Genomic DNA, 288,358 nt, shown 5'->3' on the forward strand with positions numbered 1-288,358 from the left:
GAACCCACGACGAGCTGCAGGATTACTCCAGTATGAAGCTGTCTGTCGACGCCCGCGGCCTGTGGCAGCGAGGTAATGGAGCAGTTAAAGAGTATTTTGAGGTGTGTATCTGTCAGGCAGCGCAGCAGTGCTGCAGGCTCATGGTTCTGGGATTAGCGTGACAGTGGAGGGACGGGGCTGTTTCCTAATGTTTGAGCTGGCTGGGTGACCTCATTGTCAGCAGAGGACACGCTGCATACCATTAGCCTTTCCAACCGCCTCAGCAACACAAGAGAATATTTCATGATATGGCCAAAGAGCAAGAAACTATAAAGTTTATTGCATGTGATTGTGAAGCCGTTGTTTCCGCCATGTCTTTGATGGCTTTAATCGTCCCACCAGGGGCCTGAACTCTGTGAACTGTGAGTCCAGCTTTGATCCATAGTGTTGTTGCCCGGGATCTCTGAGGGACCGGTCAGGAATTAGGAGAGTTAGGCTCCATCCACTAACAAGCGGTGTCACCAGCACTTTGCCAAAATATTTCATGCTTAGCCAGGCTTTCCTTGAAGCTCATTACCTAAGAAGAGCGAGGAAGGAGGGGTGGGCTGCCGGTGACACCAGCATCAGGCCAAGATGAAGAATGTGGATAATGATGTTTGTAAAGATCTGCCTGCATAGAAATTTGAAATAACAAATGTCCAAATGGAGACGTCTGGAGTTCTAAACTCTTTCAGCAGGTGAAAATATTTTATCTCCAAACATCAATATTTTTAGACCTGCATGTATTCCTGTTGATCATTGTTGCTGTAACAGAGAACTATGAGGAAACATGAGGAACCCATTTGTTTTAGCATGCTATATACTTCTTGAAAAACACTCAACTCAACTTTCATTCAGTAGCTGTTCTGGGGCTTTCGGTCGTATCACACAGTTTTCATCACCAGATGAATGCAGTTATTCTGAGCAATTCTCATCCATGTTGAGTTTGGTATCTATAAAATTATACTAGTATATTGTGTATATACCTTTAAAAGATGCATTAAAAACCCATCGGTACCCTTTTAATATCTGGTTTTATCCTTTTATTTAATCTTTTGGTAATTTTCATTTTTTTTTGTCTACTTATGTTGAAATGAGACACTGACAAGTTGTTATGGCAGAAAAACATTCTTATTTCTTTATTGTTTTCATCCAGCAGTTATGAAGCAACATCCTGAGGAAAATATCTGGCAGCTGCTAAATGTTCCACTATGTTCACCAGCTAGTTGCTAACTGTGTTCGTCAGCTGTTTGGTGCAGAGCATGTAGTCTACAGTGGGTTTGTAGAGCTTTTTAGCTGCCTGCTGCTTCCCAAAGTGACACTAAGCGTGAATCAAAACAATTAAGTTGTGGATCAGACAGAAGGAACAATGAACTGAAACTCACTATAAAGCTCCATAAAGCTGAGGGGAGCTTCAGATTCACGTGATAATTCTCTGCAGGTTTATCACAAGGAGGAAGCCTTTTCACATTGACATTGTTATTTTAAAAGTATTGATTATAGCTATTTAAGCTTAACAGTCCAAACACAGGTTATGTTAATTGGTGACTCTAAATTGCCATCATCTATGGCCAAATTCTCCCCCATCTTACAGGTGCAGCATGGAGTCATTGCTCTCGCAGAGGAATAATCTGTCGCACTACCTCCTGTACCTCCTACAGTGTCTGTTATGACACTTCTGTGATTGTACTTATTAAACAAAGGTTTTGATGTTGCTAACTAGTGAGGTTTAGAGGTGGAAGTAGAAAGATTTTGTTACATTAGGACAGAGCCAGGCTAGCTGGTTCCACTTGCTTTCAGTCTTTGTGCTAAGCTACGCTAATCAACTGCTGGCTGTGGCTTCATGTTTAGTGAACAGACATGAAAGTGGTTCCAACCTTGTCATCTAACTCTCAGCAAGAAAGCAAATAAACGTATTTTCCCCCAAATGTTGAGCGACTCCTGTAGAGCAGAGCCTCTGGAGATTTTTATGGACGTCAAATCAGCTGGAAGTAAAGTGAAGTTTCATCATTGGAAGTGCAGATCGTTTCAGTGACTGCGGTATGATTGGAATGTTTATTTTAAAAGTGTTTTCTGTAGGCGTGTTCGGATGAAGACATAATTCAAGATGATTGCTTCATCTCCTCTATTTGTCCACACTTACAATAAATACTGACGGATTTCAGGTATTTCAGGGATTTATCTCAAGATCAGGTGAGACCTCACCTTGGTTTATCGTAAGCAGGCGATAACATCAACGTGGGGAAATAACAACAGGATACTGGTGTGATCTCACCACAAACAGGGAAAGTAATCCCATCAATTAGAAAGTGACGCATGCTGTGTGTAAAAATCTCACCACAGCATGCTCACTATAAACTCATTATTAGCAATATGTAGGTGTAATGCCATATTAAGAGGAAATGTATGTTAATACAGACACACTGTAGTACTGCTTTGAGCCCACTTTACCCCATGCTGACACCGGGCACTCTAACCATCCTGGACATGTTTTTTTCTCCTCTTCATTCATCTTTCTTTCAGCCTTTTGTCCCTGACTCTTGTCTTCCTCTGGCCTTTCAGGAGAGCGTTCTCGTTTCAGGTTCAGTGACTAACAAGCATTTAACACAATAGTTTGAGTCTGAGAAATGGGGTTCAACTTGGTCCCTGTGCAGAGAAATCCAGTTCTTTCCAGTTTGTTAAATGACAAAAAATGGAGGCATTGTTTTGGGTTTTTTCCACAGTACTTGTGGATCGTCACTGTGGTGACAATACAAGTATTAAAGGATAAGGCTGGTGTCATCCTGCATTGTTCTTATTGTCGATAAATCCCATGAAAAGAGTAAAGCCTACAATGAATTGATCCACCTAACCAGTATCTTCTGTGTAGCTAAAGGCTGTTGTAACTTTTTACTCCTTAGAGCCCCATCGTTGTCCAAAAATGCTCAAAACGCATCAATCAGTCACACCATTGCATCGTTATAACTGTATTAACACCAAGCCACAGTAGTTTGTTTTGAGTCAAACTTTCCGCCAGTAGTTCTCACTAGAACTCCAAATCCACATTTTAAAATAGTTCCTGTTTATTTTGCACTGTTTACTATTTAAAACCTACATTGCCTGTTTTAAGAAATGTTTTAAGATATTTCTTGGCCATTTTTAAACCTTTAATTGTATATTTGTGACCCGTTTTTTAAAGATTTTCACCTTCAGTAAGAACAAATGGGCTTCAGGGCTTAGAGTCACTGACAGTCGCAAAGTATTTAGAGACAGACTACAACATGTTGTTTTGGTCTTTTCATGGGATTTGTAGATGGTAACAAAAATATAGTGAGGCAGCAATTTAAACACACTGCTGAATATGAGTTATTGTGTTATAATGAAAGATATGGATAATGAAAGGATAGGTAAATAAATTCAGGTGGCCATAAAGACACCTCCAAATGAACAATACTATTGCTCCATGTTTGCTGGTTATGTAAATTAGCTGGCCGAACGAATTCACTGAAACAAAATAGCGATTTTTTGTGACGATCAGGCGAATGTAGGCTACTTATTAAAGTAAGGCAAGGCATGTGAAGGGACACGGTGACATTAAGGTGTTCAAGGTCCTCCACTTAACCACCAGTCCTCCACTGCGCCTCATGGTGTCACACCATCATCATCTTTCACTCTCCAAAAACAACACACTCAGGTGAAGCGAGACGTTGGCATGCAGCAGCATTTCTCCCAGCAGTTACTTTTGAAAAGTGTCTATTTTGATTGTGGCAGTGAAATTGCTCCTATCTACAAAGGACATTTCATTTTTTTTCCTTTTACTCCTTGGTCCCTAAATGCCTTGTTAAGAATAACAAACAAGCTGCCAAGATAAATCACGCCATGTTTCTCACTCCTAGTTCTAAAGGCTGCCATTTCATCATGCAGCTGTCATCCTCACAGCTCCGGCTCTGAGGCAGATAAAGGGTCAAGAGACTAAGAGGGTGCAGAAAGCAATCTGTCCTTTGGCCTTATTCACTGCACACAAACACACAGCCAGTTTGCATCCTCCTCTCTGTGGCTTTTGGCAAGTGAGCATGAAAGGGAAATTTACATTGATTTGTCCGGATGTCTGCGTTGCACTGGCCAGAGCGGTGATATGAGGTGTTTTACTAAGGAGATAAAAGAGCCGGACCAGGACACATGGCAGACTGAAGAACACAACAACACTGAACGGGACCAATGGACAGGATACACTCAGCTAAACAAATACGACCTTTACATTGATAAATGTGCGACATTAACACTTCCTCTCCTACAGTTTGGAATGCCAAAAGATCTTAAAGGACCTCTGCAGTGTTTATGTATGTTCTTTCTGATTAACAACGCGTTAAAAATTCACCTTAGAAAAATGTCAGGTTTAGATTTTATTTGCTGTTTCGAAACTAAAACAAACCAATGACAAGACAAGAAGTCCTCCACATTAAACCGGACTGTTGGAGGGAAATGGGAAACAAACAGTGGTCTTGGGTGTCAAACTCCGTTATTTGTTGACCATAGGGTTGGGCAATGTGTACTGAATTGGCATATGACGACAGCCACAGTGAACCGTCATAATGCACATCGATCTTTCCTTGAAGTTTCTTCCTCTCTGATCCCGATGTTACGATGGTCGAGGCTCAGTGGTTGATGGCTGCCGACCATTAGCGACGGGCTCAACTCTAGTTGACCAAATGATCTTCTGCCGTCTTTGTGTCTCTAGAACCACGTCACACTAGTGTTCTCCCTCATTTTCTCCGGACAAACAAGCCATCAAACGTTCAGATACATGGTTCAGCAGTATGTATCTGTTACAATCTTCCCTGCCACTCCAGCAACCCAAAAATTCAAAAGATCAGAGCCATATTTGAATGTATACATCGAATTTAGGATGAAATGAGGATATTTTGTCTTACAAAATAATGGCTTGGGAAGTTGTTCTCACTGTACAAAGGTTTGTGTGTCTGACTGCTTTGGCAGTAAACTGGGTATTTGCAGTTGAGATAAATGTGTGGGTGCTTTGCCTTTTAATTTTTTATTAATATCATTTGGTCTGGATTTAGTATTGTTATTGTCTCAGCCTTCATCTTAAAATCTGATTTAAGCGTTTGGTGTGGCAACAACAGCACAATGTGTGCATCTTAATTAGCCTGTTTAACTCACCTTCTTCTGAAAAACAGAGGTTTAATTGTTCAAAACTCTAGAAGACAGTGATTCTATTGTTGTGAATGCAGAGTGTTAAAAAGGTGTTATCATATTGATCAAACTACTGAGGAAACCTTTGGCTCATCTATACAATTTGTAGATGTGAAACCTCCGCGTCCTAATTCAATGATTTGCTGAGCCAGACAGAGTTAGTGATATTCAGCGCTTTATTCACAACCAGCTAAACAAGTCTGATTAACTTGGTTTTGTGTGGTAAAATATACAAGACAAACACTGTGCTATAAAAGGACACAATAAATCTAAAATAGCACACAGAGCGGACACTAATACAGCAAACACTGTTGACGCTGCTGTGACAGTTTATTCAGTGTCTCACTCAGAGGGGAATATCAGAGTTGATCAATGGCTGAGCTCCAGTTTAAACTTATCTGCTGGTGTCACTCACCAAAGTGACTGAAAGGAAGACAAAGAGCAGTGCCACTTGTCTGTGCCGTTATCGCTAAATAAACTCTGTCTGACACAGAACCAAAAAAATCTGCTCAGTTTTCAGCCACAAAAACTGGACAAAATAAAATTTGTCCCATTTTTGTGACCCTTTTTCAGGACCAGCTTCAGTGTCAATGCCATTGCTTCTTAAATCTGTTAAAATTATTGTGAAGATTCATTCATTAAGACTGAGGCAAAGATTCATCTCTTGTCTTTCATTCCATTTGTGCACAAAAATATCAAAACTGAACAAGGGAGATTTTCTTTCAACCTCCCCCAAGGATGGTCTCTTTTTTCATTCTGGGTATTCTACGTTTTTTCCTGAATTATTTCCCTTCAGATCACACTATCTGCGTCAGAATCCAGCAGGTAGATTACCACCGACTTTTATGAGCCCCTGCAGGTCGGACAGTATTATTCCACAAAGAAAATGACGCACCTACAACTCCAAAGTTTCAATCAAATTGCAGATGATGGTGAGACAGCCCAAGAAACAGAAAAATCAAACCCTTAGAAAAACATTATTCTCTCTCTTTGTGGAGTTTAATTGGCAGCGGCACTCCAAAGTTGTAGTTTGGTATTTGCTTATACACATTTTGTATCATGTCGCAAACAGAAAAGTAGCAACATCGACGTCTTCTGTCATTGCAATTTTTACAACCTTCTAAAAGAGCATACTGTTAAAATGAGTAATATTAATAGCTTTATACTATTTAGGCTGAAACTGGGACAGAGGCTTGTGTTATGGATTAGAATTAACACTGCAGCCTCATGGGGTCACTGTTGTAGCTTTAGCCATAGGCTCTATCACTTTTCTTATTTAGACGTTTACAACTATGTACTGTGATAGGTTTACTAATGCCTCCATGTGCTGTGTATACTACAATCAGAGAAACAAACTCTGTATTATGGAACAAGCTGCTCAGCATTTACAGGGTGACAAGGAAGTTTTATTTTGAATTTTCATCAAAAAGACATCAGTGTTTTAGTACAGTGTTGTGGTTGAGTGTTTTGGTACAGTGTGTGATGACAGATAATTACTACAAAGCACAGTTTCCAATATTTTATTTTATTACAGCACCCAAACAAGAGTGATGTACATCTTCCTTTTATTCCAGCCCAAAACATAAACCTCCAAAGTGATAACTAGCTGTGGTATAGTCAGTTTCATGTCAAAGAGTCTTAGATAATGTGGGCTTTCGGGTCGCACCTGCTAGCTACTACTGTACCACCTGTGAATCTGCAGGTGGTACAGTAGTAGATCCAGTGCTGCAGCTGTCAAATGCTGTCCCACCTGCAAGATGTTAAGCAGTACAAGTTTGGAATGAGAGTTAACTGTTCACTGTTTGTCTATTTTAGCCATGTGACCAAGAAACCTGACACATGGCCTCTAACCCCCTTTAGTTATTTTAAAAGTGCTACGATGGCACAGTGGCTGACCTTTATATTCTTCAGCAGCTTGTGAACGCTGGTAAAAATGGAGGCCATTCAGACGAGGAGAGGAGCAGGCTGACCCCGCTGCTCCCCCACCCTTCTTTCTTCTGCCCCGAGGCCGTGTCCCCGCAGGGAAGGTCATCACAGCCTGAATGGTGTCCCAAATAGCCCTCATAAAGGCATAGTTGGTCCAAGACCCCCATGGTGGTCAGGTAGTGCGTCAGGGTCCTACAGACGAGGCAGGGCTCAGCACATGAAAGGTTGGCAGGAGAGGAGGATGAGATCTGACCCTCCAACAGTCACACTCATTAAGAAACAAGAGGCCAAGCTAAAACCAAGTGTAATTATAGAGAAAAGAAACAGTACCATCCTTAGATAAACTGTTCATCTGCACTTTGTATAAGGGCCTGAAACTAACACTTATTTTCATTATCGATTTATGCATTAATCATGTTTGTTCACATTTGCAGAAAGACTTGTCAATGCATTTTGATGTCTCAAGAGGTGTTATATGTTTTTTTTAAATAAATACCAACAGAGAATCTCCCCTGTTAAAATTAAGCTCAGTCAATGATCTTGCGGTAAATAAAAAGGCATCACAATCACCAATCTGAACATACGTTTTTTTGTAAAACATCCATAGTAACAGTAAGAGGCTACATTTATAGTTGTACTACTGTGCCATAGTTATACGCCCCAGAACCAAATGAGGAAACCTTATGTTACTGTCCAATTGTTGGGGTTGGGACCTTATGTGGAGCTGCTTGATGAGCAGTCACAGTTGAAGGGATTTTAGGCTGAAACATATCCTAATCTCTTCACAACTCTTATACGCAGTTCAAATTTGGATACAAATGTTTTCCTCTCAAAAGGACTCCTCTTGACACCATTATAATTGCTGGAATCAGTTTTAGACAGAAAATGAGTCAGCATTTAATATTTTGTGCAGCTGTCTGAACTTCCATTAAAATTTAAAAGAACTGGTTGACATTTTGAAAAATATGTTTATAGGCTTTCTTGCAGAGAGGATCAATAGCACTTTAATGTCTGTATGGTAAATATGAAGCTAAAGCCAGCAGCTGGTTAGCTTAGCATTAAGACTGGAAACAGAGGGAAACAGCTACCCTGGCTCTGTTCAGATGTACCATAATCCACCTATCAGCACCTCTAAATGCTCATTGTTAACAACCCTACAGAAACGGATGTATAGAAATGGTAATTATTTTATTTTATTATTCATTTTTTTTATGGGAGAGTTATTTCTTCAATGACTTCCTGCAGTTTCCACTGGTTGCCTGGCAACCTCACAGTGATGACACGACTGCCAGGAATAAGTGAACTTCCCAATATGCCAAACTGTTCCTTTAAAACCAACAACTGACTCATATTCTACCATCGTGGTTTCATTCTTTGTGCATTATGTGATATTCCCCTGTACTCTGATTCAAAATTCCCCGTTTTCTATGAAATGTATGTAGTTTAGGCGGATGTTCGCACTGGGTTGCGATAATCTTCCATGTTGTTTGGGCTAGAGGTGTCTGAGGATGTGCTGGCTGTCAGCTGAATCGCCTGCTGTTGACAGAGTTTGAGTTTTGTTTTGGAACGGCTGCCTCAACATGCTGCAGGTGCACACAATCTTGTTTAGTTTCAGGCAGATAACAGCAAAGCAGTGAGGGAGAGGGTATATTATTCAACGACAGGGCGAAGCGACATTATCAGAGCCTCACATAGACTATCATAGCTGAAAGCCAGGGATGATTAAGGGATAGCAGAATGTGTAAACACTTTGTATCTGTTGCTTCATTTGTGTGTGACTTTGTGTGGAAGTCAGTGGCTGCTGCTTGTCATGGCAGATCACAAGTTTGTTTGTCAGGCATATGAACTCTACCATAGTCGAGGCAGGCTGCACTTTGGAAACATGGACCAGTGTAGACATAATCAAATTAGCTGACTGTAACTGGGATGTTTATACATTTAGGCTCCCCTTGGTTGGGTAACAGAAGAATAGCTCAGCACCTCAGACCACAGTCTGCAAAAGGTGCAGGGTTTTGCACAACAGCACAAAATAAACACCTGTACTAGTGTTTGTGCTTTGTCCAGTGGTTTCGCCCACATCTCATACAAATCTAGCTTTTTCAAAATCACAAAAGTTATCTATTTAAATGGCTCGATTTGTACACAATTCTGTAATTTCTGTAATGTTTTACACACTAGATGAGATTTATGGCCATTGCACTGAATACTTTAAGTGCCAGTGCAACAACTTACAGATCAGCATCTAACTAGAAAGTGCAAACAATTGCAAAGTGTATGTAGATAAATTATGATGAAATATGTAATGAATGAATAACAAAAACTAGTGTGATGTATGTAGAGTAGTATGAATGTAATTATGTAGAATGAAGACATAATGCTGCTATGTACAATGATGAATTTAAAAGTAAAGGTGTTAAACTTACACAAAATAGATGTATCATATATTCAGGGGACTGCAAGCACAAATAGCATGAAGACTGTGTAGTGGTGGTCCAATAACTGTTGTGCAAAAGACAAAAGGCGAAGTGAAAGTCCTGAGGTGTTATGTGTGAGTAGAGAGGTCGTTATCAATGTCCAACTCACTTCATGCTGCTCTTTTTTCATTATTTATTTCAGAAACATGTTGTTGTGCTGTTGCAACTCTGACAGTTGTTACTTTCTGAAGTGCCAGAGGAAACTCTTTCCTGTGAATTTGCAGAGCTGCAGGCTGATTGTCAAGCTACAGTAGTTGAGCTCCAGGGAAATGTCCTCAAAAGTGATGAGCTATCACTTGATGTGAATAACCAAACTCAAACTTTCTTTGTGGCAAGTTGCATTTGATAATAGCTTTGCTTGATTTCCCTTAGAGTTATAATCCTTAAGATTTCAGTCCTGGTTAACTTGGCGACACCGGTACTTACAGGCAGAAAGTGCAGGTTAATAATGCGGGTCTGTTTACAGTGCAGCCAAACAAATTCAGGTTGTTTTGATAAAGATCTCTTTAAGATGTCTTTATCAAAACAACCTGAACAACATTTTTTTCCATAGTGAGTCATGAGCAGTGTGGAGTTTGCGTGAGTTTTCTCCAGGTACTCCGGCTTCCTCTCACAGTCCAAAGACAATTATGTTAATCAGTGACTCTAAACTGCCTGTAGATGTGAGTGTGAGTGTGAATCGTTGTCTGTCTCTGTGTGTCAGCCCTGTGATTGACTGCCGACCAGTCCAGGGGCACCCCGCCTAACTCCTAATGTCCTAATCTCCTAATGGGACAGGCTCTAGCCCTCCTCCCGTGACCCTTAAGGATAAACATTATAGACAATGGATGGATAGATGGATGGATGGAAGTCATGAGCAACTGTGATTTGATTTCATGCTGCCTCAGTACCGTTAACAGGAATGGATAACTTTGTTGAGAAGTCCTGTGATATTTAACGCTGATCCACCATCAAAAGATACAGTAAATTATCACCATCTTGTTTTGTAGATGCATTTTTGATAAATGACCACTGTCATTACTAACCTCTGTTTCAAGCACATTGTGTCTCATGTGACCACTTCACAAAAAAAGCCACCCTTTGTGTCACTGGTTGAACACTTTGACTGTGAAGCAGCGACAGAAGGAAATATTTGGTTAAGATTAGCAGTAACTTACTACAGCTTAAAACAGTGTTAGGAGAATCAACAGAGAACAGTGACGCTGATATCAATGAGATAACATTACAAACCAAATCATGGAAATCACAAGAATTATAATCTTTATTCAGAAAAGGATTGCTGCACTTGCTGCAACAGAATTTTTTTGACTCTTTACTTGATGTGTGTGTAATTAGACTGAAATGTGTTTTGTAGTGTGATGGATTTATTTTTACATCTCACTTGTGTTTTCTTAAAGTTGGCATATTTGTGTTTGTAGCCAGGGACGGACCTTTTAATTGCTCTTCTATCACGCTGTACCATACTCGCATCTCTCTGTGATCTATAATCTCTCACGTGATGGGACCACAGGACCTGTCAGGCCGTTGGTCTCCACTGCAGCTGCACCGTCCACATTTCCGCTGGTGCTGTGAGTGTGTTATTCACCGTTGAGTGGGGACATGTGGGGCCTCGGAGCAGACTGACAGACACTTTGGGAAATGGGACAAAGTCTTGCAGGAAATATGTCTGGAATTTGTTCCAGACAGAAGGAGAGAGAAACTTTCATAACCAATTCAAATGAAGGTTAACAGTTACCGTAACGTCCCAGTTTATCAGTGATGTAAGTGTTTAACCCTTCGGCCTTGAACATTAATTTCAAGGATATTAGCCAAGCTGTGGATATCTTTTCATCATCCACAGTATGCACAGTCATTTCTGGTTAGTAATTCACTTATTCACTGATAACCAGGGTCCAGGTTAGGAGTCAGGTCTTCTATCTGCTGTAGTTCATCTCCTGGCTTGTGCTGCCGTACATCCTCATAGGAGGTCGCTGAGAATTATCTGAGTTCAATTGCAGGAAGGAAGTTAGGGCATATTTGATTTTAAGTGTGAAGTCCAGCAGTTGTTTTTGACTGAGTTGTGTTAATTGTAATTGCAAATGCAGCACTGACTTATGTCTAAACTTTATGCTTTTTTCTGAGTCGTTTTAACTCTTCATGTCTCTGTAAATATGTTTTCAGCTGCTTTCTTTCTTTCTATACAGTCTAAGTAACCTATGACGAGAAAGTTTGGGCAGACGTTTCTTTAAGGTTTCACAAGCTAAAAAAATTGGAACCACTGATGTATGAGTCCTTATGATAACATGCTCTGATAATTTTTAGAAATGCTTTCCAAATATACCCCAAAAAAGCCCCAATGTACAGCAGATCACCTTGGACACAACCCAAATCTGGACAGTTTAAGCGTAAACCATTGCCCTGTCGATAAGGGCTCACTTACAGGTGCCCCAGCTCATTCGTGTGAATGCACTTTGCACAGACCCGCTGGCCTGCACTGATCTGCACTTCAAAGAATTTGCATATTTACAACCTGGGTTGCATCCACGTTGTACTAGTACACACATGTCAACAGTCTTCTCATTCCTGGTAGCTCCCGTATTTATAGAACTCATTCTGCAGCTCGTCCCTTATTGTTGTTACTCCCTTATTTCCCGCCTCAGGACGGGATTAAATCTCTGAACTTCCAGTGAACTACGTCAATCAAATTTAACACATCAAAGAAATTGGATACGTGTTGGAGGCTAATTTGTTTTCTTAATTGTCCTCCAAACGTTACAGCAAACCTTTGATGATATAGCAAAATGACATGATGGTAATGTGCTACCTGTTACAACAAAGGCTTGGAAAAGGTTCAGACTCTTTCAAATAACATTAATTACCAAAACATCAGCATGTTATGTAATCTGATTGGCCCAAGATTATCGCCTGTCACACTTGGAAAATGGCTTAGTTATGATTATTTCCATTTTAAATGATTAGCATGAGATTGTATCGAGAAAATGTGCACAGCTAAATTTATGAGGCTATAAAAATATCTCCAGATATATTAGGAATACTAGTGCAGAAATAAATCATAGTAGGCAGTAGCATGTGTTATTGTTTTGGCTGAGACTGCTGTCGGATCCAAATACTTTGTTTGTTGACAATAGAGGGCAACGCAGAAGTTCAGGCTCCAATGTGAACAATCATCTTGGCACAACCGTACACAATGAAAGGCTGAGCTAAAGAGAGCGATGATGGAGTATATAAAAAGACTTGACACAATGAGACAAACCCAGAAGTTTATCACTTGGCAGCCGTCTTGTTGAAACAACAAGCGGGACTCTTGGTGCGAGTGTCCCAGCCCAGGTTGGCTGTCACTGGCAGCTGGATGGCAGAGAGGCTCCCAACACTCGCTCAGGTCATTCACCTCTTCAACACACTGGGTTAGTCTGGGTCAGGGTTCTGGGTCTAGGGTCAGTGTGAGTCACACTGGCAGTGTCAGGCTTTTATTAAAGGAGCAGTTCAACAGTTTAGGAGATAAAAAAAAAATCAGTCGGTGTCCAAAGTGTAAAGAAAAATGCCAAAACAACAGCATTTTGAGAAACGTATCCACTGTCTTTCTGAGACTGAGATGAAAAGATAGATATCAATTCAAGCTAGGATGTGTGTAGCCGAGCATTAAGATTTTCAGGCATTAAAAAACTAATTTGTTGTGTTAACAGTACTTTTTATTCACAGATTAACCAAACATTAAATAATAACCAGCTAACTTTAAAGGTTCTATATATCTCAGACCAAAACAAATGTCTGTGAGACAAACAATGACCAACGAGATAAACAACGAGTGAAGTTAGTCTTTTGTAAGCAAAGTCAAGTGATGAGGTAAGAGCACCAGGCAAGCCAGAGGATGAACATGGCTATTATTTCCTTGTGTGGAATATTGATTTTTACAGTTTTGATCCTGCTGCAGAGGCCAGCTCTCTGGGGCGAGGGAGAAGGGGACGAGGTGGTAGTAGAAGAGTGGAGGAGCCCGAGGCCGAGCAGCTAGAGGTGCATGGTGCACAGATGGGGCAGCTGGAGGTAGTGATGACGTTTTTAGCTGAAGAATGTAGTTTCTCCAGTAGAAGAAGTCGCCTACAGCTCAGTGTCTCAAACTCTCATATGCATTTGCGTCAGTGTTATTTATTCTCTGCTCAGGACACCATTACTCTACTGTGTCTTTAAATAGCAAATAGTTAGTTCTGAATGTAGTATATTGGACCTCTTGATGGGTGTGTGTTTTCACTTTAAAAAGATTGTCATCAAACAAACAACGTCCCAGGTCTCTTCTTGGAAACACAAGCTATTTAGCCCACAGTAACCTATAGACTTTTAAAGGAACATTGGCTTAGACTGACACAATGTGTTATGAAACAGTTAAACAGATAAAAGAAATGCTTGAGTGACTCAAACATGCAACACAAAAAAGGTGCTCATTGTTTCATACAACACCAGATTAAAACTAAGATAATAGAATTGATCCCTGATGAAATGTCTTTTTTGAAGTGAATTTTTATACACAAAGGGAAAGGCTTCACCGCTCCATACACACCATCGGTGTCTATCAGCATTTCCCCCATACATCCCTCAGAAGGGATTTTCAGCATGTGTTGAGAGACAGAGCAAGAAAAAAAGAATAAAAGCTTAATCTCCACCTGCCTACCAGTGCAAACAAACACAGTGACCAAGGAGAGCAAAACAAACAGGAACACTGACTCTCTTAATAACACGTGTTAACATGCATGCTGCTGTAAGTGTGCCAATTTATTTAAGTATTTTCGTTTGAAATTATCTTTGGAAAACCAAATCACATTCCGTTAGTAGTGTTTGCTCTGTGCAGTGTTTTCTCAGATAGTGTAATGTTTACTCTTGGTCCAGTATATCAACACTTACTCCTGACATTTATAACAGTGAGCAGAATATGGGACAAAATCCTCGAGCCAAAAGAGTCATTGTTATCAGTGGCACACAATCATTGTAATAAGATAATCTTACAACAGTTTTTCTATATGAAATGAAGCCTCAGGGAAACAAGACTTGAGGGCCGGTTACACAACAAAAGATAATGATTAGAATGATAGCTATAGATACATCATTTTAAAAATCGCTCTAATTGTTCTGGATAGCAAAGTCCGCACCACAACTACAACAACAACAGAGGACAACGATATAGTTGGCATCACTTTCAAAGCGAACAATAGAAACACTGACTGCCAATAAAAACAATTAAAATTTTTTTATTTTACCTGACACATACTGCCAAACAGTGTTTGGTGCTGATGGTTTTAAAGGAGGAGTCAGTGGATCACCAAAGTCATCCTCGGGGGACAATGAATGTCCGGACAAAACTTTGTGGCAATCCATGTAGTAGTTTTCCAAAGTGATGGATTAACTGACTGACACCGTCATCCCTAGAGCAACACTGCCAGCCCGACTAAAAATACCTGAACATGTGAGTTAATTTTGCTGTTTTAAAGCTTTCACTGAGGTTAAACTGTACTTCCACATAGAACACCCTTCAGGCTTTTACTTGTCAGACACTGATGAAGGTTCAACAGGGTGAATTATTGTAACCCCATCTGGAATGCTCTAAAACTAACACCTGTTAGCCACTTGCACAAAAATGCAAATAATTACTTGAAGTGCCAAATATATACATATTTTGCCATGCATTTATTATCTGTATGCATGAAGTGTATATATTTGTGATGTAACATGTATCTATCTAGAATGTTATTATGAATCTTACATGCGACCTTGACTGAGTTTAACAGGGTTCACGCTGTTCCTGACACTGTTCCTGTGTAATTCTTTGCATTCTGAACATTCCCTCCAAATGTGCATATGAGTAACAGCTGACAGGACCCCCCACTCACTTCGATTTCAAACTACAGTAAAGTCAAATAAAGCCAGGGAGAGCAGGAGCATAACTGCAGACACCGACTCATCCTCAGTCATGTCTGTCAGCAAAGCATTTTTTAAATATCTCAGGGATATTCCTGTAATGCTTTTCTGTATTTGCTGTGCTCCTGGCATGGAGAGAGGGATTCTCTGGGTTGGGTATGACTGAGAGTGGGATTACAGACGGATAAAGAGCTCAGAGATTCCTGCACAGTTTCCTATAGTTAGTTGTCTGAGAAGTGTGTCATCCTCTCTCGCCCAGATGTGGATCAAATTCAACCACAGAGGAGATACGCTGAAATTACCAGTCTGAGTTTCTCTAAAAGGGCAACGTCTTCCTCACCAACCCAGCCCCCCCCCCTCCTGAAGTGAATCTCCCTGACAGGTTTCTCATGGTGCTCAGTCATCCAGATGACTCCTGCTGACCTTTTCAGCCAAATCCTGAGTTTGACTCACCCGGCCACAGTAATTAATCCCCTCGGGTCGGGCGGCAGCAGGGTATCGTGAGATGCCTTGGCACAGTTGGGAGCATTAGCCTGAAAACAGGGCGTGTGGAGGTAAACGCGGGGCGTTGGTCAGACGTCAGAAGTCGAGGCCAGTCCACCCCTCCCAGACGTTCCTCTCACAGAGTCCTATTGTTTGCCTCCTGAGCTCGAGAATTCCTGTCGAGTCGAGGAGATTCCTCGCTGTGTAATGGGGTATTATGTTAGCGCTCGCTCTATTCAATAGACTAATGAGTTATGCCAAAAGCTAATGTCTCAGGGGAGTTCCTTGCATAGAGCTGCATAGTTTAGAGGGTAAGTGCCATTGTGTTGGGTCCCAGGCCCGTCCACATGCTGTTAACCTCCTCAGTGTGCAGGTACATGGAGGTGTCTCCTTTTAACAAAGCGACTGCAGAACTGGAAGCTTAGTAAAGCTACAGCTGGCTCATGACATGGAGGGCATGCCATGATGTTGGAGATAAGAGTGAACTAGTCATAGTCATAGAAGCAAACATGCAGCAGACGTTTTGATAAAGGTGAGCTGATAAGCTGTCCAGTCAGTGTGTTAAAAGGGCTGTAGTGATATGGCTTGTCAACAGAGATGTGGTGGAATATAATGCAGTGGTGGAAGCGGCTAAGTAGGATTACTCAAGTACGATTCTGAGCTACTGGTACTTCAGTATTTTCATTTAATGCCACATTATACTTCTACTCTGCTACATTTCAGAGGGAGATATTGTACGTTTTACTCCACTACAGTGATTGACAGCTTTTGTTACTTTTCAGATTCTGATATTACTTACAAACCATATGAAGAACATGTCTTTTATCGATTGATTTATTGATTGATGTAAAACAGTTCCAGTAAGCTTCATTTGGATCAACGACAATGTTAAAATGCTTCTTACAAATGAATGACCGCTAACAATAATCCAGTACATAATGTATATATAACAATGCATAATGAGTACTTTTTCTTCAGTAAAGGATTTGAATACTTCCTCCACCACTGAATATTGGTCAAAAACAATTTGTGCATCACCTACGTCATGCGTCATTTTCATAAATACGTGTAGAGAAATATTGTAACTGAAAAGTGTGCAGCTTGAGCTGGTTTTCCTGTACAACCCCAAGAGAGTGCAATATCAATGCAATGCAATATCTTCTTCCATTAACAGGTTTGTTTGGCTGCAGGGACCAATGTAACACTCTACCTCTATCAGCTGAATGCATTTTTCTAGCCTGTATCTGCTGTCCCAACTGTCTCCTCCAGCAGACAAGTCTTACAATTGTTTTGCCAACAAAAGTAAGTTGGTCTGCCTGGAAAATATGACATCAGTATTATTATGATTGCACCACGCACGCAGGAGGACACAGCAGCGTCTCCCTCAATAAGCCCGAGGCGCTGAATCCACCGTGGATTTGTTTGCTAAATGGGCTGGATAGATAAGACTTTTCAACCAATTTGCACTGGATTGTTCTCTGCTGCCAGTCCAAGCAACTCTGTTGATGAGTGATGGGAGCGCACCAATGTTTGAACTGAACCCAAGAATAACTTGTATGACATTCATCATATGAGTGACTGAGATACAGAAGGGACAGATCTGACAGATTGATGCACATTTCACTGATTTAATCTCTGCTGTGCAATTTAAAATGGAAAAAAAAAAGGTGCCTGTGGTGATAGAAATAACTTTGAAGAACTATCTGCTTTAATCATCGTCCAATGAGGAGTTTACAGCTCTTCTGCAGAAAGTCTTACTTTCTAAACCGTTGCTGGGTGACTCATATTAAGGGATTCTTGGCATAAAAGGGTTTGTTGTCTTAGTTCCTGCAAAGCTGGTGTTTTCATGACACAGTGTTTTCTTTTGACAGCAGCAAAATTAGCCGGATGAGTGATTCACCTAAGTTTGATGAAATGATTTATGAGATGAGATGAAGATAACCCCGGAAGTGTCAGGAATTTAGGTTTCGTTTAAGGAGGAGACCAGATGCACATCCCCGGGAGGAGGAGGAGGAGTGGCAAAGGGTGATTAAGGGACAGCAGCTGTAAATGATGGGCGTTTTCTGCAATAATCATCAAAGGACAGAGAGAGGAGCCGAGGTAGCACCGAGAATAACGTACAACAACTGAGACATTGCTCAGTTTTAGCTGAGTCACTTATCAGCAAAAGTTGTGAGACTTTTGACTTGAGAAACAATGTGAGAGACGTGTCTTTGAAATCCAAGCTGCTGAAAGAAGCCTTGAATCCACTTTGAGGCGACTCAGAAATCGGTGTGTACTCTGGTTTGGCACAGAGATGAAAGGGCAGGGTTAGCGGGGTTTTATCGCTCTTTGCCTTGTTGTCCTCCACATCAACACTTTCATGTTATCACATCAGCCTGTCTCTCTCCTTGTCCCCGTCTCTCACACTTTGTCTCACATATTTTTTTTTACCACCTTAAACTCCTGTAACACTGAACCCTGACTGCTTCTGTTGCACCTCTGACTTATAAAATGTGAGTATTTGGCCTGTTATTCCCTTTACTTTAACCCTTTTTTTCTCTGGTCAGTGATCTACTTTACATACAGCAACAAGAACGAAGGAGCTGATCAGCTGTTTTTAAATAAGTGTGTAAAAATTTATTAAAGTTCGGCCAAAATTTGGCACTTTGGTGACAAAACATTTCATAGAAATGACAAACCAAGCATGTGACGGGCCAATATGGCCATCAAATTACAACGTCTAAAAAGAATAAATAAATAGACAGTAGCAACAACATACATACTTAGTGAAAAATTAAATTATGATAAATGGAAAGAAATCTGTGATAACATAAGACTCCCAGCAGCTACTGAACTGCACAGCTACAGCGACCTGGGTCCTGACATACAGGAGGACGGCCTGTTACGTAAAATGCAGTAAATAGTTTCAGTCAGTGAAATAACGTCTTGTGTAAAACATTGACACACACAATCCCTTCTATGTAGGCATGCTGGTCTGCTACAATGGCAGACTAAATATAATAACTAGGACTGCCTTCATCCATATATGGCAGCGGCTTTATTTTCTGTAACGGGGGTTTATGGTTTGTCCTTCCAGTAATGTCGAGTTTTTGAAATGCTCTTTGGTCCAAAGGAGTAACAGCGTCTGACCCTGACACCTACAAGATCAATAAAACGTTCTTGATTCTGCAGCCCAGGGCCAAGTCCTCTGTTGGGCTTATCTCCTTTCACCTGAACTCCCTGCATCGTCTCCGACCTCGTTCATCTGTCTGACGAAGTGCGACAAGTCCAGTTGTAAATGCTCTCTGCTCTGCCGCAGACGTCTCGCGACGCCGCGGCCACGAAGCCGTCATGGAGGACGTCTGCCGGCCTTGTTTGGGCCCTCCATTGTCTTCCACAGGGCTCCCCGCTGGGAGAAGGCTTTAGAGAAGGGCCCACGGTTATGGGCCCCTTTCCCCCTCTGTGCGACAAGGTGCGGAGGTCATCTGCCGTCTTTAGGACGCCTTGCTCTCACCCTCCCACGCCCTCGCCCTGTGGCGCTGTCTGGCCCTCCACTTCGCCAGCAGCAGGCGGGTTTTCAAGGCAGCCCTGATTGCCAGAGGCCACACCCGTTTCTTATTGCTGCTCTTCGTCCTGTAGGCGAAGACAGAAAGCAGTCAGACATGTGGTCCATCCATCTCTCAGGTCATGTAACAGTAACCCTAAAGCTGTCGCTCTCATTCACACCACTGACTGTCATGGAGGACACACTGAGCAGACTGAAGCAGTGATCGTGCAGTGTGTGTGTGTTTCTGATTATTACTTTTAGTTAGTGTGAAACATGACGGTACATGAGTGCAGCTGTGGCAGAGAGAGGCTGATCACAGACATTACTCTCTCAGTGAAGTGAGGGAAAGGGGTGCAGCTGACTTTAGGTGGATTCCATACAATCTTAGAGGTTTTATGGATTTTACAATGCTGCTCAGGCATCATACTATAAAGGGAAGTACTTGCTTGGGGGGGCTTATGTTTAAATTCTGGTCTCTGATGAACGTGTTTCAGTCTCAGGCTCACTGAGCTTCACAAAAACATGCACTCTGAGATATTTTGCCCTCCAGAGGACCTCGGTGTCGTGTGATGTTGTCATTACCATGTTCATTTATTTTGCAAACAGACAAACTGGCATTCAGTCTGAGCAAGTCGTCTCACCTCTTAATCCTGCCCGTGTCTCCTGCCAGCTTGGGTTTGCACTGCGCCTCAGCACAGCCATCGCCGTCGGCAGAGCGGATCACGTCTGGCAGCGACCCAGACCTGAGGACAGAACACCAGGACGGCGTCACATGACATCCCTTTCCGGCACATTTAGGACATTTAAGATGCCAAACCTGTTCTGACGAGCACTGAAATGATAGACTCCAGCACGGCTTATTATCATGACTGTGTCTGAGATGTCTCACACACCTGAGGCGGCTCTCCAGCCGGCAGAAGTTCCTGCATGTGTCGTCGTTTTCGCGGGAACACTGGCAGCGACGTCCGCTGCTGGTTGCCATGGAATCCGCCACCGCGCGCCTCGTCCGCGGAGCGTTGCCCATCCCGTAGGAGACCACGCGCCTGCAGGGACGGAACGGTGACACGGTGAGAACCAACAGGTGACGTTTAAAGAGTCGCGTCTGACGTCAGATGCTTTTAAGTTAGTTATTAAAGTAAAAGTCAGTTGGGGAAACTTTACTGAAGTCTCCAAAAGTGGACCGAACTTCCTCGGTGCAGTTATCTTACTGTTACTGTTTCACTGTCTAACAAATAATTCAAATAGATCATCAGTTTCCTGTTTAAGCTCAAATAAAGGCTACTGTGTTACTGGGACTTACTCAGGTGTGTTGACCCATATGATGTCCAGGTGGCAGAAGTAGACGCACTCCTTGTCCAGGAAAGTGGCGCAGGAGCAGCGTTTGGTCCGCACATGGCGCCCCTGGGTGGCTGCGGAGGCGGTGGGTGTCTCTCCAGAAGGCGCCGATAGAACTGGAATGAGATAATCATGATCAAAACAGTGCATTAGGAATATCTCTGTGGAGCTACATGGCAGGACGGTGCACAGCGCAAACGTCGAGTCTCGTAATTTCTGCAAGATTTTGCTCTGCTGCTTTGCAGAGGTCGGATTATATCATTTAAATTATCCAAATGTTGTTTATTATGTAACTACAATCAGCGTTAAGCCTCCAGAATAACCTGCTAAAATCGGTCTTTAGCTCGTAAAAAGACGCAAAAGTTACCTGTGCTCAAAACCCAGGAGTGCATCACTGATAGTGCGGAAATCAAAATGTATAAATCCATTTTTCCAGAATCTTCTGAGACAAAATATCGCTCAAGAAAATTAATAATCCACCAGAAGTAGAAAATTAATCATCCAGCGTGTGTTTCCTTCGCAGAGTCCCGGAGATCACAGAGGCGTCACAGTGCGTCTCTCTGTCAGTGTGGCCCCACATGTGCAGCCCTTTGACTTTATACAAGTGCTTCCCTCCTCCTCCTCCTCCTCCTCCTCCTCCTCCTCCTCCTGCACACTTTTGTCCTTTGGCTCGTACCCAGACAATGATGTTTGTTAGGAGTGGGCCGCTGATAAGCAGCCGGGCGCACCGCCTTGAGATGCCTCGGTCCTGAGTGGGTGGATGAGGGAGACGCAGGGTGAGAGAAGGCGACCTGAGCCTCAGTGTTGCTGGACTGTGTGGAAGAGCTGCAGCTGCTCTGGTGAGACAGCAGGTGGGAGTCAAGCAGCAGGTTTCACTTACTGTTGTCATAGTGAGCACTGCGTACAGGAGTTTAGTAGAAAGTTTTATTGTTAAGTGTAAGTTTAGGAGTCATTTATTATAGGATTTACAATGTTTTTGAATTCCACAGAAAATTCTTTTTGTTTAAAATCATAAATGAGATCATGGAGAAGGAGGTAAGAAATAAAATACAATTAAAAGCCATAAATAAGAAAAATACAATATGAGAATAGAGATGAGACTAAAACCCAGGACCACATTAGACTTTAAATGTGTGTATGTTGAATATACATAGTACAAAGATAGTGTGCAGTAATAGATCAGAATTATTTTTTTTTCTATGAAGCTTCCTCACAAATCTCTTTATGTGACTAAAAAGTGTTTACAGCAACTTGAAATAACATCACAATGTTGTATTTTATGTCATTCAGTGAAAATAGTAATAAAATAGTACTTCATAAATCTTAATTACAACAGTAAAACTTGATCACACTAAAGCAGTGATGTTGTCACATACTGAAGTTTGAACTTTGAGAGCACATACTGAACACTGCTGCACACTAGTAGGAGGTGATTCTGCCCTGTGAGGAGGAATTAAAAAAAAAAATCAATGCACCTCACTGCAGGGTTAAAACTTACAACCAGCATTACATAACCAGCGCAAACATCTTTATCTATGGTCCTTTTTTTTAGCTAGATTCTTGTCTTAATAAACCACCAATACTGCTTAAAATACAGATGTGCATATTTAAAAACAATATTTATATTCTACGAGGTGATCTATCACCCTGGCTGGATGCTGTCTTACAGTACGTCATCCCTTTCTGATGAATATCAAGTGTCGCCTGCTCTGTACTTTGTGCTCCTTGATTGTTGTGTTTCTTTAATTGAGAAATAATTACCAACCGCACAAACAAGCTCGAAAGTGGCTGTTAATCTAATGGTTTCCCACCACCAGTTGTAATTAACTGTGGAAACTGAGGGGGGGACTGCAGCTCCCTAATTCAGAGACACTTTGCTGTGGGCAGCAGTGGAAAATTGACCCTGTTAGTGTGTGTGTGTTGGTGTGTACACGCGTGTGCCTGCATGCTCAAAGTGGAAAAGTCTTAGGTTAAGTATCCTGACATGCTGCAGCTCTGAGGCTGGTGTTCACAGTTTCCACCGGTCAGGGGAACAGCTCACGCTGATGGCAGGAGGTCCGGAGAGAAACAGAGCAGCGTTAGAGGTCGGTTAAAATGCTAACGCTAAAGTTTAGCCAGTTGAACCATTGCAGCTGCTGTGATGTTTGTTGGCCTTTCTCAGCACTAGCAGATAAACACCTCTAGGGGTCTCTGCTCGCCTTGCTATGTAGCTCCCCCACAGGTTTCAGTGGGTGCTGTTGGGGGAGGGGGCGTGATGATGGGGTCTGTACTGTAGATGGATGAGTCACCTTCTGAATGGGGTGGAACAAGGAGGTTATCACTGGAAAGCCTCTTGAAATGAGAGCGAAGTTTCCCTCAATGAGACCAGATTGCCGTGTTTGGCGCTGGTCCTTGGAGAGCTCTTTACAATCATTCCTCTTGTTCAGGTGTAAAATAAAACAAATATGATCATTTATTAATCAAGTGCCACTCATTTGATTGGTAATTGGTGATTTTTACTGAAGTGGTGTCATTGCGAGGCCTCCTGCTGATTGAGTCTGGATAATGTTAGGTGTGCCATATATCACCCTTTATAGTAAGTGGGATGTTGAATTGTTTTATTGTGTTCGGCAGGAAATTCTTACCTTATTTTGTCCTCTTCATATAAAACAAACCAGAGATGTTGAAATTTCTCTTTCTGTTGAACAGCGAAAGGTTAGACAGCAGAGCAGCACTGCTGAAGCAGACCTAATATAACCACAGTGGCATTTATTTTAAGAATCCCAAAGTACTGTCATGCAAGGAGCTCGTCAGCGAGGGCTGATGGTTCAGACCTTGTACAGTTGCTGTAGGTGATCAAAATATCTTTTATGAAAATCTCTGATTAGCTGGAAATTGCACACAATTGTTAATCATTAGCTCATTATGGCAGTTTGGTTTAACCTGTGGTTGCTGGGAAATACTTATACGTCATATTTTCTGTGTTTATTTAAGTAGCTGATTAAAACTAATTTTGGATTTAAATCCTTTACTTTTTCTTATTCATTTATTCATATCTTTTAATTCTAGTTTGGTCTCTTTTATTTTTATACTGTTTAATCTACTAAACACATTTTGGAGAGAAATAATTTATTTTTGCAAGTAAGTTTTTATTTATACTTTTGTTTTTCATTCTAATCTTACATCTAAGAGTTATGTTCATTAATGCTTAATCTACCAAATATCTTTGTCTTTTTAAAATCGATGAATTGTTTGGTCTGTAAAGTATCAGCAAATTGTTTTGTATGACTAGATTTGTCCAACCAACGCCAAGGATGTCAGAAACCACAAAATATTCACATTTTAGAGGCTGACACCTAAAAATTGTAAATTATTGCTCAAATATCAAAATTGTTGCCATTGATTGATTAATCATTGCAGACAGAATTATAATATTTATAATATTAAATTAAACTTATTCGACAGCAAAATAGATCATAAACATACACTTCACAGCGCAGAGTCCAGAGTCCGTCTGTAAAATAAGCAGTGACGACACATTTCTAGTGTTAAAGTGACAAAATACAGTGACACCACTTAAATGTTTGTAAACAAATTTTTACTGATACAGTTAAGAATATTGATACAGCAATGTAAAGCTACCATAATGCACATACCTATGGACTTATGAATCATAATGGGCACTAGATGGATTATAATAAATAGTTGAACACAACATCTGTACACAGAAACATTGCCCCATAATCCATAGAAATGTACATATACCAGTACAACATTTATAATTCCATAAATTTACGAATGACAAATCCTCCAAAATAAAACTGATATCCTCCATTGTTATACCTCTCTTTACTTCTATTTTTTTGAAATAAACACAAGTAACTACTGAATTTATAAGGAATTATTTACAGGTTCCTAAACAAGAAACTCCATAAAGGCACAATTGTCTATACAACATGTACAAAAAAAGAAATTGTCTGGAGCTGACAAAAAAGTAAAAATAAAATGATTGGTCATCATTATAATTATCATATGATTGCACATACAATATGAATGTCAGCATCTGTGCTTTGAAAGGTGATTTGCAAAGAAACAAACCCCTGAAAAGTGTTTTCAGTCTTAGAAAGTGACGAGAATTACAAAAGAGAACAAGAAGAGCTTTCCATTTGGGGTTTTTCAGGTGGCAATGACCAGTCTGTCTTCATCATCACTGGATACCTCATTATAGTCATCAATTACCTTCTGCCAGCTGGTCACTGGCGGTGGTCTTGGATGTGCAGGATCACTAGCTCCCTCAGCTGGTGGCTCTTCAGCACTGTCTGCTCGGCTCTCGGGAGCTGGTGACGGATGCTTCCGTGGGGATTTATCCTGTTCTTCCCTCTCAACAGTCTGCGTGAACTCTGCCCTGCCGCCTGAGCTCAGTTCTAGCGAGCTGCTGACCTTCAGGGGGGTGGGCGGTGAAGCAGGCACGCAGCTCCGTGAACTGAGCCCATGTTCACTTTGAGATGGCTGTGCTCCTGGAGCTTCAGGGCTGGCTTGCCTCTCTGAGGACGAAGGGAGAGGACTAAGGGTGGAGAGGGGGCTCAGAGAGGGAATGATGGCAGGCAGGGCGATGTTAACTATCTGCACACCTGGGATGTGTGTCTGGGGGCCGGTGCTGCTTTGGGAGGTGGGGTTGGCAGCTAAAACCTGCAGCCCGAGAGTGGCATTGAGGGTGAGCCCTTGCTGGGGCAGCAGCTGGGTGGATGCCAGGCCTGTGTTGGTCAGCCCCATCAGGTTAAGTGTCTCTAGGCCTACCGGCTGCATTGTTTGAGCCTGCAGACCAGTGACCTGCCCGAGAGGGAAGCAGGGCACAACACTACTGATTGGTTCCTGGACCACAAGTGGCTGGGTTTGCAAGCCCTCTGGGTGGGGTGGAGTGTTGGGAGCTGGTAACGGGCTCGTGTTTCTGTGAATGACGCTCACTGCCGGGATGGTGAGCTGGACTGGGCCAGCCTGGATTGGTACAAAGGTGGAGTAAGCTGCAAGGCCAGCAGGCACCAGCTGGATCCCCCCAACTGGGACCATGCTGTAAGACGAGCGAGAGGGCTGCTGGGAGTGCAGGGGCAAGTGACTGAACAGGTGGGTTTGGGTCTCTGCTCCTGGTGTTTGAGAAAGACCCTGTGGAGGAAAGTGCATGGGACCTTGGGAAATGTAGGAGGAAGTCTGAGTGCTTCGGTCCACTGGTATGCCCGACTCACTAGTTGCCACAACAGGAGGGGCAGAGGAGACGTCCTGCAAAAAGAGAGAAAAAATTAATATTCACTCGACCTAATTTTGCCACAGAAGATTTAAAGAGGTTAAGAAGAAATGGTCTCTGGAACAATCTGCCAAGCTCCAGTCAGAATTAATAACTATTCACCTTTTTTCAGAGCATTCACAGGAGCTTTGTGGAAGTGCCTCGCATGCTGGATTCAAAGAAAAGGTGTGGATAGGAAAGAAGGGAGGCAGACAGGGAGGGGTGGAGAGACACACAATGAGAATACATGGGTCTCACCTGGCCTAGCTTGGAGCCCTTGCCTGGCACGGGGGGACTAGGGGGCACATCAAAGTCAGGGTAGTCGATGGACATCTGCCTGCATGGTGACACTGGGCTCATCATATGCACTGACTCTGTGTCTGAGGTGTAGCAGTCTGATGTGGTGGCAACAGGTGGAGGAGAGTAAGGGATGGGCATGGGGCTGTAGCAGGACCCAGAGATGGATATCTGCTTGCTCAGGGACACAGGGCTCATCATGGGGACAGAGTCAGACTCTGATGTGTGGGAGTCAGGAGCTGGAGGCTGGGAGGGGGGTAAGGAGACTGAGCTGATTGACATCTGGGCGAGGAGGGCACTGGGAGGGACTTCAGCCTCTTTGCAAGGGATATGCTGTGGGCTGGCAGAGACTGAGGGGTTGGTAGACAGGCCAGACTCTGCCTGGCTGTCCTCCTCTTCTTCCTCGTTGTCATCATTCTCCTCATCATCAGGGCCATCGGAGTCGTCACCATCTGAGTCTTGACGGTCGGCACTGCTCACCTGACTGCGGTCTCCTGTAGGTGAAAGAATATGTAAAGAGGAATGCAGAACATATGAGTCACCAGAGCTGGTGTGAAAATAAATAGGCCCTTTGGTAGTAGTGAACCACTTTCATTCATTAAAGATCTTCTATTATCGTGTTGGTTTCTTTAACTCTGTGAGAAAATCCAACATTAAGGATGAAAACCAGTGATGTTTTACACCGCTGCTGCTGCTGCTGCTGCTGCTGCATAGTTTCACGCCCTAGACCACCATACGCCCCTGAGCTCCATCACAGGCAGAGGAGGAAAAACAAATATGCTCTTAGAGACTGGGACCATAGAATGCTTTCAGGCAGCTTCTCTCTCTCTCTTTTTTTTTTCTTCTAAAATTAGACGCAGCAATTTCCTCTTTCTAAACGCTGTGCATGCCGCCCACATGCGCTTTGAGTTAACAGGGGAAGAAGCTGCATTTAGAATTTCTAATTAGACCATGGCAAAGCTATTGATCGACATAGCTACAAGAGCACAAGCAGGGACAATCCTTGTTCTATATCTCAAGCCATCAACAAGAGAACTATTTAAAAAAAGGGCAATCCCGCTCGAAAGCAAAGCAAATGGAGGAAAGGAGACCTATCTGTATTAAGTTACCATTACATTTGTAAAAATATATTGTAAATAACCCCTGAATTTACAGAGAATCAGTTTCTTTTTTGATAAGCTATGGCTTTGAAGCACATAATGATCCCTCTGTATTTCGCTCTAAGCCAAGGCTCTGCGTAGCGAGGCACTGTACCTGAGTCCTCTGCATCCTGATCCTCAATGAGACCCTCAGGAACCCCCATCTCCATGCATTTCTTACTGTGGGCTTTGGATTTCATGTGCTTGGTCAGATTTCCTGAAAGAGAGGCAGTGAGGTGTTACGGGTGGGTAGAGCTTGAACAATAGCACAGAAGGAGTTTATGTAAGAGAATGCGGTCTTTGGGCAAGCTCTATGTAAAGGGTGAGTAACTGATAAAGACATTTTTAAATGAACGTGGGTTGCTCTGACACCAAGTACTGTTCTGCAGTGCGGCGTGGGTAGGGAAGTTCGATAAAGAATGGTGAATCATACTGTCTTGCTTTAAGAGACATTGAAAAAACATCTTCAATTTTATAGCCCCTAAAAGGAAGAATTGAATTGTAGCAGTTCAGTATTATATTAAAAACATATTGTCTCAAATACAAATTGTGGTGAAAACGCACTCAAAAATCTGCAATCTGCTAATATAATTTTATTCAAAGTTGTGGTACTATCCAGTAATTTAGAATTACTGTAACACTTTAAGGCTGTTTAGATTAGAATAAATCTCAGATGGTTAACTTCTGCGTAAAGATATTTATACAACCTCAGAATATATTACAAATGATTATGTTTTTCTTCAATGCATTTTAGTAAGAAAATTAATCAAGCATTTTGATGACAAAATGTTTATCTTAAAAATCTCTATCATATCATGGCTTATGTACAGAAACTAATGCAGTGGCTTTGGATTTTTGCAGGTTTGAACACTTCTGAGCTCGAACCTTTCGTCTTGAAGGAGAAGTTGCAGTGGACACAGTGGTACGGCCGGACGTCAGAGTGGGTACGGATGTGTTTGCGCAGCATGCTGGGCTTCTTGCAGCGGATCCCACATTCCTCACAGATGTATTTACCACGTCCACGTCCACGCACGTAAATATACTCTTCGTTAGATTTGTATCTGTGGAGTAGCAATAGAACCATGAGGGATAGGAAGAGGCAGGAAGACAAAAAACATAAAATCCAAATATGACTTCTAATTGTAATATAATATAAAATTCATGAATCAGTTTCTTAATTGTTCTGAATCTTACCCGCCATCAAATATTTTGACCCGTCTCGGCTCTGATTTAGATGTCAGGTCCTTGTCTGACTCGTTGCTGGTCTGAGTTTCTGGTTGCCCCTTAGGTCTGGTTTCAACTGATATAGACTTCTTGGTTATTGGCACCTACAGAAAAATTAAGTGATGTATTTATTGATCTGATTTAAGAGACAAGGCAGCAATATAAGAAAGCCATTAAACTTCAGACATTGCAGAAAATGGGTCCTTACCATGGGCATGACGTCTTTCAGCTTGCCCGAGTAAGACAAGATGTCAGATTTCCCATTAGTTCTTATGGCTGAGGTGTAGTGTATTTTCTTGGAGCTTTGCTTGGAGTCGAACAGAGACATGACCACCTTGGTTGGCAACCCAAGTGGGTTATGGTTATTGGGGCTGACTGTCCAGGCAGCATATGCTGAAGTCTTTAGGTCAGTCTGTGGAACATGAAGAGGCTTCCTCTTCATCAAGAAACACCACGTGAAAGTGGTGGCAGTCTTCAGGCTGGGGAAGGACAGGCGATGACTGTCTTTTGTATTAACCACAGACACAGATGTGGTCAGTTTCACCTGACCACAGTGGAAACTGGAGGGCCTAATAGGAGATTTGGCAGGGGTCCATCTCTGTTCCTCAGCTTTCTCTTGGGGTTTCAGAGTGTTAGTAGCTGGCATGGAGGTGGCCTGGCTACCAGGTGTAGTATTCAGGCCAGGGCTTGCTTCCTCATGAATAACAGTGCTGGTGCTTTTTTCCAATCCTGCACTGTCAGGTGACATAGGTTTAACATCATCAGTAGCCTGTGAGTCCTTCTCCCCGTCTGTTTTAACCTGTGGCAGAGGTGGGGCCTCAGTTTCAATGGGACTGTCCACTGGTTCAGTTGTGCAAACCTGCCTGACAAGCGTTAGCTTCCGTTGTCGGGTAACCTCTGACATCTTGGAATTAAGATAATTGACTGATCTGCCATCAGTTAGACAGGCCACACCATGTTCATCCTTAGCCCGTTTTTGGTGCTTTTCCATGTAGATATCCAAGCTGTTGGCAGGTGACAGCATTCGTTTACTTGAGGCAGCGGGTTCCTGCTGTGGGCAGAGAGTCACTGATGCCAGTTTCTGTGTGCAGTGTAAAGAACCAAGAGAAGGTGCTCGTTCAGCAGTATGGTTATTAGTCAGAGTCTGAGTTTGAGTCCTATCCTTTGCCGTTGGTACAGGATGAGTATCACTGTCTACATTGCGAGAGGACAATAGGCTATTTTTATTGGACACAGAGGGAGAGGGGTGTATTTGCTCATGAGTTATGAGGATCTGTGGTAATGGTATAGCACCTGCTTGGGTCTGCTCAAATGGGTCTCTTTGCCGTCGACCTGACAAACCAACAGTCTGTGTTTTAATTTCAGAGGCCTGTTGATTGGGTTGAGCAACATATACTTTTTGGAGTGCATCTGATGGTTTTGAAATGCTCAAAATTGGATTGGCAATAGGTATTGTTAAAACTGGCAAGGCTATCTGAGTTCCCTGTGTGCTGGAGAAGGAAAATGTTTGGTTTGCTCTAAGAGCGGGACACTGCAGTTGGTATTTGGGCACAAAACACTTCTTTTCTTCAGAGTCGGCTGGTTTGTTTTGGACATTCTCACGACAAACTAAGATCTGGCTCAGTGGTGGTTGTATCTTTTGGCATATTTGAACCCTTGATGTTTGATGCCAAGGGTGTGGAAGGCCATGGACTTGAGGCTGCTGAGTTGGGCTACCCAAATTAATGCTTTGCACCATTTGCTCATTCTTCTGCAGGGGTGCATCTCCAGTATGCAGGATAAAAGGTTGAGCCATGGTGCGCCTATTGGCAATGTGAATCTGCTGGGATCTATTCTGAGTTAAAGAGCTAACATTTGTAATGGGAGGTATGACAGCTTTCCGAACAGGTTGCTGACTCTCTGGGCCAATCTTTAAAGACATCTGGCGAACTAATGGCCCCCGCCTCCTTTCAATAAGTGGCACTGGGGCAACTTGAGAGTTTTGTCCTGTTTTTGGCTGGCCAACTGGAGACAGAGATCTGCTGGGAGATACATTACCACAGTCAAATGATTTGCTACGGTAGTCGCATGATATCTCCACAGAGGGTTGAGTACAAGTGATCTGTTCAGATGCAGCACGCCTCATCATCCCAGGCACGCCAAGGGTGTTGAAGGCTGTCGGCAAACCTTGAGGCTCTGGAATTTTGCTGACACACTCCCCTCTGGAAGGACTCTCCGACCTGGATGGCTCATCTCTGTCAAAAGAGGCTGATATGCTGGAACAACGAGAAAGACTACTATCCCTGCTGAGGCTTCGTGAAAGACTGGATTCAAAACTGGATTCACCCGAGGAGTGATCCATTTGAGCAAGACGGATTCTTTTCTTTTTTGGTGGAAGTTTCTCCGCTGGTAACTTAGACAAACTCTCACTTCTCTGAGGCCAGTTGAATTGATCAGCAGGCTTATCTGCTGGCTCAGCAGTCTGTGACTCATGTTCTCTGTCGGGCTCCTCTGTGACAAGGATCTCAGGAACTTGGATGTTATTTTGACGAACCAGACGAGACTGATGGGCAGGAGTAGCATTTTCACCAACTGCTGCTATTGTGCCATCAGTGCATTGTTCCTTCCTTTGTTTTCCAAATTCAGCACTGTTGGGTTTTGATATTTTTTCGTGATAGATGTCACCAGAAACATTTGCAGTTGCATCTGTTTTGAGCTTTAGGGGATCCTTCTCCATAATATCAACCGGAGATGCCCTGTCAATAGATTCTGTCTCAAATGAATTGGGTCTGCTAAGAGAGTTGGTGTGTCGAATGACTGAAGTACCGCTGCCTTGCCTTTGCAGGTCTCCTTTAGTAGAAGTGCTGATCTGGGTCTCACGTATTGGGGACAGTCTGGAATCTGAAGTATTAATACCTCTTGCTACGAGCTGAATCTGAGGTAGCTTTGACTGGTTGTTTTTGGGCTGTACGTCTACTATTACAGCATGCTGTGAAAAACTCCGACTTGCCAGCGCTGTTGGTAGCTCAAAACTAACTGAACAAGGTGGAATGGTGTCAGTAGGAGACTGATCATCCTCATCTCCGACACTTTTCATTTTCCTTCTCTTCCTAATTGATGTCTGTTGATCAAGTACTCCTGAGCCACTAGTTGATCTAGGGACCATGGGCTGCATTATGTTTACGTGAAACACATCTTGATCAGTTTCTTTAACAGTGATTGGCTTGTTTTTTGGACCATGAAGCTCAGAGCAATAGAATTTCTTGTGTGTTTCAAAATTCTCTAACTTTCTGTACCGATTACGACAAGTTTCACACTCATACATTGTGCCTTTATTCTGCTGAGGCTTTCTGTTTCTGTCCTGACTGTACTCAAAAGATCTGCTTTTCTGCATCAGCTCTGTGGAACTGCTCGGACCATGATAGCTCTCATCCATGGAGCGAACAGTAGGGAGGCCATGCCCCTCGCTTGTGGAAAAGTCCTCCACTGCTGCTTGTCTGACTAAGGTACGAGAGTGTATTGCTGGATTTGGGGTTGATGGGGCTGATGAAAACACATCATCATTCAACGAACTAATTTTGTCATCAAATGACTGACAAATTCGCAAAGGGTGGGGGAGGGGGGCAACATTAAGTGGAAGAGCAGAGTGTCCTGGTGTAGTAGGCATAGAGTTACTCCTCGTTATTGGCAAACAATCCATTGGTGGGTATTGAGAAGGAACAGAGAGAAGAAATACTGGCTTTGATTTATCTGTGGGAGTGAATGGGGACTTAGGGATGTCTGAACTGGAACTTGACCTTCTTCCCATTGGTTTAAGATCAAACTGAAATGAGTCTTTAAATATGTATGATTTAGGAGAGTCTATGCTACCTCTCCTCGAGAGAGATGTCCTCCTCGGCTTTACACTGTCCAGCTGCTTGTTGTCAACTACTGCCTCATTATCAGATATCAGCTTTGAAATTCGTTCTTCCAGGGAGAGTGCTTTGGCTTCCAACGGTGGACGCATCTGTCCGTCTGGGGCCCGTGGCTTTTGCTCAGCTGCTACATGCATTACTGTGGCAACTACATGAGGGACATTGGGAAGGGTATTCTTGACAATGTCAATGTCCACTGGTGGCGTTATCTTAACAAATGGACTGGGTGGACTCATTGCCTGGTCAGCACTTTCAGAACGAGAGAAGTAGCCAGAATCTGTACTTCCCAAACTGCGGGGACTGAGTAGACACTTGGCCTGTTGCTGTTGAGAAAAGTCTGTTGCTTGTTGCCTCTGAAGCTGAGCATGTCCACTTAACAACGGAGACTTGCAATGCTGGTCTTCATCTTCGCTCACCGTGTCTAGTGAGGGATTTGTACCATCTATCTCTTTCAGGGATGACAGGACAGTGATGCTTGATCTCAAATTGGCAGTCTGAAACTCTCGTTGCCGTTGTGCAGCAGCTGGCTCCGGCGCTGCACCTGTAACTCTTGGGCTATCTGCCCTCAGAGGTGAGACATTAACTGGGTATACAACAACTTTTGGAAGTGCAGCTGTCACTTTGGGCTCATGAGCCCTCTGACCCGTGACTGGTTTAATCGACTCAAACACAGCCAATGAGTCAGCCTCTCCATGGCTTCCTTGTGTTGTACCTGCACTCTGTAAACTATTTTCAGACAAAGCCGCCACACTGCTCTGTGACGAATCAGGGTCCAAGTCCGCAGTGCTACCTTCCTCATCACTGTCCCCGCTGTCCTCTGCCTCTGAATGTGTTCCAACGGCTTTGTCAGATTCTTGAGATAGCGATCCCCCTCCAGATTCAGAGCGTGCAATGAGACCCAGTTTTATTGCATGAGCGTGGGATTTCTTGTGCTTGTACAAGTTGCTCTTGGTTTTGAATGAGAAGCCACATGTAACACAGGGATATGGTCTTTCTCCTGTGTGAGACCTGATGTGTTTGAGCAGCACGCTGGGTTTTGCACATGCCCGACTGCAATATTCACAAACATACTTTCCTGGCTTCTTAGGCTTTTGGTCCTTGTAAACCTGCTCAGCGCCAAAGTTCATTACAGTGGTCATTTGAACTTGGTTGCTGCCAGGTGTAACTGGGACCTGAATAGTGCTGGGAACACTTGCTGAGAGGGACTGGCATGTGTGAACAACAGGTGGTTGGCTTTGTGGCAAAGCATTGGAACCTGAGGGAACAGGTGCATGGGTTATAGTGGATGGTCCAGTATTAAAGCTCATATGCAAGCCAGGCTTTTCTGGATTTGAGGCCATAGGCATAAAATGTGGTGTAGCGAGTGGAGAGGATTGCATGGGAGTACCCTGGGGAGACGTCTGCACATTTCCCTGTAGTGGTGATGCAATTCCGATAAAGTTGCCTTGTTTGTCAATATAGTAAGTCTGCATATGAGAATGTTGGGTCTGGAGACCAGCATTGACAGCTGGCATTGTTAATTCACCACTAGATTGAGCATTGGGCGCTGGTTTTCCAATGGCCTGCAAGGAGTTTTTTCTCTCAGCCAGTGTACTGAAGTCAGGTTCCATGGCCTTAAGTAAAACATCAAGGGGCGCACTGCTCTGGTAAGGGTCTCCCTCAAAGTTGGGGAGCTTGCGTTCTTTGGGCTGAGACACTTGAGCAGTAGTCAAAGAGCCCTCCTCACCATCAATGGGCCCAAGTGATGGAGGTCCAGGGGACGTTTCCTCCTTCTTCAGCCTTTCAGCGTTAATGGAAGATGACCCCTTGTGAGGGGATGCTGCAACTGGCTGGGCATATTGTGGGTCTGTCTTCCCACTGGGTGATGTGGAAGGATTGTGGGAAGGACTGTTGGAGGAGGAAGGTGAAGTTTCCTTGAATGGTGCTCTGTGGAGTGCAGTGTCAGATGTTTTTAACTGCAGGGGCTTTTTCACTGGAGATTTTGGAATTTTCTCTTGCCGATTCTCTGCCACAACCTTTTTCCTCTTCAGGCCTTTTATGTTATCTGCATTTCTTCGACTGCTTTCAGATATCCCTGTGGAGAAAGAGGCAGAAAAACAGTTGAGAAAAGTTTGGAAAAAGATGGTGTTATTGTATAAACACTCTACCATATGGGCAGAGTGAGCTCATAAGTCCTTTCTGAGAAAACTAATTTTCCTGAGTTTCCTGAGCTGAATTGTTTAAATTTCCTTATTGGCTTATGAAACTAATAACACTTAAATTAGAAATTAGAGTGCAGACAAATATAGCATGATGTATTTGATTTAGGGATCAGAATGTTAAGACATTCGGCTATTTGATATGAAAACATTTCAAAATTAGTAAGATGGTGGAGAGAGAGCTGACCAACAGCCAAAGCTTTGGCACTTTGATGTTTTTTTATGAAGTTGATTATACTACAGTCATTTAAGCATCAGTAATATTTAACTGAATATCATTCCTAATTAATGTCAACAGTTAAGCATGTGGAAGAGAACAATGAGTAAAGTTTTTCTATCCAATAATGATTAATTGTGATTTCCATTGATAATCACATAATCAATAAGTCTAATTACTATACATGCCATTTATTAATTACAGTTGCTTTATAACCTTTCAAAATGAATAAATGATATTTATTACTTAAACAAATAAAGAAAAAAGCAAATAAGTACAGTTCCACTCTTTACTGCAGTATTTTGTAAGTGTGATTTTGTAATTATGTAATTGTATTCAGTTACATAATTGATATTACATTCATGGCTGTTGTATAAAACAAAACTTTTACTCAACAGCTGTTAACTTAATAACTTATTACTGTAACTTTAAGATAAAGAGCAAAACCTTCCACATTACTTTTCTTCAGTTTTATTTACCTCTTTTGTTGGATTTGGATGGGGATATGGTTTATAATTTGGACACATCACCATTACTTTTATTTATTTGCTGTGAGAGTAATACCACAAAGGCTCACGCTTCATTACACAAGTAAACGACCGATTTTTCCCTTTCATGTTTTTCCGACTCTGGACGTACACTTTGTCATCTTGGCTGATCAGAAAATATAACAAGAAACTGCATTCCAATAATAAGGCAGTACTGTTTTTAAAAGGGCGCACCCATACCACGGTGTCCCATAATTTGTCATGTTGGCCCTGCAAATAGTGATTCAGGCGAGTGTTTTTAAGGACATGTTGCATAAGATTAGCTGTGCCCTGTCACAGTTTCCTGGCTTGAGAAGGTATTTCCCAAGATGAGGTCAGGGTTCCTTCAAGGCCTCTGGCATAATTAGATTGAGGAACGCCTTGTCTTTACGCAAGTTAATCCATTCTCCACACAAACATGCAACCACAGAGCATTTAAGGCTGCACACAACCAATGTAACACGCTCTCAAAGTAAGCCCTGTGATTTTTAACAACTCATTCTCAAAGACGCCTTACAAAGGAACATATTTGCATCAACTGCTGCTAAAAAGACACTGGAAAGGGATTAGTTACTCCCTCCCACTGCAAGGACAAGTCTGCAAAACAGATTCCATGACTTCACCACAGCTTTTCCATTGTAAAAACTACTTCACAAACAAACATTTGTCACAATCTTTAGCTATAATTTTTATGGTTAGAAAACGTTTGTGATGTTTAATGTAAAATTAAGACCACGCCTTAGTGATCTAGTGTGAAACTTCATTACCTTTATTTTAAAAGACACTTGTCAGGGGGATTAACATTTGGACCTCAGTACCCGCTGAGGGTGAGAGGGGGATTGAGACATTGTGCTCTTTCTATTTAGCGTGTCCATCCAATCTCAATTACAGTGGATGATTCAATCAAAGCTCGCATGTCCTGCAAATAAGCTGGGTTTTTTTTTTTTTTTTTTTTAAAGGACAGTGTTGCAGAGATGAGGTAAGCTCAGCTTTAACAGACACCATGAAACGGCTTCGGCTCAACCAAACTGGCTTTTCTATTTAAATCTAGTTACATAACAACCCTCTCAATACAAGAAAATGTTCTTCATGCATGTAATAATAAACATTACGGTAGTGTCACTGCAATGTACAGTGCTCTCTATATGCACAGATTAGCATGTATATATATATATATATCACATTTTCTGGATGAAAATTGCTTTCTATGAAACTAAATATTTCACTACATTGTAATCATTAATTTGTTGCAAATGTTACTTTAAAAATAATTATTATGACAGGTCACAAATAAAATACAAGAGAGCAATAAACCAAAACCACCAAAATATTTGTTCACAAATGTGGAAGCCACATAAAAATACTGCAAACTGTTTTACTATAGAGAAAACTAACAAAAACACAAATCCAGATGCTACACAGTGACTGCTGTCGGCTTTTGTAACAACTAGAGACCAATTATTATTATTATTATAATAATTATTATTATCTTCATGTATAGATTTCCTTAATGGAGATAATAACTAAATCAATAATGGAGCTCAGTTAAATTACAGCTATAATCAAGGAAAATTCTGATAAACCAATACTACAATGTTAAACACACCATATACAGTAATTCACATTTTTCACTTGAAATTCCAGAATAGTGAATGTTGTTTTGTGCTTTCAATTGAAAACCACCCATTTTATTCATTTTAAACCAACAGGTGTTGAATAAGAAAGCACACATTCTATAAAATCAATGAAAAAGCATTCATTCACTTCTTGTTAAAAATGTTTTTTAAAATATTTCTTACCTTTCTGTGAGGCTTTTGGGTCTTTGAGCTCCTTCTGTGCCTCTTCGATTTTATCTGTAAGACAAGAGCAGAGACCACTTTCAGCAGGGAGGACAGTGTTGCACACACACTCTCGCTCCACAGTGAAGCCAGTGCAGAATGGAGCTAATGATACTGGGGATGCTTCCCACACGGCTGTAGCAGGACGAAGGTCTTTCAAATGAAAAACAGATATCCTTCCATAGCTGAGAGAGAGCACTGTTCCATTATGGAAACTACTGTAATCATGAAGGGGTCAAGCCTGTGTGCACACACAATAACACTGCCATGCCAGCACACCCACTTAAAGAAATAACAACGTGAGTATTTATGATAAACAGGTTAAGTTTGCAAACAAGTCAATATGGTGGGTTCATTCTCATTATTACTGAGACTGAGCATTGACCCACGGATCAATTTGCATACTGAAATACTGTTTACACCCCTAAGGGAAGATTAATTCCACTGTGGTCTACTATACGTGACAATCATCACCCACAAACCAGCAGGTGAAGAACCTGGTTCTGTATGAACCATATGAGCGTGTGGGAGGTGACGCAGTGTTCACTGTGTGTTACTGTAATCAATATTAATTATATATACTGGCTCAATGTGCCGTTAATGGGTTATTCACGGTGGAATAGAGGCAGAGAGGTGAACCGTCTGTTTCCTTGCTCCTACCACTGGCTGTGGGAGGAGGCAAGATCATCACGAATGTGTCCATACATGTCCAAGGCTCATTATTTTTAGTTTTTAAATTAACAAAATCTTTAATATATCCGCTTAGTCGAAACAACAGGTGAAACTGTATTATTGATTTCTGGAAATCCACTTCACAAACACCCGAGTGAAAGATATAAAAAGATTTACAGCGCACTTCTACTCTAAAAGATTGTTTTCATGTTATGCAGCTTTTTGCGTTTCCTTCCTATGTTTCTCTTCAGTTTTTATCACATGAAACATCTGAGCTGCCACAAGACGGTTTTGTGTGGTAAAAATTCCTCACTTTAAATACATACTTCTTTAACAAATGTACTACTCCGTAAAAACAAAAACAATGAGCGTTCTACATGTGTAAGCACCGCTGTGCCTGCAACCCCCTCGCATTAAGTCACAGAGGAGTATGGGCGATTACTGGACAAGCCTGGCACTACTGAAGCACGCTTCTGCCTCCCATGACCACGGTAACTAGATGGAAAAATAAACCCTCTCTGGCTTCTGTGACCTGCTCATGACATTACACTGCAAGGCGAGTCCTTCAGGACCAGTGGTAACAATTTTGTCCTAGATTGCACAAATGTTAATGGAGAGTGAAAGAGGATGTTCTTCTGTGGTTCCTAAAATCACAGTGCGATGCCGGGAACACTCGGAGGAGGGGTGGACACGAGCGGGCTGCAGAGGAGGTCAGTAGATTATGTCATTGTGTGTGTGTGTGTGTGTGTGTGTGTTACTACAGTCACACCCTTGTTCATCTCTCTCTCTCAGTTTCTCTGTACATCCCAGGCACATGCCACAGATTACATAATCATGCGTCCCCACCCCTGTGCTGCCGTGGAGCAAAACAAAGGCGCCCTGCCAGCAGAAACACAGCAACCGAGGCTCATGAGGAGAGGGCAGAGTGTTTATGTGCCTGTCTTTGACAGAAAAGGTAGACAGAAGAGAGGAGAGAGGTATGCGTCTCTGTGTCTGCTCCATTTACATACAAATGACCATGTGAACGCCCTCCGACAACAGGAATCAGGTACGCTGTGTTTTCCTGGCAACGACGCTGCCGTGGTGTTTCTCCAAACAGAGAGGATCCCGAAGCTTCCCTCAGTCACCACGACTCAACCTCACAGCTTCCTCAAGTAAATGGCTATGTTATTGCAAACCAATTTGAGATAATAAATGCTTATTTTAGTGGTTAGGAGATTTAGAGGTAGATTTTTGCTAGCGTACGCTTCATTGTTTGCACAGCTTGATACATGTGTCTTGTATTAGACCACATTGGCAAACCGAGGCGTAAGTGATTACTGCCCAACAAAAATCTTATTAGTGGCTGTGTATGATAGAAGACCTGAGAGTAAGCCATTATAGATCAGATTGCACTTCTTACATAACAAGCCGCAAATAAGACCCCTTATGCTGAATGACACCCATGAAGTAAAGCTCTGAAGCATGGAAAAGAAGGGGAAGCACCAGCTCAAATCAGTGGAAAGGGACAAGGCAGCATTACCCCCCCTCAAAAAAAATATTCCATTCACAGTGTCCAAGTTATTAGGACAGCAGGGAATGATTATAGGGTTGTTCATATTTCCCTCATTATGGCTGCTGGGGTTGCTGAGGTGGTCTGGGTGACGGCTGCATACTTCATCTGAAATCTGTGTAATTGTCCCGTAGCCACGGGGAAACGATAAGAAGAATGTACACCAGTGCGCATCGTGGAACATGACAACAAAATTTGAGAGAAAACACAGTTTGAGGGCACCAAACACAAAAACCCCCACTTTTAACTAAACTGTTTACAAGTGTGGTCTTAAACAAAAGAAAAAAAAAAACATAATTCAAGTTAAAGCTTCTTTCAACCAATAAATGGAACTAAAAATTACAAAGAGTCTGCAAAGCACATTGAACACTTGCCTAAGGGGCTTGGTATACTTAAACAGGCAAAAAGCATGTGAAGCATCTGACTGGCTTTAATAATTTAGTAGAACACAAGTCAATGCACTCTACTAATGTCATTTAAACACGTGTTTGTGATACTGCATCACACTTCAATCAGAAAAGGGATTGATCTACATCTGTTAAGTATGACACGTTGTTAAAAAGGAGATGTACGGTTCAGTCATCTTTCCCTCCTTTATCTGACACTGTCCAATAACTCTGCTGCAACAGTCCCACAGATGTGGGTCTCAGCTGACAAAGCCGACAGGACAGCAGTGAAAAGCAGATGGACGTTCGCTCTGAGTCTGAAGGAGGCCGGCTCGTGATCTTTGATCTATACACCGAGACACCTAAGGGTATGTAGCGGTCAGGCTGGGAGGGGCCTGAGTGGGCGGGAGCATGTCAATTAGGCAGGAGTTTGTGGGCGAGGGAGTCGGTCTCCTCGCTGGTCGCTGTCATGACAACCACGAATCTTAAATGCAACCCCCCCCTCCCCTCCTCCCTGCATCTTCCAGCCCACTCCTCTCCCTGCGCTGCCGAGGATGAGTGGGAAATGTGATTATTTGCGCCCTGAGGGCCAAAGTGACGTCACTGCACAGGAAACGTACGCACTTTTGGACCCCAGCGCTCACCTGATGTGAATTTACAACCCCTCAGTAATGGCCAGGGGGCTGCTCAGTGGGAAGGGAAGCCTATCGTCACTCCATTAAGGCATCTGACAGACAATTATCAGTCAAGACGTGGCCGCAGATACAAACACATGCTAATGAGCTGGAGAACCAATTTCGCCTCTGGAAAATGGACCTAATAAACCAAACTTGTTTGAGGATCTAGACCCCTGCCTGTCTAATGAATAACATTATTATATTACAGCGAAGTGGCAACTTCAACCCACATGAGGCAGAAGCACAACTGGCACTGGATCCCCCCTGAGAGCCCTCTCTGCCTGTTGGCTGACAAATAACCACCAGGCTCCACACGCCCTCCTCCCCTCGCTACCAGCTTGTAACACATTCATATTTCGCTCAACAGCCTGCCCTGCTGGGCCTCAACATGCCAAATGGCGGCCATCAACGGCATAGTGGCAGCTTTTCATAGGCACCATATGTACGGAGTTCACATGTTTCAGATGGCCCCGCGGCTTGGCTCCGTTTTTTTTCTGCTAGCATCAAAGATATATGTTTGGGGGGGGGGGGTTGTTTTGCAATAACAGCATCTGTGAGGGTTGAAGTGTCATCAGTATGCGCAACACTACACCAGTACACCAGCAACAAGCCTGAACAATGCCAGTGGACCACAGTGTGTGGGCAGATGGGCGTCCATCAGCGGTAATGCAAATGCTGCAGCAAATCGGTTCACAGCGAGTCACTTTATCGCGCCATATTTAATGTGTTTAATGGACAAATGGGATCATAAGTGTTAAGGGTTGAAGTCATTTGCCTGTTAGTGTGGAGCGACCTCTCACTCGGCTGCAATGGATCCTGCTGATAATATCAATTCAGACAAACATACAGTGGAGCGAGGAGCAGCCAGGAGGACTGATGTCTGGACGATAGCATGTTGATGTCTGGGGAGATTGGTTCTCTGCCATCCGGATGTGGACTGCAGTGTGTAGCATGCCAAACTAAAGCGGTGCAGTGTTTGGAGAGGAGAGGAGAGGAGAGAGGAAGAAGAGATAAGGAGAGGAGAGATGCCTCAGCAGGCTGAAGATGACGAGATGGGAGTCGGCAGCTGCCCCCTTCTTCCCTGTCACTGTGCGGGAGGGAGATGGAGATTATGTAACTCGAGCACCTCCACCAGCCTGCTGTACACACCCGGCTGTGTGCAAATACACACACACTAACATCAAACACACCCGCGCATCGGCTGATGCCGTCTTGGAACAATCACTAACAAGGACATTTATCAGCAAGCAAAAACACAACAGGTAGACAGAAACCTAAATGTAGAGCTGAAATGAAAAGTCCATTAATCAGCAACAGTTTTGATATTTCTGCAGTCGCTTCAGTCACTCATAAGTCATATTTTAGATCGATTCATCAGAAATAGCACAAATAGCCCTGGATTTGCTTCTTTTCTTTGCCTTAGGATGGTGAACAGAGTGTCTTTGGGTTTCAGACAGTGCCGGGCTTTTTTAACTGTTTTCTGACATTGTACAAACCAGCAGAATAATCATAAGGAAAATAACAGTTGCAGTTTTACTTACTCTATAATGGGGGTTATTCAGCATAAAGTCCATCTGCAACAATTTCAATATGTTGTTTTCAAGCAAAAAAACCTCAACGTGTTTGTTTGTTTTAACATTAAGTTGAATATTTTTTGATTTTGAACTGTTGCTCAGACTAACCAAGCAACCTGAAGACGTCAGTATCAGGTCCTGGGAGCTTGTGATGGGATATTTTCTAGCCCAAACAATCGACCAAGTGTTTGTCTTTTCAGTTGGAAAATGTTATTTTTAATATCGCTGAATCTGCCAAACAGAACGGTCTGAAATGCTGTTGGTAGAAGTGAAATCCAAATCAGTATCACTCACTGGAAAAATGCAATCAGGCTTCATATGACAGTAATTCTATTATTAAGCAAGGACGTCTCCTCCTATAATAGTCACAACAACAGCTGGGAGACACATGAGCTTTGCAGAGCTCCCCGTCACCTTTAAGGGGAGTCTGCTGGTCTTATCTCAGCTTTCTTCCTGCGGCCTGCGGAAGAGACGCAGCGTTTCTGCAGCCCTCAGCAGCTGACCCGTGCAGTAAGCGGCCATAAGGGTTGCGGTCAGCATCTGACACACTCTTTATCATCACGGACACGCCTCTACAAAGAGACTCCCGACGGCCTCGAGGGAGATGAACCGGTCTGAGAGCCGGGACTGAAGGACTCGCAGAAGAGGGAAAGTGCTACAGGACGTATGCTGCACTCTCCCTCTGTAATCATGGACAGACGTGATGCAGAGCGGAGGAATCCCCCGCCATACAGAGAGTGTCCCATTACCTCGCAGTCTATCATCATCAGCCGGCTCAGAGGGAAGAGCAAAGTGACTTCCCTCTCCCTCTCCTATCTCACATTAGCCGGACTGGGAGCTGGAGTGACTCGCTCTATCAAATCTAATCTAACAAAAGGACAGAGACAGAGAGAATGATGGGAAGATGAAGGGAGGGTTTAGAGGAACAGAGAGCTCGGAGTTCAGTAGTTTTCTTGTGAAACTGAAATACGTTTTTCAGCAACTGCTATAATCCATGATCTGCTCACATCAGTCTCCTAATTGTACTTCTAAATCAAGGATACTGAGATTTTCTGACAGCAACAATACATCCCAGCAAGAGGAAAGAACCACAGAAGTCACAGCAATGACGGGAAAATGACTAAAAATAGCTTGTAGCTGGTTTCACACCACATTTAAGGATGTCGCCGTGGCAACTTGTGATTGAAGCTTTTTAGAAGTGCAACTAATTATTTTCATTATCATTTCACCTTGTTCGACCAACAGACCAAACACCAACCACATATTCACTTTGCAAAGATTTAACAGAGGAAAAAAAAGCAGCAAATCCTCACATTCGAGGCTAAAATTTTGAATATTTGCATGAATTACTTCAGAAATTGGGGATTCATTTTCTGTCAATGAGCTAATTGATTAATCAACTAAATATTTTATCTTATTTGCGTATTATTCATTCAGAAAGTTTCTGATTTAATTGACACAGATGACATTTGACAGTTGAGAACTATATTAAACTACAAATATCCTTCTGGAACAGACCAAAAACAGTCCACACAAAAATCAAACATTTTAAAATGATACAAGGAGAGCAGGAAGAGGGAGTAAAACACTTGGCATGAAACGACGCATTCGAGCAAGTCCTGCTCTCTCTGCAACCTGGAGATCAGCTGCTGACTGCTAAGCATCAAGGTGGAGGCAGGGAGGGAGGCAGCAGCCGAGCTGTTTACCCTCCACTGGGGGAGACTGTTTATGTGCAGCATGAAGTAGTGCGATGAATGGAAATGACGGAGCCAGGGCAGGTATGAGTTAAAAAAATATATATATATATAAAATACAGCGTTAACTAGAGCTTCAGGCAGGCACCTTTTAATAATGTATGTCTATAAAGGGGGAGAGATCCAGATCCTGCACACAGAGCAGCAAAGATGAACAATATGTGGATTTACTCGTCCAAGTTACCTGCCCCATTTTCTATGACAGCAATTAGGGGACGTCTTTAGAAGCAAAGTTATTACTCCATCCTCGTAATGATTCGTGATGAAGCTGCAAACACCCAGTCAACAAATGAAATATTGATCTCCCTCCTGCACACACACACACACACACACACACACACACACACACAAACACACACACACACACACAAACACACACACACACACAGAGACAAAGACAGTGGTTTGGTGCGGTATCTGTACAGTACTGCTGCCCCCGCAGGAAGCTGTAGGTGGAAGAAGCAGCAGACTGGAGGCCACTGATTATTGGGACTGCGTGGGCACGCTTGTGAAAAATTGATATTACGAGAAACCTACTGGGTGGGTAGAATAGTGTGTGCATGTGTGATGGGGGGGTTAAATGGAGCAGCAGAGATTAACCTGAATGTGAATATTACCTCTTACATCTTTTTCAGACCACACACATACGTTTAACCTTCCCCCCCCCCCAAAAAAAATCTGCCTAGACACAAACAGCCAGACTCCAAACACGATGCAGAAAAAGCAGCGCCAAAAAAGCACTAAATAACGATTTCCTTCCCTCACAGTCACAAATCATGGAAGGTGTGAAGCCTGTAAAGCCTGTTTTAGGATGTAGTAAAATAAATCAGAAACTGCCTGAGAAATTAGGAATAAAACATGCATTTCTTCAATGAAATCATTTACCCCAGCGGTTCCCAACCTAGGAGTCGATAATTCACTCTGAGATGATTAACGCTCATTTAATCTATAGCGTGTCAGAAAAAGTTCAAACACAACTTCCCAGAATCCATGAAGAAGTGCTTGTTTTGTCTGACTTGCAATCCAAAATTCAGACTCTCAGATTAAAATGATAAGATGGTGATGGAGGACAAACTCCTGTGCTTAGTAGTACTACTAAAACCACTCTGACAAAATACTCCATTATAAGTGAATATCCTATATTGAAAATGTTAATATCAGTATTATCAGGTAAACCTAGTTAAAGGACCATTTCACCAACTTCATCCGTATCTCTGTCTCTTAGAATCAGGGACATAGTGTGAAAAAGATCTGCAGATGTTGCCGATGTCTGTTGTTCTTCCATGAGCGCCGTCTGTTGGCGTGTACAGTGACGTAGTTGGTGGTCTGGAAGAACTACAGGCTATTTTACTTTGGATTACTAGTCTCTTTCTCTGGGTAGCCAGGGGACGAGCTCTAGATGCCGCTAAAAAACTAGCTGCATTTTCATTAGCCTGAACTGGCATCCCCACAGACGAGTGCAGAGCATATTGTGGACAACAATATATTTCATAGTGTTTTGGCAGAACTCAAGTAAAGTACAAGTATGTCAAATTTTAACTTCCACCACTGATCCTCACGTTTCATAAAGCAGAACTAGAGAATATTTTTGTCTGATAATTGAGTAATAATTTAAGTCACTTTTCAAATTCAACAGCAGTTAATTTTTCACTAACACACAGCTACGGTTCTACAGAAAGTCCAATCTGAACTCTTCAGTGTTTCAGATAAGACATGAAACAGTCATTGAAATCCAGCAGTGAGCCCTCGACTGTACACCAACACCCACTTCTTTCTTTGCGGAGGCTAAAAAAAAAAGTGGAACTAAAACAAGCTGCACGTCCAACTTCATCCAGTCAGCATGTCGAGCCCCCCCCCCTCGGGGTGAGGGCTGTGACACAGAACTAATGGAGCTCTGCGACTGATGGCCGCTGCATCGTCAAACAGCCGCACAGGACAGGAAGCATGTTTCGTGCATTTCAGGGCAAACGCAAATTTTGCACACATAGAGTAGCTCTGTGCGTCAGCCAAGGAGGAAGAAGAAGATGGAGGAGGAAGATGAGGAAGGAGGGGTCATATGCAGCTCAGACTTTAAAAGAACTCCACGTAGTAATCATGATAATTAGAGACGATTATTTGTTTAATCTATTAGTTGACCGACAGAAAATGAATTAGCATAAATGTTACCATTTGTTTGAATCTCAAATTTGACATAAAAAACTCTCTCTATAAAATATAAGCTTTAACCTTCACTGCTACTGTTCCTGCTGTTGTTAAACAGTTGTACTATAAAGGCTATGTGTTATTTACTTTGGATAAGAAAACATAAATAAATAAGAGATACAGAACATTTTAAAGTAGAACTTTACTGCGACAACTTGGTAATTCCCTTTGCAGAGGAAGACAGTACGATACAATCAAAAGCCCCAGAGCAGCTGCTGACTGGACTCTGGGGAGAACGTTTCACCAACTGCTGTTTCCGAGATCAAGAATGAACTTTCACTCTTTTTTTAAAGAGTTTCTCTGAGGTTTCGAGTGTTCGTCCTACTAAACAAGCCATTTTAAAAGAAACAGTTTCACACAAAACCCACAGACAGTCATTTTAAAAAAAATTGTATGGCTTAAAACGTATTGTTAGTGAGTTTTAGAGGTGCTGGTTTTAGAGCCAGCTTGGCTGTTTCATTGCTTTCTAACATTTTTTGAACCAAAAAAATTGAATAATTGAGAAAATAATTGGCAGATTAAACGATAATGAAAATAATTGTTGGTTGCAGCCTTGTTAGTTACTAATAGTTGCTGCGCTTCTATGCACAAATGCTAAGCACTTAGATAGAAATGACATTCATCTGAGAAGTTCCCAGCCACACAGTCTCTGAGAATGGACAGTTTTACAGTGATCATTAACACCAACACCAACAGAAAACGTCATCACAAATGAAACCCAGGACTTACACATCAGTCTGTTTTCTACGGAGCAGCCTGGTGTCCCATCAGATCAAAACTGAAAGCAGCGTTTCCTTCAGTTGCACGCTTAAAGAAAAAAAAAAAAAAAAAAAGAAAACAACACGAGTCCCTCAGGCTTGACTGTCCCTCTGCCCACTTGTTTTCAGTTACCGCGGCGCCACGATTGAGTGACAGCACGCTGACTGCTTCCTGCCTTTGTCGTTCCGTTTGACGAGAGCAGAGATGTCGCTGTGGACAGCGGCTTTTAGCAGAAGTCAAAAAAACTACACAGGAGCTGCTCACACAGCTGACCTCAGTGTGACCACCGACACACGAACATCCCATTCAGCACCAACAGTTACTTTCTAACTCTGAATAATGCAGGAAATCTCTGTGTGCACTTGGCTCTGAGTGTTTCACAGCAATCTATAGGACAAAATGTTCACTTCTTACCCGGGGCTCTGCTGATGTTTCATGGCACAAACACTCAGAGGCTCCTTTTGTTCGGGAACAAAAGGCAACTGGAGACAGAACAACAAGTGCATACATACTCCTGTGTCAACACAGGCAGTCACAAGTCTGCACTTCCGCCCTATCAGCTGTGGCTCTGCAGCGGTGCGGGGCGTTGCCAGCAGTTTCCTCAGAATAATGTGACGAGGAGGGGAATTCCTGTAAGGCCCAGGAAGACAGGGGTGGGGAGGAGGGGGGGAGGAGGAGGGGAGGGCCTGCCCAAACAGAGCAGGCCGGGTGACGTCACCTAAACCAGCTTTGGCACCCTCCAGGGGATCCTTCTCTCGCTCTCCCTCCCTCGTTCTGTTTGTGTCGGAGGGGGGAGGAATAAAATGTCCCCGACTGACTGCTGATTGCCCAACAGCTCACCTCGTCTCTGTGTGAGGAAGACTCTGAGGTGTTTCACCTTTTTTTTTTTTTTTTTTTTAAAAACCTCAAACCCATGTCCCACAGCTTCTTTTTCTGTTCCTTTTCAATAATGAGGTTGTAACAGTCGTATGGTTTCAGTTTACTTTTTGTGTCCCGTCCCCTCAGACGTGTTTTAAAATGCTACGGCCACATCTTGTTTACTTCTTCTTTAACCAGATGCTTCCTGATTGGAATCAAAATGTTGACAATTTGAGACCGTCTCATTCGGGGAAGGTTTTAGCATGTATGCATGCGTTTGGACAACATTTAACATTTACAGATTCCCTCCAGACGTGGAAGCAGTACATTTGTAAATAGTGTGTTTGTCGAAGACGATGACAGTAACGTTTTGTATTCATGGTAGCTCTCACATGACAAATCAAAGTGGTGTAAATAAGGAAAACCGGAAACTGATGAAGGCGAGATTGCTGAAAACATGTGATGAATGAAGCTCTTTGTACTGGAGAGGAGTTGTGCAATGCGTTTTAAATGTGATGGACGTGAATTGAAGCTCACACTGTTCTGTGACTTCAAACATTTTCTTACTTTGAGAACCCAGATTCAGAGATCTTGAATTAACATCTACATCCTTCCTCACTGGAAAACACAGAACATATGACAATGCAAATACGTTTGGTTTCAAAAGTTTAACTTCTCAACACATGACTGAGCTCTGAGGCTTCAAGTTTCACACCACACGTGTGACTTGCACTCACTTTCAAGTGAAAGAATCCGGTGCTTCCAGCTTTTCATCTGATGCTTCTCTCTGTCATATTTGATAGTAAATTGGACATTTGGAGGTTTGGGCTCATTGACTGGTTAGCTGGAGCTCCAATAAGATGCACACTGGACCACAACTGACCTCCAAACCAGTTGAGATGTCACAAAATCCTCTGCCAGCGTTCTCGTCTTTCACTAATATTTAAGGTGAAGCTTTCCTCCTTCAATAAAATACATTAATATGAAAACAGCTTTCTAGTGTCAAACAGACGTTATTCTGCTCAGCGAAGCTCAAACATCCTCGTAACAATGAGCAAAACGTTTTTTCAGCGGAGGGCGACATCAAGTTTTTAATTGTAACATGTTTCTTTGTTCTCTTTTTTTGTTGCTTGTATTTTTTGCACCTCTAACCAAATGGATTTCCTTCTTTGGATAATAAAGTCTTGAAATGCGCTGTAAAAATAATGTTTCCCTTGTCATGCCTTAAAAACAACGAGCCACTGCTGTTCTTTATCTTAACTGAGGAAATCCATGGAAAATGGAGACACCCAGCAGCAATATTGTTTTTCTTTTAACTCAAAAAAAAAAAAGACTCATTCAAGGCTGTGTGTGGGTGCAAAGAAAAAAAAAAAACCAAAAGTCTGGAAGTGGCTGTGGAAACTGCAGGATCTTTTTAAAGTCAACATGAAATTGTGTCTCTCAGTAGCAGAGCCGCCTGGTAAACAGTGACTGACTGACATGTTGACAGTGACGGGCTGAGATAAAGCTGCAGGGTCTCAGTCGGATACAGCCTGCAGGTCACTGTGGTGGTGGTGGTGGTGGTGGGGGGGCTCACTGTGAGCTCTTTAAAAGGGACCGGGGTCGATATTTAAAGGAGGGGATTCACCCAGCTCAGGGCAGGCAGGCTGACAACCGACAGGCATTACATAAACATGACAAAAGCGTCTCCCTGAGTGGCGTTCGCCTCTTTAACCTCACTGTACTGCACTCTGAGGAATCCAAAAATAAAGCAGAGGGAGCTTCCTCTTTGTTCCAGTTTGGGGAATTCTGAGGGTTTTACAGTTTGGCCACAAAAGAGGTTCAGAAAATCAGACAAATATTTACCCAGGCCAGAGACAACAAAGAGCGTGACCGAGCACTTTTTGCAGTGTCATTGCCGTGGTACTGAAGATAAACACTTCGCAGGATGAAACTCCAGGATCAACATCGCGCTCTGTAATTAGGCCGGCCAGAGCGACAGCACGAAGTTGGTGTTGGCGGGGAGAAAGCAAAAATAAGCACTGACTAACACAGGCGGCTTAGCACGCAGTCACTCCCGTTCTTTAAAAATGACCTAAAGAGGGATCGCTCTGCAAACACGGCCCTGCGTACATGTGTGTTAGCAAGTGTGGAGGACACACTGCGTCATCCCTGTGGGAACATCTGAGTTAATGACAGCTGAGCTGGTGATAATGCAGCAAAGCCTGAATGAAGTAATCCAGCTAGTAACCTCTAATACCTCCTACCCTGTGTGTGCCGGGGGTCCATTAGGTTAAAGATGTCGACAAACACACACAATCAGGGTAATGCGTGAACACACTCCCTCAGTCATTCAGCTTGAAAACCGTCATGAATTGAACTGACTTTGTTGCCAAAAATGTCTATCCTCTCTGCATACAACCAGACGCCCACGCTGACCCCTTCATACTCTGAATACCAAACTGAAACCAGTCCAAAACCACGCGGGGAGGGCAAGGGAATAACAAAGCTCGACTGCAGAGTTGCACACTTTTTTTTCTTCCTCTATTCAGAAAGCTGCCATCATAACTCTCATTTCATTCAGTTTTATCTGAACACTTTAATGCAAACAGTCGTGATCAGAACGGCATTCAGCTGCACACAAAGGCCACATTCAGACTCCATTTCGTCCATCTGAAATTAGCTGATTTTTTGGCAAAATGCTTCAACTTTCAAACAAATTGCCAAACTGCAGTCTGAAACCAGCACAGTCACCAAGTACAACTGTGATGTATTAGTACTTTACTTGAGTATTTCAATCTTCTGTTACTTTATACTTCTACAGCTCTACATTTCAGAGGCACCTGTTGTACTATTTACACCACTACACTTACCCAACAACTGCTGTAAATATATATTAAACACATATTAAGCTTCTAAAAACAAAGTGTTGTTAAACCAGCGGCTCCCGACACATTTGGCTGCTGGTGTTTAGTTGGGACACTGTGTCACGTTTCAGATGTCTGAGCTGTTGACGGACATTTCTCGTCAAAACTTTTCACATGGTTTCCTTAAATTTCTGTTCAAATGATCCTATATTTCACAAAAAACACAGATAAAAGAAAAAAAATTTTGCTTTAGATTTATTTTGTGACCTTTTGGAGGGGCCTGATCCTCAGATTGGGAACCACTGAACAAAACCATATATAAGTAGTTTAAAAGTAGCTCCACCTCGACCAGCCACTAGAATAAAATACTATTTACATATTGATGCATCAGCATTAACAGTCTAATAATAAAACACAGTACCAGGGTGCTAGTACTAGTACTTTTAATTTTGATACTTCGAGTACATTTCAATGATAATACTTATGCACATTTACTACTTTAAATTTTAACTGCAGGACTTTTACTTCTCTGGAGTATTTTTACGTGAAGGTATTGGTACTTTAAGTTAAAATCTCGAAGATCTCCGTGTCCTTCTCTTTGGCAGCACCTATGGTGATAAGCGGTAATCGCAGGTATGTTTTTGGACCTCAAAGATCAAAACAGTGCGTGACATCAGTCAATTGGCAGTAACTGAGCAGAGACAGAAAAATAGCACACTGCTTCATACACAAGTGAGTTAGAGACATGGATGTATTATAAGACCACGTCCGCCCACCCTCTCTGGCAGAAAAAACACTGCTGGGTGATGGAAAACGGTAACGTCACTAACTGTGTGCTGCTTGTGAATTTTCCCAGGGATGTCGCCACCGACACCCAGTTCTAATCTTCTAGTGAAAATGTAAGAGCTTTCATCAGTGGCCATAGGCTCAGTCACCATTGTGTTAACTCGCTCAGTGATAAATAGTGGCCATCAGCAGAGAACAGCGGCGAGCAAGCTACAATGGCCATAATGTAATCCTTTGGGGCAATTGCACCAGATCAAAGTACGTCCATGTGAGGCGCTTCATTTGTCACCGACAGGCACAGATTGTCTGACAGCATTAAAGAAAGGATCCCTACACAAACAGACCTGTAAGATCCTTTTTTTAAAACCAGGAATAGCTGGTGTATCGCACTATTCAAATCCACCAGACTACATTGACCAAAACTGTAATTTTACATGCAAGCTGCTGGTCTTCTGCTCTCAGTTTTGTTTGTGTCATTGAGTAACTTCAGTGTTTTAAAGCGTTAGTTTGGGTCCAACTCAGTGTTTGTGTAACACACAATAAGACAAACAAATCAATCAAGCCAACAGCCGACTAGCGACGGGTTTGAATGGCGCAATACAGCTCTTTCTGGTTCTCCTTCAACAGACATTTATTCAAATTAAACTCTCAGACTATTACTTTAATTTAGAGGATGTGAAAACTGCTACAACCACTACAAATGTCTATCCACTGAGGGCCATCTGTGGTGAAATTGTCAAAAATTCCAGAGAGGCTTGTATACGACCACTTACCATCAGAGGCTGATTCATAACTCAAAAGAACTGATGTAACCGTGTGTCCAATCAGAGGAATCCAACACAGTTCTGGCCAATAAGTTTCATACAGTTGCTCTCATGTCTCCGAACTCTAATCACAACACTGCCCTCGCCACGGGAGACGAGACTATCAAAGCAGCCAAGCCTTCTAGGAAAAGAGACGACTCCTAATTAGATCTGCAGCTCATGAGTACAGCGAGAGGCAGCGAGTGTCACAAAAGGCTACACGGGAAATGAGGATCTAAAAGGTATGCGAGGTCATTGATCATGTATCCAAACAGCATTTGGATCAACGTCTGTATCTTGGCTTCCTCTCACCTGTCCTCCTCCTCCTCCTCCTCCTCCCTCCTTCTTTCCCCTTTTTCAATTTCAAAACAAGGCTCGTCTCTCAGCCATCACACTCTCCTCCATCCTCGGCCTCCCACTGCTCACCCCTCAGGGGAGGAGCTGGGATGATAACGAGGGCTGTTGTGATCGCTGTCAGTGTTGTGCATGAAAACATGTGAGACATGTTAGCGCAATGAAACCCATAATGATTTAAATTCAAACAAATGTCCCTTTTTTCTTGTCTTGGTTTTAGGATGAAGGCAACGCTTTTATTTCAGGCAGAACCCACAATCGTTAAGTCAAACAGCAGCTATTTTCATAAACAATGAATCAATTAGGTCAAAACCTTTACAGACAAACGATCCGTCATTTCACATATTGCTCAATAGCATATTTTTTTCAAACCTGCCTCTTCTAACTTCCTCATAACCAGTTTGTACAGGTCTTCTCTTATAAATCTGTCATCTCTGTGCCAAACTCCTGATAACTGGTGGTTAACTATTTTCTCAAACATCTCTCAAAAGCTCCTGCAAATCAAAGACATTATACAGCTGTTTTTACTGGCCGAGTAGTTCTCCTGATGATGAATGAACTGATCATCGTAAGTAAAGATCTTCTGTCGCAGAGGAAGTGATGGGCCTCACCCTTACGCAGTACTAATAGTGGACACGAGCAGTTATAGCCAGCTACAGTATAGACACTCAACCCTCATCAAGAGAAAATCCACAGAAAGAGACTTCACAGCACCATGTTAGAAAAATGTTGGGAAACGTTGTATAAACACATCACAGCATGAGCCCGCAAAATGTCCCCAAACTATGATATAAAAAAACACCAAGATTCATCAAGGTCGAAGTTCTTCAGTGATGAAATCCAACATGGATCCTGTGTTTATAAAGAGGGCTCTTAATATACAGAGCAGTGTGTAGTTACAACATGTCATTACAGCTCGTCGTTACACTGTGTTGCTACAGTGTGTTGCTACAGTGTGTTGCAACACTGTGTTGCTACACTGTGTTGTAACACTGTGTTGCTACACTGTGTTGCTACACTGTGTTGTTACAGTGTGTTGCTACACTGTGTTGTAACACTGTGTTGCTACACTGTGTTGTTACAGTGTGTTGCTACAGTGTGTTGCTACAGTGTGTTGCTACACTGTGTTGCTACAGTGCGTTGCTACACTGTGTTGCTACACTGCGTTGCTACAGTGCGTTGCTACACTGTGTTGTTACAGTGCGTTGTTACAGTGTGTTGCTACAGTGCGTTGCTACACTGTGTTGTTACAGTGCGTTGCTACACTGTGTTGTTACAGTGCGTTGTTACAGTGTGTTGCTACAGTGTGTTGTCGGCTCGCCTGGAGACCGGTGGCCGGCTCTGTAGACTCCCACAGGGCTTTCCTGCAGCTGCTCTAAGGCTCTCTGGTTTTTTTCCTCTCTGTGGATGCCGCCAGACAACCATCTGCTTTTATAGCTCATTTAGCACATGCACGCTGTCACATATACATGTCTGGTGCTGCATGTAAACACAGAGGGACATGTCTCGGCAGTGGTCACAACAGACAGCCATGTGTATGTCAACCAGCGATGCGTTGGCACTTCACTTTCACAGATATACATCACTTAACCTTCCAGGGCTCTTTGACCAGCAGCCCAAAACCCTACGATATTTCATTTATGCTAATTTGACAATCAGTGAACACAACAATCATCAATAGCAGGAAGCAGGGTGATTCTGGGAATTACCGGGAGGGAAAAGCAGCTTTAGGCCTTCGATATGCTTCTATTGGATACTGCTGCTACTTCTTCCTCTCTGATGTTGTTGTTGCCACCCACCTCCACGCCATGCGCTGCTGTTACTCCGTGCTTTTCTCTGCCATCGGCAGTAGGCAGGAGGTAACGTTACATAACCACACTGAACACCAGCGACATGGCGTTCCCTCACTGTCTTTTCATGTTCCTCCTCCTCCACAATTTCCCCACCTTGTCCTCCCGTTCTCCTCCCTCTTTCTGCCTCTTTCCATCATCGTCACCCTCTTTTAACCCCCCTCCCATTTTCTCCCTCCGCTACCCACTCCCCTCTCCCCTGTCTGTATCACATTGGAGTAACAAAGACGTGGTAACCAACATCATGTCTGTTTTTAAAGAAGAAACTACTCTGATACCAAGGCGGTTTGAAATGGTTTGTTTTGTTTGCTTACTGTTTATTTTATAGGAACAGATACACTATACAGAATTGCAAATGTCTAATGCACTGATTCACAGCATTAGTAGCTACTTCTAAAGTCATAAGCCTGTCCATAGAAGGGCCTTTAAAATAACAGACCTAAGACATGACAACCACGTTTAATTATATTATTATTATTATTATATATTAAGGAGCCTATAGGAGCAGCATATACACAGTTCGCCGTCTGACCAGCAGCCCAAAACCCAAAGATATTGTTATAACGTAGGAGGAGTAAAAGCAGCTAGTTCTCACATTAGAGAAGCTGGAACCACCAATATTTTTGGCATTTTTTGCCTGATAAGCGACCTAAATCTGACCTGACAGTGGAGTCAAAGGTCAGGATCAGCCGACTTTTACAAACGGTGGGTCGACCTCTCAGCCCTCAGGCTGTTTTTCACAAACTATAATCAGACAGCGCCGCCGTTTCAACCATTCTTTTGTCCTTCTGTCCATTGAAACCCTCAACACCAGCCAGGCTGAAATATGAGTATGCCGTAGCTCGCTATTGATTATTGATTTTTGTAATGTAGATGGGCATGTAAGTCTATCTCATCTTAATCACTTATCAAAGTCAGCCTAAAAGCATGTCATGTTTGGACTTTTTTCTGGTGTTTCTGCTCTCGCACAAATTCATAAAGAGCATAAAAACAGGTGAACAGAAATGTAAACATAACGAAAACAGGAAATCATGCAACAGCGCAGGATTAACTGAGGCCGCTGCTGAGGTGGATGTTCCCAGGAGAAGAGCTAATAAGATGACTCATTTAAAGGAGCGTAATAAAATTACAGCGGAATAGACAAAGGAAAGGCAATTAACAAAAGGATGTTTGCAAATAGACAGTCAGAGTGCATGCAGCCGCACTCATAACTGACCTCAGTGTTTCTTCTCTGTAACAACAGGCACAGCTATTCCTACATGGAGCCACCCGGCGGAGGAGAGGAGGGGGAGCCAAGTGAGTCTGATGATCTCAGCGTGTGCTAGAAGAAGTCAGAAGTGTCATAAGTTCAGCTCCGCTCTATCTCTGGACCGAGCTGTTGCATAACACCAACAGCTCACCCCAGGCTGCCATCCACGGGCTTATCCCGTCCTCCTGCCCATGTCCAGCGTCTGCTGCTGCTGCTGCTGCTGCTGCCGCCCGAATGAGGGGGACCAACGCCAACGCTAGCTAGTGCTGACGGGGTTAATGAGCCGCCGGAGACATTAACCTCTTGACCGACATTGTTGTTACTCAGTAGAGATGCGGATAGGAAAGATGGCAGCCGGACAGCGGGAAATTTGTTGGCTTGTGTGGGAATGTAATAATCACATTTTAATAACTGTGTACTTTACTTTCACATTCTTTTCTGCTGAATTCAAAGTGCAAAATAAGTACAGATGAAACAGATAAATGAACTTGCAGCTATTTTGATCATTGGCTCAGTCATTTTCAAGCAAAAATGCCAAACATTTTAAAGTTCCAGCTTCTCAAATGCGAGGAGTTTTCTGCCTCTGTTCATCTCACATTATGGTAAACAACTATGTCATTAACTAATACATAATCACTATGTGTCTGTGTGTGAACAAGCAAAATGAATATTTTTGGGTTTTGGATGGTTGTGTGAAAAAAAAAAAAGCAATCAGAAGATGTCACCTTGAGCTCTCGGAGACTGTAAATGGATTTTTCCCTATTTTCTCATTTTACAGACCATAATAACCACTGATCAAGAAAATAACTGGCAGAATAATCTATGCAGAAAGTAATAGTCTCAGCACATTTTAAATACCATGTCCCCATGAAGGAACAGTAAAAACAGAGAGGGAGGGAGGGAGGGGAATTACAAACTTTGGCAAAATTAGTGAGGAATGAAACGATGCGATGACACAAGAGAAAGAGAGAAAGAGAGAAGACAGAAGCAGACGATGAAAGTGAACCCACACTGAAACAAAAGCCTGCAGCGAGAAATAAAACACAATCTGCTCAGCACAAAGACGAGACCTAGCAGCAGTGCACAATACCTGTAAGGAGGCAGAAGTGTACCAAAGAAAGTCGGCACTTTCTCAGAGAGGAGCTGCTGGCTGCTGTTCCCTCCTGGAGTCAGACACGCTTACGGGGGAACACCTGACATTCCCGACCCAGACAGGCAGACACTTTCCCAGCCAATAACCGCTGACATTCCTGTGCCTCTCTGTCTCCCAGAAGATAAAAAGAAAGGAAAAGGGGAAAACTGAAATGCCACTGCAGAGCGGAAAGCCGAGCGTCTGGCCACCGTCTGTCTGTCCTCACACACCGACACACAGCTGTGTTTCTGTGCCGAGAGACGAAGGTTTCACTTCTCACTTCTGCCTGGTCTCTCCACTGTCAGTGCAGCAACCACGCTTCTTTCTCCTCCCCGCCTGCCCGCCTTTGTGTTCCTTCTCCCCCCTCCTCTCCTCTCCTCTCTACTCGTTCTTCTTCTTTTTTTTTTTTTTAAATCCCTACTTCAAATCAGGGAAAGCCCTGCCTGCCTGCCTGAGTGCTGACTTCCCTGAGCTGAGAAGCAGCGCTCTCGCTTTTTATAAAAAAGCAAAACAAAGCAGGATGGAGGCTCTAAAAACAGCTCAGGTTCCTAATTCCTCTGTAACTCACTCACATACACACTGTCAACATCAGATTAGCAGCTAACCTACTTGTGGCGTACAACCTCCCACGCCCCCGCAGAGGCTATAAATACTCATCTATCCGTTCTGTGCATTGATCCGATCTGTGTAGGGCAAGCAGGCGAGCGTCAGGGACTAGTGAAGGCGCTAATAGGAGAAGCCACTGAGCCTGCGTGAGGTACGCTACGGTGTTAACCTGAACCTGAACACAACACCGCCTCCACATCAGCACACAGGGAGCAGCCTGCTGAGTACGAATGCAAGTCATGATTGTTTTTATTGTCGTTATCGTTTAATCTGCAGGCTGTTTTCTCACTTAACCGTTATTCTGTAGAAAGTCAACAGAACAGTGAAAAAAGTCCATCTCAGTTTCTGTGAAATTGTTTGTTTTGTCCAAAGAACGCTCAAAAAACACAGATGTTGAGTTTACTGTTGCACAAGATGAAGAATTCTCACCATGGAGATGCTGATTGGGAAGAACTGTTGCTCGAACAATGACTGATTTTCAAAATAAGTGTCATTAATTTATTGTCAGTCGAATAATTGATTCATCGACTCAAAGTTTCAGCTCTCGATGGCCACTTTATTAGGTACACCTGTACAATCTAATGCGAGTCAATTCAGCTGTTCTGCCACAACATCTATCTTTATAAAGGTTATACTGTATGTTATGTAATATATCCGCTGAATTAAAGGTGTTTTCTTCACAAAGTACAATGTAAAGTCTTTTTGGGCCCAATGGCATCACGTTGACGGACGCCACTGTTGTAATTACACAGTTTGGCCACTATGTGAAGCTGGCTTCAAAGCCTGCCGCTCTTCCTGGGGGCTTGACCTACATCCATGCTGTGTGGAACAACGCAAAGTGCTGTCCAAATGACAACAAATATCGCCGTAAACATTATGATTTGTGACATTTTTCTAGTGTCACGTGATTGTCATATTGCACAGCTGTGCCTTTAACTATAACCTCCAATAATAAACCTGTACATCCGTCAGCAGACACCTGTGGCACACAGCTCACACGCCGAAGAGACGAGAGAAGGAGGTCAGAGTACAGGAGCGGCTTCGAGGAGCGAATGTGATTCAAATTTCTGCTCTCATGAAGAGTTGCTGCGGGCCGATGCTGGAAAATGTGTCGGATCATTACAAGTTGATGTGTATCAAATCACCACCGGTGTGGGATTACACAAAAACACAACGCTGTGTTTTGAGTTTAGTGAGTTTAGGGGTCAGTCTGTATAATGAGAAAGACTGACATCACAATTTACCGGATTTTATCCAAACAGCTGATTTTACCTAAATGCAAAAGATAATTAGTTTACAATGATTACAGGCAGAGAATATTTGGCGTTTCAGGTCAATAAAATGACTTAAATAATTGAAGGTATAGTTATATATTTTGGGAAATCCACTTTCTTCCCAATGGTGAGAAGAAAAAGATTGACTTCAGGAAGTAACTGTGCCCCAAGTTGTTTATACTTTCTCTAAAACCACAAATTGGCTTTTTTACTTCTCTGTTTTTGTGCAAATTAAAAAAATGAGACGTGTGATCATCTGTGAGCTTGAGTGCCAAAATGTTGAACGAGTCCTTTTAACAACTATCAAAACTGATGTTGTTTCTTTTACTGTGGCTTATCAATTCCTATCAGCAGAACCAGTGAGGATACAGGTTTTCTTCATCACTCACTACACACACACACACCATCAGACACACCATCAGACACACAGCGACTGGACTGCAGCAGCACCTGCACACATCGCTGAGACTCACCGTTAGTCATGCCGTGTACATGGAAAATAAAATCACGGTAATAAACAATGCCTGCATTTCATTTTACAAGACACACCTGAACCGGAGACTGAGTCACTCATCGACGCCCTGCAGGTTCCCACACACAACTTCTCACTCTCCAGCACAGTTTCACACAGCAGCAGCTTCCTTATTTTTCACTTTTCGCTGTTTCTTGACTTTATTTTAGTGACAGTGGAGGCGGACAAGAAACGGGAGAGAGGTGAACGACGTGCACCAAAGGTCGACCCCACCGGCGACAGTTGAGTCCATACGGCCACATGGCATCGCTGTAACCGCTCAGTTACCCAGGCAGTCCCAGCAACCTCCTTATCTTTATTTAATTCAGGTTTGGGGGTGGCTGGCAGCCGTGCTTAGTGCTCTGACTGAAATCATGCAGAATGTGAGGTCTAAAAATATAACCAGAGGATTTTAAAATCACCCCTTTTTCTCGGTGTTGGAGAAGGAGGGAAGTCGCAGCTCAGAATCCCCCAGAGTCTCTGCCACCCGAGAGGCATCTTGAGCTCAGAAACCACCCCTCCCAACATCTCTCCCCATGGCAACAGCAGCTAAAGGAAGAGATGGCTCGTGTTACGCAAGAGGATGAAGCTTTGCCAGCAGGCAGGCACCCCTTCCTCCTCCTCCTCCTCCTCCTCCTCCTCCTCCTCCTCCTCCTCCTCTTCCTCCTCCTCCTCCTCCTCCTCCTCCTGGCTTTTACACATATTTTCACAGCCTCCCCATTAACCCTCTTTACGTTTGTCCCAATCGTTCTCCTTCTCTTCCATGCTCTCCTTCACACCTTTAACTCGGGCGCTCTGCCATCTTACCCTTCCCCATCCTTTACTGCTGCTTTGCCCCCTTTTTTCATTCCTCCTTTCAGCCTCTCCTCGAGTCTTTTTCATAGGCATTTATCTTTGTCCGTGGCTGCAGGAACACTGCGCTGCTGGCTGCTCGGCTCAGCGGCTTTTTCCATTTTTCCATTTCTACGGTCAACTGAGCCGATAGCCGGTGTGACGTGATTGCTTGATGGGAGGCACGACGTGACCGCCTGACCCTGCTGAGGGGAGCGGAGCACGAGTTTCCCATCGTAAAGCCTTCATCAGATAATCAGTGTTTCCAAGTAACATTTAAGACTTTTAAAACCTTCTCAATATCACATAGAAGGAAATTTAGTCTGTTTCACGATCATACCGTCCACAGAATTATGGGAAAACCAGCAGGGACAACATGGAGTGGGATTATTTATCATATTAAAATTCTTCAGCACTTCCCAACAGTATCTAACAATGAATCCAGATGATACAATAAAAAGGCAGAAACTATTTGGAAAAACTATATTTTATGTTGTATGCAATGAACTTTACCTTCGTATTTCTATTTGACTTATTATTTCAACCCAAACCATCATCTTTTCCTAAATCTAACCAAGTAGTTTTGGTGCCTAAACCTAACCAAACTGCTACTGAAAACTGATAATAAAAGAAAACTGTAGTAAACCAAGTCTAAAAATAAGAAAAGCCTATATTAACATATAATCTCACAAAGGGTTTGAGTCTTCTATGTGACCCATTCGGCCACCACATCCTTTAACGCACCTGGGTGCAAAAAGACTCTCCGTATATTTAAATGACTGCAACCTGGACAGTGTCGACATTTTTGCAACATTTGCGATAACAGAAAACGTAATTCAGGCGCCGTCACATTTCCTCCAAATTGCTGTTGTAAATTAGTTGAGTATAAAGATGATTGCGAGGACACCAGGTAACCTGGACGATGCATCAAGTTCTCACACCTGTTCGTCACCTGTCACTTCTGTGTCCCCTCAGCCGGCAACCTCCTGACCTCGCTCTAAATATACTGTGTGTGTGTGTGTGTGTGTGTGTATACAGTACTGGCCCTTCACTTGTGTGTATATCTTTAAAATATTGACTTGACCTCGCTGACCTCACTCCACCTTCCCGATGACTGTTTGGGGGCTTTCAATCCTTCACCATCGACCCCCGCTGGAGTCCACTGGGTCAGGGTGGCGAAGGATGAACACCCCCCCTCACCCCTTCCTTCCCTCGACACTGACAGACACTTCAGGACACACAACACTCACTTCCTCCCACTCTTCCTCCTCCTCCACATCCTCGCTCAGTTGATACCTTACAAACGCACAAACCGCACAGACGAAACAACATATTTCCTGCTGATGGCATCTAGCCTACACAAGCAGCGAGGAAACGATCAAAACAAAGAGCAGACTTTATGAATGAACAGGCAGGACGGCTTCTCGATAGGAGGCGAGGCCCCTGCTTCTTTAAGAGGCCCTACAGAGGGAACTTGTTTGCTGACATGCGAAGGGTCCAGTGATTCCTGTAAAACGCCCACGGTCTGGAGTTATATAGCTTTCAGCTCCATTATTCAGCATCCTGCTTTCTGCTGACTGACTGTGTGTCTGCCACGTTGCAAAGAGGATCAGCATCCAAAACTGCCAAGAACCAGAAATTAGCAAAGACCCTGTGGTCAAAGTCATAATATTGTTTACCTATTCTTTGAACTGATAGTTTATGATTTAATTTCTTAAAATTCTTTAAATTTTTGGCTGCATTTTGTCGCATTTAAGGCTCTAAATTCAAGCTTATTTCGTAAAGAAGGGTGTTTATTTAAAGTATTGGTCAAACTATTAATTGATTAGTCAACCAGCACAATATTAAACAACTATTTTGGTAAAGATCTACTGAAGACATATAAAGGGCAAAAAAAGGTCAAACATTAACTAGATCCAGCTTCACAAATGTGAGGATTTGCTGCTTCTCTCACTTTTAGAGCAGTGTAATCTGATTATATTTGAGCCAAACCAAAACCATAGAACCATTAAATTCAATTAAGTGGGTAATAAAAAACAGTCAATAAAAAGGTTCAGGTTTTGTTTGGTTTTTCTTACATACTAGTGTGTCCTCCAGTAGCCTCAATAATGAGCCTGCACTGGTTCAGACACTGCTGTGCATCCAGATCTGACTTTACACAGTCTGGATCTGATGTACCATTAGTTGTTTTGATGTCAGAGCTGAAGTTCGGCATAGCATTGGCACCAAAAGCAAAAAAAACGGAGTACGGATCTGGAGCTGCGCCGTGGTTAGCTTAGCTGTGGTTAGCTTAGCTTAGCATAAAGCCTGGAAGCAGGAGAAATAGCTCGCCTTGTTTTGTCCTCCACAGTAAAAATAAAACACCAACATCTCTAAAGTTTACTATCATGTGTTTTGTTGTTAAGTAAAAGCAGACAAGATGTTTTAGTGGCACCAACAGGAGCAGCTATTGTCTCAGCGGCTCTGTATCAACAAACAGAGCAGAATATCCGTCACTGTGCACCACAAAAGGTTTGCTGCAATTTTCTTTAATCATTTCAAATTGTTTGTTGTGCTGCTAAATGCACAGCCTTCTTAAAATCTGAGCGTCTTCACTCTCCACACATCACCGGGATAAAAAAGATGGTTGCAAGGACCAGCGATGGGAAACTGAACTCTCTGAACGGAGCGAAGGGTCGTTGTGTGGAGATCTTTAAGAAAGCAAACGTGTGCTGAGGAGTGAGGTGGAGGTGTGTGTGTGGGGGGGGGGGGTCGCTTGGGTTTGTCTCCTGTGAGCGAAAAGCAACAGCTTCTGTGCCCACGAAGCCTGATAGTTAGTCATTCCTCTGCCTGATGCATGTGACTGTAGAGAAGCACACAGCTGCGCTCTGATTGGCCGGTGCGCTGCAGCGATGGTGGCAGACGTCCCACGCAGCAGCGAAACAAGAAAGTGTCAGTGTTGATAAATACGGCCCACAGCCTGACCTTAAGGAAGCCACAGCAGCCAACCTCTGCCTTCTCACCCATCTGCCCACCTGCTCTCTCCTCCACCTCAACATCTGGTGAGCACAGCGGCAGACGACCTGTCGCTCCAAGTCAAGGTCTCCCGAAGGCTGACTGGGCCGACGAGCTGAAACTGAAATCTAATTTATGAGCTTAAATTCAGCATAATGTGTGCAATCACTGAGGGAAATACATCAGGTTTAATGTCCTGGATGCTGTGAGCAGAATTAAGACGCCGACATTGAATTAATTATGAGCTATTATGTTGCTGCAGCAGACTGCTCCCATTAATACTAATAGCAGAGTCTTCATACACGTATATAAAAGGGAAGTCGAAGTCAGCAGCTCTCCAAACGGCCTCATGAATCAATGCATGAGCCTGACTGGACCAGACGGAGCTGACTGGAAAAAGGGTGTCAAGCAGAGAAGGGGATTCACGGTGGAACCGGCGAGGAACATATGAATGTACCTCCGGGCTTGTCAATCACAGGAGGGGGAGCGGCGTCTTTCCCCACCAGATCTAATCTGACACCCACAGGTTCTGCGATTTGTTACGGAGCAACATCCACTCCGCTTTCTCCGTCAGACCTCACTGCCCTGCTCTCTGCCCGCCACTCTGGGCGAACTAACAGTGTTGTTGCCCACCTTCCTCTTGGAGTGACTCCTTATTTTTCCATGTCACATGCTTCCTGTGCATCACGGCGCATCTGATGAGCCCGTTTGATCCTGTGCTGCTGTGGTCTTTACGTAAATCTGACCGTTTCCAATTCAGACTTGTTTTGAAAGTGATGGGGAGATCTTTACGTGACGGTGACTCAGACGTGAGGCCGACATGTCAAGGTGCCGGCAGATTAACGAAAAGCGCTGCATGTCTGAACCTCGTCTGTCTTCAACCAGGATTTAGTCTATCTCACTTTATCCCACTTTACTGTCATAGTAATCCCAACTTTCCTTGCTTTTTTACTATTTTCTGTGTGTCTGTATAAGCTCCTCTTTAACCGGTTTGGGCTTTTTTCCCCCCAGAAGGCTTTTCTGCCTTCCTTTCGTCTTTTTGCCCCTCTCTGCCCTCCCTCCATGCTCGTAGGAGGTTCCAGCAGTAGGACACAAGGAACAGCACCTGCAGCCCGAGACTCATGCTGCTCTGTTTCCCTGGCAACCCCTACATTGGGCTTTGCGTGTGCAAACCATTAAGCAATGCCAGCTCTGCATACACACACACATGCAGCTGCACACATACTTACACACACACACAGAAAAGCACCCCCACACAACAACCCTTTTAAGGGTTTTCCGGCTGGCAGACTTAAGCTTCTCTTTTTTAATTTGTGCCGTTTTTCCAACGCTTTTTTTAATGTTTTTAACTCTGGCAGCTCGACTGGCGTCACATTTTCCCCACGATCGTAAAAAAAAGGGCCCCCTGGGAATCAGCAGCCCCCGTCTAACAGAGGCAGGTTCTGTTGGGGCATTTCTCTGCAGATGACATACATCCTCAGAGCGTATAGGGGCTCTCCGCCCTCGCAATGTGTCATGAGCACATCTCCACACAATGTGACATCCAGCCCCGGCATCAATCCTACGTCGCTACCGCAGGGAGGATATCTTCCAGTGTTCTGGGTCTCTGTGCTGATGGGAGCAGAGGCAAATCCTGCCAGCCCCCACCCTGTTTTTCCCCTCGTCATTCCTGCTCAGTCGCTCACCTTTCGGAGTTGCCAACATCAATGCTGCTCAACCAAGTTTCCAGGAAGTGGCTCCGCAGGCCACAAGAGCTCACCTGTGGAGGGAAAAAGGTGCATGTGTGTGCACACGCACCAACCGAGTAGAAGAAGGTCACAGTTCGTTAGCTCCAATTTAACTCGGCCTGCCTGAGCCCTTCACTAATGCTTCAGTTTGAAAAGTTTAAGCCCAATAATTTGACTGATTGGGCAGCAGTCCTTGTTGTAGACACAAGACAAAGCCCAGGACACACACACGAGGCTGTAAACACTCAGGTCATCCATCTCCAAGGGGTCATACGTAAATGACTGAGTGGGTGGCGAGTTTACAGTGACACACACACACACACACACACACACCTCAGCTGTGGACGCCTGAGCAGCAACAGGTTAAAAAAAGTCTTTGGGAGGCTGTTAATGAATGACACCTTGATCATTCGAACAACACGGTCTCACAAGAAAATGCATCTGTGCCTCCACAGAGTGCCGCTCGCAGCACAGATGAGAAGGTGCGCGACTTAACGAACGTGGGAAACACACAAATGTACACACACGCACACAAACACAAGACCTTTTCTCCACGAGCGGGCGGGTGGTGTTAGCTGTGGTATTAGTCACCAACGTCTGATAAACAGGCAAAGCTGTTTGATAGACAGTCAGACTGAGAGTCTGCACACAACAAATGGTTTTAGTTGGGGTGGGAGGACGAAAAGCTTAAGCCAAAAAGAAAAGCTGAATTAATGTCTTTGTCTTATACGACAGTAAAATGATAATAAACTGATTAACTTTGGGTTTTAGAGCGTTAGTTGTGCAAAACAAGCCGTCAGAAGTGAATTTAGACTTTTTATTTGATTGAAAATGGCTTAAACGTCGATAATTTATTCAGTTACAGTCATGACTGGTCGACCTTTCCAGTGCTGTAACTAAAAGAGCTCCATTAGGATTAATAGCTTCTCCAATATCTGGTTCAACACTTCAACGTGACATACAGAGCAGTTATCATGAGAAACAAATGCCGGCTCACAACAGAGGAAAAAACAAGATGTCATTACACTGAGGGATGAAAGAGAAACTTATCTGTAAGTGCTGCGAAAAAAACACACGTCTAAAAGTAGGAAAAACTAATTAAAAATAAAAAGGTCTGGCAGTGCTACTCTAACTTTAAAACTAATTCATATTCCTGGTTAGGCTGCAGCAAGCGATTATTTTCACTATTAATCCTTTGTTCTACAAAACACAAAAAAAAATGTTGAAAGAAATTCAACAAATTTCATGTTGCAATGTGTATTTCTAACTTTTACATGAAAAATAACGTTAGTAATTTAATTGATTATATAAGATAGTGAAAGTTTGTATTACATTTTCCAATCAAATTGACCAATTGCTGCAGCTCTGATTCTTAAAATTCATGAGAAAACAAATGATAAAAAGCTGCTGAATTATGCCTCCGTGTTCGAGTGAATTTACAGTGAGCACATTGTAAACGTCTGACTGGCAGTAAAACATCAACACGTCAAAATTGGAAAACTGGCCGACTCACAGATCGGTTTCCTCAGAGCCAGATGTTACCAGGTGTCGGGGAGGTTTCCTCTCCTCGCCACGCAGTGTCGTCACCCTGAGCGCTGATTAATCACAAGGCGACCGCCCTCCACTTAGCAGGAGGCCCAAAGGCGACGGCAAACGCGGCCATTTGTGAGATTCACCTCATAATCAACAGTTCACACCAAATGGAAAAGAGGGCACTGGTCTCTGATAATCACATATTCCATCATCAGAAATGTGTTTCTCACAGTGTCTGACCCACGAGCGGTAAAAGGACTGAAATATCTGCTTTTATTCCTCCATTAGAAAGAAGGAAAAGACATTAACCCACATTTCAAGATGGCAAAGTGAGCCTCTTTTCTCACCATATTCGATTTCATTCACACAAAATGTGGCCTCCCTCCCTGTCCCAGCTCTGCTGCTCTGTCAAAGTGAAAGCTTCTCTGAGGTTACCTCCAACTTCAGCAGACATCCCTGAACTAGTTTCAGCCCGTCTTGTTGTAGTTACTGTTGCTAAAACCCTGGTTTGTTCCCGCCCCTGGGAGAGAAGTTCCCTTTGTGTGAATCTCGCTGCATTCGCACACTGTAATTTGAAGGGACCGTACGGAAACACTGGTTTGGCTGCCTGAGCGTGACACAACATGTAAAAATCCATTCGCTCGGGCCAGGACGTTAACTCTTTCTCTGCACCTCTGAGGTTTTTGCACAAGCAAAATGTTTTTAACAGCACAGCAGGTCCAGCTCGCTACTGTACGACACGTTTAACGTTGAGCTGAAATTCAAATCACTTTTCGCGTAAAGGAAATCTAAACCACAGTCTGCTTTTTAAAACAGACTACGACAATAATTTTTGTGTTGTTGTTTTTTTTCATCATTCTTGTTTTTTTTATTTGTGAAAATAACATCTAAAGTTTCGACCCCCTGTGTGGGCGTCGTCCATGGCAACGGCTGACTGACATTTGAGTTGCTAGGAGACGTGGAGGCTAGTTAGCCCAAGGAGGATGTTTTACTAAGAAAACATAGTAATACCTGTATGGAAATACTCTGTTATGAGGAAAAGTCATGCATTTAAATTTTTACTACAGTACAGTACAGTACTACTTAGTACAAAAGTATTTGTACCAAAATAAACTTAAAGCACACATTATGCTCAGTGGCCTATTTTTTAAATAATTAATGATGCATTCCCATGTAAACTGGTAAATGTAGGGATCAGTTTAGTTCAGGTGAGTCTTGTTGATGTAAAATCAGAATTCAATTGAACCAAAGCTGTCAAATAAATGTAGTGGAATAAAAAATACAATATTTGCCTTTGAATTGTGGTGAAGAGGTATTAAAAAACTGAAATACTCAAGTTGAGTAAATGTGCTCAGTTACTTTCCACTTTAAAAAAAAAAAACTTCTTTATCAATAAACAGCATAAATATGCCGCCTGATTTCTTAGAAAAACTTTTAGTCACAGGTTGACTTTAAGAAATGAGTAGATTAACGATCAGATCAGGTGTGCAGGGGACAGTGGGATTAACAGGGATTGGGAAGGGGCTTCACAGCAGCTTAAATAAACAGCATGAGGACAGGCCAAAGCAGAGAGACATCACAAACCTGTCTGACATATAGTTCGAGACACTTCTTCGGGTTAAATGAAGCTCCGTTCTCCTCAAAACGAGGAGTTGCTTTAACCCAAACAATCACACATCTCTGTGTGAGAGAATCACTGTGATCAGTGCAGGTCGCTGCTGCAGTTTATTCTGACCTGGATATTTAACCACAGCCAGCGCTGAGGTCAGTTGATCATTAACAGCAAACTGTTGTCAGTTTGTTGCAAATTACTGAGGTGGTGAAAAACAACATGGAAGTCTAAACCGTCTTCATCACATTCAGATTTTGGCTCCTGAAGACAATTCTGCACCTGCATAAAGGATAATAAACACAAAGCTTGCAAATTATTCTTCTAATCATTAAAGTAATGAAGCACAGAGACTTTCTTTGTGTGCAGAAACCTCCATTTCAGCACAGTGACTGATGCTGGAGGGATGAGAAACTCCATCTCCGTCTCCCTGCGTCGGCTTTATAGGGTAAACATTTTCCACCTTGTTAAATGTACCTCCTTTTCACTGCAGTTGTTCACCGTTTATCACGCAGCGTGCTCTCCGCTGGAGCGGAGGACCAGACCTGTTGGGCCCTGGTGCGAGGAGCCTTTTTATAAGCCAGCAGGAATGCAGAGTCACTTCTATAAACACTGGTGTTGCTAACAAGTCTGGGCATTTTCAGGGGCACTTGGAGGAGGCAGAGGACGGGAGAGAGAAACCAAACGCCACACGGACGGATGACAAACACCACACAGCCGCTGCTGCTGCTGCCGCACCATCTGCATGAAGACACCGAGGAGAGTGAATGCAGCTCGGTGCTGCACATTGTCAGAGAGGTTAATAAACGGCAGTCATTTCTAAATCAGTGGGTTTTAACTTTGGGTCACATTTTTCCGTTGCAGCTAACTAGGTCACACATCCTACAGCGTGCTGCACGGCCGCGACTTCAATTGAAAGTGAAAAGAGGAGTGAACGTGTTTCCTTTTTACTGCACAATTTAATAGCAATTCGCCAACACGAGCCAGTTTTAACTGTATTTTCAGAAAAATCAACAGAAGAAAAGGCACATTTCCATCAGCTGCTGTTATATGATCATTGGAAGTTGGTGGCGCTTCAGTCAGATGACGAGAAAGAGCGGGAGTAAAGCTTCAAATGTTTTAAAAAAATGTGTTAATGTGAGGAAGGTTTCAGCCTCCTCATCTGTTCCATGTACCACCAGGAACCACTCCCAGCCAGATTTAATGCATTACCTTCAATTCTGAGGCATAAAAACTTTATTTTTAAACTCTTTATATATTTTTGAACGCAAAACTCTTAATTTGTAAAGACACCAGTAACTAAAACTGCAAATAATTAGGAAAAATCCAATATTTCCCTCAGAAAGGTGGTGGAAGTATAAAATATTGTGAAAACAGAATATTCAAGGTCAAACACTCAGGATGCAGAAAATCTAGCAATAAACTAACTTTTTGGTTGTTTTTTTTTTTACACACTCGTGCACACATGAAGAAACCTGGTGTGTCAGTACTTCGCAGGCAGCTTCATGTGTATTTCTGCTGATGTGAGAGCGTCTGTCTGAGGGGAAACCACGGAGGATCCCGCCAGAGCTGCTTGGAGACCAGCTGTTTGACTAAAGTAAACAAAGACTCAGAGGAGGGGGGACAGGAGTTCCTAACTTCCTGCATTGTTACCCACAAACTGCGTCATAGGATAATTCCTGACTGAACACACACACACACACACACACACACAAGCAGCACATGAACTCATGTATCTGCTGCAAAAACTCTGGTGAAAATGTATAAAAGACGTGTAAAATCATCTTAGTGGAACGTTTCACCATTTTTGCATTTCGTCCTGTTCGTCTTTATCTTATTAAGTGTTGTTTATCTGTCAGCTGCCCCTCGAACTGATTCACTGAGCTTTGTGTTTTCAGGATCAGAAAATAAAGCTTGCAGCTCAAAAAGCTGCGGATGATTCCTTTTGTTACTCTGTTAACTGAGTGTGACAGTTTATTATGATTCAGATAAAAATACAGACACCTGAAGTATTGATCAAAAACACCTCCTCTCAGCCATTTGAATTGAAATGTCCATGTTTGGCTCATTCACACGGGGAGTTACCAGTTTCTGGAGAAATTTCTAATTGGGGCTTAATGATAAAATAATAAAATATTCAGTTTATAAACTTTCAGCTAGATCATTTTGTGGTGACAGTGTTTTCTATTGAAAAAAGTCATAATTAAAAACTAACCAAATTTGCTTTAGTTGGTGGTCATGTCCTGTTTTATGGCTCCGAACATCAGTTTGATTATTATTTCTGTGTGGTTTTGCATTTATTTACCAATCATGAGATGTGATATCAGCCAGCACAGACTCAAATAAAGGAAAACTTCCTGCAGCGTTGAATTAATGCCTCTGTGTCACAGTGACAACAGAAAATAGCAGCTAAGAGCATTTGAATCATGAAGCACTGTTTTAGGCAGCAAAGGGATTTATGGTACTATGGTTTTAAATAATCTGGACTTTATATGATCAGTAAATTTGGCGATTAATTCAGCTGCAAATATGATTAATCATTTAAGTATTTTTTTTAAAGCAATATTGCCAAAAACTCTCAAAATCAAACCTCTCAGCTGTGAAAATCTGCTGCTTTTCTTTGTTAAACATGACTGTAAACTGAATATTTGGATGTTTTGGGCTGTGAAAACATCTCGAGCTGTGGAGGTTAGCAGAAATTGAACAAAATGATGTGACAGGAGAGGTCAAAAGTCAAATACCTATAACATCGACCTTCGGAAAAAAAAAAGAGGAAAAAAAACTCAACTTACTTGGAAGAAAAGAAAAAAAGCTCACTATGAATCTCTTTTAGAGCTTCATGTGACACAGTCCAATACATCAGCACCACTAGCAAGGGCCTGAAATATAACTTAGAAAAGCAATAAAAACTTGTTATAGTTTTATTTTCTTTACTATAGAGAATTAACGGCACACGGCACAGATCATTACGAGCTTCTTGAAGTGAAGATTCATTGCGGAGCTGTTTTATCGGACAGTTTTAGAACATAACTACTGACCAAGGATGTTTGCTTTTGACATTAAATAAAGCTCACACTGGGGTTTTTTTGTAAATTATGGTTTAAATAATCATTAAATTGTAGTCAAGAAGAAATAAAATACTCAGTCTGAATAAAACTGAAGATAATATCTCATCATGGCTCCTATAAAGCTGGAAGTGACAGCAAGTTTGTACTCGCAACCTCCCAAAGGCTCTCCCACAAACCAGCGAGCACGCCTTAAATTGACCTGATGGATGGCGGCAGTGCGGCCGGGTCAGGAAAGTGTCAGTAAAAACAACTCATCCTTTGTGTCCTCTTAAGGGACAAAGTGTGTCAAGTCCGATTTCAGACGGCCGGGAGGAAAAATGCTGCTGTGGTTTCTGTTATACCAGAGTGAGACCGCTGCCAAGCCTCAGAGGCAGAGACAACCCGAGAGGAGCTGAGGCTTCCCATCGTCCAGCCAACACTCTGAATACTGAAATAAATACCACGTTTGCATCTGTGCTAAGATTAATTACTGCCGTGTTATTACGCCAGACAAATCCTCTGTTAAAGGCCAGTTTAGCTCTGAGCTGGGAGTTCTTTAAAAGCTAGTTTTGGGCATTAAGCATTGTAATGCGGTGGCTTCAGGGCAGCACGAGGAGGGCTCTTTGAGTTCCCAGGAAAGACTTTCTCCACAGCAGAGTTTAAGCATGTGATGGCATGCCATGCAATTAAGGCTTCCTGTCTGATGAAGGAAAAAGCTTGAGTGTGAGCCCGGGACGGGATGTGATGAACTGGGTCAAAAGGCAAAACAACGAGCTTAACAAATGTCTCAACAAGTCTTCAGACTGCGGGGAAGTGAACTGGGTACTCCCCAACAACATGTTGAGAAATTTCACCAGAACTGGAGGCGTTAAATTACATCGAAGTCAAGTTAACACCTCTAAGACACTGTTCTGTTAGGGAACTGCTGCTACGTGTAGTGCCTTTTAATTTTAAAAACACTGAACAATGTGGACAAAGATCCTGATAAGACAGCATGTTTTAATCACAATGAAAGCTGTAGAGCTGGAGGGGTCGCCACAAAGAGACGCAAAACGACAATGAAGAGACTCAAAATAATTATAAAGAGAACCAAAATGACCACAAGGAGACACAAAAGTATGGAAAATGACTACAAAGAGATGCAAAACAACTCCAACAAAATGGCATTTGCCATTGATTTACTCCGCTGAACAAACAATGTGACTAGTAATCATGTACAGTTTATTGTTGGCTTAAATTACTGTTGGCTTTAAATGTGACATATTTTCACATTTTCACTCATTGTACAAATATGCCTCCTCCTTTAAACCCTCCATCCTTTCCAAAAGTCTCTAAACCCGCCTCCGAATTAAGGATCTTCCATCCAAATCAAATTAGAGTCAGTTATGCTCTCCAGTCCAGATCTTTTACCCTCTTGTTTAAAAAAATCCCCAAACACTGCAGCAGCTGCAGCGTTTTAATGGAACAGTCACCATTAAAAATAGATTCAAGTATCTGTTGGCCGCCGATTCAATCGTCCTCTGTTGGACAATGTAATGTACTGTTCTAAAGCTAAATTATTTATGTTGTTTAGCCAAGTGAGCTCAATGGGAAAAAAGGAGCACAAAGAGTATTTATATGATAAATAAACAGAGGGACTATGGCTCGCTGCTCTCACACACACACACACACACACACACACACACACACGAGGAAATCTGCTGTGTGGATCGACTGCTGGGGAATGGCAGTGATGCACATTTTCACACCCAGCATGTAACGCTGCAAATTCGTAGATCTGTGAACTCCAAACGTCTGTTGACACGTAAATCTGTCAATTCTCAACATAACACGAAGTCCTTCAAGCCAAGTGGTGTTCTGTATTAGCACGGGAGGACGCTGTGACTTCAGTATGCAGTGTCAGCCCTGTTATCTTCACTGTCTGCTTTTAATACACGCTCTTATATTTCTGTTTACGTTATTCTGCCGCATCGTCAAAGATTCACCTCGTCTCAGCGCAAAAGTGCCCATTTTCTCACTCGTGGTGACACATTCGTGCTCACCGAATACTGTTTGAGTAGAATCATCTCCTTTTATCACACCGGCCTCATCAGATACGAGACAATAAGACCAAACAATGCAGCCACAGACTTTGCTGAGTGTTAATGCAGCCAGAATGATCCGTTTCCATGTAGATGTGAACCTAATAATACTGTTTCATGGTAACACCACATAAGCTGTAATGTGACACATTATTATTTAACTATTTTCTGATGTGTTGATTTGTATAAAAGCACAGCTGAGCACGATGTTTCTCACAGCTTCACTGTGGAGGTGTTTGCTCCAGTAAAGAACCCGATTGGACCCTCAAACACACCCAACAAATATCAATAGATGTGCCCACTTTTTGCTGGGCACGTGTAGCGAATACGATTTTTCCACAAAAAAAAGTTAATCTCCTTTTCCGTCAGTGGCAAACCCATTAATATGTGAGTAACTGCTGCTTCACTGAAAAGGGCTGAATTTTGGGCCATGATTGGCGTCCAAACGAGCTGTGATGTAACACGATCATCTAATGCATAAGATCACATGTTAAACTCAGATTTAAAGATGTATTTCACAACTGGAAAGATGGGCTTTGTCATAAAACTGCTCAGTAGGAAAGTGCAAATGTTTCTGAAATGTGGTGCTACATGACAACAGAGAAAAGGGCTGAAGTATTCCCTTTTTGCTCAAAAAGTAGAAAACCTACAACAACCAGAATGCACTGCTCCGCTATCCTCACCGGCTGGCGGTGCTTGACTCTGGCAGGCTCTTCCTCCTCCGCACTGTACTCTGGCTCATGTACATGGTCCCAAATGTCTGATCTCAGTATTAAAGGGGGCACTTTTATTGCCTTTTCAGAATGAATGTGTCCCTGATGTGTCTCTCAAACTATGAAAAAAGATCATCCTGTGTTTTTCTCCTGCTCCATCTTTTAGTAAATGCGTGTAAAAACACACTGTCTGTTGATCATGTGACCTCCTCCAGCGGGCTGATGGTTCAGTACTCCTGAAAACCTGAATCCACCAACGCTAGTTCTTCAGTCTTCATGTCCTCCCACCATCTGAAGACCAGCAGAAGTTGTGATGGAAATGTCCTCACATCGACTGCAAAACACTATTGTTGTGTGTGTGTGTGTGTCTAATGTTATTTTACTGGGTCCTGTTTTCAGGACGGGTTTACAGTGTCCGTGTGCTTTGTGTTGTTTATTTGGTAGCTTAGCTTAGTTACACTTGGTGCTAGCATGCTGCTTGGTTAATGTTTCCCCTTAGGACACTGCAGAGCTGACCAATCAGAGCGGACAGGACTTCTGTTTTAAAGAGACAGGAGCTAAAACTGAGCATTCAGAGAGAGGAGGAAAAGAGCAGTATGCACAGTAATGAGAAAAACAATGTGTTTTTTGAACATTACAACATATTCTAGCAGGACCTCCAAATATAAAAAATTAACCTGAAAATAATTAAAATCATTTTCTTACAGCGCTACAGAAAATGCAGAAGTACAATCCGTAGTTCGATCAGAGGCTCTCGAGCAAAAGTCGGCTGGATGGCATGACTTTTGCTGGCAAATAAGTGAGGAGCTCTGAGCGAAGGCATCACGGAGGAAAGTTAAGCATTGCTCATCTGCATACACAACCCACATTGTGATGATATAAAGCTGGTTGAAAATCAGCAAAGTTCCCCTTAAAGATAAACGAAACTTTCCTCCTTCTGCAGAAGAATGTAAAAAGAGCCGTCTGCTGTCAAACTCTGCACAGACGTCATTCTGCAGAGTGACGGTCAAACATCCAAGTAAAGTAACAACAAGGACACCACATTTCAGAGCAGAGAGACTCCACCAAGTCTCTGGATAACAATCATCATTTGTCGGACATCAGTCTGACTCAAACTTAAACTAATATAAAGGAGATGAATGGGGGGATCTGGCAGCACTGACTCCAACAAAGCAATGTGGTGTGGAAGTAGTTTGGCTGTACTGTAAGCAGTCAGATCTATGAGTAAGAAAATGGTAAAGGAGGTCGACACAAGAAACTCAAATCAACTCAAACGCCAAAGATCACATGATCGGTGTGTTCTGTTAAAACTACAATGTCAAGGCATCACTTCAAAGCAGGACCGCGATCATGACCACCTGCTCTTAAACCAAACTCGACTCATATTTCAGGACACTTATCCTACGATTTTAAGCTGCTGTGTGGTCAAAAGAGACGACTGAGCGGCTCCTCGTCAGACTCACATCCAGATCAACGGATCCACCAGCTGACAGGAGATGCAGAGAACAGCGTGGATGCACACGGACGAGTTCCCCCAAAGGAGTGCCGACTCACCTTTTAAGTTTTTCGGGTTGTTCTGCTTGGTGCGCGGCATCTTTCTGCCTCAGTTCACAGCTGCATCTTGGGGAAAGCGGATTCAAGCGTTGGACCTTGAGAAGAGTCGACTCCTGAGCCGCAGTCTGGGTACATCTGCAGGAAGAAAAAAAAAACAAACACACACACATATCGAGTCAGAATCAGCTAAACGTGAGCTCACACACATCAGTGAGGCGCCATCCTGGCTTTGCGGTGTGTGGAGCCCTCTGCTCTCACTTGGCAGCCGTCTGGGAGTCCAGGACAGAGTCGCTGATTGAGTTTATTCCTCAAACAGGTGCCCCGGCCACACTTCTCATCTGCGGCCTCTCCTCTCGGTCTGAGCTGCTGTGTAATAATGTGCAGTGCGGCTCGGGCTATTGTCTGCTGTCAGTGGGAGGAGGCGTGAATGTGTTCTACCCATATCAATATAACCTCTGCAGCAGCTGCTATCTGCCACTCTGATCTCAAACAAAAAGACAGAAGGGTGGGGTGGACGATTCGCTGCTGTTTGTAGGAAGCGTCTGATTGACATGTAAGCGGCTGATACAGGGCGCCACGCTCTTCACTTGACGAATGTCAGCGCGGATGACGAATGATGCAAACAATGAGCCCCTGTGTGTGCCGGTGACGAGCGCTCGGGGCAGCTGGGTGGCCACACAGAGGTTACTATCAGAGAAATCTCCCCCGCTGAAGTTAGATCACTGCACAAAGTCGAAAACATCAAAAAGGCTGAGCCCACCTTCAGAGGGGGAGTTGTTTTCACTGATGCCCTTTTATAAAAATGAAAGATCAAGAGCTTCGCAAAGGGTTCATGCAAATGCTGCTGTGGTAAAACAAGTGAGGCAAAAAAAAAAGAAGGTGGGTGTTGAAGTTAAATGTTACCAAGATGTCAAACGCACAGAGCTGCATGATGTGCACAAACAACCGCATAGGAACAGCTCAGCTCTGCATAGGCAGGAAAAAAGAAATCACAAGATCATGAATAAATATCTGATTTAACCCTATTTTTAAGCTTACTCGTCCTTGCATCATCTCCACCACGTACCCCCACAACACCTCTACCCCTGCCAGAGCAATGCATGTTGCAGAGAGCAGCAGTGCTTCAGGAATCAGCCTTTGTTTCCCCCCCCCCTCACTAATATTACATAACACTTACTACAACTGGATGATGGGCTTTTTTTCTCTCCATACAGTTGGTACATGTGGCGCTGGGCTGAGCAATGACATCATCTCACGGTGGATTTCGGTACGGACTCGCCGTGTGCGCGTCGCCCGCGACAGGTCGCATAAAAAACACGTCCAGGTCGGCTTAAAGTCGCACGACAGAAAGACGAAGGGATGCTCACCTGCACCCCCCACCTCACCCCCCCCCCTCTCTCTCCTCTCACTGATGCACTGTTGTGTGTCGGTGCAGGTTCGACGGCGCGGATGATGAGGCGGAGGAGAGAGACATTTCCTCTGGCGTGTCTGTCTGTCTGTCTGTCTGTCTGTCTGTCAGCCTGTCTGCGTGTCTCTGTGCATGCATGCGTGTGCGTGTGCGTGTGCAGAAATCTGAGGAAACACCCCGATACTGACACAGGAGAATTAAACCTCTAACGTAACAGTAACGCTATGTCCCGACCCTGTCAGGCTGGCATGCACCTGCAGGTGACTGATGAGTGATGGCTTCCTTCACACCTGAGGATCAAACAGGGGCATTATGTAAAAGCACGCTTAGTCACGCGCTGACGGCTGAGTGGCATAATTAATAAGAAAATATAAATATAGAGTGATGCTGCATTTAGATTTCTGGCCACGTTGCACAGAGACAGAACGAGAGAGAGAGAGAGGGAGAGAGAGAGAGAGATGAGCGCCAAGTTCAGCGGGTGCAGCCATGACAAACACAGCAGAGGGAATTAAATAATTGGGATTTAACTGCATGCAATGAAGTCAGCAGAAACAACGCGTGGGAATAGCGTATTTTGTGCCTTTAGCAACACGTGAACGCCCTGTAAGTGAGGGAGGAGCCAGGGAAAACCCCTCACTGTCTCTGCAACAGCGCTCGACTGGGACTCACCCCCCCTCCCCTCTCTCTCTCTCTCTCTCCCTCCCTCCCTCTCTCTTAATCCAACAAAACAGCGCCGCGGCCAAAACCTTCAGCCTCCACACATGCACATCTATCACAGCAGCAATGACAGTGGACACATGATGAGAAACACTGTGGCTCACCTATGAGGAGAGCAACAAAGAGCGCTGCGTAGAGGAGCTCAAGTTGAGCTCGGTTTGCTGCAGAAGTCCACGCAGGAAACGCTGCGCCAAACCCCGGGCAAGCTCACCTGCCCGTGCCGGGGCTGAAGCAGACCCTTCAAAGTTCAGGCTCAAACCGGACGAGACGCTGAGATAAAAGCATGTCCGACCTGCTGAGGCTGCAGCGACCTACAGCCCGGTGACAGACCCCCGCTCCGGCTGCGGCTCCAGCTTGGAAAACACGCACAAAAACACCAAACCAAACGAAGCGCAGACAAAGTGTGTTTGTGGATCCTCGCAGGTGCAGCGTGAAACACAGCTTTTGGCGTACGGAGAGGGGGGTTCAGCTCTGTTTTCTCCCTACACCTTCTCCCTCACTTTCTATTGCAGGAAACAGACAGGCCCACTGACGTCAGCGGGGGTCCCGTCTCCGCCTCCCAGCCGTGGGGTGTCCTCTCCGGGCCGCGGGGGGCTCCAGACGGCCGCACCTTAACCGCAGCGCCGCGGACACCGAGGCCAGAAATTCCTCCTCAAGTCGCTCCACGTTAATCTAGATGCGCTTCCTCCTCCTCTCACGCTGGGACTGCGTTGAAGCTCCTTCCCAGTCGGGCGGTGAGGTCGTGTCGTGTGTCGCTCACCCCCCCTGGCGGACCCCCGCCCGCCCTCTCTGCACATAGTTTAGGACTGACGGTTTTCCCGGAGGTTCCTTGTTGTCAGGTCACGTTGTGCCCCTCCGCCACTACCGACCGGGCTTTCCCATGCACAAACCCGCGGCAGGGACCCAACACTGGGTCCCTCTGCACCGGCACTGCAGCCCGTGGTGGGAAATACAAAACAACGTGGCTGAACTGTGGCCTCCACTCCTGCAAATCAACCGCAATTCTATATGACTCCATGATAAGAAAAGTAATAAAGTACATTTACTCAAATACTGTGCTCAACCCTCTATTGCATGGCGTTGCCAAATGTTTGCAATTACTCACTAAAAGGCTTTAATATGAAATCCATGTTTTACTTTTTGGTTGTGAAAATGAGCTCTTTTACTGTGTTTGGACAAATAATTAAATACATCAAATTCCCACTAAATTCTGCTCCTTCTTCCATGGAGATGTGACCCTGATCTGATGCCCCTAAAGTCAGCTGGCTGTTCAATATTTAGGCAAAATCCTTCGGAGAAGAGTGATTTGTAAAATTAGTTTGATGCCATATGGAAACAATATGCATAATGTACTCTTCTCTAAAATGGGCCATTCTGTGTTTTAATTATTACTTTTACATTTGGTTATATTTTTGTACTTTTATGTAAAAGGATGAAGATAATTTGGGTACTATTTAGGTTAAAACTCTGAGTATTTCTTCCACACTGCTAACATTTGTAAAGCAGGCCTTTATTTTGGTATTTTGATCAGTTGAGAGCATTAAATTCACACATCTATGGGTGGAAGTGTATGTGAAAGCATATATTGTGTCAAATGGGTTTCAAACGACCTTTAGTGAAGGCACGCCCACTTTTACACTTGTTCCCCCTTCATTTGCTCATATTTTCCACAGGAGCTTTACCATAGCAAGTGTTCAGGCTGTTGTCTTAAAGCTAGAGAATAGAAACGCAGCAGCACGGAGGGAAATTTTATTTTACTTCTTGTTCACCTTTCTTCCAACAAGCACAAGACAATACCATTTAACAAGGCCATCCCATGATGCAACATGGCATCACAGCGCACTCAGTCAAATAAAGGTCAAGATGATGTGCTTTTAAGCTGCTAAAATAAGTTGAACATATCTTCATGTGACTGGCCGCAGAGGAAACTAGGTGCCTGGGTGCACGGGAGTGTCTGGTGCCAAGACACCATGCCGTTATTTTTATCCCGTGTCTGCGGCCGTCCTGTGTGAGGTGGTGCGACACATCACCGACCGAAAAAGGTCACTCTATTAGTTGGCACATAATCAGAAATAACCACTCAAATAAATGTGTAGATGAATCGAAAGTTTTCACCCACCTACCAGTTAGCAGAGCAGCGACAACATGGGATTAAAAAAATGTTGCAAATTATATTTTGTAATTTTAAACAGATTTTTTGACCATTCAGTTTTTATTCCAGCATCTTTATCCTCTGCACCATTGCACTATTATGTTCTTTACAATTTTCATTGCTTTTATATCTCATATAACCTGCTTCCATATGTAGTTTTATCTGTACATAGTAGGAAGATGTTTATGTTTGTCTTTGTGGTTGTTTTTTGCGGTAGAACAGGGGAAAACAGTTAAATTATTCGTACGTGCACACATATATGTGGTCAATAAAGCCGATTCTGATTCTGGGTATTGAATTTAATGTTTAGTGCCAGAAGCGATGACCCAGATTACTGAACCGAACTGCAGCCTGAACATTTTCTAATTTTTCACATCAAGTAGTTGCAGTTGCTGCAAAAACCATCTCTGAGAAACACGCTGTCACCCAAAGAAACTTTGCTGCAGTGAGGCAGATCTACCCATTAATAAGTGATTGTGTGACAGCCGCCCACCATCGTATCACAGGCTTCCTGCAGACTGCAGAGTGGGACTCCTGGCTCAGTCGAGCTTTATGAGTCACCTGTTTCAACTGCAACAACTTAAAATGGCACATTTGAATAGTGGAACTTTTTTTTTTTTTTTTTTTTTCTTTTCTGCAAGAATAAGAACGAGGTGTCGTCTCTTCACAGCCAGAAATCTGAACACTGATGCAGCGTTTCTGTCCGTTTGGGAGATTTATTTTGTATGAATGAATGAGGGGTGTTTGATGGCTTCACGCATGTAAAAGTGATTCAGTTGTCGCAAAAATTGCAGCAAGGCTTTCTGACAATTTACATCAAGTAAAACTGTAGTCACAGAGGCATTCACTGCTGTCTATGCGCCCACATAAAAATTCAGATGCTTTTGGTTTGTCAGTGCAGGATGAAGAAGGCAAGGAGGGGGAGGGAGTGTGTGTGTGTGTGTGTGTGTGTGTGTGTGTGTTGTGAAAACCTTTTTACATAACCACATTTTTCCTGAGAAGACAGGTTTGTTTGGTTTGAGCTAATGCGATGCCAAGAGTAGAACAATTGTTTATTAATTGAGCCCTCAGCTGCCGCTCAGTCAGCCAAAGCCAATGCAAAAACTGATCAAATCTGAGATTTTTGTAGTTGGAGATGGACTAGATCCATGTGTGTGTCTCAAGTTCAGCAGAAATATAATATCGCTGACTGGAAGTGTTTGCAGATTTGGCGTAACTAAGTCTGGGAGGGGGGGAAGAGAGGGGTGACGTGGACCTCAGGACCTGCTCTTCTATACTAATAATACAACTCTTAGACAAGTTATCAGGCTTCCTGCTCTCGCATACAACACATATGATTTTAATGTCTTTTATTATTTATTAGTTGTCAATTTTATTGCTTTTCAATTTGACTATTTGAGCTATTGGATACCTGAACTTCCCCTAAGGGCTGAATAAATCGGTCTGTCTACTTTACAGTGATAACAGTGGAACGGTTCAACATGTGACATTCATGGTCATTTTTTTAAACAATTGGTCTTCAATTTCACACAGAAATAAACAAGCAGGTTTCACATTTCGCAACGATATGCACCATCCATTTAATCAGTTGCAGCTAGCTAACGTAAAATTTTATTGTCCCAGAGGGAGATCTGACATTTTTAAATACACATGTGAATGCTACACACATGCTAAAGTGCTAAAAGAGTTTAGAGTTTGTATGCTTACTTGAGAAAAACAGAGACTTTGGACAAGCAAAGCAGAGCTTCTAATGTTATTCTACCATCCTGGCAACAAACAAACATGGAACCCCACCTTTTTATAACATAGCTAGCGACATGCGACATGCCTGTTAGCTTTGGAGCCAAGGTTGGTCTTAACCAACCTAACTTACTAGGTTAGCTAGTTAGCCCAGCATGCTAATGTTTGCAGCTTGTGCTGGAGCAGATAAACACATTGTCACACACACACAAACACATTTCTTACACTTGTGTGTTTTTAGCTTTGGAAATGTGACTTAAGAAGACATTATGCTGCTTACCTTTACTCCATGTTCACTTCAGCATGAGGAGAAATCAACTTTTTTTTTTTCCACTTGTGCCACGCAGCTAAAATGTGTCCTTTTCTGTTCAAGGCCAGCGCGGAGAAACAAATCCTCGCCTTTGTTTCTCCAAGAATTCACTTCCGTTGTTTAGAAAAAGCTGCCAAAAGTTCAACTACAGCTCCAAAAATAGAATAAATACATGTATTTTACCAAATCCAGACAATTTGGTGTATTAAAAGTTTGGCAAGCTCCCACCTCCTTTGTATTGAAGTGATAGTGTCGCTCTGTATATACAGTATTATATCTGTTGCACAAAGAGGAATCCCTCCTTTGTTGCTCTTCCTGAAGGCTTCTCCTTATTCTTCCCTTGTTAAAGGACATTTTGGGAAGTTTGTCCTCACCTGAATCAAAGGCCTCAGGTGTGAGGAGTGTGTCGTTCAGTTGACCTTTTGTTGAGCCCCTCGCTAAAATGGCTACTGTCCACAGTAACGTCAGCAGCCATACTTTTAGCACTGACAGTTTTCAGAACAAGTAAATAATAATTTTAATTTTAATAATAAGAATTATTATTAATGTTATTCAGCTGCCATTGTGCTAAGCTAGTTAATTGCTATCATTGCTAACGAGTGTGTGCCAGTGTGGCTACTGTTAGCAAACAGACATGGTTGAATATTGATATTTCAGAACTATTATTCCATGAATGTGTTAATATTTACTTTGAACATTTTAAGGGGGTTGGGACTTTTGGGAAATTTGTGATTGATGGTTTTGGGCTGCATAAGTCAAATTTACAGGATTTGATTTGACCCCTCACACTACTAATATAGGTCTGAGTGTCATCTTACACACTCAAGCAGTCTGACGAGCCAATAGTTTTTAATAGCTTCTGCCTTTCTGATTGACTCCTGTCTGTGTGAGGATCTGGATTCCCTGACAATCAACCCCGCCGTGTCGGTTAGACCTGTGACAATGCAGCAAAATAATAATACTGTGGTCATATTAAAGAAGGGGACTTCCTCAGCTGCCCCCACAGCGGTGTTAGCGAATGGCAGCGGGGCTATTAATATCCTAGAGTGGTTACAGAAAATAAGCACAGCTGCCCCGCAGAGCTGTCCTCCTGAACAATAGCCTCTTATGTGAAGGGAAGGCACTGCTGTTTGTGTCATGGGGGGTTCTTGTGCTGTTGTTGTTTTTTACATCTTTATTTCCCTTCATATCAAAAATAGATATTTATTGAACGCGACCTTGCAAAGAAAGACAGTATTCATAAGGGAATGCCTGAGTGTCCTATTTCTCTTGGCACACAGCGAGGCATTTGGATAAAGATTGATGTTGCTGAAGTATTTATAGGGTGGCGTCCTTTTCATCCTTTTTTTTTTTTTTGTTCTATCTCCGTACACTTCCTATTCCTGCAGATACACAAGGAACTGGCCATAAACAGCCTATATAAATACAGTACAATTGTTTTGGCATCCAAGCTGTCTTGTGGAGATAAGCTGTACCTTATACACATATCACACTGGACAGTTTTCCATTTAAACACCATTACAGAATCAAGAAGCAGAGTGCAAATAACTGCTTGCTTCTCTAACAAACTATATTTCAGGATTTTCAATTAGAGGTGGCCTGCGTGGCTGTAAAATGTAAATTATGAGGCTATAATGTCCATTGCCAGGGTAATTTGTATCCATAAAAGTTTTTTTTTTTTTTTAATCATCAGTGCAACAAGGCTTTAGAGAGGAGACTGCAGGTCTAAATTTGACTGCTGTGCATTGGCTTGAGTAAAACGTCCGTGTAAAATGTGTCCCTATATTCTCCACAGCTCTGATAAATGGTGGGATTGTACACATTGCTGGTTGCTTTGTTTACACCGCAACATATGATGTTACATAACTGAGGCTGTTGCCGTGGCAACGCTAAGACTCCACCCCTGAAAGAACCACCCTTAGACAGACACACACACACACACACACACACACACACACACACACACACGTCTTGCTCAGGCAACAGGACATTTTCCAGCCACATGACTCGACTGGTTGATTTAACGCTCACTGATACACACTATTAACGAGGCCTCTCTCTGAAACGGTGCTCCCAAGACATATTTTACATTCACCAGGAGGGGAGAGATCTCCGCTATGATGGCTCACCGCGCTGTCGTTTGATAAACAAATCAAACATTAACTGCAACCTGCAGTGAAACAATCCTGTTATTTATGGCCGTCATCAAAAATGTGATGTAGACTCTCCCTACAGAAGAATGTGCGTGTTGTCAGTGGCTGAATGGAAACCGTGTGAGTCAGTTTTCATTACTCTGTGTGAGCAATCAGCTCCTCTAGTTGAATTCAAGGTCAGGGAGGCGCACCTGCCTTCCTGAGCCGTTCAATAACAGCACCAGGCTTCCCCACACAAGAGCTGTCTCTTTGTGTTGAAGGGTACAGCGTTGAGTGCTCTCTCTCTATCGCCACCTGACAGTCCATTGAACCAGCTTCTAGTCCAAGAGACGGAAATAGAAGCTCAGGGCCTTCTTCCCCTTTTGATGTGTCTGTCAACTAACTGATCAGTTCATCAGTGTAATACTCCAAAAGACATCTGCAATGCTTCTTTTATATAATGACATGGCAGTCACTTTATTATTTCAGACTATGTAAAGTAAATTCTTAGAGGGGTAGAAATCAGTCAGTTTGTCGGCCCACGACTTTGGTCCAGACTGAAATGACATTTATGTTCCCCAGAGGATGAATCCTACTGACTTTGCTGACCAGCCGCCACGATGCGATCAATCTCAGAACCCTCAAACTATTGTCTGACATCAGTTTAGGCAAATATCTGCATATAATTAAACTATCTAGTTGTCCAAATACCTGCAAAACCGATGATATTCCCTTAGAACTCAGTTGTACTTTGGTTTAATTATAAAATGGTAGCAATGGTGCAAACACACCAAACTAAAATGGTGAATATGGTCAATAATATACCTGCTAAACATCAGTGTGCCACAGCACAGCCTCACAGAGCTGCCAGCATGGCTGTAGACTTGTTTTGTTTTTTTGATAACTGGATCCACCAGTGTTTCCAATCAGGACGGTTCAACTGAATTCTTCCTGGCAAGTTGATTGAAGTTCAGCCCATGCTGTGGAAAAGGTATGTGCGTATAATGTATCGTGTGTGTATAAAGTGTTCAGGTATGGATCACATGTTTCAGTGTATCCTCACATACACGTAAAGAAATGAAACCATGAACTTTCAACATGTAGGGATTTTAAAGTGTCTCAAAGTACGCAGCCAGGCATCGAGCCAAAGATGTTTCTCAATAAAAATCAGGGAGGGACAGTGTGTATTTAACTGTATTTTAGTGTGTGTGTGAGCAGACATGATTGTTGGCCCTTGGAGGGAGAACATTTGACATGTCATCCATCATGGCTGTGCAGAGCTGTCAGGTCAGAGAGCTTCAGCTGCCTGTCTTTTACCGTTAAACATGTGCAGCACAAAACAAGATTACTCAAACTCTGTATAGTTTTGTGCATGAACTGTGGAAAAAAGCTGACATTTAGGCCTATTTGGAGATTTTATTTGTGTAAATCATGGTTAGAACTAGAATCCACTCAAGCTAAAGCCACTTTTAAGGCCGACTAAGCATCGCAGAGTATGTGGATTTGATGTTTAATCAGCGAAGCAGAAGTGGAGAGATGTTGAAAGATTTTACGCCCTACACTAATCCCTGGTGAGAAAATCACTTTACCCGATGCCAGCTTTAAATGCAGTGCTTCTCGGAAAAGTATAGCTGAGGTAAACCCCATTTCTGTGCCCTGATCAACCCCAGTGGCTCCATCCAGCTCCCAATGCCCTACAAAATGAGGCTAAAGGAAAAATAAATTCCCCTTTTTTCACTGTTCCCATGTGACCCACATCTTGTCCAGAGGAAAAAAAAAAATCTAATATTTATTTAAACCACTCTTTAAGTCACTGCCAACATCCTTCTCTGGGATTTTGTTGCGCTGCATTGAGTCACAGCCACAGACTTGGTGCCAGTGAGTTTACTACAGTCCTGCAGAGTTTCCATTCAGCTGCAGAGACAAACCTGCAGATTGGGGTACGACACCAAGCTGGGGCCGTGACGACATCTCAACAGCATCGCTGAATAGGATGTGGGTTGAGGGAGCCCAGACTGGAATCCTGGATCCCAAAGTAGAGGAGTGTTTTTGGGAGAAGCCTGGTGTTGTGTCAACATTTCCAGTGATGTTACCACAGAGGGAAAAATCCCTGCTATTGGGAAGGCCAGGCTGTGCTAATAAGGGAAAATGCTTTGAGTGTCTACTTGTATGACAGTAAAATACACCATTTTGAAGGCGAAGCAGTTCCATTTCAGGGTGGAGTAGAAAAGAACCATTAAAGAGAGCAGCTGTTTGCTGGTAAATTACTGTGAACACTGAGACCCCTTTAGTGTTAAGTGAGATTTGGGAAGTTTTGGCTACCTGGGTATGGCTGCCTTCGGTACTTATCAAGCTAACCTCTTGCCAATGTTTTGTCAGACTAGTTGTTCTCTAAATCAGGCTGCACCATGAAAACCTGAGAAATGTTCTGGCTAGTAAAATCCGTTGCTAGCTGCATCAACATAGCATACAAAAAAATAACTTCCAAGCAAAATATTGAATTTATTGTGAATTTAGGCATTACTTTTATAGATTCATTTATGCATACAGTAAGTGGTTTAGTTAGTCGACACTATTTAGCTGGTCATTTTGTCTGATGGTATTCATTTTTGTAATTGGAGATAACCTGTGTATTCAGTGCCTCTTCGGTCTAAACAGGTTGCGTTAGCAACATAACGTTAGCATAGTCAGTCAGTTCAGTTTTGGCTAAAAAATTTAATTGTCTGACAATTCATCTCTGTGTAAGAAGTAGTTTATGTGGGGCAACCCATTTTAATTTGGTGACACTGCATGATTACACTTCCTTATATATATTAATCATGCTGTAACAAAGGTTGAACTTATTAGGGAGTGGTGCAACCACATCCTCTGCAAGATATTTGTTTGTGAACATCACACACACACACAACTGAGCCTTGATGGGTTTTTAAGGATGATTTTGAAACCTCTTACACTTAAAATCCTGATTTTAGGCACTAACATAAAATATAGTTGGAATGTAGAAATGTAAAATAAAGAACTAAAATGTGAAAGTATATGAAATTAATTGGAAACCTTATAAAACTTTGTGGTTCATGCATTTCCTAAAGATGGACTGGTGCAATGTTGCACTGACTCACGAGCTTACCATTTCTTCAAAACAGACTGGAGATTACTTATGAATACTGAAGTGAAAAGTGCTATCTGAACCTGCCATGTGTTTTACTTCTTCTTTTTTTAAACAGCACACAAGACAACAATGCAGTTTCTCTCCAGGCTGTTGCTCTTTTTCTCATCTCTAACTTTATATCTCAAATGGTAGCAGTGTTCCTAAAAGTTTCTCATAACCAATAAATGAGTTTCATGAGATATCTCACACGTAACAGCATTTTTGCCACACTAGTCCATCCTTTAAAATCTTTATTTTGGATCTGCACTTTCCACTTGTTTGCATTCCGAGTGCCTGGAAAACATTTGCGGGAAGAAGACGGAAAATAAAAAACCAAGGGAAAAAATCATGTCAGCTGTATTGTTGCTACTTTTAGACCCTTCACTGGAAAAGAAAGAGGGCAGGAAACAAAGAAACACACAGGGGTTTGCTTGGAAAAATGCAGCTTTAGCTGGAGAGGAGGAGCCGGATGCGGCTCCCCTGGTACTTAATACATCAGCTGATTTATGGGTTACACCAGCTCTTAATAACCCTCCTCTGTCCCTGCATGCGTGGGCCCTGGGGAGCGTCAAAGTAGTGCAAGGCCTAATGCAATGAGCAAAGAGACCCAGAGGTTAGTGTTGTTGGGGAAGCCTCCATTACCTAATTTATGTTTTGTGCTTGACTTGGAGATCTACCTTGTGTGGTTCTTTTCCCCGCAGACACACGCTGATGAACATTTTTGTGTCACATTAAAATTCTGGGTTATTGCAACCTACTTCTTAGTTTTGTAGGTTTGGCCATCAGTCCTACTGGTTACGACTAAATTGTCATAAAATCAGTGGCTGAGATCTGGAAACACTGCGACACTGCCAAAACTAGAATTAGATTAGATTAGAGACAACTAAATGTAAAATATGGTCACAATCTTCTGTTTCTGATTTATAGTGTTGAAAATGGCTTGTAGAGTGTTCCTGCAGGGACATTTTAGTGTCACAGTGAAGCTGACCTTTCACCTTTTGGATATAAAGTGTCATGTGTTTGTGTGAAATGTCATAATTAGTGTATGAATTGTTGAGTTATGGCCAAATACCTGTTTTGTGAGGTTGCAGTGAGCTTTGACCTTTGACCACTAAAATCCAATCAGCTCATTATTGGGTCCAAGTGGATGTTTGTGCTGAATTTGAAAAATACATTTAAAAAAAAAAAAAGGTACCTGCACACCCACTGTGGCTGGCTCAGAGGTGTATTAAAGTTGTGTGATGGGGGCAACAAGTCAAAACAAGTCAAATATATATACACACTTCATTTTGAAAGTGAAAGTGAGGGCACACAAGTGGTAACTACCATAAATATTGTAGGTCAAAGATAAACCGTGCAACTCTGAAACTGTTGTCAGTGGTTACACTGGACAGTTTGGGTGCTAATTCTACCACTTAGCTTCGTTTTCTCGTCTCCTCATTGGGGGCTTGAACACACTTCTCACCGAGGTCTAGATGAGAAGATCGATGCTACTCTCAAGTCTGTCCACTGAATCAAGTTAGAACCAGGAGATGATTATCTTAGTTTATCTTAGCTTAGCTTAGCATAAAGACTGGAAACAGGTGGGAACAGCTAGCCTGGTTCTGTCCAGAGGTTACAAAAACTGCTAATCTAAAGTTCACTGATTAACATGTCAGTTTGTTTAACCCGTACAAAAACTGCAGAGTAAAAATAACAAGTTGTGGTTTTACGAGGGTTATGTGTGGACTTCCTGGGGTGTTGTCGTCACCATGAGTAAATAACGTGTTAACTAGTAACCATCTCCAAGCTTCGGCGTTGTATTGATGTACAGATATGAGAGCACTCTGGGCAAAGAAGCAAATGTTTTCATAAAACGTCAAATTCTTCCTTTATTATGAGTGAAGCCCTGACATGCGGACCAATAACAAAATCCAGATCAGACGGAATGGATAAATCTAAAACTTGAAGTGATTTAAATGGGTGTTCCTGCATCTGTCTTGTTAAGTTTTGTTTTGTTTGGATTGTCTGGTTTGGTCAAACTGGTTTGTTTTGGTTTCTTTCTCATTTAACCATCCTGTCATCTGACATTAATGAGGAAATGAAACTCTCTTGGTTACTGCTGTTGACATGTGAAATACAACGTTTCCCCAAAGAGACCTGCGACAGTAGCTTACTTCTTACTGCCAGCGTCATGCAGAACACTTCAGGTACTTCCCTTGATTGTGCGCATATTATATTGTTTATTAATTTTTGCCTTCTTATCAACCTTAAATGTTAACAAAAGTTTTGTGGCATAGTTTGTGGGCATAGTTTCCTCTAAATGTCAAATAAAATAGTTTTTCACAAGTCTTTTCTCAATTAAGCAACACTTTTTCACCTTCACTGGGAATAAATCATTAAAACAGGAGCACTTGGGACTGGAAACATGGGATTTTCAGGTAGTTTAGGTATATTAGCTGTAATCAAAATCAAATGCAGGCAGATCTGACTTTCATCATGGTTTTTCTCTGAAATACGAGACGTTAAAAAAAAAACATCACGCTGTGTCTTTCACTAGAAAGTGTAATTGTTTTTGGATGATGCAGAAATCATGTTAAAGGTAAATGGTATAAATATATGTGGCCTCCAGTTTACTGTGACGCACTGAGCAGTGGTGGAGAATCATACAGCTGTTGCTGTGTGCTCAGCTCTCTTACGCCCCCTGTGGAAAAAACAGAAACATAACTTAAACCTCTTACACCTACTTTCATAGTAAATTGTACCTTAATTAATATTAATCACAAATAAAAGCACATATGAGCCAAAACACTACAGCTGTAACATTTTTTTAAAGTTTATTCTGCGTCCTTTCCCTCATAAAACACATCACTTTATTTACAAAGACTAATACACTTTCATTGTTCTTGTACTTTACTTATAATACAATATTTTAATCCAATACACTATATTTCAGAGGTAAATATTTTACTTTAATATGTTTATTTTACAGCTGCAGCTACATTGCAAACCTATGATGATCTTATAAGAAACCGTAAATTGTTATACAGTAAATTAAGCCACCTGACAGTGTATAAAACAAGTACAATTAATGCAACAATAATTATCCAATAATCCATTTAGGCGTGTACTGAGGGCTTTTACTTTTACAGAAGCACGACTCTAAATGAATGATAATGTTGTTCCGTCACTGCTGGATGTGTAAAAAAGCAGCTGTGCCAACGAGATCCCCACCTCAACTTAAAAAGGTGATTATATGTCAGTCAGTTTTTGCACTGGAGATTTAAAAATGAATGTATATTGAACTAAACTGAATCTAACTCCTCCAGCTCCTGGGAAAGTTTTCAGCACATCCTCGTGCTTCCACTTCCACTGTGACAATCTGATCTTTCTCCTCACTTCCTGTCATATTTGATAACCGCTCCGTGCTGCGATGTGAAGCCTCTGGGCCCTCTGTCAGTTTGTGCTCACCGCTGCAACTGACTGATTTAACACTCAAGTCTGATTCTCAGGTCTGTCCACGCAGAATTGAGCATCAAGTTCACCCCAAAACATTGCTGATGTGTTCAGGGGGCTCGATTGGGTAGAGGAGCAACCCCTCAGTTGAGTCCCACATTGATGAATTATACATGCCTCGCATCACACCTCCCACGCTCCGGCTTATGTAATGTCAGCCACGCGTGGAGAATCGTATGCCGTGTACGAGTGTCTATGTGGATGTATTTATAACCACACTGGGATTGAGGGAACGGTGACTCATTCTCTTTGCTCTTTATTTTTACCCCACAATCTGCCCACCCACCCATCGCCTATTTCTAAGAAGAAGAAGAAAAAAGGGAGCATTTGTTTTGATGTTACCCAACTGTACAGTGTTTTTATAATATCTGCATCTTCTTCAACCAAACCCAGAAAGATGTAAATAAATATGAGATTAAAAGGCCTCCTGTAGGATGATTTCTCCTCTATAAACAATGCTGTAATAATGAGATCAGCGGGATCGATAGCTCTATGATCTTTATTCGTCTACAGAAAAACAATTTGTTGATTATTTACGTCCATCCTCTTAGTAGTTTTCCTGAATCACAGGTTTTGGGGTGTCAATAACCAAGCTCTCAGCTAAAATTAAACATTAATACATTTTTAGATTTCAGATTTAGATTCTTTCATATCTTGAACTTAAAAAGCAAAGCAGGCCAAAGAATGGGGGAGTTGAAATAAATCACTTTTGGCAGTTTGAGTCAGTGGGCATTCACTGAGTCAAATAATTTGCAGCAAAACCCAAAGCTGCTTCTCACAGCAGGTTTAAGACCTTCTAATGTGCCCAGAAGTGTGGAGATATTAATAGATCTGTTCACGACCAGAAGCTGTATAAAAGATGTGGACGTAACTTCTGGGTCTGATAAGTGAAGCCAACCTGCCTGCATTGTTTCTGATAGTCAGCAGAGTCCAATTATATGGAAGTCTATAGAACAAGCCACCTTCTCAATTGATTTATTACCTCAGGAAACACATTCCTTGTGAGTTTATGGTCTCAGTCGCTAGTTTCAACTCTTCTTCAACCCATCATGATATTTATTTAGTAGATTTTGGCCCAACTTAGTGTAAAACAGGTGATAAAGCAGGGTGTGCTTCAGGGGAGGACTACATTTTCACTAACCAATCAGAGGTGGTCTTTGAGGAGCGAACATCACTTCTGGTTCCAAAAGACCAAGATGGCGACGGCGATAAAGCCAAACTCAAGGCTTCAAAAGGACGGTCCACAATCCAGTGAGTGACATATATATATACATCTTATATCTTATATCCAGTCTGTGTTGATGACTCATGTACTTTGTGTGTCACTGGAGGATTCACCTAGCTGCTCAACATCAGCACACATGAAACATGAAGAGCGCCACACACACAGTAACGTGTTCCCCGCCATCTCCCTACACTGCCTCTGACCAGAACCGATCAGATTTTTGTGCATAATCACCATTTTAAGAGACTGCAGTCAGCACAAATCCAGCATTATGTTTTATTACATAATGCTACACCTGCCGGCACATCACTGTCACATTCCTGCTCAGTACAACGGCATCTACTTCCAAAGCTACAGAGGCGGGAAGGTCAGCGCCCCCAGTGAGAGTAATGTGCCCCAGTCCCTCCCTTCACCGAGTCAAAGTCACAGGATGGCAAACGAAGCCCAAATCAGCAGCGACATGTCAGCAGTGGCTTGTTACCGCTACGGCCCAGCGTGCTCAATCAAAATGTCAGCGCTCGGGCCTGGCAGGAAGGCTGAGGTCCAGGCAGGCAGGTCTGGAGGGGGCCTGATAGGGTCCACCATTGTCCCTCCATCTGAAGAATGCCGTCCTCCCTCTCTGTGGTATTTAACTTATCAGCTCTGTGCGACACAGAGGCGGAGCTGACAGGGTGGCCAAGGGTGGTCCAGGCCCCTCTGGTCACCTCCTCAGAGTCAGAGTCAGCTAGCCGGCCTGTTCGTATCATTGACGGATTACTGAACGTCCCCACTAGGTTCAGGGGTGTAAACACCAAATGACCACAAAGAGACACAAAGGACACAAAATGACTAGAAAGAGACAAAAAGGAGAAACAAAATGGCCACAAAGACACAAAAATGCAAGATGAAGACCAAGAGACAAAAGAGATGCTAAAAGATCAAAGATAAAAACAATCACAAAGACATTAAAAAACAGACAAAGTGACTACAAAGAAAGGTGAAGGATTGTGCGCCCCTAAGATGATGCCCACCTTGAAAAGTTTTCCGCCCCCTGATGTTACATAACTGTTCTGGAAGGATGTCGGGTTAGACGAAGCGGCCCTGAAGAGCAGGGACAAACGTTTTTATGGCGGGAATCCATTATTCATGAGGATGAAGCTTGTTTATAGCAAAACTCATTTAGATCAAGAAACCACCAGACACTTTGCAGTTAGCACTGATGCGAACACGTTACATAACAGAGCAGTGGAGTGGATGGAGGAGGAAATCCTTTAGTCTGGTGAAAAAGCATCCGACATACTCAGTGTGCAGCGTGATGCTATCTCAGCTGTGAGACATGCCCTTATCATCACATGTCTTATCATCACACTGCGTGAAACGTGTCATCCTCGAACGCACACTTCGCATCTGATAGGGCCTCTTATCACGGCGTCAAATCGCTTTTGTCCATCAGGAAAGGAAGGAAACAAGATTAAACCAGAGGCCAAAGAAAGAAAAGGGCAGATTTAATTCCAAGACGGCGACATTTCTGCTGATGTGAAGCTTTTACAGGCAGAGTGACCAGAGGTGCTGGTTCAAATCCCTGCAAGTCAATGTTTTAATCTCCATATCCTGTTGCTGCTGGATGATGGTGATGATATTATCTCCCTAATGATGTTTTCAGATGTTAAGTTCATTTTTTTTAGAAATATATTATATATGTTTGTATGTTTTCCAAGAGAAAAGCCAGTGAAACCAGGATGCGCTCTTACACGGATGTTGTGGTCTGATGGTGGCGCTACAGGAAAGTTAATGGGGTTAATGTGGAGAGAGGATCTCTCCTACGCTTGGACTAACAAATCAGAACCAAAGTGCTGTCGCTTTAACAAACACACCAAACTCTGTTTAGACTTTGTGATATTTTAAAAGCTTTGTCGCAGAATTTGGGACACGAATGCTGTTTTTTTTTAACGACTTTTTAAAAAGGGAGCTACAGTTCACATCTGCATTAACTCTTAAACTCGCTGGGCCTGATTCTGGCAGTTCACTCAGGGCTCACGTTGGCTGTGTAGTAAGTTCAGTGAATGAATCACTGAACATGCACAGTGTTTGTTTGACGTAACACTAAATGGTAAATGGTCTGTATTTGTAAAGCACCTTTCTAGTCATCTTGACGTAGAGGAGTCGGAGATCAAACCACCGACCTTCTGATTGATGGATGACCCACTCGTCCTTTGAGCCACAGCCACTAATGTCTGTCTATATGTGTCAGCCTTGTGATGGACTGGTAACCTGTCCAGGAGGACTCTACCTCTCACCCACTGTGGGCTCTGACAGACTCCTGTGCAGGATAAGCAGGTACACGCAGATAATGGATGGATGGAAAGATGGATAATTACCTGTCAGTCTACTGCTGATAACATCCTCTTTACATGGATGTCACTCACAGATGTGATGTGTGCAACTGTAAGTCAATGATTTCTCTGGATAAATAATGATAAAAATAAACCAAAAAACAGCCCATCAGCTGCAGACCATTCTCCCTGTTTCTTTTTTTTCTAAATTATTCTCCCAGGCCGAGCCACAGCACTGTGAGCGACAGACGCTTCAGACGAGGCAGCAGGCCATCACTCCCGCTGTGCCACAGGTGAATATAAGGCTAATGCCTCGATTTACAGGGGATCATCACTGCTTGGATCGGATATTGACCGGCTAAATGAGTGATGGGCTCTCTGACTCAGTCGCCGGTCCCAGCGGCTCAGAGGATGAATCACTGTGGGGATCCCAGTGGGTGATGTAAGTCGGAGCTGGACAGCCTGCAGCTCGGAGTGAGGGATGCGATGCTGCTCTCTTGTGGCTTTTAGGGAGAATTGATGTGCAGCTTTGAAAGACTGCAGCTGTGACAGTCCATTAATTATTCATCATCATCGTTAATAGCTTGCCGTACAGTTCTGTGAAATCTACTGGCTGGTTGTAATTAATCATCTTGTGTCTCTATAACTTTTGTTCTGCTGTCAAAGTTTGTTTGGTGACAAAGTCCAAAGATCTACAACAGTCCTCACAGCTCTGAAGCTCACTGAAAAACAAAAAACAGTCCAAAATGTGTTTTGCTCTTTAGCAGCAGATGGAATAGTTGGCCAGACGTTGGTGTCAGAAGTGCACACACAAATAATTGCAACTTTATTCTTTGACTCCAACAGAAAATGCTCAGGTTCACTGTTAATCACGCCTCAAAGATACAGTACAACTCTCCATTTTGCACCTCAAAATACTACAGGTACGTTTATTTTGAGTATAAAATCAAGTTTCTCCCAAAGATCAAATGCATATTGAAGAATTTGGGCATGTAAAGGTCCTGCCCTATTTTTCCTAAGAATATGAGGCCCCACATTGAGGATTTAAGGTTTCCTGGATTCCTGCTCATTCATCAAAGTTCTTCCCGTCTGGTGCTGGAGACAGAGCCAGAGAACCAGCGGCTGTTTGCTGACGTTTGTCACACTGTCCCTCACACGCGACCACTGTTGGTCGAGACAATAGTCCCTCATCAGAAAGTAATCATCGGCGCAGGAGGAACCCAGCAGGGGATCCCACATTGTTCTTATCGAAGAGCAGACGCTCTGCAGAACAATGGTGGCAAAGAAGAAGGCCATTTTTCTCAGAGACAGGAAGAGGAGGTGACTTCCAAAATTAATTGTATTAATTGTGGCTACATTTCCTGTAATCTGATTACTTTGTCAAATATAATCTGATGATACAATTTGTCACCTACTTTATCACCTATAAGTAGAGAAAAGAAGTTAAACACTTTTTCACCTCTTCAGACTCCCAAAACTCTCACTGTTCAAACACATTGTCCTTCATCTTCTCTTCTACAGTCGAACTGTCATTTCTTTCAGAAGTTCCACTTCAACTGAAATTTTCAGCCCAATTTATCAGCTGACATTTCAACTCCTTTCAAAAGTTCAACTTCACTAACTCCTCACACTGAAAGGGCAACTCTGGTATATTTTAAACCAGGGTCCTATTCATACATATGCAGGGTTTGGAATGACTGTAAAGTACCAAACGTTTTGGCCCAGTGGGTCACTTCCGCTGTCATTAACAAAACAGACTTTCATGTAATCTTTTTAACCTCACAGAACACAGGAACTGGTGAGTTACCACCTAAACAAACAGATCAATGCAGCGACAGACCAGCTGCTCCGCTTTGTCAATACAGTCTGGTGGTTTTGAAGAGAGTGATGTAATGGCTGTTTCTGGTTTTAAGAAAAAGGATCTTACAGGTCTGTGTCTGCAGAGATCCTCTCTGTAATGTTGTCAGACACTTCGAACAACAACCCGAGCCTGTCTGAGCCAAAAACACTTTCACAGGACTACTTTGATCAGGATGGGACTACTTTACAGCCATCGCAGTCTCATAACTGCCCGTTGAGGCCAGAACTTTCTGCACCTAACAGGCATTTCACACCCAAATGACAGTATGAATTAATGGGATCCTGGTTTTAAAATACTGAAATTACCCTTTAAAGACACTTAAATTTCAGAGTGCTTACACTATAACTGCTCTATCTATATAGATCTTCAGTATTTATAAAAATGTTATAGCCTGTTTATTCTTATTAATCCATGAAAAGGATCAGAGTCTCTTTGAAATCACATCAGAGCTAAATATGGAATTACTGGAAAACAATAAAGAAATCAAGCACATTTCTGACATTCTTTTGTCCATAAACACACTCAGATTTCATTGTGTTGGCACTGTAGGAGAATATGTTCCATGTTTAGGATATTACAGTCCAGGAGGTCGGGACGGAGGAAACCCAGGCGGAGATCACAGCTCCGTCCAGACGGCAGACGCTCTGATGGAGACTGGCCTCATGAACTGTTTGTTGTCTGTGCTTTATATACTGTACATTATGAGCAACTGGAGTCAAGTCAGCGAGCACAAAGGCAGGGTCAATAATGTGAAGTGATCTGCTGGGTCAAAAGACTTGGCCTCGTTCCAACCATTGTTGAGGGGGTGTTTTTTTTTTTTTTTTTTTCAAAGCAAGCATGCAATCCCCTCGTCTGCCCTCACACTCAACTCTTGAGTATTTCCTGTGGAGGAATCAATAAGACAATAGCAGCGAGTGGCTCAGTGGTCAGAATGAAAGGACAGCTCTTTGTGATTGAATGTTTGGATATGCAAAGAGGCTGTGACAGACTGTAAACAGTCACTGCACACAATATAGTCTCCAGAGCACCAAGGAAGGTGTGCAGGAAGTTTTTACCTCTGTGTGTGTGTGTGTGAGACATGCCTACAGTTGGAAACACAATGACATAACGACAGCTGAGATACAGCACCAATGACAACATTAATCATACCAAAATTCGCGTTTTCAGGAAAAATGACCAAGGTGACTTCCTGCTGATCACATCCATCTCTGGAAGATTCATCAGCTGATAGTTTCAGGAATTTAGATTCATTCAGTCTCTGACCGAGAACTGCATTTTTCTGCTATTTCCATTTAATTATCTGCATCTCAAAGTCATACATTTTAGTTTTCAGGATCACCAGGGATACTGAAAAACTATTTGGTTGAAGTATTGGATGGATTAAATATAGAATTTGTAGAGTTAACACCATTGTTACATCCCACCATTTGTTGGACTTATGGGGTGAATAATTCTTCCCCATTGACACTTGATATTACTCAACCACCACCTTCAAAAAAGAAACCGATTAAATACGAGGAAACAACCAGGACACTGACATCAACCACAACAGTTGAGAGACAAGGACGCTAAACAAAAACCCCATAGAGGAGGAGGACCAGCAGTCCACAACCAGAGGCCTCCCCTCTGCAAATGGAGCCCGGGGCCTTTATCCTCTTCCTCTCAGGGGCCACGTGCAGCTCATTCAGGACTGATCAGGTGTCGAGGACCCGGGTGGAGCCATAGACAGGGGAGCTAAAGGGACAAACAGCACAGGAAACACATCCAGCCACAACAACCATCAAGTTGAATCTTGAAGGTACCTGCGAGGATCTTTGGTGTAACTATTGGCACACACAAGTCATGTGACCAAGAAATAACAGTTAAAAACACAACTTTTCACTTAAAGTAACTTTTTCTCGGTAGCATTCAATTCAAACCACAGCCGTTGGTATATAAAATATCTAATAAATGCATAGATACAGGATCCACATGTTGCAGTGATTCAATGGGATTTGGGGTCAGTTAACATTACTGTCTCTGCTGAACAGTACACTTGTGTATTTTTGCCAGTTTATCAAGTGCCGATAAATACCAAGGGCACATTCCCTGGCCTCTTATGAAACACTTCCTGCCCTCTCAGCAGCCGCTGACCTCTTATCAGCTCTGCTCAGCCTCTTTCTCATATTGGTTATAAAACGACCGTCCACATGGCTGCTGATGACTGGAAACCAGGAGCACAGTCACAGGCTCTGTTCTCCGCCATTAAAAGAACAAAATAACAAAAAACAAGGTGATAACAACTCAGGACCTTTGTCCTTTCAAAATCCACAAGCATGCTGATTAAATTCCATCATAGTTATTCATAGCCCTCCTCCTCTTCCTCCTCCTCTTCGCATTACAAACATGTTCAACAGCATAGACAACTGGCAGTGCCGAGGGTTGGACATGTTATCCAAAAAAAGCCTTGAAAAAGTAGCCGGCGGTCAAATCCTTTCAAGCCGGGGAGGAAAGCACATCACACGGCTGGAATAGCAACAAAATGTCAAATCAGATAACCAATTGTGTCTGGGTCTGAGCTGTTTTCTTCGGTGGAGTCTCGGGTACAATCAACATACTTTAGGAGGTCCTGCCCCTGTCGTTACAACGATGAGGCATCACGTACTGGAGGCTTTTTTTGGGTGTCATACCACCAAATGAAAACAGCCAACTTCCTCTCGCCAAAACACAATTTCTGCTTCTCTAAAAATGGTCTCTGCAGGAGAGCACGTACAGAAAATATAAGTGCCTGAGCCGACGTGGCCTCAGCGCCACCAGGAGACAAACCACGAATGGAGGTGGCTCCTCTGACCCCGAGGACAATAGACACAGAGAGACTGAATTATAACGCCCTCACAAACGGGGCTGTTGTGGTGCCAGCTTGATGACGCCTCACTGAGGGCGACACAGCAGTAACTCATACTAATGAGTCTGATTCGTTACTCTTACTGCTAATTTGGATTCATGACGGACTGAATCATTTACAAGAACGATGCCAACGGGGCTCTTTCTGAGGGGGGAAATGCAAATCATAATTTTTATTCTAATAATAATTTAGTACACATCAAAACTGTGATACTTGCAATATCCTGTCTTGTGTTGCTGTAACAAGTGAATTTCCTCGGTGTGGAATAAATAAAGCCTCTCTTATCTCATCTTAATTGTCGGCATATTTACTGTAACTTTGCGAATATAAAAAAACACTTCACATCATTGCATCACATGGATCATTGCTGATAATGTGATCCATAAACTGTGTGTACAGATGATGTTAAAACGGCCCTTTTCAGAGTCCACTGTACTCCACTATACACAGATATAATAAGGCAGGAATGAGGAGGCTTCAGGTGGCGTTTAATGAAACATTCAGAATCATGCTTGGACAAGCGCAGGTCGGTCGTGTGTTTGGGACTATGAATGTTCCTACTCTTTATGCTGTGTTAAGGAATTTTATGCATGTTTATCTGTAGATTAACCAATTTAACCCTCAACTGAGCCCCCACAAAATAACACAAGGTGGTGCTTTTAACGTTGAATCACTGTGGAATGACCATTTCTTTTGTTTGTTATTTTTCATATTGATGTGGATTCATGTATCTGAACTTGACGTTAATCACAGTCAGAGGTCACATGTTCAAATAATGTTTAGTCAGAGCGGCTCAGTGGAAGTCAGTCTGTCGGTCGCTCCGCTCAAAAGGAGTCATCTCAACAACTAACAGACCGTCATGAAAGTTTGTACATTCTTGGTCCCCAGAGGATGAATCATAACAACTCTGATGACCTCCTAACTTTGTTCAATGAAATTTCTCGACAACTATTGGATGGATTTTCATGAAATTTGGTTGATTTATTTGTATTTTCCCCAGGATGAGTTGTAATAACTTCGGTGGTCTGTTAACCTTTCCTGTAGCTGTCGTATATCGGGTAGGTTGGCAGACAGGAATGGAGGGAACGGACACAAACACAGAAGAAGGCAGAAACTGTAAAAAATTAAAACTTACAGACTTGGGCAGACAGGTGCAGGGGAAAATCCTGGAACAGGTAAAGGTGAACAGCTAAACACAACGACATGAACCAAAAACACACTGACAAAGAAGGAATGATCAGATCAGCTGATGTGAAGGCTAACAAGGGAAGGTGAATCAAAGAGCAACAGGTGCAGACATTCACTAACACACAAGGGCAGGAAGTCTAAAGAAGCAAAACAAATCTACTACAAAATAAAACAGGAAACAAGGACGGTTACAAAATCAAAAACATAACCAGGGAAGTCCAAACCCAAAAATAATCAACTTAGCCAAGAGAGTCTTTAAACACAGAAGAAGGAGGAGATCATGTCAGTAGCGCCATCATAATGAGCAGATTCCTGCAAAACTAATAACGTTCCCATCAGCCTCAGCTGTACTTTGTGTTTAGTGCTGATGTTAGCATGCAAACATGCTACACTAACAAGGTGAACATGGTGAACTTTATACCTGCTTAGATCTGCATGCTTTATCGTTCAAAAAGAACATTATCATCTCACACAGACGTGGCTGCTGCAGCCTCTGTCTGAACGCTCCATTTAAGAAGTACAGAACAACCTGCTGCTTCGCTCTCGCCTTCGACATCATCGTGTTAGCAGGAGCTGAATGATGTGAATGAGGGAGAAACACCGGCGGGTTCAGGAGGTTTTTCACAGGCGAGGACAGTCGGCCTGCTGAAGGGCAGGAGGAGGTCACGTGTTCAACAGGCCAAATCTAAACAGAGCTTTTTCACACACATTAAGTGAAACATGGAGCAGGAGAAAAAGAGTGGGGACGGTCTTCTTCCATAGTTTGAGGGTGTCGAGAAACACCGGGGACACATATTCATGTTGAAAAGGGATTTTGTGGATTTAGCATAAAAAGGGACCTTTAAGTCAGACTGAACCCACAGAGCCTTCAGAGAGCTGATGTACTGCAGCTCCCTCTGGAAATTATTTTTAAAAATGTTGGGCTTCTAACTTTTTACACTGACAACTTTGCTAAACCTGGAGAACATTTTCTGTCCTCAGCTAATGAAGTATTTCTGTGCTCTTTCACCTCCAGGTAATGATTGGAAATAGGACGGAAGCGACTGACAAAAACCTGAAAGGAGAAACTTAAGTAGCCAGAAACTGGAGGGAGAGTGATGACGACCCACAAGGGCACCGAGGAGGAGGAGGAGGACAGCTCATGGATGAAGAGGAGGGGGCAGCAGTGAGTCTTTATCAGCAGGGATCCTGTGAAAGACTGATGCTGCTGCTGCTGCTGCACATTCGGGGGATACTACAGATCTATGAAGGCGGTAAAGAGAGATAACAGCACTCCTGAGCGTTTATTCTGCAAAAGATTTTTATTTCAACCGACTGTTGAGTATGTACAGGAGAACAATTTGTACATAAATAGGCAATAGTTATAAATATCAGCGGTTTGGCTGGTACAAAATTAAAAAAAGAACATATCGTACATTATCTACAAGTGCCACTTTGGGTTTTGTACAACATTGTCTCTTGTTGGATTGTCCGTTAAGTCCATTCACACATAATCTGAGCTGCACTGCACATGCAATCGCAGCGGGTAAACAGTATGTGTCCGGGGGGAATATGTGGCATTTGGACGACGGTAGACTGAGCGGGCAGCTTTAGTTATAAGCCTATGACAGAGACAGGATTATTGAGCTGGGCGTCTCGCTGCAGAGCGATGGCATTTTTAAAATCTAGAGGGGATTATTAGTTGCTGGGTGTCTCCTTAGATATTGCAGTACACACACACGGTCACACAGCCACTCAGACGGCGGCTGAATCACAGAACCTGGAGCAGAAAACAAAAAATATACGTTGTGACCGGTCATGGCACTGGGTGTGAATGCTCCGACTGTGTGAATATCAAAATACTATCCAGTGGTTAGTTTGTTCAGTTCAGCTGTTAGATACACTTTCATCACTCTTCTGGTGAAGATCTTTGCACACTATGGCTATTTACAGCTCAGGATGTACAGTAAGTGCACTGATCTAACAACTTCAGTCCAGTTCTTGCAGTTTCATCGGCAGAAAAGTCATTTCTAACACATTGAATAAAAAGATTTCCAACACTTTATGTAAGACATTGCTTAGTGAACTGCTGCGTCGACTCCTCTGAACACAGCGTCACTAACAATTAGGTCCTCACCCACTCTGACGCCTCGGGGGTCGGCTGAAGAATGTGAACAACCCCCTCTAATGACAGAAAATAAATTAATATCCTGTTATACTACTCACATGCACAACCACACGGGTCGACACCGAATACAGCGACAACAACACTCACATGTCACGTCTCCTATGAACCATACGTACACACAAACATGCAGAAACTGCCGCACAAACAGCTTCACAGAGATATCACTGCTATGACAGCAGGTGAGTCATCAGCAGCGACTCACATTTGGTCCCTGAAATTGAGCTAAAACATTCAAATGGGTAGTATGGACGATGTGCAGAGCATTCAGGGGATAAAAAGGGGGGTTTCAGATGACTTCTCTGTAATTTTACACTTTAATTTTGGGGGGGAAATTGGGGTATGAAATGTCTGTATCAAAACACTTTGTCCATCATTTTAAAATCCACAATCATCTTTCAGGCATTCAGGCTCCTGCTTCTTTTCTGTGCAATATCGCCCTCCTGTGTGCTAAGCTGGTACTGAAGGTGAGTTGTGTCAATTACATAACTCTTATAAATACACGGCGTTTACCTTTAGAGCTACAAAACCACACACACACACACACCTCACGACACAAAACATCTATTTGCTTTTGTCAAATTCGTATCAGCTGTGGTTTTAAGAAGTCGCACCACAAGCCTGGAGGCCGTTTGATACCCGAGCCAATGTGCAAATGTTTCTCAAACTGGGAGAAAATGATAAATGGTGGCTGTGACATCAGTCAAATGAGACAAAGATGATAAATAAAGCTAAAATGTGAGCGATACTTTGGCATTACAACCTATCTCCTCTCACCTCGGGCTTAGAGCTGTACACATGAAGGCCCTGTTTGAATTCAGGGAAGTTTTATGGGCACATGAGCGTTAAACTTCGATACCACCTGTGAAGAACTCAAACTAAAGCATCAACATGATAAACCAGTCTGAGTACATACAGTAGCTTCAAGCACATTCTTAATAGATGATCTTTTACAGTTTACTTCATCAGAACAAGACCATCACTGATTTCTGTGTATAACAGCTGTGATACTGGATCGGGTCACACCAGAGTAGTTTCGTCGCACACTGTGCTAAAACAAGGCAGATTAACTTCAGTGCAATATGCAAAGTCAAACTTAAGGAACACGTGTTAATACACACAACAAATAAAAGAGGGAGCCATAGAGTTATGGCCATCTGAGCAGCAGAATCTGTCCGACCTTCTCCGCGGGGAGGGATGGCTTTCCACAGGGGGGGATTTACGCCGAGCAGTGCAGACGGCGTTAGTAACACTTCAGCGGGCTGAGGAAGGCTGGATTCTAATGTTATTACAGAAAATCTGCACTAGGACCCACAGACACAGAGAAGTTTGTCTGAAAACATGTCAGAGCTCCACTAACCCTTTTTATGAGCAACACGTGAAAAGACGTGGAAACTGAACCGACTTTCTATGTCTGCTTTTAAGAAAGAGGTCATAGTTGTGAGAAAGATGCTTATTCACTTTCTCCGTCCTCTGTCATGTATATTATTATTTCTAAGCTATTTATTTGTTGTTAATATTAACGTATTGTTTTATAATGATAAGTACTGTTGGTTGATTAAATATTCTAGACGTTTGCTTTGTTTAGTTAACATTTGGATCGTATTTTCTTTTGCTAGTCATTTATTCAGTATAATTATTTTATTGCTAACACATTTAGTTTTTGTATGATTAGTATTTTGTTTTGCTTTTGCTGTATTTGTGAGCAGGGTTTGCTGCCTGAGGTTATACACAGCAGGTAGGCAGGTGGAGGACCAGCATGCACCTGGGTGGGCCGCTTTGGGTTTTGATTTCTTTGTTCTTTAGTTTAAACAATAAGAAATGCAGAAGAAGTTTGCACGGACGAAGGACTTACACCATATGCCAACATGGTGCTTCAGTGGCCCTTTGATTCTTAGTCTGATTTAGTTTTTTTGACATTACATGTACGCTGAAGACTAGAAACAGGGAAACAGCTTGACTGGTTCCGTCCAAAGGTAACACCTCTGAAGCTCACTAATTAATTATCTCGTTTGTTTAACACGAGGTGTGAAAAAGAGAACTTGCTGTTTTACGGGGGAGGAGTGGCGGGCAATTTCTTGTCCTCTTCACTTCATGAACTTAAGCACATAACTGACTGTAAAAATGCAAATTGTCATTTTTAGACTGATAGAAGATTTACATCATATTACTGCTTGAGCATTTTCGGTTTCCAGTGTTTATGCTAAGCTAAGCTAAGCTAAGCTAATCGTGTCCTGGCTGTAGCTTCATATTTACTGGAAAGACATGACAGAGGTATCGATCTTCTCATCTGACTCAAGAAAATGAATAAGCATATTTCCCGATAAGTCGAAATATTCCTTTAACCCCTACTGGTGCTCTTGTTGGCACTCAAAGCCAAACGTAGCGCTGATGCTGGTTTTCTCCTCCACGTCTACGGATTTCACACCTCAAAGAGCGTCTCAAACATTCCCAAAGTGCAAAAAAATCAAAGCTGCATCTTGCTCATGAGTTGAATTGTGTAGCTTTTAAGGAAGAGGAATGGTGGTGATAATGTGAAGACCGAGAGGTGAGGCTGATGTTTAACACTGAAGAAAATGGTGTTTTTGCTGATGAACACTGTTGGGTCGTCACTCCCTAAACACCCCTCGCTGCTTCACTTTTGTTCTTCTTGAGCTGATCGCCAAAGCAGATCGTCAGATCATCGTTACAGGTCGTCTCTCTGCTGTTTTTAAAAAAAAGAGGGTTTTTTTTCCCATCAAGTGCAACAAAAAGCCTTCAAGAGTCAGTGGCCACAAAAGGCATCTAGATGTCCCAGAGAAGGCTGTTGGCACAAACAAGTGATGTAACTCTGGAAACACCCAAAACATGGCTTTCAAGTCCAGAGGCTGAGGATGGCGCCGTCTCCGCCTGGTGCTGCTGTCTGACGTGAAGACAACCGGCCTGCATTGAGTTCCCTCTAAGCTGCAGTGTGACTGTGGCAGCAACAGAGCAGAGACACTGGGGGGCGCTCTCTCCTCCACCCAGCCTCAAAGGTCCGGAGCGTTTCGGCCTCCTCTCCCTCCACAAACCCAGCCACGATGAGCACCTAAGAGTCTCTGGCTCGATTCATCCTCGCTGGTCTCAGCGTCCGTCCTTCAGCTCGTCCGGGGTTCGCCTCACAGGGTGGCCAGGATGCGTGAGAAGGATATGACAACAGAGAGGGTGGTCTGGCCCACACCGAACACCAGAGCCTCCAGCGGCGCCATGTCCTTCCCTGCCACGCGGTACACCCCCGCCACCGCCGCGCCTGAGGGAGACAAAACACACATCACCAGCGTTAGTACACACAGGGAGCTAACAGATGGGCCGGCGCACAAACACAGCTGTCTGTCACGGCCTGGCACCATTACCACAGAGCGTCCATTCACAATGACGAGCACAGAGGACAAACACATCCTCCCTCATCTTTTTCATCCATCAGCGCAGCTTCTCGCCGCTTCTGCTCTCAAGTGGCTTTTTTTTGTGTGTGGATATTTATTAAAAAATGGTGGAGCGCTCATGTGGGACATCATTCATGCCACAGCCACATACTGCGTTGACTCGACGAGCTTCCAACTACAGTTTTTCACGCTCGTCCTCACAAAGTGCTGTTTGGGCCATCGTCATGGAAACAAGAGGAACTTTTTATGAATCCTGGAAGCAAACCAGAATGGCCTGATTTTTGTGCAAACTAAACAAAAGAGAGATAAAGTTAAAGATAAAGCGGAGGGCTAACCAGAAGTTAGGCCCAAGACGCCAGCACACTGCGCTCTATGGGCCCAACAGAGTGGAACGTCTGGGTACTTCTTCTCCTGGGAAGTCGAACTTTTTTAGCTTCATGTGCCACTGAGCAACTTTCATAGGAATGAACGGCGCCCCGCCTCCAGCTCTGTATCCTCACCCTCTTTATACATTCATGGGTCACTCACAAGGACAGAGAACCTCAGATTATGAGGTGGACTGTGACTTCATTCTCTGCTCTGGACGCCATTATCCCACTGAGTCTTTACAGAGCAAAACGTTGTTAAATGCTATTGAAATATTCTGAATGTCATATAGATGATGAATATTTGCTGAAGTTACCACGATCAATAACATCTGATCAAAACACACCACACAGTTATATATATATATATATATATATATATATATATATATATATAACAAAGGAGTCTCATTTAACTATGGACATTTACAGTAATGTTACTGAGAAATACTTCACAGGCTGATGGTTCTTCTTACTAACACAACGTGACCTTTCCTTTGCTCTGTCCTGCCACGCTCTGACTTTAAGCCAAGCCGGTGTACACATGCAGGGTGAGACTGAGGGGTGTGTGCTCACCGTCAATAGTCCGCTCTCCCTGATTGCTGCACATTAACATTAATAATAAAGCGTCTTTCTATTTTGGGGGCCGGCTTACGTCTATGGTGGAGAGTGATTCATTGAGCTACGCTGAGATAGATTTAGGTCTATTTACACACCCTGAGGTCACTCTCTGTTACTCTGGGTGGGTGTTTCATACATTTGCCACTTTATACATGGTACGATGTATCAATACCAGAAGGATATTCTTGATAATTGATCATTAATACCATGATATTTCTTTTTAACCACCATCCCTACTTATTCATGAGACCACAATGAGAAATCTGGGATTTGGGTTATGGTAATGTGGGGCTCAGTATTGAACCGCAGCACTATTTTGGTGCCAGCTGAAATGTGTGGCATGAAAAGCTGGTGTGAGACGTCTGATCATAACTTTATACATTATTGATTCTTTGATCAGAATCTCAGACAGTTTTGTTTAGGCAAAGTTCATATTTGGCTTCATTTATCATTCGAGAACTTTGTTTTCTTTTGTATCTCCTGAAGTAAGATGGGTCCTCAAGGTCAAGTAATAATGAGGGTGTTTCCTTGCCTTGTGAAAGACATATTTAAAAAAACAAACAAACACTCACAGCAGTGATTAGCAGTGCCACAATGACTACTAAACTGACTTTAATGTGTAACATCGGTGTAATGTCCCTTTAAGACGCCTGTCAGTTCAGTTTATTTTGTGACTGAGTGGCGCATTAAGTATTAACAAATAAGAAATTAATTATAGCACACGCTGCAAACTAATTTGTCAGGCTCCTGAGGGTCTGGGGCAGTTTTGTAACTCAGCCTTGTGGGAGCCATGTTGGTGTCCAGCTCTAATGTGATGTGACAGAGTTTAAATACTGTCTTGCTTCAAAGGCTACATTACTGCACCCCGGTGTCAAATCAGTACATCCACATTACATATTACCGTTATTCTTCAAGGGCGAACGCACCTTGTGAAAGCTGCACTAAAATGATCATCACATTTTGTAAGTCATGGCACTGGATCGAGCCAAAAACACTGCGATAATTTGATTTTCTCCGTATCACCCAGACGTACTTGAAGTTTTTTGTGCTACATTTCCAAAAGAAAAAAAAAAGAAGTGAACAAGAACACAGAAGAAATCGTTGCCTCCCTGTCAGCTCCTGTCTCCCTCCATTTGACAGGAGTTAACACACAAACTCCCGACATCCCGCTCTCTTTCCCTCCCTGTCGCCTCCTCTCTTTTTCTGGTTGACTTAAACGCTGTTGAGGTCGGTCTAAAAACAGGATTAACACACAAAAAAAAGAAAGAACAAAGTAAGAGTAGAGTAACCGGTGGACTTACTGGTGATGACTCCTCCGGAGAGGGAGGCCAGGAAACCCACGCTGACCAGCACCAGGGTGATGAGGCGGCCCCTCTTGTGGCGCTGCAGCATGACCAACATGAGCAGCCCCACCGCCCCGTGGACGAAGAGCGAGGAGAAGAGACACCACAGGAACACCCAGTACCACATCTCTGATGACGGGGAGACAAAACACAACCCAGGCGGGACGTTTGGTCAGATACAGCCGGAAAACTGTGACTGTTGATGAGACATTTCATTCAGCTCACATTCAGGAATCCATCAGAGCGACAAACTCACACCTAGCATGTAGTTTTAGGTACTTGACTTGAGTAGAGAAGTGCTATTCTATACACGTATTGGACCTTTTACTCCAATAGCTGGAACGATTCGTCAATTTCGTCAAATCACTAAGTCACTATTTTGCTAGGCGAATTATTATTTATGTCATTTTTCAAGTAAAACCACCAAACATTTGCTCAAAAGTGAGAGATTTTAATGTCTACTTAATGTCACTTAAAGTCACATTTAATGGTGTCACCTTGTGCTCTGGGATAATGTCTGATGTTTTATACATAAATATATCAAATGATCAATAATGAAAATCACCATTCTACTACTAACCTACTAACCTACTTTTCACATTACGCTTTTATAACCAGCTCAGAAAATATTAGAAAATATGGCGCAACTGTTTGTAAAATAGTTAAAATCATAATATACAAAACAATATTAAGTGCTTAAGTACATTTGGTACTCATCAAGAATTTCTACACTGTCGTATCAGCATCTCAAATAAAGGATGTAAATTCATTTTCCACAACTGTCAAAGTCATTTATCAGCAAAAAACTTCCAGTGTCTCAAACTTGGGGATTTGCTGCTTATTTAATAGAACTGTAAACTCCATATCTTATCTTATCTGTGGGTGTTGGGCAGTCAGTTGGATAATAGGAGATGCAGGAGGTGTGATGGGTGTTTTTACTGTTTGGCATTTTATAGAGTGAATCAATCTAAGGGATGGGACGTCTCCAAGGAGCCATAAGATAAATCTGAGAAACTACAAAATAGGACAGCAAAGAAGAAGAATAAAGTTCAGCTGCGGACGTTTGCATCGGGGAACTTTTCCCTAAACTTTTTTTAGTGTGAAATGTTGGACAGTGTCACCTGTTCTGATTTAAAAAATGATTCAAATGAAACAATGAGAAGCTTTGATAGACGCATGCATCAAGTAAACAGCCATAAGGGTTGGGAACTACTGGACTAACTCATTTATCATCAGGGTGATCGACCATGAAAGGTGGTTAAAGGAGCAGTGCACTGATTTTAGACATGAAGGTCAGTTTACTGGTCTTCTGTGGCGCTGCAGAAAAGAGCTGAAAAAGTGATTAGTCAATTAATCAATGAGTTGATTGCCAGAAAATCAATCCGTCACAGTAGGTAAAAACACAACATCCCCATCGTGCAAACTGAAAGATCTCATGGCTCAGAAAGAAAAGCTATCCTGCTGTTTGGCTGATTGCATTTCACAGATTTACGCATTACAGACCTCTGCAGCTACAGATCAGGATACACAGATCCTCCTGGAGCTGCACACCTCTGTGAGGGAGGATTTCAATCTACAGCCTCCACGCTCTAAGTCAGGGCTCATCAAGGAGGCAGTCGACCATGGTAATGTACCTGAGGTGAGATGTATGAAACCGCTCCGAGTCGGATTTCAGACGAGCTGCACAATGAGCAGTAAATGAAACATGTTGTCTGAAACAACTGTCTACAGCTGCCTTTTGTGAGAGACTGTAGATCAACCATTCAACATTACTACATCACTAATCACTTTTTCACTGCTCAACTCAAAACGCAGAAGTTTTTCAATCCCCAAACTACCACCTGAGCTCCACTAACACAACAGTTATCGCTGAGAAAACATACCAGAGGATTGATTTCATGAGAAATCAGAGGGCAGCCACATTCAAAATCATCCTCTTCCTCCTCATCTCTCTCTCTCTCTCTCTTTCTTTCTTTCCATCGAACAAACCGGCTTTGCATAAACAGCCCAGGCCTCGTTGTGCTCACCAGCGAGGGGCCTTTCTTTTGCACCACTGGCACCGTGAGAGCAAGGAGAAGCCAGCTGGCCGTGAGATTATTCTAGAAGAAAAGAGTGAGGAAGGGGGCGTCCAGCATGGATAAGAAAGACCAATCCAAAGTACAGGAATGTGGTGTGTGTGTGTTTGTTTGGATGATGGGACATAAACAGGAAGTGTGACATTGTTGTGTAGTTTAAACATCTGAGGGCACGATTCTGTTAGAGAGGATTTCTCAGTGCTTGAGACCAGAGGGAGACGTTTGCATATACAGCTAACCTCGTGGCTCCACAGCCGACTGAGCGCCTACATCTACTTATTGATCCAGCATCAGCTGTGGAGCCGAGCGGAGAGAGAAGTGACAGCGCTTGTCACACGGCGGCTCTTTGTCCTGCATGACTGGGCACATCACAATGTTAGATCGCGCTGCAGAATCAAACGGCTCCCACTGCTGTCTTTCTACAACCATCGGCGGAGAGGAGGGAGCCATCAGTGACAGGACCGGGGATGGCAGAGTCAGAGGGATGGATACAGGAAACGTCTCACGAAACAGCGGGTGCTTTCCATCCCGCTAATTATGCTCCCTTCCATCCTCTGGCTCATGACCCGGAAATCAATTGAGGTCTGCCGTCATTAAGGATGATCCAAGAGTATTAATGTGTCTCAGAGGAGACGAGGAGAGAGGAGGCTCCCGCAGGAGGAGCTCATGTAATGTGCACGTCATATCATTCAGACCGCAATTACAAGCAGCTGAGTGTGAAAAACTGTTCGGCTACAACTACAGATGTGTCAAGAATAAACTGGATAAAAGAGGTGGACAGTGGAGCAAATGTTGATGTGCCTTAAACCTGCACTTTTTTCCAGTGTCCAGCAGGAGGCGACTCCACTGGTGGCAAATAGTCTGATTGTATGGAAGTCTATGATTTATTACCTCAGTAAACACTTTCCTAATGAGTTTATGTCATCAATGGCTACTTTAAAGTGTTCTTCAACACAGCATGATGTTTATTTAGTATGATCCCATTCAGAGTTAAACAGATAATAAGGACTACACTGTGACCAACCAATCAGAGGTGGGTCTTCGAGGAACCATCCATCCTCTGACGGAGGATATGTCCACATCTTATATACAGTCATTGGTGTTTATTCAAATATACAACAATAGAGCAGTTTTTATATTCGTTAATCATAATATCAGCCTGAGTCTAAGGAGGACATCAGATTTATTATACCTGTGGTCTTTCATAAACTAAGTACACTACATATTTTTTTTAGAATATTTATCGCCCATTCAGCTTTTTCTGTAACAACCACATTATAATTGTCTATTTATGTTATTTCTATCAGTTCTAATCTATAACACAATATGTTTTTCTTTTAAACTGTTATTGTTGCTGCATTATTTCTACACATTTGATAATTAGGATTAACTGATGCCTCCTGAAAATGGAGTGAACGATGACGTCCTTGCATGCAAGCGCAGAGCCGTGTTCACCAAATGGAAAGTACCCAGAGTTATTCTGCCCTGCTGCATTAGGATCCCTCAGCGGGTCCTAGTTGCACAGGCTGGGCATCTGCCACCCAACTAAAGCCTGGACGGATTAACACAATGCTCAAAACAGGAGCACGAGGGGCCACCAGAGGACATGTCCCACAAACCACCTCTGCCATGTCCCCGCAGTCTGGCACCCAGTGGCAGTGAATATCTAACTACATTCACTTTGAGACTGGACTAAAGTACAATTTTAACATACTTCTTTGCTTGATTATTTCCATTATATGCTAATTTTACACTTCGACTTTGGATACTTAAAGTGGATTTTGCTGATAATATTTTTGCATATTTACTGGAATTTCTAATGCAGGACTTTCACTTGTACTAAAGTATTATTACATCATGATATTGGTACTGAAGATATTGGCACAAATCTGTCGTTGATGGATAAATCGGTAACAGTCACCTGCCAAGCTGTCCGCTATCATTTAAACCAACATTCAAACCACTTAGTTTAAGGGATTTCTGCTTCCCTTCTTGGTGAATTAAAAAGCTTGATGTGATGTGATAAAGATATAAATTAACAACTTGACAGAGAGAGAATTGGTGGGTCTGAAATGTTTCGGTGAAAATACATGGCTGGTTATTTACTAGATATATAGAAATGACTCTTGGCAGGTCATTTTTTTAGTTAAGCAGATGTTGGAAGCTGAGCCGAACATTTAATTTCAGGGGACAGCAGTGCGGGTGGTCACAGCTCAGAAACAGCACCTATGGGGTGAGAGATGAGCTCGGCTCGAGTGCTGTGTCACGTTCAGAGATACGAGCGGCCAAAACACAGCCAGAGCACGGCATTAACTTCCGCTAATCCGCAACTACCGACCAAGGTCTTTGTCAGCACGGCAGATCAGGTTGGCTCATCTGTCAGCAGTGAAGCATAGAAAAGGCAGGGGATCATGTTTTTCGGTCGCTTGATAAGAGGTTCGAGTTTTTGCTGCAGAACATGAACCAGTCAAAGTGCAGGAGCTCTGCAGGGATGTGGAGTTCATCAGTCAGGAGTAAGAATGATGGATTTGTCCCGGTGCAAGGAGACAGAGAGAGATGGGACATGGCTGGCTGGTACTGATAAAGCTGTATTGACTTTGCCCCGAACACGGCCCAGTGAATCATGAACCGTTCAGCTTTAGAACTCGGTTGAAGATCTAAGGCAGCAGAAACAGTAACATCTTTTAAATCACTATACTTAAAAGTTATCTCTTATTATGGTTCACTTGTTTATTCTATCTATCTATCTATCTATCTATCTATCTATCTATCTATCTATCTATCTATCTATCTATCTATCTATCTATCTATCTATCTATCTATCTATCTATCTAGTAGCTAAGTGTTGCTGTGTGTGACGTGAGAGCCGAGAGAATGAAGCAAACCTCGGTCAAAGATTAGCCGCAATATAGAGAGAGAGATATTTGATTCGTCAATACTTCAGCAATGACAATGCACTCTTATACATTTAATGGGTCTGTAGTCGGTGGTGGGAACCCTCCAAAGTAGGAGGGAAATGTTGATTTAACTTTTCTTAAAGCTACTACAGGGATCTTTCATTTTGTGTTGATTTCAGCGGCCCCTGTGGACAAAAAGTATTTTCCCGAATGAAGTGCTATAAAGATCTTGATCTGACTTGCTTTGCTCGGCAAACGTAGCTAACAATAGCTACACTGTGTCCTAATGGCAAGCGAGCATCCGACTATCACATCTCTGAATCTGTGAACTAAACCACGTACTTATCAGCTGTGCGCTCAGGGTCAGACGGGGGACTTAACCACTAAAGTAAAAGATGGAGGGGTACTCGCTATCGCAGCACGTTTGCACTTTTTAAACAGGAAACACGTTTTACGTTGTGATATTTAGATGTTTCTTTAGTGGGAATGGTCTTTATCAGCGTGTTATTATTATATGGCTTTGGTGAAGACGTGATTCTGATTCAGTCGATTATGACATTAAACGGTCTGTTATTTTATTGTAGACCGTTGCTATGGACGCATTCCTGATGACAGAAGCAATAAAAACATTTTTAAATCTATATTCTACGGCATATTATTGATTTTTTGAGTATGAAGCTGTGTAATAAGCAGGACAATGTACAGGATCATTCAAGATTCCTGCACTGGCCTGTCAGGGGTCGTTTTGCAATAATGACCTGCTTGCTGTACATTAACCCTTAATGGTCAGTTATGATCTCCCTCCAGAACAGCTGCAGCCTTATTCAGGTTTTTGTAGCTAACTGAGGAGGTTTAGTATAGATAACTCCTAATTTCAACTTCACGAGTCTACACATCCTCGTCCATTATGCAGCGCTCTAAATGCGAGCGACAAAGCTGACAAAGTGTTTTCTCCCGTGCTACATGAGCACAGGCCAGGCAGGCTCGAAATAGCCAATATAACCAGTCTTCTTGCTGATGGTCTTGTTAGCTTATGTAGGTCATATAGAAGCATCAGTGTTAAACTCAGACTGTTAAACAACCAGTTAAAAACTCCTGGCAGCTGAAAAGAGCTGCTGAACACACTGTCATTCACCTGCTCTGTGTTTGCACGGAGTTGCAGAGAGCTTCATATTTTGAAACCTTGAAAACATAAAACCACAATGACATCTGCACATTAGTCAGCCATGCAGATGTTTTTCATAATTTGGGTGAACCAGCTCTTTGAAGATGACTGTACAGAAACATAAAGCGTGCAAATAAAAGTCTTGTGCACACACAGTTACAAATCACAAAACTATGCTCCTGCTATGGTTTGCTGACGTGAAACTGCACACAAATCATAAACAGGAAATCCATTTGTCTGATGAACTCCCCAGGGCCTGAGAGAAAGGCCGGTGGGGTTGGCGTATCTCAAAAGTTTACATCTGCTGGGGGAGCGTTTTGCTCTTGTTCACGGCTCACAGGCTCTACCCCTGACCTTATCTTATGTCTCGGGAGGTCATTTTTCACCTGGCTGGTGAACTGCGGTGTTCAGGGGGATCGGGTGGCAGTTTCATGCACCCTGCTCGCCGAAATCCGGGCGTCAGCTCCTTGCAGCTTTCTACACGCTGCTGCAGCTCCTCTTCCACTAACTTCTACATGCGCTGCAGCTTCCTGCTGAGTCAGCATCATTAACTGCCTCTTTTTCGCTCTTGCTTGATGTGTTTCTCAACACAGGATGTCAGCTGCGTTTTATAAGATGGGTACGTGCCAGCTCGGCTATGACCACATGTCCGCCTTTGCTTCACTCTCACGCTGCAGGGAGGAATCCAAGAATGTCTCTAATCTGGTGTTTATGTGACAGAACTTGTTGTGCCTTTATACGTCACCTTTCTTCCCCTGAACTTCACCCTTTTCATACATTTGACAGTGAGAAAATGCTGAAAATGTTTAAAACAGGCAATTTTGTTGTCAACTTCTTGTTGAGGAAGTCGGGCCTGCCTGTAGAGGAAAAGATAAAATGCCCACACTGTGCTTTTTTTGTTCCTATACTGTGTTTTTGTTTTTTTTTTTATTTCATGTGGACTTCACTGACCAGGTTTTGAACCCGAGATCATCGTCCTCAAGGCTCCTAAACACAAATCCTCAAGAAAAAGTGAGAATCATCACCTTTACCTGAGAGAGATGTTCCACTGTAGGAACCTTGTCAGTCATGTCCATATGAAATAGAAGAATAGGGAACAAGAAAACCAGCTTGCAGGCATTTTCCCCTTTTCTGGTGTACATAATTTTGACAGCAACTCTGAGGGAAGCGCCTCATTTCACTGTCATCTAGCGACAACTGACACTTCAGCTCTCAGCCCATCATGATCCTCCCCACCATATATTTACAGCTTAATAATACCCTCACAAGAGATCTGCCATTGCCCGGCCCTCCCATTCAAAACTCCATTGAGAAAATCATGGATTTAAAGTCATCCTCACTATTTCAGGAGTCTAGACAGACAGTTGTGGACGCTGCCTCTAACTGCCCCTTCATTACTCAACTGCAAGACAAAGGGAGGAGGATGGAGGGGGGGGGGGGGGCAACATTTCATTTACTGCACAGCCAAAACGCATTCAGGCAGCAGAGAGATTAATTAGCCGCATGTTGTGACTATTTTCATGCCATCCACTGACTCCGCACGCATGGACAGAGGAGTGGCATTTTTATTGTGGACGGACGGACCGGCATCCACCAGCTGGGGGTGGTGAAGGTGGTTGGTGGTGGTGGTGGTGGTGGTGGGGGCTGAGGTGGTACAGATGCCCCCCCACCCCCCATCTTTCAGCTCTGCCCTTCCTGCTCACTAAAGCATGTGAGGAGATATATAACACATGTAGGTTTATTCTGCTTTAAAATGGACGCGCTATAAAACCCAAAGTGCAGTGCAGCCCTGTGTGTGGACAGCAGAGAACATGCACACACCATTCATTCCGCATACCTGTGAAGTGCTGCAGCGTCGTGCCCTGCACCCAAAGGCTCAGCACTTGCTGCACCGACAGATTAACAGAATAATCCCGGTTCGTTGTCATGTTTCTGCCGCCGCCGCCGCCGCTGCCGCCGCCCGGGTTCGCACCCCTCTTTATCGAATAGCTGTACTTGGCTTTAGACGAAGGCATGGAGGAGACCGGGGTGGCATGGGATGTGAGGCGGCTCTACCCGGCGCGGCTCGCCTCTACCGGTGCCTCTGCTTCGGCTTGACGTCCGTCTCCGCTCCGGGAAGGGAAGGGCCGCTGGCTGGTCGGTTCATCCTCGGCGGTGGTGTCGGTGGCGGCGGCTGTGTGGAGGCCATGATGGAGATGGCAGCGATGGGAGCGCAGGCAGGCAGGCAGGCTGGCAGGCAGGCAGGCAGACGCACGGCCCGGCTCGGCTCGTCCTACATCGGCTAGCCCCGCTACATAACCCTTAAAGGGCCAGTCCCCTGCTTTTTGAATGGGGGGTGGGGGGGTTACAGCTCACGGAGACACATCCCCGGGACACTGACGTCGCTTCATGAATGGGAAACAAAAGAGGAAGGTGAAAACGTGCGTAACACAGAACGCATAAAAACTGTTACGTAGCAACATTGGATCGATATTAAGCCATAAATCAAATACTAATTATCTCCACCAGCACGGGGTCTTTACTTTTCTGCTGTGACTAGCTAAAAAACAAGTTTTAGCTAAAGTGGATATATTTAATTTTATTCTTTTATCCGTTGACGAGCAACCAAACAACGTGGTTGCTAAGCGACAGACAAGAATCGAGCCTTTTGTGACGGCATCGAACGTGACTCAGCCAATCAGAGCTCAGCACCACAGCTCCATAATGTTTATAGGTATAAACACACACGTTCAACACGTAATGTTTGTTTTATCTTTATTGTTTTGTAGTTTGATTTAAAAATTTGCGTCACAATCAAATGACGTTAAGTGCCAGCTACTACCGGGGCGTTGCCCATGACGACGGATGGATGCAGGAGCTCTCCGTGGTGCTGATTGGCTCCTGCCACGTCACCCCAAAACGCCTGATATAATAATAAATAATGTGATAGGATGGATGTAAGACAGGCACAAAGGAATGGGGAGTCTTAATGTTGTGTTTAAAAGGAGAAAAATATCAAATTTGCCTCACAAAAGTATTAAATTGAAGTATAATAAATCATTTGTTGAAATAAATCCACTTTTTGAAGCTGAGGCGGACTAAAATATAACGAAGACCTCAAGGCAAATAGCGAGAAGTGAGTTGCCCTGTCAGCCCCAGTAGGATTAAGACAGGATCTGCGAGCAGATGAAAGCTATTTTAAATTGTGTGAAGCTTTACACCTGTCTGACATCTTTTTCTCACGCGGTTGAGTGTCAGAAAGGAAAACGTGGATGTGGAAAGGCAGGATGTTCTGGTACATTTCTCTGAGGAGTGCAGTATTTTAAGAAGTGTCCCAGTTCAGAGGTATGAGGGTGAGGAAACGTCTGACATCTGACATCTTTTGAATCTGTAGAATTTCCTCCAAATGCAAAGGATAACAGAGAGGGTTTTAATAGGCTCCTGGATCAAGAGGGAATTCATGCACACTAATGTTATAAGCTCAGCTATTGTTGGTAGATCAGCAATGAGCTGTCTGGAGGAATATTTAGGAGTAAAATGTACACGTAGCTGCAGGAAGGCATCGTTAAAGGAAGATAGCATAGGCAAAATGGTTGGAAGAATGTGTAACTATGATGTGAGATTTGTGATAAATGGGCAAAAACATGCAAAACAATGCTGTGTAAAATATTGTACCCCGAATGCATGAGGATTACTTAACAGTTTTAATGTATCTCGTGTATATGCAGGTTAATACGCTGGGATAAGACCAAAGAGTGAAACACTTACTTTACCTCCTGTTTCATCACAACTGCTTTTTTTTTTTTTACGTCCTCTTGCAGCTTTCTCTGCTCTGTCTAGTCTGAAGAAAATGTTCTGTTAAAAAATGAGGAAAATGTTCAGATGTATTATACAGGATCAAGTAGCCATGGAAAATGAAGCACTCTAGTATTATTCCTGCATTGCATTTTTTGTATTTGGCTTTGATTTATATGCATTATTCTCCATATAGAGAGACACAACCAAAGAAAAACAATGTGCTGCCTCACTCAGGTGGCCTTTGGGGGCAAACTGGCAGACAAGACAGCAAAAAGTCAATGATGGCGATGTTTGGTCTGCAGAGCAAATGTCAACCTTTGTTTCCTGTAAAAGCTTGACTTTTCACACAGAATCCACCATCGACTCAGCTGTCCACCGTGAAACTCTTTAGAGAAAGTGTTTTTATCATCATTAATTTAACCAGAGTTTGTACCATTTTGCTTCAGATTATTTAAACAGACCCATGACTGGATTAAAGCACAACACACTGACCATCTGATCGATATATCACCGTAGATATAATGTATACAAGACGTCATCTTTTTCTTAACAAATTCTCATTGTCTTTAGATCTCACTGGAGCCTCCCGGGGTACCACCACCCCCATTTTCCTTCACCATAACTGTTTACTTTGGACTACAGCGACACATTGTTTTACCTCCTGAATCCATTGACTTCCCTCTGCACAGTGAGCGACATTGTCTCTGTCTATGGGTGCATTATTCCGTGGTGTTTCGCTGTGGCTCAAAGTTTTAGGGCAGACAAGGCTTGCTGCCTAGATCTCTTTTTGAAAGTTATGATGGTAAAAAGGACTAAATGAGACAGGCCACAACAGTAGTGAGCATTTTTGGACCTTATTGTGCTTTTTGTGCTGCACAATTCTGATTAAAAATGAGAAATTGCTGTACTTTCTGTATTTCTACAGTTTTATTTCTTTATTTTTATATTTAAATGTATATATTTCTACAATAATTACCTTATTTCTTGAATTCTGCAGTATAATACATCTTATTTAGTGTCATCACAGCATAGCACAGGTTGTGCTGATTTGGGGGATATAAAACACTTTAAGATACCCTTTCCAACAAATGTTACTATACTATACTATACTATACTATACTATGAAAAAAATACCTATAACCATACATACAGAATACAACATTACAATCAACTTCATTTTAAAAGGTTGAATATCAACTTTTCAATACAAGTGAAATAAAAATCTGCATTCTTTCACCATAAATCTTCTCCATCACTAAATAATTTTAATGTCAAAGTCCATCTATGTTTAAACACTTTCATGCAAAAAATACACTTGCAGTTGCTCTTAAAGAAATCTGGTTAATGGAAAACAAATATAATCCACAATTAAAATGCTGAGTTACATAATCCAGAGAGTAAGAAGTCATAGTTTTTACATAAAAATGTCTGCATCACAATGTAAATCACATCCCCTGCAGCCTTTTTCATGAATTCATTTTGCATGTAAATGGGTAAAAATGAATTCCCAGTGTGTTTTATGGGGGAAGTGGTTCTTCGGTTGGTCCGGTCAACCGATGTGTGGGGTCAGCAGGGTAAAGTGAACCGTGTTGGGAGAGACGGAGCGACGTGGGTGGAGGAGATGAAGGAGCAGACACATCAATGGTCATGGCAGAGGGATGAAAGAGTCCTTTGACTCTCCCACAGCTTGCAGCATCTTTGAATTGATCTAAACCATCTCCGTGCATTTCATGTGAGAACAAAAGACGTATTTACTCTGCACTATTCTAGTTTACTGTCATCTAATAACCCTAAAAAAGAAACTGTGGAAGATAATTTTCTTCCTTTTATCCCCAAGAGACTCCAGCTTTGTTTGTTGAGGGAGGGAATTTCCAGCACATTAAAAACAAACAAGTTATTAACATATCAAATGCAGCCTGTGTCGTGTAGATTTAATGAACTGCTGGCTGAATGCTAAAATAAAGGTCAAACCAGAATTAGGTCAAAACATAATTAATTATCCTTGCTGAATAGGGCAGATTAAAATGTCATGTTAAAATTTTATCTCGACTGCAAAACTGCATGCTTTGATCCATCAGATCAGTGTTTCCCAACCAGGCATATTTGAACTCCATGGGGGTCTTCGGCAGTGGAAAGATTGTAGCTCAACTAAATTAAAGAAATAAGGATTATGCTTTGATTAGAAAAAAAAAAAATCCAAATATTGAGTCACCTGTGACACAACATTTTTTAAATAGTTAGCTAAAAGTGGTCGATAAATAAGTACAACAGCTAAATCTGATTAATGGTCAAAACTGTTTGAAGTATTAAAATGGTGACATATTTAGTTAAAATGGTTGAAATGGCAGCAGTCGGCCAACTCCAAGTGGTTGTAGGCCTTAAATACTCAAACACAGCAGTGTTACAAAACACAGCCATATTAAAATCCACTCACATGAGCACATCTGATAAATGAAATGAGGTGGTGGATGTCTGACAAAGGAGCTGCTGCATCAGATGATTCTGCCTGTTGGCCAGTAGGTGGATTCCTTCTCCCATTTTTCTAACGTCTCCCTGCCTGTAGTTTTCCATAACAGGGCTGGATTTCTTTCTTTCCAAATATCATGTCCACGTTTAAACATCTACAAAAGACAACAGCGTGATGTTAGTGTGTGAGAAGGTGGTCAAATTTACAATGTATGACTTCTCTCAGCTTGGCTTTATGACACAGTTCTGCTATTTGACTCTTGACTCCACTGATGCTGCTATCATCTCCATGTGCGTGTCACCAAGAAAAGGCTTCACCACATCTGTCACTGCATACTTTTGAACTGTCAGTGCTTTGGAGTAATCTGCAAAGGCCGTGTGAATCCCCTTTCCAATGAGGAGGCATTGACAAATGTTTTTGTCTCAAACGGGGATTTTTGGGGGCAACATGAGACGTCACCGTATCCTGGACGGACTCATGCTGGCATTGTGCTCGCCCACAGAGTCAGCCTGAGGTTCTGTACGGACCTGCAGCATTTTGGACCTATTATCCCAAGGTTTTGTTTGATCTCACGTATATTGAGCCTATTGTGTTCATTTTTTTGCTCGGTGTAACTGAATCTGCAAGGTGAGATGTCTCCCCCTCAAACCTATTCATCTGTGGGTGCTGTGGTCTTTCTGTCATTCTTTCTCTCAGCATGTTTTTGTCTCTGTCCCCCCCCCGGACAGATGGCCATGACTCAGGTGAGTCATCAGCAAAGCCCCCTCATCTGGCGAACATCCCTGTCACAGTGATAACATTAACTGGAACCAACCGGCTGTGTGATGACTCAAGGTACTGCTGCCTCACTATTACACAAAGACATGCAGTCGTCTTCCAGCTGTTTCTGTTTTCTTCTTTTGGTCTATCTTTGGTAGTGAAGTTAAAACAATCCATTTAAATGCATAAAAAGAATCTGGAAACACAAAAAAAGTTGCAAGAGTTTATGAGTGGTCAATCCAATCAATAACCAACACCAGAAACATAAAATTGGAGCATCCTCCTGTGTGTGTGTATATATATATATATATATATATATATATATATATATATATACATAAAATTGGAGCATCCTCCTGTGTGTGTGTGTGTATATATATATATATATATATATATATATATATATATATATATATATATATATATATATATATATATATATATATATATATATATATATCTCCTTATAATACTCAGACACACTAAACACAAACGATGCTAAATAGCATTAAAAGCACTGGTTCTTTAGCTTGTACTTGAAAACCTTTACCCAACTAAACTAAGCTGAAGAACCAGTAAAGAACCTCTAAAGCAGGTTCTTAGTGTGCAGGGCTATTGTTTAGCATCACAACCACCCCAAAGAACTGAAAAACCACAATCTTTTTGGTGTACCAACACTCTAATGCTGTAAATATCAGACTGATCTATACACAAAATATATGAACTATACCCTAATAAATACACAAAATGACCTCAACCTCAAATCACACAGTGGTGGCACGTCATAGCACAAACAGTGCCAACAGGTGGAAACAGCTAGCTTGCCTCTGCTCAAAGGTGACAAAATCCACCTACCAGCACCCCCAAAGCTCACTAATGACCAACTAACATACATATTAACAAACAGGTTTATCTGGCTGTAAGCATTCCTCCTATTGTTTCAATATAAACTTGAAAACTTGTGAATTTGTCCTTTAAGCAGAGATAGTTTTAGAGGTGAGGTTAACGTCAATCATTGCAAATGATTCTTGTCATTTTGACAAAGGACAAAGGTATTTTCACTAAATATCAGTAACAATCAGTCAAACACAATTCACATAAAAGTGTTTGTGGGTCTGGATGAATTTATCACGTCTGACATGAAAAGATTGTCAAACTCTTGTATTATGGGTCCATGTGATTGATCTGAGTGACTTAAAGAGAAACAACAGCACCAGTACCGTATCAACTGTATGCCTAACAGAAGTTTTTTTTGAAAAACCCACTAAAACTCTATTGTTTGGTGCAGTGCTGGTACACAAATCTGAAGTCAAACCGAGTTCACGAGGGCAGGCTGTCTGATTCCCTTTGTAGTGAGAACAAGGAGTTCCCAGAGACTCACCTTTGATGGCTCTCTGCAGGCAGGTGTTCACAATCACAGTTTAAACAACGACTCTGTTTGAAGTGGCACGAGTTATATCGAGGGAGCGAATGAGGGTTTGATCTCTCTTTGGCTCTACATGAAAATAGCTGCACCTGAGAGACCCTCCGCTTGACCGCAGCCAACGGCTCCACCTGCATCTGACAAAATCTGCCCTCAGGATGTCTTGATCTTCTCTGAAGTTCCTTTATCTTCATTTGAAAATTCCCAGCCTCCCATATACTTTGGTGCTGCTTTGGTCGCTCATTTCTTATTTCTTGCCTCTAAACAGCAACAACGAAAAAAGGCTTTTGAGATATTTTTGTTTTCAGCCCCCTTTGTACCCTGGGAAATGACGACAAAATGACAGAAAAGATTAACAGCTAAGAATTAGACTTGGTAATTCATTGCAGCGAGTGGTACATGTCATGTTTTTTGTGATTAGAGGGATCTCGAGTCTTTGAAGGGCAACATCAAAAAAGTGTTGAGTGACCACTGATGCCGCTGCTTCACTGTGGGAAACCCGGATCAAGATCCATATTGCTTCAGGCACTGTCATTCGGATGAAAGACAGCCAAACGTACTGGCTACTGGCTAGAAATCTTTCGCTAAGGCTCAAGACTCGAGCGGCATGGGTGAGTCATTACAGAGAGGACGAGCTGCTTCATGTTCCTGCACGTGGGAGGATCTGGTCTTTCATTGAGAGAAACTTTCCCCCAGGGGCACAGATTTTGGTCAATGTCAAAACAGGGAGTTAATCATTGCTTGAGTTGTAATTTCACTTGTCTTCATTAATTACTTCTTTACTTTGATGCATTTCTATTGCAGAGGAACAACAACACCACATTTTTGAGCTGGCGAACAGGGAAAAAGTGTTCAAGTTGTATGCTAATAACAGTTAAATAAACAAAACCTCAACATTGGTGAATAAGATAAGTAGAAAGTAAGAAAGTTTATTTAAAGTGCATAATCACAGGCGTCACCAGTGTGAGCAGGAAGTTAACATACATTAACACACAAATGACACCAGAGACAAGTCTGAATGTCTTGAATGAATGCTGAATGACACATGGTTGAAGCAGGAACTATCTGTGTGTGAATGATCACAAGACATCAATAACAAAGAGTAAAACCAAGTAGCTGCAAAGTTCCTACACCCGAGTCAAACATGCTAGCGGCTCTTTGAGGCCGCACAAGGCACCAGTAGGCAACAGCTTCAAGGTCGAGGCTAATATGAGGTACAGATATGTTTTCATAAACCCAAATATTGAACAAATGTGAAAAGAAAAATCGCGGGATCACCAAAGTAAGTAGGATTCAACCACTGGGGAACATGCATGTCTGCACAATATTTTATGGCAATCCATCCAGTACCTTGTTGAGATATTTTAGTCTGGACCAAAGTGGTGCACTGTAAAACTGAAAATTTTGGAAAAATTACTACATACAGAAAATGATGTGTAATATCCAGAATCAGTTACACAAAAAAAGGCACCATGGTCTGTTTCTGCACTGTAAACTGCAGTGTAGCCAGTGTATTCATACAAGGAACAGCCAAAATCTGAAATTTCACTTATTCTAACTTAACTCTCCCCTTGAGGCCTATATTCATCCCAGGGTCACTATAACTCGTCTGGAAAAATGGGGGAAAAAAGGAAAGGGATGGATGCCAGCAGTATGTGGGTGAGGCAGACAAGCTTAACACCAAACTTTCCAGAAGCATAAATGTTCCCGGCACGTTTTGAGTCAGACAAGCAGCCAAAGCCATCCAGTCCCAACAGGCCTATCAACGTCTAGGATCTGGCCTTACAAATCCTTCTGTAGGAGGGGGAACACAATGACCCATATAAAACTGCCGTGTAGATTACAGTGTTCGCTATCAGGACACTGGGCTGTTTCCATCACAGCTCTTTTCAAAGCCCAGGTAAGCTATGAAATGCGGTGGACTGTGTCGGTTTAACACCAGCGGCACTCAATGCTCCACAAATGACCATGAGGCATTTACGGTTTCCGCTGATTAGACGTCAACTCTTTGTGACAAAAAGCTCCTGAATTACCAGCATAGACCTCCGCTGAGATAAGAGCCCCTATGTTTTTGTTGCAGGGCTCTCGGAGAGAAGATGACAATGATTTAGATGACAAATACCTCAGCAGCACCTGTATCAGCGGCTAAGAATGTGTCAGAATCTTATCAACTGGATGAACTCAATGGACTCCAGACAAACAAAGATACTCGGGCCTCATTGTGAGCAGTGTAATGCTGATGTGCTCGCTCTTTGTCCGCGAACAAGACTGAAATTTCACCATCACAAACACAAGGTCCTGTCTGCACCAGCGGTTCCCAACCTTTTCTTTAAGCCCTGTCAGATGCAGTCAAGAATGGATGATATTTAACACTATTGTCAATATTAAAGCGCACACCACATAACTGTAATCTCTGCCAGTAATCTGTTGTGTCTCTGTTTTCTGTCTGGCTCCTCACAATCAATTGTCCACTAAAGGCAAAAAAATGCCAAAAAAAAAATAAAAACACAAGACATTTCAACATTTTAAGCATTTCTTAAGCATTACTTTTGACTCACTGTTTCCACTCTACATTTAAGTGTTTAGACTAGTTTTCACACAGGTTACAGCTGATTCAATGCATGGTTATAGTTATATTTTCTTTTTCTATAATTTTTTTTACACCATTTAGGATATAGCATTCCCATGCAAAGTCACTCTGGACATGTGTGAACAAATGTGTGAATAAATCTGTAACAATTCACATTTAAGCTGAATCTGATAACTGTCATAAATTACAGGCTGCTGAGCAATTAACCTTAATTAACTAGAGCTGAACGTCACAGCAGCATAAACAGTGATGCAGTCGCTCACTGAGGTCTGTTCTGAATTGTCTTTTGATTATGATGCAAATGAAAATCTGTCACATTATTTATTAACTATTAAATATAATTCAAACACTTAATTCTTTGCTCATTAATTACAGACGATGATTAAAATTTAAAAAGAAAAATCAAACTAAAACCAAAATAGATAAATTAGCATTGTGCATGAAGCATTTTAAAATATGTTTAAAGATGGCTGTAAACAATATTTACTCTAGAAAGGACTCCAGAATGGTGGAAAGTTAAAGAGCGAGGTAGCAAATAGTCTTGATACACACTGTTATTGTATTTACTCATATATGATACATATAGTCATAAATGTATGGGATTTGTCCTGGATTCATGCAGAAGTACTACTATTTAGTGAAGTTACTGTTTCAGTGTTATCTTGTGATTTAAAAAAAAAGCCTCCCGGTGTTTATCTTGCTAATGTGACAGATTTAGAGATGTGACCGCCTCGTCTCTGTCTCAGAGATGCCATCTTCACTGATAAACCTTTCAGAGGTAGAAAAACTCCTCCAGACAACTTCCTGTCCCACCAAGAGGATGAATGCTCTCTCAGAACGATGCACACTGTGGGTGTGTAGCTTATCGAGGCACAGTAAAATGTATGACTCTATGTAAATATTTATAGCTGCACAGTGAATCGGTTCGGGTACAAAACCTTAAATGAGTCATCCTTAAAATCTGCACCGGTCAGACTAAACAAAACCTGATCACTGTCACTGATGGAGGCCTGAGTCCTCCAGGGATACTCCTGTGGCACTATTTGCATAATGTTGTCTATTCACTCCCACAACACACACTTGTCAGTGTAAGGAATTATCTGCTAGGCAAATGTTAGCATGCTCCTTTTACTAAGTTACAGTTTTTTCCAAAAGCAGGGGACACGTCATAAGCTTACAGCTACGTTATTATTTTATAATGTGAGGTTTCAGGTTACATTAGAAAAACACAGGGGCGGCCAGGGACTGAAGCCTGAGGGTGCTGGTACATCAAAATGTAAGCTCTTATCTTGTGTTCACACTGCAAGTGGCAAAAATGACCAAGCATAGCCGACTACACTGAATATTGCTAGCACTTGTTGACAAATAATATATACATGTTTATTTAAAACACATGTTGTTCTAAATGGATGTTAGCTTTAGCTTCACTCTTAGCATTGCACCATGTATGTAGCCAGCATGTACACTCACACCTAATATCGGTAGAATTGAACCTGCCAAAGACCTGCTGACGTCAATATTGAGAAGAAACGAGGAGCTGCTATTGCTTAATTGTGTGAAATCAAACACCCAAAGTTCCTAAGCTTTGACGATCTTTACCGTAAGCTTGTGTGTCATGATAAACAAAATCTATTCCGCAGAAATGGATTATCATTCATGTCAGGAAATCATATCGAAACTTATGTGCTGGCAGTGACATATTCCTCCTAGCGTTTTATTTCCTTTACAGACCTCTGATCAGCTTTTGTTTCATGCCTGGCCAGTTCAATCAAAAGGGGAGGGTGGGTGGCAGGTGCAGCGTCTCATTCCAGGTAAGACGAGGATTTGTTCAAGCACGACACAGGAAAGCACTCCTATTAATTATTAAAAACAACTCAAGCCAGCAGAGAGGAGCAGCAAGATGTGGATGTGAGTAATCATATATGTGATCAATTGACGTACAAATGTGTCAAAATATCAGATTAAAGAACACAGAATAATTCATGCTGCCTTTTATCAGAAAATCTAATTAAATAGTAGGCAAACTAGCCAGAATCTCAGCATACATGCGACGTGAGTTATTATTCTCCTGATGTTTTTTCTGGCAGAGACAGAGGCTATTGAGGTTGTTATGTGTGTTGTAACTGAGTAAGGTGTCTACCTCTGAGATCAAATTACACCTTTACCTGGATTTTATGAGACTTGAGTGCATTTTTAGAGATAATAAAACTTAAAAGTCTCTCTACAGAGGGCTTCTTTGTTACCAATAACTCAATTCACCACTGTTTTCAAGCCCTGAAAGGCATGTATTAACTGGACACCCCCCCCCCCACCACCACGTCTCCTCCATTGCATAACACAGCTCACCCCAGAGTTGCCCAATACCTGCACAGTGAAGAGAAGAAGAACACAGTTTGTTCTGTTTGTACCTTTAGTTTTTTTGCTGGGTTTGATCGTTGCTGGTTAAACATAGTTCATCTTTAGGATTCGTGCCTGGAGAGCTGATGTCATTGGGCGACAATTACAGGGCGATTACAGGCACTTGTTAACATGGAAACACTGCAAGGACAAACAAACAAAAAGTGCTCACTTTGGCTGCTGATACTGCTCATTTTTTTTATTTCTTACTAAGAGAAGTCAAGATTATTTTTAAACATTCTGCTAAATTCAGTGTCAAATCAAAATAATTTCAGAAAATAGCACCATGTTTCACAAGTTAGGAAAACCCTATTTTTAGTTGTAACTGAAGTGCTATAAATACCAGAGTATTTCATAACTCATGGAAAGTAACAAACAGTTGCTGAGTGTTAATAAGATGACAGAGCTATGAGTGTTTCCTTTAGTTTGTGGACAGCAGCTCTGAGCTACAACATAGCTTTGGTATTTTTCTAATTTAAACATCTGGATTTAGTTTCACTCCCATTTTCCAAATTGGTTGTACCCTAATTATAGCCATATTTTTGCAATAATGTGTTTTTATATCTGTTGCCTGATTTTGTCTACAACTTGTTTTGCTGCTACAGACTCTCTTTAAAAGTCAATTTTTTTTTATGACAACTAATCTCCTGGATGTTAATTATGTTTTGCAGCTTGATTTTGTAAAAATAGCTGAAGTGCTAAAAGCAGTAAGTGCAGAGTTATTCATATATGCATAAGTATATAAGTATGAACAAAAAGATATACAGTGATACAGTAAAGTTAATACAGACACAGTGTGTACACTACAGATCAGCAATATAGAATATAGACAGTAAAATAAATATGTAAAGCATCTATTGCACATATCCGTGTATAAGGGACCTGCAAGATCATGTGTTGGGTCCTTTAAACCTGGACTTGACCCCACCAGTGACTCCAGTGACCACTCGCTGCATTTCAACCAGGAGAGACTTATTTCACTATAGAGACTTGAATAGTGATCAAGAAAATTAATTGATAGAGATATAAAATCTTTGCCAGTTCAACTCCATCACAATGACACATACACACACATATATATATATACATATATACTGTCTTATAACCCATCCCTGCTTTTTAAACTAAAGATGGATATGTGGGATGTGTCCATTTCTCCTAACATCCTAATTTTAGAAACATTTTAGGGGATTAACTTTTTTTTAAATCTGATGATCCAGTTTAATCCAGTGTTTGCAAAACATTTGCTATCTGCCGTCCTGTGAGCTGCACAACAGTTTACACACATCCACTGTCAGTCAAAACAACTTTCTTCACCGGAAAAAAGGATCTTTCCCTTCAAATATTTAAGAAGGGTTTGCATCAGCAACAGATGTCCCCTTCTCACTTTGCGCTTTACTCTCATGCTTGTGGTTGCAGCTGAGGTGGGGGTCATTATGCATCTTGGCTGAGCGACTTGATGGGTCACAGTTCAGCGGTGGAGCTTCAAATGAGGAGGAAGGGAGGCTCTGCAAGGATGGCTGCTTCTTCCATCAGCATTACCTGTGTCTCTGGTGGCTGCTCTCTCACTTACAGACCTTCTGTGTCTTTCATCAGCAAAGAGCACAAAGCACCCATGGATACCTCAGCCTGAACTTGCAGACATAATGGGATCGCACACAAAGGACAAGGCATATTTGGCTTTTACAGTCTCCCTTTGAGAGTATTACAAACACACAGGCTTTCTGATCGGGCACAGCGAGCACGTTTGGACAAGACGCAGCATACCAGGGGCTAAAACTGGGTCGGAAAATAGTTTTTATGTGTGTATATGTGAGTGAGAAGAGAGAAATTCCTCGGCATGAAACGTCCCGCTTCACTATATGATATGTTTAGCAGAGTTGCCCCATCTCAAATCCCCCAGAATGTTGAGTATTTTCTTGATCTGGGCTGAGCTAAAGGGGAAGGCATGCGGGCCTGATCCCAGGGTCGCCACGCTTAAAAGCTGATGTGGACGGCAGCCAGTCGAGTGAAGACACTGTCACAGAGAGAGAGACTCCCTCAGAGGGCTTGTCTGCTTATATGTTTGTGCGTTTTCTTGTTTGTCCTCGTCCTGCATGACTGACTCATCTGAGAGCAGGACATCGGGGAGTGACTCAGGTTCTCGGGTATTTGGTTTTATGTGTCCTCACAAGGCGAGACATCAGCTGGTGGGACACAAGCCACGAGCCGCTGAGGCATTCATCGTCTGCTGCACGGTTACAGAGCTGTCTTCTTGGCCTGCTGAGAGAAAGCAGGTCTGTTAACAGGAGCAGCTGCCAGGAGAAGGCCGGAGGTGTGTTTGGAGAAGCTGTGTCTTACCGCTGCTGATGAAACTCTTGTTTCTGACAAATGTCGATTGTTTAGCGACTAAGAAAAATGCAGTGAACGTAGACCACAGTAACACGTGCATGTAGCACCTGTCACCTCACGCACAGTTTCTGAGGGGAGCCTTCAGTTCAGCTTTGGTGAGCAAGCTACCATAGCTGAGTGTCATGCTGCCAGTGAAGCAAACCACTGCACTGGGCGACATGCTCCTTCATTTCACTGAACATAGACACTTTATTCTGAGGCAATCCCACGTAGAGCGTTCTGCTGCTGTAAATACTCAACAGCACACTCCAGCAAATTACTATTTGCTCTGGTTTGAGTAATGTTTGGTGGAAGCTACAGTGGGAAATTATGTTTCTCTACAAATGAATCACTGTGTCCCATTTTAAAGATGTTGTGGTTCAGCGCTTGGTAGACTTTGTGTGGAAGTTTGAAGGAAATGAGAGATGGACAAACACACAGATGGTTTTGGTCTTTTCATTGGATTTGTTGAGAAAATAAAAATGTAGACTAGTGTCTGTGTTTTCCTTTAATATCGTCTTCAAGAGACATTCATTTTGACCATCTATATATATATATATATATATATATGCCTATGATATATATGCAGTCATGCCTATGATGCATTTGAAGAAAGAAAATTACTGTGTATATCTCTAGTGGGAAAAATGCTATATGCTGTCTTTGTACACAAAGAGAGTTGAGTCACTTGAGTCATTCCTTTCCTTTCCATTTACTGTAGTTTGAGTTGTTTGGAGCCAACAACCACCAGAGGAGCCACTTACTGAGGCACTAATGTGTTAGGTAAGCTTTAGCCAAATCAGGGAGCTACATTTTTGCCACTAGTGAAAGCAAAGTAAAAGGCCTCCAGAAACTGAACCTTGGAGTTAGCAGGTTTCACACAACAGCAACAAGTTTAACACAGCACCAGCGCAGTAACTATCTGCCCAGATTCTCATAATAACAGGGTTCCCATCATAAATCGCCCCCTCCCTCCCATTCGGAGGCTCACCAGCCAGGCAGCACATCTTAACTCCATGACACTCCTGAACCCCAAGCCACAAAGCTTTCACCAGTGAGGCCCCATGGAAAAATTAAACTGGACACTGCAAGGAAGCCCAGCTTTGTGGTCATGGCAAGGGAGTATGATTGGATAAACATACGGCAAAGCCTCAAACCGGTTCAGTCGATGCCCGGTGGTGACGTGACGAGAGGCAGGCAGTGAGGTTTTTATTCAGAAAGGGGGGTAGTTGGATGTGAAGGGCACACACTGTTCCTGGAAGCAGCGGTGGGTCTGTGAAGCCCAGAGTTTCACATAGAGGGAAAAGGACGTTAATCCATGTAGAGCAGGCCAGGCAGCAGTGACATCCTCAGTCGCTGTTTATTAAAAACAGGCCTAATTATCCAGCCCACTCTGCCTGCCTGAGCTATTTCAGTCTGTGATGAGCAGGTGACTTGTGTTACAGCGAACTGGGTCGTGTGTTTGTACGTCATTCACCCTCTAACCTGATCGTGCCCCCGCTAGAAAAAAAACCCTCTCATTTTTCAATTAAAGCCAATCATTAGCGTGTTAGTTCCTGTTTGAATCTGTAACCAGCTGTGTTCCTGAGATCATCAGTGTGTGTGTGTGTGTGTGTGTGAGCTCAATGCATCGTAAAACAAGCCACTAGAAATCTTGAGGGACGCCTTGATGTGGATTTCTGTATGGTTAGTTTGAAGGAGCCACATAAAGTACATTTAGTTTTCATTCAAATTGTCTTTTAAATGGTGATAGCAAGGGAAAATACTCTCAGTTTATTAGGTACACTTGGTTAAAACTAATGCAGTCTGTGGTGCATTATACTGACAATCTGTTTCTATTATTATATTATCAAATAATAGATAAATAATAGAAACACCTGCCAGTATAATGAAATATAATTCAACAGAACCACCAACCACACCCAAAATGATCAAACAGTTGAATCAACACGTCCAAACAGCACAAAACTTTCATCAAGGCACAAAATAGTCATATAAACAAGTATAAATACCCCAACTATCCTTTCTTTGTCAAAATAATATATACATACGCAAATTTAAACCAATTTTAAACCAAAAAATAGAGAAAAAGAACCAAAACTAATGGACACTGGAAAGAAGACGTGCTCTTGCTTATCCTGAAGAAGATGACCGCTGACCGCTAAAGGGGCAATCAGCTCACACAGTCTACTCAGGAAATATATTTGTACCTCAAACTCCCATCTGGAGAAAAAACTGTTTTATACTCAGTTTACAACCAGACAAAGAACGGTTTTAAATAACTAAATGACCACCAAAGTTAATGCTGGTGTGACCGAACTGAAAGAAGCATTTGCTTTTCTGTTTAAGCTCTGTAGGTAGTTGACTTGTATGTTGTTATAGTATTAATGAATAGTTAGTAAGAGTTAAAACAGTTGAATTGTAGGCTACTTTGTTTCTTTCCGTATAATTATGAAGTTATTGCTGTTATGGAAGCAGACGAACGTCACTTTGTTTGCTTTTGAAATTGAAATGCACCATTAAACCTTATCTAACAAAGCAGACATATTTTTGTGGATGAAATTTGGACAAATTCACTGGAGAGACAGTTTAAAGATTTAGTTATTCCCAAACTGGATATATAACGATGTGGATGGAAGCTCTCTCTTTTGTCTCCATCCATCACAGTAAAATAAACTCATCAGTCTCCTGAATTATCCAGAGTGCCAAGAAGAAAATTTCACTATCTGCTCCTCATCATCATTTTATTTTCTTCCCTCACTCTGATGAACTCATTTGCATGTTATTATCCCGCCGTCTTCCATGAGAGGGAATTGAATTTGAAATGCAAATCGTAGAAATAATTACTACTTGGCTGCACCGTGACAATTCAGCCCCGTTTGCATTGCTAATGGCATCATCTAGAAGAAATAGGAAGGGGCATTATTTTGTATTTATACACAAATTCTCTTATTCCATTTTTGTGCTTCTCCCTCAGAGATTAATTGTTTACCCAAAGAGGAAAGTTTTTTCAACAAGTCACTCGCCCGTCTTTGTCAAAGTAAACCTTTGGTAACTGTGCTAGCCTGATGAGTGTTTTTTAACAGATTGGTGTGAGGATTATTTCAAATTCCAGACAGACTTTTCCTCCAGACTGAAAACTCTCAAGCCAAAACAGATGCCTCTGTAAGCACAAATAAATCTGGTGTCATTTTAGTGATTTAAAGTTTGAAAGCACGAATACTGAAGGCTTGGAAAACACATGACGAACGTTAACTGATTTGAAAACTGATTTGATCATGACTGACGTTCCATTATAAGATCTCACAGTGAGTCAGTGAAGTCGTTTTCTGTCAACATATTGAAGAAATGTTGTTAATTAATGTAGCTGGTGAGTCAGAAAAAGTTTTTTATTTGTGTTCTGTTTTATATTTCAGACAGAACTCATTTGTTTTCCTTCAAAACAGTTGAAAAGACCAAACCAAAGTTTTTTTTCACCTAAAGTTAATCAACAGAATCGAGTCGACAGCAAACTCCATTGATTAATATAAAACTCTGTACAAAGCAAGTAAATGGACCTTGAGTTAAGATGATTTTCATCTATTGGATGATTGTGCTGCTTTGATAAATTGGTATTAACCTCAACAGTCTAGTCTAAAGTTATATATAAAGATATCTGCTACATCTGGATCACTTCAGCCACGGGTGAACTCAAGGTGTGGAAATTGGGTAAAACTGATTCTTAAAGGTTTGCATACCAACATTTCCTCTATGCCACAGTGTATTTAAAACGAACCACAGTTATATTTACAGACTTACAGCAGCTTACCTGCAATCAATTAGTTATTTTCCAATAACTCCAATGCAACTCTACTCCACCTTTAATTATAAAACACATTTAAAAGCAACAGTTGACCCAAATTGCTGCACAATCAGAATAGTAAAAGTCATAAGACGGCACATTAGAAACAAAAGGATGAAACATTAATAAAAGCAGCAGGACAACAATAATAATAAGAAAACCTCTCAAAGTCAAAAGCCAGGAAATAAAAACATGTTTCAGCAGGTGAGATTTTAACACAGGCAGAGTAGGGGCCAGCCTAGCATGCAGAGGTAACAAGGGTAAAAGATCGATTATTGTTTTGTGTTTCATTTGGCACTAAATATTACAACCCTATGAGCAACAGTAGTAAGGTTTAAAAAGGGGGGAAAAGGAAAGAAATCACGGAAATAATAAAGCAAATGAAGCATTAAAACAGAATATAATCATCTGTGGGGATGGTTAAGTAAATGTGCTGCTGACAGTTTCAGCATGTTGGCTTGCACAGAGCACGAGGAAAGAAGTGAGCTCAGCTACATTTATAGATGTTCCTTCATTTGTTTATCGCAGATGTCACTTCTCGACGTCTCGACTTTTACTTCATCTGCTAATAGAGCCAACATGTGTGTCAGTGTTTGTGTGACGCGCGCTCCCAGCCGATGACAGAGACGACCCTCCGTCCGTGTTTGGACAGGCTTGTCAGAGAGTTTAGCAGCGAGGCTAATGGCTGCTTTTTGCTTTTTCAGGTGGAGCCACAGACAGTCGCTGAGGTCAGACAGAGACGGTGGCCTGCTGCACCCACGGCTGCTTCCTGTTCGGCCTCTCAAGTCCCAGTGGAGCCTAACAATACCGATACATCTTCTCATACCCTTTTATTCTTTTTTCTTCTTGTGTTCTTTAATTTTCTGTGTTTAATACCGTTTCAGGTGTACTGCGTTTGATGCCAGCGCTTTTGTTAAGTGCTCTTTATGTATGCATGACAATTTTACACCTTAAAGGACAAATTAAATTCTGTTCTTGATGTTCTTCTCTACATATCTGTTTAATTCTAGCTTTTTCTCTTTTGATTATTTAACAATATTTTGTAAATCAACCCTCCAAAGATGTGTAGAATATCATGCTGGGTTTTAAAGCTGAATTGGTTGACTGGGAAGCAATTCTGGGGTATTTATACATCATATTTACAATCACAGGTCACTATGACTTGTTGTCTGACTTGAAGACAGCGTGAACAAGCCCAATGATCTATGATGAGATATTCAACTATATGTTAACATGAAATATTGAACAACTTCTGTCCAAAAATACTACTACTATATATGTAGGTATTAAAAAATACAGGAATCTCCAATTTTTTTCTTCCAGCAATCAAGATTCCTTTTTCTTAGAGTTAAAGCTGCATAAACTGTGTGTTATATTTGCGTTATTCAACATAAACACACACGAGCGCTCACTCATTCTACCTCCGCTATCAGTCTACCCTCATCTCTCTCTCGCTGTCTTTCTTTTTCTCCCCGTCTGAGTCTCTTTCTCACCCACAAACACAACAGGGAGTTGAGATAATCCTCTCAGAGCGGCCGACGTGATGACGCGAGGCTGTGTGTGGTCTTAATGGTCAATAACCTTTGTGTCGCTTCACCCGAAGAAGCCAAAGCTGATGTGAATCAGCAGGCAGCTTCTCTTTCTTCCTCTTTCGTCTTCCTACTAACCAAAATGTTTTCAGCTGATCAATAATTAATTACGTTTGCTGATAAATACAGTTAGTCCGTTTTTATCATTGATAAATAAAATAGGATTTATGGTGGCATGATTGTGAAATCATGTTTTCACCAAGTTGTCCTAACTAAATAAGTGATGATTGAAATTAAGTCCAAAATTATGATCTAATTTGCATTTGTACTACAGAATGAATTCATGTTTTTCATGATAATTCATGTACCGTAAAGTGTTGATGGAACCAAATTTAGTAAAGTGGAAACCAGCTTAGGAGTTAAAGCTGCAGTAGGCAGTCCAGCTTTTTTAGGTTGTCTGAGAGAAAACTAGACTTTCTGCACCTCCTCTCTGCTCTGTTTTCAGACTTACAAGCATCTAGACTGTGCTATTGGCTTTTCCACAAACACAGATGCACATGTCTCTTCAGATGCTGATGAAAGCCTGATTCATCGGCAGAGAGTCCTGCTGAAAAGTTACAATTTCTGCATCGACAACCCAAAGACAGGAAGACGGACTTATCAAACAGAGAGTCTAAAAGAGGGGCTGAAAATAAATGCAACACGAGTCAATATTGGCAAAGCGTCTCAGAGATGAGGAGAGAAATGATGCCCCTAACTTCATTTTCCTGTAATATCTAAATGTGTTCTAGCAGTTTGTTTGCTTGTGTATGAAGATTTACAATGAAATGTCCTGCTAAGTGTAACGTTAGCGGCTGCAGCTAATTCAAGTTCATGTTTATGTAACGTTATATAACAACATTACAATCACAATCATGATTGGGATGCTTGAAGCTGAAGCTCCTTCTTCCTGTAATAGCTAAATGTGTTACAGTGGTTTGACCTGCCGTGGATGCTTTATCACTTATTATACTTGTGTACGTAGGGTTACCATGACAGCAGGCGATGAGAGGTTGTGTTGCTAGTAGTTAGCCTCCTACTAACTGTATCAAAGGCCTTTTCCAGATTTCTCCCCCCCACAGCTTTAATAGGAACATAGAGATGACTTTACTCACAAACTTAGGAATGGTTGTAAAAATAGCTGGTTGGACCACAACAAAGATGGAAAAAAGACATGAGCCTCTCAATAATCATTTCTCTCTCTGACATGTCCTGAGCCTCCTCCAACGCTAAATATTTCCATCAGTTACCCCACAGGGCTCGCTTTTTTCTCAGCCTGTTTCCATGCACATCCTGCTCCACGTTGAGTCCCCGATGACTAAAACCTAGACTTAGTAAATCTCCTGGTGAAGCATTGGCTAGCCGCTAGAAAAATGATGAACTGCACACGTGTAATGTCTCCTGGACTAAGTGGCAGTCTGCGAGCACTGAACCAAAGGCTGAGTGATGAGGTAAGACTCAGTTATTGTAAGACAGGAATGTCAACCAAAGAAGAGGGAGAGCTCAAACTGCAACAAGCTGATGAGCGGAAACTTGCTGCAATTATTTTTTTAATTTCTTCATACCATAATAAGGCTGCTATCAACAGTGACAATGCCACAGAAGATTTCTCTTGGCTGTCAAACTGCTAAAGAGTAGAGTTTGAGGTTTGGTTTGCTTCCAACACCAGTTAAGGCAAAAATACAACATTTTTTGATTTTTGTTACTTGATTTACAAAGACCTGCACAGCTGCGTCCATCCCATCCACACTTTCACCATTTTCATGGGAGTGTTTCCATTTCAGACATTGGCTCTGGCACGGGATGATGACATCCTTATTCTTGTTCTGCCTACAAATTTAGGATTTAAGGTTATTTTTCCAACCAGACGAACAGCTCTCAGTGTGCACAAGACCAGATTTGGTCGAGACGTCTGGAACGAAGGATCTCTCTCCCATCTGCTCCTGTCAACTCTCTACTTTTGCTGTTCAGTAAAGGCATAAGATGGTCAAAAATATGAAAAAAAAAACAAAGTACATATAGCTAAACAATGTAAAATGAGGATGTTAGATATAGTTACAACAAATAACAGCCACTATAGCTGACACTGTTGCTGTTTGTGTACGGATTAAAGAAACAAGATAAAACGTGTTAATTAGTGAGCTTTAGAGTTTCAGGCACTGAAGTCAGATTTTTGAAGCTCGGAGAGTCTTTATGCTAAGCTAGGCTAATCATTTCCTAGTTCAAGCTCTACTACAGACATCAGTGTCTCATTTCACTCTTGGAAAGAAAACAAATAAGCGCATTTCACCACAACTATTCCAGTAGAAGTAAACACATCCCCAGCTTAAAGCATTGCAACATGGCTGATTTATTGAACGTGCAGTGAGCAGTTCTTTCTGCTGGATTTGTAGGTATTAAGGTCAGTTTCTCAAGCAGTCATCCCTTGTTGCCATTTGAAGCTGAAACCGTGCAAAGTTTAGCTTTTAAGTAGCAAGATTAAACACTCAAGTATTTATTCTAACAACCCCTTAATACGTTGGCCTCTGCTTTGAGAACTAATAAAGCAAAAGAGCAGCTGATGCATTAATAAACATGCCCGATTTTTTTTCTCTTACTACTGTGGTATCGCCATGCTGAACTTCTCAGTGGGACACATAAAAAACAGAGATTTAAACCTCATTTGGGTGCAAGACCTGGAAAAACGAAAACCTCATGAGTAAACAAACTTCTCACTCCATTCATCATCAACACAGCTGTGCCAGATTTTACACGTGAGTGACGGTGCAGCGAGGGTTAGTTGTCTAGTATCTAGCTTTCAGTCTGGCACAAGTATTGACTAAACCCTCCTGAGGCACAGAAAGAACAAATGTGGTGGATTTTTTCCTCTTTTCAACAGAACACATTCCCTAAAATAAAAAATAAAAAAACACTCACGGTCCCTCAGCCGCTCTGAGGACACACTGTGCTGTCAGTCTGTCTGTGGATGGTTCCTCTGGGATGTCCGGAAGACGAGAGGAGTGTGAGATACGTGATGAGTGCAAAGGTCAGGGGTCGGGGGTCCTGCAGGGTTCTGGGCTTTAAACTATAACTACACGTTCTGTACCTGAATCATTCATGTGACTCTGACAGACCGCTGGACAGCAACTTGTAAACATGTTTGAGGTCGTGCTGTTTCATTCATGGTCAAGAAACCCAGAGGTGTGGAATGAAGACGTGTTTATTTTGTGTCTCATGATCACGGACAGATAAGATATGTTCAAGGCCCTCCACCCCCCCTAGATGGGACGAAAAAACAACAAGAATTTGTGGTAGTTTAGTTCTTTGTGCCTCTTTGTGGTTGTTCTGTGTAGGTTTGTGATCAGTTCAGCATCTTGTGATCTTCTTACGTCTCTTTGCAGTCGGTTTGCACCTTTTTGTATTCGTATTCTTTGTGAGTATTTTGCATCTCTATGTGGTTGCTGGACGTCTCTTTGTTGTCATTCAGTGTCATTTTGCAGGTGAAGCTCAAGAGACCACTTGGGCCAATGTGCCTTTGCCTGGTTGGCCTGGTCAGTAATCCATCAATTATGCATAATAGCTTTAATGTGTTTCATAGTTCTATCTTTGTGTTGTTCTATGTGAAAGAGTCATTAAAAGACGAAGACGTGTTGCTCGGCTTAATAATTCCCTTTTCTCTCGTTTGGCCTCGTGAGTCAACATCTCATTGAGCTACATGGTGGCATATGTCATGCTCATTCATTGTGTGTCCCCTCCACTGTCCCCAAGGACTTCTCTTAACAAGGAGGGGGAATACCTGATCTCTCTTGTGCTTTAAGTGGTTGACTCTCAGGTTACACTCTCCGCTGGGGGTGAGGCTGTTGCATTTTGTTCCCTGTTTTCCCACAGAACCTCAGAGCAAAGAGGCCTCAGTACGTTCTGTCCCCCATGAAACACTGGAAACCAGACACTCGTCTCTCCTCAACCCAGGCTGAAGCTTTCTGAGCACGAAGGGCGATCATCTTTCAGCTCCCACGTCTACGACAGGGTTCACCTGAAAGGGCCACGCCAGGTTCAGGCTTGTGAGTTTTCTGCTGTGGATGCAGCAAGAGTAGCTGCAGCGTTAGCATCTCGAGTAGTTTAATCCATGACCCATATCGACCCAGCAATCCAACAGGAAAGAGCAGTAAAGATGGTTCAGATGATGCTTTTAGATCACAGATGAAACTGTATTTCTGAAACCAATATTAATACTAAATTAAGATTTTTAACAATAAAACACATCCACTGTTTAGGCTACATGGACCGATACTGAATAAATACTTTTTAAATAAACTCATTGAAAGTTTTCCTAGAAAGTGACACTTTAATAGCCAAAAACTGTGAACAAAAAAGGTCAACTGCATCTCACAGTCTTCTTTAGCAGATGGAGTTTGCTCACTTGTGGAGAAATCTCTGTTATTAGTTGGATATGAGATTTTTCATGCTCAAAATAATATCCATTATTAATATCTATTAACCTTACATATAATTACTAAGTCATAACCAACCCCTCTCCACCTTTTGGAAACATGTCATGACATGAATAAGATCATGTCTAACCTTTCATTTAGCCACTGTTTGAAGTCAAAACTTGAAGTATTAACAACACCAATGAATCCATAATTCACATCTAAACACATTAATAAGGTTGTTTTGTATGTATTTGCTACTGCTACATATAAAAAACAAAAAGCAGTCAGAATGGATGGATTTATAGTTCGACATGCAGCTGGCCTTCAGCTCAGCGCAGCTCGTCACGGTTCAACAGGTGTTTTTACCATCAGACGTTACAGTCTCAACACCAACGCTGCTGCTGCTCGTCTCTCAGCACTCCGCAAACTCTGCTTCAGCCTCCGACTGCAGGAACAACACAGTCTGTGGACTGTAGCTCGGCTGGACAGGTCTGCTCGCCACATAATTAGACAACTAAACTAACAGCTTTCCACCTGAGAGACGCTCAGTTCACCTGGAGGACTTATTGGACTAATTCAGTGCTCACAAGATCTTTGTGAGTCATAAAAGCTACATTCAGGACAATAGTGTAAACCAAACTCCACTCAGTTTACCAGCCTTTTAAGAACTGTACTTCACAATAAGGTATTTTAACCCCTTGTTGCCTGTTGTCGCGAATTCGCCTCAAACCTCTTCTGGTCTTGATGCATCTGAGGTGGCCTCTGTATCCCACTAATGCTGGTTGATGCATATTCTATGTATACATTATATATACATAGATGCATACATACATAAATAAATATATATATATATATTCTATCCGTATGTACATATATATTTTATTATACCATTATCATATTGCACTAGTCTATGCTATGTTATATTCAAATTAACAATCTCCACTTCATTTAGCATCTGCTTGAATGCAAAAACACAAATAATTAATTTTTTTAATATAATTGTAAATAAATTCAGGCAGTAAGGGGTTAAGCAAACCTACTCCGGAAATACAAGGGACTTTCTGGTTTATATTTAGATGCTTTAGCTTAAGAACATCAGCACTGTGGCTAATAATTTAACCACCCTTTTATTTCCCACTACATCAACGCTGACATTGCATGTAGTGGATTTATAGCCTCTGTTCAGCTATTTGGGACCTTACACCCCTCTGGCATGGCCCCAAACGTCTGGTTCTCGATATAAAGTGGAAATCTTGTGCTTCAGCACAATGGGGATGTTTTATTTTCCGGTGGAGATGCATACACACACATAGCCTGGGTTTGTGGTTTTAGTGTATGTGTGTGTGTGTGTGTGTGTGTGTGTGTGTGTGTGCTTTTGCATGCATTAACAGGTGTTAGAAACTGCAGAAACAAGACAGTGTTAAGGAAGTGAATTCCTGAAAGTGAATATTTAACACCAGCATGTCACAGTGCCCCTGTCTCTGTGACTCTGTTGTAGCTCAGAGTGGGTTACTGTCACAGAGAAAGGTTGAACAGACACTGTCCTTCTTATGGAGTCAGTCTGTCGGCTAATTCATTACAGAAACACATCAACTGTGAGAAAGTGCAGTTTTTGGATGGCAGTATTGGTCTATTAGTGAGATCTGTAATTTTAACTTGTCCCAAACAATGTCACAGCTGCAATTTGTCTGGAAAACTAAAGAATTAAGCTTTCTTTTATGGGTTGAGAAAATCCTACTCCTAAGATAAATCAACTATTAAAACTTGCTGGAATTAGATGGAAAATACATTGTTACAAAGCTGAAAACAGGCTCATGAAACGTCTACTTTTTAGAGATACTTGGTTCTCACAGGACAGCGACGCTAGTTAGCTAGTAGCACAACTTTAAACAACTTTAGCAGTAAAATTTAAGGATTTTATTCTCACTTAAATTGTATGCAGCAGAAATAAATCACTAAAAAGGTCACCATTTTAATGTCAACCCACTAGACCAGAGCAAAAATAAGATTCTTTCAATCAGTTCATCTTGAGTATAAATTGAAAATAGAAAGTTGTCATCGAACTCTTCTGCCAACAAATCAAAAAATCAGATGCTTCAATTACCCAGCGGGGCACTGCAGCATAGTTCCTCCCTCCCATATAAACAATGATACCACACTCTCACCACCAGGCACAAAGCCATGCCATGGATTACTATAGGACCTCAGAAGCTACTAAATGGTTTCCAGCATGAACTCATTCTGGATGAACATTAGGATTCGTGGGTTCTCTCTTCAAGTACTTCTTGTTCCTGCTAATAGGCTGCTGAGAGGCCAGCGGAGTACATGGGAAACAAGCTTATTAAGTCATCTTACAACAGGATTTCTATAGGCTTCCCTTATGTGACAAAAGGGGGGTGAAAACAAAGCAGCTGCCTTATTCTTTGGTTTTGTTATGCAGTAAAAACTACCAGCCAATGAGGCACATTCCTCACAGCGTGAAGTGGAGTATGTTATTTAAAGCTCAGATGGATAAGGACGTAGGTAGACTGTGGCCTTTCTGATGATTTGGTAAAAAAGCTCTCATTCAGAGAGGTTGGAGGATGCTATCTGAAATTGAAATCACAAGAGTAAATTGTAAAAATGGATTTGTGTTTATCTGCTGTAGAATTAGCTACAAACGTTAGCATGTCTGGCTAACTAGCTTATCACCTGCAGCATATAGTGAGTGTTATTTGCAAGACCAAGAAGCATTAACTCATTAACTGCATTTGCACATGGATTCACTTTGTAGTATTTAGAGGCTAACGTTAGCATTTCTATCCTGCTCTCTATGGGATAGAGATACAAAGTTTACACTTAAACAACTCAAGCCAAACCTGTAACCTGAGATAGCATTACATTAACCCTCATCCCAATTAGCTCACATCCTGAAAACCTTTTGTCTTGTAATATCAACTGAAAACAAGTTATTCAAAAACGTAAAGCAGAGTGTTAGCAAACATGGTTGTGTTGTGGTTGACGTTTTGCCCATGCACCTTTAGCCCCCGTCTGTAAGTGGCAACAAGTGTATATTTAAGACCTCTTTTATAAGATGCTCATTTTAAAATTAGCTTAATTATCTAGTTAGCAACAGCCAATAAAAATGCTTACAATGATTGTTGTTTCAACTGGCAATCGCTGGCTAGAAAGTGAGAAGCTGTTTTGTCTTCCTCAGTCTGAACACGCTGTCTGCCTCTGACATGAAGGTTTTAGCACGTTTGTTTACTTTGTCTCTCTCGTTCCCCTGCAGGGGCTCAGCCTGCCAGCTGCTGTCAATCAAAGATGGACAAGGACGCACCCCTGGCTGAGATGTAAAGAAGCATTTCTGATGTTTCGCTTTTTTCTTCCTTTTAATAATATAAAACAGGTAATAATAGAGTTTAAAAAAAACATGTTGACATTATTTCAAATTGCAATAAAAAACAACTATATGTGAAAATGTGTCTCCAAATCTCCAACTTTAACCAGATTTATTTGTGACATTTGTGGTTGACACAATGACAAAGCTTCAACAAATTTCAGATCTAAAGGCCAAGGACAGTTCTGTCTGTCTGTACCCAGGACAGAAACAGTGTGGCTACAGTTTACACTGAAACAAGCTTTGGATGTTTCCTAAATAGCATGCACAGGTTAGAGAGGCGCCACAGGTAAGACGCCTCTGTGCACATATAACCTTGAAATGGGGCTTAAATGCAGAATGGACAGGGGATTTATCCATATAATCCAGACGAAGGGCATTGATTTGATGCTGTGTTGCATCATCAAACTCCAGTTTCAGTTTATCCAGATTGGATGAGCTACTTGGTTAAATCACCTGTACGTTGCGTCATGATGTTACTGTATGAAGCCGTCACCCCTCAGCCAGTTTGTTGACAGTGAAAATGTGTTTGTTGATCTCACTTCTCCCTTGGGTGCCCTTCATGTTGGGATGAAGACTGAGCACTAGAAAAGCAGGGCCTGTGACCCCAGCCTGAGGCCTGAGGCTGGAGGGATTTCCAAAAGTATAATCAATGGTGTGATTTCTTTTAGTTCACACACATATATATTATATGATTTTGATCCATCCAGTTGTTGTTATTACTCCAAGAAGTTAATCTCAAACTCAGTTAATCGATTAACAGTCGAGTGAATTGATTAGCAACTATTTTGATAATCATATGAAAGTAATTTTGCAAACATTTTCAAAATATATTTTGAACATTTGGTCAGACAAAACAAGACTTTTAAAGATATCAGCTTGGGTCTGGAAACTTATGATGGCTATTTTTCACCATTTCATGATATTTTATAGATTATCAGCAGACTGACATTGACAATAATCTTTGCAACTAACCATTTATTTTTGTACAATAGGAAAAACTGTTTCCAGAGCCAGAGTCTCCCAGTGATTTCGACACAATAAACCTAGAAAGAAAAGAAGAAGCCTTCATTTGGTTTCTCCTTTATCTCTTCATTTCATTGCGCTCGAGCTCAATTGTCGAATCAGTGCTCTTCATTATGTTTCTCTCTGTTTGCTGTCAATCAACTGCTGCACACACAAAGAAACAAGAATCTCTGCCAGAATACGGAGTGAAAATTTGGGTGTCTTTGTTTGCTGGAACAGAAGTTAATTTCAAGCTTGGTTTGACACCAAAAATGATAAGAAATATGTAAATATAAGAAGAAACTGCCAATTACGTATGGCGTGCATTGCTGGCAGATTGGTAGAACTGTAAAGTAAAGGTAAACAAAAGGTAAATAGTCGAAAAGTGAGGAACAAACCTTGAAATTCTGTGAGTGATGGTGAGACTTGCTGACAGCTCAGTAAAACAAAGCTGCATCTGTTCTTGTGTTCTGCTGAGACGGATGTGAAAACAGCAGGGGAGCAGGTATGAATCCCTGCAGGCCTCCACGCACTCAGTCTGCGCTCTCCTGTTAGAGCTCTGACCAATATTTCATTGATTTCCCCCTATTTCCGTGACAAGGTAGACAACAGGTTTCAAAGACATCACATCCTCAGAGCTCTAACCCAAATGTAGCAGCAGTGGAAAAGGCTTTTGGTTGTCGTGCCGGTGGGACTGCAGTCTGGCTGAGCTTTGCCAAGAGGGGCTCGCCTGGTTTGGAAACGGCTGCCATGACCCACTTCTCTGCTCCGTGCGTAGCTCGTCTCTGGATCGGATGTGGTGAAAAGATGTGGAACAAAAGAAGGTTTTTCATTTATGATCTATTACTGTTTGGGCTTCAACTAAAAAGTGGCTGCACATAAAAGGCAGTTGAATCTGATCAGTGGAAAGTAACAAAGAACATTTATTTAAGTATTTTATCATTTATTATTATTTATTAGCTCCATCATATGCTACTTTATACTTCCACCACAGCCAAAGGACAATGAAATACAGTCCTGCATACAAAAATGCACATACTGCACCTTTGTTTCATTTTCTAAGTCTCACTCCGTGCATGAACGTGAAGCAGGAAACCTGACAAGGTGACAGAAATCACCACCAACAACAACAATGGATGAAATAGAAGTAAAAGCAGGTTAGTTTTTTTGACATGATAACTTAAAACTGACTAACAAAAACACAAAATATCTTTCAGCATGTTGGAAAACCTTCTCTAATGATTTTAAGTCAGCTTGTTGGAAGCCATTTTCTTAACCGTGTCCTGTCAATAATGTTGGTTCATACACGGATCTGCAGATCCAGTTAACCTCAAAATTGCCAATACAATTACCCAGCGTGAGACACTTTATTGGACTGACACCGACTATAATGACAACAGCAGAAGTTTCCCATGTATTTCAACTCTTTTGTCTGATGGAGAGCTCAAGCTGAGCACCACAAAAGGGTGAAATTCATCAGCCTGAACTTCAGCCAGGTTGCTCCTCAGCACATTCATCCCTCGACAAATTGAAGCCAATCAAATCCCAAACAAGCAAAAAACTTTTCTCTGACGTTGATGTTTGTCTGTTTCTTGCTCTTTATTTTTATCTCACATTTCTGCACATACTGTATCCAAACCACGCCTTTTCTGCAAATGTCCTCCCTTCCCCCTCAGCATATCTTTAAGATCCACTTACAGAGATTGCTGTGGAGCAGGGTAATAAAAGAGCTCAAGTTGCCCTTCTGTTCATTCACTGGAGACGTAGTACGGCAAACAAACAAGGAGAGTGAAAGGCTAACCCTGTTGTTTGCAGTCAACTACATCCTGTACTGTATAATCCCTAAACGGAGGTCTTTTGTTGTGAAGGGCTGAGCTAACTGCAGGGCGTGGTGGTATTACTGTACTGTACCTCGACAGAGCTGTCAGGAAGAAATACTGCCTTCAACTCACACAAAAACCAATAGAAAGAGGCAACAGGAGCACCAAGGAGGCTGATATGAACCAGTCAGAGAGACAAATAAAAAAAACCTAAAACAAAGGCTTTAGCATTGTTGTTTTGTCCTGGATTATGGTTCAGACAAAAGAAGGCGTGCGGTCGGCGGTCTTAAATCATCTTCATAGCTCTGAACAAAATCAGGTCATCTCATAATGGGAATGTTGCGTCCCAAATGACTGACAAATCCAGCCTCAGTGTGACAGTGATATACAGCAAACGCCCCGGCAGGCTGAAAACAGTCGAGGATGGCAGAGATAAGTGAGAGAATGGCTCTCCAGGCTTGTTATTATAACAGGACGTGGCCGTTTGTGGCTCCACTCAGCACACATCCAGCTGCAGAATTGCATAATATGAGGATAGGAAATTCTGTAGATAAACTTTCTATTGTTCCAAAGTGCCAAGCGGACCAACAAAATAAACACAACATGAGCTTGTCCGCTGGCAAGTCCAAACAACAACACTGCTGGGTATTGTGTGCACCAGAAAATTAGTATTCGTATATTTTTCCTTAAGATAAGGGTGATAAAAATGTATGAAACAAAGTGGATTTAAGCCACAAACACTAATGTCAAGAATGTAAGTGATTACACTGTTAGATTTAGTGGAAAAGGCTTCGCTCTTTCAAAGTGATTGAATATGATTGGACTTTATTAATCAGCTGGAAGCAGAGCAGTTGAAGAATGAGTCAGTGATTGTGAAGCATGAATGAAGCAGCTGATGACTGAACTATCAGTACGCTCCATTTGTGGAGGAAAAGGTCTCCTGAATACAAAAGGAAATGCAAATACAGTCATGTACATTTTACAAAGAAAACATGAAGCAGACAAGATGAGGAAAACATTATGAGCATGTACAACAAATTGGTTCGAAAAAATAACTAAAACGTTACATATTGACCTCAGATAAAACATAATACACAATCAAAAAGTGATGCATTAGGTGAAGTAGTGTGTGTCTGTGGGGGGGCACTAGAATTTCAAAATGGAGGAAAAGAAGAACAATATTTAGTCCATACCATAAAATATTAGACACATAATAAATGATAAATCCGGCAACATCCTCATTTTACTTGGTGTCACATTCCCCGTCCCAAAACAACAACAACAACAACAACAAATGTGGGTCAGCGACACTCATCCCATAAGTTACTATTTAAAACATAAACTTACTTATAAACTTACTTAATTAAGAATGAATTACGCATTTGTTGGGGACTATTATTGGCTCTGGACTAACACACATCTGTGAGTGTTTACAGCAGCACGACAGCGTGTGTGTAAGTCACTCACAGTTAACTACTGTGGCTGTGTTTATCGTTTTAAACTAACATGTCTTACTGTGTTTTTAATAGTTTTTGGACGACAATGCACTTCTGTGGCACAGAGGAATTAGATATTCATGTAAATGAACTGTAGTCTTCACCAGATTTGTTGATGTAGAATATCCCTGCTTATCCTTTGGATGTAATTTGTATTTATGAGTGAATTACTCAAACTGAAGACCTGTTTTATGTGTTCAACATGTGCATATTGATTAATGAAATGTACCATGCGTATCGTTTAAAGATGATAGTGAGTGACTATTCTTAAAGAGTTGATTATTAGAAAGTGTCTGTAACGATCATACGATCAAATAAAAACCACATACAGTGAATATAGTGTAGATTGTTGTCTTTTAAATCTAAACATCTAACAGTCCTCTAGAGATTTCATTAGCGTGCTCTCACACACAAACATCCTCCTCCCTTAAAGCATAACGTGGCCTCCTCACAGTTTGTGTGTAACGAGATAAAAGTGTGGTCTTGGTAAGTGGGTGCGAGTTCGGTTCAGCAGCAGCAGTAAAGCCACGGGGGAGCTTCGAGCAGGCAGGTTATATCAGGTCAGGATTGAAGCTGGATGCCCTGCAGCGGTCGGTGGAGTCGGTATCCTGCCCTATTTTCATTCCAGCTGTCTGCTCAGGGACCAGAGCTGGTGGAATTGGTTCAGCCCCAGGTAGCGGTGGATGAGGAATCCATATTTTCAGCTAAGTAGGGAAATCTGCACTGCTGTTCAGTGCAATAACCTCAACATCAGTGGCAAAAACCAGGCATGTATGGCTTCGACACAAAAGGTTAGCTGTTTGCATCGCTCCTGTTGTGTCTTTTCATGCAGGAATCAACTTTTCCATCATAAAAAAATGGTGTATTTTGCAATAGTTGAGCAGAAATGAGCTCTCGATAACAATGCAGACCAAATGGCACGACATAAATTTCCAATCGCTGTGTTTCACGCAAGAATATCACAACAAAAGCACCATTTCCAGGGTCGTAACACATCACATCTCTGACTCGGGCTCCAGTTGTTCCGTCCATGACTTGGACAGTGAAATGATCTACAGTGAGGCACATTTTTCACCCACATTAAAACTCAGAGCTGCTTCCTCCAGCCAGAGGAATACAAATATAAACATCACTTAAGGTTTCTGCGCCCAGATGAACTCAATAGCAAAAACAAATGGCTGGTTGAGTCAGGCACTGAGCCTTGTGCGCATTCTTTTCACCAAATGGATTTTTCATCTGCCGTGAAGGTTTTTGTCTCTTCCTCAGCATCTGTTGCTTGGAAAGCTGAATAGAGCATCAATCTGAGGTGATAAAAGTTTCATGAAATGTTCCTGTCAGAAACCTGAGGAGCATCACTTCTGTAAATGGAGAGTTTGGATCATCAGAAGTGAAGAAATTAGACAAATGTGGTGACTTGATGATTACAAATTTAATTCATACAGAATAAATACAAACATGTGACTGTGAACCATTGCGGAAAATGAAACTGAATTCCTAAATTCATAAATAAATTTTCACTCAACTGTTTTTCATGGGTCTCAGCTCAATCTTGACAGCATATGTTCAAGCTTTGCCACACATGTACTGCTTTTATGTCTTTTCAGACTTCCTCAAAGGCTGTTGAGTTGTCCTAACTAGTTGACAAGTGGATGGAAAACACCTTTTTGCTGATTGGCTGCTGCTGATTGTCTGATTGCGTATTTAATCCTCTCCAGTTGTGTGGTCTGTGAGTCGCCAGTGGTCTTACGATGCTTTGTTTTTCACATAAACTGGAGGATTAAATGTTCCTTCATGGGTTGAGAAAACTCTCCTACTTCTTATGTTACTTAAAATATTTGAAAATCCACTGGACTCTTTCAAAAATGCATTGCCACAAAGCTGAAAACAGGACTGTTGATGCTTTGGATACACATTGTTTTTGCAGGACTGGGGCCATGTGAAATACATGGATCTTTTCGGAATCTGAAGAACCCATTTTAGCTCTTTGTCTGACAGAAACACTCAACTTCCAAATCCAAGTGCTACACAGTCAACTAAAAGCATACAACAACATAAAAAAACAAAGACTAGTTCAAAAGTTTAAAGAACAATGATGTAATGAAAATGACTTGCTTAACACACCCGGTGTTTTTGGTAAATCTAGAGACAAAAGCACAAAATTCATGTTAAAATTATTTTGTGGAACAACAAAATTGCTCAACTCTGCAAAAACTAGATATATTTAATGTGAAGGCCTATGTGTAACTACTGTATGTGTGGCTGCCTTCATTCAGATCGACTCTGACTGCATGGGGGGACATGGCATTTAGACGAAACCACTCCGGATGGCCGAGAGCAGAAACTGGATCAAACTGCTGACCACAAGTTTGGCTTTTTTGTGTGTGTGTGTGTGTGTCTGTTGGTAATGGGAGGCAACCTGGAGACCTCCAGCTGATTGGCTTTCTAAATATAAAGCTCGGCCGTCTTGAAATTAGTTAAAAAGGCATTTTTTGTGACGCTGAGGTTTCCTCACTGGAACATCAGATTGATTATTGCGTGTTAACAGTCACTGCCTTATTGTAAACATCTGTTTTGTATGCGAGCTAATGTGCTGGTGGCTTCTAGATGAATGTTGTCATGGCACTCACTTGCAAAAAAACTTCAACCGAAAACAGAAAAAGGAGGTCAGACATGGAACATCATCCTTCAATAAAACTCAGATGCAGGATATTCATTCTTTTGTTTTTGCAATTTAAACAACTTGTTGTTTAAATGGCTTGTTAGCTATCTAATAAACCAATTAAATGAGTTTAAATGTTAAAGGTAACGGAGAATGGGTCTGGCACAGGGGCTAACGGAGGTCAATACAACTACTTTGGGTGTATTTTTTATGTCTTTATTTGACAGTAGGATTGACACGAAGCAATGATCCCAGGCAGAAAACAACAGACTTATATCACAGACTCTGTGCTGTGTCTACTGATGACTGTTTCCTTTGATTCCTGTTTGGATGAACAACCACCAATCAGAGTTTAGAAGACGGGATGAACACTGACGTCTTCTTCCTACATAGGTAACAGACATGGTGAAAGTGTAGATGAAATGACAAGCTTTAAATCAGCATATTGTGTTTCATCCCTGTAAAAATATAAAGTCAACAGCAGGGGTACCTCCCTTGCTACTGATGGTAAGGGCACAGAGAAACAGTTTTATCCCTCTTTCTAACATTTCAGTTTTATCAACCAACTAGTACGTCCAAATTAAGCAAAATTCTTGTGGCTTGGATTCGGTTAGGGCTAAAGTTACGGTAACTTAAGAACTGCACTTAAGAACCTTGAATTTCATATTTATAACTGTATCACTTATCAGTGCTGTAATACTAACAATAACATTTGTTTTCCATTTTTAGTCACGTTAGCGATGTGGTTTCAGGAATGCTAATGTCAGACTGTTGATCGGCCTTTCCATCATTTTGGTCCAGACTGAAATATCTCAACAACTATCGGATTAAATGTCCTGAAATTCAGTCAAACAGCATCCACAGTCCACAGATAATAGATTCAGAGCACCCTGACTCGTCCACCAGCACCACCATGGTTTGGTTTTCAGTGAAAGCTCTATTGGTTTATGCTAATTAGCATATTTTAGCATGCTAAATGCTAAACTAAGATGGTAAATACTGCAAATCTGCTAAGCAGCATGTTGTCATTGTTGTGTGTTAGCATGCTGGCTTTAGCATTAAGCTTAGCGTGTGAGTAGACTTAATTTTGCTTTCAGACAACTTTTCTTTTTCCATTTTTGTTGTTTAAGAGATAGCGGGTTGGTGTGACCTCCAGGGTGGTGCCAGACATGCTGTCAAAGCCTTTCCTGCCTCAGCTTGTTGATGTAATCTGTTTGTTTCGATTTCACACTGAGCAAACATTGCACCATTAATGCCAGAAATGCCCCTTGATTCACCGTGTCTCATCACGTCTCATCCAGCACCAAATCCAGATGGAAGCCAAACGCTCGCTTTGCCTTTCAGCCGCAGATCCCGGGCAAAGCTCCGTGTCCTGACAACAGCAACCAGAAAGCAATCAGAGCAGTCAGGCCCTGTTCTCAGGAGCCACAATTAGATTTGTTGAGTTTTCTGCTCCAGACTTAGTGTTGAGCAATCCGCAAACCCCAGACTACACCCTGCTATGAGTTCATTAAGAAACTACCCACACTACACCCATTCATCTCAGTCAGCGGGGTATGCAGGAAACCAGAACCCAGTTTCCAGTGCAGCGCCAGTCATACCAGAGGCACACACTCACTCACAAAGACCCCAGCACCGATGACTTCCATTGTATCACTGCCTTTCCTTCTTGCGTGGTCACGTATTTGCTGAACCCCTCTGGTGTGATTGTGTCCCGACTGGGCTTTTGGTAAGATTACGTTGAGAAAGCATTTACGTGGAAGTATGAAAACAAGGGAGCAGAGCTGCAGCGAACATGAGAAGTGCTGGTTAAATAAAGCAGGAAGGAGGAAAGGTTAATGTGTACTGTGCAGCCAGAAGAAGCACAAAGTAGGTCAGTTGGCAGATAGCCACAAGAAAAAGGTGAGTAACAGGACCTGGGGGGGGGGCAAGGGTCAGGAATCCCACTTAAAATCTTGTTTGTCTTCTGTGTGTGTTTTTGTGCATATTTAAATGTGTGTGTTTGTGTGTAGTTCACTGCACTCTGGAGCACTGTATTTCGAAAGCCGGAGGCATTGCCGGTCCTCTCCGTCCACCAATATGTTGATGAGGATGAGGGGAGGGGGGGTGTTGCCTCATTTAGATCCTTCACTTCCCAGAATTCCCACCCGCATCGCCCCTGCCCGCAGAGCACAAAAGGATGGATGGATCCTCTCCATAAATAACCAGCAGAGCAAAGCCAAAACCACTATGTTTTTCTCTCCATGCTTTGTTTCAAAGCCCTGGACAGCTCTCTGCAGAAAGTAGCTGTCCAAATGTGCTGGATCCATCACATGGGAAGATAAATGTCTGGCACACATTTGAATGAAGGCAAAATAAAAGCCCAGACTTTAGTAGATAAAGGGGAAGAAAACCGTGAGCTGAAATTGAATATGATCAGATTAGACTGACTTGTCTGCACATGAGATTATAAACAGAATAATGTCAGAGTATGTTGATATTATGTGTCATGCAGCTCTAGTTCTTCATGAAAAGAAGAGAGTCTAATCGTCTGAAGTATCACTTTATATTAGTGCTGAAATGATGAGTCGACGGGTCCATCAACAAAAAAAGAATCACCAGTTTTGACATTGGATTATTTGTTTTATATTACTTAAAGGAAAAAATTTCAAACAATTGCTTTTTCCAGCATCTCAAATATGAATATTTGTAGCTTTTGTCTGTTTTATATTATTTCAAATGAATATCTGGACAAAACAAGACGTTGAATATGTCGCTTTGGGCTTTGTGAAATGTGCAAGGACACCTTAAGTGTTTGATATTAAATATATAACAAAGACATGATGAAATGAATACTCAATGAATAAACACACATAGAATATTCTGCTCATTCAGACCAAAGCAATAGCCAGTAACAAAGCTGCCTCTGTCCTGTTTGTCTTTGCAGACGAAGATGTTGTGATGAAAAGTGGCGTTATGGCATAAAACAGCCGCTGGTTAAATAAAAACAGACTTTGGAAAAAGGACATTTCAGAATAAAAACTGCTGGAATGAAGGAAAAATGATCTGCCATAAAGTGTTAGGCTGAAAAGAAGCAGGGAAGAAAAACATTTCATAACATAAAAATGTCCGGAGTTATTTCATGTGTTTATGAAATTAATGATCATATTGATGCTGTCTTATTTATTTAGTTTTGAACCTTCTAGGTCTCCATACTGCAACTGTGACAGATATTTTTTCTTTATGACTTTCAGACTTTTTTTGGGTGATGTTGCTTAGAATTATTTTGTGCCATTTGTTTACATCTCATCTCTGTTTTGGGGAAGTAGATTTATTATTGTGACTTTAATCTTCTCTTCACTTAGTTTTAGTTTCAGTGTTTTGAGCGTAGCAGTTTGTTATTTTGACCTGTGCTCTCCTCAAAGTTAAATTTAAAGCTTCTCTAATCAATATCAATAATCTTGTATTAATAATGAGTCAGATGAATGTTAGCTCAGCTGGGTTGGCTCCAGTTTTTTAAAGAACTTTTAAAAACTCACTTGTAAAGGCACTTTTTGCACAACTTCTGGCTTTGTCTTGAAATGTTGTTTCCTTTTAGTGCTGCTGTTTCTGTTATTTGGTATTTTAATCACTGTTACTGCTGCTCGTTTATGTATTTTATTTAGTTTATTACGATCTGTGAGGCACTTTGTAACTGTTGTTTTGAAAAGTGCTATATAAATACATTATTATTATTATGTATTTAGCGTGAAAGTTGATCCTCATTGTGAAAAACTCAGAGATTTATCACCCAAGCCTACAATTTTAGCACATTTTAGTGCCTTTCATCTCGCTGTTCTGGTTTTACATCCTGCAGTTTTACTGTTTTGGTTCAGTCTCGATGCTCAAATCAGCATTGTTTACTCTTCAGCAATCAATACCACTTTAATCTTCTGTATTTGGTTGTAAAAGATTCATCAGCTTAATTATCCAACTCTGCATGTTCAATCTGGTTTCATGTCACTCCCCTTTCTGCTACATCATCCTGGGGTCATGACAATGGACCAAACATCTACTCGATGATAAATTGATGAGGAAAAATAATGGCTATTTGCTGCTCCTCTTTGAATGACACCCTCATCATCTCAAGCTCGGCTTAAAGTGTCTCCTTTCACTCCCACAACGCTGCAGCTTTAAAAGCACCCTGGGATTAGTGGCCTGATTAAAGCAGCGTGTGCTCACACATCACTGCAGCACACACACCACATACAGTAAACACACAGACACTCCAATCAGACAGACAGCGGAAGGGGGTCAATATGCTCAGTCTGTCACCTTGCCAACTGGAAGTGTTATCATTCCTCCAGCCGGGCAGAGAAGCATCCCGCAGCAGAAATGTGACTGTCAACACGTTATCAGACATTATCGCTATCAAATAACAGGCCGTACTCAAAATCCCAGAACAGTGGTTCCCCACCTATATCTGTCTGAGGAACCCCCACAGCCCTTACAGATCACCACAAGCACCTTCATCCACCCCGGCCATCATGTTCACAGTGTGTCGATGACAAATGGTTTTAGACTGGAGGTTGTTAAACACTGTGGATCATATAGACATGCACTGTAACAATGTCATGTTCATACATTTGAACCCTCTGTGTTTAGGCTGGATTGGTGACGTTTGCATTCATACTACAAACACGTGCAGAAGCAGAAGCTGAACATTTCAACTGTTTATTCATTCAAATTTAGATAAACCGTAATTGTAGGTGCTGTATTTCACCATCTGTCCACTACATTTGTCTAACCATTGAATAAACGAATAATTATGATATGATGATGCTTTTTTATTTCTTCAACAGTTTCAGCTTCTTCTGTCTGTCTTTTACTGAACATCCAACATGTGGCTTTATTTATTAAAGAGTTACTAAAAACACAGAGAAATATTGTGTTGTATCATATAGACTGTTTACACTGTATATATTATGGATGTGCATGTGTTCAAGCAAAAATACTATTCAATAGTCACTCTGAATTATTTGAATTTGCTACCTCTAGATGCAGCGGGCGTAGCTCGTTCAAACCTTTCTACATTATTGTTTTTATCATCGGTCAATTTTTTTGCAGTTATTGCTGAAACATATATTACTTGTGGCAGAATTACACGTCTGAATGGAGAAAGAGCCGAGATAAGAGCAAAAATAACCCAGCTGCTTCTAGCTAATGTTTGGTCGCAGGAAGATCGGCTGGATGAAATGAGACTAAGCAATGAAAAATGGGACTGTTTGTGCCCACAACAACGTCTTTACGCAGACTTGGCTTCATCTCAATGCCCAATATCTGCATCAATATCAGTTCATTGCTCCTGACGAGCGTCCTACCAGGCATCAGTAAAAGCAAAGGAAAATATATTTTTCCAAGACGATAGTCATCTAAATGGGGGTGGCTGCAGTAGAGTGGATCATCCATCAGTCGGAAAATCTGCAGTTCGATCCCCAGCTCCTGTAAGTCAGTATGTCGAGGTGTCCTTGGGTAAGACACTGAACCCCAGCTTGCTCCTGAAGCCGATAGTCTCTTAGAGTCCTCCTGTATGAATGATGTGTGAATGAGGATGTGATGTAAAAGCGCTTTGAGTGGTCGAAAACTATTCCATTTTTTTATAATTTAATGACTATTCAAATATTCAAAAATCATAGATCATCCCTAGTCTATATATACAGTACTATATGCAGTAATATATATCTAGTATTGACTTACATACTCTGTATAGTGACTTATAGCTGAAAACTGTTGCTTCTTGCTGTGGACTGATTGACATGTGTACAGGCTCACTGGTCAGTGAAGTGGATGATTGGGAGCGAGACCCGAGCCTTTACTCAGTCAATATCATCGGTGGGACTTCGCATTTAAAGTGCAAAATAAGTATTTTTCATCTCTCTCGTTGCCACTAATAAAGCTCGGCTGTTTGCAGGCATCAGTATGTCGTCTGAATTTTAAAACTGCTTGTGACACTGAAGCATTATCCTGCAGTGGCTGGTGACAGAATGATGGAGAGTTGGCTCTGCAGCAGAATACAAGACCAATCCAGAGGCAAATTACTCACAGGGGAAGGTGTGCCCGGGCAATGTACAATGAATGAACAAGTAAGAGGGATAAAAAAACAGAGTGAACATTGAACTCTGGATTTTAAAAGATGGCCCTGGCATCCAGTTAAGAGTAATTCACGTTCACAGCGAGCGTTTACGTGTGCAGGACAATCTAAGTCTAATATAGACTTTTATGGCCTTGTTTTTCAGCGGCCGTGGATCACTTATATCACTGCCAAGCTGAAGGCCAAATAAAGCAAAGCCTTTAGCCGCGTACAAGGAGCTATTCAGGTCATTGAAATACAACTGTGACAATCAGACGTAAATGAAACCCTTCATGTTTAGTGAGGTTGGTCAAACTGGAGCCTTGGAGTGGTTGCTAAAGGCTGCAGAGCTGAAGTGCTGTGACTGTTTCCTCTGATCTGTGGCTGATTCAGCTAATGATGCAGAAGGGAATCAATCTACTGTAATGTTTGAGCGGTGAGACTGAGAACATAAAGCACAGCACATAATGTCTTGGAAATGTGATGATTTGAAAAGGCTGATGTCAGTTTGGGATCATTGTGTCGGTTCGACCAGAGTTCACTCTAGAGGGAGAAATAAATCTTTTAAACTGGATCATTTCATCCAGTTCAGTACAAAGGTTTGTTCCTGTTTGTTGTTTTAAAGGAAGAATACTAATTCACTTTCTCTCTCAGAGCTAAATGAGGACATTGATATGAAGCTCCTGGAAACAGTTAGCCTAGCCTAGCTTAGCATAAAGACTCGGAGAATCAGCTACTTAGTTAACGTCCCTACAAAATGTCATTTTTTAAACTTTTGTGTGTGTATGGATTAAACAATAGAACAAAACGTGTTAATCAGTAGGCTTTAGAGGTGTTTGTAGGCTAAAAAACCAAGCTGGCTGTTTCTCCCCCGTCCTTATGCTAAGCTAGGCTAATCACCTCCTTCTCATCTTTGACAAAGAAAGCGAATAAGCACAATTTCACAAAATGTTTAACTATTTCTTTAATCTAATCAGTCACATCACCATTCAAACGCACAAAAATAACCATTTGTGTTGTCTCTCATGGCGCTGTAAAGCCTACACGAACCGGACATTCGTAAATTCACTTTTGTCTTTGACTTTTTTTTGGTCTGAAACAATATGAAACAATTCTAAAGGTGATCCAATCCAAAATACGGTCAAGAGACTCAAATAGAGAGAGAATACCAACAAATGCTAACTGACTTACACATCAGTTTACCTGTATTTCACATTCTCACTTTTCCCTAAAAAAACTTTCCCTAAAAATGTTTTTCTCCTGCATTGATAATAACACACTGTGTGATCACAGCTGACTGACTTAAATCCACTTTAGTAACATTGACACACAAACCAGAGGCTTTCCGAAATCTACCTGGATCCAGTTAGACTGAATACACCTGTAATTTAGACATAATCTTGGTTCCAAGGCACCAAGAAGACCCACAACCATGAAAACCTCTTCAGTCTGTTGCTGGTTTAAACTGTGTATCACATCCTGATAGTTTCTTTCTTTCTTTTAACCAGGATGCAACATAACATAGCTGCTTCAGTGACTCTAATGTAGCTTTCAACTCAGTTCAGTTGGAAGATTTTGTCAGACTCATTGTTCCATGCCATGATGTCTGCACTGCTACATAACCTCTTCTTCTGAAGAACAAGAAAATAAAAACCTGAGACTTCATCTTCAAAGCAGTGAGCAACAGCGTTTTGTCAGATCTACTAAGAATTTATAAGAAGAGGAAAAGTAAACAGTATGAAGGCGGATCAGACTCGTCCCAGTTGCAAAACTACAAACCACATGTTATCTTTTCTCTTCTGTCTCAGGTGCATGGATTAGACAGAAGGCCACTCCTGGACGTGGGAATAAAAAAATGTGTTTTTGTTTTTTTTCTGTAATTAGAGGGTTGGTTCACTCACAATGCATGAGACCAATATTTTCCCATTTACCTTTAGAGGAATCTCTCCACAAAGATAGCTTTGCACATGTGATGTGTTTTTCAGTTCATGTCCCATGCCAACGTGCACTGCAGGAAGTCATGCAGGAAATCAGAGTTCATGTACCTTCTTTTTATGAACTATAACCAAATGTCTGCCTAACTTTAACTTTGGCCCCAAACATAGTTAATCTGCCATAACCAGAGCAGTTTCCTAACCTTCACCATACCATCTATGCTCAGATTAAAAAGTCAGCATTTGATGTAAAATCTTTCCAGTATCAATATTTTTGCCTGGCTTTAGGGCTGAAAAGGGGTAATATGTCTTTCCAATATCAATATCCCATTCAGATTCTGGACAGGTTGGGAGATCATTATGACAAAAGAATTTTATTGTACCGAGGGGAAATGACTCTTTAAGGCATAACTTCTCACTCTTTAGGGTACAAATGGCAGAAAAACATCATGACTCCAACTGTGTGTCGAACTCATATTTTCTCACTCGTCTCTCTTGTGTGTTTTGTGCATTCCTCTCTGCTGCTGCCTGGCCACAAGGCTGCCAAGGTCACAGGGCACAAAGGAGGAGACACTGAGGACAAGTGGGGGGGCCTCGCCTGTCTTTAGGCAACAAGAAGGGTGGTGGAGGGGGTGGTGGCCCCATAAATCTGCCTGAGCTGGTTTGCGAGAGTTTAAGGGATGGTCTTTCACAGGCAGCGGTGAGGGGCCACGTCCGCCTGGCCTGCACAGAGGGGCTCTTGTCAGGCTTCTCCACCGTCCACCAACAACACCTCCTGCCTCTGTCCATCCACCCAAATAACGACAAGTTCCCCTGCTTCAGGCAACACAGCCCTGTGATCTCCACTTATGGAAGATGTATGGCCGCTCTGCCCTCTCCTAAACCTGGGGTCAGCTCTGCAGGGGCGCTTATGTAACCCAAACATCACAGGCAGCTGACGGAGATGAAAGGTGGACGGCTCATTTTTCACTCGCGCTATTACCGGCTATGTCCGCGCTGAAATGTGCCATAATAACACTGAAAGACTGGAGGCCTTTCCTGCTCATGTAATACAGTAGGTGTGAGACCACAAATACTGCGGCCGTAGTGGCAGTTGTCATGGCGACCGGGGCTCACCGCTCCAGCCCAAATGCCAATACAAATCTCCTCGTGGCCGGTGATTGTTTGACTTCTCCGCTGAGGTTTTAAAGAAGGATTTGGGGCTGTAACTCGGGCGATATTGCAAGAAGAGCTCCCCAAATCTCTCATCTCTGCTGATAATGCATGGCAAGCTTGAGTTGAAACCAGCCAAAATAACGTGCCACTGAAGACTGAAGACTAATGGACTCATTCAATCCAGCCAAATGTTGTGAAGAGGGGATAAACAACCCCTTTTTGGCTTATTTCAGGCTGTTTTCTTCCAAAGCGCTGATATAAACAGATGGGAAAATGAGTTGTGTTTGTCATAGGAAACAGGTGCTCGCACGTACATAATCACATGCCGTGCACCGAAAAGAATAGTCCCCCGTACCCACTTGTGGCCCAGAGAATGGGCTCCAGCTGGGCATGGTGTATATTACACAAACAAGTGTTTTGAGTGCCTTTACAAGAGGCATTCATCTGAGGATATGAGTGTTCGCGGGGGACAATGAGAGTCGATAGGGTCCCTGTGATTGTGATGAATGAGCTGACACAAATTAGAGCATTCGGAAACACATGAGAGGCCGCTTAATTACAGGAGATTTCTGCCCTTTTAAAGCAGCACCGAAAACAGTCTCAACAACAAACAGGCAGACCCACATCAGGCTTGTACAGTTAGCGTGCAAAAGAACTTGTTACCTATCGATTTTCAGTGGTCACGAGGCGCAGGTCTTAAATACAGCATCAGGTCCTCTGCAGACACAGGCTGTGTGCACTGAGGAAGTGTTAGCTGGGTGGTGCAGAGAGAAGAAGGCTTTCCGGCCAGCTTGTCAAAGATCAGCTTGGGTGTTTCTTGTCACCTCCAGTAGATGCTGAGCTGACTGTGCGAAGGTGACATCTCTGCTAGCATCTGTACTTTCACAACTCCAGTCAGGGTGAGCAATAAAAACAACCTCTAAATGAATGTAATATAATCTGTACTGTCTTTTAGAAAGGAACTTTTTTTGGGGGGGGGTTGTATTTCACAGATGTTTATTGCGTTATTAAGTCACCAGTTCCACCAGGTCATCCTTATGCTTATCGATATACTCAGCAAACAGTGGAGAAACCAAAGTTTTGTGGATGAAGTTTCAAGGAAGGATTTGTCAAGACTAGTGGTTTAAATGCTCCTATAGTTCGTGTTCAGTTCAGAAGCAAGTGTTCAGGACAGGACTCAGCTGTATTTATTTATTTATTCGGTGAGAAAAGGGATGATGTATGTAGAGGTAAAAAAAAAAAGGCTGTGTTACTGGCTGTGCAGAAAAAAATGATGATCACATTTCCTTCATGTTCTTGGTTTGTAGTTTTGAAGAAAAACAGCCCGTGTCTTATTTCATCACACTGAGCCACAAGAACTTCCTCATGTGTAACCAGTAAAGAAGAAAAGCTTGTAAAGGTTATAGGTGTTATACTATACACATCCAGCTAAAGATGGAATGTTTTGTTGGACATAGATCAGGTTTGGATCCTGCTTATGAATTCTGATTTATGAGAAACATATGAGGCTGATTGCTAGTCTCCTCGAAGAGAAACACATTTTGTCTTCAGAAAAACACATTTTCCAGGCTCCTGTGTCCTCATGTTAATTGTTCATTCACCTAGTAGCATGTTAGATATCTTTTATTTATTAATTAGTTAACTTATTAATTAATTTATTATTCTACAAACTTATTTCTCTTCTTTTCCTGTAAAAGATATAAATATTTTTGACTCATCTTGAACTCATGGTTACATACATTTATCCAAGCAACCATGATATTGGATGCTAATTAACCTCACCCATCATATAACACTGACCCTTGACACAATAAAAGGTGAATGTTTGAATTTCATCTGGAAAATATTTAACTTTTATTTTGAACTTTGAAACACTTCATCTCTTGGATGAATAACTGAAAGCGAAATATTTTTAGATTCCGTGTGATTTACACTTTCTAAGCATAGCAAATAAACATCCATAATCCTGCTAAGAAATCATAGAAAAAAAAATAATGCTCCTTTAACTCCAGACTTTCCTAAGAATCATCACGTTTTCTTCAGTGTCAAAGTAATTCAGTGATAGTTGTCTGTAAATCTGTGGCTTCATTACAAACAATAACTGCCAAAAGCTAATTGGGCATAATTTTAATATAATAGTTCCAAAATAAAGTTAATATAATATAATACGATATAAATATAATATAACTAATATTATTTTGAATGCTCTCTATCTATCTATCTATCTATCTATCTATCTATCTATCTATCTATCTATCTATCTATCTATCTATCAGAGCAGAACGTAGAACATGATGACGTCATTTTTGGTAAGGGAGCTCGGCGCGGGGGGAGGGGCGGGATCAGAACGTTTCTTTCCACCAATCAGCGCCGCTCTATGCAAATGAGCGCCGATCGACCGTCAATGTGGTGGAAAGCAGTCCGGTGCAGAGGAGTAGAGAGAAGCGGATCCACGGAGACTCCCGGGCGCGTTTTCTCCGTCTGCGAAGCTCTGGATGGCTGTTTAACCTCACCGAGGAAAACACACCTCAGTCCTCTTTTATTCAGATGAGCCTCCTTTGATGCGATAAAGCGGATATTCCTCACTTTTACTGGAGTCACAGAGCAGAGCTGCAAGATGAAATACAAAGTAAGTGAGGCGACACACAGGTCGGATCGGTGTGTTCTTCTCTTGTCTCTTGAGTTTCATGGTGTCTGCTGGAGAAATTTGAATTCCCCTCAGAGGATCGTGAGAGGAGCGGGTGCTGTGGTGGTGAAAGTTTTGTTCCGTGGCGTTAAATATAACTTCTTTATATGAGTGCATCCGGGTTTGTCTCTTAAACTTGAGCCGGTGAAAAAAAGGAAACTGAAATCAGAGGCTGTGTGATGAAAAGAGGATGCTGTCACTCGTCTTCTTAGATGTTTCTGGCTGATAAATGTGTAAATGTGTGTGTCATGTGAGGCTACATTTGCTTGGATGTTTCTTCACTGTTGCCCTTACAGGGGCGTAAATAGAGAACCAGCTCACCTGCTCCCCCCTTTAAGAGAGCAGAAATGGGAGCAAAGGCAGAAATATGATGTTTCTTTTGCCAGTAGTGCTCAGATTCTCCTACCAGTGTCAAAGACTGACAGAAATATAGTAGAAGTGTTTCACTGACAGTCACCTAACAGGTGTTAAACTGATCAGCGGCTTGTTTGGTGTTTAAAATGTATTAAATAGCCAGATTGGCCATCACAGGTCCCCAAAGCCCAGGGGGAGATCTTCAATTGTCAAAGGTCAAAGATACTCAATTTTGAGATACAGATATTAAACTCCTGTGATCACATGTGACAAAGAAAAGCATACAATTCTCAAATCTGAGAAGGTGGAATAAGGAAAGACTTAAAAGATGAACTGATTGTTAGGAAGTCTCTGTCGGTCGACTAGCTGCTAAATTGGATATGTGAGTTAGATGAATAAAACATCATGATATTGATGCAACAATCCTGCCACAACTAGAGGCATTAAAGAGAAAGCTGCCTCTGTATAACTCGTACAGATAAATCTGCTTCCGTTGACAGATTTCCATCACCTAAAAGTGAATCAGGCTGTGATAAAGTCGCCTTCATGCTCATGGTCTTTAGTGGAGTTCCCAGACTGCTCTTTACCTCAGTAGGCAGCCAATCAGAGGCTCTGTTATGTCTGTCGCTGTCAGTCTTAGAGGTTTATTTTGTGATGGACTTGTGAGCTTCAGGAAGCTTTGGATGGATTTTTGTGGAAGGCCGACATGCTCTGACCTCTGCTGTGTGAATGCTTTTGAGCTTTTCACCCTGTTTGGGAAACACAAGGCACAAAGCAAGAGGCTCTTTAGCTGTTACAGTGAAGTCCCGTCTCCCCCACACGTCAGTCTGAAGTCCGCTTCACCATATTAGGGAAGCAAAAATTGCACTTCTCAAGCAAAACTGTGTAAAGTGTTTGGATGATGGCCGTGGCTTCACCTCAGTTCACGAGCTGTTTCCTGAGGTGTGAGGCTGAGCTTTGGACTCGGCAGCTGAGTGAACTGGGTCTCTTCTTCAGCGTCCACTGGGCCTGGTGTCACTCGTCAGCGGGGTGTGGTTGTGATTGGAGGGCGTCCACGGCGCGTGTCTGCGTCATGGTCCTCACTGACTCATTGTCCTGTTGAGTACACAGTTCACGGAGCAGAGCGAGCCGACCAGTCCAGGGTGATGATGATGGTTTGGGCGCGAGGCCAGTGAGCGTAGCAGTGATTTCAGGGTTGGGAAACAACTTTGAGCAGGTTTCCGTGGTCACTGTTTTCCTCCTCAACAAGGAGACTTATCAGTGGATGTTAATGAATCAACGCCAGTGTTTCTAGGAAGGAGATCTGGACTGTTCTGACGTAAAACTGCGTCTACACTTCTTTGTTTGCCTCTACCACGGTCAGATAAGGCGAGTATAGAAATCTGTAGAGTGCTCTTTGCTTATGATAAACATATCAGCATTATGCAACGCAGCCAGAGGAAGGTAGGCTGGCAGGGAGGGAGAAGAAAGGCGGGAAATCAGGCAGCCAAAGAGGCCTTGACACATTTTGCGTCACTACAGTGTTTATTGAGTTTCTTGCAGGTCAGCCTCCAGCAGATTCTTGTTTAAATCTGTTGAAAGTTCACTGTGTCCCCTATCAGATCTCAGCCGCGATGAATTATTCACAGCTATATTAAGCGCTCGTTTCCCTGCAGAGTGGTAATGTTTCAACAGAAGCTTAACGAGGTCGGCCCGGCGGTCGGCGCCCCGTCACATATCCTGAAGTGAGGTGCCGCAGTCTGGCCACACATTGGCGCCCCTCCACCCCTCCCCTCTCTGACATCAGAGATGGTTTTGGTTTCCAGCGGGTGTTCAGGTGTGAAGAGAAGGCTTGTCTTCAATAGGTCACCTAATGCGTATAATCCCCCCCCCCGATGGGTCCACACATGGACGGATCTCTTACAGCGCCGGTGAGGCCCAGAGGTTTCTGAAGAGGAAGACGCACAAAGAAAGAAAGAGATGACGCCTGAGGGAGTTTAAAGGAGTAGTTCAACATTTTGGGAAATTTAATTATTGTACTTATATGCATACTTATATGCATATTGTCCTTATGCTAAGCTAACTGTCTCTTGGCTCCTGCTTTATATTTATCTGAGAGATATAAGCGCGATATCATTCTCCTCATCTACAGTTACTCCCCCACAGAAAGCATTCAAGCGTGTTCCCCAAAATGTCAAACTATTCCTTTAAAGTGTTATGACTCAACTTTCTGGTACAAAATAAGTCAAAAGCCCTCTTACGCACATTCTCGCCCAGAGACTTCTACAACCTTTTAACTCATTCCTTTGTAACTGACGTAACTGTTGCAGAAATAGCTTCACAACCACAGCGAAGAGTGATTAGGTGAACCCTTATTCTGTCCAGTGTGTGTGTGTGTGTGTGTGTGTGTGTGTGTGTGTGTGTGTGTGTTTTCCTCAGTGTTTCTTTTTTTATGGGTTCAGGTTCCAGGCGTTGGTCCAAAAAGTGAAGAGGGCTGGAGGAGAGCGGAGCAGACATTGTTCTGGGAGGGAGGGAGGGAGGAGGGGGAGGGAGGATCTGTGATGCTGAAAGGGCCTGCAGAAAATAAAAGAAAGAGGAAGTTGTGGGGGGAACGAGAGGGCAAACAGAGTTGGGTGTATTGGGGGGGGGGGGGGGGGGGGGGGGGGCGTTGGGAGGGTGGTGGGAGGTCGAGGAGTGCCCTGTGAGAATGAGAGCATTTCAGGCGATTGTGCGTGGGAAGGTTGTTCAGAAGATGCACATGATTGTTTCAAGGTGCCCCTTTTACATTGTTAATGAGTCTGGCAGCGGGGCACACCGGGATACAAAGTCTTTTCTTTCCTGTGCGCTCTGCATGTTTGGTTGTGCAGGGGGGGGGGGTCGTCTAGAAAGAGACATTTGTATTCTCCTGAAAGACGGTTTGCTCAGATAAAACCAGGCAAACAATCCTTTCCTTTGCTTGTTCTGCAAGTTTTACACACACAGTCGTGCACTGGAATGGCTTTTCCAGGTGGCTTTTTTTCCCTGTTTCCACTGGTTATCTTATTTTGAGGCTGAATTCTGCATAGATCATTTATTACTCTGCAAAATTCAAGGTATTGTCCTGCTGTGCTGTCAATTTTTTCAGTGTTTTCAGCACATTTCAGTGCAGGATTACTTGCCCCTGTGCTCAGAGTTTGCTCCTGTGCAAGGTTTTCAGTGAGCGTGGAGAGCTTCTCCCCCTGCAAGAATGAATAGACGTCCCTCCAACCCCCCCCTGCTCGCACCATGAGCCTGCCATTAACATTTGAAAACGGTCAGCGGGGAGACTGACTACATTGTGTGCACATTTCAGAGAGAGAGAGACAGACAGAGAGAGAGAGAGACTGACTACCCAACATCATCAACAATGCATATAATCATTTCCATGTTTGACCTTTGGCGGAAATAATTCTCGCCACCCCCTTCCTTCCCCCTGAGGAATGACAACTATTTTGCAGGGTCATCTCTCAAGATGTAGTGGACCCCTGTCAGCTTGGTTCGACCCGGTGGGTTTCATGGCAGATAAGAGGAGGAGCACTGCGGAGGAAAAGTGTTTAACACTGCTGCTCTGAATAAGCACACACAACCTGGAGCTGCCTGTTTGTGCTTTAAAAGAATGTCTGGAGGTTAGATTTCTAACTGATGCAGAGATGCTTTAGCTGGATGTGACATGTGATGTGAGCTGAAAAGATTTGCTGATTTATAGTTTGACAGTTCGCAGCTGTTCGATTAATCGTTTTAGTCACTTTTTTGAGCAAAAGCGTCCAAACTTTCAGCTTCTCAAATGTGAGAATTTGCTGCTTATATGAAATGAAACCAGTTCCTCAGGGTTTTAGAGTGTTGTTTAGATAAAACAAGCCATTTGTAGATGCCACCTCAAAATAGTTAAGCAATTCATCCAGAATAAAACCTGCAGATGAATCTTTTGTTGCAGCCGTGCATCTCGGAAGCAACTAAACTTTTGAATTTGGTGTCAAGTGATTTATAAACTTTATGAGAGAAAAAAAAAACTCTCACCTGCTTTTAAGCAGTTTCTTATCCTCCTCCTTCAGCAGTGTTATGATGGAAGATGATAATGTACACTCTTTCCCACTTTTTTTTACTTTAGTTTGTAATTGAACATTTCTGTGATTGAACCCCTTTCAGCCGCTCTCAGAGATCCAGAGTTGCTTTAGTTATTTGTGCCAATGTGAAGAAAGATACAACAACACCGTTGTGCTTAGTTGAGGCTTCTGTTGGCAGAGAAATTTGAATCTGTTTCTTTTCAACAAAAGATTTCTCTGTGTAATTGTGGAGAATTGGTTATAAATGAATCCAAAACGCTGATTATTGCTGTTGAATACTCTCATCCTTTAAACCCCAATGGAGGAGCAGGAAATAAAGCCAAATAACTTTATATGCAGAGCCGAAACAATTATTCAATTCACTGAGCATTAACTGGCAAATAATACAAATACCTGATAGGACCAATGTAAGTTGATCATATAATTGAAAGTCTACAGTATTTTGGTTTTGGACTGTTTGTCAGACAAAAAAGTCATTTAAAGACATCACCTTGGATTGTGGGAGCTTTTCATGGGCATTTTTCACAATGTTCTTACATTTTATGGGCAAAACGACTAATCGACTAATCAAAAAAATAGTCACCAAATGAGGCCTGAATCACATTGTCAACCGCATGAATAAAGCAAATACAAATTGTAAAACCACAGAACATCCTCAGTAGATGTTTTCAAAAGCACTAAGGCATTAAAACGGGTGAATCTTTCCCTCCAATAAACAAAAGATCCTCCTTTGTATCTCACATACCCTTCATGGTTCAAAGGGGGACGATGGCAGCCTCAGTTGTTCTGCTTTTTGTGTCTGTGAGATCTTTCTCGTAGCGTGAAATCGTGAGGACGCTGGAGTGAATCTCCATCTCATTGGCTATTCCTATATGTAAAACCATTCAATGTGGCCCTGTGGAGATACCATGAAACATATTTCACATCTCAGGCTCCTGCCCCCTGGAGGGATTAGCGCTCGTCTCTGGGGGGGGGGGTTACCACGATGCACTCATGTACCCTCGTTTGGCACTGATGCCAAGCTTGGAAAAGATCCATCTCCGCTCTGCCAAAACTTCTTGGCCGGGGCCCCATGAATACCAACCATACTGTTGTGTTTTTGTGTGAGTGTTGCTGCTCTGACCCTTATAGGTGCAGTAAATTGTCTTTTGTAGGTCAGAGGTCAGTTTTGGAAACCAAACAAAGCCCCTAGAGTTTGCAGAGATTCACAGCTTTGCTCTGAGACGCCTCAGCAGCAGCATGGACGCCTCCCAACATGGGTCCTCAAAGTGAAGGACAGTTTCTCTTCCTGCTGCTTCACACCAGTCACACAGTCCTGGAATGACTTGGCAGAATATGAGAGGCAGCGTTGCACAATGTGTTTCCCCAGCAGCTCTCCCAGTTAACAGAATTTGATACACTTTTGAGAGAATATATCCAGTGTGGCTTTCACTTCTAATTATAGGTTTTACTTGGCGTTCAGGAGCGGAGCGAGGGAGTCCAAGATGTGAATGGATAAGACTAGGTCAGGTCGATCTTTGGCTTCTGCAGGAGGCAGGAAGTGCTGCAGGCTAAGGAGTGGGACGGAAACAGGGGAGGGCGACATGTCAGGTTACCTTGTAGTTTATGTGGCAGTAAAAAAACATAAAACAAGTATGATTGATGGGCAGAGTGAGGAGGAGCTGGAGGAGAACAGTTTAACCAGCAAGTCACTCATATCACCTCCTCTGACATAATCAAAACACAGCTGACGGCGCTGCAGTTATGCTCATATTGTATTTCATCCTGATTTTTATTGCTGTTACAGTCCACAGCCAAAATGGTAGAAATAAGGCAACTAATTACTGTTGCGGCCGTAGAGCCTTGGTTGTCTCTCTCTCTCTCTTGCTTTTCTGTTGCAGGTCCCTGGCTGGGCGGAGCATGCAATCACCTAACCTGGCACACCTGGCCAGTGGTGCAGGTTATATAGGCCGGCCGGTGGAACCAGAGCCCTCTCTCTTCACATCCAGCCACCCATGCTCTTCGTTGTTATAATAAAATGGTCTTCATTTACAGTAAAGCCTCTCTTACACCTCTTCCTTTGTTGTGGCCTAGGAGCCCGCCGTGACATTTTTTATTTTATTCTAAGTCTCTGACCATTGTATTTTCCATGAATTGATGAATTGTTTTGCCTGTAAAATGGCTAAAACGGTAAAAAGCTACACTCTTGTTTGGCTTTCATTGGAAAAACCCTGATGCTGACACAGTTTTAGTCAGACTCACTCACTGACTAAACAGATACCTCATCTCTCAAAGCGATATGTTTTTCAGTGGTTGTCACAGCTTGCAGTGTGGTTAGACGTAACATGGCACATCATATCCTGCCACCACGCTGTTGTTGTTTAGATGTTTCGGGGTGTGGAGATTTCCTCGCAGTGCTGCTGCCTATGAATCACAAATGAGAGAGGGAAGGTGGAGGGTGTCATATTTACACTGCGGATACAATAGTCTTTTATGCAGCACCAGGCAGAATGAATAGAGCCTTTTTCTGTCCGCCTGGAGGAGCTCGGTGTGCCGTGTCTTGATATTTGTGGCTGTTCAGTTTGTTGGAAAAGAGACAAACTGACAAGCCAGTGATGTGATTTCTGTTTGGCAGATAAGCTACAGCATAAGCAGTCGATGGCTAATGACCACAAGGCTGGAATAAGCTATTGATCGTTCAACAGTGAAGTATAACTCTCTTCATGCTAACTGTATTGTAACTATTGATTTACAAGTGCTTGCATAAGATGTCAATCACTTACTGTGTGGCAGCGTTGCATGTGTCGGATCACGTTTCCCTGTGCGCTTACAGGCTTAAAATGAAAGCACCAAAGCTGTGACATGGGCCTTTTTTCCACAAGACTTTTTCAGACAAATAGGAGGTGGAAGTTTCACTGATCCTGCAGTGTAATTATGTTAATACACGGCCACTGGCTCGTAAAGAGGCTGTAATCAGAGGGTCAGCCTTCCTGAAAACTGTCCAAATGAAGAAATTACCATGTACCCTGAGCTCTGAACCGCTTCCCATGAGCCCTCTCTACCCAGAACCCTTCACACGGCCCATTTATTTGAACTGGCTCTCACCCGCAGCAGGCCGCACTCTGAGGAACGGCTCGTAAAAGTCATCAGGTCCTCATTATCGTCATTACTATAATTATTTTCTATATTTAACCATGTGAAATGAGGCCAAATGAGTGTGCTGGTTCGCCCCTTTCTGCGAACAACCCCGGGACACTTGTTGCAGTGGTACGGCCCTAGTTTTCTCACAATGAGGCGCTGCGTGATGTTCTCACAGTCGGAGCGTACCACTTTCTTGGGAGCGGGTTGTGTTTGTTTGGGTTGAAAACGCTGTTGTGTCTTTGAAAGCGGGGCAGCTCCCGTTGCTGTGGGGAACGCTGGTTTCTGCTATGTGGTGCGGTTGTGTTTTTGGCGACCGCAGCAGGAGAATTTGAGTATTTGTGAGCTTGTTTAGCCAAAGCCACCTTCATTATTATTAGACTGATGTATACCCCAGAGAGGTGGAGGGAAAAACCACCCACAGAGCTCGTACCGAAAGCAAAGGTGGGGCCCTTTCAGCTGGCAGTGAAGTTACATAAGGGGACTTTTTTTTAAATTTTCTGGCTTGGTCAGCAGGCTGTCCACACAAATGAGAGGACTTTTATACTGTTTGTGCTCAGGCAAGACGCTGGAGGAAAAAAAGCCTTGCTAATGCAGAGGTGTGTGAGTCAGAGCAGTGAGGGGCTCAGCGTGGAGGGGCTCAGGCTGTATATTAGCTTCAGGCTGTATATTGTACTCCAGGTGCAAATCTGGACAGCTCAGCTTTGCACGATTCCTCGCTCTCTAATGATGAAAACATACCAGACTGTGAGAGCGTCTCAGTAGCCAGATGTTGCAGAGGGCAGTATGAGACCTGGGAGATCCGGAAATAAATAAATAAAAATACACGTGTGCAGGTTTTATACCTCCTTTTATCTTTTTATGCCTTTTAACGTCTTCTGGACTTGATCTGTTTTTCACTAATTAGGCCAAAGTTTCTCAAGCTTCATGTCTAACATCTTTAGAGCTAAAATGAGTAGATAGTTAATGATTAATCTATTTTGATGATCAACTAATCATTCAGGTTTCTGCCTCTTAAGTTAAGTTAGATTTAGTTTGCAATCAGATGTGACAAAGAAAAACAGCAAATTCTCACATTTGAGAAGCTGAAATCAGAAGTTATTTGGCAAACAAGGCCTAAATGAATCATTAATTATCAAAATATTTACTGATTAATTTTCTGATTAATCGATTAATCATTTGTTTGCTAGAGCAGTCTTCAAAATGCAGGCTTCAAAGTGCAAAATGTCATACATAACAGAATTGTACAAAATCCAATAAAGAAAATAACAGAAACAAAGAAACAAATTAAGTAATATCTGAATGAACTTAAACTATAAAAGTATATTTTAAGAAGACAGCTTTTTTTCTTCGAATAATTTGTTCAAGACAAAAAAACTGCATAAGGCAACGCACAGGCTCATATGTGCACCTAAAAGGTCTGAAATATAGCAAAGAGCCTATTTAAAGAGCTGTGGTGAGATAAGATCTTGTTTTTACCATCCACCCCCCTCTATGCGCCCCTGCAACCCTGAGTTATGCCATTAAGATTTCAGCCCCAGAAACACTTCATATTTACATTAGGAAGCAGCAGAACGCCTCTCGCCTCGCCGACTTATAACAGATAACTTCCTGGAAGCGCACACTCATCTGTGGGTGAAGCAGAAGGGGCCCTCCCTGCCCTCCCTGCCCGCCCGCCCGCCCACTGACAAATGGCAAACACATGTGTTTATAGGAGGATCAATGGCGAGTGGTGGAGTCACCGTGTTGTGACTAACCAATGTTTATGCCAGAGATCTGACGCCCGGTTTAATAGTCAGTTTCACCTGCTCCGATTACAGTGGAGCAGCGGCCTGAAGCAAACAACAACACGACAGGAGCTTCCCAGTGTGCATCACTTCAAAAGGGTCGGCTTGTAGCTGTTAGCCGTTACAGCTAACAGCCTGTTTGTTCAGCATGATTAGGGGCGATTTTTCACATGACCATCACATTTAGATTATCCTGATTAAAATCTACTCCACCTCAGTTACGACTCACTCTTTATTGGGCGAGGCGCAATAAAAGTGATCACGAACTCCGTTTATATTGTCTACGTGTTTACCTACTCACAAGATCTGCCCTAATAAAACTCACCCGCAGTGAGAACGAGGGTTTCGTGTGTGAAAGTGTCAAACTGTTCTCTTTTGGGACCCTTGTGGTCCCCAGACTCTCCGCAGCAGAGGACACAGACTGTGTTCGTGTTTGTTGCAGCATTTGTTTCTCTGTGAGAACTCTGTCGGATGTTTGACTTGTGCTGAAGTCCAGATGCAGAGTGGTTTGCTCACGGACTGCCAGTCACGACTACAATGGCTTTTATGATTACAGCTTTTTCATCAAGGTGTTAGTAACCCTAATGGACCTTGAATGTATGACATCAGTGTTGTAATGGTTGGAGCATTTACCTCCTAATATTAACCCTCGGGTTTTGCTGACATTGGCTTTAAGTCCTCGTTGTTTGGGCTGTAAAATAGTAACAATATTTCCAACATCAGCCCATTTTTTTGCTTTAAATATTGATCTTGTTTCATCTGACCATTTTAAAATCAAAGATGTTGAAAAGTATTGCAGTGGTAACTTTTAATGTGTCCACAAACTGGACTTGTGATGACTTCAACTTAGAAAACACAAGCAAATTGTGTAAATGTAGTTGTCTTTATGATTAAATCTGTTGTCAAAGGTATCGAGATCTTTATTTTATTTTATTTATGCTAAATATCTATTAGGAACAATGAAGAAAACATTGGTTACCAACTGTATACAGATGTATTGCATATCGCATTTATAGCCAAGGCTAATTTGCATATGTTTTCTTAAACATTTATCTTAAATCTATTGCATATAACTGTTTGAGAGAAGTAATGCTTCATTCCTGCAGAGGTCAAACACAAGTTTAAGACGTTTAAGTCATCAATTTAGAATAATGGTGATGAGCAGTTCCAATAAGATTGAATTAAAACGTATCAAGGTGTACTATGTATGTTTTTTGAGCGGTTACAGTGGACTCAAGAGAAAACATCAGGTTTAATGTTCTGCTGAAGCCTTAAGATTAGTTTAACATTTTGCACTGAGGCTTCATGAAGGTGTGAGTGTATTTGTGTTGCTGAGCTGTGAGATGTTCGAGCATCTCTGTGTGGTTTAGAGAACAGATACGAGGTCACAGCTTCTCTCACACTTCGCCATCCACCCGCTTGTATCTCTGCAAAGCTTGCCAGGCCTGCTCGAGGAAAGCTGGTCTCCGGTGTAAACGTGTAAGCGTAAGCGTAAGTGTGTGCGCTTGTGGTTGGTGAAACCTACGTTCTCGGTTTGGTGGCTGGTTACAGCGATCACTGTGATTAGTGGAGACAAAGTAGTGTGATGCGTGCTGCTGTTGTGTCTGCAAGGTGATTTAATTTCTCCTCAGAGCATCAAACACAAAGCAAGTCACAGCAGCAGGACAACATCCATCAGATAGTCAGATAGTTTGACTTTCTAATCAAGAGTTATGATGCTGAAATCTGTCTAATAATAATGTTTTTGCATGAGGCCCAGAGTCTCTGCTGCTGTAAACTTGTCTGTAATTTCTCAGAACAAATATATTCAGACTCTAATTTGAGCTGCAGTTGTAATCACAGTAATCAGCAGTTTGTTTCCTCATGGATGCCTCTGCCAGCCTGGATCAAATTATTGGAACCAACAGGCACCCAGATCCGCTTCCATTGGGCGGCGTTGACCTTCGGGGGAGCACACTCGAACTTGCTGCAGCTCGCTGGTGGCGGGGGGTGATTGTGAGGGTGTAATTGTGCAACGGGTGTCGCTGGCTAACGGCCCTGGCCTTGCATTTAGACAATAGCCAGGGAGGCAGGGCCCGCAGGGAGAGATAACGGTGTGACTAGAGGGAGAGTTTCACATGGGAACAGCCTGAATCAGGCCGGGTAGGAAGGAGGAAAGGAGGCTCAAGAAAGCATCAAACAAGCAGCAGCCACAAAGTGGGCTTCCTGATTCCCACACTGAGCTACTGAAGGGTGACGCCCTAATCACAAAGTGGCAGAAAGATAAATGAAACTGAACAAGGCTTCCTATTGAGAGGCCGTATTTGGATGCTCAAACAGTTAAAGTCACAGTTTCTTGTTTACATGTCTCTGATAATCCTCGCTCATTTCTTTTTGATCCAAATGTGCATGTAGCTTTTAGTCAGATTAGGATTCAGATTTGAGGCTCTGCTCAGCTCATTTCATCTGATACGAGCTTGATCCTGCTCACTGATGAGAGTTTACGAAGACTTAAAGTCAGCAGCAGCGTGAGTTCACTCCTGCTGTCCCTTCGTAGTTTCTTATGCGTTATTAGACATTTTTTATGGCATTTTATCGCTGAATCTGAGGCAATAACTACAAACTAAACAAGAGACAAGCTCCTTGTTTTATTATTGCCTTAAAAAGAAGTTAGTGGAGGCGGATCGTCTGCTTGGAAAGCTGAACAACAAACACTGTCCTCTGCCTCAGTATCCGACGTTAAGATGCCCTTGAGAAAGGTGCTTAATCCTTAATTGTATTTATGGAGTTTGTATAGCTTAAAATACAGGACTGTCGTTGTGCTGGGCAGCTCCCAGGAGTTAGAGTTTGTTATTATGTGAGTATGAAGCAGCTGAAAAGGAGAATTCATGCTCAGTTAACTCCTTCCCCGGATGAATAAAGGCTTAAGGAAAACGATTGATGCTTTTACTGAGGCAATTAGTCCTAAATGCCTCTCTCAGACGCAGAAGTGGCACACTCTGGGGCTTTTCCTATCTCCAGAATCTGTGGTTTTGAGTCATTATCCCTCAGCCCTCACTGGCCCTTTAGATAACTGTGCCCCGGAGCAGGGCGCAAGCTGAGAAAATCCCATCAAGTTCAGATTGGTTTGAAAGACATCTGGTGTGGGACTGGGGGCTAATGCAATCCTGCATGGTAATTTGAAGTGCAGAAAGAGGTTCACGAGGATGCCATTCACCAAAGCAAATTAAAACCGGCCATAAAAGTAATATAATGGTAAACTCTAGTGTTTTAATGGAAAGCTTTATTTTAGGAAATACGTCTTTATTAAACACCACTCTCAAATCTGTACTGTACATATGAAGCTGCAGCCAGTCAGCTTAGGTACAAGCTGTCGTTGCAAACTGTTTTTTTTGCAGATAAATGTGTCTAAATAATGTCTGCTCTTTCTTTCTGCAGAACCTGATGGCCAAAGCGTTGTACGACAACATGCCGGAGTCCCCCGAGGAGCTGGCCTTCCGTAAAGGGGACATCCTGACCGTCATAGAGCAGAACACGGGAGGCCTGGAGGGCTGGTGGCTCTGCTCCCTTCACGGCCGCCAAGGCATCGCCCCCGGCAACCGCCTGAAGCTGCTGATCGGGCCCATGTTCGAGGCTCAGTCGCCGGCCGCCGCCGCCGCCGCCCAGTCCTCTCCTCAGAGCTCGCCCTATCAGCAGAAGCCTGGCTCGGCGGCTCAGGGGATCTACCAGGTGCCGCCGTCCCTCCAGAGTCCACAGCAGCAGAGTCAGCAGAGCATCTACCAGGTTCCTCCTGGACAAGACGTCTACCAAGTCCCACCGAGGAGTACTCTAGCTGCTGATACCACTCCGAGCAAGGTGAGGCCGACAGAGAGAGCCAGAACTGAGGCTCTATTTCTTATTTCCCTTGGGCTGCAACTAATGACTATTTTCATTATCACTGAATCTATCAATTAGTTTTGTGATTAATCATTTAATCCAATCGTGCGCCACGGAGAGCCAACAAGGCTGGAGCAGCTGATTTCACTGATTAGCCTTCCTTCAAGCAGAGGGGGAGGATCTCATCAGTGAAACCACCTGCCGAGGTCATTGGCTGGAAAGAAAACCTGTGGATTATTGGCACTGTGGCACATTACTCCCCAAGACTGGTTCAGTCAATAAAAAGAACTGAAAAACTGCCCTCACAGGTTGCCACAGCCCACTGTGACATCTTACAGTTGCTTTTTTTGTCCAAGCAACAAAGATCTTACATTCTAGTGATATAAAACGGAGAAAAGCAGTACATTCTCACATTTGAAAGGCTGGACCAGAGAATAATGACATAAATGACAATCAACTAATCGTTTGAGCCTCCATCTTTCTATGAGATTAGAGCTTCAGGCATTTTCTCTCACTGTGTTTTAAACATGGTCATAAAGTCGTGGGTTACAAACTTTAAAAAACTCATTGAGGCGTAGAAAACTAAGAGCGGGTTTAGAGAAAGAGAGAAAAATGGAGATCGGTCTGTTCGCTGACCTGAGACAGTTCTTTGGGATCAGAGCGGATTTTAAAACATAACATCAACTCTGCCAAGTGTGGGTATTAGATGTGATAGGACATGGCATTTACACCGTGACCTGTTATCCTGCCAGTCTGCCACGACTCCAATCAGTGTGGCTGCACACTGAGAGCAGAGAGAGGCCGGAGAGATTGTGGGTCTGCGACGTGAAATGCGGACAGGGTGTGCCGGGCCTGGCGCTCACCACAGAGCAGGGTAGTGTTTTTGTGCAGGGCTCCTATTTGGCTTTTCTTGTATATTGGCACGCTGTGTGTAGCAGAGCCAGTCTAAGCCACAGAAGGGCAGCGAATATGGGAAGAACTTGTGGAAAAGCAAACAGCACAGAGCTGTTTTTTGGATTTTAGTGGAGCCCAGCTGCCTGAAAGTAGTTTTTTTTTCTGTATTTAAATGCTGTACACAGGGTCACTGGCAAACCCATTACACCTGGCATGGTCCTTTACTGTATGGCTGTGTATACAATCATCCAAGCAGTGTGTTCTTTATGTGTATTTGTTGTTTTATTGGCTGGATGGTATATCATTTTTAACATGTGACATCTTAGGCTGTCCTAAAAATACAGCCTGTTATTGCAGACACAAACGACGAGCTTCTCATATGTTCTGAATTATCTGGAAGAATAATACTCTTTATTATGTGTTTATTCATTAACAACCCAAAGGAATAGCAAGAATAACTGTTTCAGCTGATGTCCACGGTGTGTAGACTCACTGACTGTCATGGGCTCTTTTATACAGATTCAGGTTCAGGTTCAGGTACAAACATTTCTGATAAACCAAATGTAGAAACAGGGCACATAAAGGAGATTACTAAGAAAAATGTGTGGCAATACAAAGACTTAATTAGCAGAAATATAAAAAATCAGCATCGGATGTCTGAAGAAATAACATGATTTGCATTTTACAGACAAAAAGTTGAATTCGTAAGCAGTAAAACAAATCTTTAATTTGTCTACTATCAGGTTTTGCTGCTATCAGTCACTCGTGGTAGTTTATGCCAACAGATGTTAGTTAGCATTAGTTAGCATTAGCGACTGGCCAACAGGTCAGCTAACATTCCTAACATACCTTCTTATGGTAGGTGGTGTTAGCAAACCTAAGCTATATATCACATTATTAGTGACACCGGTGAGCACTGCTGATAATAATAATGATAATTGTTATTTGTACTATTTATTTATTTATGTTATTTATACTATTCTTCAAAAGGTCACAATGTGCTTGTACAAGAAACATGAGATAAAATAAAGATAGAATGAAATATAAAAGAGACTTAGACGTGGTTGCTGAACGAGCCAACCTTCTCTGTTACTGCTACTGTTGCTCCACAGTTTATCATCTCCTTTTATCCAGTGATCATCATTTGTGGCCACAGTGGCTATTCTTCACACTGTGAAAGTTACATAGTCTTGGTTTAAAGGCACCAGTTAAACCAAGGCGAGCGGTGATCCTTCATTACGAATGGAAGTCACTGGCAGGTGTGTGCTTCAACAGGAAGGAGGAATTTTCCTGTTTATTCAACCGTTTAACTAGTTTTAGCAGCTCAGACCAGATCATCCTCCAGGAGACGGATAGTAATTATATGCTGGATGAGCTTTTTATAACCAAAGGGTGTTTTTTCTTTCAAACAAATCGGCTCCAGCCGTCATGGAAATGAGCTAAGGTGTGCATTTTAGTGGGTAAATAGGCAGCAGGCGCCGAAGGCTTAGAGGACTTTGTGTGATTCACTGTGTGATAAAGTCAGTCAGAGCTTGGGGGCTGAGGAGAGAGCTGTCAATCAACCTGCACACAGCAGCCAGCCAGCACCTCTCGTTTCCCCCAACAGGCCTCAAGGCTTACATGGGGAGTGGTATTAAAAAGGCTTCGGCGATAACATGGAAAATTTAATGTGCTTCTAACAAGAGTACGTTTTGTGCTGTAATCATGTTATTGGAGAGATTAAATTAAATTCTGGACGTTTAACTTTCCCTCCAATCTGTGGTTATCAAAGTGGTGCAATTTTTTGTGGTCGTTCCTGTCTATTAAACAGATTATGATTATGACTGTGTGTTGTTGTACTGCAGGAGCTCTGCTGTTTTCCAGTGACGTCTGCCTGTTGGACAGAAGCACCATCGGTCTCTGTGGCCACAGTTAAAGCCAGACAGCGATATCTGTAGTAAAACTGGGATAAAAAAAACGATTACAAGAAACGTATTGTTGGTTTATAGACTGGAAGCTGAAAGTGTTATTTTAGGCATCCGGGGTTCAAAAAGTTCCCTTTATTTTTTTGCACAGGCGTTGTTAGACGACTGCACTCAGTAATGGATAAGTTCACCGCAACAAATCCATCTTTTAACCAAATTTAATTCTATAAAATCCTGTTTTTAGAATAAATGCGTTCCTGTAAAACCCCAGTGATGGATGGAAACATCTGAAGCGTGATATGTTGTGCTACTTATTCAATTTTGGTGTGTTGTTTTGTTCCGAGTTGCAGCTACAAAAAAATGTTTGCATTTTGTTGTAGCGTCCTCTCTATAGCAACCCCAGCTACAGTTCGGTGTTTAGAGCTTTTCCTTCGACCAAAATGATGCACAAATGATTAAAAGTGACGGCCATAATTTAAGTCTTCCAGTAAAGTTAGAATTATCCAGGAGGCTTTAAAGTGGAACCAGAACCAGCAGCTAACCCTCCACTGCACACAGCGTCACAGCATTTTGTGGATTTGTCGACGTGAAATCCAAACCCTGACCTTCGCTCTTCAAAACACCAGAATCGGTCTTGTTTACTACGGCTCGTCTTTTGTGGAGCAGTATTGATGACAGGCTGCGAGCGTTGACTCATGCTGCATGCGGTGTGATGTGCTAAGAGCCGATGGAGCTGAAGGGAAAACAGCCATTTTCTTGTTGTCAAGTGCAAACGTGCGCGCGAGTGCAGACACTTGCTTCCCAAATGATTATGGAGGCTGATGGAGGCTGATGGAGGCTTCCTAGACTGATAATCCCCTCTCATATTACTCCAAAGCCTCCCTCAGAGAAAGGTTCCTGCGTGTGTTTCACCCTGTGTGTTTAGAGCCGTGCATGCATGCGCTCTTGTCTGCACACTTCCTCCAGAATGCATCCTCGGGTTTGCATGCCAACCCCACAGTGCAAATCCAGATTGGCGACCGGTTATTTTCTCTTCATGTGGTGTGGGGCTCTGGTATATAAAGGCACACTGAGGTTTGGCGCTCTCTGCTTCTCTGGATGTTTGGTTTGATGCTGCGGCCTTGTCCTTGGGTGACCCTCCAACGCTGCCCTCCCACCACCCTCCCTCCCCGCTCCCTTCAAGGTCTCCGAGCTGGGACCGTGTGGGACTGATGCCTGAAGCTCTCGGCCACACAAAGAGGCTCCTCACACGGAGGCCAGGAGGAGCTTTGTGCCGCCTTTCATCATTCTTGCTCTCAGAGGCCCATTTTTCATCTCAGCCTCTGCTGCTCTTGATTTTTCTCTTTCTCCTTCGGCTCTGAAAGGTGTGTCTGTTTCGCTCTGTCAGTTTCTCCCCACTGTTCCGTTTCCTCTGTGCTTCCCCCTCTGACTCAGGCACTGAGGTCATAGTGTTCAAAGATGGTTTTGGGTTCAGAGTTCAAAGATCTCCGTTGAGCGTCTTATCTACTCCTACCAGACGGCCTTTTCATTCCTCACTTCCTGCCTTGTAAGGTCTGCTCCTTTTATGGGCGTTTCCTCCGTTCACTGCATCATACCCATAGCTCCAACCCTCCTCCTTGGTGCCATGAAGAAGGTAGGGGTGCTACAAAATGATTAATAAACTCCCACACAACTCAAGGAAGTGCCCTGATAGCTGTTTATGGCTTGTGAGGGCGTGCCATCTACCTTGATAAAAGTCCCCTTATAGGAGTAACCAGGTTATGTGTAATGAATGGCTTGTTTGTTTGCCTCGGTCATATTTTCTCTGTCTAATCATGCACATGACAATCTCAGCACCAGATAAGTGAGTTATTTCTTCCCAGAGCAAGCCAGCTCCTTCAGACGCTTGTCTGCTCACCATTGTCGCAGCGGTGATGAATCGCCGGCTCATGAGGTTTGACCGAGGGGGCAAGGTCGTAAATCAGTTGCACCAAAAGTAATCTGCTCCGCGGTCCGCATACTGAGAGGACTTTCTCCTCCTTGAAAGTTTAATGCAGAGAATGTGATAAATGAGTAGAAGTAGGAGGAGAGGAGACCGGAAATGCTTGGCTCAACACTTTAGCAGCATGGCTGTAAAGACGGTAATTACCAAAACCCAAGCTGACATTCAGATTGCTTTTTTTTTTTTTTTTTTAATCCAACCAACTGTCCAAAACCCAAAGAGATTCAGTGTCATGTAACAGAAGACAAAGAAAATGGGGAAATATTCACTTTTAAAAGCCGCAGCAAGTGTATTTTGGGGATGTTTAGCCACACTAGCCGCTCTATGGATGGCACTGTCACATGGTTGCTTGGACAGTCCACCGCCAGACTGAAATATCTCAACAACTATGGTTACCATGAAATTTTTAACAGACTAGCATAATTACGCCCAAGTGCAGCCTCACAGAGCATGGCTGCATAGTCTTTGTCTTGCTCTCTACTAAGATTTAAGGGTGGCTCATTTCTAATTTCTCATTTCGCTTTATCCTCTTTTTTCCTCAGATGACTGTCTCATTACTTTGTTTTCCTAGAACGTAAACACCGACTGTCAGACACATCTTTTAACATTACTTCTCTTCAGATAATCATGGCAGGGGATTAAGAAGCTGCTTTGATCAGAGAGGATGAAAAATGATCTCCATTAGTGCTAAAACCAGTGCGTTCTCTTTTAATGCTCCTCATTAAGCCCGCTGTCTGTTTGGGTTTAGCCACTTGGATGTGTTACAGAGACGGCCGAAAGCCTCACAGGATTCACGAGTTAATTACCTGCATTAATTAGTTTGGCACTTAAATGGGCTGCCGCAGCTCCGAGTGGCTGAGGGGAACATTATCGAGCAGTTCTGAGCAGCGAGGAAAATGGCCCACAACACAGCGAGAGACATCTTTGTACTGTGATTCAGCAAAGCAGAGAAGGGCAGGTTACTACAGAGCAGAAACACACCCTACGTTTAGGAGACGCAGTCATATAGAAAATCCCTTTCTTACTCAATACATGATGGTTGGATCGGTGCCCAGAGGTGACGCTCTCTGAAGGGTGAACCTACATGCTCAGTGAAGAGAGAGACCGGCGGGGGTCGACTTTGTCAGCGTCCAGATGGATGGATAAGAGCACGAGACAGGAGATGAGGAGGTGTGAATGAGGAGATGGATGGCCGGCAGCGCCACTGCGACCGTCTTTCATAAGCCGGCCTTTGTTGAAAAACCTCGTTAGGGTTGTTGATTTGGGTTAGCGGGCCAGAAGCTGGGGAAGCGGCTGTGCGTGTGTGTATGAAAAGGTGTGAAATGATGATTTCCTGTTATTTCGTGCATCACATTGGCTTGTTAAATTACAAGCACCATAAGTCATCCACAGGCAATCGTGCAGACATGAAGCCCGCCTGAGCTGGTCGATGTGGCTGAAAACATAATGATATTGATGAGGATATTTTCTATTATCAGTATACAGATGGGTGTTTTAGATATAGGGCCAACTAAAACAGCCAAAAGGGCTTCCATACTTCTGGCCGTAGACTCTCCAGGAGGGATGATGTTTTGATGATGGTGTTCATTGGAGTTGAGATCTGGTGACCATAGCACACGATTTACCATTCATTTCATACTCCAAGTATTCAGTGACAACTTGGAAGCATCTGCTTGTCGTCCGTTTTTATATTTGATCATTTTAATATGTCAGATGCTGCGAGCTGTATCCACTGCTCTGTGCTACGAGGCATCAAATCTAAAAGTAATAGAAGATGATATATAAACACATAAATAGGGTTTTATGAGTAAAATAAAGGTAAAGATAAGCTACAACTGAATGAAAGAGATTTGAGACTTTGAGTTACAGTGCAGTGCAAGATAGGAATCACGAGTCCCACATTTAATTTAATAAAATGTTGCAGCAAACGGAAACATTTTAGGCCCCGATTTAAACTTGATGCTGCGTCTTCCTGTTTAGTTTTGACTTTGAGGACAGCACACTAACCAAGATGAGATGTATTTTGGCCATAAACTATTATGGTTTTACTTTATTTACCAATAGAAGTGTTTTAAAATCAATTATTCTCTTAAATCTAGAGTGATGTGGTCCACTTTGCATAATGATAATATTATCATATCATCGTGTGATTATGCTGAAAACGCTCCCCATCAGTAGGTAAAATGCAATAATAACAACCTGATGAGGTAGTTGTTGATATTATGACGACACCTCTCAAATGACTCTGAAGTAAAGCTGAATATTCCTACCTCCCAAAACCTGAGCCTGCCAGGATGCTAAGTAAACACAGTGTTGCTGAAAGCGCCATGAGTCACTCACCACAATGCGTAGGAGTGCTAACAAGGCATCTATTTGGCTCCTCAGGGCACTAGTTTAAACCTGATCCCTCTTTAGTCACTCGGTTTGCTCTCCCTCCTCTGTGAAGGAATCCTGAGAGCCTATCACCTGAGTGGGAACAAATGTTTGCTCAGTCGCCCCAGCTCTTCATGATGTCATCACCCTCTGAAAGGGCTGCCACCGCCGCCGTGCAAGCGCCAACCTCATTGGACGTGGTAAATATTTACCCACCAGCAATTATAGCAGCGCCGAGCGGCCTTGGAGCAACAGCCTGCTGGGTAAACAGGGTGGAGATGGGAAATAAATGAGCAGTGTGCATCTGGCAGCGGCTGACAGGGACGTGTGCTATTCAAAGCGATGACATGTACCTGTGGAAAAGGTCACTGAGGTCTTTGACAGACACCTCGCTGCCATCTGCATGTGGCAGCTGAGTCCAGACATCCCCTTATCGTCATCAGGCTCAACCCACAGGGACAGCAGCCGCGCTAAAGTGACCTTTTACCAAGCATCACCTAGTTATTACTTAGTGAAAGGCTGGCTCCCTAACTGCTGTGTCTGGTAACAGGCTGTGCCTTTTTCTTTTTTTTATTCTAACACGGTTTTGTTTTGCAAACAATAAAAAAGAAGGTCAAACTAAAGCAACTAAGAAACTGAATCCACAATTCTTCTCTGTGTCAAATCTGAACACACAAACATGACACAAAACAAGTGTGATTTACACCTCCTAACATCATTATCTCTGATGTCCATCATAACCATTAATCTGCTTGGAAATCATAGAAAAACAACGGTTCTTATAATCCAGAACTTGCCTGACAATAAGCACGTTTTAAAGTTTTCTTCTGTATCAAAGTAATCCAGTGGTAGCTGTGTGTACTTCCATGGGTACATTGCAAACAGGAACTGCTAATAGCTCATTCGGCAAACTTTTAATGACAGCTGGCTCTGTTGTGTCTGAGGGGGAGTCCGCAGTGTCTTTTAAAACACATACAGTAAACTAATGCCCCAATAATGAACATTTTCACAGCACTATACAGCCAGATTGTACATCACTGAACAAATAATAATAATGTAGTTTCTATCACCTTGTTGTAAAAACCATGAAGTAGAAAGAATGTCTTTTTTTTTCACTTTAACAGCCTGAAGTGTGCGAGCGACGATGCGTGACAAGAGCCAAAAGCAGCAAGTCTATTTATTCCTCTGCTGGTGTATTTCAGAGCCTGGTCTGACGCATTTAAGGTCCATGGTGTGTGTTTCAGCTCTGACCCCACAGGCCCTGTTGGGATGATGTATGCACGGACAGGAATGCCAACAATGAGCACCTTAAATCACCACTGGCTTGTTCAGATTGGACTTATGAGATCCATATGGACTACTGTTAGTCAGATCCCGGCTCAGATGAATGGCATTCCTTTCCATACTAGGCGACGTACTCTCATTTTCCGTTCCTCTCACTTTCCCCCTCTGTTGCCTTTTTTCATAAATCTCTTTTACAAACCAGCCCTCTCCCCTTCCTCCTCCTCCTCCTCTTCTCCATCTCTGCTGCTTCCTCAGAAACATGAATCCAATTCTGACTTGGCCGAGGTTTCGGCTCCTACTGCTCATGCTCCGATAAACGTCTGCACAGTATAAGAGATGGTATTAGGATATTAACTCGGCTGCACGGCGACTCATGACTGGATACTGGGACTAAAGTCTTATGCCTCCCTGGAGACTTTCCCCTCTGCCAGGAGGCCATGCGTATGGTTCCTATTTTCGAGCCCTGTTAATGAACCCTGCCTGCTCCAGTGTGGCGATACTGGTGCGTGGGGGCAGAAGAGGAGTACTGGGCTCAGGGAAGGACATTCCCAGCATTCCTCTGTCTGTCTGACGCAGCAAGGAGGTCTGCAGCTCTGCTTTTAGGAGGGCGACGGCCACGGGGGGAGGGGGATGGAAACACCGGGATTAGGAGGTGTGGAGGGACTGATTATCACTGACGGGAAAAGAGGAGGGAAAATGCGGTAAAATATTAACAGGGGCAAAAAAGTCACGAGCATAGGTGAAGCGAGCAGTTTGTGTTTTGTTTTTTTTTCCAAACAGTAATGGCACCATTATTCTGAAGCCTGTCTGCACCACAGCGTGAAAGATTTTAAAGGTGTTTTAAATCCTACAGCACAAACTGCCAGGGGTTATAACAGGGTTTGTATCAGTACCAGTGACCCCATGATCACTTCTCCAGATTTCTGGAGATTTCTGGATTCAAATACTCAGAATCCAGCCAGTCCGCCTACGACAATAAAACTACTTCTCAAATACCTTTTTATACAATAAAACGTTTAGATGAAGTCCTCGCTTGTCTGTTTTCCCATTGAGCCCTAAATCAGTTTTTAGTTCTGTATTCACAGGTTTCTCTTAATGTTTCAGCTTTTAGGCTAGAACACTTCTACCTCATACAAATGTTATTATTCTAACCGATACAACACGCTCTTGTTTAATTCACTGCCACTGCCTTACTTTGGCCGGTTTGACCATCAGCTAATGTGTAAACTTGGGGTCGAGATAGTTTTCCTGGATCAACATTTCATAATATACATATTAGGAGAAATATTTGTTTTTTTATGCTTATTGTCCCATTTTAACTCCATTAATGAATATATTTTTTATAAAAATATATTTTTATAGTGTAGAGCTGAAATACTTGTTCAAATAATCAATACTCAGTCGACAGAAAATTAACATTTGCCCGGTTCAGCTTCTCCAGCATCAGAATTTGCTGTTTTATATCATTGCAACTTCAATATTATTTGCTTTTGGACTGTTGGTCGGACAAAACAAGACCTTAAAAGGCTTCACCCTGGGCTCTGTGATTGGCATTTTTTGTTATTTTCTTACATTTTATTGAGAAAACATGCAATCTATTAATGAAAAAAATAATAGATCATGAATGTAACTGCATTTCTTGGTGTTTTTGCCCTTCATTGGACGTTATACAGTACAGAGCTGACAGGAAATGGTCCCAGGTCGGCTCTCTTTGCACTGCAGCTCCTGTTTTCTGTTTATCTCTTGGTTTCCTGGGTTCTTCACAAACAACAGGGAGGATGTTGGTCCGTCTCTGCTGCCAGAACATATTTGCCTCAACTGTAATCACTTACTGTCCTCGGGTCACTCGAGGACTGGGAATGAAAATAGAAAAACAATGGAGGACAGATGCACAGAAGCTGGGTGGCAGGACGGGTGTGTTTGTAGTCTGTGACGTCTCGAGCACTGCTGCGCCCCAGGTGTCGTTTTTTTGAGACAGCAGCTCTGATTGTTCGTCTCTCCCCCCCGCTGTGATCGGACAGGTGGTGACCCCGACCAGAGTGGGACAGTCCTACACCTACAGCCCAGGACAGCACAACCAGCAGGACCTCTATGATGTCCCACCCAGTAGATCACAGGGATCACAGGGGGTACGTGTCTCATGTTCCCACAGCATGTCCAGTACACCAGTGTGACCTTTTCTGTCTACTTAGAAGTCTAATAATAAAGTCTAATGTAAATGGAGTCATGCAAATAACCACTAGTGGACACTCTGATTGTCTTTTAAGGGGATTTAAGGGATATTTTGCCCTAAATTTGTTATTTACATCTAATTCTGAAACTCCTAAAGAACTCCATTCTAATAAAAAAAAATTTTTTTAAAAAGTAATCAAACCAAACATTAAAAGTCCAAGTCAAAATAAAATTTTCTGCAATATCAGTTTGTATAAATCTTACTGGCTCATGTCAGAGTCTTTGCATATTTTGGCTCGTTTACTACAAATCTCACATACTTTCCTACATTCTCAGGCAACATTCATCTGAATATTAAAACAAAAAATCAGTCAGCAGATTCTTGAAACTTGTAAATTCCACCACAGTGGGCATCAGGTCTGCGTTATTCTTTTTTTAATCAATGTTGTGATGTTGTTATGGGGAATCATTAACGAAGGCTTGAGGCTTCTTTGTGGTGGATTACACAACTTCAACGTGTTTCAGGAATTTAAAAAATAACCCAAGTTATGTTTTCACCACACAGAAATAAATGAAAGACGACGGCAAAAAATACATCCTAAAAGGTGAAAACGTGTAAAACGTTCTTAGCTGACAAACACACTAGTGTCTGTTTAACTGTCAAAGCTTAAATGTTTTATTTGTTGTGTTTTCTACAAAATCAGTCATAGTTTTTGTCTTTCTGCTCTTATCTACAACAGTTCAACATGTGAAAATAAATAAACTGAACATTCAAACTAACAAGAATGATGAAAATTGTTTAAGACAGTGGAAAATGTGTATTTGTCAGAACAAGAAAGCTGTTTCTTTGATCTTCAGCATGTTCCTGTTTTAATCTACCACATACCCTGTTCTCTGCAGTGACCTTCTTTTCTCAGAAAGGATCCTTGACAATTATAGTTTTGTCGTGTCATCTTGCTTTAAGCTGATAAATCCTTCAGTGATGATAGTTTCACCCACTGAAAGAAGCTACTTTTATGGTACACTGTGTTATTTAAAGCAAAACAAAATAAAAGGCTGAACCTTAATTACATAAGATCAATTCATTTTTTAAAGTACAAACTAGTTCTTCATGATCACAGCTCACACTAGAAGTTTTATATATGTTTCTCTTATTTGATGTTTATCTAATTCTGCATTTTAGGTGTACGATATTCCACCTGGTCAGATGTATCCAGGCGCCAGAAACCAAGGAGTCTACGATGTCCCTCCGTCTCAAATGGACCTCCGGACACAAGGCGTTTACGACATACCTCCCTCTTCACAAGGGGTAAGAGAACATTTCAACAACTATATAACCTTCCACCACAATGAAAGGACACATTAGTCAGACGCTCCATTTATATCAGTCAAATAAAGAAAATTAAGGAAGTGGTGGCTGCTTATGACCAGAAAATGTTATTTTATGTTTATTGATACAGTTCCTAGTATTTCTCTTAATTGTCTATAATAAATGAATAATACGTCAAATGTCATATTTATGACATTCTTGCGGCGGCGCTAAATGAAAGCTTTGCCTGCCAGGAGAGTTTAACCAAAACTCCTTGAGTATGGTTCTGTGTCTGAACTCTCCAGCAAGGGAAAAAGAAAAGAGTCAAGGACATAACTCGTCTCTTTCCAGACCCTCTAAGATTTCACCAGACTTCCAGACCCGACCAGGCAGAGCGCCATAAATTTGTTTGTAATAACCTGAAATATGCTGGGACCTGTTATTTGCGTCCTTCTTAATTACAGTTTGGGCCGGCCTGTCTAGCTGTAAAGAGTGCGTTTCAAGGCTGATGGAAATCACTTACAGGCCACCATTTTATTCAACCCCATCATGCTCTGTATGTGTACGTCAGAACAAACAATCTGCTCTGTCCAGCTAGCGGGAGGTAAAAGCTTCGCTGTGCTCTGACTCTGCAGTAGAGGAAGAAACTCTGAGGTATCTAAATATGCCAAGAGGTCTTTCACTTCCTCAATCTCTAACTGCAGCGCTGCAGTACAAACTGTATCCGGTGAAAACCCGCTGACATTCAGGGCCTTAACACACACTTAGCTGGTTACAGTCGACTTATTCCAGTAAGCTGATTTCTGAAATGTCATGCAAATAAGAGAACTGGGTTTTCCTAATCAGGGTGACAGACTAGAGAGTCCTGATTTCCCCAGGGAGATTTCACCTAGAGAACGCAGATCTCTTGTGCATGTGTACATCTAATCGGCTCTCTACAAGTACAAGTGCACAACAGCATGCAGGGTTATGCTTTTATCAAGGGCTTGAATTTGAATATACGCCTTTAAAAGTGCCTGATTTTCAACATAATCTGGCGTTTCATCCACACAATCACTCCTGCACACCAAAAATCTTTTAATATATTGAAATGAAACGACCCCGTTATCATATTTTGTTGTGTGACAATATCGTAAACCCATATATAAATAAATTAGATGTGATGATAAAGACATTTCTTGGTGTAGGCACCTTAAAAGTGCTTGAGCGCTGTATGAATAATAAGTCCGACTAAAACTGTAACTTCTAAACTAAAATGTAGCCTCCAAACGTCTGAATGAGTCTTGTTCAATGGATGAACATTTGACTATTTGTCAAAAAATCTGATTACAGACTGGCTGGATTTGCGGTAACCAGGTAATTGCCTTGTAGGTGAATGTGTGCTCCGATTAACTGCATAACCTGATTTGTCTGAGTAACCTGGTTACTTGCGGACATCGCGGTCCTGATTTACAACTGAAAGATGATCGGGGGATGTTTTGCACTAATTTTACTGTCAGGCTGATGAAAAACAGCCTGACGTGAGTCTAATGTAACCGTGTTCAGCTGCACAGCCATCAGAAACAGGAACAGGCAGGTTTACTGGTGGTTTTGGTGAGACTGAAGATTAATTCCATGTTTTATTGCTCATTACATGATGTAAGGGCTACTGTTTGTAGAGAAATGATGGTATGATAGAAAAATAAATGAATGAAATTGAATAAAAGTTAATCAAAGGAACCTCCTGTTTCTTGTATGTGCATGACACAATGAAATAAATTACTAATTTAAACACAATGATTGATGATACTGCTGAATGTGACCCTAATGATTGTCCTCGCCTGCAGGTCTACTCGGTGCCTCCCTGCAGGACCAACCCCGCCCTCCAGGAGGGAAACTACGACTTCCCGCAGCCTCTCAAACACAAGCAGGAAGGCATCTACGACGTACCGCCACCTGCCCTCACCAAGCCCTCACAGAGCCCCCAGTCGCATTATGACTTCCCCCCCAGTGTGGAGGCTCCTGCCCACCACCAACACCCAAATACCAACGGCAATGAAGGCATTTACGACGTACCCCCACCCGCCCTACACTCAGGGGCGGGGTCACAGAGGGACGTGTATGACATCCCCCGGGGCATGCAGCCCTCCCAGCACAGAGCCTCGCCCGCCGACAGAGACGGAAGCAAAGGCATCTATGACATCCCGGCATCTGCGGTAGCAGACGTGATGGACGGCGTGAACCGCCTGTCGTTTTCCAGCACCGGCAGCACACGCAGCAGCATGTCCACCTCCTCGTCCTCCACGGGCTCCAGCTCCGAGGGCCGCCTCGCTCTGGACGTGGATGCTGCCGTCCAGAGGTTGTACCGCCTGCAGCAGGCCGTGGAGGCCTCAGTCGGGGCTTTGCATTCGATGGCAGCTTCCCCTCACTGGAGGACTTTTCCCTTCATGGAGCGCCGCGCTAACGACGTCCGCACAGTGCTAGACAGGGTCCGGGCCGCTCTGGGGGACTTTGTTGTGTTTGGTAGAGGGGCTGCTGCAAATGCCACAGCTCTATCAGACTCCAGCCTGCACAGCAAGCTGAAAAGGCAGCTGGGGCGCCTGGAGGATTCGCAGCAGATCCTCCTGCAGATCTACCAGGTCCTGGAGAACTGCAGCTGGGCTCTGAACGCCCTGGTGTCCTCCGGCAAGCACCACAACAAAACCGACGACCTGGATCGCTTCGTCATGGTCTCCAGGACTCTTCCCGATGACGCCAAGCAGCTGGCCTCCACGATAGGCAGCAATGCGGAGCTGCTGTTTAGGCGGATGCACATGGACGGGTCTTTCTCTATCGGCAGCACACCTGATGAGAACATGATCCACCCGCTCACCTCCCCCTCCTCTGATAACGACAACTACGGAGGGCCGACAAAGCCGTTCCCTGTGCCCTCCAGCCAAGACAAAGACAACATGAACAACAGTGAGAAGTGTGTGAAGAGCTGGATGGAGGACTATGATTACGTACATCTGCAGGTAAATCCCCACAGAGAGAGAAACTCTGTAGATCTGTATGTTAAAGCCCGTATGAGAGGTCCTTTAATTTATGTCCTGACTTGTTTCTGTAATAGCCTGACTGAAGCTGTTTTTTATGATGACCTGCTTCACTATTTCATCCTAAATTAATGTGTTTTGTCAGCAACAACTGTTAATTTAAATCCAGTTGCTTTTATAGCCAATATATAGCCTGTAATCTGATGATTTAATGCAGCAAAGGTCTGCCAATCCTCTGTTTTTTTTCAGGATTTTAAGATTTATAACCTTGCTCTCGCTCCTTTATTTGCTTTATTTGCAATGATTTATACTGCAGAGAGTATTGCTGATTCCTGCAGGATGCACCGATGGTTAAACCTCGGCTTTTCTCACCTACTTGTTTTCCTCCGCAGGGCAAAGACGACTTCGAGCGTCAGCAGAAGGAGCTTCTGGAGAAAGAAAACATTATCAAGCAGAGTCAAGTCCAGCTGGGCCAGGAGCAGGTGAGACTCCCACAGACTCTGCTGAAGCTGCTAGGATGTTTCTGTGGTATCAGTCATAATGTATTTATAGATAATCATACTGTACGATCACAAACACACAGCTGTTGACCTTCTGGGGCTCACTGATGCAGGGAAAAAAACATTCGGCCCTTTTGTTGTAGCCAGATGGCACCGCTAGCAGAACAGAAAATAATTACTCTGAGAGATTATATTAACCAACAAGTAAATCTAAATAATGACAATCACATCTGATCCAACCACAGCTCTGATTAACCACTCTTAACAAATGTTTTTGGGTTTTAGAGCAATATTTGCTTATTTAGTCACCATTTAATGTTAAAAACAAATATTTATTAAGATTTGAAACCGAGTGTTCAGGGGTTTTAACTTTCTTAGTCCTTCTTAGTTTGATTCCCCAAACTTTGCATCAGTTTTGACCTTTGAGTAGCAGCTAAAGATTATTCTCATTACTGATTAATCTGCTGACTAACATGAAAAATGCTCATGTCATGTCTGAACCCGCAAGCAGCAAATATTAAACATTTTTGTTTAAAAAAAGACTGAAACTAATCAATCAAAATAGTTGATCGATGGTCTCTTGATAGACTAATCGATTAATCAAGCAGCTGTGGTAAGGGAGCAGAATTTAAACTTCTTATATAAGGTCGTGTTCTGTGGAAATCTGACTTACATGATACGATCTCAGTAAAATCCGAAGGTTGTGGCACATTTACACGTTAACAAGCGAAAATAATCTGAACTCTGTCACCGCTCACAGATCAATCAGTTCAAGAAGCTGGAGCAGGAGGTGATCAAACCCGTGGAGAACGACATCACGCAGTGGATCTCGCACCAGCACTCGGGCGTGACCTCGCCCCCCTCCTCGGACTCGTCCTCCTGCCTGTCCCCCGCCACCCATGTGTGCGCTCGGGACCGCCAGCTGCTCGGCTTCTACTCCGAGCAGTGCGAGCAGCACTTTGTCACGCTCCTCAGCGCCGTGGACGCCTTCTTCGACTGCGTCGGCGCCGGGCAGCCCCCCCGCATCTTCGTGGCGCACAGCAAGTTCGTCATCCTCAGCGCCCACAAACTGGTCTTCATCGGAGACACTCTGTCCAGGCAGGCCGCGGCCCCCGAGGTGGCCAACAGGGTGATGAACTCCAGTAACGTGCTGTGCGACTTGTTAAAGACGGTGGTGGCTGCGACTAAAACGGCCGCCCTGAACTACCCAAACACAGCCGCCATCCAGGAGATGGTGGACAGAGTCACTGACCTCTCGCACCACTCGCAGCAGTTCAAAGAACAGCTGCTGCAAATGGCCAATTTGTGATTTTCAACCATGTTGCTCCAGTGTATTTCACCACAGACTCCACGTGTACATTAATCTGGCCTAAATATATATATTTACAGTCTAAACACATATATATATATATATATTGTTCTTCATCTTTAAGCCTGTTATGGATGTTGTAAATAGTCTGTTCTGTAAATATTTGCTATTTTTTGTGTAGATTGTTTTATATTATGGTATGGATATATATGTAGATGCAGCCCTGGTGTCTCTGTAGGAGCATGTAGACGTTTTTCATAACATTCCTGTCATATATTATGAAGCACCTTATGAGATGTCCAGTCTTTTCGTTTTGTTTTTCTGTTTTTACCTGTAGAATGTCGTTGATGTGTCTTACTGCTGGGTGTGACAGTAAATCCTGTAAATCACGTTAATGTCGATATGTGTGTGTGGAGCTTTCCACAGAGTAAAGGATTGTTCTTAACCATGTGACTGGGCCCTTTAATTTCTCACAATGACATAACCGATATGTTGTAGTGAAAGAGACGTTCCCAAAGAGAGGAGGAGGAGGAGAGCAGAATAAGTAAGAGGAAGGTTTTGTTTGTTTTTTTTTGTCTTGTAATTTCACTTAAATGCACAAAATTTGAAACTTTTAAGTCGGAGTCAATCGGCCTTCAACACAAAGTGGGTTTTTAAAGGACAACACTGATATTTTGGACAAAAATCCTATATGATTATAATTAATTTCTATAAATATTGATCATTTTAATGGTGAAATGTACTACTTCCTCTCAGAAATGTAGTCACAACAATTATGGGACACTGAAAGTCAAAATAATATAAAGAATTTAAGGCTTAATAGTTTTTCTTTGCCAGTGCAACAACGACTAAACTAAACATATTCGCTTTATATTCAAGTTCGCGCTTGACCTTGGAAGTTTTCGGAATAGTTTGACCAAAATGACCATTTCCGCTTCCATGCTCAAATACAAATCTTGTGCAATTTGTTTTTCCAGAGCTTTCAACTGCATCTTATGGTCTTCATCTTTCAATAAAAGGCTTCATTTTCAAATAAAACATCATTGCAGGTTCAGCTCAGTCACATCCTGGTGGACGCCAGGAGGATGTTTCTGATTTCCAGTCACATCTGATGAGAGTCAGATTTACCCTCTGATCTTAAAAAGGGGCAGTTAAAGACACACACAGATTATCGAGGGGCAAGTAAAGGACACATATGTTCTCTGGACCGTGAGAAACATGTTTTTTCAGAGTGACCCAATCAGCTGCAACACATTTTCTTTGGTTCGAACTGTAGTGAATTGATAAAATGTAAAGAATGATCGAGCGTTTCTGCAAAAGCCTCATGGGAACATAAATACAGCGTGAGGACTGACTGTAGACTGTAGAACTAAAGACAGCAGTTGTGTCTCTTCACCTGCCGTCTTTCCTCTCTTTCACTATAATCTCTTTTTTGTATCGATTTACTGTTTTTTCTGTTTTTGAGTTGGGAACCCGGACAGTTTCCTTTTAAAGTCGGTCTGCAACATGAACAAAGTAAAGTCTCCAAATCTAACTCTTGATTTCACAAACTATTTAATACTTCAGTCAATGTTTGGCACATTTCATCCTCTGAGTGTGACAGTGCACCAACAAAAGGGGTCAAAGGTTGTGGGGTTTTCCTGCCAGATAAAAGTATTTTCTCAGTAGGACTATAAGATATAAATACTTTGATCCAGTGTTTTAGATTTCCAGTTCTTTAGTATCCCTTTTATTTTGCTGCAGTGCTTCTTTCACTATAATCGGAGTGAATTATAGTGTCTGGCTGTGGAGAAGCTGCTTTATAGAAAGATCGATGGGGCTGTGTGAAGGAGAGATGCCCGCAGTGAGACCTCTGCCCCCCCCCCTTCAGCTCCCAATCACAAAATCTCATCAACAATCCTCGGAGCTCACAGGACGCCTCTTACAGGCAATCTAAATGTTTTTACTATTCAGGGCCGCGTTACTCTCTGCGCTCTCCGGGGAGACGACAAAGAAAGGAATTTGCAATGACTTTAAAAAGACAGACACGGTAAATCAGGACACGTCAGGTCCATTTTACAGGGCGGTTTTTTGACCAGTTTATTCTGAGCCAGTCTGCCATGTGAAGGGAGCAGAAACTACAGGAGCAGAGAAGCTGAGGAGGAAAAGCTTCAAAGCTGTGATAGAAAGATGGCGGAACATTTAAGTCTGTAGCTCATATGAGATGAATGTATCTCTGTTTTCTATTCATCTTTTTACCTCAATTCACAATCTGCAATACTTCTTTTTTATACTCCCCCTATGTATATTGTTTCTATTTTTATACTTCCTCTCTCTAAACTGTACATATTTTCTTATATCACCTCCTGCCTGCTGTAATGTTGTGTATTTCCCCATCATGGGACTAATAAAGGAATATAAGGAGACAAGATAGGGAATCTTATCTTATCTTTGCTGGGTGTCTGTTTTTCTACTGTTAATATCTATATTTTTCTCAGACTCTGGGTCAGAAATCTGCACGTCAGCAACACTCACACACACCAAAGTTCTATATTCTGGAGGTTTATACAGAGGGGTTTGTTCAAATATCATTCACAGTCTGGTTTTTATAACAGTTTATTCCTAAAACCATGGGGGAAATTGTTTGTTATGGCTGTTGACAGTATTTCCTCTGTAAAAACCTTTGACTTTCGTATGTCAACAGGATGAAACAAGACTTTCCAGCCTGATTTTATCCAACATTCAGATTTCTGTTCTGGAAATGTATGAAAATCAGTGCATATTTAAATAGACAGTACCTCATCTTCATATCTAAACATTAACTTCTAAGGAACTAGCGATACAAAAAATGATTGCGTTAGTCTAAGTAACAAACTGGGGAGGCTTCATGGTGATATTTATTAGTTAAAATGTTCATCCTATCACCCTGCAGTGTCTCCCCTTAAAACATGTGTTTACACGTTGGTCGACCACCTCTCTGCTGAGACAGATTTTCTTCTCCGTCACATTTGGATTTTCCCAATGTCTCATTATGATGAATAACTAACCAAATTACTGAGACGTTGGTTCATTAAAGGTGATATTGTTTAAGTACAGATAAGAGCTAGGAGGGGAAAATCAATGAGTAAATCTTGTTTTAGCTTTAGCAGTTGCTTCAGCAGAATCGAAGGCACCTCAGGACATCTTGTGGCTCCAAACGAGTGAGAAAAATAGCTTTTGGCTGATGAATGCTTGAGACCTGGGGAGAGATTGGTGAATCAATGAGTTATTTTCGTCCTGGCAGCTCTAATACATCCACTCTGGCCAGCACACACAGTCCTGTACTCAGCAGCAGCAGCAGCAGAGAGCTTCTGTGTGTCAGTCACCAGCGGCTGCGTGCCAAACATCTCATAAATGGCTGTCTTTGGTTTACCACAAATGCACAAAGTGGCAAGGTGCTGCAGAGACGGAGAGCTGAAGCTGCATTTTGATCAGTTCCCCCGGAGCAGTTGTCTCCCCCGATGAGATACCGTCTAGTCGAGCCGAGAGAACAGCAAACAGGTGTTGGACTGCTGAGCTGGAAACTTATAGTGATATACAAGAGCAGCAATCAAGAAGTCAGCTGCTCACCTGTCTGTTGAGTGAACAAACAGCGAGAGGTCATCAGAGAGGTAATATGCAATACCTGCAGCCGGCCACAGGGGCAGAGAGCTCAGAGAGCCTGTAGCTGAATATATAGAGAGAGGTAGAAGAGCACTGGAGAGTCTATGTCATTTCCTTGGCTTACCACAATCATTTCCTGTAAAGTATTTGCAGGCTCTGAAATTACAGCCTCGTAGCTCAGCAGGGCCTTCTATTCTCAAAAAATGAAAAAAAAAGTCCCCAGCTGCAGGCAGAAACACACTCGGGCAGCTCTGAGGGAGAGGGGGCATCATTAGTATGAATAAAACTACCAGCGAAGGTTTGCCTCAGAGTCAATTTACTGTAGGAGCGGTTTGTTAACTTTCTGCATCTGTTTCCAGTGGATGATGGATGCAGGATATTCTGGACGGGCGCATTCTCAACATCTGACTCATTACCGCAGCGAAATGTATCAATTACTGCACTTTAAATATTTCTTCTTTGCGTTTAATTAGATTTATGATCTCGCAGTGGTGGAAAAAAAATTACTCAGCAGCCATACCACAGTGTGGTAATTCTCTGTTACAAGGAAAAGTACCATGAAAATATACCAACATATATAAGTACAAAGAATTAAAGCACAAATTATGCAGAATGGCTCCTTTCACTGTATGACTGGACTATAATTACTGATTAATGTTGCAGCTGATTAATGTAAAAACTGCTGTGTCTTTAACACATTATCATTTATTTGTTGATTATGTTTTGCTGTAATGATCTTTATCTGTAAAGCACTACTGCTGTCAGATACACGAGTAAAAAAAATACAACATTTCCCTCTGAGAACTAGTGGAGTAGAAGAATAAAGCATCAGAAAATGGAAATACTCCAGTACAGTGCTTGAGTTCATGTATTTAGCTACTTTCCACCACTCGGTTGGTGGTTGGTGGTGGTTTAATGGTGGGTTTTTGGTCCCCAAACTGCAAAAATAAAGTTCAAACTGCAGATTCAGGATAAGTTTGTGCTGCAGTTGTGAGTGAAATGATGATTTGAGTTTAAAAAAAAGGCTGGCTGACACAAAAAAGAAAACCAACAGGCGTGGGGGAAATTCAATACATCCTGAACTAAAGAAAGTTTCAGAAGTATATTTAACTCACTGTTTTACCATTCAGTTTCTCTAAGTGTCCAATTTAAGAGACAAATCTGCGTTGGTCCCTCAGATCTCTCCCCCTGCGCTGTGCCTTTGCAGTCACATCCTTGCATCGCATTAAGCACGAGCACTGAAGCCGATGATCCTTGAGGCTGAAATGGATTTGGCCCTGTCAGAGACTGGAAGGGTCTTTTAAAGCGAGACAGAATCAAATTAGATTAAACAGACAGTAGATTAATGCTGTGCGGGCAGAGCGTGCAGAGGTTAGCAGAGAGTCAGGACATGTGCTTCTCTTCATGTTTACTGTATTTTTAGCATCTTGTTTGTTTTAGCATCTGTTTCTGTTTGTGAATCCCACTTAACAACAAAACAGCTGCTCTGTTTGCTCCACAGAGACTTCAGGAACTCATCACTGCTGAAAACAGGATGAAAAAACTGTTTGTGTATTTAATAATATTTCTCTTTATATGGATATTTCTTCTTTCTCAGCCTTGATCCGTGAAGTCTTGGCGTAGACTTGTGTTGAAACACATCTTCGAACAAAAAGATCCATGTGAGAGGATTTTGTTCTTTATCCACTAAAGTACTGAACAGACCACAGGGATGAAACATGATAATATATTATATTATATTAATATTCTGCTCGTTTTCCTTTTAGCTGTGATGCTGCAGTTTGTCAGGCGGCTGCTTTCTGTCAGGGCCACACTGCCACCTTGTGTCAGCAGCACCTCACACGTTTACTCCAGCTGAGTACTTTTTGAGGTACTTATACTTCAGTAGTATTTTATTTCCATTTTCCGCTACTTTCTACTTCTACTCCCCTACATTCATCCTTACATCGTAGTTTTTACTCCACTACATTTATTTGCTAACTTAAGTTACTTTCATGATTCAGATTAATAATCCAAAAATACAAAAATATAGTCAACACATAGATTATTACATCATTGAGACATTATTGATTCTACACAAGCTGAGTACTTTTTCCACCTCTAGGTATGAAAATTAAGGCTGCAGCTGTGAAGTGAAGTGAAGTGAAGACGCTGATTTTCTTTAGAGATTAATCTGCTGATTTTTTTTTCTAACAGTTAAAAACAGCCATCATGTTTTCCTCTAACGTCACCGCACAGAAAGCTGCAAATTCTCTCATATAAGAAAGTTAAAACATTTATTTCTTTACAATTAGATTAGAAACATTTAATCAGTTATTGAAATCCTAGAATACTTGTCTAATAATTTTCAATCAATCAAAAACATCACTTCAGCTCTAATGAAACTGAAATTGAATGAATTTCCAAGCAGCTAATACAAGATTATTTCCATGTCTGTGTATAGAATGAGTCCTTTTATTATATATTGTGTATGTTTATTATTTATTTAAGCTAATGACTGAACCATCAGTCACGTCTTCCTAAGGCCTCGTTTTGTGCAGCTGAGAAAATATTTGACTATAATGTCACAGCAAGGAAAGCTGCAAAGCCTCACATCTGAGAGGCTTTAACAGTTTATTTAAAAAATGACAAAAAAAATAATCATCAAAATACCCATTAATTTGTCAATTATTTCAGCTTCATATTGAAACTGAAAGAGGCTAATACATGATTATTTCAGTGTGTGTGTGTTTGTGTACACAATGAGGCTGTTAATGAAGCTTTTTTGTATGTTTATTTATTTATTCATAGCTAATATAAAAACTATTTTGAACCATCAGTCACGTCTCCAGTGACTTTTTCCTCAAAAACAAACAGGTCAGTGCTCAACATATTTAATATGGCATTATTTATTTGAAGCTACTGCTCCACTGAAGAAGAAGAAGAAGAAGAAAAATAAATCACTGCTGATAAAAAGGTGCAAGAGTTACATGAGTTTTACCTGGAGGGAAAATATTACATAAATATTGACTGGGCCCTGGTTCAGCTTTGATTTGCTGCTGTCCGCTGCACAAAGCGGAGGCCATGTGACAAACAGTGGATGCCATGTCGACAGGCACTGGTTCAGAGGCACAGGGAGCAGGAGAGCGCTCAGACGCCACCCGGGCAGCAGGCGGCCTCCTTCCACTTCTCCTGCAGATCAGCTAACAGTGTGTAGAGCTGCTTCTGAACACCAACAGTCATTTCCCCAAAGCTTTATCGCAACTCTTCAAGTAGAAAGTTATAATAATAATAAAAAAAAAAAAAGGGGGTAAAGGAGAAGTCACACGTTACATTTTACACAAGTGGAATGAAGCCGTGTCTTCATTGGAGGCTTCTGGGCTGTTACGTACTGGGTGAGACAGTTTCCATAATACGTAGAGTAAACTGTGCAGGAAACAACAAAATGACAGCATAAACATTCCTCTCATTGCACTTTGTTACGTCTTAAACGAGATAAAATTGTCAGTTGTACAAGTCACTGTTTGTACGCTGTAGACGAGCTCCTTTCTCTGCCTTACTTTATACAAAGTAGGACCAACTTCAGTTAAAAATTCAAGATTAAAACATAAGAGAGTTAGCACGTCTCTGTGTGTGATGGAGCATCTTGTTGCTCCACGTCAGCGGCAGGAAGCAGCGTGGCCGCTCGTGAAAGCTGACCGTCACTATTGCAGGATAACAAGAGGAGCAGCAGCTCTGCTCGGGTCACACACACACCACTGTACATTATCAAACACACAAACAGGTGACACACAGAAATGGACAGTAATGAACGTAAATGGCTTTTCCCTTTGACACCAGGAGGTCTGCCTGGTCAGTTTAAAGTGTCCTGGCGAAGAGGAGGGCTGACTACTGAGTGTCCACAAGGTCCTGGTGTAGTGTAGAGCGTGTCAGTGGGGTCAGCGGGGAAGTATCTGGTGGTCACAGGAGGGCCGACGAGCAGTCACGGTGAGGCGTGAAGGATAAGCAGCGGCTGTCTGGGTGATCTATGACGTGTTCTCTGGAGAGGCGACTCTTTGGCGTGCAGTCCTGGGCCGATTCCGCGTCGGCGCATTAGCTGTGCGTTCGCTCTTGGCTTCGGACGGCTGCGTTTCGGCCTGCGGGGTGCTGGCGTCCCCGACAAGTTCGCGCAGGAACTTGAACTTGGACAGGAAGAGCTGCCAGACTACATACCAACCTGAGGGGAAAAGACAGGCAAATAGTCACTTAAAGGGAAGAAGAGCTTCAGTCCCACTTGTGCTGCTTGTTTATTAATGCTACATTGAAGTCAGAGGGGCAAACGTGTTTTTCTGAGAAATAAATGTCCAATATATACAAAGACTATTACAGTATTGTTGCTGCTGATGTTATTGTCATTATTAACATCACATTTCTCCCTGCACATGGATCACACTCTTTAATTTACCTCTCCAGGATCGATAAACAGATTTCACTGCCTCTCATTCAAACACACACTTATTACCCACAAACACCCAAATCTAATGTAATCTAATCACTATCATCACAGATTAACGTTTTGTCTCTTTATCTGTCTGTTATGTTTCTTATTTTTCTGCTGTCACTGTTTTGTTTTTGTCATATTATTTCACCAATTAAACAAATAAAAAAGTATAATCAATCCTAATCAAAGATGGTAGCCAGAAATGACACATCTTTACTCAGTTTGTACAACAAAAACCAAGGTAGAAAAATATTACTACACACAATATTTGTCTATATTTTGTATTATTTCATATTTTTTTAAAAGGTGAGTTTGTTTTTCCTGTTGAACAAAATGACAAATACATAAATATTAACTTACAGCTACCTCGAGAGGTAATAAAGTTGCAACTTGGAAAATGGGTATTGCACCTTTTTTTAATCCAAAAGGACAAAAGAGTTTGTAACGAAGTGCAGACCCTCCGGTACTCAAGTATTCCCATTTTATTTTACTTCATGGTCCTACTCCGTAGATCTCAGCAGAAACATTTTGAAAATTTTACTTCACAACATTTATTGAGCAGCTAATTTGAAATTAAAAAAAAAAAAAAAAAGTGATCCATTTATAGAATATGATTCATTGTTTTAGATTAAACAACAGAATTTAAAATAGTGAAAATTAGTCCAACTACAACATGAAGTTCCTGCTTACATTCTGCAACACGAGTACTTTTAGTTTAGTTTGGATTCTTAAGTACATTTTGCTGAGAACACATATACTTTTACTTTTACTTATAATTCCATATAATTACTACTTTCACTAAGTAAATAACCTAAATACTTCCTCCACCTCTGAACATTCACTCTCATTGATGGTTGTATTTTAGAGGCACAAACTGGGGCCATGTTAGCCAAGACATTTCATAAGCCCATCCAACACCTGACACCTGATCAGGACCAGGTGTGTCCAGGTGAAGGAGGGAGGAAGAAGAGGATGAAGAACAGAGAGAGCTGGAGTGAACATCCACCTGCAGCCCGTGAAGCAGCAGCCATCTTTATATTCTGACTTCTGCACATGATAAAAATAGAAACTGCTTACTGAAATCGAAACTTGCCGGTCGAAGACATTCAATACAGCATGGCCTGCCACACAGGGCTGCTTTAGGGGAATATAGTCGTAGGTTTAGCTCAAATAGTTAATGAGAGTCAATGTTAATTTTACACCGAGTCACTCAGCAGCCGCTTATAAGCTAGATAGCAGTTAAAGCAACAACAAAATGGCTTAAGGAGTTGGTACATTTTCAAGGTTATTTCCTTTTAAACTCACCAAACAGCATGAAGAGCAGCGCACAGACCAGTGTGGCCACAATGACCAGCAGTGTGAGCCCGACACTTTGCCACATCTTAGCCGGACACCTGGGAGCGCCAACAGCATAAGGAGGAGGCTGCGGTGTGTATTTATCTGATTCACACACACACACACACACACACACACTGAGAGAGAAAACGCAGCTGGGGGTTTAGCCGCCTGGCTGCTGAGTTAGACAGATAGCTAGCCGAGACGAGAGAGAGAGGAAAGCAAACAGCAGCACATCGCTAACTCACTCCAGCTTGTTTGCTAGCATCCGGCTAGCTAGTTAGCTGGTCGGCGAACGGAGCCGCAGTAGTTTAACGAGCCGAAAAAGGACCGTGACATTAGCTTGAGTTAGTTGGTCACAGCGGGGTAAAGTCCTCCTTCGGCCCGCTACATAACTGCAACGTGTGTTTTGCTAGTTTGTCACAGACGAGACACAGCAGCAGCTACAGTAACTGGGTCAGTAACTACAGACCAACGCTCCAACTGCGCCTGCGCAAGATCCGTTTGACTTCTGGGTAGTGAAGTTTATTTGGAAATTCACCTTATGTAGTTTTACCATCATTGTCAGTCTTCTTTTCTACTTTTTCTATTGTTACGATTAGTGTTATGAACATGTATTTATATAATATTTGTAACACCAATAGTGAAATTATGGTTGTTTTTCATTTATTTTGTGTATAGAGATGTTTCTCTTATAATATCCCTAATATAATATGAAGAAAATTAATAACACATTATATATACATAAAAACATGTAATGTAATATGTAATGTGACCCTGAACTATGCAACAGTGTCAGTCACTAAAGCAACTGGATAAACAGAAGCGCCGCACAAACAAAGCAATGTTTGCCCAAAATGGAGTAACAACAGTAAAAAAAAACAACAAACAAGTAATGATCCTTTTTCAGATTTTCAAAATGTGTATAAAACAGGAACTTCTTTATAGTTTGTAAATAAATCCACAATGCATGAAAGCATTATTGCATCAGTCCAGCAGGAGGAGACATGATCACACGTGTGTCACCTGCTGAAGCGCTATAAATCCCTTTTCTTGGAAAGATGTTATTTGGGAGTAGCTGATGTTTTTTCTGCTCTGAAGCTGACACCCACACATGAACAAATATGTGTTATGAGTTATGTTCTCACTATCAGGCTGGGTCTGTTTGACCTGGGCTGTGTGAAGTGTCACAGGAAGCAGCATTTAAACAGTATTTTAGTGTTTAACAGTGTTTTATCTGGAGATGCATGTAGTGGGGAAGAGAGCAGGCTGTGGATTTATGCTTCTTCTCCAAGTTAACAAAACGACCCAGGCATAACAGGCAGTGGGAAGACCATTTAATAAATTCAAGAGTATATGACATGATGTATCAGAAAATGTCCACGTCACCCTGAAATCAAGTGATGAATGTATGTACGGATGGAAGTACATTTGCACAAGTACTGTGCATAAGTACAAATACTGCATAAGTAGGTACTTGTACTTTGTCTTTATTTTATGCAGCTTTATGCTTTAAGTCGAACTCATTGTGCAAGCAAATATGGTACTTTTCACTGTAATGTGTTTGTTTTACTAGACTTGATTAGTCACTTTGTAGACTGAAATGAATACAAAATATAAATCAACTAATAAGTCATAATATATTACTATAGATGAAGCTACACCGCTACAGATGAGCTCCAGCTGCAACAGTAAAGTGATGTACATTAATATATATATTAATGCATCAATAATTATACTCCAATCATTTAATATTCTGAAGTAGGCTATTTTACTTTCAGTACTTTTAATAGAGGGGTACTTTAAAGTACATCTTGATGCTGTATTTACATACTTCTACTCAGGTAAGATGTTGAATGCAGGACTTGACTAGAAGTTGTCCGGCTACTTTTACTGAAGTGAAACATCTGAGTTCTTCTTCCACCATCGTGTCTTGACTTGTGCTCACAAGCAGTCATGTGTATCCTTTCATGTACACCAGCCTCAGTATTTGCATATTATGCTAAGGCGCAGACAGAACATGACTAATGCCTCAAGATGGCATTTTAAACACACTTGAGGTGTATCCAGCCAAAGTATCTGAGTCCAGCCCATTTAACTGACAAGCCCTCAGGACTCGTTTCTCTGTTTCCTTTGAGGACATTCACATACAAGATCATTATTCTCAAATTTGGGTGGTTAGAGTATTTTCATAATACCATTGTGTTAAATGAGAGCAATAACATGAAAGGAGTCGCTTGCAGTGATGTATCTGCAGCTCGTTTTGCCTTTACGGAGATTTATAACGAGTTTCAGCTCATTGTTTAGCTGTCCGGCCCACAACTTCACTGTTCTGGTTCCCTCTTACTGCTCTCATCGTGTCATTTTCATCAGCAGGCAGCTGTTTTCAGAGGCAAAGCTCTAAAATCCCTCAGCACCCAACAGCAGACAGACACAGCTGGTGAACAAAGTGGAGCATTTAGCGGCTAAAGAGCCAAACATTTACCTCATGAATTGGTGGTGACCAAAAATTGAGCTAAAAGAGGGTCAATAATGGACTTAAAGTCATTCCATGGAGAGAAACACGACTCCAAATGAATATTATTGTGATCATGCTTAAGTTAAATGTGTGTATATGTTGTTTACTTGTTCAGCTTGTTTCCCTGGTTGTCTGTTTGTGTGTAAGTAGGTCAGAGGTCAGATTCCTTGTATGTGTTCACATACTTCTCCTCTTCTTCTTATATCAACTTAAAAAGTGATAATATATCAATAATGTGACCACAACTTCCTGTTGCCCCCAATAAGCCAAAAGCAGAGGCTGACTGTTTTCACATCTTCAAAAAGTGCCAAAGATCTTTATCTGATGGAGCAACATGCAGCACAAAGTTGAGCAGGACCGTCAATCAGATTAGAAAGAGGTGATTGTTTGATCTCTATCGCCTTTTTCACAGAAATGGAAACAGTGACGACTCTGACAGAGAAATGTTTCACTTTCACAGTGCTGTCTTGTCTCCATGAGTATGAATGTCAGATAAGGTTTTTCTTTCCTTCCTTTTTTTTAAAACCTTCATTGCTTTGTTTTGTTGTAAAACCTTTGGGTGGAAACTTGACATCGGCATCTGCATGGACCCCAAGAATAATTTTAACTGATAGCTGTCAGCAGATGCATTTAATTTGTTGATTATCAGCAGGGAGAGATGACTTGATGTAATAGCTAATAGCTGCATTCCATTACGACAGCCGTTATCAGTGGGTTTAATTAAAGGATCAGTTCTTGTCTTTACAAGTCTATCTGAATGTAATGGTTAGATGTCATATGTATAGTGAGTTACTGGCTGCATTAAATGTTCCTTTTGTCCACACTTTCTGGAAAGAGATCTTCTCAGCAATTTCAGTGTAACAGATGGGGGACAAAAGTCAACAAGAAGTTGACGACAACAAAATTGAAACAACAAAATGCGTTGTTTGTTCCTCTAGAATGAATCACAGAAGCATTTTCTGATCTGACGCCATTTCTCTGTGCCGTTACAAATCACTGTCAGTAAGCAAATCTTTTTGTGCTGTGGTTAAGGTTGGGTTAGGTTCAGGGAAAGATCTATCTTTTGATTATGAGCCCTGACATTAGTAATTTCCTCCTTCCAAGCTTTAAAGGTGCTGCTAGGTGAATTTTGTTAGCCGTGTAAGTTAACCAGCTGCTGGCTGTGGCTTCATGTCTGCTTATAGGCGTGAGAATGGTATCGATCCACTCATCTAACTCCTGACAAGAAAGCAAATAAGCATATTTCCCAAAATGTTAAGTTTCCTCCTACAAGCTGTTGTCCCATAACTAACGTACTCTGATCTTTTGCCTAAGTAAGAATAGCACTGCCATTCTGCAAAAACTACAAAAACATTCTGCATTCAAAACTTGTATTTAAGTAAAAGTACATGAGTATTATGCAGAATGTATCGAGTATCGAACATAGGATATTTGTTGGATAGAATGATCCCTTTCAGAGTGTTTTATTATCATATATTATAGTCTCAGCCTTATTGAGGAGCATTTTTTTAAAAAATTTAAATCTCCTGTTGGATACTGTAATCTATAAATAAACATTTTAACATGTTTTATATGGAAAATCACAATGTGTAAAATAACTAGTAACTAAATAAATGTTAAAAATACAATATCTACTTCAGTCTGTATTTTTGATTCTCCTCTTTCTATTTCTATTTTTTATAGTGTTCTTATTGTATTGAGATGTACCTGACTGCTGTGGCAATTTAATTTCTTCTTTACTGTGAATCTATTTGCAGCTTTAGTTGTTTAATTTAAACATCTGTAGAAATAAGACATTTCTTGTTCCTCTTCCTCACTGAGGTACCTGTGAGTGTGTTTTTGAATGTGTTAATATTTATTTAAGCAATAACGAATTGCACCATCAGCAGGGAAAACACAGTGAGAGTGCGTCAATGAAACACTGTTTCCGTGAGTGAGTCATGAAATCTTTGGACTCACGCTTGGTGTCTGTTTGCTAAACACACTCGCTGTGTAATATAACATGAAGCAAACGCTGCTCACTGTATACGGCTCCTGCCTCCTGCAAACGCAGTCTGTGGTAACTGTGGAAGTGTTTTTTTCAATCGTCAGTCATTGAGTTAAATGAAACTGTCTCATTCCTTTGAACATACTGTGTTATCGAATACCCACTGAATGGATCATTGATGCACCTGCAAACACATCTGGCCTCATTTACTTAGAACAACCTGCACTGCTTTAGTTTCTGAACACATTCTCTTTTTTTGTGCCTGTGTAGATGTATGAAGATGATACAAAAATAAAGTTAACTGTGGGTTTGTGCTGGAGAACAAGTTTTGACGGGTCGTGTTTGTTTTAACCTGCTCCACTGATGACCTGTTGACTCTCTGTGCTGCATACACGAGATATTTGTCAGAGCATACGGCACGAACGCGTCAGTGCTGTGCAACTACAACAAACCTGTCGTACATGCAAATGCAACTCATTTGCATATAGTAAACTGGAAGTACGTTTAAGTAAATTGTACTTTACTTGAGTAGTTCCATTTTATACTTCTATAATATACAGTTCAGAAAGAAATATATTTCTTCCTCCACTACATTTATGAGAGCTTTAGTTACGTTACATTTAAACATACAGTATAGTGACCTTATAAGATATGATACATTGTTATAGATTAAACTACCCAACAATGTATAAAATAATTAAAATTAGCTCCAACGTAACCAACTACAACACTAATGTGCACACATCAGTAATATAAATCAGTTAACTGAATACATACATGGACAATACCATAACTCATATGAGAAACTTTTGACTTTATTTTGCTAATAATACTTCCCTATATGCTAATGCCTTTAATGGCAATATTGCTCCTTTTACTTATAAGGATCTGAAGACTTCCTCCACCACTGTAAATAGTTAATGAATGCAGTCTTCATGCACTTTATGAAATTACTGATACTATGTAAACAAACTTATTTGGAAAAAAAAGTATGTACATCATCAGTGGTTACATTAGACTGGTCCTTAAAATACTCTATTTATTCACTGTCAAAAAGAAAAAGCATTTTGAGTTTTTTAACTTCACCTTGGGCTTTAGGAAATTGCGATGCCCTTTTTTCACATTTTGTAAAATGTATCTAAAATTTTGTAAACCACACAAATAATGTATTGATCAGTACAATAACTAGCAGATGGACCTTTTAATAAAGTAATTGTTAGTTGCCACCTTTGACATCAAACAGACATCTGGTATGAACACATGTTCTTGTAAAAGTCTTCCAAATGACATTTAGGTGTGAGATTGTGGTTGTGTGAGCCCTGAAGGTGTGTGTTGATGGGATTTACTTGTGCAGACAAGTCTCAGGTACGCGCACACACTCGTGCACTTTCTGAAGACATTGCATATTAATTTCCTGGAGACACACACTAACCGTAACCACTGAATCATGCCCTCTGTGTCCGAAAAAAGAAAAACGAGGTTGACAGTTAAATCACAGTCGTAACTCACTGAGACATGTAACTACTTATGTTTATTTTTATTTCATAAAATTGACATTCATGATCATCCCCACCATTTAAACCCCCCCCCCCGACCAAAAAAACAAATCCAGGTTTGTCACGCTCACTTGACCATTGCTCGTTGTAACTCTAAATTTAACACTGACACACATTTGTTGATTGTCCTCTAAATCTCTACTCTCATCGCAATATGGACAAAGTATCACAATAACAAATGCAAAAACACATTAAATAAATAAAACTGGGAATATAAAGCATTATGAAGTTTTTAGTTACATCACAATAAGTCAACACTATTGAACTCAAAAGCTCATTATGACACTTAAGGGTTGATACGCCCAATGTTATGAAATAGTTGGCTAGGAAAGCATAAATGGTGTACAGTGCCAATATGACACAAAGGCATTTTTATATTCAGCATTCATAACTGTCATACCGGGCTACAATAAAACAAACATAATAACACCTATGATGGTTCCAAAAAAAACGGAAAAACCAAACACTAGTCATAAATGTAAATTTTATGGCAGAACTATATTGTATTACATAACAGCTAATGACGTGTACAGAGAGGATACGTCCGTGTCCTTAAGTGGGATTAAAATCCACTTTTTCCTTTTACACTTTAAATAAAGATACAATTTGTATCAACTGCATACAGCCACTTATTTTATCCAGTTCACTGAGGCAACTTACAAGTTGCCAAAGCATTCAAATACAGTTTATACAAAGGTGGATACCACAATACATAAATACACAAACTCGTGTTAATCTTGGCTTCTGCGGCCTGTTCAGTCTTTCCACTGAAAGACGTGGGTTCACACTGGCACTGGACTTCATCTCATCTCAGCGACCTGTTCTGACTCTGAAGCATGAGGATCTCTGCAACCAGCATCTGCGGATCCATCTGCTGAGGAAACATGTCCATGGCCGTGTCCACCAAATGGGCGCTGAAGATAGCGAGGAGCTTCTTCCGGACGACTTCTCTCTCTCCCCCCCCACTGGGACTTGGTTGTGTCCCCTGAGGAGGCTCCCACTGTGAGCGCTCCCCCAGCTGGCTGTGGACCGGAGGATGAGCCCCGAATGGGTCAGACCAATACTGCTGCTGGTGGTGGCCGGGGGCTCTGCTGTGCTGTCGGCCTGTCGGCTGACTGTACGCTGGCACGCTGACTGGGTATGCACCGTAGCCGGGGTAATGAGGCAGGCTGTAGGGGATCCTGTCAGAGCTGGCAGGTCCGAGGCTGTAATGCTGGTTGTAGTGCTGGAGAGCTGGTGCGGCCCCTGGGGAGGAAGGGCCATGTGAGCAGCAGCTGCATGGCGAGCTTCTAGGAGGACCAAACTGTTGTCTTACACTGTGAGTATGCTGAGAGCTCCCGTACACCGCCCCATACTTGTTTTCACACATACACCAAGGAGTCTCCACTGGCTGGCTGTCTATGGAGCCTAAACCAGAGTCCAGCTGCTCCTGAGAGCCACTATGCCGCACTGAGCTGTGGTCATAAGACGAGGGTTGGCTGATCTTCTCCTTTCTAGATGTGGCCCTCTTACTGGAGCGGTGACTCGTCTTCACCTGAGCTACATGTTCATGTTTATGATCTTTCTTTATGGAGCTACTCTCGTACCCCAGAGTCAGTTTCTTTGCCATATCCTCCACCAACGAGAGGCTCTGTCCAGGCACAGGACTAGAGCGAGCTGAAGATGATTTCAGAGCCGTGGACGGGTGCTTAGCGTTGTCCCGAAGCTCATCGGCAACCGAGCGATTGGACTGTTTGGCTCTCTCAGGATGGTGGAATTTACATTTGATTCCATAAGTACATTTCTTTCCTGAAAGACCAACACAAACAGAAGATTTTAACAGTGCTGATCATTTTCAAACAAAACTAAGAGTCTACACCCACACTGCAGGCTCCACAGGCACTGTGTCATAACCATGTTAGTTTAGCAAGTTGGCATGCTACTTTAACTTTTGCTAATTAGCACAACGCAATGTGCAGCTGAGTTGGATGGGAATATTATTAGTTTTTTAGATACTTGGTCATGAATTGCAAAGTACTGGACATGGTCAAAAATTATATCACCAAAGTTATTACATGTTCTCTCACCATAGGGGCATGGCTTTTTTTTCTGAGTCTTTGGAAACCTCCGCAGGAAGTTCTCCAGTGTTGGTCCATGGCGGCCAAGAGGATCATCAGGAGGCATAAACCTGCGCCAGGGTGAAGTTCAAACATTAGTCTCAAAGTGCAGCTTTGCACTTGCAGCAATGGGAAGCACTTTATTAAGAAGGCAGAGCTCACTTGTTGTTAACAAAGGAGTACATGAGCAGCCTCTCCTCTATGAAGCGCTTCCACATGGGCTTTTCTCCCTGAAGGTCCCGGTACATGTCGTTGGACACGATAATGCCGTCAGACTCGTAAGCCTCCTTGACGATGAAGAGGTCGTCATTACAGACCACCCGTTTGCCTCCGACACGTCGCGACGGTGTGAAAACCAGAATCTTCTTCCTCTCCAGGTCTCGCAGAATGTGCTGATCTGAAAATAGTCATGTTCGGTAATTGTAGAACCTAAATTAGCAGATTCTTCTGGCCACTAGGAGCCAGCAGAAACAAGTTGTAAACACATTAACATATCATGACTTTTTAAAGTTAATATAGAGAACTTCAGCAATTACAGAACATTATCATTCATTTGAAGTTGTGTTTCTGGCCACCTGGTGAATGTAGGTCCAATATTAACTCTCTTTTAGCTCTGATTTGATCTCCACCAACCCCTAAGGGAAATATTTGACTTCTTAGCTGCTAAATGCTCCACTATATTCATCAGTCAGTAGCAGGTAGTGTACAATGGGCTTTTCTCTGAGAAAAGCTGCCTGTTGTTGAAAACAATTCTGAGAGCAGTGAGAGTGGACCAAAACAGTACTGTTGTGGAAGCTAAATAATGAGCTGAAACCTGCTATAAAGCTCTGCGAAGTAAATCAGTAAATCATGTGCAAGTAAAAGAAGCCACTGTCATTTTAATTTGGGTCTTTCCCAGCAGACAGACTTAACCTGGCTGAAAATGAACTAAAAGGACATCCTGCAACAAAAACATTTATCAGAATGTTCAATCTGTTCATCTGCATAACCATGCAGTGTGGTGTCAGCGTTGCTTCCAAATGTAGGCCACCAAGACAGTTAAAATCTTTTGGCATCACAAACCCATCGGAAAAACCCTGCATTTTATCTTTTGAGTTGTAACTACACAGATTACAGATACAGCTCATTTACTTAGCATTTTTGGAAAAAGAAAACCTACGAGGGGTATTTCCCATTTCAAGCAATACAGCTCACTCTGAGAATCACTGGTTGGATCAGAGCCAAAATTGTGTCTTGCTCTTTTAATAGAGCTATTTCTAATCTTGGCTTTGGCTTTCAAGTCTGTTCAAACCAAAAACTATTTCAAATTTGGCTAACTAACTGATTAGTTTCTCCAATAATCTTTAAGTCCAAAACATATTAGCTAGCTTGTTTAATTTCTATAAAAGCTGAAACCTGTAAATTCTTGCTTGGAATAATTACAAATATTTAATTTTTCTCTCAGGCAGCTAAGACATAAATCAACAAATCATTTCAGCTCCACAAAAAACTGATAAAAGCAAGAGGCATAACCTGCTCTTCTATTCACGGGAATGAACATAAGGCTACACGGTGATCCCACCACACCTTTTTCAGAGCGGTGTGGTGTGATGCAAGGCAAAGCAGGAAGTTAAATAGCATTAAAACAATCGTGAAGTCCCACCTGTGATGGGAACGTCTGGCCTGGGCTGCTCCTTCCTCCACGAGGGAACAAACACAGTGATTTCAGTGTGACCTCTGTCCAGGAAGAAATTCACAGCCAACTGGATTCCCAGACAGGAGAAAACTTCCTTGTTCCCATGGCTGAATGAATGAATGGAAACCACAGGAAAAGTGAGTGAGAAACATTCAAATATAAACAATTGAATGAGTTTCCCCGAGCCAGTTCAAAAGAATGACTCAGGTGTCCTTTATGTCACTCATCAATACACCCGATCACAGCACAATAGAACAAGGTTGAGCTTTTTATGATTTAGCCGTTTGCAGCTTTACTAGTCACCTACTTGGGCTGCAAAGAAAAACCATTTCATCATTTATTCTTCTGAAGTGTATTTTGTCAATTAATGGATTTAAAAAGTCAACTAGAAGTTTCCAAAGCCCACAGTGAAAAAATCAAAGTTATTGAATCTCATCTTATCATAAAAAATGCAGAAGAAGAGCATATATTTGAATGTCTGGAAACAGTGAGTTTTTGCTTCATAACTTTGCTTAATAATTGACATTGTTTTACTCCTAAACACTGACTGTATACTGACAATTCACTGGCTCCAATACAATTTAGACTGTATGGAAGTCAATGAGAAAAAAGCCTAGTTCTCACTTGATTCATTACCTCAATAAACATTTTCCTAATTAGTTAATGGCCTCAGTAGCTAGTTTCAAGTCTTCTTCAAAACAGCATCATGTGCATTTTGTAAATTATGGTCCCATTTAGAGGGAAACAGATAATGAAGCAGGGTATGCTTAAAGGGGGAGTAACCTTGTGACTAATCAATCAGATCGGGGCATGCCAAAACCTAACCAATCAGACGTGGGGAGTCATCGTGAAATTAATGTCACTTCTGGTTCTGAAACCAAGATCTCCACACCCCACTGGTTCCCCCTCGTTTGGGTTTGGGACATTTAACATTTTTGGAAACATACATATTTATTTTCTTTCCAGAGCATTGATGACCGCTCTCATGTCTGTACCCTAAATATAAAGCTAGAGTCAGGAGACGGCTAGCTTAGCTTAGCACAAAGGCTGGAAACAGGAGAAACAATTAAGCCTGGCTCATTTCACAAAGTACACAAAGTACTGATTCTGGTATTTGAGGTTTTATCTAAGCTGGTTCACTCCACTTAGCATGATCTGCATCAGCAGAGTATCTAACCTGAGGAGTGCTTGAAGTGACAAATCTGAACACATGACATGCTGTTATTTATTTTAATAGAGCAGTACGGTGTCAGTTTTAAGTGTTGGAAGCCCTCAGGGGATGTTTGTGTCAAGTTTAAAGCCAAGACAAATGTAGAATGAAGGTGACCGTACGGAAAATGCTGTCAGGCCTGTTCCTGTTAAAATAATCTCCTTCTCTTTAAGCAATGCTGGTCTTAAAAGAAACAAAAAGGGACTCATGCTCTGATTTGCATATTCAAGCTGCCTATCTACAACATGCCTGAACGGGCGTGGCTGGCTTGGAAAAGGCAAAAGGACAGAGGGGTGTGTATAGTCTGCACACTGTATACTTTTTGTCATCTCATTCTCTCATTCTCACCCGTCTTCTCTGTTCCCTTCTCTGTTCCTAAAGAGTGTGAGTGTACGCCTGGTATGAGAGGGTGAATCAGGGGAAAGGTTGCTTGTGCCTAGAGGCAAAGTTCCCTGAATAACTGAGAATATTGAAGTTTAAAAGGCGCTGAAACGCCAAGCAGTTAACAACCATTCTCCCTGACGATCCCTAACACCCAGGGGAAATCTGACTGACTGTTGTGTTTATGAGGCTGTAGTGCACATGCTGTACTTTTTTGTCAACCAACAACTGAACTCAACTGGTGTGCTTATAAAACTGGTGCAAATACAGAGACAACACAAACTGTAAGTCCTGACGAGCTCCGACCAGTTTGTCATCAAAAATGAAAAAAAATTAGATAAATTAACCACACTTAGTTTATCTTTTGGTTATGAACCAAAATACAAATGATCAGGTTTATGTGGCCAGAGGATCTGCTTTGACTTGAGGTGAAATTAAATATTTTTATTTTTTCTAGTGATGCTTCTTTGACTTTGCTTTCATATCAAAGGTGAAATAGTGGTTGTGTAAAAGTGTGGCTGCTGAGGGAGAGATTATGATAATTATTATAATTTTAGGATGCAAATTATAACAAATACCTCACCAAACAAAGTGGTTTAATTGCCACTACTCTATCTGTCCTCAAGTCATAAGAAGGTGAGGACAAAGTTAAAACAGGAGACAGATTTTTATTATTTAAAAATTATAGGATTCAATTGACAATTATTTTCAATATCAATTACTCTTCCCATTGTTTTCTTGATTAGTCCATTAGTTGTTTGGTCAATAAACTCTGCAGAAACAAATTCCTAAAGCCCAAGTGAAACAGCACCAATAGTGAAATAAACCCAAGATTACAACTACATAAGGGCTGCAACTAATGATTGTTTTCATTATTGATTAATGTTTCTTCTTTAAAATGCCTGTTTTTATCCAACCAACAACCCAAAACCCAAAAGATATTCAGTTTACTATCACGTACGACAAAGAAGAGACTCTTCACATATGACAAGCTGAAATCAGCAAATATTTGATATTTTCGCTAAAAACAAATACTAAAGCAATCATTCCATGATTAAAATAATTACTAATTAATTTTCAGTCAGTCAACTCACTGATTACTTGACTAATCATTGCAACTCTTAATGATAAAAAACTAAGAAAAGCAGAAAATCGTCACATTTGATAAAGTATAGCCTGTGACGACTAACAGAAAAGCTGCTGATTTATTTCCTGCCGATTGATTAATCAATAATTTCAGCTCCAGTTTCTCACCTCATGGCCACGTTGCTCCCATCTATAACAATGGGTCTCAGGGCATCCTCATCCTCGCTGCTCTCCTCTCTGCTCTGAGGAGACGGGGCAGTAAAGGGCAGCAGCAGCGTGGGGCCCTCAGCCTGGACGTCCCCTTTGGGTACCAGCACCGACATCGTGGTCACCGGCCCCTGCTTGGCCTCCCGACTGGCCCCGATCATGACCAGCTCCCCCAGGACTTTATCTGTGTCCATGTTGGGGCCAAACTTCTGCTGAACTGCCTGAACCTGAGCCGTGGAGTACCCGAGTTTGTGGAAGAAGTCCAGCTGGGCCTCCGGGTGCTGCAGGTCCGAGGAAGGGTCGGGTTCGCGGGGAAACATGCTCTCACAGGAGGAACGGGCGAAGCTTGGAGCCAAGAGGAGTGTAGGGAAGAGCCATGCACAAGTGTGACCGTCTGTGTGGTTCAGAGAGGTCGTGTGGGGGGTTTTAGTCCACGGGTGTTCAGGTGAGAAGAGAGTAACCTCAGCATTCATCGCTTTTCACTCAGAAACACATCAGAACTGTTGCTGTGACCAGCCTGTGACCCTAAAAGACAGAATACAAAACAATGAATCATTTCAGTAACAAAAATACCAAAAAACTCTCAGTTTTCAGCTTCTCTAATCACAGAATTTGCCGTTGCTGCATTATGATGCTGATACTTCTGTATGCAGGACTTTTACTTGCATCAGTCTTAAGGAAATTCAAATGGCTTGTTTTGTTCAAAATCCACAAAAACTTCACTTAACATTGATTTAAAAAAAAAAAAAAAGAAGAGAAAAGCAGCAAATACTCACATCTGAGAGGCTGAGAGCAGTGACTATGTGACAGTTTTGCTATCTTATATGGTACATAGGTCGTGAGAACAGCTGCAGACCTGCATATCTCTGCCTCTGTGTAAACTTCTCCTCATAACATTTGACCAAGGGGTTAATGTGAAGGAGAAGCGAGAGGGTAAATAAGCGATGAGACCAGAAGTCACTGTGTCATTGTCTCGCTACCTAAATGAGTGAAATAACAGAGAAACTCGACCGGTTTTTATTTTGTGGTGGCTCCACTGCAAACACACACAGCAGAAATTCAAATGTGGCTCCAAAAAGTCGCTCCTGCTGTTTTCGCTTCAACTTCCACAGAACAAGAAAAGAGGGGAAAAACTTACCTGCGCGTCTAATAAGTCTGTAAAAAAAGCCTCTTCGTGTGCTGATCTTCTCTCTCAGGTTAACCAGCCTGTCCCAGCTGGTGAGAGTGAGCCGACGAGGAGTGAGCTGCGCTGTCAGCCGGTACAAGGAAGTTGGGTTTTTCCTTTTCTTGACATCAGCAGGCGACCAACGTGGAGGTTTTGGGCGAGTCACATGGAGCTAAAAATATGACCTGACACCTCCTGAGCTCATCCACTTCACTGGTGTCAATCAGGCACGAATGCACGAGGAAATGAACATGTGAAAGAAGTAGTGCAGGGAGTACCCAGATCCTTTACTTAAGAACAAGTGAGGAAGTATTAGCATCAAAATAGATGAAGTGCAAAAAGATAAAGTAGTAAGTTATTTGATTATATCTCCTGATGCATTTATCTGTGCATTTCCTCAGTGTTGCTCAATACTGCTAACTGAATGTCACCAAGAGATCAGTTTTATATTAACCCCTAATAATACATCATAATTATGTATAGTAACCAAAGTTATGAAATGAAAGTAGAAAAAAGAAAAAAGTTCAGTATTTTTCTTTGAAATGTGGTGGAGGCGAAAATGGAAATATTCAAGTAAAGTACAAGTAGTGTGCTTGAGTAAATGTGCTTATTTACTTCCCACCACTGTGTAAAAGTGGAGTGAAATTGGTGTCCAAACATGAAAAAGACTATAAGACCTGAAATACATTCAACTCTGTTTTGCACCTAATGTCAATAATTTAGTAGTAAACTCAAGTGATGATTGATGATGATGATTAGTTCAATTAGTGCTTTTCTGTAAAGTTCTCTAAATAAACCCACACTATTTGGTGTATGAGGTGATAAAAGGCATTCAAACTCATTTTAAAAGGACTCTATAAAAGGCACCTTTTAAATCTAAAGACAAATTCACAAGCAACAGATGATTTGTACGGGACAAGGTCACATTTTGTTTTAAATTACAAGTCTCATACTTGAAGTCATTTCCTTCCTGTCCCTGACAAACAAAGTATGTGGGCCACCACCTTCTGTAGGTGCTTCATCGATCCCTCTATGCAACAGGTTTACAATATGCAGCATATGGAAGATGAGAAAAATACTGATATCAGTATTTCTGTGAGTTAAGTCACTGTTTTTTATATTACCAAAGATACAAAATTCTGATTAAAGTTGAAATTCTCAGAGTTAAGTTCTGATATTAATGTTGACTAAAGAGTTTTTTACTTGACATTTACCTCCAGACTTTGTTCTTGAAATTTTGTTTTCAACCTGTGTCTCAGAATTTGAATATTTTTTGACTAAAGCAATCTGAGATTCATCTCTGAACTGGAATATTTCCTCACAGCCATTTCCATCACAACTCCTCTTTACTATCAACATATATATTCAGATTTACGTGGTTTGCTGAAGGCATTTAGCATTTGTTTATGTATTGCTTACACCATGTTTTGACTATATTATTATTATATTGTTATTTAAACACCATTGTGTGGTTTTGTGCAAACCCAATCCCAACACCTACACTATTGTTTCTAACAATGTATTACAGTGTATGAGTATTAGTGGAAGTAAATTAGAAATTATACTCTTTTTTTAAACTTTATTTATGTTTCCAGGACAAAATTCCTTCCACGGTTTTCAATTCATTTCTTACCCTAGTTACCCTCTACGACAATTACGCCCTCGCCACTGTGGTTCTGGCTCGTAAGCTATTTTCAGAGGGATAGGGAGCACTGCTGCAGGTATAGCGGCTGGTGGATTTATCAGTTGTGGTCTGTACTCTGCTGACTTAGGTTCATGTGACCGTTCATCTTCGTTTGGGGTGTGTGACTTAAAGTCATGCTCGGATGTTGGTGATTCCTCTTTTGGTCTTGCTTCAAGTGTGATGTGTAACTTAGGTGGTGGCTCTGAACCCTGCCCAGGTGACGGTGCTTCTGGCCAAGGTTTTGGTACCTCTCGCCCAGGTATTGGTACTGCTGGCCCAAGTGTTTGTGCTTCTGGCCAATGTTTTAATACTTCTGGCCCAGGTGTTGGTACTTCTGGCCCAGGTGGTGGTGCTTCTGGCCCAGGTGGTGGTGCTTCTGGCCCAGGTGTTGGTACTTCTGACCCAGGTGGTAGTGCTTCTGGCCAAGGGTTTGGTACTTCTGGCCCAGGTGTTGGTACTTCTGGCCCAGGTGGTGGTGCTTCTGGCCCAGGTGTTGGTACTTCTGGCCCAGGTGGTGGTGCTTCTGGCCAAAGGTTTGGTACTTTTCGCTCAGGTGTCGTTACTTCTGGACCAAGTGTTGGTTCTTCTGGCCAAGTTTTTGGTACTTCTTGCCCAGGTGTTGGTATTTCTGGCTCAGGTGTTGGTGCTTCTCGTCCAGGTGTGGGTACTTCTGGCCCAGGTGGTGGTGCTTCTGGCCAAAGGTTTGGTACTTTTCGCTCAGGTGTCATTACTTCTGGGCCAAGTGTTGGTGCTTCTGGCCAAGGTTTTGGTACTTCTGGCACATCTGTTGGTGCTTTTGGCCCAGGTGTTTGTACTTCTGGCCAAGGTGCTGGTGCTTCTGGCACAGGTGTTGGTACCTCTGGTGCAGGTGTTGGTGCTTCTGGCCCAGGTGCTGGTGCTTCTGGCACAGGTGTTGGTACCTCTGGCCCAGGTGCTGGTGCTTCTGGTGCAAGTGTTGGTACTTCTGGTGCAGGTGTTGGTACCTCTGGCCCAGGTGCTGGGCCTGGTGCAGATGCTGTTTCAGAAGATGGTTCAGAGACCTGCGGTCTTTTTTCTCCACCATTACCACAATTGCATGGTTTGAGTTGAATGATGTTTTTAATAAGATCAGCACTTGGGAAGTTCATACTTAAGACACCTAAGCAACCTTGGTTTAATGAACTTTCCTTATGTTGCACCACAAAATTATTGAGCTTCTTGTTAACTGTTTTAGCCAGTGTTTTAGGGCTTTGAAGAATTGATGCTGCACTGTCACTCAGCACAATGTGATGGCCACAGAGGTGTGACTTGATTCGCTGTATTTGGCCTTCAACATTATTCAGCTTGTCATATTCAAAGAAAAATGATTTATGGTTTTCTGTTCCAGCATGGTAGGTGTCACTCTGGAGGAAAACAATCTTGCCTCTTGCCTCTTGCAAGTTTGGTACTGACAACTTAGTCCACATTTTATTTCTGAATTTTTCGAGTAATGCCTTCATCAGTACTTTGACCTTTGTCTTGTAAAACCCATGTATTGTCATTTTCAAAAGCACAGTCTCACTACCATGGTCTTTTAAGAAACTGAAAATGATCTTCAGGACTTCATCAAAATCAATGTGTTGCCAAAACATCCAGTGACTATCCCTAATGTAAATATGTTTTTGGGTAGGCAACCAAATCCCAGCATGCAGATCAAAATACCGGAGTCCCATTTTAAGTTGCTTTTCCAAGTTCCAAACTTGACATGTAGCAAGTGGTCCTCCATATAAAGATAAGCTTTCATGTGTTCCAGGAATAGAGATAGCAGATACTGGAGTGTCATCAGGTATAGACTTCATCCAGTTCAGATTATAAAGTCTGGGATCTATTTCTGGGTTATCATTGAAACCAGGTCCTGGTGCAATTGTTGGTTTTGAATCTTGACCAGATGTTGGTGATTCTGGTGCAGGCACTGGTTTAGGTATTGGTTCTGAATCCTGTCCGGATGATGGTGATTCTGCTGCAGGGACTTGTTCAGGTGTTGATTCTGAATCTTGTACAGATATTGGCGATACTGGTGCAGATGCTGTTTCAGAGGAAAGTTCAGAATCCTGCCCAGATGATGCCGATTCTGGTGCTGGTGCTGGGTTAGGTGTTGGTTCTGTGTCCCGTCCAAATGTTGCAGGCCCTGGTTTAGGCCGTAGTTCAGATGTTGGCTCTAAACCTGTCCCAGATGCTGGTGATTCTGATGCATGTGGTGGTCCATGTGTTGATTCTGTGTCCTTCTCAGATGTTCGTGATTCAGGAACTGGTTCAGGTGTTGGTTCTGAATCTTTCCCAGATGTTGGTGAATCTGTCATGAGTGTTGGTTCAGGTGTTGGCTGTGCAATCTGACTAGATGTTTGTGATTCTGTTGCAGGATCTGGTTCTAATGTTGGCTCTAAAACTCGGTCAGAGTTTGGTGATTCTGATGCAGGCGCTGGTTCAGGTGTTAGCTCTGAATCCTTCCCAGATGTTAGTGGTTCTGGTGCAGGTGCTGGTTCAGGTGTCAGTTCTGAATCCTGCCCAGATGCTGGTGATTCTGTCGCAGGCGCAGGATAAGATGTTGGCTCTGAAACTTGGCCAGATGTTGGTGATTCTGATGCAGGTGCTGATTCATGTGTTGGTTCTGAATCCTTCCCAGATGTTGGGGATTCTGGTGTAAGTGCTGGTTCAGGTGTCAGTTCTGAATCCTGCCCAGATGATGGTGATTGTGGTTTAGGTGCTGATTCAGAGGAGAGTTTGGCATCCTGTCCAGATGTTAGTGATTCTGTTACAGGCACTGGTAGAGGTGTTGGTTCCAAATCCTTCCCAGATGTTAGTACTTCTGGTGCTGATACTGGTTTTGCCACTGGCTCGGAAACTACTTCTGATGTTGGTGGTTCTGGTGATGCAGCTGCTGGTTCAGGTGTTGGTTCTGTGTCATGCCCAGATGTTGGTAATTGTGGTGCAGGTGCTGGTTCAGAGGAAGGTTCAGAATCCTGCCCAAGTGTTTTTGATTCTGTTGCGGGCCCTGGTTCAGGTGTTCGTCCTAAGTCTTGCCCAGATGTTGGGTCAGGTGTTGGTTCTGTGTCCTTCTTGGATGTTGGTGATTCGGGCACTGGTCCAATTGTCAGTTCTGGTTCAGGTGTTGGTTCTGAATCCTGCCCAGATGTTGTTGATTCTGTGTTCTTCTTGGATGTTGGGGATTCAGGCACTGGTTTAATTGTTGGTTCTGAATCTTGCTCAGATGTTGGTGATTGTGGTGCAGGTATTGGTTCAGAGGGAGGTTCAGATTCCTGCCCAGATATTTGTGATTCTGTTGCAGGTGCTGGTTTAGAGGAGGGTTCAGAGTTCTGCCTAGATGTTAGTGATTCGGGTGCTGGGGTTGGTTTAGGTGTTGTTCCAGTGTCCTGTCCAGATATTGGTAATTCTGGTTCAGGCATTGGTCCTAAATCTTGCCCAAATGTTGGTGATTCTGATGCAAGTAGTGGGTTGTGTGTTGATTGGTTCTTCTCGATTGCTGGTGATTCAGGCAGTGGTTCAGGTACTGAATCATGCGCAGATGTTGGTGATTGTGGTGTAGGTGCTAGTTCAGAGGTGGGTTCAGTATCCTGCTCAGATGTTGGTGATTCTGTTGCCGGCTCTGGGTCAGGCACTGGCTCTGAAACTTGTCCAGATGTTGGTGATGTTGGTGATGCAGGTGCTGATTCAGAGGAGGGTTCTGCATCCTGCCTGGATGTTGGAGACTCTGGTGCAGGTGCTGGTTTATAGGAGAGTTTAGAATCATGCCCAGATGTTGCTGATTCTGGTGCTGACACTGGTTCAGCCACTGGCTCGGAAACTTGTCCTGATGTTGGTGGTTCTGGTGATGCAGCTGCTGATTCAGGTGTTGGTTCTGTCTCCTGCCCAGATGTTGGTAATCGTGGTGCAGGTGCTGGTTCAGAGGCAGGTTCAGAATCCTGCCCAGATGTTTGTGTTTCTGTTTCTGAGGAAGCTGCTGGTTCAGATGTTTGCTCTGCACCCTGACCAGGTGTTAGTGATTCTGTCACAGGCGCAGGATAAGATGTTGGTTCTGAATCCTTCCCAGATGTTGGGGATTCTGGTGCAGGTGCTGGTTCAGGTGTCAGGTCTGAATCCTGCCCAGATGCTGGTGATTCTGGTGTAGGTGCTGGTTCAGAGGAAGGTTCAGAATCCTGCCCAGATGATGGCGATTCTGTCACAGGCACAGGATAAGATGTTGGCTCTGAAACTTGGCCAGATGTTGGTGATTCTGATGCAGGCGCTGATTCAGAGGAGAGTTCAGAGTCCTGCCTAGATGTTAGTGATTCTAGTGTAGGTGCTGGTTTGGGTGTTGATTCTGTGTCCTTCCCAGATGTTGGGGATACTGGTGTACGTGCTGGTTCAGAGGAAGGTTCAGAATCCTGCCCAGATGATGGTGATTCTGTCACAGGCGCAGAATAAGATGTTGGCTCTGAAACTTGGCCAGTTGTTGGTGATTCTGATGTAGGTGCTGGTTCAGATGTCAGTTCTGAATCCTGCCCAGATGCTGGTGATTCTGGTGTAGGTGCTGGTTCAGAGGAGACTACAGAGTTCTGCCTAGATGTTAGTGATTCTAGTGTAGGTGCTGGTTCGGGTGTTAATTCTGTGTCCTGCCCAGATGTTGGTGATTCTGATGCAACCGTTGGTTCAGGTGGTGATTCTGTGTCTGTCTCAGATATTGATGATTCAGGCATTGGTTCAGGCATGTGTCCTAAATCTTGCCCTGATGTTGGTGATTCTGTTGCAGGCCATGGTTCAGCAGTTGGTCCAAAATCTTTCTCAGATTTTGGTGATTCTGATGCAGATGCTGATTCAGGTGTTGATTCTGAATCCTGCTCAGATGTTAGTGGTTCTGGTTTAGGTGCTGATTCAGAGGAGAGTTTGGCATCCTTTCCAGATGTTAGTGATTCTGGTACAGGTGCTGGTACAGGGGTTGGTTCAGAAGGGGGTTCTGAATCCTGTCCAGGTGTTGATGATTTTTGCACATGCACTTGTTCAGGAGTTGGCTCCGAATCTTGCCCAGATGTTGGTGAATCTGTCATGAGTGTTGGTTCAGATGTTGGTTGTGCAATCTGACTAGATGTTTGTGATTCTGTTGCATGATCTGGTTCTAATGTTGGCTCTAAAACTTGTTCAAATTTTGGTGATTCTGATGCAGGTGCTGGTTCAGAGGAAGGTTCAGAATCCTGCCCAGATGATGGTGATTCTGGTGTAGGTGCTGGTTCAGAGGAAGGTTCAGAATCCTGCCCAGATGATGGTGATTCTGTCACAGGCGCAGGATAAAATGTTGGCTCTGAACCTTGGCCAGATGTTGGTGATTCTGATGCAGCCGCTGATTCATGTGTTGGTTCTGAATCCTTCCCAGATGTTGGGGATTCTGGTGCAGGTGCTGGTTCAGAGGAAGGTTCGGAATCCTGCCCAGGTGCTATTTCAGATGTCAGTTCTGAATCCTGCCCAGATGATAGTGATTCTGTCACAAGCGCAGGATAAGATGTTGGCTCTGAAACTTGGCCAGATGTTGGTGATTCTAATGCAGGCGCTGATTCATGTGTTGGTTCTGAATCCTTCCCAGATGTTGGGGATTCTGGTGCAGGTGCTGGTTCAGAGGAAGGTTCAGAATCCTGCCTAGATGCTGGTGATTCTGGTGTAGGTGCTGGTTCAGAGGAAGGTTCAGAATCCTGCCCAGATGATTGTGATTCTGTCACAGGCGCAGGATAAAATGTTGGCTCTGAAACTTGGCCAGATGTTGGTGATTCTAATGCAGGCGCTGATTCAGAGGAGAGTTCAGAGTCCTGCCTAGATGTTAGTGATTCTAGTGTAGGTGCTGGTTCGGGTGTTAATTCTGTGTCCTTCCCAGATGTTGGGGATTCTGGTGTAGGTGCTGGTTCAGAGGAAGGTTCAGAATCCTGTCCAGATGATGGTGATTCTGTCACAGGCGCAGGATAAAATGTTGGCTCTGAACCTTGGCCAGATGTTGGTGATTCTGATGCAGCCGCTGATTCATGTGTTGGTTCTGAATCCTTCCCAGATGTTGGGGATTCTGGTGCAGGTGCTGGTTCAGAGGAAGGTTCAGAATCCTGCCCAGATGCTGGTGATTCTGGTGTAGGTGCTGGTTCAGAGGAAGGTTCAGAATCCTGCCCAGATGATTGTGATTCTGTTACAGGCGCAGGATAAGATGTTGGCTCTGAACCTTGGCCAGATGTTGGTGATTCTGACGCAGGCGCTGATTCGTGTGTTGGTTCTGAATCCTTCCCAGATGTTGGTGATTCTGACGCAGGCGCTGATTCAGAGGAGAGTTCAGAGTCCTGCCTAGATGTTAGTGATTCTAGTGTAGGTGCTGGTTCGGGTGTTAATTCTGTGTCCTTCCCAGATGTTGGGGATTCTGGTGTAGGTGCTGGTTCAGAGGAAGGTTCAGAATCCTGCCCAGATGATGGTGATTCTGGTGTAGGTGCTGGTTCAGAGGAAGGTTCAGAATCCTGTCCAGATGATGGTGATTCTGTCACAGGCGCAGGATAAAATGTTGGCTCTGAACCTTGGCCAGATGTTGGTGATTCTGATTCAGCCGCTGATTCATGTGTTGGTTCTGAATCCTTCCCAGATGTTGGGGATTCTGGTGCAGGTGCTGGTTCAGAGGAAGGTTCAGAATCCTGCCCAGATGCTGGTGATTCTGGTGTAGGTGCTGGTTCAGAGGAAGGTTCAGAATCCTGCCCAGATGATTGTGATTCTGTCACAGGCGCAGGATAAGATGTTGGCTCTGAACCTTGGCCAGATGTTGGTGATTCTGACGCAGGCGCTGATTCGTGTGTTGGTTCTGAATCCTTCCCAGATGTTGGGGATTCTGGTGCAGGTGCTGGTTCAGAGGAAGGTTCAGAATCCTGCCCAGATGCTGGTGATTCTGGTGTAGGTGCTGGTTCAGAGGAAGGTTCAGAATCCTGCCCAGATGATTGTGATTCTGTCACAGGCGCAGGATAAAATGTTGGCTCTGAAACTTGGCCAGATGTTGGTGATTCTGATGCAGGCGCTGATTCGTGTGTTGGTTCTGAATCCTTCCCAGATGTTGGGGATTCTGGTGCAGGTGCTGGTTCAGAGGAAGGTTCAGAATCCTGCCTAGATGCTGGTGATTCTGGTGTAGGTGCTGGTTCAGAGGAAGGTTCAGAATCCTGCCCAGATGATTGTGATTCTGTTACAGGCGCAGGATAAGATGTTGGCTCTGAACCTTGGCCAGATGTTGGTGATTCTGATGCAGGCGCTGATTCAGAGGAGAGTTCAGAGTCCTGCCTAGATGTTAGTGATTCTAGTGTAGGTGCTGGTTCGGGTGTTAATTCTGTGTCCTTCCCAGATGTTGGGGATACTGGTGTAGGTGCTGGTTCAGAGGAAGGTTCAGAATCCTGCCCAGATGATGGTGATTCTGTCACAGGCGCAGGATAAAATGTTGGCTCTGAAACTTGGCCAGATGTTGGCGATTCTGATGCAGGCGCTGATTCATGTGTCAGTTCTGAATCCTTCCCAGATGTTGGGGATTCTGGTGTAGGTGCTGGTTCAGAGGAGACTTCAGAGTCCTGCCCAGATGATAGTGATTCTAGTGTAGGTGCTGGTTCGGGTGTTAATTCTGTGTCCTGCCCAGATTCAGGTGTTGGTTCAGGCATGTGTCCTAAATCTTGCCCTGATGTTGGTGATTCTGTTGCAGGCCATGGTTCAGCAGTTGGTCCAAAATCTTTCTCTGATTTGGGTGATTCTGATGCAGACGCTGATTCAGGTGTTGATTCTGAATCCTGCCCAGATGTTAGTGGTTCTGGTGTAGGTGTTGATTCAGAGGAGGATTTGGTGTCCTGCCCAGATGTTAGTGGTTCTGGCGCAGGTGATGGTTCAGGCGTCAGTTCTGAATCCTGCCCAGATGTTAGTGGTTCTGGTGTAGGTGCTGATTCAGAGGAGGATTTGGTGTCCTGCCCAGATGTTAGTGGTTCTGGCGCAGGTGATGGTTCAAGCGTCAGTTCTGAATCCTGCCCAGATGTTAGTGGTTCTGGTGTAGGTGCTGATTCAGAGGAGGATTTGGTGTCCTGCCCAGATGTTAGTGGTTCTGGTGCAGGTGATGGTTCAGGTGTCAGTTCTGAATCCTGCCCAGATGATGGTGATTGTGGTTTAGGTGCTGATTCAGAGGAGAGTTTGGCATCCTTTCCAGATGTTAGTGATTCTGATACAGGTGCTGGAACAGGGGTTGGTTCAGAAGGGGGTTCTGAATCCTGTCCAGGTGTTGATGATTTTTGCACATGCACTTGTTCAGGAGTTGGCTCCGAATCTTGCCCAGATGTTGGTGAATCTGTCATGAGTGTTGGTTCAGATGTTGGTTGTGCAATCTGACTAGATGTTTGTGATTCTGTTGCATGATCTGGTTCTAATGTTGGCTCTAAAACTTGTTCAGATTTTGGTGATTCTGATGCAGGTGCTGATTCAGCGGAGGGTTTGGTGTCCTGCCCAGATGTTAGTGGTTCTGGTGCAGGTGCTAGTTCAGATGTCAGTTCTGAATCCTGCCCAGATGCTGGTGATTCTGTCGCAGGCACAGGATAAGATGTTGGCTCTGAAACTTGGCCAGATGTTGGTGATTCTGATGCAGGCGTTGATTCATGTGTTGGTTCTGAATCCTTCCCAGATGTTGGGGATTCTGGTGTAGGTGCTGGTTCAGAGGAAGGTTCAGAATCCTGCCTAGATGATGGTGATTCTGTCACAGGTGCAGGATAAGATGTTGGCTCTGAAACTTGGCCAGATGTTGGTGATTCTGATGCAGATGCTGGTTTAATTGTTTGTTCTGAATTTTGCCCAGGCGTTGGTGACCTCAATGTTGATGATGCTATTGTAGGCCATGGTTCAGCAATTGGTCCAAAATCTTTCTCAGATTTTGGTGATTCTGATGTAGGCAATGGTCCAGGTGTTGGTTCTGAACCCTGCCCAGATGTTGTTAATTCTGGTGCAGATGTTGGTTCAGAGGAGAGTTCAGAGTCCTGCCTAGATGTTAGTGATTCTAGTGTAGGTGCTGGTTCAGGTGTTGGGTCTGAATCTTGCCCTGATGTTGGTGATTCTGTTGCAGATGCTGGTTCAGAGGAGGGTTCAAAGTCCTTCCCAGATGTAGGTGATTCTGTCGCTGGCCCTATTTCAGTCATTGGTCTTACATCTTGCCCCGATGATGGTGATTCTGATTCAGGCTGTAAAACCTGCTCAGTTGGTGATGTTTCTGGTGCAGATGATGTTTCAGAGGATGTTTCTGAATACTTCCCGGATTTCCATGATGCTGTTTCAGGTATAGTGTCAGGTTCGGGTGATGTCCCAACGTCCTGTTTAGGTCGTTTTCCTTTTCCTGAACCTTCACCACAATTGCATGGTTTGAGTTGAATGATGTTTTTAATAAGATCAGCACTTGGGAAGTTCACACATAAGACACCTAAGCAACCCTGATTTAATGAACTTTTCTTATGTTGCACCACAAAGTGACTGAGCTTCTTGTTAACTGTTTTAGCCAGTGTTGTAGGACTTTGAAGAATTGATGCTGCACTGTCACTCAGCACAATGTGATGGCCACAGAGGTGTGACTTGATTCGCTGTATTTGGCCTTCAACATTATTCAGCTTGTCATATTCAAAGAAAAATGATTTATGGTTTTCTGTTCCAGCATGGTAGGTGTCACTCTGGAGGAAAACAATCTTGCCTCTTGCCTCTTGCAAGTTTGGTACTGACAACTTAGTCCACATTTTATTTCTGAATTTTTCGAGTAATGCCTTCATCAGTTCTTTGACTTTTGTCTTGTAAAACCCATGTATTGTCATTTTCAAAAGCACAGTCTCACTACCATGGTCTTTTAAGAAACTGAAAATGATCTTCAGGACTTCACCAAAATCAGTGTGTTGCCAAAACATCCAGTGACTATCCCTAATATAAATATGTTTTTGGTTAGGCAACCAAATCCCAGCATGTAGATCAAAATACCGGAGTCCCATTTTAAGTTGCTTTTCCAAGTTCCAAACTTGACATGTAGCAAGTGGTCCTCCATATAAAGATAAGCTTTCATGTGTTCCAGGAATGGAGATAGCAGATACTGGAGTGTCATCAGGTATAGACTTCATCCAGTTCAGATTATAAAGTCTAGGATCTACTTCTGGGTTATCATTGAAACCTCTCCATGAAGCTGAGCAGGAGGTTATTCTGGTGGGGGAGGGGAGGACATAATACTTGGTATCAAAATTTTAATATCAGAGACAAGCACAAGTATTTCTTTAACAACAAATAAAAAACAAGAAAACTGTCTAAATATGAAAGGAAATTTTACCTAAGTTTATAAAGTGCATTATTTTATGCAGAATTATCAATATCAGGTTTGACTTACATAGAGAGAAGCCAGAGGTAATGATGGATCTCCATAATTGGGTTGTTGGCTAATCTACGGTCCGGTGAGCTCAGTCAGGATTGTTCAGATCTCTTCCCCTTATGTATTCACATTTTTTTCCTTAACTGTTAATTTTCAAAATATTCCACTTGCCTTGAAAAGCTTTCACCGCTGAACATGACCATGCCGAATAGGCAATTGTCTCCCTTGGAGTGAGCTGCTGTGAGAATTAAGATAAACTCTCATTTGCATGTTTTTACTCTCTAATCTTTCATTTGGAGTTGGAGGGAGGGACAGAAAGAGACAAAGACGTGGACATTGTAAACGTTGTGAACAGATCAGAACAGTGGAGTTAGTAAAATGTGCCTTCAGGGACAGTCATAAAGATACACAAGTCAAGTAAGCTTTGCATACACTACATTTAGAATTCAACTGACACCTAAACTAAATGGTTATAAAGTTTTTAGCTTTTTGAGGACAGTCAATTATATTGCAACAAATGTCAGTGTGCAATATTGTGTGCGCACATTTTGTACTTTTCAGCTGCTTTCAGTGGTTTGGATTATACAGTGCTTAGTTTGAAAACAAATGTGTGTCATTTTGGGAAATACACTTATGTATAGCTGTTCACCGTCTGTGGTTGGTTGTGCTGTGCTGTCACATCATCCTTATCCCGGCCAGTAAGCTTGTGCCTGGCCTCTGCTGATCCTCTTCCTGACCACCTGTTGCATCTTAGTGCGACAGGTCATTTGCAGAGGAATGATCAGCTAAGACATAACATGGACAATTTGTTACCAGTGGCAATTCACAACAGGAACAATCTGATAAAGCCTTTGAGATGACAAGAGTGCTTTTTATCTGCTAGAGGCTCAACTGCTTCTAACACCTACTTTTTCTCCAGCTTCTGCCTCTAGGAGTTAATCCCGTCTTTGTCTTTGCAAGATGTCTGTGCGAACTCTCCCCCTGGTTTTCATTAATCTTGGTGGAGAAATGCTTTACATACTGGACCAACGCCTCCGAGCGCAAAACACGTCCGAGGACAATTCTGAGAAAGGTAGAGGTGGTTAGAGAGCTGACAGGCTTGGTAGGTGTGTACGTGTTTAGCCCCCATTCACCCGTCCTCCTGACAAGCTGTAGCTGTCAGATGTCAGCTTATAAACTGAACATGTGCATCTCATATTTCTTGTCATATTCTCCCAAATGACAAGTCTATTTTCTTTCTTTTCTTTCTTGGGAAACCTAACGTGGATGCAGGAGTGTGGTCAGAGAATGACAGAAAAAGAGGTATCCATGCCATACTTAGCAGATTACTGTTTAGCAATCTCCTTCTGCCCCTGTAGTGTCCACTCTTAGCTGTAATGCTATTTACTTTACACTGAGGTCCACTGTGTGATACAGTCGTACTCTCTAGAAAATGCTGCTCCAAACAGCCAAAACACAGTAGCGACATTTGGTTAAAAGTATGTTAAGACAAGAATCTGACTTTTTGGCATCTGTTTTACCATAAAATAGGGTATATGGTCATATGAATATCACTATTTTCATTCCATATACAATAAACCTAAAAGTTTCAATAGTAAATTCTAGGCATGATTAACCACCTCTCTGTTTCTGTTTACTTCATAGTCATGAATGACATCGTTGGGACCCTGTTCAGTAAAGCCTTTATGGATGAACTTCTCAAACCTCAGCAGCTGTATTCAAACAGGACACTGAAAACAGTGCTAAACCGGATAGCGCACGCCTCCATCATGAGGCTGAACCCGGCCAGCATGGACAGGGTACGTACGAGAAGCTGATCATTTAAATTATGATTTTATAGTATAATATGCTGGACTCCAAATTACATCTTCAAGATTGTCTGGCTTGGTCTTACTTTCTTTCATGTTTCCAGGATTTTATCAGTTAAAATGTTCAGATTTTATTGATTTAAGGTCAGGTCTCAAGTCCAAATCTTACATTAAGTTAAGTGAAGTAGTTTTGTTTGATTGCAGGGGTGACATGTTCTTTAACTTAACGTCTTTTTCCTTTTTTTCCCCCTCCTGTAGCTTTATGAGCTGATGATCATGGCGTTCAAATATCAGCTCTTCCTTTGTCCACGGCCAAAAGACTTGCTGCTCATCACTTACAATCACATAGACAGCATCAGGGAATTTGTGAAACACACTCCTGCGGTCGTGAATCAAGTGGACGAGACACACAGGAAGATCATTGAAGTACGCTGAGAGCTGTTATTAAATCATATTCCATTACTGAAAGCCTCTTTTTAAAATGTTCAACTACAGCTGCCACACACACACACACATATTACCAGGACACGGCGGCCTTTATAGTCCGTATACTATCTGGATTCCAGCTGTCAGTTTTTATTGCCTGTACTATATAAGTATATCCTGTGTGACCTTTTGTTCCTCTTGTTGCAGGTTTACTCATCTTTTTCAGAAGGTGAATTCCAGCTTCTCAGACAAACGCTGCTCATATTTTTTCAAGACATGCATGTTCGCGTGAGTCCTCTGCTTTTGCTAACTCATCCCTCCATACAAGTGAGATGGAAACACAACACCTTTTTTTTTCTACGAGCTTTTTCATATGTTATTTCTTCCTCTTAGGTGTCGCTTTTCCTCAAAATTAAAGTCCAAAATCCCAACGGACGTTTTGTCCTATCGACATCAGGCCCAGTGCCTCATGGGATAGAAGTTCCAGGGCTTATTAGGTGGGTAGATGACGGACAGCAACAAGGCACTGAATGTGTCCTGATAGTAAGAAATAGTAAGAAACCCATCAAATGTTTTGCTCCAGCTATCTTTTACATGTAAACAAGTGATGTAACATGATCCAAAGTGCCGCCCCTCTTTTCTATTTCACATGCAGCATCTATTCCATTAGCACTCAACAACCACAGATCGAGTGACAAGCTGACGTGTCTTCATTAGAAAACTTTCTTGTATTTAGTCTCAGATTTCCAGAGTGTCGTCATCTGCTTCCTGTTTCCGCAGGACGTTTAATAATAAGGGCAGAGAAGTTAGACGAAGTGAATTCCCCACGGGGGGAAGTTACACCAGCCCCATCAGAGAGGGATCCTTTGACCTGCATGGAGACAGAGTCATCAGACTGGGCATGGACATGTATGGTACTACACCACACATACTGTAGGTTATGTGGGTGACAGAATAGAGTGGAATGAAGCTAACACAGCTGTGTGTCATGAATTTAAAGGTACACTGTGAACCACCCAGAGGAGACACACACATCCAAGGCTCCTTCTGTCAAGGTAATAAAAGGACATTTTCATCAGTGCTGTTGGTGAATGTTGTCAACTGAAGAAATAAACACCTCAGCTTGTGCTGTATGGACACAGAAAACTGAGTTCTCCTGCTGCAAAATCAGTTGTACTTCCTGGTCACCAGCGCTGTCATTTGAGTCATCATGACCAGGAAGAACTACAGGCTCTGTAACCTCAGCTAATCAGCCTGTTCGGCTGCAGTCAATTACAGCGTGGGTTACAGCAGGTTTAAGACACTTCAGCATTGGCTTCACTTTTCAGACCTGGGAGCTACGTCCACTTCTTTACATACAGTCTACAGTTTACAGAGCGGAGCAGAGGACCGGAGAGGATTTGGGGGGTTGGGAGTCAGAAGCTTGTGGGCAATGCATCATGGTAAATGTAGGCACTGGCGTCATGGAGCCTGAGAACTCAGCTGTCTTTATCAATGCAGCATGCACTGAGGTATTTATTGCTTCAATGGACTATCAACACTTATTGGACACTCACATAAAAAGCGTCAAGCAGACTTCTGCTGTGGTGCATGCTGCCTGACTGCCGTGGATGGTTTACTGAACAGACTTAATTAATTTCTCCCTACATAATATAGTTGCACAGCTCCTCAGGCAACCTATAGTGGATTGAAATGAATAAGGCCATTTAAAAACATTTATAGCTTTGCTTTAAGAAAACATAACCTAAAGAGTTTGTTTCTGCATAACACTTACCTTCATTTGTGATGCTTAAAGTACATTTTGGTGATAATTTTGTGCTGTTTCCACTTAGTAAAGGATGTGGATACTGTTAACTCACTGCACGATTCTCTCAGTCACCTCACATCTTTTTGCTCTTGAGTTTGCATTACTTACTGTTCTCCTCCACCCTGCTGCAGACACACGACACTCCCAACCTTCTGGCCAAAGAGGAGCTGAACCTGCTGGCTCGCCTGATGGGCAGCGTGAAGGCTGAGAGCACGGCCAAAGCTGAAACTGGCTTTAGGATCAACCTGTTTTCTACCGATGAAGAGGAGGAGGAGGCGTGAGTGCTTTTATTCTCTTTACTCATTCTCTGTATTTATATATTTATATATATTAATTTCCACAAATATGACTTTTATTTTGGTTAACAGGGGAGCTTCAGGTGGAGCTGAGGAGTCCTTGTTTGGAGTGATAAATATTCAAGCGATGCAGGTACAGCAGGGGACTGTGGACCGCTGCCAGCCAGCGTTTAGTTATAGTTAGTTATGTAAGCGACTTCTGAACCTGAGAATGGACTTAAAACATCTTAAAAACTCAAAGTATTAAAGGTTTCATACCATGCAAAATGCACTTTTTAATGTATTTTAACTTAAAAAAATGTGTGGAACAGCTGCGCCAGCCACATCTGCTATGACACGAACTATTTAGACCTACAAGTATACAAGTATGGACCTGAAAATGAGCAGAATATGGGAATATGGGAATATATACACACCTACTTAGGCTGACATCTATTGACGTAGTTCTAAAATTGTACCAGACATTATTATTATAGGTGGATTAAACATGATATTTTTCTTTACAGACTGTAGTTAAGCTATTGTTAACCATTTGTTAGGAGTTTTAAGAGACATGTTGGGGTTTTGTTTTAATCAGGATGAACAGGCTGCGTCTGAGCTGGCACGAATCGCCGGACAGTTTGCGGATGATGAGGAAGAGCTGCATGAAAATCCCAGCGGTAACAAAGGAGACGACCTGCTGGCCATGATGGACGACCTCTGACCCTGTGTGGTGTAGTTTCAATGAAACCGTCAGTGAAACCGTCAGTGAAACCGTCAGTTTCACGACTTTATTGTATCAACATTGCTGCCTCACTCTTAACCTCAGGTAAAATCAACACATTTGTCAATGTGAGCTCCTGTTTAATCTGTAAAATATGCCGTTACTGATGAATTCAGTTCAACGCTTTCAGCAGATTAGAAAGGAGGATAAATATAAAATAATTTGTAGCATCTATGCACCTGATATTAGACAAAAACTCTTTATTGTATTTGACTATATTTTAAATTGCTAGCACTCATAAAAGTACCATATGAATGGTATTGGAATCATATGTATTTTCTATGAAATAATTTTCAATAAAGCATTTATTCATTTTTTTGTTTGTGTTCTGTTTTTTCACACGTCGACTAAAAGAATCATTCTAATGCAGGCATCCTAATAGTTTTCCAGGAGAGTCAGAAATTATTTAATTTCTCTGTTATTCATCCATTTTAGAATTGAAAATTGTTAACCAGATCACATCAGGATCTGGAGATTTAGGCAAATATGGTGCATACTAATTTCCTGAAGGATATCTGAAATACATTTCTTATGCATTATGAATAACTTATGGAAAATATCATGATAAATTAAATGATGTGTGTTGATACATTGTGTGCAAATTTACAATATCATCTTTGCCTTGTATTTATTTAGTTTTCAGGAATTTTAATGTATCATGTATTTATTGCTGTTTTATGTACTTTACATAATGCTTCTGAACGTGATTATGATCCTTGATTATTCTCCACACAATTTATTTAATTCATCATGATTCTGTTTTATATGTTTTGCATGTGAGGCCGCCAAAGAGCTTTTTAAACGGCCCCCTGCGTAATTGTGCATAAATACAATGAATATGCAAAGTTTTTACAGATGGATATAAACCTGCATCAAATGAGAGTATATATTGTTTTGTAAATTAAATAAGGGACTTTAAACATTGATATATTAAGGTTTAACCCCCCCTGTACTGTGTATTAGTGTGTTTCCTGGAGTTGCCTACAGAGGACGGTGTCGTTCCATATGGACGCAAATTTGCGACGCAACGTGCAACGTCATCACGCTGCACTTCCTGGTCCGGGCGTCTTGCGGGAAAACCAACTTGTTAAACATCTCTGAACTGTTAAACACCACCTGCTAAGATTGTGCGCGGTCTTTTACATGAAATAAGGATTCAAACTAATGCAGGTAAAGGCAAGACAATAAATGTCAGCGTTACGGCATGGTATTTGCTCTTTAGAGGCTCTGTCGTACTTAAATTGGCCGCTGCTAAAGCTAACGGTGAAGCTAATTCATCTTTCACCAGACTCCTTTGATAAAACCGGTAATTTTGAGGTGAAGATACTTATATGAAATCATTCCTGCTGTGTGGTTCTTGCCAGACTGTACTGAGGTTTTATTTAGTTTTTATCTCTCAGAGTGATAATATCTTGCCCTTTTTCCGTCCTGACTAAAAATATCTTGTGGTTTTGCCTCCCACAATGACTGCTGAGTCTCTTAATAAGTTTCCCACTGGTAAATAGTCATTTCTGAGATGCTGACAGACTCTTAATCAGTTAGATTAGTGCTTAATTAAATGCAGGCGTGCCAAAGCCTGGTTAAGTACCTAGATTAGAGATATAAAGTGCTGTTTATTTTCAGTTTGATCAAAGTAAGTTCACATCTTAAACCTGTTCCCTGCTAGTATTTTCTAATTTGCATTGTTTGAAAATCAACAGTGTAGAAAAGATGGATGTTTTGCTGCTCCTCTAAATAGAATTGATGGGAAGTTTTCCTGGTTTCAGATTTCTGTTCACTTCAGTTTTACTGAAATGACCAGAATCAGTGGATTTCGTTTTCAGTTCAGCTCAGTAACAAGGCACAGTTAAATGTCAGCCATTACACAGAGAAGGACATCATACAAACATCAATAAAACATAACACACAATTAATAAGACTCCACAGTATTAATAATTCACTGTTTTGCTAATGGTTTTTATGACATTACCCAACTTCTGCTCTTCTGCAGGTACTCCTGACGTCTGGAGATCTTCATCATCAGAGTCCATGGAGCCACAGGAAGCTGAGTCTCCGCCGTCGGGCCCGGTGGCATCTGACGTTGTCACCTCCATCCGGGAGCGCACGATCGCAGAGAACAGCATGGTGGTCCTGCTGCAGGGTCTGCAGGGGGAGGTGACCACGGTGGACCTGAGGAACGAGAGCACGGCACGGGGCCGCGTGGTCAACGTGGACGCCTTCATGAACGTACGTCTGGAGGATGTACTGTACCGGGACAGACGAGGTCAGCTCACCCGGCTGCAGGACCTGTTTATCACCGGCAGGAACATCCGCTACGTCCACATCCCAGACCACATCGACATAATGAAGACCATACAGAGCCAGCTGACCAAGATCCACAGAGTCCGCAACTTTGCTAGTGATGGAGGAGGCAGAAAAGAGTACGCCAAGAAAAAAAAATAACTTTTTTGTTTTTGTAGAAGGATATAAAAATCTGGGTACTGCTAGTCCAAGGTCAGGACCAGTCCAAAAATACTCGGACAAACCAAGCAAGTTTTATTTTTGTATGATTTGAGGAGAAGCACAGCATAACGTCAGCAGTTTACAACCTTATGATAATTCAAGGGAAGAGAAAGAAAGAGAGACAAATAATCAAATATTCCTTCAAATGAATAAATGAATTGGTTGGAGCTGCTCACAGTTTATGTTAAAACTTGATCATAACCTGCAAGTTCAGGAGTCACAAGTTGGCATTAGAGCTGAACGATAGGTTGACTAATCAATGAACGCTGCTTGAAAAATGACTGAAATTATCAATAAGATACTTTTTCAGATGAATTTTTTTCTGTTAATCAGCTAATTGTTGCACCTCTACAGATATACATTAGTGAAGAAGCAGAAGACGTACACTGATACCAATAAATCTGCGGTAAGCTAATATTGGCCCGTTTATCAGTCAGGCTCTTGTTACTCTCGCTAATGAGTTGAACACTGTTTTTGGGTTTGAATGTTTGCAATTGACAAAAAAAAGTTGTCTTAATTTTTTTTTAACATTTTCTGAAATACATAAAGGATTAATTTATAAACATGCTTACAATTAAGTCATTGTCCACCTAAAAAGTTGTCTGTTCCACTTTATTAAAATGGAACTTATTATATTTAACAGTGCGTGCAGGTGTGGCCCCATGTCAGTGTGTTTGCTCTGCAGTAATCCTGGCATGCACCACAAAGCCCATCTGTCTGTCTGCCTGTGAAAGCAGCCCAAAGTTAATAGCTGCCCATATGCAGGAAAACATTAGTCATGATCAGTGCCAGTCTCATGGAGGGAAAAACAAGCAGACGTGTTTCCACAGCTTCCACCTCCCAAACATCTCTGCTGCGTGCATCAGCGAGCTGTCATCCTCCGCTCTGATTGGCTCTGTGGCATCCAGCCGGGCAGGATGGGACTCTGTTTAGCCAATGGAAACAAGCAGAGCGGGTGAAAGGAAGAGAGTGTTTCGCTTGGAAACTGCCGCCCCACTGTTCTGCCGATACACAAATACGATTGGGAATTTGAAGAATTTGTGAAGGGGTATGTTATTCCTACAGAGTGTCAGGAAGAGGACAGGCCTGACATAACACAGGCGGAGGCAGCTGGTGCAGATAAAGGCTGCACTGGAGCACATCCACCAGCCATATGATCTGAACTGAAGGAACCACTGCATTAAATTAAGAGCACTACACACACAGGAATGTCCCTCAGCAGTTGGACCATTGTTTTGGCTGCGGCCTTAGAGTGTTTTTAGGGACATATTTTTCTCTTGACTGAACCTAAAACCAACCTTGAGAGCATCTGAATGACAGCAGCCCACATAATGACCGCTTACTGCTTCGCTAAAAACACCACCGAGTGCCACATCAACACTCCCTGCACTCAAAATAGCACTTTACAGAGGCTCAACCGCATAAACAATTCTTTTACAACACAAAACACGGCGTGGTTTAGTGTCACAGACTCCACCAGTGGTCAGACAAGTGCTCAGATCCTGTACTTAAGTAAAAATGTACAGAAAGCATCAAAAGTAAAAGTACTTTACTTAAGTACATAAGTGCAATTCTGAGGTACTTAACATGAATATTTCTAGTTTGTTATTTTTTACTTGTATTCCACAAACTTTCTGAAGAAAATAGTGTACTTTTTACTTGACTACATTCATCTGACAAGCTTTAATTTTCGGATTAAACACGATAAATTTATAGTATACAACACGGTTTAAGAGGAAACAAGTGGTTCCCAACCTTTTTGCTTGTGAGCCCTTTTTTTATTATTTAAATAAGGATATTTGAGGCACAAAGAAGTTAAAATTTCCAATATTTTCCCCCCAAAATCAAAGAAAAGTTGATCATAATACAAATTTGTGTAGCAGGACAGTTTTCCTCTCCCATTAATCGTCTCAGGACCCCTCAGGTTTATCTCGTGACTCTTTGAGGGACCAGAAAATGTGTCTTAGGAACAGAAAGCAACTCAGATATCCGAAACGTAACAAGACGCTCCAACTAGACAGTAGGTTTTTTTTTAGCATGAGTCATGAAGCAAAAGGTCAGGAGCCATTGGATTCTTTTTTAAAAGTGCATTTGATCTACTTAAATTCCCGTTTCTTAACCTGCTGAAAGTTTTGTTGAGATTAAAATTGATTTTTCAGGAAGGACCAAGACAAATCAGCATAGTTACAACAATAAATACAAAATGTCCAGTTAAGATGCACAACAATGATGAGATGGAGTAGAAGTCTAAATTAATATAAAATGAAGATACAATGTACTTTATGACACTGCAGGAGTAAATTTTCTTCATTATTTTCCACCAAACAACAGCACCTGCTGGTCTTCACCGATCCGCTCCACTGTTTGTTTATTAAACTTTGATAGCTCTTTTTTCCTTTCCTCGACGCTGAGATTAAAATACAAAGAGCTCAATTAATCCTGGAGGCACCGCGGCCCTGTGCCCATGGCAGCCGACTAGCTATTTCCTGTTCCACCCTCCCGGCTTAACAGTGAACAGAGCTCACTGTGGTGAGAGAGATCAGCTCCCTCTGGTCAGCAGCGTGGCTCAAATGTGCACAGAAGCAGGAGAAAGGGTGATTTTGATTAAAAGTGAGGACTGGATAGGGTGGTTTACCTGCATTTTTGGGGCTTTTATTTTGTAGTCAGATGCCAGTGGCACACGCAGGAGTTTTACTTATCTCTCAGGAAAAGGAAACACCTCCTCCTGACACGAGTCTGGACCGTTTGTGGCTGGTCCTCCTCCTCTGAAGGATGGCAGGGAGTGGATCATAGTGGAGGGCTGCTTCCTCTCGGGCAGCACCATCAGCTCCTCTGTCACAGACGCCGAGTGACCAACAACCCCTGACTGACATTATGGGATCTTATCTGACTGTTGGCTGACAGACCAGGTCCAAATCTGGATCTAAACTATTTTTCAGTGGAAACTTTCGGCTCGTCACTGTGCAGCTCTCATCCAGGACCAAGGTGAGTGATGGTCTGACATCTTATCAGCTTATGTTTATCTAGCACTCCTTCTCTTCAAATATATGTAATTTCCATGTAAATCAAGCTTTTATTGCACATTACAGGGGCCCTCTGTCAGGAATACAGGCTGTCAGACCTTGTTACAATCTCCTATTTTTAGACATTTTTATATTTTCAGAGGAATCTTCCCAAATTTAATGTAGTCGCTTTGCTGTCAGGCAATAAACAAGGCAACAAACTAGTTTATTAATAGGGCCTGCACTATGTTCTTTATATACCACAGACTATAAAACTCTTTATAGGATGTAGCAGCCACAACATATCCAAAATCATCAACACTTTGAACATAAATTCAAAGAGATAACCAAGCTTGTCACATGTATCTTATTACTTTCTTGATGCTTTATTCACTGTGTCCTGAGCTCCACAAATGTCTTCTTGACAGCAGCTTCCTGTGTGAGAGACTAAACATTTAGTGGAAGCCGGATTAACTACTGTAAAACAACAAGTCTAATTTTCAATGGTTTCAGGTTCCATCTTTTGACTTAAATAGGATTATCTGAGCAGGAAATGTGGGAGGGTTGAACGGGAGTGCATTTTATGGGGTTACATAAACGGCTACAGCTGCCGGGCTTTGCATGTGTATAGTTAAGTCAAGAAGTTATTGGACTTGTCTGGAAATGTTAGGTGTTAAATCTGTCTGCCCGAGACTGCGGCCGCATAAAATGGACATTTGTCTCCCTCTGGTATTTGTGTTGTGCCTCCAGCTCAGGAAAAACCACAAACTGCCTGTCATGAAGTTGTGTGGAGCTCTGCATAAAAATACATAATATATGTATAGATTTACTCTGCAAGTGAGAAAGCAGAAGAAGTGTGTGGGTGTGCTTCAAGTACAAGTAGTTGACTGTGGCACTGAGGCACCGTATCATAGCTGCTAAGAGTCTTCTTTTATTAAAGGAAGAGGGAAAACTCAGCCAGTGCAGAGAGATGATTTCACTTCCTAAGAGAAATGAACTTGTTACGAAAAGTTTATTTGTGTCTAGAGCTCGAAACATGAAAGAACAAGAAACCAACTATAGTCAACAGGGGGAAACGCCTCGTCTGGATCTGTTTGACAGAAACCAAATCTGTCTTCTCTCTCTGATTAAAATGTTCTATCAGGTTTGTTTAATCTCTACAAAATCTGAAGAAAAACAATATTATCCTGTTTCTTGGTCAGGAGCAAATACTGTAAGATATAATCTGGCACACAACCCCCTCCTATTGTTTTTATTCTTTGGTTTTAAACAAACTAGTTAGTGAGCTTTAGACCACCACGGCTCCGCAGACGGGTCTCTCCTTTGTTCTGTACACAACCGCTGACCGACAGCCTCAGCTTTCTCAGTCTAACAAGCAAACAACTCACAATCATATGAACGCAAGCAAAACAGTGGTCTCAAATGTAATGTTGGTATTAGCTCAGGGTTCCTGCTCACTGACACTGACCAACAGTCTGTCGCGGTCAGCAGCTCTCCGGTTCTTCGGCTCAGTGGTTGCGTTGCTTTATGCTGGGCAACAGTCTGTCGCTGAGCCACAGCTCAAATTTCTCTGCCATTCAGTTTCAACAAGCTTACTAGCATTTGCAAAGATACTCCAGCTTTAGCAGCAACTCAGTTCCTTCCCAGCCCTGTGTTAGAATCTGGTCATTCGCAACCAGTACATAGGCAGAGTGTCCGCAGATAGACAGGTACGTAGGTAGACAGGCAGGTCGGCTTATTCCAGGCCTGTCAGCCTCAGGTTCCAGATTTAGCTCTTTTTTTTATATCAGTCCATTTGATTTATTGATTGCTGTCAGACTGTTGTAAATTGCTTCTAAGATAAGCTACGTACCCTGCCTTTAATATCTCCAGTGTGATAAATGTTTGATGAACAGTCTGATATGTGGGCCTGCAGAACCAGTGGGTGTAAAGGCCAGTCTTCACTTAAAACAAACACTGTTTGACTTTACACCAGCTGAACCGAGAACTAAATTGCCCACTTATGTAGTTAAGGTCTGGGGGACGCAAATTGAGGGTGCAGATGGAGTCATGCTTCTTCTGTCAGTGAGTTAAATACCAACCAGAGGGCAGAGCTGCTCGAGACCCATGAGTCAATAGACCCCGAGTCAGCCACCAGAATGACTACCACAATAATTACCCTCCCAAAAAAACCTAAAAAAGAGAGCTCTTGAGAGCGCACAGGGTCTGCCAAGAGTCACCAGGATAACAATCAGGGTGTGAGAGCGGCTCAGGCCCCCAATGGCAGCGATTGGTGGAGGGCACGATTTCGTTCTCCCAGGAGAGAAAGCACCAGAAAGAAAAACATTCGGCTCCCACGCACATTGTTGTTGTAATGACAGGGAATGTGAGGGGCTGGGAAATATCAGTCATCATGTTTACATCAAGCTTTACTGTAACCGTGGGACCATCTGCGACAGCCTCTCATACCAAATCCCCCACTTTAGCCTCATCTAGCCCCCAGTCGCTCACTCCCTTAAAGGACTGGTTCACAAAGAAACTGTAGAAAATAGTTCTGTGGGTTAATGACCAATGATGTTGGTCTGTTGCACCGTCGCTTTAATCCAGACTGAAATATCTCAACACATTTTTGGTGCATTGTCATGAAATTTAGGTCAGACATTCGTGTTCTCCAGAGGAGGAATAATGAATTCGGCAAATCTCTGATTTCCTGTAGCGCCACGAGCAAGTCAGCATTTTAAATCATCCAGTAAAACATCTCAACGTCTGTCTGATGGATCGACTCAAACTTTTGTACAGACGTTCATGTTCCCCAGAGGATAAATTTTAATGATAAATCTCAATCTGCTAAACATCAGCCTGTTAGAATTAGACAGTGTTTGCACAATAAATCAGCACTTATCTGTTTTATACTAAGAAGAAATCATGTGTGCACTGATTCAGGTCAGTCAAGCTGAGTGAGTTCATCATGAAGACTGCAGGATATCTGTAACAGAATCATTCATTAACAAAGTAATAAACATTTACAGCTCCAGACGAGATGGATCATTGTAACAGCACTATTGATTTATTGTCTTACTAACATTTATACATTTACTGCAGACTTATTGGCTTATTACAACAATGAGAAACCAGTGGGCATTTATGAACAAGCTGCCAACATTTATAACTGCTCTGTTACCACATAGAAGAGAAACACCAGCAAAAGGGGTAAAATAAGTAAAAAGTAAAATTATGGTAGTACTTCATAAAAAGTACATCACCAATAACTCAGACAGATAAAAACCTGTGCAAAGTTGTCAGCTGGAGTTTCCAAGCAAACATTCACTTTTTTTGTGGGAAAAAGAGACAACAAAACCTCCATTTCCTTCCAGAAACTCCGGAAAGGAGCCTCCTCAGGCACTGATGTCATAAATATAAACTTCCCTATCAGACTCAGAGGGCCCCACGGTGCTGTCCTCGCTGCAGGCCTGAGTGTAAAACACTTACGAGGAACACAATGTCCTCGTCGGCTGACCTCTGACACTGGTGTAGATCACAGGAGTGATGGGAGGGGAACACATTTCATCAGGCTGTTAGAAGAACTCCTCAGTGGGTTTAAAAGTGACACTTTACAAAGAACCATATCTGACTGAAACATTAATGCTCTGCTTGTGTTTTCTTGCGACAGGATCTGTCGTTGGTGGACAGTCGAGGAGTTCACTGTGTAAAAGAGAAGTCCTGGAGATGGTAGATATCTGAACACAGGATGGAGCCGATTAAAAGAGACATGGAGCTGCTCAGTAACAGCATGGCGACCTACGCTCACATCAAAGGTAAAAAGTTGGTCTGTCTACAACTGTGGTCCCCAACCTGCGGCTCGGGACTCCCTCAGTGGGTCATGGCGTGAATCTGTGTGGTCACAAAAGAAAGAAAAAGAAAAACTCACAAAAAGTAATTTTTCTAAATATTCTCTAAGCTTTCTCATTGAATAGTGTGTATTTTTACTTTTCTCTAACTAGTAAACTATTAAAATAAATATACTTATTCACTTTCTTTCCAAAAATTAGTTGACAAGATACCACTTAGCTTAAAGACTGGAAATAAAGGGACTCTGTCCAAATCTAACAAAATCCACCAACCAACACCTCTAAAGCTGTTTGAAATATTATATCTTTGTTTAATCCAAATGAAAACTCAGCCTTGGGTTTTGTTGCCTTTGTTCATTTGGACCGGGCCAGGCTAGCAGTTCCCCCTCTTTTCAGTCAGTTATGCTAAGCTAAGCTAACCGGCTGCTGGCTGCAGCTCTATATTTAACATACAGACATGAGTGATTTATCAGTCTTCTAATCTAACTCTCGGCTAGAAAAGGAATAAGTTGCCAACATGTTAAACTACTCCTTTAATTGAGGGGCGGGGTGGTCCTATTAAAGGAATGATCCACATTTTACATTGAAAGGATTATCGCTCGCTGTGATTGTCCCTCCTGATACTGGCCGTTAAACTCGTCAATCTTTTAAGGGCCGACAAGTAAGAAACACTGGGATCCGCTGGTCTTGATCACTGCAGGTCTCGGCAGAAGACTTTTCTTTGTGCTTTAAGAATTCATTTCACAGTCGAGCAGTCTGAGGGACTTCAGTGTCCTGTTTTCTTTGGCTCACTTCACGGCTGTACTTTGACCGTGTATCAGCTCACATTGTTGAATTTCTTGTGCTCAAAAGTAGGCACTGGGAAAACAATAAACTGCACAGATTTCATTCTCTATTCTCTATTCAGATCCTCTACTTATGTTAAAGTACCAATACATGAATGTAAAACTCCATCACAAGTAAACATCCTGCATTTAAAATCCTACTTAAGTGAAATTAATCAGGTGGTGTCAACAGAACGTACTTTAACTATCAAAACTAAATCTACTTGTAGTCCAGTGGTTACCATCCCAGGGTTCAGGCCTCTCCGGGGGGCTCACAAGATAAATCAGAGGGGTCGTGAGATGATGATGATGATGATGATGATTAATGGTTAAAGAAAGAAGGAAACTTCTGCCTCACCAAACTCTGGACCTTTGCTTGTTTTTGTGCCTTCAGCTGTTGTGTAACTGAAACCATCTGAGGGGTTTAGGGGGGACATGTCTCTTTAGGGGGAATGAAAACAACTTTCACACATTTGAAATGTCACAAAGATAAAGTACATAAAGTTTATGTAATGAAGTAAAAAGTTACACTTTACCATATTTACCTGTGAAATGTAGTAGAAGTATAAAGAGACTAAAGTGGAAATACTCAAGTTAAGTGCCTCAAAATTGTACTTCAGTCAATACTTTTGTAATTTTTTTACAGTTGTCATATAAAACTAAAAGCATAAATTACATTATTATTATAAAGTCTGTTGTGTGTCTCTGCCCACGCAGCCAATCCGGAGAGCTTCGCCCTCTACTTCATGATGGGCGTCTGTTTCGGCCTCCTCATGGCGCTGTGCCTCCTGGTCGCTGGCATCGCCTGCAGGACTCGCCGCCACCGCAGACCTCCCCCTTCCCCTGAGAGGAGGCAGCTGAAGGAGTCCAGCGAGGAGGACGAGGAGGATGACGATGAGGAGGAGAGCATGGCGGAGGAAGACGGGGAGGAGGCGGAGATCCCTAAAGTGACGGTGGGGCCCATGAGCGACCGCAGCAGCCAGTCTAACGGGACTCTGAGGAGCGTGAATGTGTTTGCGTCAGCTGAGGAGCTGGAGAAGGCACGGCGCCTGGAGGAGAGGGAGCGAATCGTCAGGGAGATCTGGAGGAACGGACAGCCGGACATCCTGGTCACAGGGACGGGGACTATTGGACGAGTGCATTACCACTAACGGACGCTTTGACTGGGCCCTAAAAATCCACACACGGACTGCAAAGTGCTGCACATACACAGCACAGTGGACAGAGAAATGTTCACTTTGATTTGATCATGTTTAGATGAGAGACGGCCCACCGAAGAGACATTTGTGTTCTGCCACCTTCTCGCCCCTTTAGGAGACCAGCGGTAGGTCCTCAGTCCTTTAGTCCAATGGGAGAAGTGAAGGTGATCACAGACTGTGACAGATTCTTTCTCCCCAAAGTCACCAAAGTAAATACTGGACCAACTGGTCACAAGCAACATATCTCCTTAACACTCTGACACTAAAATGGATTTTTTCAGTCAGACAGATCAGGAGAAAAGTAACTCCTGCAAGATCTGGCAAAACACAGATATGGTTTCTCCGGCTGGAGGCTGTTCACGCGCAGCACTCATCACTAACTGTAAAAAGTATTATTGTGCATTTTAATATTAACCAAAGATGAGCAAATATTATCAGCTCACTCTGAAGCTGTTTGCCATAGAAAGCTCTCAGTCTACACCTGCTCCACCAGGTTGTTTTCAGTTATTCGAGCAACACGGTGTAGTCCAAAGCTAGTTAGCATGTGAGCAGTGGAACAACAACTAACTGACCTACACTGAGCAGAAGTATGAACAGTATTGAAATACAAACAGCTGTTGCTCAGTGCAGGTTGTGGTTAGTTGATGTTCAACCGTAGATTATTCATGCGCCGCACATCCCCGTCTGCTTCCCTTCATCCACGCGACGTTCACAACGAGGCAACTCAGGAGACAGGAAGCGTGTACGAGTTCATACCACTGGCAGAGGTTGTACAGCGCCATCTTTAGTAATCGAGTATCTTTGATTTGTACGGCGACTTGAAGTGGTCAGTATAAAAATAAGGGACCTTTAGTGTTGAAGGAGGCTGTGCAGGAGAGAATTAGGTCCACGTGTGAAAAACATATTTGGGTTCTGTTTCCGAGTTCTCTGAATTTACACCTTCTGAGAGTAAAGTCACATTTCTGTCTTTAAACTTAGTATTTTGAGTTTTAAGTCAGAGCTCAAAGAAACTTTTCATGTGGCCTAATCCTCTTACAAACTCTGACACTGCTCTCACACATATTAAAACAGCTTGTTTCATCATGTACCCCAATTTAAGTATATATGTTCTCTAAAAAAGGCATTTTTGATTGATCAGTAATCTCATGGGAAAATGCAGACACATGATGTAATCCATCAGTGATGTTTTCCATTAATCCAACACATGATGAAATATTCTTCCATCCTGCTCGTTTTCACGTCTGATTTAGAAAAATCGGTTTGTCCTGATTATCAAACTGGCATCAAGAACTAAGTAATTATGAAAATTAAAATGAACGCTGTCGTTGTGAAAAGAAGCAGGATAAAATATTATATAATAATGAGATAAGTTTAAAAAATGTATTGAATTATTTCACATTTTCACTGTTATACAGTTTATATTTGCCTGTATTTATTTATGTGATTATTCAATTCTTAATTCAGTAATTTATTATTGAACTCTTTTGGCCTCCATAGCTTGGTATTATATTACTTAAAACAGATTTTGTATGCAGCATATTTGGCGTCATTTGTATTTTACCATATCTTTCCGATGTGAATAATTAAAAGTTTAACCACTTTTTGAATTAACAAAACATTTATTTATCACTGCATGTAGCCGTCTACCCATCTGTGATTATTCATGAGTTTACTCATGAGAGAATCGACGTCTGTATGGTGAGTGTCTTCTATGACAGTAAACTGAGTGTTTGGACAGTTTTTGAAAAATATTAAATTTAAATCTATGTAAAAGAGAAAAGCAGCAAATCATCATATTCTATTAACTTGACAGTTGTTAAATGTAAATCTAAAATCCGATATATAAAGGTGTGTCCTTTGTGTAGCAGTAACTTATGATATTGATTGCGTGATTGAGTGCGTCCTGTTTGTCTGGTGCAGAAGTACATTTGGTATTGATCTGAGTCACTGACTACTGAACTACTGAAAGTGGGAAAAACCAACGTAAAACTTCACTGCGGTAGTTTGAACCCAGAAGAGAAATGGGGGAATTGTTTGCAGTTTTTCATTTTTAAAACTAAACAACCCATTTAAGAAAATAATCTGCATATGTATAAAAAATAGTCACTAGCTGCTGCGTCTGTGTCAAACTGCTCCCAGAGGCTGTTTCATGGTGGGCTGATCTCAGCAGAGACGTCAGCTTCCCAGAAGCCCTCTGGTCTCTTCCCAGTTTGTGTCACTGACCCCAGCTCAGCCCGTGCTTCCTTTCCCACAATTCCCAGTACCCCCCCCTCCCCAGCAGCTCTCTCTGCTGAAGGCGTGCCTGTTTGGGGCTATGAAAGAGCCATTTACCTCGGCCGTACTGTAGATATTACCAATGCAGTGCTTCCCCAAGTGGATCCAAGTGATCTCCCACGAGACAGTCGATTTTCTGTTGACTGGATTTTCCTCCTCCGTTTATGAAAAGGCCGATTATGTTACAACTGGAGCTCTTGTGTCCAGTGTTACCTTATAAGTGGGAGATGGTTGTAGGATTGAGAGAAAACCACCCTCATTACTGACAAAATGAGACACTCATGACCTGATGGCGCTTATTCACGATTGTGTGAGATCCTGTTTCCACTTAAACAGCTCAAAAAACATTATTTTACCACTTCAATACTCGTGAGAACTAGTGTATCTGGACGTATATAAGCTGCCCCTGACTCAGATCTTATAGTTTGTATTTTGGTCATTAAAAGTCAAAAGTTGGATGAAACCAAGTATCCAACATTTACTCAAGTACTGCACTTAAATAAAAATTCACTGTATTTGTACTTTCAGTCTTTTCATGCCACCTTGTACTTCTGCTCCACTGCAACTATGAGAGGAACCTGGTTTTTTATACTTCACTACATTTATTCAAGCAGCTTTAGTTACTTGTTACTTCATAAATTAATATTTTTGCATTAAAAGGTGGAAATCCCCTGAGCCATGCATAGCTTAGAATGGTTAAACACAATGGATGAAAATGTTAACAGTGCTGTTTAAAGCTGCTCAGTCAATAAGTAGTTATTCATGCACTGCCCATTTAACATATCATGTGAAGGATTTCCTTACGTGGTGGAACAGCATGTTGATTCATTAGTTATAGTTGGTAAAAGTCAATAGCAAAGAACAGCTGTTACATATATTGAGCCCAAGTTCATGTCTTCAAATTACTGGTTTTGTCTGCAGACGCAAAAATGATCAGCTCACTATCAAACAGAACAAAGTTCTCACAGTCGAGAGGCTGTAACCAGGGAACATTTTTATCAAAATAGTTTCCACTTGTAAGTTATCAGTAAAAAATTAATCAGCGAATGTTATAAACTGATTCATTTCAGGTATTTTTTCAGAAATGTCAAATATTCCTCAAACATGAGGATTTGATTATTTTCTGTCATAAATTAGACTGAATATCTTAGGTTTTGGACTGACAGTCCAAATGTGTCACTATAATATTAATCGACAAAGGAAATAATCATGAAATGCTTCATTGGTATTTTGTTACCTTTGTGAAATGTGCAGATTGAGGCCGAGCTAAAAGTCACAAACTTCAAAACTTTTTTTTTTTTACATATTTGGGTTTAATAAGGTCAGAAGAAAAAAAGACATTAAGAAACTATTATTATTTTTACACAGACTGCGGTGGGGGTGTGCGAGACCCCAAACGACGAGATAAATCACAAACAACACAGCGGGCCGTCTAACATCTCTACAGTCTGTTCATTTGTAGATCTCTCAAAACACGCACAGATTCGCCCTGAATTAAAGAAAAACCTATTGAGAATGAAAAGACGGGAACTTCAAAGCTCTCAAGAACAGTAAAAAAGTTTTCAGCTTCAGATTAAACGAAGAAATGACAGTCCTACGGTTCTGTTGAGTTCATGCAGTATGTACAGTCAAAGGTGGGACGAAGCAGCACAGTGAGATTCACAAAACCAGTTCCTCTAGTTTGTGTCGACTCCTTAAAAATACACACAGACAAAATGTCTCGTCACAAACTTCAAGGTTTCTCTGACAGAAGTTAAACTGCAGGTCTTTTTTTGAGAGGATAACTGCAACTGTTGTATTAAAAACAAAGAAAACAAACTATTTTTTAATTTTCCCCTCTGCCAGATGTTAAAATTACAATAATTTAGGTCTTATAATTCTATACATGTATTAGCCTTTTGTAATAACTATCCTTTTTTTTTCTTCTTAAAAATCTAAACAAACACCTAAATTGATATGAGAGAGGCAGAAAACCTACATGTGACGAGGATTATTCCATTTCTTTACAATTTGCACTTTTTTTTCCTGACTGAAAACCAACAATCGATGAGAATATACCGCAGCACACTCACGCACACACACTGAAAAATGTCTTCGCTTCCCGTTGAGAAGTACAGGTGAAGGTGGCACTATATGAAAAAGCTCAGACAGTATAAGGTGACAAACGCCAATCGTTCAGGGCTTCGACAGATAGTGACTTTCACGTCCGATAATCTGACGATCAGGCGCCCTGAGCCCGCTGCTGATTGGTCCCGTGGAGCGAGGTATGAATCAAACGTTTCATGCAGTAACATCAAAGATTTAACACAGCGCCAAAAGAACAAACTGAGAGAAAACAGGTAATGACACGGACGTCATCTAACGCCTTCCTACTCTGACAAACCAGGGCGGTACCTTCAAACTGATTACGTAATAGTATGATTCTTTTCTAAGGCACAAATGAATTTCTTATTTTCTCGTATTTTCTGAGAATATCCATCTTTGAACTTTTGTTGCCTCAGTAATTTCTCCCTTAAAAAGATGCGATTTTGTCGTTGCTGCAAAAACAAAACTTGTCGTCACATAAAACAAAGAAAATTAGACTGAAGCCTCACATACAAAAGTAACAGAGTGCTGCTCTTCATTCAAGTTGATTCTTTCTTCAGTTTAACTTTGACAAGACTTAAAACTCACTGAACTCACTTTAACCATTAAATGATGATGAGGAGGGAAAATAGGAGAATAACCAGCCCTTCATCGCCGCGGTAACCATTGAGATGAAGGACCGAGCCGTCTACTGCTTCGTGGCGGAGGCGTCTCCGGCGTTCTTGCCTTCTTTACGCTCCACCTCCATGTTGTCGTCTCCCAGCTCACCCTCCTCCCCCCCCTGGAACATGTCGTGGGTCCACTTCGGGCTGCTGCCCCCCCCTTTCCGGTAGATGAAGCGTCCACGGCGAGTCGGAAAGGAGCCCCGTCCTCTCCCGCGGTTGTCTATCCAGGTTTTCTCGCCGTCACGATCATCATGCTGGAGGGGGACACGGAGAACGTTAAAGCTCAAGATCACGACAAGAAAATTCTGAAAACAACAAAACTGTGGACCAAAGAAGAAAAAGGTTTAGATTCCTACAAAAATAATCCCTCATCACTTATGACCCACTAGAGGAGTGTGGAAATGACACCAGGTGCCAGATCGTAAGCATCCAGTCCAATGCTCGTTCTACCTTTAAGGTTTAAGTTGGTCCTGGACTGAGTGTTTTTGCTCTGCTGGTTTCGGTGTGACGACAGCGAGAAGAAACTGTTCTTTCAAAAACAACAACGGAGGCGTGATTATCTAAGAAGTCATTCCATTCAGTTCATGAGGGAGAAAACAACATTCTTTGGTGTCATTTATTGAGAGTTAAATCCTAAAAGACTAATCTGCGTCATCACACGTGCGACCCTGTGGTTTGATGCCGTCTGTGCCGGCGACGTGAGCAAACACCACCATGACTGTCGTCACATTTTTGATGCAAATGTTGCCAAAAGCTGATCGGTTGATTCATTATTCTCACAGCAGACATATTGACACGTCGTAGAAGATGAAAAGAACGTGTTGCTGACAACATGAATAATAACTCTTTTCTATTAAAGTGTCCCAGTAAGTCATGACAGCAGAAACAGTAAAACTGAAGCAGCAACATGAAACTCAGCTATTAGTCATCTTAGTGTTTAATATTTTATTAATACTGTTTAAAATGTTGTCAGGGACTGTGTATTAAGGCCTTGAAGGAGTCTTACCAGGTAATACTTCCTGCTCTTGGGGGTGTATTCAGGGTCCCACTCCTCCTCCGGAGGACGCACCGGAGGATTCATATTAGCAGGGTTTCCATTGCTGTTGTTGCCTGGATAATTTCCCCTGTTCCAACCTCTCCCTCTCACTCTGGGGAACTGGAAACAAAACAACAGGTGGATTCAAACTTGCAGTCAAGGCACAAACGTTTTCCACAGTAAGGATGGAAGAATGTTTTATAAACTTTGTCCATGTCAGAGTCGAAAATCGACCCGGGGACGATGGGAACGACACAACACACAAATAAAAGCCATACTGATGAAAATCAGGCATTTGTTTAGTGATGAGGTGCAGTTCCACTGATTTGCGCTACATTACCTTCATAAAAATCAGGTAGTGCATGGAATATGTATGATAGATTGTCATCATCATTATCATCACCATCCATATTATGTTCCTTAGCATTAGGAGGAAGGAACAGAGCAGAGAAGCGCAGTCTACTGTGATGCCATTAGGACAGAGAATCGCAAGAAGATGAGATGTCAGTACCTCGGTAAAAGGAAAAACAAACAGCAGCAGAAGAGATGAACAAAGCTCAGACAGGAACTTACAAATCCGCGGCCTCGGCCTCTCTCTGTGTTGTGGCCCTCGTAATCTCGGGGGCCTCTGTCTGCGGGCCCGCCGTAGTCCCGTGGAGGATAACGGGAGTGACTGTAGCCCTCCTCCGAGTGCTCAATCCCCTCCCCCATGTACTCTTTACCTCTGAAAGGTGGGGGGTAAGGGGATGGGGAGGAGGAGGAGGAAGAGGAGGATGGAGAGCGATCCCGCTTCTTCTTGCCCTTCCTATGAGCACAAATGTAAAAGGTTGGATGTGAGTGTCACAGAAAAGGCATAAACATGAATTTAACAGCTAAAAACATCGAAGTCTCAGGAATGTTTGATGAGTGGTTACGATGGTTACAGGAGACATGGCCGATGTTTTCACCTCTTCCTCCTTCACAACAATCTGCCCTACATTTTTGTATAAATGAGACATCCCAACTCTTCCCACTTATCAAGGAGAGATGTTTGCTGCATCTTACAATAGCCACCAAACACAAAAAGAAAATTGAGAAAAATAACAGAGATTAGCGTGTGAGCGTGAAATCTTGTCCAGGAGGAAATGTGTACAATATATTTAATCAAGTATTGTGTGAATTTAAAACTGCTCTGTGCCTGAGAACTGAAATAATATCTATGATTATTTTTTTCTTTCTTTATTTTGGAAGCAGTGGCGCTTTTAGGTGAAAGTGTCTCCTGTAAGCGGAGAATCTACCTGCCTTTCCACAGATGCATAGTACTGTATGTTTTAAACATAAAGGTGGGTAACTGCACTGACCTGCACTCCTAAATTAATGGCTCAAGTTTAATTTGATCGTTTGAAGCCTCGCTGTTCTCTGGTCCACTCTAAAACACTCGTATCGTCGCTGAATTTTCTATCTCAAGTGGCTGCTCGTGCTGGTTAAACGTTTCCTGCTGCTGTCTCATATTAACTGTTAATTTTGAAGGTGTGCAGGAAATGAAATGTCTTCATCATTGATCATCAAGCAGCAGTAGAATGTTTAAATGATACTTGAAAGGTGAAAAGAAGTGGAGATGAATAGGTGGTAATGTCAGAATGTCAGTCCTCCATCGTGGCAGCATGTCCCCTCTAACAGCAGCAACCACTCCTCCAAACATTCAATAAAAAAATCCCCTATTTCTCAAGTGAAGACAGACTAAACATACTTGGATTTCTTGTGGTGTTTCCCAGATTTCTCAGAGGACCTCTCTCTGCTCGGCCCTCGAGAGCCTCCTGGGCTCCTGCCCCCTTCACGCTTGAAGTCGCGCTCCTTCCCAAACCTCTTACGCCTTTCAATATCCAGGCGAAGGTCCATCACGTCGCCTTTGAACTTTTGACTTGAATCCTGGAGAGATATGCATCTGTCAGCCATCTCAGCAGCTGTTTTCAGTAATGACTGGCAATTTTTGAATGAAGCAATCAAGCGCACATCATATTCCCATAGAGTCAAAAATGCTAAACTGGTGACAAGTAAAAAGCGTGACAACATGTGCAAATCCACATATACAAATACATAAGCACAACATATATAAGCATAGTTCCCTCTAGTGGTTAAGGCAAAATGTGAATACTGACAATTATTACATTACATAATATTACTATGATGGGTAATGTAGTAAAAATGCAGTAAAAACTATGTGTAGCAAATCAATTATAATACAGAATTCTTATTTCTTAGAAACGACTTAACAATTCAATATTAAAAGTGTTTGTGGAAACCAGCAGCATGCATGTAGCTCATTAAAATAAACTGAATTTCACAGTTTTTTGTGGCTTGATTTTCTTTTTAGGAAAAATACTTACAAGGTAAAGGCACTGATAAGCGTCCCTTGAGAGGCTTGGACTCAGGATCTTAATTCACTTCCTTTTAGCCTTTGCTTGGGTTCGTACATACCCAATCAATAACCATATCTCATAGGCTGGGGGGCTTGCTTGGCACTTACAAAACACAATTGGGCTCTTTTGATTTAGAAATATGCATCCTTTGAAAGAAAAGCACAAAGCTGAACACTGCTGCTTTGGATCGTCTCAAATTTGCTTGTTCCAAATACGTCAAATTTCAAAAGGGCTGGTCACCTTGTAGCTCGTCTCCTCCATATCCTCAAACAGGTGAGAGTGCCTCTTAAAGGCACTGGGGGAAACATCGATTCTCCTAAGAGGTGAGGAAAAAGCCCCGGTGTCAGCAGGCAGTGATTGTACAGAGATGGAAATGCTTTGCTGAGGAAATAACTTCTGATCAGATGATTAGACGTCGAGGGTACCTGTGGATTTCTGGGCTCTTCCTTGGCTTCATCATTTCTACCTCTGCTGCTTTTCTTTGGTACATGGCAAACCGCTCACTTAGAGTCATGTCTGAGGAGTGGAAGTGTTGAGCTGCAAATAAAAGCACAAAACACTATTATTCCACATACAGGAGCACCATACACACAACGTATTCAAGTGAAGAAATGCCCAGTGGGTCTCGTCACCAGTGCGAACTCCTGCTGTCTCGCTACCTGGAGTCTATAGAGAGTGGACAAGACCTACACAGATCATACTCTACCTTTGATATAGTGCACAATTGAGACTATGTGCTGAGCAAACAGCTCAGAGGGACTGCGGCGGAGCTGAGTGGACTGAATGTGCTGGAAAATGGAACGAAACTCCGGATCTTTCTTAGTGGGATTGAGCAGCTCTCGGGGCATGAGGCGCTCTTTAGAGAGGGACGAGCTGGGAGAGCAGAAGAAGTGAGGAACATTGATTAAAGTAGTACAAAAAGGCTTTTAAGCAAAAATATCTACTATATTGGCCCAAATAAAGGACGATGTTATAATCAAGGAATATTATTGAGTATTCAAGTCGTCAGATACTCTTTTTGAGTAGAGTTCATAGATAACAGAACAACCGGTCTGTAACACACACCTGATTAGAAAGTTGGAAAAGTTTAAATATCACAAAAGTGTTTTTACACCTGTCTGAGGTGGAAAAGTGAATAAATCATGACGTATATGAAACATGTGCATTCACAAACCCCACTGAAGAGATGAAAACATCAGATTGAATACATGAAGTAAACATAGCTGCCATATTTCCATCATGTTTTTGACAAGGTTGTGCGGTAAACTCAGTAGTGAATACAAACGGGTATTACTTCACATTCTCTTTTGCAGATTTTCTGGAAATTCATTTAAAACATTCATGCAATATTTGGATGGAAGCTTGACTACAGAAGAGAGTTGCATTATGAGTTGATTGTGGTCTCTTCAAGTATTTTTGTGGTGAGTGTGAGTTTCCAATGGTGGTGTGACTTGTTTTTTTATTTTTCTCTGACGTGTGAAAATGAGTCAAACGTGTTTATCAATGTCTTCACTGCAGAAATGGACAATTACCAGGGACTCAGACTCAGACTGAGAAAATCACTTCCTATTGTTTCGCAGAAACTGACAGCAGTCTGTGCGAGTGTGGGACTGAAAAGACGAGCTCCACAAATCTGCTTGTATCAGAGAAAAGGCGGTTAGTATGAAGATCTCTTAGCTGAAATTATTTTGATCTTTCATCGTCTTGTATTCGGGCCAATACAGCGGCACAGCAGTGTAAGGTTTATGAATGGATGTCACTACACATACCTGGGCATTTCATCTAAAGAACCGATTTTGTGTTCAAACTCCTCCCTTGATGCAGACAGGCGTCGTACAGGCGACTCCACACGAAGAGGGTAAGCTCCAGGGAACAGCGGCCGCTCCTTCTCTCTGGAAGTTGCGGGAGGGGACGGACTCCTTCTGGACTTTTCTTTCTTCTCTTTCTTCTTGGACTTCTCCTCTTTCTTCGTGTTGTGCTTGCGGCTTCGGTACAGCTCCTCCTCCATGTGATCTATGGGCTCTGCGTCTTCAGCGTCTCTCCGGCTTTTCTCTTTCACTGACGGGTAGGACATTGAATAGCTTGTTGGCTCATCCCCCCATTTCCCGAAAATGTCCCGAGCTGTGAGGGTGGGTTTGGCCTCGCCATCCCCCTCGATGTCCCTCTCTTTCAGCACGTGAGACTTGAGGAACTCCTCTTCTCCAGCATCAAAGAAGGGCATGGTCTTGTCTTCCTTGGAGTCGCTGAATGAGGTGGATGAGATGTTGAAAAGTTCTCCTTTCTCTAGTTCTCTGTCTGTGGTGCTCTGCTCCTTATCACGACCGTTCTCCTTTTCAGCGGCCTGCTTTTTGGTATCATTCTCAGCCAAGAACCTGAAACAGAGAACCAAACTGAGCTTTAGTAGCTGCAACGCCAGGTATGCGGCTAATGTGCTTACTTCAGACTGAGATATACGATGCAAGAGGGAAAAACACGACTACACAAGTACGACAAATTCTCACAAACTGAAAATGAACAATGGAATACACACCAGGGATGGGCATGCTTAAAACAGACAGTAGAGACTGTATTTCTAATGTTATTTATTGAATTATTAGCCTGTTGTCCTGCTGTCTGTAGATCTAATCTTTATTCCTCCTCTGCACCAAACTGGCAAGCAAGTAAACCCCAAGCAGAGCACCAGAATGGTAATATGAACTTGAAAAGGTGCATAATACGTCCACTTTAAATAAGAACTAACAATGCAACTTAGTTTTAACTGGGCTAATATGTAAGGAAAACCTGGAGTAACTGGACTGACGATCACATGTTGGCAGCGTTGGGCACATTTCCAGCTAATTCATCTAAAAAGTTTGGTTGGTCAATGGCAGCGGGGTCTTCTTTGGCTCAGATTCTCAGTCAAATCACACTTAAACTTTAAGAACTTTAAGATTCTGCACTGAACTTGTACTTGTTCTGGTTTTAATTTCCTACCTTTATCATTTTGTAAAAGAAAAATTAAAACAATGAATAAATATAACAATATAATAATGATAAATAAAATGCCCATCTCTAATGCAAACAGTACAGACCAGGACTCACAATGTGGTAATTATACTCACGTAAACACCTCAGTGCACAGAAAAGGACAACAGCCGGCTACATTTTCAATGCACTTAAAATCAGGAGTCCTATGTATTCCTTTTTAACCTGTATTCTTCCAAGGATCTTTGAAAAAGGCTAAACATGTTTGAAAGAAAAATAACGTTCATAATTTGTTAGGAAAATTAAAAATAAAACATTATAATTACAACAAAATAACCTTTAAAAATAGTAATGGACATACTTTTTGAAGGCAGCAGAGATCACAGTCTTATCTCCAGCTTTGGGGTCCTCCTTTGAGAAGAATCCAAAGCCGCCAAAGGAGCCACTTTGTCCCGACTTTGTGGGGCTTTTTGTTTGAGGAGACGATGCGCTGCCGATGGTTTTCCACAGAGGACCGCTGGTCCCTGGCCCTTTGCCCTCAGCATCATTGGAAGCATCATCCTTCTTAGAGTCTGGGCTGGTTCGTTTAGGGCTGGCGTCATAGTCAATCCATTTACCTCCAGATGCCTTCTCGATGGCGCTGCCGTCTGCTGCCTGACCCGATTTCTCTGCCTGACTTTCAGCCAGCTTGTCCTTGGCATCCTTGGAGCCTGGCTTGCCTTTGTTGCTGCGGTGACGTGGTGACGACGAGCGGGACCGCGAGGAGTAGCTGGAGTGCCTGGAGCGTCGAGATCTCCCCGAAGACGAGCGGTCAGAGTAGCGGGAGCGGCTCCTGCTGCCTGAGCGCTTCTTGGGTGTGCGTGAGCGTGAGCGCCCCCTCCTGGGACTGTGTGAGTGGTGGTCCTGGTCATGGTGGCGATCGTGCCAGCCTCCACCGCCACCCTGCCAGTTGGACTTATAGCCATAGCCGCCTCCTCCTCTGTTCTGGTAATGGCCACGTTGGTAATAACCTCGGTTTCTGCCGCGGTAGTGGTACGGCCTCCGGTAGCCTCGGTTGTAGCCTCTGAACCCACCTCTGTTGTTCTGATAGTCCCTGGTAGGGTAGTTTCTGTAGGACGGAGAGTGAGAACGAGAGCGGGAGCGAGACCTGGAACCTGACCTAGAAATAAGAGAGAAAGGACGGAAAAAATAATGTTTAGTAGGTTTAGCATGTGGTGCCAACACAATTTTCAACCTTACTAGTCAAGATCCAAACAGTAACTGTAACCGCAAACTACTTCTCCTGCGGGGAACAGGGATGTGCATTTAAGCAAGAATACTATTCAATAATCACTGTGAACTAGTAAAAGATTCTTTGAATATTGCCACGCCACCAGATGGTTGTAGCTCATTCAAACTTTTCTACATTGTTGTTCTTAATCGATTATCTGTCGCTTTTATTGCACGTTTTACTTATGGCAGAATTACATGTTTGAATTAGGTATTTGTGTTAAAGCTGACTGTGAGCTGATCTCAGCCAACAGCATCTTCTCACCACCGAGGCAGACGACCCGGACCATGAGCGGGAGGAGAATGGAGAGGAGGGACAGCCGGAATAAGAGCTAGGCTAACCCAGCTTGTACCCAAGGCTGCTCTCGGCCAATGTCGAGGGGATGCAGTGAGACTCAGGCTGAATAAGAAACTAAAAATCACAGACCGTTTGTGTCCAAATTTTTACACAGATGTGGCTTCATATCAACACCACATATCCAGCTGCAGCTCCCGAGGGGCGTACTACCAGGAGCCGGCAAAAACAAGGAAAACATATTTCTATAACAAGTAGATAGTCGCATAAACTATTTGATTTTTTTTAACTTAATGACGATTCAAATTTTCAAAAATCATGGCCCATGCCGAATGGGGAACTCTGCACCAGTGAAACCACAAGAACCCTGGAAAAACACTGACCGAACACCACAAACAGAGATCAGCTGTCTGTGAACATCAGACCAAAACATGTCATTCAACTAAACCATCCATTTTTAGTTTATTGTAGCAAAACTCCAGATATAGATGATTTACTAGAAGAAGCCCAATAACAGAAGATTCATTATCTATTTTCTTAGTTATCAAAGCTGTGTAAGTGAACAGTCTATTGAAAAAAAAAAAAATTCAACAATTACCAATTAACTGTTTTTCATTTTTGTACAAAAATGTCAAACTCAAATGTTCAAATGTGAATATTTGTTGGTCGTCTTCGTCATGTTTCAGTGAGATAGTAAAGTAACTTGAAGACGTCACTTGGGCCTTGAGAACTTTTACAACAACAATTATCTCAAGTTAAAGGCGAAACAAAAAACAAAAGATTGTTAGTTGCAGCCCTTTTTTATATTATACACATATAAAGACACTGCTCAGGGCTAAAACTTCTGTTATCTGACCAGAGGATGCTGGTTGTCACCGTGGTTGAAATCATATGTTCAGAGGAGCCCTGACAGGAGACTGTGTCCTACTATGATCCTGCCTCGGTGTAAATCAAGTCAACAGGGGGCAATATAAGCTCAGCGACAACTGGGACCCATTTCTACTGAGCACAGCTGGCTCATCCTGACAGTGAAATGGTCTGCGACAGCTGCTCTGTCATTCACTCCAACAGTGTAAATCTAAACAAAAACCTACGTCACAAATATCTTAACTAACTCAAATAATGACATGTATAAAAAATAAATGCAAATATAAAAATATGACTAATAATATATACTTGTTAAAGATAAGATAAGATAAGATATTCCTTTATTTATCCCACAATGGGGAAATTTAAAAATTTAAATCCCTTGTATTTGCATTAATTCTGTTACTGACACTTTATTTCCGCACCTTTTCTGTCCCCTCTGTTAGTGTAACAAGTGCATTTCCCCTTTGAGGGATAACTAAAGTCTCTTATCTTATAACTTCAATTTGCAGAAACAAGAGTTGATGACACATAGCAAAGGAAAACACAGAAACTGTGGCCTCACTTATAAAAGAAAGTAATTTCCAGCACACTAACCTGCTTCAAAACACAATCTTTGTACTGCAGAGAAACGTAAAGCAGCCTGTAAATTCAGAGTAATTTCTTTGCTTACCCCTCGCACTTTTTCATCGGGATAGAGCAGTCCTGGACTGTGCAGCAGTACAAGTAAAATACAGTGTGCTCCCACTAGCAGGACAGCCTGTGTCGCCTTAGTGTATATATGTTGGGATAGAGGGTGCATCCAGGACACAACCTGCTCTAATCCACAGAGGGAGGAGGCAGGAAAGGGGGAGGGAGATGCAGTGAGACCAAGAGTACTTGCTCTCTACGCCTTTCCCTTTGATAATCATTGACATGCAGTGTAGCAATGCCCTAGAGGGAAAAACTCCACTCCAACAACTCAGTGTCTGAAAGTGCTCGACCTCTGAGCTTCAAATGCAAATATGGACCAACAACAACGAGGCAGCCAGTCTGGTAAACACTCCCTCATTTTAATACGGGAAAAACATCACAGTAAAAAATAAATGTTGTATTGGGTGGGTTCCTACACATTCAGGCTATTTCCATGTTTCCAAATTTAATGACCAAACATTTTGTGAAGTTTTAGTGTATAAATGATATATAGTGAGTTTTTTAAATTTTTTTTTACTTATTCCAGAGAGCTAACAATCAGACCTGGACTATCTAACTCAAATGTATGCTCATGGCCAAAATAAAAATATTTTGTTGCAAAAACATGAACCAATTTTCATGACTTTTCTGAAACTTTAGATTTGATTGTAAAGTATTTTTCCAGGCCTGGAAATAACGTTTTCATATTCCATGGCCTTTCCAGGGTTTTAATGACTGCAGGAACCCCACAAATACAAAAGATGACTAGAGGTTCCTAAAAAGAAAGAAGGTGAGCTGATGCACATCGCCTGAGGCTTTATCAGCCTACACAGGAAAACATTCATGCAAATTGAGAGGTAACCTAGAATGAGCAGGGTAGAGTAGGTAACAGGAACTAACAACAGGCTACAGTCTAATTCGTTATTTCATCCAGAATCATTTATTAATTGTATTTCTTTTGAAATTAACAGAATAAGAAATCTTTTTTTAATTCCATGCATTCTTTGTTCTTGTCAAAATGTGGCTCCTATATTACACACGATCCAAATGACAGTTTGGTCTGGCTTTCAGGTGTGTTATATTAGCAGCAGCTAACGTAGCCTCGAGCGGGGATGAGGGACGGTTTCCAACTTCACACCTACAATTTTATTTCCCAAAATTTGAAGTCTGATGTTGACTCAAGTGACATCAACTGAGGCAATCTATCAGCAACTATCAGCAATTTAACGCCACTCCTTCAGGAGCCACAAAAGAGTTTATACAAATGTATTTATTTTTTATTTGCACACACCAGAGATTTCATTTTCAATTTCTATTTTATCTATTCTTAAAGTCAGTCTTTCATAAAACTGATTTCAAGACATTATATGGGTGCAGTAACTGTACTTAAGGGGAAGTCAATGGGCCTTCACAGGAGGGCTTTAGCACTGAAGTGAAATGGCTGCCATGACAAAGCAAGCAGGGAGTGAACACACAACTGAAACTTGAGATGCTCATTTCCTTGTTGCTTTGTGTTGTACCACAACAGACATTAGCATACCAGTGTACTCAGTTTGTTGGTGTCATTTTAACCACAGCTGGTATTTCATAAAATCTATGAAGACAGACTACAATTATAATATAAATTTATGCAGAAAAAAATAGGCTGTTAAAGCAGAGACTAAACCGCCACCGGTGCTGCAAGTGAAAGGCTTTGAATAATAGGCAATACCTTAGCCAAATTAATACCATGCATTGCAAGATTTGCTCTCCTATTTTGAACCACTTATATGGTTAAATGTTTATAAATTAACAAAAATCCTTAGTCACACTGGTAATAACATGACTAGCACAACTAAAAGCTGTAGTGCACATTAAAAGAACAGAAAAAAACTTTATTATTATCAATTATAAAGTTCACTCTAAAAATACAATGGTAACTAAAAATCCATACAACATTCTCTGGTGACTATATTCTCCACACACACACAAAAGGTAAAGACAGCTCGTGTCACTGGATTTACCTGTAGCGACGTTTTCTGGATCTTGAGCGGGAGCGGCTTTTAGAGTGAGATCTGGAGTAAGATCTGGATCTGGACCTCGATCTTGAGCGGGACCGAGCTGGAGAATCTGGAGCCTTTGACATCTTTGCACTTAGGCCAGTATAAACACTCTTTTCCTTAAAACCATAACAAGAAAAAGTGAATTAGTTTTACTGATGATTAAGAGGTTCTGTAAATGCCAATATTTTTATGTTCTTGAGAAGAAAATATATTATACATATACATATTCTAGAGTTGCATGTCGCCAGACCTGCTGACAGGCTGGAGCTGGACAGTGTACATGACACCTTGTTGCCAATCATCAAAACCCTCCCACCAACAGCCCCCTAAAGCCCCACATGACCATGAGCTGTCAGAGAAACGTAAATCAAAACAAAAGCAGCGACCAGACAGTGGCCGACAGGTTAGCTTTACAACTGTAGCAGACAGCTGGAGCAGCATGTAAACACGCGCCGGCAGCACAGCAGCGTGAGACAGGTTGAACTTCTGTGCAGCAACATTTGAAAGCTGTTGCTGAAGAGGAGTGAAGGCTGTCTCAACGTCAGACACAACTCCATCTGAATAGTGCAGCTATCAAAAGAAATAACCATTTTAACAACAGGATACAAGCAACAACACAGGACCAGATCCTGAGGAATGTGTCACCTTTACAGCAAAATACATCCGACGTGCACATTTTTCATGTGCACAACCCACAAACTCAGCCCTGCTGCTCATCCCACAAATGCATGTTCCTTACAAACGTGGCACCATTTAAAAGGGAAATAAACAGGGTTTCCAACAGTATAAGATTTATTGCTAAGAAGCATTGTTACAACACACAAATTTCCTTACTTTTTGTGCTATGTTTAGTTCCCAAAATTATCAAGACAATAATAATTGGTAGCAATCGTAACAACTACTTTTGATCCGACTACAACGGCTGACAAGAAATTTTGAGGAGGTTAAGAGAGACACTACATTAAGAATAAAGGAGGCCGAACCAGACAAATCACACATTGTGCAGGTACGATTTGTTGTTTTAAAACTGTAACCACCAAAAAGTATCCACCACTGGATATCTTCCATTAAGCTTACTGTGACACTGCTGCTTCACATCACTCTTTCAATTATTTAGACAAAAAGTAACTCTGAGTAAAAACAAACAGTGCTGCGGTGAAGTGACCTTGACCACCAAGATAACTGGTTAATCAGCACTGACTGAAAACAACAATCTCTGAAGAGATAAAATGGTTTAAGAGGTCACTAGAGAGTGTATGACTTCTCCCATCTAATCTTCAGGACAAGTAAAAATATATTCTTTATCTATATCCTAGTTTCTGCCAAGGGGAAGAATATAAAAACTAAAAGTATTTGTTTTAGAGAGTTTTACAATTTTACAAAATAAAACTTAACAGCATTTGTCTATGTTGCTACCCATTTACCAAAATGCCACTATTTTTTCTCTTCATGCATCTCCTCTGGGAAATGGAGATCACAGTATCAGAGTCTCTTACAAAGTCTCGCTTTAATGCAGCAGGGCGAGGAGAGTGCTTTTATTACAACAGGGACATGAACCAGGATCTTAATGTTGACAAGGATGCATCCACTGTCCTGGTGACGTCAAACTGAAGTCTGAGGCACTCCCTTTGAGACCCCTCTGAAATGCACAACACAGGCTTTTCACCAAATGTTGTTGACTCCTGCTTTCTTTTATGTTTGAAGGGACAGCGGTTGCTATGTGCCAAACAATGGTTGCTGCAAGTTTCCCCAACCCTAACGCAGACCTCATTTTTGACCACCTAGTCCATCCTGGGGTTCAAAAGGCCCTCGGAGGTCTTCTGCTGTACCTCAAACATAAAATACAGTTAATTAAGTAATAAAAAAGCATGTCTCTGCCCCCCTCTTTGTTAGGTAACATTATGAGTCATATGGCTGACCAGCTTTTACTGGGAGAGTTTAAAATGTAGAGCTGTGCACAGTAAGGTAGCATCCTATAAACGGATATAGAGAGACCTTATAATAAGCCTTATGGTTAACAACTGGGTGTTTTCCAGAGTTTGTATTCATAGCATCATCTCTAATTCTGCTCTTCTCTGAAAAAGACCCTGCAGACTTCATGTATGCCCTGAATAATAATCAAAGGGAGGTGCATGAGTGACTTTCACCACATTATCTACTGTGTGTTACCAAAGCCTGGCACTCCATCTGAAACAGAAAGTGAACGTGAGCATGAATAAAGGAAAGTTTCCCCCATTTCATCTCTGCACAGTGTCAATGACAGAACAGGAGGCAGTCTGGACAACCACACGCCCTGCAAAAGTCTAATACAACACAAGGTTCCCATGCAGTGAAATGTAAATATGCCTCTGTAATACTTTTCTACTTGTTTCTCCAGCTTGTGTGCTCTGATGTAGAATTGGTTCTGGTTATACTGAAATGTTGCCAGTCTGGTTGTGTGGGTTGATTTTTAAATGTGTAAGTGTGTATCAGTGATCAGCACATTAAAACTGTGGAGGCAAATATCTGAAATCAAATCTAATCTGACTGGTTTGATTATGATGTAATTACTTAAAGTTAGGATCAACCTCTATAAGGGGATTATAAAGTAGTATTAAGATCTTGATGCCTATTTGATTATATTGGACTGTATAATATACCTAATGCACATGCATTACTCTTTAAATCACTCCTAAATATAATTAACAGGCATATCTCTATCTGGACCAATAAATTGCCAAGCATGTAAGAGCGAAAACTTTTCACCATCAGAGGAAACACTGGATTTAACGTTCAGTCCGGTCAATTTGGCTGTTTATTCAGTAAATATCGTTTATAACTATAATTTAAAGCAACATTATATTATGTATATACCGTAGAGAACAGGTGCCACTGGGTTACACGTTTGCAGCAAACTATGGACAAAATAATGTCGAAAATGTGTAGTTAGTTTTGTTAGACGTGCAGCTGCGGGGACACACGACACTACAGCCAATACCAAAGTCCAGTGAAACTGATTCAGGGTATCGATAATGCTCCTGAAAGCACGTTAACGACATACCTAACGTTACTCAATATTTCTCCGCTAGCAAACCAGTTGCTAACTTCAAGCTACAAAACGAAATTAAGTTGCAATTACCTGTTCCCCGTTTTCACAAGCCTGGACGAGGTTCGGATTCTGTGAATAAGTGTTTGCCGAAGTAGGGCGACGTTTTGAGGCCAAGCTGCCCGATGTGGTCTGGTCCCTGCTCCCCTTCCTGGTTTCACCGTAACGTTACGGAGCGACTGTGAACGGATGTTAGCAAACTAGCTAGCTAGCTAGCAGCACAGTTAGCAGCACGGCTAGCAACAGTTTCTGCGCCTTCAGAAGAGACCAGGGGCTCCTATCGCTGTGTCACTCCCCATTAGATATATCCGGGAGTGTCTCCGTGTGTTTGTCAACTGTGCTAAATGTGTGTATCTGGCTGCATAGACATTAAACAGCAGCTAACGACCGACAGGCAAAATTAGCTCACGATGCTAGCTGTGTACGCTCGCTAACGCTAAAATCTCGCGAGATTTTGCGTGACTAAGCGTAAATGCCCCGAGGGGGGCAGGAAGGGTCAGATTTCCCCTGTGTGTGTGTGTGTGTGTGTGTGTGTGTGTGTGTGTGAGGGTGAAAATGTAGTAGGGCTCATTATCTGGCGCTGTGTGCCACCTGTGGCGCAGGCACGTAGCTGGATTACTCCTTCTGGGGGCCCGGGGGCAGAAATGAGCTGCAGGGCCCAAATTAAACATTACACAGCAGCTCTGTTTTTTAAAGAAATATAACTCACATCCCAGCTTTTCATTGATGGGTTCCTTATTTTGTGTAAGGCTTGATGTAAAATGAGTCTTTTCACCAGATCTCCTTCCTGGAGATCCAGTAATAAAGCATGACCTGTCTTAATATTGGTGTCATATATTCTCACACTTCCAAACAAACCCAGTAAACCTGCCAGCAGACATCTCAGACATCTTGTTTCCCAAAAATCTAAATAAATCACTCAATGGCACCTGTTGTTTTATTTGTTGCTGTGCGGAAATCTACATTTCAGAGCTGCAACATAACCGTTTTGATAAGCTATTAATCTTTCTAAAGAAAAAGTCAAAATCCTCCGATTCCAGCATCTAAAATGTGAATATTTTCTGGTTTCTTTCCTCCTTTATGAGTGAGCTAAATATCTTCGGGTTGCAGACTGAAAAAAACATTTGCAGATGTAATCTTGAGCTTTTGGGAAACACTGACATTATCACCATTTTATAGACCAAACAAATAATCAGTTAATCAAAAAAATAATAATCAACAGATTAATCTGCAAAGAAAATAGTGCTTAGTTGCAGCCTTACTACATTTGTATTTAAGGAGGCTTTCTTTATGTCTGTATATTGATAACTTGTAAACCCAGAGTGCATTTTTAGTATCTCTTTTGTTAGACTATTAGAAATGTTTTTTAGAACATCAGTCAGTGAAACCTTTGCACAAATGTTGATTAATGTGGTTTGTTTGCATACAGCATGTAGCTCAGGATCCCCTCACACTGATTATTCTTTTTGGCTTAATTACATCATTAAAATAAAATTAGACCTTTCAACAACAGCTGTTTACAATCTCCTAACATCTCACAGCTTTAGCGATGTTGTTTCTTTCTAGTGAAACACTCAGCTGTCTTGAAGCTGAAGTCGTTGTCGGTCGTGGCCTGTGCTGTTTGTAGCAACGTGCACTATTTTTATCAGACTAAAAGCCTCATAACGCCTCCTATCGCAGACACAGATTCCATCCTGAGCATCACTCAGGGGCCACTTGGCCACTTAGTTGGTTACTAAAGTTATATTCCGTCTCATCTCGCTGACATGCTCTCTGTTGGAGATGTGGGAGACCCATCACAAAGACTTCTTTCATGTTAGAGTAGTAAAAATCTGCAGCCTGATGGTGTTTTCCCTTGAGGAGATCAGTAATAAATGGTGTGCCAGTGTCTATTTAAAGCTAGAGAATGTGTTTTATTCTTTGAGATGTTTTTAAACAACATGAAGACAATAAAGTCAGTTCACTTCATACTACAAGCAAAATGAATCCTCTTGTTGGGAAGTGAACCGCCTGCGCACCTCAGAGAGCTTTTAAATCCCAGCGAGGAGGAAATTAATCCTCAACAACTCATGTCACCTTACTTCATTCTTTAGGGAAACTGTGTCTTTTAATCTCTTTTGTGGGCAGATTTTTCACCCAGATGTGCTAAACGATATGTCAGTGCACAAAAGGCTTCAGCAAAAAGACCAATAATACATATTGATACATAGAAGAATAAGTATAATGTAGTCTCAAGGCAATACTGTGTGATAATGTCATACTCTCTGTCCCACAGTCACGTACAAGTACAGTTGTTTATGTGTGCTGGCAGTATTCAATGTCACAATATTTGCCTAAATGCCTAAAGACTGCGGAGATATTTAGATATATTGTATATACTTGTATTTCCTATTTTACTTAAAGGAGCAGTCGGCGATTCTAATCCAATACACTTTTTTAAAAATCAAATTCAGGGAACATCTCCTCACTGTTGTCTAGCTGTCCGCTCTGTTCTGTGTGTGCCGGTGATCCGGCGGTCGTACACAAGCCTGGTTCTGTGAAAGGGAACTTGGACCGAGCCTGTGGATGTACTATAAGAACTGGATATCAGACCATAAGAACTGGATATCAGACCATAAGAACTGGATATCAGACCGCTGCTCAGCCTTGCTTCCAGTTTTTCCCAGTGGCCATTTGTGGTTTTGCTATGAAAAAACCACTGCGGCCCAAAAAGTATTTTCTCTTTAGAGCACTTTCTCTAAATAGCTTTCTAACTAGCTAAATATCAATAATCTGTCTCCAGAATCATTGACCTTTAATGTGTGATTTACATGTTCTTTGTATTTTTCCTTATTTTTAATAATATTCTTGTCTCCTTGTATTCTTTTCCTTCTTTTAATTGGTGCAATCTTTCCAATATTTTCCTCTGCAAGTGGCAAACTGGGTCACCTGAACTGTTTCATCCTGAATCAAGAGAAGCATTTTGTTTTTGAGCTGCTTATTTTCCTGATGCCTTCAATCCAACTTTCTGCCCTTCGCTCTGCAGGACAGTAACATGACATCCAGTCCAGCGTGCATAAAAGACCTGGTTTGAATTTTCACAGCTTCACATGGCACGCCGTGATCACGTCACCCCTCGTTGACCTTCGACGAAGGTATGCACACAGTTCCTATTCACTGTCATTTTCCTTTGCAGCACAGGTGTTGGACACTTGGACGTGCCAAAGTTAAAATTAACCCCGACAAAGCGCACACATGGCTCCTTGTCTGTCACTCACTGTTACAAGCTGTTTATGGTCTCACTGGAGGTTTGAATTCCAAGGGTCAGAGGACAGCTTTGACCAGTGAGCTCATGAAAGTGAAATAAAGTCAGTATGATTAAAGGGATTGTAGCGTGTTTACTCACTGCAACATGAGGCCCGGGGAGCATTTGTGTCACCATTAAAAATAGAGCAAACAAGCAACAAGCTAACATTAAATTAATGCAAAAGTATGGTACGGAAAAAGGTCCAAAATATCATCTTTTATTTAGTGATATTTAGTGTTTTAGCGTTTCTGTTTTTTCTTTAAAGTACAAAAAAAGTAAATGGTAAATGGTCTGTATTTGTGCGCCTTTCTAGTCATTTCAACTACTCAAAGCGCTTTTACATGACATCCTCATTCACCCATTCACACAACATTCATACAGGAGGAAATCTAAGTACAAAAAGTTGTTTCTCTTTTTTTTTTTATTAATGCCTCTCCTTGCATTGTGTTATCAGGATCGTCCATAATTGAGGTTTCTTCATTTTGGATAGTAGAAGAAAAGACACAAAAGACTCTGTTTTCTCAGAGCGAAGTGAGAACTCAGCAGTGCACTGAAATATTTCCAAGGCGTAAAAAAGCACAGCTGCAAAACATGACAGAGAGAAAAAAGAAGGAGACTCACCTTTCGGGGTGGAGAGTGAGAGTGCAGAGAAGAGCAAGATGTCTCAGCGTCCTCATTTATACAAACATGCGAAGAAGAAGCCTCGGTGGGGAGTGTAAAGAACGTGCGACCAACTGTCTGACAACCACTTGATGAAATCACATGTGAATTATAAATAGTTCACTCTCAAGATGCTTTTTCTGTGATGCTGTTTGAAGAAAGCGCCTGTGATGATCTGGGAATTACAGGATGTGAGACGCCTGCAGATCTGCTACTGCTGCTAGTGGATCAAACATCATGTGTGACGGCATTTAGATCATTTCATTTGTCATGTGAAGGATCGGCAGGTTCAATCACTCTGCAACACGACAACATGTTTGGGGTTTGTATCGTGCAGCTTTGTGCGAAGTCAAGTATGAAATTAAGCAGCTAGTGGCCTCAGTTCATGTTTGGTGTATATGATCCACGTTGTTGCACACATTCAAACATGGATCGACCACTTTCACATCAAGAGGGGAAACGTTTGCAACAGGACAAAGTCATTCTCTGAGTTAATCCCTCTATGTGAGCTATCTTGCTCAGTTTGGTTTGTATTTTTCTAATGCACATCTTGTCCTGATGGTCAAAGATCAGCCTCCATTGTGACAACATGAATTTGACTATGACTCTACTAAAATTTCATAATACTGAGCAGAGTTTTAACAAGATCAACAGCCGATAGCCTCGCTGGCAGCTCTGTGAGGCTGAACTTGGGCACAACAGTGCTTTAAGCTAAATGCTAACATGCTGACAATGTCAGTTCTAACACACGTCTGTTTAGCAGGTATAATGTTTACTATGTTATGTTCACTGTAAATGAGAAGCTGTTCTCAACTGATTTTACCTGGTAAAATAAAGGTTAAATAAAAAATAAAATAAAATTAATCTACAGATAAAGTAAGTAAGACAAAGTACTGGAAGAATTTAAGTTTTGACCTGGTGATGGAGGATAAGTTGAGGGATCACCAAGGTGATTACAGTTCATACTGAGGGGAGCATGAATGTCTCAACCAATGTTTCATGGCAATCCATCAAATAGATGTTGAGACATTTCACTTAAATCCACAAATACAAACCTGTTGGTGGCTTTAAGTCATTGGGAAACATCCTCTGTGCAAAACTTTGTGCCAATTCAACTGATGAATATGAATGTCATGAGAATCCATCCAATAGATGTTGAGATATGTCACTAAAAAACTAAAGTGTCAACCTCGTGGTGGCACCGGATGAAAAGTCAGAGGATCACCAAAGTCAGTAGTGATTTCAGACGTCATTCTGCTGTGTTGCACCTGTCTCACGCAGGTGAAACCAGAGTAAGACTATCACGCACACATCCACTGAACAGACAAACAGTAGAACATAATAGAATGAAATGAGGTGCAGTTCTACTCAGACATAGAAGTAAACAGGATGTAGACTGTGGCACTGTACTGTACGGTGAGAAAGCTTTCTAATCATAAAGTCACCATCCAAACCAAAGCAGAGCAGATAGAGACAGCATGTCCTCCCCTCGGCTTTCTGTCCTGAATCACGTCCTTGTGCCAGATGGCAGCGTGGCCACAGTGAAGCAAGGTCCAGTGTATTTTGTCAGATGTGATCAGCCATCCACCCTGTGACACATGCACTGTGACCGAAACCGGCTGGCCGCTGGACAAAGTTACCTGGAGCTGAAGGGAAAACAAGAGTAAACCACAAGGCTTCTAGTATTTGTTTGCTAGAGTGTCATTATGGCAAGTGGACAGCAAATCTCATGCACGCACCTTTGATCGTCTGGCTGGATCACACCTGAGAGCTGTCTGTGGTCAGTTCTCCTCTCTGTGGCACAAAAAGCCAAACAAACACAGGCTGCTAGTGAAAACAGAGGGACCCTGTTAAAACCTTCATTCTGTCACACATACGATCCTGTTTCCCAGAGACCAAACTGTCAACTGTAAAAGAAAAGTAACATTAAAAGATAGAAAATGTAGTTGTTTGCAGTCGCTCGTGGCTCACAGAGGTGTAATGACACCAAGTACAGTCACTCAAGTACTGTACTTAAGTGCAGGTTTGAAGTACTTGTGCTTAACTTGAGGCTATTATAACAAAATATAAACTAACTAACAGCTAGTAAATTATGAGGAGTGGATTATAGAGTAAGGTTTTCGCTCCACAGTTACCAGCAACAACATTAAAGTGATGCTTACACATCAATGCAACACTAATTCTAATCCAAATATTTATTTGATTATGATGATGATGATGATGACGATGATGATGATGATGATTATTATTACTAGTGTCAAAAGTCTGGATATCTGGGCCAGTGCTGCTTAAATTTGTGTCATTCTTTTTTAAAATACATTTCTCAGAGTTTCCTTTGACTTTATTTAAGCATTTGAATTTCACTGAAGTCATAATCTCTGGCTAGTTGTGCTTTAGAGTCTGTGCTGCCACCCTCTGGTCTCTCTCAACATGTTACTCTACAGTGCAGCTAAATGACTATGAGCTCTGGACCTGCATTTATTTCTGCTACAATACTCTTTAGTAATTTTTGGGACTTTTCACTGTCACTGTCTGTCTGAAGGAGCTGAAAAACACCAATAACATGAAATAAGTTATTATAGTTTTATCAATTTATTTTTATTTCAGTGTCAGGGGTATTTGTCAGTGGCAGATGTTAGAAGTTCAGAATTGGTACTACAACACAAACACAAACACTTTCTGAAGGCAGCGGACTCACAATCATGTGAACGTCCCAGTCTCAGTAAACGCCTCCACATGCTGGGTGTCTTTACAGATTTGATTGTTTTTTTGTAAAGTCTAGTTTTTATTTTTATTTTGGTCTTTTCACACTTAGTTGTCCTATAAGAGATCACAAGCCAAAAAGGTTGAAAAACACTCCTGTAACCTTTTACAATTTACCTGTAAAGTACTTTATGAGCTTATCATAGGCGTTTCATGTAAACTCTTAATGTGAAAGGTAAATAAAACTGTGAAAGAAATGTAGTGAGTGAAAAGTAAAGTACAAGTACCTTGAAACTTAGTAGTAAATGTACCAAGTTACTTTCCACCACTGTCTAACTTCCCTTGAGATTCAATATCGTTCATACAGTTTGTTTATTTACTGTAATTGTGCAAACAAAATAAAACTAAATCTGGAAATATCAAAAAAACAGGAATATGGAGAATTTTGACATCTAATGTTTCCGTATCTAATGTTTGCTAATGTTTTCTGATGTCTCCACATGAAGGGATGCAGACAGACAGACGGACAGACGGACAGACAGACAGAGCCGAGTCCCTTTCATAAAGCTTTATTTCACAGATCCCCTGTAACAGGAGGCCGAGGCAGCCAGGCTCATTATACATTTACATACACTGTCTGTGGCCAGTCCTTACAATGCTCCCCATGTTAAATAACTCAATAATTCAAGACAAAAACAACAAACACACACACACACGCACACACACACACACACACACACTGTTCAACTTAAGATAACAATAACAATATCATAACGACGGTAATAATAACACCCATTGTCAAATATTATGTATTTCCAGGGTCTTATACTGTATTTTCTAAAATTTGTTACACAGTCAGTCATCTTTAAGGTGCACCATAAAATCTGTATGTGACGCTTCAATAAAACTTGACAAATGCTGCACCATAACACGCGGTGGAGACAGAGAATACTTGTTGTTGCAATTTTTTTTATATTTCAGATGAGAGTTTGTGGTTTTTTTTTGTTTCCAGGCAGAGTTTTTCTCCTCCTCTGTGTCCTCGGCCGCAGATACTGTAGATGTGAATTCAGCGCAGTTCATTGGTTGTTTGGCACACTGTTTTTTTTTTTTTAATAAGCCGCTGTGGTGTGGCATGAATCTCATAGCTCAAGCAGAGACATAAGGCGCGTCTCCATGGATGTGTGGGGACTCACAGGACCTCTGCGGAAAGACAGAAAAACAGGCGAGATGGCGGTGAAAAGTTTTCTTTCAATAATTGTTAAATGTGGAATCGAGTTTTTATTCTGTCTGCATTAAAAGCCCACATTAAATGTATTGATTCTAGCAATAAAAGATGAATAAAAGACCTCTTATGTTACAGCAGAGTATGAATACGTTTTCATTTTGACTGATATATTCTGTCTTATTCTAACTATGAGCATGATTGCACGTAGAAGTAACTGCATGTGCATTTGCTTTAAAAGAAATCTATTCTATCTATCTTCTACCTTCTAGACATTAAGTGCAGAAATCGAGTGTTCTGCGAGGTAAAATTACTGTTTTTTTCAATGGAGTCTGGTGGCTTTGAAGCAAGCGAAGAGAGAGAGAGAGAGAGAGAAAACGGCTTAAGTTCCCCGTCAGAAAGTGGTGAAAATATTCAAAATGTTGTATCTACTTAAACCAATGTTGATTTTTTTTTTTAGGTGGCTAAAACAGTACAGCAGTACATCGCTTAGCCTGCTTCTCCAAACTGGGGGCAATAAATTGACTATGGTTAAGTACCTCACACAACTCCATTTCAAATAATACAAACTGTCCCTTCAAGGTATTGATGTGGAGTTCTTGACATGAGACAGAGCTTTTATTGATCACAGGATCATTTATAATTCCACAGATTTGAATATTTATCCTTCTTCTTAAAAGTCCAAAGTTTAATTTGATGTGATCTGGCCCAAACACACTGCATCTAAACTGAGCCTCTGCTGTGTCATCGGTCTGATCTGGTGTCTGATCTTCACCGTACCTGCGACATGCTGAGGCTTCATGGGGCCTGCTTTCATCAGGAAGGGCTCTCCGCCCTCGAACGCCAGGATCGGCTCGCTGACCAGCCCGCTCTGAGTCTGCGCCGGGTTACCGCTGCTGTTCAGCTGGATGATCTCCTCGAAGTGAGCTGCCTCTCCGTTGGCTGAGACGCCGTTCTGGTGAGCGGCGGCCTGCACGCCATTTACAACAGGAGCGGACACACTTTGTGACGGGCTGAGGACTGCAGCGCCGGGACTCTGCAGGTTTCCAGCTGCAGAAAGAATAAAAATAAACAATAAATCATGAATAAATGAAATTATTAGATTTTCTTTCAGACTGTTAATATGGCATAGCAACAAAAACACGAGACAGGATGTGATAGTCACCCTTATTGAGCTCTGAGTCCTTGCCGTTGACCTGTGGAGAAGCTTTAACTTCTTTCTGTGATTATAACAAACAAAAAGACCTTTGTTATTTCAAAAAGTCAACAGGAAATTTAGTGTCTTCAAGCCTGTTTGAAAAGGAATCACACCGACCTTATCTCCTGCATCACTTTTGCGAGTCCTCTTCATTATCTCCTCGAGGCGCTGTGCAGATCAGACAGAGAGATCACTCAGTTATCTAGTGCTTTTTTAGCGTGGAGACAGCACAGGGATGAACTCCAGAGGGACTCAATGAACTCTGATGTTTTTTTCCCCTCTCTTTCTCCTCACCTTCTTCCTCTCCAGCCGCTCCTTCTCTTCTTTCTGGAAGTGTTTCTCCCTCTCCAGACGCTGCCGCTCTGCCTCCTCACGGGCTTTGGCTTCAGCCTCCTCCCTCTGAAAGACAAGACAAAGACATTAATACGAAGCTGGCAAGTTTGGATTTCAGCAGATATAAAAGTCCAATAACACATGCAGCTTTCCAGAAAGTAGCAGGACAGCAGTCATTTTCAGCTGAAACCTGCTGCACAAAAGAGTTGGGAGAGTTTGTTGTTCTTGTTTCCCTCTGAGAGGAAACACGAAGCGATTGACAGCAGCCCAGTTATCAATCACAGCTGAACCTGTAACCAACATCCTCAGTGAAGGTGCAAATGTATCCAAAAGTCCTATTTTGTCCCCATTACTTTTACATGTGCGGTTTGATTTAATCGCTACTAAAAGTACTGAAAATAAAAATGTCAACATTTCACCTCTAATTATTTCAGTTTGTTCACACATATATTGATTTTCATGGGGAGCGATGTGTGTGTGTGTGTGTGTGTGTGTGTGTGTGTTTTCAGGCTGCAAACTCATAAAGCTGTGGTTTGTGGTTAGAGATATAAATAGAGGATCAATTAAAGTAAATACCATTTTTTGACATTAGAGCGTGAATAATTCACGTTAGGCCACTGTTTTGTGTTTTTGATCATCTATCTGTCCTACACAGATGAATGCAGACATGTGTGTAAATAATTAACATTCACGTAGAACCATTTGTATGTAACCAGCGAAACTGAGTGCGTTTCCTCAGAGAGATCTAGGTCAGTCTCTCGACCACCAGGAGGCAGCACATGCTCAGTCTGTTCTGGAGCCTTCAGGCCAGTGCTGATATCATCTGAGTAACTCCATTACATGCTTCACTGGGTATTTAGACTCAGCACCAACTAAACAGATGTGTTGAATTTAGCAATGCAAACAAAAATTATGATGTGTGCATAAATCACATCTGTCAAGATGAACGATAATCTGCTGTTTCACACATTTAGCCACAGTGAGCCGACCTTTCAATGCAGCTATTACTTTTGATTTCATGGAAACAAATTTTAAACAGTCACACACATTTTCAGACAGTTTCCATCAGAGACGGAGAGCTCTAAAAAAAAAAACAGGAGGCCGCTCTTGTGTCGAGCGAGTGCGCTGTCGGGTTGGAACAATGGTCCAATTGAGGGGAAAAGGCGAGCCGAGCACAGCCGAGTGCTTCAGGCATGGCGTACGCTGATGATGCTTATCCGACTATCAGCCCACTGCAGAGCAAAGTGTACAAGAGAGAGGCAGCACAGGCCTGTCTCCGTCACAATGGCTGCCTCAGCCTCTGCTCATCACCATTATGGAGGTCACCAGCTGGCATCTGCCCGGGCAGACAAGGGGCCTCTGACTAGCCGGGCTCACGCATGACACACATCGTCTGTGACAGCAGCACGTATTCTGCTCCTTTAATCTGCCCAGATGCCAGACAGTCAGGGGCGAGTGAGTCAGTCCGGGGCGTGATGTTGGGCTCCCCCCTCGGACAGCTCAGGCATCCTCACGTCCATTAATCTGCCCAGATGGTAAACGGGCTTACTGCGTGTGGGGATCACTGGGATTCATGTTGGTTAATGGAAAATTAGAGGGTTTTCAGTGCATACAGTATTTACAGTGAACTAGAAAAGATCACATGTCTCAGTGAGGAAATGTACGAGGCTGGCGGTTTGATTCCCAATAGATATAAACAGTGTGTGCATGGAGTTTAATACCTTGGGATTGATTGTAAAGGTTCGGTGTAAAGGATTTGAGGGGTTCTATTAACAAAAATGGAATACAGTATTTATAGTTAAGTTTTCAATAGTGTAAAGTCACCTGAAAATAAAATACACTGAGCTTTCGTTAGCTTAGAATGAACCCTTTATATTTTACATTCACTGTGTAGCATCGACATGTTTCTACAGTAGCCCAGAGTGGACAAACAAGATCCTTTTGCGTTTCTACGTTGCAGTCACAGCTTGAGTTTGGCGTGGATGCATACTTATAATCTAGCACTAGAACAAAGCAGCGGAGCGTCGGGCACCGGAGGGAGAAAGGAGGGGAGAGACGAGGGGTGATCAGTTGGCTGCAATCTGCAATCTCTAAATGCTACACACTGGTCCTTTAAAGTATTATTTCACTGAGGTCATGGAGTCAACATTTTGTAGGTTTTGAATGTAACATGAATACATATGTAACATCTGGATTACATACAGTTGGGGCTTTATATTTATTCATGATCTTATCAAGTCTTTCAAAGCCATCTACTCATTTACAAAAATATTGAAATGCTTATTTTCAAATTTCAAAGGCTTTCGAGGTCTGTGGGAATCCTGATTTCTTCTAAATTCATCTCGATGCTGTTGGAGCTCTTACTTGAAGGCATCCACCAAATCGTTGTCAAAACAATCTAATCACGAGGTCCCTTTTGTAGCCGCTCTGGAGCTTTTAATTGTGTCACATGATCCTCCTCATGTTTTTCATGGAACTGTAGATGTTTCGATTTCTATTTTTCTGAGCACTTCGAGGACATCGTTCATATCGGCCTACAAACAATCACGATTTCGTGGCAACGGAGCAAACTGCATATGTTGAGGAGGAACAGAAATGGGCCGCGTACTGAGATTGGTGTTGTCGAACCATACATTTAAAAAATTGTTCATATTTTTATGAAATGTATACATATTATTGGAGTTCATATGCAAATCTTACATAGTGTATTATAGGTGGATGACCCTAAAGTTGCAATATGTGTGTTATATTATTATTTTTCATTGATATTCTATTATATTTGCTAATATTCTTTAAATGCTGATACATACAGATACATTCAGAATCATTATTTAGAAGAGGTAACTGTGCCATATGGTAGTTTTTAGTGCACACAAATGGAAAAGTCTAAGATCTAGAGATGTCTGCAGATCTCTGTGGTCCCCGGCCACTGACCTGTCTCTGCAGCCTCTCGTTCTCCTCCTGCTCGGCTTTGGCTCTCTCCTGTTCCTCCTTCTCCTCTCGAGCTCTCTGTTCCTCATCCCTCAGACGCTGCTGCTCAGCCATGAACTGAGCCTCCTCATCTCTGCGCTTCCTCTCCTCTGCTTCACGGGCCATCGCCTCCTCCCGAAGGATCCTGAGAAAACACATCCCAGTTACATACAGCAACACACACGCTCATTTGACCTGTTTGCATATAACGTGAACTGCTGCCCTTCATGGCTCTCTCCAGGAATAATCCAAAGCAAATTGTTAGGAAATCAATCATAGTAGCAAGGTAACTGCTAGGGGGCCAAAATAACCTGATGCAATACAATGCAAGTTTAAAAGGTGTTTTTTTTATTGCAGGATTGTTGTTTTGAATTACATCATATAAGGTGTTATTTTGCCAAAACCCTGTCATATTAATTTTCGGTCTCTTGGAATGTCAACAAGCCTGTAAACTTACAAATAAACCAACTATCATACAACTTTATGTGATGTTATCTGATGAATAACGAGGTGTTTTGTCGACGCAGCGTCAACAGCAGACTCACATTCAGACTGACATGAAGTCTCACCTGTTTCTGTGCTCCTGCTCCAGACGCTCCTGCTCCTCCCTCTCCCGCTGCTCCCGGGCTTGTCTGCGTTTCTCTGCCAGGACACGAGCAGCCTCCTCCGGGTTGTTGGTGCCGGCTGATGGCCTGCTGGCCGGTGCCGTCGGGGCGGAGGCAGCAGCAGCGGTGGTTGCAGCAGTGGCGGTGGTCGTGGTGGTGGGAGCAGCTGAAGGAGGAGGAGGATTACCGGTGGAGGCTGCAGCAGGAGAAGCAGCCGAGGCAACCGGTTCTACGTTTGGCACAGCTGGAGAGGCCGCTGATACAACCGGTGGGCTGAGGGAAGGAGGTGTAACTGGTGCAGAGGACACCACGATGGCGGGAACATTAGTGGAGTCTGGTAGAGACAAAGAGAGGAGATGCTTCAGTTTCTAAAACCACGGCAGTAAGGAAGCAGACAGTTGATATACAAGAACATGCTTATGAAAAATATCTGAGAATAAGACGAGGAAAACTCAATAGAGGCTGCCGGATGACACATTTTTCACTTATTTATGACGCAGCTATGATTATTAATTCATGATTGATTTATCTCAAACAGCCATAAAGAGCTCTATTTACACGAGCCGCATTAGGGACGTGCCAAACACACTTTCGGTCACTGCCTGGAATCAGGGACAAAGAATACATCATCATACATTATAAATGGGTTTGTTAAAGGCTGTGACAATCATGGCCGGTCACATTTGCTCCTTTGTAATATGAATACAGCAGCTGAAATATGCTGTCAAGAGCAGATGATGACTTTTTTAAGTTGAATTCATTTGTATAGTCATCGTGTCTTCTGTGCAGATTTACTTGGTATCACAATGACCCACAGTAACAGTTAAATACCATCACAGCGCCTTAAATAAAAGGAAAGTAGAGTAAAAATGCTGTTCAGTTAGATTTGACTGTTTTACATGAAAAAACTGAATTGAACATTACAATCAAGGAGCGAAAGAATAACCTGCTTAATCTCCAAATAGTGACATAAACACGATCCTGCTGATCCACAAATATATTGGGATTTGATCGATATTTATAAATTATTCTTCTCTGGACTGCATGAACAGTTTTCTGTGTCTAAATGTGATTTACAGTAGAAAATGTGTGGAGTAATTCATCAAAATGTTAGAAAACAACAGTCTGGAGCTGGTTTGACATGATCTCCAGTAATCATGTGCGTTCACACTGAAATCACAACACCAGTGTCTGCCAAAACCTGGAGGTCACCTTGAAGCTTGGATACCGTCACCATGGCAACCACACTCACTCTTTTTGTCCTCTGGAGTGTCGGGCTGCTGGGGCACGTGGCCGGTTTCCACGGCGACCGCTGCGACCGTCTGGGGCTGTACCCTGGCGGGCGTCTGGGCTCGTTTGGGTCTGGTCTTGGTGCCAGGGGGAGGCGTCTTCTTGCCCGCGGGGGTCTTGGAGGCTGCTGCAGGCACCAGGGGGGACAAGGGCCGACTTTTGGGGGCGGCGGGTGATGGAGGTCTGTTTTTGGGCTTCGGGGTGCTGATGAGAAAAAGAGCAGATGAAGTTAGTGAAACACGAGCCGGGGAAAGAGTTAAAGAGGAGAGAGAGTGTCTGGGCTTAGGAGATGAGATTTCAAGGCAGTGCAGGAAAAGGTAACGAGGTTCCCAGTGCTCTGCGTAACTGGGTCATGTGGAAGATATGAGCGACTCGATCTGAAACTCCACATTCAGTCGTCATGACTCTTCGGCTGAAGGGGGGGGGGGGTGCAACGTGAGACGGAGGGAGGCACAGAGCCATCTTTCTTTCCCCTGTGCATCAGTCAGGAAAACCCAATTCTGTCTGAGAGCTCCTGACACTAACAGCCCTGCTGTTGGCAGACTGGCCTTTGGCTGCAGTCTCTTTTAGTAGTTAGATTAGAGCACCTCAGACCGTCTGCCAGGCATAAACCTGCCCAGACGACACAACACGAGGACACATGAGCTCCCTCTCTCTCTCAGCCTCTCTCTTACATAAACTCTTAATCAGAGAGTTTGGTCTGGACCTGCTCTTTATATAAAGCGTCTTGAGATAATGCTGTTATGGATAAAGATTGATCGATTGATTGAGACAGTACCTGATCTCTGGCCTGGATCTCTGGGTCGTGGCGGAGGGTGATATCGTCTGTCTCTTCTTTTGCACTTTCCCCTTTGTGAGAGCGCTCTTCTCTTTTTCATTCTCCCTCTCCTTGTCTTTCTTCTCTTTCTTCTTTTTGTCCACCTTGGAGGAAGACGTGACACAAATAACAAGTTATAACTCCAGGCTATGGCTCATACGTGCTTGACGCCACATATTGCAGATGAAGACCTTTTGGTAAATGTCAGTAAGTAACAGGAGCTCATCACATTATAAGACAAGTAAAGCCAGCATTTAAACCCTGCTGGAAAGACATTTTGTTTCCTTTGCATATGCTATTTAATAGATGAATTGAGGAAATTCAGTTCTTTGAAATGGTCTTTAAAATTTAAATTTGTATCATGCAACAAGACGCACATAAAACACTGATATATTTTCGCAAACAGTTGTCGATTTAAACACCCAGCACAGAGCAACGTGATCATTCATTTGGAGATTTGTTTCAGGTAACCTGATTAGTCTAAGTGCAATGTCCACTCTCTTTTTTCTCTTCTTTTTGTTCTCCACCAACTCCTGAGGGAAATATCTGCCTCTTCAGCTGCTAAATGCTCCACTTTGCTCACCAGCTGGACTCTAACTGTGACTGTCTGCAGTTTGGTGCTGAGCAGGTAGTGTACAGCAGGCTTTTAGAGGCTCTTCATTGTAAACAGCTGCCTGTTTAGAGCGAAAACAATGAGCTGAAAGATGCTAAAAATGCTCCGTAGAGCTGAAGGGAGGATTTGTCAACATGACTGACGCCTTTCACATTAGATTATGTGATCCATTATTCATATAAATCATTTATTGGTGTAAGTTTGAAGTTTGGATGTTAAATGTCCCGTCTGTTTTTGGACAAAGAAGATGCAAAGATGATGGATAACACCACAAAAGATCAACTTCATCAGATCAATATGACTCTTGGGCTTCCAAAACAGTTAAATCCTTATCAGCACAATAATAAATCCAGAGCGAACACAACGCTCATATTTACAGTAGGTTTGAGCACATGATGTGTATTTGGTGGTCGTCATGTGCGTGTATGTGTGTCTACCGGTGTGGAGTTTCGTCGGCGCTGTCGCTGGGTGATGTCCGGCGTGCTGGCGGAGGAGACCCTCCAGCGCTCTGCGGTGGTCTGGTGCGGGGGGTGATGGGAGGCGTTCAGCGGGCTGGCAGAGGCTGAACGGGAGCAGTGGTGACAGTCTGAGTAACACATAAACATGCAGAGAGCGGCGGCAGGGCCGAGGTCAGGGCCCACACACACACATACACACCATGCAGTGTGACGATAAAAAGCCTCTCAGCGAGGCCACACAGTGAACACAACACCCTACTGACAGATAAAGGTGATGATATCTGAGAAGGAGGTTACTGTTCATTTGTTTGACTGTTTTCACTCACATGCTTAATGGTCTTTTTCATTGGTGTCCATTAGTGTCTTTTTTTAGCTTTATTGTATTAGTAGCAATGACCTCATTTCCCATCAGGAATCAGCTTAATACAATAATCGATTAAGCATTAAGTCATAATAAGGAAAATAAGCCAAACAATTTGCTGGTTCCACCTTCTCAAATATGAGATTTTGCTGCATTTCTTGTAAATCAAATACATTTGGGACATTATCCTGGGATCACTGGTGTGCCTTTTTTCTACTTTTTGAAATTTGTAGACTAAACCATCAATCGATTAACTCAACAAATAATTAACAGATTAACTGATACTGAAGGCATTTGCAGGTTGCAGCCTTATCTTCAGTTAAACCAAATATCATGACATGGTTTTATATGAGAATATGAACATATAGATGCTTAGAGAGAAAGAGTAAGAAAAGGAGAAAAGATAAAGCCAATTTTCTTTCTGGTTCCAGCTTCTGAAATGTGCGAAAGGAATATTTTTGGATCTGGGAAACTGGATCATGAATTTTTCAAGACTTTCTGACATTTTCAGACACAAGGTCTAGTTTAATCTCTTCTGAACATTCAAAGGACTTCACAGTTGATCCAAGGTCCAGCAAAGTGCTGAAGAAAGGGAAATTTGAACATCTACAATTTCATGATGGCTGCACAAACTCCATCAGTTGATGAAGGTCATGTGGTATGATTGAAAGCTACTACATGGATCTTGTTTTCTCAACTGCTGGTTCCAAATAATCGTAAGGTCCATCTTTCAATCAAACCACCAGAGTTTTATATAAAAACACAGAGAAAAGAAAAAGATAGAGAGCGGTGATGATAAAGACTTAAACAGAGGAAGAGGAGCACAGCAAGATGTCATGTTAGTAAACTCTTTTCCTCTCATAAAACGTTTCTCCTTTTTTGCGAGGGGATTGTGGGTACATAGAACGGAGAGATCTAGACGAGGTCTCACACTCACGAGAGTCGCTGTTGTTGAGGAGGGCGGCGGCGCTGCGACTGCGGGCCAAGAAGGACAGCGTCGGCGTCATGAGCCGCTCCACGATCCGGCTCTCCCACGGGCTCAGGCGCAGGCTGCGGGCTGACACAAGAGGGCGCCGTCAGTGTCAGGTTACCATGAGGGCACACAGCCACTCATCACACACACACACACAGAGCAGATACTGACACACAAAACACCTTCATATCTCCTGCGTACACGTATACTGTCACACAGGTGAACACTCACACTGCAGGAGGTTCTTTAATGATGACGCTGCAGCACATCCTCTCTACACACACACACACACACACACACACACACACACAGAACACAGTCTGCCTCCATCTGATGCAGAGTGGAGTTTAAAACTGCATCCATGTGCTGCTGGAAACATCACTGAACTAAATTCCTCAAAGTAGTGTGAGAAATGTTGCCAGGTCATGACAGTAAAAAAACAAAAGATAAAACTTTGTCTTTGTCAGTGGTAAATAAACATTATCATCACTTGTTGTTTATTTAGCCAAATAAACCCTCATAACCTCTAAAAAGCAAAAAGCAGCATTTGTCCTCCAGGTAATAATGCAGAATGGCTCCATGTCTGGCATTAATGATTATAATTATTATAAATTACAGAAACACTTCTTAGAGGCACAGGAAACATCCATAATCTCATTGAGTCAAAGATACGACGACGTCATACAGGATGAATGACTGAACTTTAGCCTGCATGTCACACACAGTACCACACATTACATAACGACACACAGAGGAGCAGACACAAGTTAATTGTCATGACTTACTGCTCATAAACACATCACACAAAAAGCCAGTGCGGCTGTTTACTCGACCAAACTCAAACCCAGAGCAGTGCAAAGGCCTGGCATGACATTAGTGCTGTTTGTTCTATAAGCAACACACACTACTCTGTCCTTAACACCAGTATACAGTGTGTATCTAACTGTTATTGAGTGTCATGTGGTGAAAAATCAGCGCATATGACGTCCAACAACAGCGGAATATAATCGAATGCATTGTAATGACGGGTGGAAAACACACACACGTACACGCACACACTCACACACACACACACACACACACACACCAAAAACTCACTCTTTCATGAGTAAAGCAAACATAACGTCAGAGAATAAAGTTGCTTTCAGTCAGAAGTCGGCGCCACATTTGATTCTAGCAGAATCAAATCAGTCTGAAAATGTTTGTTGGAAACTTTGTTAGAAATCGATGCCTGAAGTTTATAAAGACAAACACTAGAAAACCTCACAAGGAATGAGAGCTCAGATTTAGAGACTCCTCACACAGAATATCGTATGAAGGCAACAAAACTTCTAAACAGTAGCTGAAATAAAGAAAAAAAACACCACTTTTTACTGGCAGTTTTTTACTATTTACCAAAATGGTGAACTATTAGAATTCCTTTTCCACCACTGCCTGGTAGCTTGATATTTGTTATGCTCATGTAGGTTTTGTTCTCTTTTTAAGTTCTTCTACTGTTCTGTCCTGCTCCTTTGAAACTAATATATAACAGAAAACACGAAGACAGAAACATACAGATGGACACAGAATGCACCATCTCCACGTGAGATCTGCTGATTTACGACAGCTTGTCCGGTTTGTGAGAATTTCCTGTCTCTTGTGACAAAAACCTCAGCTGACAGCATGCTGCGCACAGATGTTTTTTTCAGTGGCAGCTCGTCCATGTTTGCTGCTTCTTTTCAATGCTCTATTGTAGTGTGTCACTGCAGTGTTGTTGACATACACACAGGTATGCATGACGCCTACAAACACATACCACACATACACATGATAATAGTGCAATCACAACAGCGCCGCCAAGAACGACACGAGGGGCGAGTCTTGTTATTTAAGCATAAAGAAGCACTCTTTCTCCCATAGATCGGCCTTACTTATGTAACAGCACAGGCACTCACCTCTGCTGCACACTGGCCGGATCATTTTAACGACATGTTTTATGGCTAACCGATAACTACCTCCTGTTGCTAGGCAACAGTGGTTTCCCTCCTCCTCCTCCTCTTTCTCCAATGCGGCAAGAGGAGGCAGAGCCGCGCTGATCAACGGTTCACCTGGAGGTAGACTGACGCCCGGATCTATGAAAGTCACTGGCCAAAAACGCCCCCCCCTCCCTCCCGCCACGCCACGCCTCCCCACCCCCCTCCCTCCACAATATTACTGGTACACTGTGCAGAGCGTCTCCCAAAGCAGGAAACTCTATCTCTGATATCGACTCCGGCTCTGCAGAACCGTGATTCAGCTCTGAATCGTCCCCTCGTGTTCCCGCAGTACCGGAGCCTCTGTGTTAGTAACGACCGAGCAAGAAATCTGAGCCTCCACTGTGGCGACGGCGGAGACGAGAGCCGAACTGCTGATTGCACTGTGGGTGATACGATCTGTAATGACACATGTTATGAGGCGAGACGAATCAGAGATGGAGACAGTGCTGCTTATGTACATGTGGCAACTCAGGAGTCTGATGAAATGAGCTTGATATAACAAGTTAATTTAAATATTCATCCTAATGCAAATCTTAATGACTTTGGTGATTCCCTGACTTTATATCTAGTGCATCATCCATTGAAAACTGTATTTCTCAAATACTTACAAAGGAAATGATGAATTCTTAAGCAATAAAATGCTTCTATTTTCCGTCCAGTACACTCTGGTCTGATGTGACTTTAGTCTCTTCTACTTTTGGAACATTTGTGTTCAACCAAGATAAAGTGATGTGTTGTTTTATCATGTATGCATGTAGCAATAACAAGAAAATGTGTCACAACAGCATCAAAAATAACTTCTGACAAACTTTTCGCATTATAACAAGAGACCGAGCATCTTCTTTTCATGGTGGCAGCAATATGTTGCTGTGAATAACCAACCACACAAGAGAGGCTTAATCTCTATGTCTATATATTTATATAAAATACTACATCAAACCAAAACATAATATGATGCTCGTGCATTTAGTTGCTCTGGTTTCACTTGCAACAGTCACACTATAAAGATCCACCACCAATACCACCACCACACCAAACCACCAACATTAAAGTGGAGGGGGACAACCGATAAAGAGGGTGTCGTGAGAAGATGTGACACAAAAATATATCACAAAATATGGCTCAGTGATGTCGATGTGAAAGGGAGGCTGATCAAAAATGCAGAGGAGACTCAAATCAATGACAACCACCAACTGAAATTAAAAACCACGATGCATACGAGACCGAGAGCGTGATAAGAGGAGGGAGTAGGTGGTAAATGACCAGTCACCAAGCACAGGCAGGCAGGCAGGCCACCAGAGACGACAGTTATAATCATAAAAGAAGAAAACCAAAAACCAGATTAGGGGGGAAGGTGGAGGGGGATGAATAGGAAGGGGAAGGGAGGGAGGAGGAAGCCTGGTGGACATTGACGTCGGGTCGTCCTTACTTCTGTTGGGGGAGTTCCAGAGCGTGGCAGAGGACTTGGACAGCCTGTTGTTAATGACAGGGTCCACCTGTCTCGGCAAGTTGACCGTGGAGGCCGAGCATCTGCCTGCACCGGAGAGAACGCAACAGACAACAACTGTTCACAAGGCGGCCGGGGTGCGGGCGGCCCCAGCTGAGGACTGATAAGAGGTGGGGCTGCCGACTCCCTCGGCCTGGATCTGGTGGAGAACAGGGACTCACCGTTCTCTGAGGTCAAACTGGCTTCTCATTAACATTTAGGAGGAGATTAATCTGAATTCAGACTTGCGGGAAAAGGGTAGGAAATTTGAGGAAAGCGTGGGAAGGGTGTGGAAAAGTTAGAGATCACATTTAGATAACTGCTTAACGCTTTTTTCTCCTGCTTTTTTCTGCTGCAAGAGATTAGCGTAAAACATCACACACACACACACACACACGCTCTCACACACATCCAGGATCTTTCAAACTCATAGAGAAATTAGTCTTGACCTCAGTGTCACGGGTCCAAAAGAAGAAGCCTGTCACATGTTTGACACCAAAAACAGGACAGCTTGAGAAGGGAAATTATCTCACAGCTCTTTGAAAAAACGCTCTTCACACTGCTAATCTAATGAAACAGCTACCTTGCTGCCCATATTTCTGCCTCTGTGATCACTTTTAAATGCAGAAAATTGGTGCTCACTACCGATTTTTGCCTAAAAACAGAGAAATTCACTGAGAAATTACAAAGGTTCAACATCACAAATTACTAAGTAGATCATCCGCCTCTGGTACCCCGCCCTTATGACAGCAAACCTTTCAGACGCTATTTCCTTCAGTTGCATCATCTGGACCAGTGAGTCACAGTCTGTGCAGCTTTGCAACACCAAGACTGGAGCTACGCTGAGTATGTGAAGACTCCTGTCATTGTGTTTGGCTTCTATGAGTGTCCGTGTGGTTGTGGTTCATTTGAAACTCACTTTCTCTACGGGAGGTCTGGTTGAGTCCACCCGCCCAGGACCACCTCTGCTGGCGGATCTCGGCCCACGTCTTCTTTGTCGACCTCTTGATAGCTGCCTCATATCTCTCCTGGAGGACCAAACCATCGAAACTGAGTCAGCATTTGCACAGACTGACGCCCATAACAGTTTAAAAGGAACAGTTCAACATTTTGGGAAATATGCTGGGTTGCTTTCTTGGTTTGTTTAATTCATACAAAAAACCACAGTGTAAACACTACATGTTGGGGTTTTACGGGGGGTTTGGGTGCCAGATGTGTGCTGACCTCCAGGAGTTTCCACTGGTTGGTCTTTGTGCTAAACTAAGCTAACTAGCTGCTGGCTGGATTTCACATACAGATATGAGAGTGGTATGTGTGACTTGTGACGAGGTCTCACAAGAAGGCGCTGTTTCATTTTAAGAGGTTGATAACAGCCAAAGAAAAATCAGCATTTATGACCACTGGAAAATTGGCTGTGTGCATGTAATACTTGGCATCATGACTGATAATCAAGATGGGACCAAAGCCCGGTTACACAGGCGATTTTCCAGCGGTCAGAAATTGAACTTATCATTAAACTTTCGTAAACGCTGGCAAAGCATTGATTTTTCTACCCTGACTTAATTTAACACTAAATATTTGGAAAGCAGGACACAGTTCTGTCAATAAAATAAATCTGTCAGTGTTGTTGGATATTTGCCCATGAAAAACATGAAGCACAGCCACATTAGCGTTCATAATTAGAAACAAACATTGAAATTTCAGGGTTAAACAATCACTTGTTCATTACACATCACATGCTTGGATGGTTTGAGCTGCTACACGATTTAAATGTGTTTGTTTTCTGTTTTCTCACCTTGTTCTTTTCTAGCTTCTGTCTCTGTTTCTCCTCCAGCAGAGCTCGGCGTTTCTCAGCCTTCAGCCTCTGCTCCTCCAGCTTCCTCCTGCGGTCCTCCAGCTGGCTGTCCCTCAGGCGGCGGGCCTTCTCCTCCTTCTCCAGCCACTGGGCTTTCTTCGCCGCTGCGGGGTCGCCACAGGGAGAGAGGTTTTAAAATTTAGAAAGGAAAGAAAGAGAGGGAGTGATAAAAATGACAAGAGAGCGCAAAAACAAAAGGTTTGGACAAATTATAAATTTTGGCCTGATATTGGCGCTTTATGAGAAGTTCATAGATCGCAAACTTATTTTAACTCATCCTGAAAACCACAATTTGTCTGTATCAAATTTCGTGGAAACCCATTAGCTCTTGAGACGTTTCAGTCAAATGTGAACCTCGTGTTGGTGCAACAGCAAATTCAACAGGATTCATCCTCTGGGAACCATGAATGTCTGTGCAAAATCTATCTGGCAGATGTGGAGATTTTTCGCTGGATAAATGAAAACTGGAAATCGGGGGATCACTGTAATCATAGGATTCATCCTCTGGGGACCACGAATATCTGCAGCAAATGTAATGGAAATCTATCAACTAGGGGCATGTTGTGGCTAAAATGTAAAACGTATGAAAAAAACTAAACGCTACATAAAAGCCAATTAATGTGTAATAAAGTAATGCAACAGTTATTTAAAGAAACGTCTTCTCATGCAGGTTATTTCCAATCCAACAGTGTATAATCACTTTGATAGGCCTCTACACCCAAAAAAAAGGGTAAAACAGATGGGAGACACTGCTCATTACACTATAATCCTACTAACAGTAAATAAGTGGAAGTTTCCTGCTGGGTTTTACAGCACCCTCCAGCAGATGCCAGCTTGTCTTTGCTCAGATGCTGCTCTGCCTCATTTCTTGGAGGAACAATTACACAGCAATCAATCCTCCTAAATTAAACCGCCTTTATGCTGGACAGCAGCTCTCCCTTATGGTTTAGACTGACATTTTTCTCATCATTTGCATATAAAGAACATATCTTTATCATGGTGGAGAGTTTAAATCATGAAAAGGTCAGTATGGATGATAATGCGGGTGGGTTACATGCTGGATCCAACCAAAGTAAGGGCATGACGTGTTTCAATATTACCTCATTAGAAAAATATTTTTTAGTGGATTCGGCTCTGCGAGGATATAGCGGTGTTATGAGGCAAAGACGTGTTTTGTATTAAGTTCAGCATTCTGCGGCGCACAAGTCTGAGCCTCATTGACAATGAGAAAGCCCTCTTCACTCCTCCATAAATCCAATTCCTGAAAAAAATCCAATTACATCTGCATTCTGTGCAGCAGGATTGAAAAACATGTTGATTTAATGCTTGAGCGCGCGTTTCACATTGTCATTTTTGCAAAGATCTAACATTGCATAAAATATTCAGCGCACAGCAGCTGTTACACAACAGCAACGCTCAATTCTGTTCCGATATGAACATCATGATGATACATAAACATCATGTTTTGTGGCTGACATGCTATCACATGCATACTGTTTTCAATAAACTGTATGCTCCACAGGAAAACATTGTACCATGTAATTACAGACAGAAGCTGCAGGAAAACTGATATCAGAGCAGCTGAAGCTGAGGAAACCTTGGATTTTATCGATAAAAACTGAGCAAAATTCCCCTTTAACTGTGCTGTGGCTGCAACATGACCACATTATTGATGCTAATGAACGTAGTAATTAAATCTAATCTGTCAGAGAGGCCTGCTCTCACTTCATGGTAATGACTGGTAATTTTTCACGCTCTGGGCTCCGTGGGACGTCTCTGCAGGCAAACACCCATAAAGCTCTGCTCTGATTGGCTGCTCGCTTTGGCCCTCATCCACAGGGAGAGGGCCTGTGTTTGAAAAGTAGATATTGTCTTTCATGTTTTTTTTGGGCTAGCACAATGTTTTCTTATTCTTATTCTGTCGCCGCTTGTAAAACCATGATTATAGGTATGGGACATGCACGCTGGGTGGGAATGCAAAAGAACATAAAGTAAGAAAATGAAATCTAACCAAAACATGAGTGGAAACATTAAAGTCAAACACTGCTGAGGGTTCATGGGATTCAAAAAATTCCACTGAATGACCACAGACAGCCAGATAAACAACATAATCGATTCATGGAGGCAAGAAGAAAGGGCACGACTGTTGAGGCCGCAGCAAGGGGAAATGGAAGGAAATGGGAGTCCCATCACAAGTTTGATTATTCCCAAACGTCATGACCGCTGCGGACGCTGAGGTTTTTAGTGAAGCCCCTTACCTTGCAGCTGAGTTTGCTGTTCTGAAAGCCGTGCAAGGAGAGACAATAAGAGACGTGAATAACCGTCAGTCAC

General features: G+C 42.2%; 12 protein-coding genes across 18 annotated transcripts in view; 4 read left to right on the plus strand and 8 right to left on the minus strand.

Moving 5' to 3' along the window:
• Positions 1 to 19,262: 19,262 nt before the first annotated feature.
• edn1 (endothelin 1) lies at positions 19,263 to 21,365 on the minus strand. The gene is made up of 5 exons (XM_070847036.1): positions 21,227 to 21,365; positions 20,825 to 20,975; positions 20,418 to 20,567; positions 20,166 to 20,267; positions 19,263 to 19,610 (listed from the first exon to the last, which is right to left on the minus strand). The coding sequence occupies exons 1-5, from the start codon at positions 21,285 to 21,287 to the stop codon at positions 19,472 to 19,474; spliced, it is 603 nt and encodes a 200-aa protein (XP_070703137.1). The 5' UTR covers positions 21,288 to 21,365; the 3' UTR covers positions 19,263 to 19,471.
• Positions 21,366 to 24,453: 3,088 nt separating this feature from the next.
• On the minus strand, positions 24,454 to 77,784 carry hivep1 (HIVEP zinc finger 1). The gene is made up of 9 exons (XM_070846050.1): positions 77,613 to 77,784; positions 75,384 to 75,518; positions 37,411 to 37,464; positions 28,985 to 34,743; positions 28,747 to 28,880; positions 28,438 to 28,613; positions 27,668 to 27,769; positions 26,375 to 26,907; positions 24,454 to 26,112 (listed from the first exon to the last, which is right to left on the minus strand). The coding sequence occupies exons 2-9, from the start codon at positions 75,421 to 75,423 to the stop codon at positions 25,015 to 25,017; spliced, it is 7,896 nt and encodes a 2,631-aa protein (XP_070702151.1). The 5' UTR covers positions 75,424 to 75,518; positions 77,613 to 77,784; the 3' UTR covers positions 24,454 to 25,014.
• nedd9 (neural precursor cell expressed, developmentally down-regulated 9) lies at positions 49,929 to 192,168 on the plus strand. Its single transcript, XM_070846053.1, has 8 exons — positions 49,929 to 49,941; positions 161,674 to 161,755; positions 174,549 to 174,965; positions 185,444 to 185,551; positions 186,778 to 186,903; positions 188,730 to 189,896; positions 190,307 to 190,396; positions 191,175 to 192,168. Exons 2-8 carry the CDS (start codon positions 161,744 to 161,746, stop codon positions 191,721 to 191,723), a joined length of 2,469 nt encoding a protein of 822 aa, XP_070702154.1. The 5' UTR covers positions 49,929 to 49,941; positions 161,674 to 161,743; the 3' UTR covers positions 191,724 to 192,168.
• smim13 (small integral membrane protein 13) lies at positions 83,658 to 201,610 on the minus strand. Of its 2 annotated transcripts, XR_011585509.1 has the most exons (3): positions 201,109 to 201,610; positions 199,080 to 199,539; positions 83,658 to 83,680 (listed from the first exon to the last, which is right to left on the minus strand). XR_011585509.1 is itself a non-coding variant. In XM_070846079.1 (2 exons), the coding sequence occupies exons 1-2, from the start codon at positions 201,182 to 201,184 to the stop codon at positions 199,349 to 199,351; spliced, it is 267 nt and encodes an 88-aa protein (XP_070702180.1). In that variant the 5' UTR covers positions 201,185 to 201,610; the 3' UTR covers positions 198,141 to 199,348. The 2 variants fall into 2 exon arrangements, 1 of the variants encoding a protein (XP_070702180.1); XM_070846079.1 differs by lacking the exon at positions 83,658 to 83,680 and having other exon boundaries at positions 198,141 to 199,539.
• On the minus strand, positions 105,257 to 116,001 carry tmem170b (transmembrane protein 170B). Its single transcript, XM_070847089.1, has 3 exons — positions 115,824 to 116,001; positions 107,808 to 107,978; positions 105,257 to 105,387 (listed from the first exon to the last, which is right to left on the minus strand). The coding sequence occupies exons 1-3, from the start codon at positions 115,999 to 116,001 to the stop codon at positions 105,257 to 105,259; spliced, it is 480 nt and encodes a 159-aa protein (XP_070703190.1).
• Positions 201,611 to 207,715: 6,105 nt separating the features above from the next.
• zc3h12ab (zinc finger CCCH-type containing 12Ab) lies at positions 207,716 to 214,352 on the minus strand. Its single transcript, XM_070846599.1, has 5 exons — positions 213,816 to 214,352; positions 210,938 to 211,077; positions 209,458 to 209,692; positions 209,266 to 209,366; positions 207,716 to 208,987 (listed from the first exon to the last, which is right to left on the minus strand). The coding sequence occupies exons 1-5, from the start codon at positions 214,325 to 214,327 to the stop codon at positions 208,005 to 208,007; spliced, it is 1,971 nt and encodes a 656-aa protein (XP_070702700.1). The 5' UTR covers positions 214,328 to 214,352; the 3' UTR covers positions 207,716 to 208,004.
• A 6,845-nt stretch (positions 214,353 to 221,197) lies between these two features.
• On the minus strand, positions 221,198 to 227,278 carry LOC139215814 (uncharacterized). The gene is made up of 6 exons (XM_070846844.1): positions 227,247 to 227,278; positions 226,549 to 226,912; positions 226,077 to 226,164; positions 224,806 to 224,924; positions 221,444 to 221,679; positions 221,198 to 221,249 (listed from the first exon to the last, which is right to left on the minus strand). Exons 1-6 carry the CDS (start codon positions 227,276 to 227,278, stop codon positions 221,198 to 221,200), a joined length of 891 nt encoding a protein of 296 aa, XP_070702945.1.
• Positions 227,279 to 228,035: 757 nt separating this feature from the next.
• On the plus strand, positions 228,036 to 232,115 carry oscp1a (organic solute carrier partner 1a). Its single transcript, XM_070846843.1, has 11 exons — positions 228,036 to 228,147; positions 228,348 to 228,377; positions 228,720 to 228,874; positions 229,142 to 229,309; positions 229,517 to 229,597; positions 229,703 to 229,806; positions 230,090 to 230,218; positions 230,310 to 230,364; positions 231,248 to 231,393; positions 231,485 to 231,545; positions 231,990 to 232,115. Exons 1-11 carry the CDS (start codon positions 228,036 to 228,038, stop codon positions 232,113 to 232,115), a joined length of 1,167 nt encoding a protein of 388 aa, XP_070702944.1.
• A 1,120-nt stretch (positions 232,116 to 233,235) lies between these two features.
• On the plus strand, positions 233,236 to 235,161 carry lsm10 (LSM10, U7 small nuclear RNA associated). The gene is made up of 2 exons (XM_070846953.1): positions 233,236 to 233,345; positions 234,166 to 235,161. Exon 2 carries the CDS (start codon positions 234,204 to 234,206, stop codon positions 234,615 to 234,617), a length of 414 nt encoding a protein of 137 aa, XP_070703054.1. The 5' UTR covers positions 233,236 to 233,345; positions 234,166 to 234,203; the 3' UTR covers positions 234,618 to 235,161.
• Positions 235,162 to 237,394: 2,233 nt separating this feature from the next.
• On the plus strand, positions 237,395 to 243,757 carry eva1bb (eva-1 homolog Bb (C. elegans)). Of its 2 annotated transcripts, XM_070846946.1 has the most exons (3): positions 237,395 to 237,662; positions 241,329 to 241,473; positions 243,048 to 243,753. In XM_070846946.1, the coding sequence occupies exons 2-3, from the start codon at positions 241,407 to 241,409 to the stop codon at positions 243,479 to 243,481; spliced, it is 501 nt and encodes a 166-aa protein (XP_070703047.1). In that variant the 5' UTR covers positions 237,395 to 237,662; positions 241,329 to 241,406; the 3' UTR covers positions 243,482 to 243,753. The 2 variants fall into 2 exon arrangements, with proteins under 2 accessions (XP_070703047.1, XP_070703048.1); XM_070846947.1 differs by lacking the exon at positions 237,395 to 237,662 and having other exon boundaries at positions 241,401 to 241,473; positions 243,048 to 243,757.
• A 3,344-nt stretch (positions 243,758 to 247,101) lies between these two features.
• On the minus strand, positions 247,102 to 267,124 carry thrap3b (thyroid hormone receptor associated protein 3b). Of its 2 annotated transcripts, none has more exons than XM_070846356.1 (11): positions 267,090 to 267,124; positions 260,059 to 260,213; positions 255,314 to 256,111; positions 253,758 to 254,360; positions 252,695 to 252,861; positions 252,414 to 252,525; positions 252,229 to 252,304; positions 251,319 to 251,497; positions 250,163 to 250,394; positions 249,560 to 249,709; positions 247,102 to 248,807 (listed from the first exon to the last, which is right to left on the minus strand). In XM_070846356.1, the coding sequence occupies exons 2-11, from the start codon at positions 260,178 to 260,180 to the stop codon at positions 248,577 to 248,579; spliced, it is 2,670 nt and encodes an 889-aa protein (XP_070702457.1). In that variant the 5' UTR covers positions 260,181 to 260,213; positions 267,090 to 267,124; the 3' UTR covers positions 247,102 to 248,576. The 2 variants fall into 2 exon arrangements, with proteins under 2 accessions (XP_070702457.1, XP_070702456.1); XM_070846355.1 differs by lacking the exon at positions 267,090 to 267,124 and adding an exon at positions 263,216 to 263,604.
• A 3,260-nt stretch (positions 267,125 to 270,384) lies between these two features.
• The window catches only part of LOC139215691 (MAP7 domain-containing protein 1-like), a 36,307-nt gene continuing 18,333 nt past the window's right edge, over positions 270,385 to 288,358 (minus strand). The window contains exons 4-17 of one of the 4 annotated variants that reach the window (XM_070846727.1): positions 285,968 to 286,131; positions 285,092 to 285,200; positions 284,116 to 284,220; positions 280,636 to 280,755; positions 279,317 to 279,441; positions 278,228 to 278,370; positions 277,412 to 277,653; positions 276,124 to 276,493; positions 275,519 to 275,699; positions 272,546 to 272,650; positions 272,369 to 272,419; positions 272,219 to 272,273; positions 271,834 to 272,103; positions 270,385 to 271,031 (exon numbers count right to left, since the gene is read on the minus strand). In XM_070846727.1, the coding sequence (XP_070702828.1) occupies positions 271,021 to 271,031; positions 271,834 to 272,103; positions 272,219 to 272,273; positions 272,369 to 272,419; positions 272,546 to 272,650; positions 275,519 to 275,699; positions 276,124 to 276,493; positions 277,412 to 277,653; positions 278,228 to 278,370; positions 279,317 to 279,441; positions 280,636 to 280,755; positions 284,116 to 284,220; positions 285,092 to 285,200; positions 285,968 to 286,131 (2,051 nt within the window). In that variant the 3' untranslated portion in view covers positions 270,385 to 271,020. Of the gene's footprint in view, positions 271,032 to 271,833; positions 272,104 to 272,218; positions 272,274 to 272,368; positions 272,420 to 272,545; positions 272,651 to 275,518; positions 275,700 to 276,123; positions 276,494 to 277,411; positions 277,654 to 278,227; positions 278,371 to 279,316; positions 279,466 to 280,629; positions 280,756 to 284,115; positions 284,221 to 285,091; positions 285,201 to 285,967; positions 286,132 to 288,358 lie in introns of all 4 variants that reach the window. The other 3 variants (XM_070846725.1, XM_070846726.1, XM_070846728.1) reach the window with 3 other exon arrangements.

Source organism: Pempheris klunzingeri, chromosome 16, assembly GCF_042242105.1.
Source record: "Pempheris klunzingeri isolate RE-2024b chromosome 16, fPemKlu1.hap1, whole genome shotgun sequence".
In the NCBI taxonomy this organism is placed as follows: domain Eukaryota; kingdom Metazoa; phylum Chordata; class Actinopteri; order Acropomatiformes; family Pempheridae; genus Pempheris; species Pempheris klunzingeri.

Coding starts and splice junctions, on each gene's coding strand:
- oscp1a (XM_070846843.1), top strand. CDS start 228,036: ATGTCTGTGCGAACTCTCCCCCTGGTTTTCATTAATCTTGGTGGAGAA. Junction 228,148..228,347: donor CGAGGACAATTCTGAGAAAG/GTAGAGGTGGTT, acceptor ACGTGGATGCAG/GAGTGTGGTCAGAGAATGAC. Junction 228,875..229,141: donor ACCCGGCCAGCATGGACAGG/GTACGTACGAGA, acceptor CCCCTCCTGTAG/CTTTATGAGCTGATGATCAT.
- zc3h12ab (XM_070846599.1), bottom strand. CDS start 214,327: ATGAATGCTGAGGTTACTCTCTTCTCACCTGAACACCCGTGGACTAAA. Junction 209,693..210,937: donor GCCAGACGTTCCCATCACAG/GTGGGACTTCAC, acceptor GACTATTTTCAG/ATCAGCACATTCTGCGAGAC. Junction 209,367..209,457: donor TACTCCTTTGTTAACAACAA/GTGAGCTCTGCC, acceptor ACCCTGGCGCAG/GTTTATGCCTCCTGATGATC.
- nedd9 (XM_070846053.1), top strand. Junction 185,552..186,777: donor GATCACAGGGATCACAGGGG/GTACGTGTCTCA, acceptor TCTGCATTTTAG/GTGTACGATATTCCACCTGG. Junction 190,397..191,174: donor TCCAGCTGGGCCAGGAGCAG/GTGAGACTCCCA, acceptor CACCGCTCACAG/ATCAATCAGTTCAAGAAGCT.
- LOC139215814 (XM_070846844.1), bottom strand. CDS start 227,278: ATGGTCATGTTCAGCGGTGAAAGCTTTTCAAG. Junction 226,913..227,246: donor AGCGGTGAAAGCTTTTCAAG/GCAAGTGGAATA, acceptor CTCCCCCACCAG/AATAACCTCCTGCTCAGCTT. Junction 221,250..221,443: donor ACAGAATCACCAACATCAGG/GCAAGATTTAGG, acceptor CCTCTGAACCAG/CACCTACACCAGAATCACCA.
- lsm10 (XM_070846953.1), top strand. CDS start 234,204: ATGGAGCCACAGGAAGCTGAGTCTCCGCCGTCGGGCCCGGTGGCATCT.
- smim13 (XM_070846079.1), bottom strand. CDS start 201,184: ATGTGGCAAAGTGTCGGGCTCACACTGCTGGTCATTGTGGCCACACTG. Junction 199,540..201,108: donor GCTGCTCTTCATGCTGTTTG/GTGAGTTTAAAA, acceptor TTTTCCCCTCAG/GTTGGTATGTAGTCTGGCAG.
- thrap3b (XM_070846356.1), bottom strand. CDS start 260,180: ATGTCAAAGGCTCCAGATTCTCCAGCTCGGTCCCGCTCAAGATCGAGG. Junction 254,361..255,313: donor ATCTCTGCTGCCTTCAAAAA/GTATGTCCATTA, acceptor TCTCTGTTTCAG/GTTCTTGGCTGAGAATGATA. Junction 248,808..249,559: donor AGAGCAGGAAGTATTACCTG/GTAAGACTCCTT, acceptor GTCCCCCTCCAG/CATGATGATCGTGACGGCGA.
- edn1 (XM_070847036.1), bottom strand. CDS start 21,287: ATGGATTTATACATTTTGATTTCCGCACTATCAGTGATGCACTCCTGG. Junction 20,268..20,417: donor CGGCTGGAGAGCCGCCTCAG/GTGTGTGAGACA, acceptor TTCTGTCCTCAG/GTCTGGGTCGCTGCCAGACG. Junction 19,611..20,165: donor GACACGGGCAGGATTAAGAG/GTGAGACGACTT, acceptor CTTCGCCTACAG/GACGAAGAGCAGCAATAAGA.
- hivep1 (XM_070846050.1), bottom strand. CDS start 75,423: ATGCCGCGCACCAAGCAGAACAACCCGAAAAACTTAAAAG. Junction 28,881..28,984: donor TGAAAGACGTCATGCCCATG/GTAAGGACCCAT, acceptor ATTTTTCTGTAG/GTGCCAATAACCAAGAAGTC. Junction 26,113..26,374: donor AGGGCTCCAAGCTAGGCCAG/GTGAGACCCATG, acceptor CTCTTTTTGCAG/GACGTCTCCTCTGCCCCTCC.
- eva1bb (XM_070846946.1), top strand. CDS start 241,407: ATGGAGCCGATTAAAAGAGACATGGAGCTGCTCAGTAACAGCATGGCG. Junction 241,474..243,047: donor GACCTACGCTCACATCAAAG/GTAAAAAGTTGG, acceptor CTGCCCACGCAG/CCAATCCGGAGAGCTTCGCC.
- tmem170b (XM_070847089.1), bottom strand. CDS start 116,001: ATGCCTTCGTCTAAAGCCAAGTACAGCTATTCGATAAAGAGGGGTGCG. Junction 107,979..115,823: donor GACGCTGCAGCACTTCACAG/GTATGCGGAATG, acceptor CCCCGTCATCAG/AGATGTGGTACTGGGTGTTC. Junction 105,388..107,807: donor CTCCGGAGGAGTCATCACCA/GTAAGTCCACCG, acceptor TGTCTCCCTCAG/GCGCGGCGGTGGCGGGGGTG.